This window comes from Labrus bergylta, chromosome 18, assembly GCF_963930695.1.
Source record: "Labrus bergylta chromosome 18, fLabBer1.1, whole genome shotgun sequence".
Taxonomy (NCBI): domain Eukaryota; kingdom Metazoa; phylum Chordata; class Actinopteri; order Labriformes; family Labridae; genus Labrus; species Labrus bergylta.
In genome coordinates, this window is record NC_089212.1 from 5071020 (window position 1) to 5359377 (window position 288358).

The 288358-nt window shown below is 40.5% G+C and overlaps 11 protein-coding genes across 18 annotated transcripts in view; 7 read left to right on the top strand and 4 right to left on the bottom strand.

Moving 5' to 3' along the window:
• Positions 1 to 12503: 12503 nt before the first annotated feature.
• On the top strand, positions 12504 to 80159 carry kif6 (kinesin family member 6). 2 transcript variants are annotated; one of them, XM_020648022.3, is made up of 23 exons: positions 12504 to 12699; positions 14732 to 14841; positions 16363 to 16437; positions 22350 to 22497; positions 22589 to 22698; positions 24340 to 24469; positions 29784 to 29990; positions 31187 to 31330; positions 31726 to 31812; positions 39109 to 39212; positions 43195 to 43300; positions 47341 to 47500; positions 53966 to 54163; positions 63220 to 63322; positions 64028 to 64083; positions 72033 to 72083; positions 73058 to 73145; positions 73302 to 73437; positions 75628 to 75716; positions 76878 to 76967; positions 77073 to 77168; positions 78204 to 78319; positions 79610 to 80159. In XM_020648022.3, the coding sequence occupies exons 1-23, from the start codon at positions 12640 to 12642 to the stop codon at positions 79621 to 79623; spliced, it is 2478 nt and encodes an 825-aa protein (XP_020503678.2). In that variant the 5' UTR covers positions 12504 to 12639; the 3' UTR covers positions 79624 to 80159. The 2 variants fall into 2 exon arrangements, 1 of the variants encoding a protein (XP_020503678.2); XR_010664670.1 differs by lacking the exon at positions 79610 to 80159 and having other exon boundaries at positions 76883 to 76967.
• A 4048-nt stretch (positions 80160 to 84207) lies between these two features.
• LOC109994604 (potassium channel subfamily K member 16-like) lies at positions 84208 to 89201 on the top strand. 2 transcript variants are annotated; one of them, XM_029280084.2, is made up of 5 exons: positions 84208 to 84921; positions 85719 to 85833; positions 87170 to 87336; positions 87523 to 87687; positions 87819 to 89201. In XM_029280084.2, exons 1-5 carry the CDS (start codon positions 84709 to 84711, stop codon positions 87927 to 87929), a joined length of 771 nt encoding a protein of 256 aa, XP_029135917.1. In that variant the 5' UTR covers positions 84208 to 84708; the 3' UTR covers positions 87930 to 89201. The 2 variants fall into 2 exon arrangements, with proteins under 2 accessions (XP_029135917.1, XP_020503677.1); XM_020648021.3 differs by having other exon boundaries at positions 87523 to 87691; positions 87819 to 89199.
• A 640-nt stretch (positions 89202 to 89841) lies between these two features.
• On the top strand, positions 89842 to 98231 carry kcnk17 (potassium channel, subfamily K, member 17). The gene is made up of 5 exons (XM_029280083.2): positions 89842 to 90187; positions 93012 to 93126; positions 94547 to 94713; positions 94807 to 94975; positions 96293 to 98231. Exons 1-5 carry the CDS (start codon positions 89972 to 89974, stop codon positions 96544 to 96546), a joined length of 921 nt encoding a protein of 306 aa, XP_029135916.1. The 5' UTR covers positions 89842 to 89971; the 3' UTR covers positions 96547 to 98231.
• A 22332-nt stretch (positions 98232 to 120563) lies between these two features.
• On the top strand, positions 120564 to 137166 carry kcnk5a (potassium channel, subfamily K, member 5a). Its single transcript, XM_020626420.3, has 5 exons — positions 120564 to 121009; positions 132973 to 133084; positions 133437 to 133603; positions 133698 to 133866; positions 134121 to 137166. The coding sequence occupies exons 1-5, from the start codon at positions 120824 to 120826 to the stop codon at positions 135077 to 135079; spliced, it is 1593 nt and encodes a 530-aa protein (XP_020482076.3). The 5' UTR covers positions 120564 to 120823; the 3' UTR covers positions 135080 to 137166.
• A 10646-nt stretch (positions 137167 to 147812) lies between these two features.
• On the top strand, positions 147813 to 169210 carry rab3gap2 (RAB3 GTPase activating protein subunit 2 (non-catalytic)). 3 transcript variants are annotated; one of them, XM_065966386.1, is made up of 35 exons: positions 147813 to 148205; positions 150012 to 150100; positions 150359 to 150476; positions 150563 to 150644; positions 151206 to 151253; positions 151351 to 151426; positions 151557 to 151658; positions 152945 to 153044; positions 153535 to 153633; positions 154565 to 154713; positions 154835 to 154914; positions 156072 to 156164; positions 156278 to 156417; positions 156522 to 156717; positions 157325 to 157468; positions 158290 to 158372; positions 158472 to 158536; positions 158658 to 158748; positions 159371 to 159492; positions 159698 to 159908; positions 160200 to 160297; positions 161239 to 161347; positions 161441 to 161601; positions 161705 to 161879; positions 162047 to 162220; positions 162929 to 163035; positions 163548 to 163614; positions 164135 to 164205; positions 164312 to 164347; positions 164454 to 164582; positions 165350 to 165565; positions 166825 to 166914; positions 167010 to 167234; positions 167318 to 167482; positions 168580 to 169210. In XM_065966386.1, exons 1-35 carry the CDS (start codon positions 148097 to 148099, stop codon positions 168730 to 168732), a joined length of 4173 nt encoding a protein of 1390 aa, XP_065822458.1. In that variant the 5' UTR covers positions 147813 to 148096; the 3' UTR covers positions 168733 to 169210. The 3 variants fall into 3 exon arrangements, with proteins under 3 accessions (XP_065822458.1, XP_065822457.1, XP_020503670.2); XM_065966385.1 differs by having other exon boundaries at positions 147814 to 148205; positions 159695 to 159908; XM_020648014.3 differs by having other exon boundaries at positions 147814 to 148205; positions 159695 to 159908; positions 164454 to 164528.
• Positions 169211 to 169945: 735 nt separating this feature from the next.
• iars2 (isoleucyl-tRNA synthetase 2, mitochondrial) lies at positions 169946 to 181975 on the bottom strand. 2 transcript variants are annotated; one of them, XM_065966436.1, is made up of 24 exons: positions 181588 to 181975; positions 181124 to 181246; positions 180845 to 180998; positions 180600 to 180748; positions 179559 to 179608; positions 178159 to 178268; positions 177951 to 178041; positions 177709 to 177824; positions 177357 to 177526; positions 177152 to 177242; positions 176836 to 176987; positions 176535 to 176695; positions 176338 to 176440; positions 175594 to 175687; positions 174372 to 174449; positions 173606 to 173714; positions 172914 to 173016; positions 172699 to 172821; positions 172469 to 172600; positions 172256 to 172362; positions 171695 to 171840; positions 171418 to 171608; positions 171160 to 171304; positions 169946 to 170711 (listed from the first exon to the last, which is right to left on the bottom strand). In XM_065966436.1, exons 1-24 carry the CDS (start codon positions 181831 to 181833, stop codon positions 170557 to 170559), a joined length of 3099 nt encoding a protein of 1032 aa, XP_065822508.1. In that variant the 5' UTR covers positions 181834 to 181975; the 3' UTR covers positions 169946 to 170556. The 2 variants fall into 2 exon arrangements, with proteins under 2 accessions (XP_065822508.1, XP_020503673.2); XM_020648017.3 differs by lacking the exon at positions 174372 to 174449.
• Positions 181976 to 192023: 10048 nt separating this feature from the next.
• qrsl1 (glutaminyl-tRNA amidotransferase subunit QRSL1) lies at positions 192024 to 198958 on the bottom strand. Of its 2 annotated transcripts, XM_020660936.3 has the most exons (11): positions 198806 to 198958; positions 196647 to 196806; positions 196467 to 196565; positions 196283 to 196379; positions 195951 to 196112; positions 195680 to 195855; positions 194918 to 195030; positions 194450 to 194642; positions 193394 to 193511; positions 193078 to 193283; positions 192024 to 192751 (listed from the first exon to the last, which is right to left on the bottom strand). In XM_020660936.3, the coding sequence occupies exons 1-11, from the start codon at positions 198827 to 198829 to the stop codon at positions 192534 to 192536; spliced, it is 1566 nt and encodes a 521-aa protein (XP_020516592.2). In that variant the 5' UTR covers positions 198830 to 198958; the 3' UTR covers positions 192024 to 192533. The 2 variants fall into 2 exon arrangements, with proteins under 2 accessions (XP_020516592.2, XP_065822191.1); XM_065966119.1 differs by lacking the exon at positions 198806 to 198958 and having other exon boundaries at positions 196637 to 196774.
• A 50-nt stretch (positions 198959 to 199008) lies between these two features.
• Positions 199009 to 211405, top strand: rtn4ip1 (reticulon 4 interacting protein 1). Its single transcript, XM_020660937.3, has 9 exons — positions 199009 to 199556; positions 200372 to 200523; positions 202578 to 202646; positions 203290 to 203414; positions 203715 to 203763; positions 205284 to 205420; positions 205671 to 205854; positions 210808 to 210900; positions 211181 to 211405. Exons 1-9 carry the CDS (start codon positions 199283 to 199285, stop codon positions 211304 to 211306), a joined length of 1209 nt encoding a protein of 402 aa, XP_020516593.2. The 5' UTR covers positions 199009 to 199282; the 3' UTR covers positions 211307 to 211405.
• Positions 211406 to 213085: 1680 nt separating this feature from the next.
• On the bottom strand, positions 213086 to 262470 carry crybg1a (crystallin beta-gamma domain containing 1a). The gene is made up of 23 exons (XM_065966118.1): positions 262088 to 262470; positions 239321 to 239462; positions 234291 to 235636; positions 231747 to 232843; positions 225955 to 230618; positions 224832 to 224870; positions 224626 to 224744; positions 224151 to 224328; positions 222436 to 222575; positions 221891 to 222017; positions 221762 to 221797; positions 220305 to 220450; positions 219120 to 219246; positions 218812 to 218957; positions 218210 to 218336; positions 218053 to 218082; positions 217825 to 217937; positions 217101 to 217233; positions 216848 to 216987; positions 216030 to 216153; positions 215659 to 215817; positions 214681 to 214843; positions 213086 to 213871 (listed from the first exon to the last, which is right to left on the bottom strand). The coding sequence occupies exons 1-23, from the start codon at positions 262423 to 262425 to the stop codon at positions 213783 to 213785; spliced, it is 9723 nt and encodes a 3240-aa protein (XP_065822190.1). The 5' UTR covers positions 262426 to 262470; the 3' UTR covers positions 213086 to 213782.
• Positions 262471 to 265749: 3279 nt separating this feature from the next.
• On the top strand, positions 265750 to 272729 carry ccr6b (chemokine (C-C motif) receptor 6b). The gene is made up of 2 exons (XM_020648003.3): positions 265750 to 265995; positions 270317 to 272729. The coding sequence occupies exon 2, from the start codon at positions 270326 to 270328 to the stop codon at positions 271409 to 271411; it is 1086 nt and encodes a 361-aa protein (XP_020503659.2). The 5' UTR covers positions 265750 to 265995; positions 270317 to 270325; the 3' UTR covers positions 271412 to 272729.
• Positions 272730 to 285785: 13056 nt separating this feature from the next.
• Positions 285786 to 288358, bottom strand: part of LOC109994603 (peroxidasin) — a 62505-nt gene continuing 59932 nt past the window's right edge. For both annotated transcript variants that reach the window (XM_065966291.1, XM_020648020.3), the window contains one exon: positions 285786 to 288358. This exon is cut by the window's right edge and continues 52 nt beyond it. In XM_065966291.1, the coding sequence (XP_065822363.1) occupies positions 288267 to 288358 (92 nt within the window). In that variant the 3' untranslated portion in view covers positions 285786 to 288266.

Here is a 288358-nt window from a genome sequence, read left to right on the forward strand (position 1 = left end):
GGTTGGTCAGGGGGTTACAGTGACATAACACAGCTCATTGTTTGGAGGAATGGCATGCAAAAACAGAAGCCTGACACACGGTCCTGAATAGCACTTCAAAGGCTGCAGCAGTGCAAGGTATTTCATTGTAATTCTACCACACAGCGAGGAGAGGAATTTGGACGCTCGAATCTTCCAGCAGGAATTCAGCGGTCCTACCGGGACTCTCCTGTTAAATTCCCACTCAGCTCGTTACAGTCGGGACAGAAAGCATTCCCGCCATGCTTACATAACGCTGCAGTGAACCGTCACCTGGACTTGGCTCGCGTCGGGAAGTGGATTTGGAATGAAAGTTGTTGGCTCTGGCGGACAGTCGCTCGGAAATAGGTGGAGAAAGTGAATTTACTGTAGAAGTGCTGCCAATATTTCCAACACATTACAATTCATTAAGCGACTATGTTTGTCATTCCAGCTGCAAATATTCCTCCAGTGCTCTCTCAACCCTGTCTCTCGTTTCACATCCATTTATTTTCTCCCCATTCCTCAACTCCCTATCCTTCTCATGCCGAAGTTCACTAGAAATTCCACTTCTCAGTAACAACACTTTTCATCAAACACACATTCTCCCTGTGCTCCTGACTCTCCTGTGTGCTGAGAAGAAGTGCAGAAGTGAAGATGTGGGCTCTCGCAAACCCAAGGTTGTTCTATTTATACTGAGGAGTTAGAGTGGTTAGCGCTGCGTTCAGAGCTCCGGGCCCTTTAGACCCATGGAGGGAGGGCCTAATCCACTCACTTTCCGCACTGCACTGCCAGGCCAGCAGGACCGACCGACCGCCCAGCTATGTGCCTGTCCACTGACCAAACTGCTGACCACATGCAGCTGATGGGGAGAGGTGGAGCAGATGAAAGGAGTGGACAGGATGGAGGAGTCACTTAAGATGCATGTACTGTAAGAAGTGTAAAAAGCTTCATGGTCCTCGTGCGGCACAATAGCATAAACTGTTCATGTGAATGGTGAATACAGTACAATACAATACAGTTGTGATGTTGTCAGAAGGAAATAACTTTCTAAAGACACATGATAATATTTTTTTCTGTCATGTTTTGTAGTGTTTTTAAAAGGTTAAAGGCAGGGTTTGTATGTCTGGAAAGCAAGACTTAAAAGAGAAAGTAACATCTCCTCAGGGCTCTGTCTCAACTCATCCCGATCACAACTGCTGTGCAACAGAGCAGAGAAAGGACCTCAAACTGTTGCTTTCAATTTGAGTCAACTATGTTACCTCATGTCACATTCAGGCACCTAACATAATGTTAAAAAAAATCAAACAAGGCAACAGTAAGACAGCAACAGTGGTGTCACCTTTCAGACCCTTTGACTCCCCGGTGGTCTCCATCGCTGAAAAGCTTTATCACAATTACTCTGTTGTGTCCACCTGATTATCTAAAGTCTTATTCAACCTTCTCTGCTCCTGTTTTTATTTTCTTGCCATGTTCATCAGGGCGAGCGGTTACAGGGTGCCATGGCCGTGGTCATTTGAGCTGAGCTTTCTCTGCCATCCTCCCACGGACTTGGAATACCTCTGGAGGCGATGGTTGCGGGTAGAGTATGGACTGGGAGCCAGGGAGTCATTTGATTGGTTCTTTCCATCCGGACCTCACAGCAGTGATACATCAGAGTTTATGCATGATTACAGCAGCTGTAGGGTTGTAAAGACTGTTTGCAACCATTTAACCACCGGTTATGGAGGCCTCGGTCCTCCAAGCGGGCGGCCCAGGTTCAAATCCCACCTGTGGCTCCTTTCCCGCATGTCATTCCCCGCTCTCTCTCTCTCTCTCTCTGCTTTCCGACTCTATCCACTGTCCTTTCTAAAGGCACAAAAAGCCCAAAAATAAATCTTAAAAAAAAAAAACAACAACACAATTTTGTTTAATTAATTTTGACAACCAGCTGATTTATGTTTTTTGAATTGGTGGGTGAAAACCTGTCATGGCAAAGATGTCATTTCAACACTTATTCCTCATAGTAATTCATTAATAATTAATGCAGAACTTTATTGTATTTTTAGAGGCAAATTGCTGACTAGTGATCTTTTTGGGGCAGCAGTAGATCAGTCTGTAGGGACTTGGGTTAGGAATCAGAGGGTCACCGGTTCAAGTCCCAGCGCGGACCGGAAGTTGGTCTGGTAGCTGGAGAGGTGCCAGTCCACCTCCTGAGCACTGCCAAAGTGCCCTTGAGCAAGGCACCAAACCCTAAAACTGCTCTGGAGGCAGCCCCCTCACTCTGAGACCTCTCCATTAGTGTATGTCTATAGGATCCTGTGTGTGTATTTCAGCCCGTGTGTGTGCTCATGTTCATTAGTGTAAAATTTAATTTCCCCTCGCGGGATTAATAAAGTATAAATTATTATTATTTGTTGCTGCACTATGGTGCAGTGGTTACATGTCACCTCACAGTAAGATGGTTTGTGGTTGGGACAGGGCCTTTCTTTGTGGAGTATACATGTTCTACCTGAGCATGTGTGGGTTCCCCGGCTACCTCACATAGTCTAAAGGCATGCTCATTAGTTTAATTGGTGACTCTAAATTGCCCGTAGGTGTGAGTGTGTGCCTGACTGTCTGTTTCCACATGTCAGTGATTGACTAGCGATCAGTAACCCGCCTCTCGCTCGATGACAGCTGGGATCAGCACCAGCCCCCCCCACGAGCCCGAACGGGACAAGCGCTACATATAATGGATGGAGTGGTGGACTCCTCCATGTACCTTGACAATGAAGAGACTGAAAAGATATTCAATAGGAGTGTAGATTAAGAAATCAGCTAATAAAGAGTGTCACCGAAATACAATTACGTTTTAATGACAAAAAGTAGAATGGCGACCAGATGGCGGCCATTGCTCAGATAGAGCGTTTATAGCGATGGCTGTATCTTGAAAAATGTTCAACCGCACACGTGCAAACTTTCACGCTTTCACACATTGTCTTCCCAATTTCTCTCAACTAATAGAACAATCAATAAATATGCTGTGTTCACTTTTATCAATACTTTATGTTTATATTTTAAAATATATTGATATATTTCCATATGTACATGTCTAAAGAGAAGAAAAGAAGAACAAAGAATAGGCTTGATAAAATGGTCAGTAGTTATTTAAACAGATGGCTCTAGATGAATTCCATTTGCAGGAGGTAAGAGAGATTTTCTCGGCTGCAATCAATGAAAACTCTTAACATAATGTCCATCATGCAACAATAGCCTCAAAATTCCCCCTCGCTAAAAATGCCAAGCATAAGAACTGCTATAAAAGGAGAAGGTATGCATCAGATTTTCCAGCTCAATAAATCTGTTGAACATGACAGCAGTAGTTTCACTTTGAAGAGGAATTATGAAGCTGTTATCAGGAGAGTTATGTGATAACATAATATTCACTGACAGCAGGAAATATAACTCAAGATAATCTTTGAGAACAAGGAGTGGGCTGAGTCGGTCGTACGAAGAGAGAGAGAGAGAGAGCGAGAGAGAGAGAGAGAAAGAGAGAGAGAGAGAGAGAGAGAAAGAGAGAGAGAGAGAGAGAGAGAAAGAGAGACTGAATGAAATGTTGTGTCTAAATTTACAATCAGCAACTTAACCTGGAATTTAAGAAACACCCTAAAAATAGTCTTTGTGTTTGATCATTTTTAAGTCAAAGCATATGAGTGTTGTCAAATATTGAAGTCTTCAACTCTGACTTTGTCTTTTACTTGACATCGTCCCTGCAGAAGAACTTAAACACAACTCATTTAGTGTGCAGAGCAAAAACTTTGCAAAACATTCATTAACCAATCATTGAAAAGCACACACTTCTCTGTTTCTGATTTCCTCGACTGTCTGGATGCAGACAGAACAAAACACTCTGACACATCCCAAAACAAAACAACAGTTAAATGTCACCCTGTCCATGACTTCTTGCTCATCCCCAAATCCATCCCACAATATCGCCGGTCTTGGTGATTCATATACAGTATTTCAGGAATGCAGACTGAAGTCTGATATGCCTGGGCCTAGCAAGCAAAACAGAGGGCAGAAGCCTCAGAGAATAACACACAACCAAAGCCCTAAAGAATTCCCTTGGACTCAACTTCTGACCAGAAAACTGTGCAGTGGAGAGCTGCTGCAACCCCAGACTTAAATAGTTCAGACTTCACTGCTGGTGGCTGCCTGAGATACACCCTGCGCTTCTGGACAGAACTGAAATTAGATTAAGAGATATATTTACAATGTCCCTATATACTCAAAGGGATACTGAATGTGTTTTCCTGTACAGGGCAATATACACTGTGCACACAGTAATATCTGTTTACTGTGTTTTTTTAATTTTTAAGAAGAATTCCTTAACCTTAGCTAATTCAATTACTCTAGCTATATTCCCATAACTCTACAAGATAATATTTTTTCAGTAAGCAACCTGAATGAGTTACAGATTTGGTCAGTGTTGCAGCTTTTTCAGACCATGATGGTATTTTTTAGTTATATTTTTTTGGCTATTTTGCCTTTATTGGATAGGACCGCTGAAAAGAGACAGGGAGAGAACGAGGCAGAGGCTGGATTTGAACTCAGTAGCTACCGTAATGAGGGACTATAGCCTCGTTGGCTTCTCTTGATCCTTCGGTGCATTGTCCAGTGCCAATTTAAACAGAATTTCTAATGAAATAGTGTTACATGCTGTAGCTTTACTTTGAAAATTGAGCAAAAGTTGAAGCTTGATTCATCCTGGCTCTGACTGGATATAATCCTGCACACAGTTGCAGCTGAGCTGTAACTTACAGTACATGTCTGCTTGGCACAATAAACTCACATACTCACTAAAATCACCTTCTCCATGTTTTGAAGAGTAGAGTTAAAAATGTAATAAAAGCATACATAACAAGCAACATGCTAACAATGCTATTGCATGTACAGGTCCTGCATGGACTGACCTCCTTTTACATTAGTTACCAAAGCACTTATTCAAGACTCTGTTAGGTCATCCCCTCTCTGACTCAACAGCTGCAGTAGAAAATATTACCTTTTTTCCCACCGATAATTCGATATAGCTGTGTTAATGTGGAGTAGAGTGAGGGTGTGTCAATTCTGATCGGAGTGAGGGATTGCGTGAGATCTCTGCTGTCTAGTGGTAGCTCCTTATTTGATCGTCGTCTTATATGAGTGTTACAGTAATGTTACCATGTTCACAATGTTTCAAACATGATTTTCCATCACCACTGTGTTTGTAAGCATGTGTGTGTGTGTGTGTGTGTGTATTTCATGTGTGTGTGATGACACTCACAGTTTAAGTAAGGTACAGTAGAAGCAGAAGCTTGTCTCTAATCTTTCTTTTGGTTAACGGAGCTTCTTGGCATTCAACCACAAAGCCTCTGTGGTCACCCTCAGACAGAACTGGGACAACACATGCACACACGCACACACACACACACACACACACACACACACACACACACACACACACACACACAGAAAGTGACACATCATCCTATGGAATCCATCTAACCTCAACCACTAAGCCACTGAGAGGCAACTACTTAACTGAGGCATCATCTTCTCCTAGTCTGTAATGAAGGCTGAGCCAAATCTAAACCCCTCTGTTTGAAAGGAACGTCAGGATGCGTTCATAAGGGATTGATTAGCCAGGAGCTGTGGAGGGTACAGTGTTTACTGTACCCCGGCCTGGGTGTGTGCACTTCACAGATGCCGAGACAGGGAAGAAATAAAGCAACAAAACACTTTTGTTTGTGTGCATGAGTAAGAGGGAGATTTCAGGGGAAATTAACAACTATTTCTAACTCGCATCAAAGGGTCGCCTTCCCAACATTACCACCACCAACACCCTAACCCTGTAGGGACAGTTACACATAGAAAACACTTTGCATGTCCATCAGTGCATAGCTCTCTTGACAGATGCATCTTGGTGGAAACTAAAAAACATTTATTGAGTGAATTAAAAGACGTAACAAGATGAAGTAGACTTGACCACAGAGTACTGGTGCTTTGTTATAGGAGACATTACAGGAGATGTTACAGGTGACTTCAGTGCAGATTTAGGTTGTTTATTTATATATTTTTCATTCTTTAGTCTCCTTAATATGATGTGAGGTTCACGTCTCACAGAAACAAATAGAGGGAATGTCCTTCAGAGAGCTACTTATTGCCTTTTTCATAGCCTGTACTTGTTTCACTTTAACTTCAGTAAAAGAAGTTGAATCAGTACTTTTACTTTCTTTTTTACAAGAGTATCAGTTCTTGCTCTTGGAGAAGAATGTGTGTGTGTTGCCCCTATTACATTCACTGCACACATACCCAACAATGCATGACAATTATTGCTCACAGATAAACAGAGAAACCAAAAGTCTTGTGTACTGCTTGTGTTTGGTTGTCATGCTGCTGCTGCTGCTGTTGTTGCTGTTAAGCAAACAAGCAGTGGCAAGTTATTCTAATGTCCTGGGACTGGATTTTATGAAAAGGAGTAAAACTGCAGAGACAAATCTGCACAAAGAATCAGTCACTGTTTCTTATAGTGTCTTGATTCTATTTTTGTCATTCATGGATAAGTTTCAGTGCCAGACACTTTTCATCCTGTTGTAATTCTACCCGCATTGAATTCATGATCCAAACATCCAAACAACCACAAACCAGAGCTCTGTCGGAAGAGCGCTGCATACACTCCCAATCGGGGCTGTAATCCTCCGACACTGAGCACACCTTTTTGATTAACTGCCAGGCCAGTGCTAAGAAACAAAGGTGTCGAATGCTGGCAAAGATGACTGAAAAAACTGGTTCTTCTTTGCTGCTGCAAGCTCAAGTTGTTTTTGCCTTTAAGATTCTACATGTTTTGAAATGTATTCGGTTGAAACAAGAAGCCTCAGCCTTTATCTGTATCCAAACAGCAGTCTTTACTGTACCTCAGCTCTTTCAGGGTCAACGAAGCATGCTTTTGTGCATGTGTGAGTGTGTGTTTTAATGTGCGTGTGTGTGCATGCACTGATGCTCGCACGTGTCAACTTGTGTCACCATTATCCACTGTGACAACATCATTGCGACACTTATTGTTCATTGTCAGCTGATCTTTCTCTGAACCCAACACAGGGAATGTGAAAGATAAAAGAGGGCAAAAGAGTCAGATTTATGGGAAATCATTTATAGGGTAAAAGCTTCAAATCATTTCCCTCTGCCTGAGGAAAGAGACTCCGTTTGGTTTGCATGCATGCAAACCTTTTAAAAATAAGGAACAGACTCAGTGTTTGTTCCTTTGTTGAGAGTAAAAATGTCTTGCGTCCAGATTTGAAGCCTGTTTCCGTGCATTGGACTCATGCTGTACAGTTGGTTGTCTTTTTGAGGGTGAAACCACAGCTATGTCAGCTAAAGCTAAAGACAACTTATGGACCAAAACAGGATATGAAAAAAAAAAAAGAGTTCACAGCTCCCTAACAAGCCCAGTCCGGCCCTCGGTTGGTGTTTACTGCGCGCTCTCTTCTGTCAAGAAAACCGATTTAACTGCACTGTGTAATTGTTTTCGACTAAAGTGGACGTGGCTGCTTTCCTTTTGAATCTCGTGGATTCTTCCTGAACAGGCTGCACTTAGTAAGCAATCACTCAAACTTCATGTGATGTGATCTACATGTTTGTCCATGCTTATATGGGCCGCAGATGACCTAGGGGTTAGGTCACGCCCCATGTACAGTACGGAGGATATAGTCCTCCAGGAGGACGGCCCAGGTTTGAGTCCGACCCATGACTCCTTTCCTGCACTCTTCCTCACTCTCTCTTTCGTTTCCTGTATCCACTGTCCTATCAAATAAAGGCAAAATCCCCAAAATAAATCCTAAAATAAATGCGTATATATGTCCCTAATTGGCTAAATATTTCCTTTTCTTTTGCTTTGCTAAGGAAGGACGCTAACATATGTTTTTCCCCAAAACATGTGTTTCCACCATGAAAATCATCTCTATGAAAAAGTGTCACAGTCAGTCTCAGGTGCTACTTGAAAACACAAGTACTCTCTTACTACTAACGCTAAATAATATTCCATAAGGCATACTGTCAGCATCTCCTGTGCTCGTGTCCAATGAGTTGTCACTTTTTTCTGCCTGTTTTGCTGGTTAAGATGTGCAACCATGACTGTATCCTCTGATCAACAAAAGTGACTGGAAAGAGGAAACATGTTCTAATGTGCTTCTCCTGCTCAGACTGTGGCCCAGCCTGTGAAATGATCTTTCGAGTATAAATAAAGGTTGAATGAATACACACAAAAGTATGAAGGAATAAGAAATTAATACATTAATTGATAGCTACAAGGTATGACGGAGGATTAGGGCCACGTTAAAAAAATAATAATAATTTTGAGATTAAAGTAGAATAAAGTCGTACATTTATAAGATTAAACTCGTAAATTTACAAGTTTAATCTTGTAAATTAACGAGTTCGAGACCAGCCTGCGCGAAAATGATGAAAGTAGAACTCTTAAAGTCTTTAAAGAATAAATAATAAAGTGGTTATTTCAGTCTATATCAGAAGAGCAGCAGCATCCTGTTCTCAAATGACAAACATGGAGCATCTTGTCCTAAAGGTTTCATTAATAAGGAAATAGGCTACTTCCTTGTGTAGTCGGTAAAAACAGTTCAAGAGAAGTTTTCACTTCAACTTGTAAGAACTTGTTTATCTGTAAAATGATGAACAGGACACAAACTGTCTCTGCACATGAGACACTTTAACAAGGCAGACCAATAACAGACACAAATAGTTGTGTTGGGGCTTTACTTGTGCAGATATGAAACTACACATGCTTTTGGCACATCATCATCTTCACATTGCCATAAAATATCAGCACCCTGAAAAAAATACTGCAAGAAACTGAAGAAAGAACCACACTGACTGGAGGAAGTTGTCTATAGAGGAAAATACTTTAAGAGTTCTACTTTCATCTTTCATTTTGCGCAGGCTGGTCTTGATCTCGTTAATTTACAAGATTATTCTTGTAAATTTATGAGTTTAATCTCGTAAATTTACGACTTTAATCTCGAAATTATTAATATATTTTTTTTTAACGTGGACCTAATCCTCCGTCGTAACAAGGTGCTCCCAATACTTACTTGAGAAGTCTGAGCAAACAACTTTTACTAATTTCTGGTATTACTTTGTGCTTATTTAGCTGAATTTAACCAGCATTTTATTCTTCTCACTGATATACTGTACGAAGGTGCAACAAGAGCAGTCTCGGAGTAAAGACAAAATATTTAGAGCTCCACCTGCTGACTGGCTGCAGTACAGATCAATGACCCTACCTCCTCCATGTTAAAAGGGACATGGGTCAAACAAGTAAGTTAAAGGTGCACTATGTAGTTTTGGTAGAGAAATGTGAAAGTTGGAGAAGTATACAGATTGTGTGGTATATGTTCATTACTCTATACACAAACTGTCCACAGAGGAAAATTTGGTCCTTGTAACTCTTTTTGAAGATAAAATGCTATGTGAGAAGATATGATGGAGGGCCCGCAACAGAGAAACTGTAACTCTCCTGGTAACTTTTAAGCTCCAAACAGTGTTCCAGGGGTCATTTTTTTTATTTGAATAAAGTTTGTGTATTTAGATCAGAAAATATAGCATATTGTTTCACTTCTCCAACTTTAAAATTTCAATTCCAAAACTCCATACTGCACCTTTAAGATACAAGTATGTTTTTGTCAAACCCAGATTCCATCCGGATAGTTCGTTATTATCATGTTGATTTATTTCCAAGTGTTGCTTCTCTGAACAGATTTGTTTTTATTGGTTATTTGATGCAAAAATAAGAGCAGAAATTGCATGATGATCAACAGTTGTGTTGACATATGCAGCTTCTTGCTGTGTGTTTTTTTCTTTTTACAAGATTAGCAGAGTAGAAAATAAAAATTAGATTCTGCACATCAAAATTTCGTCCGCTCGCGCAGTAAGTCAGCAAACATCACAGGAGTGTTTTGGCTTCACTTTTGTACAACAGGTGGCGATGAGCTGTAAATGTTCTTACACAGTCAACATGCACCAGGAAAGAACTTGCGTGCAAACCAGATCTATTTTCAACATGGCTTGCATCAAAAGTGAGATGAAATCTTCTGAGACATTTCAAATGCTAAGGGTGTTTTACAGCACCTGAAAGTACATTCTTCTTTTCTCTTTGAAGCTATCTTACTGCTTCAGGGTTCTGCAAGAGAAGCTTTTGTTCAACCATGCATGGCGAGAAGTATCTGCCTGACGGCTGCTTCAACCAGCCGACTGGTAGCACACTGAAACACGTGAACATGTTAGCAACAGTTCTCTGGATGGCTGCATGTTCTCTTCATAGAGCCCTTCCCATTGCATAATAGAAAATATCCCAAACACACAGTGCCTCTTTCAAGAAGTGCACACCTGCATGTTAAAGCATGTAAAACAAATCCTACCCAATTTATCTTCCTCACACGATCCTGAAGTGTGAGTGGGCAAACTGTTTATGTTGTCCTAATAAGTTTAGCGAGGAGCATAATTAATGCATGTTATAAAATGTTTCCTTTTGGACATTGACAGGGAGGTTTGAGGAAACACAGTCAAGTCTTTCATTCAACTTCTGGTGTGGCTTTCTGAAATATTTTTTCCAACTTTGCTGGTTTTATATAGTGCTCTTCAGTTTTTTTTCTCGAGTCCATAACTCACAGAAAGCAGTCTGAAAGTGGAGGCGACCACACTTGTATATTGCCACACATTCTTCATAGAAAACTTGGTATATTATTATCTACACATTTAAACCAAACTGCCCACTCAACTCAGCGGTATATATTGTACTATTATGCACAACAAGCAAACACACACTCGCATGCAGCTCTTTTAAAAACAAGGAGCCACACAAGTAGTATTTTCTGTGGCACCAAGGAATGCACTGAAACAAACATGATACATTCAGCTGAATGCCACCATGAAACCACACAGCCTTCCCGGTACGCTGGCTGGTGTGCAGCCTGGGGGGAGGCCTCCTGGTAGGCTATATTTGGGGGGGGGGGGTAAACAGGGTTCAGGTGAAATACCAGAAACGGCATGACGCGCATACACTGACATTGGAGACAGGGTCAAAGCCACAACCCCAAACCTCTAAACACAAGACATATGGTTGTGTGTAAATCAGCTGATAAGTGAATTTGTGTTCTTTATGAGTTTCAGTGACAGTCTGTTTTACTCTGGTGGATCTGTTTGAGCAAAGCCGCACACTGTGCAGGTATAATAAGGTGACAAAGTCAACTTTAACCTTGTGAATAAAAACATACCATAACCCTAAACATTGGGTGCAGAGTTATATGTTTCTATTCATATGTGTGTGTGGGGGGGCCTGAAAGCAAGCTGGCTAGTAACTTAAATGGACTCTAGTGGCTCCACTGGGTATACATTTTTACCCCACATCATGCACAAAGCATACACACACATTCACACAAGGAATTCAGTAAGCCATCTAGTTATAACCTTAACAAATTCTAGTTTCATTTTCAACAGAATTTGAACTTTTGGTGAATTAAAGAAACTTTGTTTTTTTTTTCCTTTTGGTTATGTTGTCTGCTTATTGTTTTATATGCAATAATAAGAAAGCAAATTCAATTTCATTCAGTTGTCCCAGAAATAAATTTAAACCTTTATATATATTTTATTTTTATTTTTGCATTGAAAATTCTTCAATTTTCCTGTCTCACAATGAAAAACTGAGGGATTTAATAACATCTGTAACATCTGCATGTTGACTCAATGGAGGTATAAGTTTCAAGGAAAACAATAATATAATATTTTTTTATTATAATGTTATAATACTCCTAATCAATGTAACCTATATTTTCAGAACACCATCCTAATTGAGGAATCTAGCGGGGCTCTCACCACATCTGGCTTCTTCCTTGAAAATGAATACTATGGACAATAGGTCACATGTTATCATATTTAAATAGTGTGGGTATAAAGCAGACATATTTTTATGTATCCTAGTAGGCCTACATGAAAAAAAAATCTTGTCCATATAGCTTTGAGTTACTGAGATAAAAACAAAAAGTATTGCAAACATGCTCAGTGTCCCACATGTAAAATCTATTAATATGGCTGCACCTATTAGCATAATGTAACAGCCAATGGCTTATTGTGTGGTAGAGTGTGTACGGTGCTGAATCATATGCTGAATACACTTCAGTCAATGTGCTTGTTGTACGAGTCACTGAACCCGCCGTGACCCTATTTTGCAAACAAAACACTTGCTTAGGGGAGATTAATAAACAACGGAAGAAAATAGAACAGCTTTGAATCCCTGCTTTATTTTTTTTTACTTCTAACAATGTGTTCAGTGTTATGCACATTACCCCTCCTACGCACACGTCCCTGATCATCATGCAATTAGCTCTGACTCATTCTATCCGGCATTGGGGGAATTAAGGAATAAGGAAAAGGATTGATGGAAAGATTCAATTCGTACTCTGATGAATCCTCTTCTCGCGTATAGACGATCTTTGTGAGTGGCGGTGGCCAACGTCGCCTAGCAACCAACTACAACAAACCTCATGGACCTGGAGTTAGCTAGCGAGCTAACTAGCTAGTCATGCAACGTGTTTGAAGGAAATCAAACAAACTTGAGTTTATCTCGTCAGAAAAAAAATGGTTAAACAAACAATACAGATATTTGGCCGTATTAAACCCACAAGGAACACTCCGGCGGTAAGTTAACAGCCTAAACACAAAACTGAAACACAACTCATTAAGCTAACAGGAAGCTTATTTAAGCCAGTGAAGGTTAACGTGATGCAAGCTAGTTTAGCAGCATTCCTCTTTTCATTGCGCACACTTGTTATATCACTAAGGAGAAAAGCACCACTGTAACTAATGACGATAATAAAATAGTAAATGGCTCCCTTCCATTAAGTGTCCAATAATTCAAAGTGACACTCACTGATAATACAACATGCAGCACTAACACCTTCATACAAGCACACCTGAATGGAATGCACTCCTTTTTCAGGTATGTCTACTGAGCTATGTATGAGGGACAAAAAATGACTAAAGTATATAAATAAATAAATAAATGAATGTTGGGAGAAAATGCATACAATAATGTATAAATAAATAAATAAATCCATCAATAAATATATAAATAAATGTATAAATGCTGAAAACAATACATCAATGAATAAATAATAAATACACTTTGTTAATGAAAAAGGCTATTTATCTATTTTTTACATATATTTATTCATTTATTAGCATATTTCTACAGTTATATATGTATCAATGCATACATTTCCACATTAATTGAGTTATTAATTTATTTCCGTATTTTTACATTTACACATCTATTTATTTCAGTGTCCAGGTCGTAAGATGAAAAGTAAATTTGCTTCTGTCTGTTTTTCAAAATTGACCAGTCCTACTTCAGTAATGTTAGAACGGCCCACTTAATTTACATATTTACTTTTCCTTGTACAACATGGGCACAGAAATACATAAATACAGATATGAATATATTTATTTATATATTTATTGATGCATTTATATAATTATTTATTTATTTATACATTGTTGTATGCATTTCTCCCAACATTTATTTATTCATTTATTTATTTATACTTTAGTCATTTTTTGTCCCTTTTTTGACACTTTTACTGCCACAATGTTCTGCATGATTACTTTCTTCATAGTCATCTTAATAGAGTCATCAATAAATAAAATGTATTCTGGAAATTTCATATCTCAAGGTGTCAAAAAAGTGTGAAGCTTGAATGATAATATTCACCAAGCCATAATGATATCCCATAAGGATGATCTTTATTGGATTCATATGTAAAGCAAAATGTCAGTTACAATAATACAATGCAAAACAATCCCTCTCCAAAGTGTAAGTTACGGTCTAAACACAGCAACCATTGGCAAAAATATTCAAATTACTTTGTGGGTTTCTTTGGCACCTTAACTTAAGCAGAGAATATCCACTGAAATTAAATGAGCACAGGTACCTCCTCAGAGCTGTTTGAGGTTCTGCGGTTCTGCACATGTGCCACGTGAGGACTACAGAAACAGTGGTGTTCGGGTGCTGCGGGCTGGCAGACGGTGAAAAAACAAACCAATCATTTAGGTCTTATCTTTTATTCCTCATACCCTGGGGACATGTAATTGCATCAGTGTCCATTGGAAACATATGCCAGAACATATGCTGAAGCTAAAATACAAAGAGATGGGGGGCTGTTAAGATTGACCCAGCCAACCCCTCTTTAAATGTCGTCCCCTGCCAAAGCTCAGTCTATATTGGTTTAATGTTGTGCAGTTTTTCTCAACTCCCCTGAGGCTTTTGGTGAGCGGAGGTGATTTTATAGAGCTTGCTCACACTGTCCACTGATCATGGCTGTTCTTTTCTCGTGCAGTCCACAGGATCTATGCTTCATAAACTCCATCTTTCAATTTTGGTGCTTGCAAAACCCAAACCACAAGTGGGCAAACATATATTTTAAACCAAACCTGATGTATTGTCACTGTTTTTATTTTAGGTTGCATATGTAGAACCACATACCATAACAGCATACAAATCATATAACACATACAGTAGTGGACATCTCTTTTAAAACAGTACATGAATGGCCATGTGGATATTTTGAAATACTCTCAAAATATTCTCCTGTTGTGTTAAACGTCAGCCTGAAGGCCGTGTTCTGCTGTAAGACTGCCTCTGACCGACTGCTGTTGTCTCTGGCTCCCTCAGGTATACTCTGTGGACAATGAGGATCAGACAGGTGCTTCTCTGGAGTTTGTCATACCCAGGGATCTGGCTGATGGCTTTGTCAACAACAAAAGGGAGTGCTACAGGTTCAGGTAGGGTGTGATGGAGCTGTTTGGTTTTTTTTTGTCTACAAAACCTCATTCGCTATAAAAACCAAATTAGCCATCCAGTTTTGTCTAAGTGAATTAAAGTTGTGATGTTTCATCGTAATGAATCTGTTTTATATCTGGTAACGAACAAACGTCTCCTTGGAATTTTACACTGAAGAGCGATGATGGAACTTATTGCAGAAAAGGTTAAATACACAGTTGTTCCAATACATAAGCAGATACTTTACCGTGGTGAATAAGAGCTTATCTAAGGTTATTTATCAGACAAAGATAATAAACAGCAATTCAATTAAATTGCAATTCAAAGGCTACATTAGCATGGACATTTTCAAACATAATTTCGCCTAATCATCAAAACACATTTTTTACAAAATAACATATTAGTTATAGTTGGTCATAAGTAGCAGACTTTCAATATTCAGTGTTTCCCTGTCACAGATTCCAAACAGGTACAAACACTATAAAAAGTTTCATGTTAAAAATCTGTGTTTCTAATAAGCTTGGTTGCCCAAGGAGCAAACAAAGGGCAGGAGAGATGTGCCAAAACTCTTCTTCAAAAAGAATTGATTGTTTTATTTAGCGTATGTTATGTTGAGTAATTACTGACTGTCAAAGTACATAAAAAAAGTTTTTTGGGGGGGCATTTAGCTCTGTATTTATTAAGCCTTTAACCTGACAAAACGTACAAACGTTCAAAAGTCACATTCAGACTGAGTTTATAGGGTACAATTCTTTATAGAAACAGAATTTAAGGCAAATAAGAAACATGATAGAATCTTCATGTAGTCTTTCCATAATGTCTGAATAATCAGCTACACAGGGCAAAGTGGGTACAAAACATCAAAATAATAGTGATGTCTTATGTAATACTGAAAAGAAAAAAACAAGAATCTTGCTGATGACCACTTCTCGATGTAAATTAGCTCCATTTTGAAAGATTGGTTGCCAATGAATAAAGAAGGTATGTTACCCAAAACACATTTTAGACCTTCAAGGTTGCATACAAACTTTTTCCCATGAATAATTAATCTACCAGTTGTGTCGTTGCAGAGCCAGAACATCTGTTTAAGGCTGGTGGTGAAGCTGCAGCCTTATATACCCTCTGGGCAGGGCACATGCCACGCTTCCAAGCCCTAAATTCACAGTTAGGGAGTCAGACAGCAGTGGACACTGAAAGCCTCTGAAAACCACAGAGCCCTAAAATAGCCTGCGGAGGTTCCCTCGTGCCCTTATAGAAATAAAATGTCCACATTTAACAATCTTTCTGGGCGGACTCCTCTCACGTCGCTCTCATCTTTCTGTGGGATGAAACATGGTGGCTTGAGACTGTTTTAGACAACAGAATGACTAAACTCCTCCTGATCCGCTCAGCCAATTATATAGACTGCTTTTTGGCTGATTCAGTAATACTGTGGGGATCTGTGGTGAGCCTTTTATGCATGAGATAAACTTTATGTTAATGATAAGAAATTAATTGTCTTTGTGCTTCTTTGTTTTGTTTAGGTTCCAGAAGGTGTTCGATCAAGCAGCCAAACAAGAAGAGATATTTGAAAACATTGTCAAACCAGTTGCAGACAGGTAAAAATCTTCTCACATATGTCAACTCCAACTTCTAATTATCTCATTTACAAATAACTTTTGAAAAAATATATCCCTGTCCACCTGTGCCCAGCAGTCTTTTTCCCTCCATGACGGGTTCAGGCCACACAGGCTTCAGCCAGCCATGTTGACAGGAAGTCAGTAAAGCTTTGTTTTCTTTAGGATGGAAATGGAGGTTGTCTGTGATTTTTGGCGTGCTTTGCATTCTTAAACCACTAAGTGGACTGAGCTGGCAGGCGGGATGGTACACTGTGCCATCTGTGAGTGTTAGAACAATTTTTATGCCACAACACAGAGTTATACCAGGCACTGTGTAACTGCTCACTCAATTTGAGCCGTAAGTCTCCTAAGACTAACCGGCTGAAAAGTATGGTGCTCAGGATTAATGGCTGAATTTATTTTTAATGTGTTTATTAGTCAAGGCATTATCTATATAAAGACGAGATCACAGTCAAATTAAGCCGATATAGCCACAGTTTAAGTACATGTTTAACTAATGGTTGATTACTTTTTTTAGTGATTGAATAAAACGTGTTTTTCTCTTCCTAATAGTTGTGCTATAAGGAGTTTACGATGAACATTTTCAGGTTTCAGCTGCTCTAGTCAGGACTATGTTGCAATTAAGTTTATTTCCAAGTAAGCTTATAAATACAAAGAAATGGTCTTGTTACTTTGGTGCATAACATTCAACCAAAGGACATTAAAACATAAGTTCTGCAACCGTTGTTAAATTTAAATCAGTTGAATACAAAATATTCATACACATGTATCACTTGAAATATGTACAAATTCATTATTTTTAAAGTCTAATGAAAATACTGAACAGATTTTTTCCGCTGAAACGTGAAATATATTGAGTGTGCAGAACTTAACACTATGAAGTACAGGGGATATGCATTATATATAGAGATTAGTTCAGAGGATGTGTGGTAATGTGATGCAAGAAGTGACTGAGGCTGGATGAGAGTCTGGTGGGGTCGGGCAGGGAACCATGAGGGGTCAGGGGCCCGTTGTGTCTCAAAGACTTTGTGTGTGCGTTTATGTGTTGGGGTGGCAAAATCTGACCTGCATGCCTCGGGGTCCTTGAGGTGTACAGGTCATGGAGAGATGGCAGATTGCATCCATAACCCTCTCTTCAGAGCGGATGATTCGCTGCAGCCTGCTTTTGCCTTTGGCAGTGGCGGCAGAGTACCAGATGGTGACAGCATCTTTGACTTTGGGACGTGGGATTTCCTCATCTGCTGTTGGAAGTAAATCTTTGCTTTTTTGGCATCCAATAGGGTGAGGTGCACTATGTGACTGTGTTTGTCCTGAAACCCCCAACCATCTCCACTGTGACATTGAGAAAGAAAAATCTGTGAGCTTTGGTAATATAGTTGACAAGATGTTTGATATTACCCAACTAGATTTAGTAAGAAAAATATCAGCTGCTTTTCATTCTCTTTAAATTCCACACATCCATAAAAAAAAACATGTTTTGCTTTTAAATTTGATTCTTTTGTCTCCCAATTATTTTATCCCATTTCCTGATCCTAATAACCAAATACCTAAGACACGTTGTTCCCCTTGCTTTAGAGACTCAGTCTAAATTTGGACATACTTCCAAAACAGACATCTAAGAGGAGGGGGAATTAACTTGGAATTTCCTGTGATCAAACATTGGTTGTGTTGTTGATCTGTTTACAACTTCCTTCCTCTCCATCTCCTTGTCAGCTCTGTTCTCCTGCATCAGTTTAGCCCCATCATCTCCTTAATCATCCACCTCTAGACTTCTTATTAGTCACAATAGGGTTTATTTTCAGAATCCCACAAGTGCTCATCATTATCTTTTCCATAAGATGACTTATAAACAACAGTGTGAGACGTCTGGATTTACTGACTCAAGGCTTGGATGTGTTTGACCTGACTCACAGAGGTTCACTGACTCGGGTATTTAGTTGCTCTGGCAGGCCTCCTTCAAACCGTTCTCCCTTTGTTGTGGCAGATGGTAAACATCAGGGTTCAACATTTCTGTCACAACCAGGCTATGTCTTGGCATATTAATTTAAGCTTTGCGTTTTTTGCCGTTGATATGACTTTAACGTCTGGTCTGCAGCCTAATGGTCACCAGTCACCCAGTCTAGTCATGACCAGTCTGTCTCCCCGATCGGACATTTCTTCTCCTCTGTTGGTTTCTTTCCCCTCTGCAGGATGTCTGTGTACTCATTGAATATCCTGAATACCACAGAGATTTAACCTTTTAATTCCAGTATCACCAAAGTGGCTAAAAGGCAAAATGAATGGCCTGAAACGTATCCAAGCCCCAAAGCTTAATGGTGCGGGGAAACTATTGTAATGTGAAGTATTCTTATTAACTTTGTTTCTTTTCTCTATGTCAAAATGAGTTTGTAAAGGTCTTGTACAATGGTGTGGCCATAGGCTCCATAGTACCCCCTTTAAGTATGTTTTGTGTATACGTAATGCTAACTTTTGAGGTCCAGACTAACCAAAATGGGAGCATTTCTTAATTATGACCTGGAGTTTTTGTGTGTATTTTTCCTTTTATAATTGGCATATTTGAACATCCATCCAAATGTCATTAATCCTAACCGGCCATACTTTGGCAGCATATTAAAAAAGACCTTAACATTGGATTTGTTAAAAAAAATTGTGCTAGAGTTTCATTTTCGGTCATGTAGGCATGCCAATGTCCCATTTTTGGCCTCAGATATACCAGTATTCTGTCAAAGTCATTGTGCGAAGTAAATGTTGTCAAGTGTAAGTATGTTGTTCAACAAACTGCATCCAAAATATTGAATTCATACTGTGTAGTATTGTCATGCATGGCTACTGTATTGTCTTTAGCGCTATAGTGGAAGGTACTTCTCACTCCTTTGTGCTTTTCAAAACACAAAAAAAGACAGCCATGGCAAAATCTTGTTGCCAATAGAACTTTTGCTCTGCAACACCCCAAGAAATATACAAAGTTGCTTCAAGTGGTGATTGTATTCTGTTGCTTGCCCTCGCTACAAAGAGTATTGTTGACTTTTTGGAAAAAAGAGCTTTGTGAAAATCAAATAAATATGAAGTCTATGTTGATATCGACATCCACCAAGATACTGAAGCATCCTTGGTGAAAGATATTGTTTGTACCAAGAAGTGTTTGGAAACTTTTATTCAGGTTTGGAGTCACTTTTGATTGCAGCAGTTTTGTTGTGAATGCACTAAAACCTATTTTTTCTGATGTACATCACGCCTCTCCCCTGAACCTGTCAGGTGGTCTTTTTGGTTGGTACTCGTTCATACTTGGAACGCTTCATCTTAAGCTAAAAGCCTTAACTCGTTTACTTGCACACTAGTCTCGGTCTTTGCTGTGGTGTAAACGAAACCAATCATTTCAACCACATCACGGGAGTTTAAAAACAAACCAGTATTAACGGCTCCAGGAGAGGAGGAGTCATGGAAATGATGCCGGGTTGGCAGGACAAACCCTCTATCTAGATTGTAATCCCATTTCACAAGCCTTATGAACCCTGCAGACGAAGTTCAGACAAGTTTCTGTTCAGTCTTATAATAAACCCAAATTACCGCAAGCTTTGGACACACTGCTCTTAATAAAATGGACAGAAATAACAAGGATCTTCTAGATGAGAGGTAGCCAATCTCCAGGAAAGCTGAGGTGTAAACAGGAACAAGCATTGGGAAACGCCAAAGCCTCAGAGGCAGGGCCCAAGCCGCATCATTAGTACTGACATTTCACTAAACACAGAGTCTGTCTCGCATGTCCCTGATGTCCATCACCGTGATGACTCACTCTGGATTAAATGGTTGCCAATGGTCATCCAAGTCAGACTAACCAAGCAGCATTTAAATAAGTGGACGCTGTGTTTTATATAAACTGACATACAGTTATTTTCCCTTTGCCTTCACATGCAGGGTGTGGAATTGTACAGCATGCATAGAGGGAAACCCACACACTGCTTAAATACTGGTTTGGCAATTCTATTAAAATAAGTGAGAGGCTTAAGTTCATTTATAATTCATCTAGAAAAATATACCATCAAGATATCATTTTCCTTGCAATTGGCACGTCAGAGAGGAAAGAGTTTTTCCTCACCTTTGATGCAAGCTCGCGTGTCAGAGGCCTCTGTGCGATCTTACAATTTCTTTCTGATTTATTTCCAAGAATAAAGAACAGCAGTTTTTTTCAAACTCTGATTATATCCGACTACCATCATACTGCATATTTGTTCAGCTCAAACAGTTGATTAGATACAGTTGGTTTCCATTGCCCCTGTGCACGTGTGGAAGAGCAGCTTAAAGCCAAACCTAATTTTGACCAGCCCCTGCCTCGTTGCATGGCTTAGGTCCCTTTCCGTCACTCATACTCTGAGACATTTCTCCCTTCCTGGCAGATGCCTGTCACCATAGCAGCCACTCACGGCCATCTTTTTCTGTTGATTTAAAGTGTCACATTCAATTGACTCAGGCTTTTTGGTGGTCGGGGAGATAATTAAAAGTCCCTTGGACTCTTTCAAATGAAAACTCTGACGTCATAAGAGGCTGCAGTGGGATGATCAGTGTGGTTACTTATGACCAACAAAATACAAAATAACTTTACTTTCCAGTGTCGATCAATTATCTGAAGGCTTTACTTGTGTTGTCTGGTTGCATAAATTTAGCCTTCTTTAAAAAGGGCACAGCAGTGATCATAAACTGTTATTATGTATGGTGTCATCTCTTTCTATGATCTCATGGAGTTACATGAACAGCTCATCCATGAGCCATGGTCCAAGAACTTCTACTGCACTTGCTCTGCTAACTAAGATCAACTGTTTAACTTCACTGAATTTGAATTCTTAAATATTTTCTGTTAACACTGCACTCTGTTTTGGACAATTGTACTGGTAGTTATCTGCACTTGAAATCACACGCATACCTACAGATCTCATCCACTGAACCTTCTGTGTTTTTATATTCTGTTATACATTTTTAACATTTTTATCTTCTTCTATTTAATGTCCCGGTCAGCAGGAGCACTTCTGTACTATGACGTTTTCCATCAAAATACAAAGTCAAATGCCTTTATGTGTAAACATATTTGGCAATAAGAAATAATACTGATTTGTGTATTCTATCTGCATATCTGATGATAGTAATAAATCATGATAAAATACTATATAAATAATATACAGTATCGTGTCTATTGTTGGTATCAATAATATTACTGTTGAATTACAACAAACCCTCAATGATTTTGGTGCAAGTGTCACTAGCTTAAATATTTTTTTAGTTGAATGTGATCTTGCTGTTCGAAGAGAAGCTTTGACTTTACGTTATTCTTCTCAGTTCATCACCAACACTATTGGTACTGTTTTAAGTCAGGTTACTATCATTATAAATTGAACAGGATGAAAGGTTTTAGTCCGCTTGTAAGCCAGAGATAGTTGCAGCTCAGCTCGAACCAGAGAGACTTGTTTTCAATCCAAAGCTTCTGAATTCATTATGTTTTTTTCTTCAGCTTCAGCCCTGCTGATGCCCTGTCTACAGCATGACACAGATTTGAACAAGCTTCAATCACGACTGTTTGTTTTAGAAAGGAGGAATCTTTCCGGTAGAGTCCTCAGTCAATGATGAACACTAAAAGGCTGTTTTAAGTTTTGTTTTTTTAGGTTTACAGCTAGCTTGTTGCTCCTGCATTGTGTACAGTGGCTCAGTTTAAAAAATAAAGTCATGTAAGTGGACTTCCTTGCTGATGAACCGTAATGACCTTTCCTTAGCAACCAACACAAACGGATATTAAAGATAACTTAACTTATTTAAGGAGGTACTGAACATGAGTGAATGTTGCCAAGGGTCTCCTTCTGTGCTCTTACATGTTGTATAAATGTGTTGTTTTTGTGTTTGTGCAGTGTACTGGCTGGCTACAATGGCACCATATTTGCCTATGGCCAGACAGGAAGCGGAAAGACATTCACCATCACAGGAGGAGCCGAGCACTACAGAGACCGCGGCATTATTCCCCGGACCCTCTCCTACCTGTTTGAACACTTCAGCCAGGTCAGCTCAGCAGATTATCTGAATGTAAACATCATGCATTCAGTTTATCTGATGTCCATTATATATGCTTTATTGTTCTCCTCATTCACAGGACAGCAGCATGGTTTATACCACACACATCTCCTACTTGGAGATCTACAACGAGATGGGATATGACCTTCTGGACTCCCGACATGAAGCATCTCGACTTGAAGACCTACCGTCAGTTCTTTTTAATGACGCTGCTTTTGCGTGCTACATTTGATCAACAATAAGAAGCATACCTGTAAAGCTGAAATCACCTGAAAGACCTGCACTAATATGTGATAGAAACAGTTCTTTTAAAGATGAATAGAGTAGTTTTTACTCACCCTATTATTCCCTCAGACACTCGGGGGTTAAACTGGGATTTATTCCTTGGACAGCCATTTGTCAGCCTGGCCTGGAGTCAGTATGTGGTGAAATATGGAGACTCTGGTATTTACCAGCTCACTACAAACTGCCAGCTGACATAATGAGACTGTGGAACAGCAATGGATGTGGTCAGCCCGGTGGCGGACCCTGCCACTGGAGTGGAGTGCAAGAGGGTCATGTGAAGAAAAAGCTAGCAGCTTCAGCAGCTGGTCTGAGGGAATTTCTTTATGTGTCTCAATTTGATTCTTTTTCTCTCTCATTCTGGGCCTCCTCCCTCCACGCTTTCGCCTGTCTTTGTCATGTCTTATTTGTTTTTGTCCGTTTCTCTTCTCCGCCATCATGAATTTAATCCGTCGGGAGGTTTTGTGTGTGCATGATCAAACTTACTTCTTTGCATTTTTTTTTTTGTCGTACCAGATACTTATTCATTTCAAAGTAGTGGTTGCACTTCAGGCGCGACATTTAAGTTCTTCTCTCATCGCAGAGGTTCCAGCTCAGGGTTCTGATACCCACAAATCACAGACTTCTGGAAATAGACAGTGCCCGTTGTTAACCATGCTGCGGCCACACTTGCTGATTCAAGGAGAAGCCGTGGCAATGACAGAATTCTTTAACTGTTGGTCTGCTTCTGTCTTTCACTCCATACTGCTTTCTTTGTTTCTGACATGCTTGTTGTGGATCAGCAGCAGAGCTTGTTTTCTTGTTTTAGTTAATGTTGTGGTAATAATTGGAGGTACTTTAAGTCGGGTGATTATGTGGGGGGTACTGGACAGGAGGAAGAAGAACTGTATTCTCACTTCTTCTCTTCTCTATCTGCATTGATCACATGATGCATTTACTTGTGGAAAAGACAAATCAGAATCTATTTTAGATTGGTGGTGAACAAGCCTTTAATCGCATAAAGATAAACACTATTTCATTAAACAAATGACCATAATTATCTACATGTGTTCTCCAGTTATGCCTCCCTCTTTGACATCCATGTCAGTAGCTATGCTGTCAAAGCTCTGGTGGCACGTTGGAAATAATACAGTGGGATCAGAGGAGTCTTTTCAGCCCCATCTGTCAAAGCATGCTGTGTTTCTGAGCACTTGATGTGGGGAAGAACCAATCACCTATTTGTTTTTCAAAGCCAGCCCAGCCTGTTATGACCCCCCCCCCCCCCCCCCCCCCCAATAGATAAAACACATGTCAAACCAGGTCTCAGCCCACACCGACTTACAGATGTGGTTTGTTTGGATTTGGAGCTGAGCGAGGCCAGAGTGATGGGAAGGAAATGGATGACATAACTGACATAAAATGAGTTTTTCATAATTACTTCAGTGTTAGATTAGATGAGTTTTAACTGGATTTGACCTTCTGTGTCACTTTTTTTTTTTAATTCACAGCTTGAGACTGATTCATAATGCTGGCATTTCTGTTTAATAATATCTGTTTTTCCTCTCCCAGTAAAGTGATGATCATGGAGGATCCAGAGCAGAACATCCATCTGAAGAACCTCACACTGCAGCCATCAGCCAATGAGGAGGAGGCTCTGAACCTGCTCTTCCTGGGTGACACAAATCGGATGATTGCAGAGGTAAGAAGGGATTGTCAACTACTGGAACTGTGTTTCTATAATATGATCACACTAATCCATTCTTTATAATCAATATTATAATTAACACAAAGTTTGATTTAATTATCCTGCCAGTGTGAGGAAGATCTTGATAATCAAGTTAAGTCAAAGTTTAGTAACATTGTCAAAAGATTTGAAGGCACACTCTACTCCTTACAACATTCATTGTTAAAGATACAATATATAGAATTTTTAAACAAAAATATCCAAATTAATTAAAAATGGACTAACTCTTTGTTTTATATATTTTGTGTTGGGTACTTACATTACCTAAAATAATTCCAACAGTTATCAAAGCCAGAGAAATCCTTAGTTGTATCGTTGCCATGGAAACACCGGATGTTATGTCAAAGACCGCTACATAAGGAAGCGGAAACTGCTACTGAAAGCTGCAGTACTGTTGCAGTACGTGCTGCTGTGATAAAAACGTAATGTAAATGATCAGCTCCTCAGTAAACATCCGTTCGTTGTATAACGTGAACTCAGACTTTGTTTATATCTGGGGTGGGAGAGAGGTAGCAGAGAGAATCACTTCCATGATTCCCCGCCAGCCTCCACGTCATCTTTTGTTATTGTTTTGATTGAGAGCCTCCTGGAAGCAGAATTTACTTATTGTGTGTTTAAGAAATACCTGTGATTCTAGTCGCTCCTAACATTAGCCAAGCTGGAACTGCAAACTCTGAGTTTCCCACCTGAGGATGAATCAACTCAGAGCTCAGGGTTAGACTGAGAGTTTGTTGAACCCTATTTCTGAAACGGGCCCCTGATGTTTCTCTTTATGCTGAGAGTAAAAATGCCCAAAATGGATCAACATTAACAAAGTAAATTGTATTACATTCCCCTTTTAAGATCCTTTTGTGGCTCAGTCCTACATGTGACTTTTTCCTTTTTATTGACTCATCATAAATGCGGTGTTTCACATAAGGACTGTAGACACTTACACTTCATGCCACTTCCTGAGTAAGTGGCTTAAAGTGTATTTTTTTTGTCGACATATGCAATGTGCGCTGTAAAGGCTACCTTAAGACCCCTCTAAAATATTATTTTAGTCCCCTGTGGTCCCTTTTACTATGGTTTTCCAAACCTTCTCTCTGTAATTTCTCTTTATGTTGTGGTGTGTTTTTTCTACACTCAGACACTCAGACTCTCCACACTGATGAGACATGTTGTGGTTTAACTTTCTCATTGTGACCTGAGGTTTAAACTCAACCAGGGCTCAGCACCTTCTTTACTCTTATTGCTTGTTTGTAAGTCAATCAGAGACTTACTTTAAGTAAACCAATGCCAAAGATCTTAAAGATACAATGTTGATATTTCTGTAGAAGAATTAGTATAAATAAGTCAACAAATGAATGGAGGTATAAATGATGCAAACATTTTGGAAATATGAAGATGAATAAAAACGGATTAAGTACGGAAATTAAAATAGATTGAATTGTAGAGTAAAATGAAAAACTATATAAAGGAATAATTATAAGAAAATGTAATTATTTTACATTTATCTGTTCATTTTCTTTCCCTTTCTCACCTTTTTTTCAAGAAAGAAGTGACCTCAGCTAACGACCCTTCAACATTTAGCAAAAAAAACAAAAAACATTTAGTTTTAAAGACCGGGTGGCAAAAGAAAAAAATAGATAAATATAATTTTATAGAATCCAGACATTATATTGTCAGTATTGTGTTAAAATACAGTGTTTAAAAATATGTAACTTTTAAAACATGTAACTTTTTATTCTTTTGTTTATTACTTTAGTATTTTTACAGTCAGGTTGTCAAAGTGTTGTTACTTTGATTTCGTTACCACGTGTTTTAAAACGATACAATCTCCATTAATCATCCAGAGTACTGATAAGAACCAATGCTTTGAGAAAACTACAGACCTCTAGTCATCTTCATAGTCATTTCATTTCACCTCATTCATTTATTTCCTTATTTTCAAGTAGAACAATGTAGATGCATCCCTCTGTATCACTCTCCTCTACATCTAGTCACTGTCTAAATTACACAGATACATTTGAAACGTCTGCATTTGTGCCAACGTATTTGAAGAAGTCACCAAATATTGGGTGCCTCGGACTTGTATTTTTGTTGCTGTGATATCAAAATTAAAACAGATATCATATCTAAGTTACCTTCAATTTTAAATCAATTAAAAATAAGAAATCACTCGATATAGGGTGCCTGTAAGATTTGTGTTTTTGTTTGTTCAAAAACAGGTATCACTATGGTAAGAATTTTACTGATATTGTATCCAAGGTTAAAAATGTTGTTATCGTGACAACCACATTTACAGTTAAACTAGACTCAACTCTCCTTTCATCCATTCCTTTTTCCATAAGGGTTATACTGGCACTCCTATGACTCTGTAGAGAGCAAAGTGTCCTCTGCAGAAAAACCTGGGGGGTATATATTTCATTGGAAACTCAGTTCTTGGATTTGAAATGAGTCTGTTAATCAGAAAAAGGAGGTGCTGCACAGTTCAGTGTGGGGGAGCCCCCGGTACAGTCCTCCCACACTCGTCCTCTCTGGACCTTCTTCACAACAAGGTTTCTCTTGAGCCTCGAGCAAACAAAGCACTGTCAACAAAATCCAATATGTCCCTGCCAGAAACATCCCAGAAGATCTCAGTCCACAAAGACTTTCTTATAAAGTGAACAGTAATGCTTTCTTTCTTCTCCCGCTCCCAGCCATGTGGATCAAGGATGACACATTTATTCAAGCAACACTCAGCCGACAATGAGCTCATTCGCTTTGAGACTCAGCAATCCCCTCCACACTTTTATTGGGCATGAAATAAATACACCTTCTCAACTCCTCAACCCTTTCCTTTAACCTCGTCAGGAAACATTTCCTCCCATCTGGTCTTTTTCCTGTGTCCCTGTTTCAGTTCTCTTCTCATGTGGGGATGCAGATTCTGGATCTCCCCCCCCCCCCCTCCATATCTAAACTCCCACTTGAACTTTGGGGGTTGAGAAGGGTTCATTGCAAGTGAGCAAAACACAACTTAAGTCTCAATCTTTTGAATCAGCAATCTAAGTGCTCTGGGGTTTGTAGGCCCAGATTGCCCCCTCGTTCTGACCCACTGCAGCTCTGTGTGTGGTCAGCATGTGGTCCGTGTGAGATCAAAACGTGGTCAACACAGGATGTAGGTAGGAAAGCAGGAGAATAAAGGAAGTGACTCCAATGAGATTATTTTGATCTGCAGATTTTAAACCACTAAAATGGACTTGACGCCCCTGTGTATACAAACGGACTGTGAAGTCAACAAAGTAGTCCTTTAAACCTGCATTCCTTTTAAGGGCCAACAGGGGGCGACTTCACAGGCTGCTCCTACAGTTAGCCAACCTTTTTCACTGGAGGAAGTAATAGGATCACCTGTCAGTATAACACAATAAAGTTCAATAGCCCCACAAATGACATACAATCTAAATGAGATCATAAATAGATTCATGAAGCACCTAATAAACTGTCAACTCAGTGCATCATTTATGACTTGTAATGTCCAAGTAGATTCTCTGTCCTTTAGTGCGTACAGTATCTCCTCTTATCGTCAACGATATGAATGAAGTACTGGATTAAATTCTGATTTTGCAGTTAGTTTTTAAAGTGCAGATCAACATTTGTATATGTTTTACTGCTAAAAGAAAATTCACACTTGAGCAGATAAATGTTGGTGCATTATTTGATGTGAGGTTCAACTGAGAATTCAACTTCACTTCTGTCAGTACTGATGTGCTCTGTCTCTTCTATTCATCTTCTGAGTCTGCAGTTTTTTTTTTTTTTTTAAACACTGCCTTTCAGTTGAAGAAAAAACAAACAGCCTGAACATCACAAGTGAAACAGAGAAGTCTGTTGGCATCAATCAATAAAAAAGAAAAGGAAAACAATCGAAAAGCAGCAACTTTTTCTGTCTTCTGGACATTTGTTGTTCAAGATGTTCATTTTCCTACTTACCATCAGGGTGTGGTTATGTTATATCTATGAAAGGGAATATTCATTTTCACATCTTTTTTGTGTGCTTTATTTGCTCTCTGTATTTTGCTGTGAAGCTGCTCTTAAGTTAGTTAAGTTAGGTGTGATTGACTTTCACAGCATGTTTTGCATTGTGAGCTGTGATTTCTGAACACCTGTAATATTTCTTTACAGTATGCATTAAAAGGGAATTCTGTACCTTGAATGTTTTTTTCAAGACAACATACTGGACAGAAATAAAGCTTACACGCGTGTCCCTGCTGTCTGGAACTTGACAAACATGCATACTTATCGAGATTTAGCCTGGGTTTGATTGATGTGGAAAATAGCTGTCAGTGGTAACACTGCAAAAAGTATTATTACTCACAATGGACACCATGTCCTCACTCTTGAACCTTTATTCAATCCTTGGATTTGTCAGCATCATCTTCTTCATACTCCTTCAGGGGGATACCCTGAGTGTCAAACATGGACGTGTGCAGAGTGAAGGGAATTTGGACCGAGGAAGGAGATGATAGCTGCAGGTTAAGATAGTGAAAGATCTGTCATGGACTGTCATGAACTTAACAAGCAGGTGCTGGCACATTTACGCCAAAACAAGTCAGGGTCAGAGCACTTCTTTAAGATGAACGACCTGGAATGTCTTGGGTGATGATTTCAAGCAAAGAGAAAGAGTTAGTCATGTCCCAATCACAGCTCAATGACTTGAAGAATCTCAGCCTGTGTTCCAAGCTGATTTAGATTTAGATGCTGTTTGTCGTGAGGATAATTGATCTCTTGTAGTTTGAAGATGTTATATAAAACCACCATCATGTTTCAGCCGCCTGCAAACTATGGCATTAACAAAACAACAAAAAGTCTATAATCAGCACCATGTCAGTGAATATCCATTTCCTCTGTTTATTCCCTCCTTGAGGACTCCATGAGTAACCCTTCCTCCTCCAGTTAATAAAGCGTGTTTGTTTAGAGTGACTCACACCCTATTTTTGTCTCCTCCTGGTCTCAACCTGACTTCTGCTCATCCAGTGACCATCTGAAAACCAACTCCAGCTTTTTGTAGAGCCGCCTCCATGTGTTTGCTGCTCATTGGTTACACATGGTGCAGCTTTTATCTTCAAACCAGCGGGAGCAAGAAAAAAATAGGAATCAAAGGGAACATGTTTTTGTTGTTGTTTCAATATGGGCTTTTTGTATTTCAAACATTTGTATTAAATCCTGATGAGTCAGTCTAGTACAAAACAGACCCCAAGACCTTTACAATGTGGTCTCTCACCACTCTTTATTTCCCTCTCTCCCCATCCAGACTCCAATGAACCAGGCATCCACGCGTTCCCACTGTGTCTTCACGGTTCACCTGTGCAGGCGTGAGCCGGGCTCAGCAACCCTGCGGCGCTCAAAGCTCCACCTGGTGGACCTGGCCGGCTCTGATAGAGTTAGCAAGACTGGCCTGAATGGGCAACTCCTCACTGAGGCCAAGTACATCAACCTCTCCCTCCACTACTTGGAGCAGGTACGTAGACACTTCTGACACATGCTTATCAAATAATATATTGTAAACAAAAAAAAATAAACGTTCTCCAACAGTTTGCTCCATTTGCTGTGTTAATGATTTCCTGTGATTCATTCCTTAATGATCTGTTGAGGGTAAACCCTGCACTTTTAAAATTGGAGTTTTTACCAAAGAGGGCATGTCCTCAACGACTCCTTAAGATATCAATACAGGTTGACCAATATGTACGATTTTCCACTGAATTACATTGCAAAATGTCCTCACTATATGATCAGACATTAAGGAAACATGGTTTGTTGAAGTGCTGGTTTCTCTGATAACAATGCAACAATGCAGCAGCCAGTCTGTCCTCCTTCTAAGTTTAGATTCTCCTGAATGCTCTGTTTTTGTTTGGACTACTGAAAGTAGCTGGTTTTCCGGTGTTCCCCTCGTTTTGGATGGTAATCAGGTGTTGCAGCAATTGAAGCGGGCGAGTGAACTGGTTCAGATATAACTGATAGTACCCGACCTAAAAAGCCTTATCATTTATCTAACATGCTCCAGGAGCAGAATAGGGTTAAAACTAGGATCAAAATTGGAGATGCTTTTGAAAAATGGAGAGAGGTTTGGATGCAGACCGATGCAGAGCTGGCTAAACACTGAAGCTTCAGTGTCTGCGACATGGCAATCGACTCTAGGGTGGAGGGGGGTGGTGGGATAGCTCACTTCAGTGTTTTGAATTTGGACTACAGTGCCCATTTTAAACACTAGGTGTCAGACTTACATATTGCTCCTTTAATGTCTTGTGATCAAACTAGATAATAGGTGTTAAAACCGTTATCATTTCTCCTTTCTGTCACTGACAGGCTCTGGAACAGCAATGTGGAATGTAGCCTTATGTATTTGAAAGGAGCAATGTACCAGTTGATTCTGGTTTAAAAATAAATCATACTCTTGCTTGCTCATGTTTTGAAAGAGACTCCAAAAAATTTAGAGGCTGTCAGTGGAAAAAAACTAGAGATTTTAGTGGACATGCTGTGCTCTGATTGGGCAGACTGGATTTTAATATTTATATACAGGATTTTGTGTTTTTTGGCAATCTTGCAGGCACAGTATAAATGGTAATAATACACAATGTTAAAAAGGATGATTATGTTATAATGTCATGCATCTTGTCCCTCTGTCTCTCTCTCTTTTTTCACGATTCTGTTCTCAAGGTGATCATAGCTTTGTCAGAGAAGAACCGCTCCCATATACCTTACAGGAACTCCATGTTGACCTCTGTGCTGAGGGACAGCCTTGGGGGAAACTGCATGACCACCATGATTGCTACTATGGCAGTGGACAAGAGGAACCTTGACGTAAGGATCTGTAACTCTACCATGTTCTGTCCAAAGATGACTTCGGACTTATTCAGACAAAGATTCTGTTAGATTGCAGAGAAATGTAATGTCATAGTCTTTCTGCCCTGAAAGCAGTGTCAGTACGTTATCTCATTAAACCTCATCTTTATTCTATGGATATTAAATCCCAACAAATAAAATAGTTCCCCATATTTTCAAGACATAAATGAATGGTTTTTCTGCTTCATAATGCAAAGCAGTGCTTTGTGAAGATAGTATCTATATTTTCCTAACTTTCCATCCCAGCAGGCAGTCACTAAAATCTATAAAATAAATACTAAAATATGACAGAGTAAAAGGGAACAAAAGACTTCTTTGAGTTGAACTTTTTATAAACTTTCTTCTTTCTGCAGGAGTCCATCTCTACGTGCCGCTTTGCTCAGCGCGTGGCTCTCATCAAGAACGAGGCGGTACTGAATGAAGAGCTGGATCCTGCCCTGGTGAGAGAGACACAGCACTTCACAAATCTCTACCAAAACTGAAGAACAGCCATAATAACCATACCACAGAAACATGACTTATTGAGGTTTTTACAGCTAGACCCTCCTGATACCAACAAGACCCTTAAAATCAGAAAATTGTTTTTTTGTGAGAATCAGGCATCTACATCTATGTCTACACCCCCCCCCCCTCCTCTGTGTGCTGGTGTGTCTTCTTCAGGTTTCCAACAGCAAATTAGTTTTCCAGTGTCAGACACTCACTCCGACATAAGCAGTTTTCCTCCTTTGACACATGTTTTTTTTGTCTGTCTTGTAATATTTAGACTGCTCACAGGTCCTGTTTGCATTCCCCTCTCCGTCTCGTTTACATGCCTTCAGTTCTCCTACGGCATATTTTATCAAAATACCTCACGGCCTTTTGAGGGAAAATCCAACTGGCGACTGGTTTGTGTATACGTGTATCGAGACATCGTGCAATCTCTGCCCAGATGTTGTAGGTCTGAAAAGCACAGCGCTACATTGTTAAGCCTCACTCCCTACAGCTGTCCTTCTTCAGTATCATTTTGTGAATGCAATACCTCGGAAACACCTGCAAGGAATATCTTCAGTTTGTCACAGACATTAACAAGACCTGAAGCACATTTTATTTAATCTTTTTTTGTTTTTCAATCCCTCTCAGAAAACAAAATGATCTGTAATTGATTCAGGTACAATCTTCCGTGGCTTACCCCTCACAAACAGAGAGAGCTGTTCTGTTAGGTAACGGCAATACATTTCAGATAGTGAGTTTTTAAAATATTTTGAATATTCAAATAATTCCCCCCATCCTGGCTTTTATTAATGGAAACCACAGCTTGCCCAGCTCGTGGAGGCAGGAAACTGGCAGGCAGAAGTTGTAGATGAAAACAAGATTGGGCATTCTGTTTGATTTGATATATAATATATATTAACTTTCTTAATGGTAGTGATCATTCTTTTTACTGAAGAAAATGAAAGAGTTGTAAGATGTAAAGCAGAACATTATTTGGCAATAGTTAGTCAGAGCACGGGCTGCAATGTGCATAGAGCTGTTGCCTCAAAGCAAAAAAGGTTTCTGGTTCCAATCCCAGGCTGGACGGGGTCTTTCTCTGCGGCGTTCTCCTCATGCATGCATGGGTGCTCTCCAGGCACTCCAGCTTCTTTATGCTCGTTAAGTTTAGTGGTCACCCGTAGGTTTGAGTCTGTGTGACTGGTTGATGTGTCAGCCTTGTGATCAACCGGTTTACCCTGCTTCTTGCCCAATGACAGCTGGCATTGGCTCCAGCCCATACCCCCGACCCCTGACCCTAAATGGTATAATAAATAATTGATGCATGGATGAAGTCCGACATATTTCCATACCTGCCTTTTGTTTCTTTAAAAACATTGTTCAATGATCAATAGGAAATCAGATGAGCAGTTCACCCAGGTAAGGCCTTAACAATGGTTTTCCCTCCTTTACTTTGTCTGAATACTTTTTTCCCCTGTATGGTAATGTATCAGGAAGTAGACCTTGGAGTTGATGTAAAACGGCTCCTTGAGGGATATACTGTACGACGGTAGTCCTCCCCTCCCACTGTGACCTATACCCTAGGATCAACTGCTACTGTATTACCGCTGCTTAGACTTGGCTGGCCACTTGCAAACCCTGCAGAGGTATTTTTAAGAGAGTCTGCGGCCGTGCGCTGTAATTGTGACAGAGTCTGGCTGCTCCCTATCGGGTCCAGCTCTGTTACAGCTTCAGGAAAAACCCGAACTCCGCGGGCAAACGTCTTGTCTCTGTTCATAACTGTGAAGTGTGTTGCTCCCGTCTCTCGTCTGTCTCCTTCCATCTCCCCGCCTGATTCGCTGACACAAAAAAGAAAAGCAGCAGAGCAGTTTACAGATTAGAGTGATGTCATTTATTGTGGTTCAGCGTGACAGTCAAACTCCCATTTTTGGCGTTCCCCCGTCTTTAGGCACACCGTCTATTTGTCAAGTCGGCTGTTATAATTGATTTGAAACCTCGAGTAGGCTTTTTTGAAATCTTGCAGTCACTGTTTAAGACATTGTTCAGACCGCATGCTGCCTTAATGGTACCACCAAAGCTTCAGGCTTCAAATGCATTAAGACTGAACAGCAGGAAACCAGCCAGACCAGACCAAACATTTAACACGTCTCTGGTGGAGGGAAAAGAATGAGGTGTTGAAAGTGAACCGTGATCAAAACGAAGTCAGCCACAGTGACCAAACCGTACAAGGCTGGCTCTTTTGTTTCCTCTAAGAGCAATAAGGTCAGTCCTAATCCTCCAGTTAGAGCAGGATGACTTTGGTCTGCATCTGAGAGAGTTGTCACCAGTTAAAGAAACTTCCAAGAGGTTTCCACCACCTTGCTATATCCTTTATTTTGAGTGCACTCCATGGAAATGTAAGAATTGCTTGCACTGAGTTTGTTGTCAGCCTAATTGCCATCAGACCCTTTTCTGTAATTCTATAAGGGTCAAAAAGTTTGATCTTAACGTGTTGTAATGCAGCTAAGCAGAGGAAAATAAGAGGCTTGGTGACCCCTCTGAACCTGGACCCTCCCTTCACTTAAAGATACACACAACATCTTGCTTGAGTAGACAGCTCTGATTAGCGCATACCTGTGAATCAAACAGAAGCCTGCCTACAGCCCGGCAGGGAGACATGTGAGGGAAGCGTGTGTGAAAAAGATTCCTGTGGGAGGGTTGGCTCTCCCAAGGTCCCTGCTCTTTCTCGTGTAAGCGGTTGATGCTCCCCATGCACTGAAGGTAGTTTGTAACTGCAGTAGTGGTGTGGTAGAACCTCCAACCTAAACGGTGCCATGCGTGGAACAGAGCCCATCTGTTATCATTTTGTTGTGGAGGGGATAAAAGGCCTTGCCTCCTGAGTTAGTATGTGGGAAACTGTGACTCCTCTTCCTTCATTAAAAGACTCCCTGTAATAGCAGCAGGTCTGTGAGTGACGCACTACGTAAGATGCATGCATTTGTGGTGCAAATAAACTGCTGGGCTTGCTGTTTGCTGTGGGTGGTTTTCTTCACAGGAGGGATAGAATTTATTCAAGAGGAAGGTTTATAGGTATTGCCCAGCAACATGAGAACAGTAAATCCATGTGATGAGAGCTGTGTCCCCACCAAAGTCTTGGTTATGTTTTTGTTTCTTCTTAACACTGTTGATCTTTTACAGGGAAAGCAGACCATGCCGTGCCTAATTGATCAATCAGGCTGTGTAATCTATGCTTATATTCAGTTGATTTCATTGTGACGTTCATGGCATTTGGAACATAGCCATATTTTACAAATATCTAACCAATTTGTACTTATTTTTACCTCTTGAAATTGACCTTGTGTTTTACACACAGTGCATAATCTAAGCATGGTAATAGGTGATGTCTAGCACCACAAAGTAGACACAGAGAACTCTTCTTCACTGCTTCATGCACTCTCTGAAACACGTGGAAATTCATGTCATTTGTCAATCTGTCGCTGTGCTGTAGGAACAACTCACCCATTCTGTGTGATGGTGCTAGGGCCCATTCAAGACCGCTTGCAGCATAATTTTAAATAAGGACATTTTGTGTGCACCATTAAGCTCACGAGGTGAGAGTGTGAGCCCCATGTACAGCGGCTCATAGTCTCAACACAGCTGCACCCGGGTCGACTCCAACCTTTGGTCCTTCTCTGCCAGGTTTCCCCTCTCTCTCTCGTACATGTTCACTCTTCCTGTCCTCTATTTTATCAAATATAGGCAAATGTAAAAAGTCATAAAAAACAGCATTAATCCGCACATAGAAAACAACACTTCTGTTAATGTTTTGTTTTTTGCATCATTGACAATTGGCTTTTTTTTTGCGATGTTGCGTTTCCAAACTGGCATCATCAGTCACATGTCCTGACTCATTTCTTTATTCAGAGCGTCTGAAAGCCTGCACCGGTGCTGCGGTACCAGTGTGGGTCTACGCTCCGAAATAGAAGAACGATTCCGCTGACCAACAACCGGCGGTCAGCGCCTCAGGATGCAGCTGGGAGAATTACATCAGACCAAAAGTTCCAAAAAAGAGATACAGGGAGTGGTGCTGGTGAGGGGGCGGTCAGCTCTGATGTTCAAGGTTAAAACATACGATACGGGTCCGGATTAGGGATGAAATTTTCACTGAGCTGAGTGGCACCCGACCCAAACCGCACTGCAGGTCTGTTTCTCCTCAAGAACATCTCGAGTTGAGCATGTCTGACTTGATGACGGGTTTTGACTTTCCTGTCAGAAGTTTGTGTTTGTTAGAAGAGTGGTTTCTACTCTAACTTGGGTCTGACCTTTGACTCCTGTTTAGTTTTCACAGAACTGTGGCTCCCTCACAGCACAGTGCCACTGTGAGTCTGAGGCACACTATCTGTTGTATTGACTTTTTTCCACCGAGACAGTTCACTCAGTCTGCTGTAGTATTTTGCGATGTGGTCAGACTCAGTGATTGTAGTAAAGTGGGATTTACACTGAAGACAGAAGTGGGTCATGTAAGAAAAAGAACAATTGCTACTTGTTATTTCTGGTGGTTTAGTCTGTTATTTTTTTGCGGTGAGATTTATGCAGAATTTAATTTGAACTGAGTTGGCTTTCTTTTGTATAACTAAACTATCCACTGATTCTGCTCTTGGCCTTTTCTCTCCACCATTAATCGGTAATCACAGGTCTCTGCTTCGACATCGTATGTTCAAAAGGGTCTTTTTTTTCTGTTCTTGGACTGATTCCTGTTTCTTCAAGCAGTTTGGCAAATGAGTCAAAGCCTAGCAAACATCTTGTTTAATTTCCTGCAGAAGTAAAAATCAAATCATAAGTTTTATAAGTAGTCTGCCCCTCAGGGTTGTGGCCCCACTCACATGTAATCATAGCACCTAAAGTTCAAGTTCTGGCACACTGCTAGAAGCTGCTCATGTTAAGTTGGCTCACCTCTAACCTCTTGCTCCTGGTTTGGACCGGGGGATTAGGACTTAATCCCATTTAAAAAGTCTGCTGTCACACCAACACAGAAGACTTAAATTTAAAAAGCTCGGTTAGGGTTGTGGAGAACAATTAATGGCTATTGTTTAACTCATCTGCCTTACATTAACAACATCAGCTTTTATATCACCAGGGTTTCTGTTTCAGTTTGCCTGTTGTATTTTTATCAGTCAGTCCCAGTAGTACATGTCCTGATGTTCATGGAGAGTTAAAACACAGATCAAAGCTTTCAAAACAATTTGAAATGACTCTTGTTCTTCAGAAGAGCTGCTATTTCCAACATCAATCGTCCTTTCATGTAAGGCTACTTCATCGATCATCTGAACTGACTGATCTTGTGGGTGCTAGGTAGCTAGATATCGTGTAATCCTTACCCAGACTGACACGAGGCCACTTAGTCTGACCTCTCTGAGCGTGGACCCCTTCAGTAAAGGAGAATAGAGGAACCACATGCTTATCTCCAGAGATAAAAGAAATTGTCCACTGGTAGCTGTTAGTTTGAGCCACTAATCCGCACATGGTTCTAATTTTATTTTGACATTTGAATTCTTCATTTTGGAGCATTAGAAAATCTTTTTTTTCCAAGATTGAGAAAAAACATTAAAAGTACAAATCAATGACACTGTGCTACATTAAAGAGGTAAATTATAAATATGACATGCTCACAAGCTTAGTGAGCTGACAGTTAGCTACAATGCTAGCAATTAAAAAATAACTTAGCTTTCTGGAATATTTTGTCTTAATTTCAACCCCCCCATCCCCCGTCTTCTGTCCCCTGTACCCTTTTACCCGTCCCCTTGTCCCCTTGTCCCCTTGTCCTCTTGTCCCCTTGTCCCCCTGTCTCCCATCCCTCTACCCCTACCCTGTACTCCTACCCTGTCCCTGGTCCCTGCCAACTTTAACCTGGCTGGCTCCAAAGACAGGCTCATTTAATAAATAACTCATTTATTTATTTATCAGTAGCCTACTGTTACCTTTACAAGTTTAGATCGTTTAAATGTGGTTGTGATACCTCTGGATTCTTAGGCTGATTCAGTGATCTTTTCCCTGACTTGTACCTGATTACTAACATGTTAAGTTACTAAAAAAGGTCATATTGAGGTGGGACAAAGCATGGACTTTTGTAGCAAACACAGTTTAAGGCAAGCATCTCATGCATCATCATGCATCATTATGCGTCACAGTTTTCTGAATGCTCCTGTGTTTAAAACGGACTGAAATTAATATTGATGTCTCTTCATGAACAACAGAAGCAAATGAGACAATCTGCATAAAGGCAATTTCTAAATAGTTATTTTTAAGCCCAGGTGTCAGACGAAGTGATTAACAGCACCGTGCATCATTTCACAGCAAAGATTCTTCATGAGTGATACATTTGACTGTTAAATGAAAGCAGGATGAGATTATTATGTTAAAACCATTACTTAAACATGTACAGGAAAAAATCCGCCAACAGAGAAGACATACTGTTATGTCCACAGGGGTCACCGAAATCCACACAAACCAAAAGTTTTTCACTGCAGCTTTAAAGAGTAAGGCTTCACAAAGTTGTACTGTTGTTTTCCTAATCTGTCATGTTTGTTTGTCCCTTCATTTCCTTATGTCATATTCTCTGTCATGAAAGTGACTGCCTGTGCGGGTGCTCGTATAAGAGAACAAACTTCTTTGAGATATCTGTGGGATGACGCTCTAGGCTGTTTATACGACTGTGTCTCTTCTCTGAGAATTTCTGACATTAACAGACATGCTTGCTCTAACTGTTTTTTTGTTTTCACAGAGATTGCTATCTCAGTCTGTCTTTAAGAAACTATGTCTGGAAGTGGTGATATAATTTGCTTTTTTATAAATACCGTAACCAGACACGGACAGTGGTTACTATTGGGAACCTGCCTGTTGGCTCAGTGAGCCGGTCCTAAACCAAACACGTGTGGACAGACAGCAGCAGAGGGCTTTATACGTTCTTTTTTGCCACCGTAGCTGTTTAATTCTATTTTTTATTTTTTTTTATATTTGGCTTCCTGTGTTTTCTCGCTGGAGCGTTCAGTCGTCTGGAATCACTTAAGTTTGTCCTCAGAATGCATCAGGAAGATAAGCCGCAAGATCATTTTCAGAAGGATTGTCTCATCAGTTGGCAACAGCGAAATAGCCGCTGTCTGTGTGTGCTTGTCTGTGTGTGTTTATTTTCTTCTCCAGACTGTTAAAATATGTTGAAGCGTGCTGTTTGACATTGTATGACACTAGTTGACCTCTAACCTTGCTTTTTTGTGTGTGTGTGTGCGTTTCAGGTAATAACACGTTTGAAGAGAGAGATCCAGTCCCTGAAGGAAGAACTCGTCATGGCGACAGGAGAGCAGAGGGGCGATCAGCTGACGGTGGAGGAGATCCAGAAGTATGCCACCTCTTGTTTACTCAGTTTCATGTTCATTACATCCAGTTAGTCTCCTGTCATGTTAAAGATATCTAGGTTTTATGTCATCTTCCTAAAATAAGTCAAATATGCTCCCATCAATCAAAATCAGCTGTTTAGTTCACGCGCCTTCATTGCATCAAGATTAGACGACAGTCTATCATATTTCTGTAGTCCACTTAAGACAGCAATGAAAGGTCAAAGAACAAGAGTCCTGCTTTTTCTACAGTGGCTACCAGTTCACCAGTTTGTTTATAATGCTTTAAAGACTGACACACTTGTATGTTGTGAACGCCTTATCTCTCACTATATTTGTATTGCATCCTTAATGTTGCTTTGATGCAGGTTGCTTAACTTTTTCACAAATTAACTCCAACTCTTCTGGTGGTCCAGCCTTTGACCACCAAGCTCCATTTCTCTGGAATAGTCTGCACTATCCTGTGACGAGCTCTGCTAATACTAGAGCCTAACAAATGTGTTTTCAGACTGAGACTGAAACAGATATCACAATGGAAATATCTGAAGTAACAATATTTCAGACAATTGACTAGAATTTCTTTTTTTTTAGATTTATTTTGGAGAATTTTGCCTCTATTTGACAGGACAGGGGATAAAGTAGGAAATCAGTAGAGAGAGTGGGGAGTGACATGGAAATTCATTTCGGGAAAGCAGCCACAGGTCGGACCAGAACTCTGGCCGTCATGACACTCCATGCAAAGACACTCCAGAGGTATTTTTAAAACAAATAATTGTAGCTATTTTACATTAACTTATTAAAGTTATGCTCAAAGTGTGATTAGAATTGGTGCTCTGCTTCATGTGTTGTAGACAGAGCTGAGAGGATTGTAACGCGTGGAGTTGGAGTTTGTTCTGCTGGACAAACTGTGATGACACCTTTCCTAAATCAACTCAAGCATTGTTTTCTTGATTATATATCCAGCAAAAGAAGTTTAATATTAGCCCATTACAAAAAAAACCATATAATCCAACACCTGTTAATCTGTTATAGCTTCATATTGCCAATGAAAATGTCTGTTTAGTATGACCTCACCTCATTTCACCTCATTTCACCTCACTCACCGACAAGCCGACCTCACAACACTGTAATAGTTTTTTTTTTTTAAATGTGTCCTTAACATCATCATATTTGCATGAATGCCAAAGCAGATATGGAAAATGTTTTTTATTGTCACGCTTTACCTGCATTATAAAGTAAAGAGAGGCCCATTGGGGGATGTGCACCTGATACATTGAAGCTAAAGTTGATATTTTGGCAAATGATTCTATCTACAGATTTACAGGTAACAGATGAGGGGAGTCAACAAACTCCCTCCAAGTCCTGAACTAAATCAAAAAACTCCCAGAGGACCTCCCAGGAGTCCTTACAATGGTTGGCCGATTCATAGCTTTAAATGACATCACACACTTCTTTAACATCCCACCTGGCAGGCAAGAAAGGACTTCCTACTGCTGTATGCTACGCAGAAGTTTTCAATCTCTGCTGCCACCTACAGTACATGTTTCAACTGGTTTTTGATTATTTGAATGAAAGACTTTAGATTATATTTCAATTGTGTTATTGTGATGCACTAACAAACAAGAAGACAAGCCCAGGTTGTGCTTCTAAAGAATTTCATCTGAAACCCAGTAAGGAGGAGATCGTGCATTCATGCTATAAAACACTCTGACTTCTCCTAATCCTGCCGTAACATTGTGCCAATTTGAGCAAAATGTTATTTCCTATTTACTAGGGCTGGGAATCTTTGGGTGTCTCAGGATTCGATTCTTGGGGTCACAAATGTTCTCTATTTTTTGATTCAAAACTATTCTGGATTCATGGAGCCATGGATTCAAAACCCCTACTATTTATGAACAGTACTGCCCAAGAACACGAACTGAAAGTGACAGCTGACAGTGAACCTGATACTTCTGGATTCTTAGCTAATGTTTACTAGCTAAAGTTAGCTAATAAGCACTCACCATGATCTGATGATGAATTTCTTGAGCTTCACTTCCCAAACAGTAGAATCATTGACCCAGCAAAAACAAAAATACAGTAAGCTATCTGTACTCTTGTAGACTTTCATCCTGCTGTAGAGTAAGAAGGAAGGATTCTCCAATTAATATCAGTAAACATGGGAAGGTGGTGGCGCAGTGAACAGTGCGCACGCCCCCTGTATGGAGGCCTTGGTCCTCCAAGCGGGTGGCCCAGGTTCAAGTCCCACCAGTGGCTCCTTTCGCGAATGTCATTACCCACTCTCTCTCTCCCTGATTTCACAACTCTATCCACTGTCCTGTCTCTCCATTAAAGGTACAAAAAGTCCCAAAAATAAATCTTGAAAAAATGTATCTGTAAACATCACCAAAGTGAAGTTCTGGTAAGGACTCTGCTGTTGCTATGGTGATTGAAATAGTGTCTGGTGTGCTATAGAAGAGTCGCACAGTATATCTCAATATCTGATTTTTTCTGTGCTTGTCAGGTGATGTAAACATGCATCGTTTTGAAGAGATGGAAAACTAAAAAGCCTGTGCTGCAGCTCCATGGTGTGTCCAGTAGTGGCCGCCACTCTGCGCAGCTCTTTTTGCCCTCCAAGGTGAGGCAGTCATCTCAGGACAGTCCAGACGTGTAATACTGCGGGCCTTAGACGCCTCAGACACAAACACAGGGAGTTTTTCTGGATTCTAATTGTGTGTCTGCTGGACAAAAACAACCCAAAGATTATTGAGCAAATGTGTTTTATGATCTAAAAATATTTGAGGTTTGCCTGAAGTGCCTACATGACTTATGCTCTTAGATATGGATGGATGCGGGGTTGAAGCCTTTTTCACTGAAGCCTGACCAGAACTAATGGAGTCTCCCAAGACACTCTTTCTACCAGAGCTGCTTTATTTGTTTTCATACTTAATTGGCACAGAGATCCAGTCAGTCAGGGCCAGAGATCAGGCCTGAGGTTTCATCCACCTCAGACATGGCTCATCAGCATCCAGTGCTGATGTATTTACCACCCCATGGCCCCCCGGTCCTGTTTTCTTTTTATTATTTCCTCTCAGCCTAATTATTATCCACGATTTCCCACTAGTCTGTGGTCAAAAATAATACACAGAGCCTTTAATGATGCCTGTTTTGACCAAACTCACTGGACATGCTGTCTTTTTTTGTTGTTGCTGTTTTCCTCCTTGGTTTATGCGTCGAGTCATCCCCAGTGCTGAGTGAGGGCACATTTCCTGGTTAATTTGTTTGTTTCAGTTCCAAACGCACTTCCTGCATATCCAGTCGTTCACAAACAGAGTGCTTTTCTCGAGTGCCCATAATCCATCTCCATACAATCTGCAGTCAATTTCCAGTTGTTTCTTTTCCCAAGTATAAAGTCAGTTTGCTACATTTGCTAGAAAACATATCAACTTGCACCTTGAACAAAAATATTTAGAAACTATCAGGTTCTTGCATTTGAAAGACTTGTTTTCTCATAGAAATTTTGTCACTGAAGGGCATCCTCGAAAGTCAAAATACGAAACACAAAACACCCACTGATGTCTTGCAGGACCCTGAAACAAGACCGCTACGTTTGTTTTAAATCCTTTGTCTTGTAAACTTAGCGTGTTTCTACTCTGAACACTTTTTCAGCGGAAAAAATACAAACCGCACGCTGGCGTGTCTACATTGGATCCGTCTGGACCGTTGCCTTCTGGTCTTTTCCATGGGCCTGATCCAGAGCTTGAAGAACCAATGTTTGGACGAACGTTCAGTTATAGTTTATCAACAGGTCTGCTCAGTGGAGCTGGAGCACTCGTTAGAGTAAATAGTTTGCTTTGACCAGACCCTCATTTTAAACAGGAGACGCGCTCCTGATATAGATCTTTTGAGTGTGTGGAGAGAAGGATGCTAACAGGGAATGTGGCATTGGTTTCAACTTTGGTAGGTTAGTAAGCGCGTGTGTGTCTCTGTCTGTGTCTTTGTGTTTAGGTTGGAAGAGTTAGTCAAAGCCTTTCTGGAGGACCCTGACCCAGACGTGACACTGTCATTGGGAGCAGACATGCGGAAAATCCAGTGCTGTTTCTCCCTGCTAAAGGTGATGTATTAACAGGAGTTTCTCCATGTACAGTATCTGAACTCATGTCATCCCATATAACCTCTCCTTTTTTTGCACCTGTTCATTGTTATGTTTTCCTTTGGTTTGGTGTTGGCTCTTCTTTCAATGACCAGATCGATGTGCCATCACCATACTAGTGGGCTGTGAGAAAACACTTCCTGTTCAGGTTCTGTTAATTTGTTTGTGCTTGAGTTGTGTCTTCAGTGTGATAGTGAACTGCTCCAAGAAACACTGATTCCATTAGTAAAGTGTCAGAAATGATAAATCCATCAGCTCAGTAATGACCAACTAACCTTTACCTCCCCTAAATAGCTCCCTCTACTGACCTCAGATTGTACTAGCTTTACATTTGAAGCAAGTAAAACTTCCTTTTCCACATTTATGTGGTTAATAATTCTTTGAATGGTAACTGTCACATAAAAATTATTGTATCCTCTTCACAGGTAAAGCTGGTAATTAGTAAGATCATATCATCAGGTCTAGCTGTTATTTAGCTAGATAATGCAAACCTTATTGAAGTTGCTTTGGCTGGAAAAAGAAAAGACAACTTCTTCCAGCACTGTTTATTTTCCCACGGCCTGACTTAAGTCTAGACACGTGATGCTATTCTTTGCTATTGTTTGCCATCTAATTAGAAGGCCGGTGCAATGTGACATGCAGTTGTTAATGTGAAGATCTCTCGAATAATTTGCACAAAACAAAAGAATGTTGTTAAAACATCTGACCATCTCATTCTGATGTGAATGTCAGTCTTTCTGATAATTTAGCTGATTATTAAAGTCATTGAATCACTCATTCATTACAAGTTCATTACAAGTATTTCAAGTCTAGTCTGGTTTATTTATAAAGCACATTTAAATCAACTCAACGAATTCACTATTTATCAGCCATTTAAGGTTAATTAAATAGTCTAGGTAAATCCAATTTATCAACCAGTAAAACCAACCTATCAACTAGTAAAATCAACCCATTTACCACAAAAAACATTTGGGTGAACAAGATGAACAAACAGGAAAACAGAAAAACAAACACAGAGCACTACAGCAGGTACTACAGTCTGTAATTATATCACCATGAAAGCCTTATTATAAAATAAAAATATGACCCAGAAGAATAGTCAACACTGTTTGTGTTAGAGAAGGATTTGAGAAGGCGAACTTCTCAAATCCTTCCTTTTGAAGAATTTCTCTACATGGATAATTGGAACTGATAGACCCCCCCCCACCCCCCACCCCTACTACCACCCTAAATCAGGAATGTTTCCTGTGTAGTTTCCAAATAGTTGTTGCTTGATGTTATGTTTATTTTATGCCCAAGACACTTGTTTTTGTGTTGAGATTTATGTGGAAAAAGTTTCCAATTGCATGTATTTTTCTGAATTTCAATAGGAAACACATTTGATTTACTTATTTGTTTTGGAGCAAAGTCCGGTTGGTGATAGATTTAATTTGAAATTTGCCAAGCAGCAGCTGATGGCCCACTGCTGCTCAGTGAGCGTAGGGAAAACACTGCTGTGCGCTCTGGTTTGGTTAAAGTTTGAGCATCACTCAGACGCAGATCCAGACCCCTCTGTAACATCTGTTTATCTCTCCCTCCGTTTGTTATGACCTGCTCACTCTATCAACTGTTTGGTTTACATTCCTCTAAGCATCACCCGTGATGGAGTTTCTGCAGACATTTGGATATGGTCTCAATTAGATTTCTTTCTTGATCATTTTTTTTTAATGCTGGTTTCATCTTTCATGCTCAAAACTTAACATGTCCTTGTTTCAGGATGATGCTCAAACACCAGAGTGAACATGTCCAAATTTATCATTTCAGCCCTCAGATGTAGCATCAACGTGCAGTTTTTCATCATTGATCATGTACACCAGTTTAAATATCAATTATTCCCCCTCTTATTTTCAGACTTTAATAGAATTGTCAAACTCATAGAATACTTAAGATGATGATACATTTAGCTCTGGTAAAATCCCAAAGGTATAGAAGGCAGCTCAAGTTGTTCCTTTACATAAAGGGGGTGACCCTAGTGACGTAAATAATTATCGCCCTATATCAAAATTAAGCTGCTTAGCCAAAATCCTTGAATCTTTAGTTAATTCTCAGTTAAGGACCTTCTTGGTGGCCAACAACATATTGCAAACTCAGCAGTCAGGTTTCAGAACAGGGCATAGCACAATCACAGCAGCAACACTTGTAATAAACAATATTGTTAATCGTCTTGATAACCGTCAACATTGTGCTGCTCTCTTTATTGATTTATCCAAAGCCTTTGAAACTGTCTACCACAGCATTTTAATAAATAAGCTATCTTCTATAGGATTTGATGAGCTCTCTGTTAACTGGTTTTATGATTATCTCTTAGGGAGAATTCAAGCTGTTGTTGCTGAAGGTATCAGATCGAGCTCTCCATTTTAGGTCCACTTTTATTTTCTTTGTATATAAATAACATGGTGCTCTCTTCCCCACATTTTGATGTACGTTTTTATGCAGACGACACAATACTGTATGCCACCAGCGCCTCTTGTGAATTAGCTATTAAAACTTTGCAGTCAGCTTTTGATGCCTTTCAGATAGCTCTCATTAATCACAAGCTTATATTAAATTCTGAAAGAACAAAATGTCTTTTATTTTTATGGTCCATGGGAACAATGTTCCTATTGGTATTCACACACTTCAGGGTTCCCAAATTGAGATGGTAGAATCTTATAAATACCTAGGGATTTGGCTGGACAATAGGCTCTCTTTCCGCAATGAATACATGCATGCCTCTCCCACCACCTTGAAACCCCTTGATGCTGTGTATCATTGCGCATTGAGGTTCGTGACTGGCTGCAAAGCTCTGACACATCACTGTATGCAACATCAGTAGCTATAGTCTACGCTCGTCTGACCTGTTATTGCTATCTGTACCTATGGTCCGCACAGAATTAGGTAAGATGGCCTTTAGGTACTCCGCCCCCTCTTCTTGGAACACACTACAGACTGACTTGCGTCTGAGTGATCTGGTTACTCTAGTGGAATTTAAAGGGATGCTGAAAGAGCATGAATTTAAATCAATTGGGAGTTGTCTAAGTTAATAGCCCTGCATTGGACACCTGACTTGACTTTTAATGTGTTTGTATGATGTTTTTGTGTGTATTGGCCATGCATCTACTTTGTACTTTTGATGTCTGTTACTTCAATGATTTTTATTATTTTATTTGCCACTGATGTACCCAGGTCTCTCTTGAAAAAGAGATTACAAAATCTCAATGAGACTACCTGGTAAAATAAAGTAATAAAAAAATAAAATAAAATAAAATAAAATCACATTTTCCCAGAGCAAACTTCTAAAACCCAAAGCCAAACCAAGACTCTTCAATAATATCAAAGACCAATAAAGGCATCCTGACATTTAAGAAGCTAGAGGCAGCAGTTTTTAATATAGCGCCAAAAGTGATCCAGAAAAATACACATTACGACCTCAGTCGTAGCACTGTCTACAACCAGTCTTTTCCCTCCTTATGTTTCATGTCAGTTCTCTTTTCAATGTGGGGGGAAAAACCTTCAATCCTTTAACCACCTGTCCTGAAACCTGGATTATCATTAACTTTAAAGAGCTTTATTACAGACAAGGGAAACAGGGAATTTCATTTGTGTTCAGGGGATCTCATGGAATTTAAAAGACTTTCCATCGCTTTCTAAGGTGACACTGCGATGTGTTTCCAGGCTAATTTACATCCTCAGCATCACATTGTTGTTAACACTATTTATGTTTTTTATTCTCAACAGCAAAGACAACTGAGAGAAGTCTGTAATTTCCTGTAGAAGTTTAATAAGCGAAATATGATTAATAACAGGTTGTAAAACGCACTGATTTGCTTTGTCAGTCATGAAAAGTCAGAGAGAAATTCTGGAATCATTGAATTAGTCATAAAGTATGAACCATATAATACATCTGTTGGCAAAAGACAACATTTAATAAATACAATTATTTTCCTTTATCCACTTACATTTTCTTCTTGTTTTTTATGCAGTCAATGATAATGTACCAGCGAGGTGGAGGAGATAAGCCCAGTGATGACAAAGAGTCACCAGGAGCCACCGTGAAGAGAGAAGACATTGAAGACGTCAGTCACAGTGCGGCAGAAGTGACCAAATGCAAGGAGATGCTGACACAACGGGATAATGAGATAAGTATCCTTTTACATGGTGCAGCATGCTGCTCAGCTCAGATCAAGCCTCTACCAAATAAAGGTTTTTTTCATATTACGCCACCTTGCCAGTGACCAGAGGTATGTTCTTAGGTTGACAAACTGAAACACAAATATTACCTCAGGAGAGATACCTTCTTATCTCAGTGATTGAACAAAGTCATCTGCACTCGATTAGTCTCCCCTGTGCACACCTGTTAGTTCTTCTGCTATTGTGAGATAGCATACTCCACACACAGAGGGAGAGAGACTTTCTCTTATATAATGTCCCTCCTATACCTCATGATGGTACAACACCTCCTGTTTAATGATTGCCTTTTATTCTAAGGCTACTGTAATCTTTCAATTATTTTGGCCTGACACCATGAGGCAGTCATTCTACTTTTTTAGGAGGAGGGTTTTATGATTTGTTTGAATTAGACAATATTTGATTAGTTCATTTGCTGAATAAGCGTTTCTTTGTTTGTATTCAGAATACGTTTTGTTTATGCAAGTCATTGACATAATTCAAAATAAATACACCAACTTTTTTTTCCTGAGATGTCTGGATTAGTAACTTGTCTTACAAACAGAATATGTCTGTTTAATATCATCAGGCTAAGAATCTGAGTAGACTGCCTTATACTGTTCACTCTTCCTGACCGTAGTGTATGTAGGAATTTGCACTGTGCATTGATAGACATGGGGGGACAAATCTGCAAAAACAAAGAGAGAAGGGTAGGTTTCACCTCCTCTTGAAATGTGTATCAGCATCCAGCTTCACAGCTTAATCATCCCTACTGTTGATAGTAAAATCGTCATTAGGGGAAAGGAATTGCTCCTAAGTAAACTTGCCTGTGTTATTGCATGGTAGGATTACAGTGTTTCTATATACGCATATGAAATATGAAATGTACGCAGCCTTGCATTCATCACAAGTGGCCCCCGAAATCACACACAGAAATGTGGTTTCAATGTGTACGTTCAGAAAGACGTTCATCTAATGACGGCAGTTCATCATCATTTCTATTAATCATAATTATGGTATTTGCTTTCGAGTATGATATTTCTAATGGCTTTATGGGATTATTCCTCCCTCAGCCAGTCCTGCTGCAGCTTGTCATTACATCACAGCACATTAGTTGGAAAATTGAGATGTCTCCTTGATTATTTAGCCACGAAAACCTCAGCGCTCCAAAATAAACAGAATATTATCATGCAGATATTTCACCGTGGTGTTTCTTGGACTGAGCATCTATAATGTGAAATCCTCACTTCTCTGTAGATTTTTCCTCTCAAATGTCATACACTGCTTGTCATTGGATGTAAATGGGATGCCAAAATTTGGTATCGTGCGTGTCTCATAGCACATAGCTCAGGCCAGTAATGCTCACGCTCCACTGACCATATTGCCTTTATGTTCCTCCATTGTGCAGTTTGTATATAAAGTTGAAGTAGCCTAAACTGTCAATCTCTCAGACGGGGTGGTCTGTCTGCAGCATGTAATACTATAGTGTGGGTTGACCAAGCCGGTATGGCTGATGTCATTTCCATCCAAAGCCCTTATAACTATCTATACTCAGACCTTTTCTACAACTTAAGCCTGTATCCGCTAATCACAATGTTTCCATGTCTGTTCAACTCCGCCCCCCTCCTACTCTGCTAAAAGCGTTACCAGGAGTCATCAGTTCCCAGACCGACGAGTCCACACAGAGTTAATTATGTGAGAGCTAACTGTAAAACAAAAGGATACATCCTTACCCACTGCCCCCATGCACGGCTGATTCGTGGTGAGCGGGGCACCTGGTAACATTTAAGTCTACTCTGCCAGGGCGATATCACATCCACCACTAACATGACGACTGAGTAACGAGGAGAATTAAAAAACACTTAACATTGCACATGCATTAGTTTCGCCCGTTAAAATGCCCTCAGAATTACTCGAAATTTGTTACTGTGGCCAAAACGTTTTGTAAAAACGTGCTTGGACTCGACAATAATTCATAAATTGGAGCTGCAATGAGGGAGAACATCCAATTCCCTCTAAATAATACCAAATACTATCCATAATACATTTGAGCATTGGATCTAAATCATATACCTCACTGGAGCTCATTTTAGAACATTTCTTACAACCTCTTTTCAAGCATACCATACTCCTTGAGATTGATAATCATAAAATGTTATTATAATTATTGGCCATCAAAAAGTGATTACAAATTTGTAAAAAAAAAAAAAAAACCTCCACTCCGACAATCCATGAAGATTATTTTTGTTAGACCGAGGGTAACTGACTTGAAGACTCGTCTGTGCAGCACGTTTATCTGAGAACTTTGCAACCATAAAGAAATGTACCGAATTTCAAATGAACAACAAACAAAGATACAACCAGAAGATGTTTGTTTCCAGCTGCCAGCTGTTTCTGGATATCTGCAAATCAGTGCTGATTGAAAGAAATGTCCTAAATCGGTCTCCTGCTGATTGGACATGTTTTGCATTTGATTATTCATCAGTGAATTAAGATTTTAAGATTAAAGGAAAGTAAAAGATACAAATGTCTGCTTTCTGCAGGAGTTGACATTGTCATTGGCCTTTCTCTGGTAACTGTTGGATAACTGCCTCTAATCAAGTGTTTTTCAGTTGCACTGCACATTATAAACTGACCCCCCCCAAAAAAAGATGTTTTGCATAAAACTACTGTTGGTTATTTATATGGAACCAAAGTATGGATGGAATACAAAACCAACAGAATTTAAAAAAAAAAAAGGCTTGTCCAGGCTACATGGAGCACGAATAGTTTAATTTTCATTCAGTTGTAACTGTGTTGATATTTTCTTTAGCTTGATTTTGTTGCTCTGGATGATATTTTCTGTGATTTTATGATGAGTGCTGATACTCATAAGAGGTCAACAGTTACACATGTCAGATCATTATCAGGAACTTTGTGCAAGACTTATTCAAAGTTTAAAGAGTTTTAAGCATCTTCAGAGATGTAAAGAAAATGATTTTTTGGCTTCCTAACATAGACTTTCTTGTTGTTGCTCTTGTTGCTGCTCATGTGTTATAGGTTCTTTGTCACAAAGCTTAACACAACACAACACTTACACCGTGGATCTTTATCAAACTTTCCTTTAACCAGTTAATAACATCAAGACTCATTTCTCTATTACATCCCGAAATACTAATTTACTACACAGATTCAGATATAATGCTTAGCCCTATTAGAAGTTGACTACAGATAGTGCAGAAATATTCTAACATAAATGCTAAGTTATCAAAGTTTAACGATCATATATGACTTGAATGACTATCTGCATGAAATCCTTCCAATAAGTTTCAACACCAAAAACACGATCAAGGCATCAAGGTTCAGTTGTGTGTAGCTGAAGTACTGCAGACAGATACATCACACAACTGTTACTCAAAGGCAGCAGTCTGAATTTAGTATATTTCAGGCTTTCTATAATTCAAACAGGTGTGCTTGATGAAATTCAACCCAAAACATCTGTCATGAATTGAACAATGGCCTATGGAGACCAAACTGTTTTTGCTGCTGGCTGTGAACACTTTTAATGGTGATCTTAAATTGGATATGAGGGTCAATGGGGATTGACTCATTTTAACCAGCATCAGGTGGACATTCAAGGAACTGCAGTTTCTGTCATTTCACTGTTGGTTTTATTGCTAACCCGATGAAGTTGCTTTGCTCTGATTCCACATAAGAAGCTAACAATACAGCTGGTGGATTTTCTATTTCAAACTTACCAACCCCTGTTTTTCCTGATTAAACTTTCTTCTACTTTAATTGAATTCTATCATCTATAGAGACGGACAAAAAACATCTAATTACGTTAATTATCATAAAGAATGCTGCTTTTGGCAGCAGCAATTTGTGGCACCGTCAGGACTGGCATTGCTCGCTTTGCCAGCAGTGGTAATTAAAAGGTATTTTCTCTGTTTCCTGTAATGTCTGCGTTTTAAGACAGCATAATGGAGATTGACAAGAGAGATGAGAAGGAGAGATTGAGTGCACATTGTGCGCTGACTCTGACCACAGTTTTGAGTGCATGGCATGTGAAGCAGCCCACAGATCTGATGTGCAACCCCCAGGAGAAATGTTCATCATCATCGTACTCGAAGTGTTTGGTAGTGTTCAGCATAAATGGAGATATCAGATGCCAAAGATCTTGATAATGGAAAAACCATGAACATCAGTTTAAAGTAATGACTTGTATGAAACAATGACATAGAGGCCAGAGGAGCAGTCATATTTCTCTGTAGAACTTGGCTTCTATAGGTCATTTGGAATCGGGTCGGCTTTAGATTTTGGCAGTCCAGAGAAGACTGCATGGTTGATTTCAGTGGAAACTGTAATTGGAGACTCTGTTACTTCATGTTATTGTTCCCGCTGACATCCCCTTTGTGTTGGCTGACAGGAGAATAAATTAATGTCTCCAGCTCCTTGCGTGCACTCATCATTGAAAATAATGACATTTTGATTTTTTCTTTTTCTCCAATCGTCGCAAATTATCTGCTGACCACCACAGTTTCAGTCTGGCCACAACTGGATGTCTGCTAATCTCATGATAGGAAACATGTTTTAAACACAGACTGATGTGTTACCTCTAAATTATGGGTTATGATTAGGCCATCAAATACACGTCCGTTTATAGTGGAAAAACAGGCACACAGGTCAGGGCTGAATTAATATTTTATGAGACTCTCGTGTTTTATTCATGCAGGTAACATATACGAAGATCAAAACCAAAGGCTGGGCAGGCACTATTTCACAAGCACACGTCTTATAGAATAACTTCAGTGAAACTTTTGCCCCCGTCCCTAACAACCCCAGACAATATTTGATTTAATGCTCTCCAATGACATCTTAAAAGCTATCTTGGCAACTTTCTTTCTAATGTCTTGATTGTGTTTTACTTTATACAGTTTCCCCCAATGTAATTCCAGTTCAAGCTATTCCAATTTTCCCTCCATCAGCAGTTCTGATTGTTAAAAAAAAAATGTCCTCTGGTAGCAATGTCCTCTCATTTCCTGCCAGTGGTGAACGAGCAGAGTGCTCCCGTTAGGAAGCAAGAGTTACTCAACAAGTCATGATGGAGGTGTCAATCTGACAATCAAATTCTAATGTGATGAATGAATCTTCATTTTGAAATAATGTTTAGCAAGTGTAATAAAACACATAACACATGGAACAGGAGTCTATTAATGGAAAATGGCCATAATGCGTACAGGCGTTGCATAAAGAGAAGTGAAACATGTCATGGTAGTAAAAGTGAGAACAAGATGTTAGCATCAGTTCTCGCATTCTCTTAGCCACTCAGTTTTCTCCCTTAAACTTGCATAAGCACAAATAAGTGAACGACACATCTACATTTGGACTGTTAGACACAAACACAGATATACAACCTCACTGGTGGTAGAAGGTTTTTTGGAACCTTGTGAGAGATAGTCTGTTCTTCTTTTGAAGTGGAGTTGGATGAGTTACTTGTCAATCGCAAGCATATTAGCCACAGGAGATGAACACGTGTTGCAGAATAGACGCTTTCTGACGGAGATGCTAAATAAGCTACATTTTGTGGTGTAAATATCCCCATCTGCTATGTATAGGCTAGCTTCTGTGCACTCCGACCGGTGTTTTATTTCAGGGTCCATTCTGACGGGCATCTCAATCAATCAATCAATCATTAATAAGTGTTATCTCGAGATTGGGATCAGGCACAATGGTATGTAGCAGTGCCAGATCAGAGCGCTGAAGGTTGGGGAGCTCCGTCTACTCGAGGGCCTGGCTTCTGCTGCCAGGACAAGGCCTCTTTTATACACTTACTATTGACAAATACCTCATACAACCCCAGTTCAATAAAACTGAATTTAAGTACTTTGACCCTTCTGGCCCCTCATCTATCCACTGATTCAACCTAGACCATGACACTTTGCCCATTCCTGTAAGGTGAGGAGCTTAGCCCATGTCATTACCTGATTATATTAAAGTCCCTCATTGAATATGGCTGCCTTTAGAAAATCACAATGACTGCTATACTGTTACTGTATTTTCATTTGAGTCCAAATTAACTAATATAAATATTTGGCAGCTATACATCCCCAAAGTGTGTGATCATTTTGATATTATTGTTTATTTGTATGATCAAATTCACACACTAATTAAATGTTGAAAAAGGTACTTTAATATGCATGTCTTTACTTCATGTACGCCGGCTGTGGCTCAGTTGGTAGAGTTGTCGCCTCTCAACCTGAAGGTCGAGGATGGATGATACTACATAGCGATCACTACCATCAGTGTGTGAAAGGGTGTAAATGGGTGGGTGTGTCATGCAGTGTGAAAGCGCTTTGAGTAGTCGGAATACTAGAAAAGCGCTATATAAGCTCAAGTCCATTTACCACTTACGTTTCCCCAAAGGAAGCCAGCGTAGAGTCCTTAACTCAGGTCCTACAGGTATCCTCGTGAAGATGTTGAAGAAGGAGAAGAAAAGGGCCCAGGATGCTACTGCTCAGCTCGCTAACATCACCCATGACCAGAGCTCAGCCTCCCAGAGCGCTGTGAGGTCTTCCACAACCCAACTGCTGAGGGATGGAAACACAGACACCCCTTCCATGGACCATAGAGGACGAGCTGTACAGTACATGAAAAGAGGTACGGTAAGGAGCCTTATTCTTTATTTTTGTCGCAGTTTTCACAGGTATGGAACTCCTATAGTACTTGTTGGGACACTGAAATGGGACAGAAAATGGAAACTGGAAGTTATTAGTGATTTTATTAGATATACATGTGACTTTTATGTCATGACACGTTAAAAAATATATGCTGTGAAATGAGTTATATCTTATTTTATGTCACATAATGCAGTTTTCCATCATGTGTACATACATCCCTTTTATTCTTATAAACAGAATATCTTTCAAATGCCAAGTTGCACTACGCTCAAAGTTGTCCAGTTGGATGAATTGATCCGATTTTGGTCATCAAATACGATACCTCAGCAGTGCTTAGGGTGTGTTTTATTCCTTGATGTTTATGTACCGTCTGTAAATTCCACAACAAACATTGCATCTTACGTGGTTTGAGGCAGAACACTCTAAGGCTAATATCTTAAAGACTTGCCAAAGAAAAACCACAAAAATCTTCATGGTTTAATACTGTTTTTTTACTGTGTGTTAATTTGTTTTGTTGTGGTTGTAGTTCTCCCTCTGCAATGCACTGTGGCTGCTCATTGCTATAAAACAACAAGAATAGATCAAGAGCATCCCATGGGGACTCTTCAACTACTTTATAAGTTACATATTTGCAGAAGGCGCGACGACTTTGTGAAGAATTAGGCGCTGAGAGTACAGACAGGTGATGTTTCTCTATAGGAATGCAGCTGCTCTTAGTGGTCATGCTGATTTCGAGTCTGTCTGTACAGGCTTCCTGTGGGGCATGACAAATCCTTTGATTTCTGGATTCAAGTGCATCCCAGAACTCCCTGCTCTGTCTTATTATAAACAATGTCATCAGCGGGATTGCATGTATTCGGGAGTTTCCTTTGAGAGCTCATAGAAGTGGCCCAGTGTAATCATGTGAGCAGAGCTACATTAGACAGTACAGTATTTCAGACCTGTAATTTGTTGCTGATGAAAAGCCGATAATTTTAAACCTCTAATACTTACTGGAACATGAAGCACAGACAGAGGGCCAAGAACTCTGCAGTATAAACAAAAGAGACAGTGTTCAGACATCACGAGGATAACAAACATGGATCCACTTTGTTTAAGAAAACATCAGAACCATTTAATGGCATTGTGTTCATGTCAAACATAAAGGAATTGACAAATTGGTATTGTTTTCTGTTTTCTTTAAGTCAAATGCAAGAATATACAGTATATCATATAAGTAAACATGTCGGTGGATATTTACCATGTGTAAATTGTAAAAATATATAGATAAATAAACAGTATACATGACAGTTTTAGTAAATGGCAGATCACGCTATGACATGGTATTGGAGTGTCTTTCAGTTTTGCAGTTGGCTCGGTTGTCTCCATGTAGTTTTTTCATGGCACGTACCTTCTGAATCTTTGAAGAGTCTTAGATTCAGATTCAGACAACTTTATTTATCCCAGAAAGGCAAAGACATCATAAAGGAAACAAACACACCACAGCAGCATTTAGACAGTTATATTCACATGTCTGTAACAACAATTCAACAGACGAACACGTCGTCAAATAAGAAGCCAGCGCTATCAAGCTAGAATTTCATGGTACAATGACAGGAATGTATCTAATGAATAGATACATAAATGAATGGACCTTACAGGTGACCTCCCTGTTCAGTTACAGTCCATACAGTAAGTCCACTTAAAACCCTAACAACAGGTAGACAGGTAGGCTGCTTAGAGATGGCAGAGTGAGTCGTGTTTGACTGCAGATTGAAATTTCCTCTTGATTGACAGTCAACTGGTACCTGACATGGACTTGGTGAAAACAAGAATGTGGAGGTTGCTGGAAGTCAAGCCTGTGCAGCTTTGCTGTAGCTTCTCTAGCCAGAATAAGCATTTTTTTGGCTTTTCCTTTCACCTTTTGGTTAAGTGCAGCATGAAGTGTGATGTTAAAGGACAACCATAATTGTTGCATTCACACTGTCAGTGATTTGTTTTTTTGTGCCAGCTGTCCCTTCTGCATTTGAAAGCTGTAGCTATGATTCTTTCAGTCTGAAGGAAGTTTTTAACTTCTTCTTATTTGTATTTTATAAGGCTATTTGTTCATATGGTCATATGCTGCAAACTGCAAACACACCTGTTGCCAGGTAAGATATGCTAGGCATGTTGAACCGGCCTGGAAGAACAAGTCCCTCATGTCTCTTACAACCAGAAACTGAAATACCAACATGTCTGCTGTGTTTGAGTGGGTCTGATTCCCTGAGCATGATCTACAGCGTTAAAGAGTCGTACTATATCATAAATACATTGAAATATTCCATGTAAATATTCCAGCTGTTTCATGATAAAATAAGAGAGGAGACATGGCTCATTTCAGTAACACTAACAAATAAAAGTCATCGTGAGGAATCTTCTTGGCTCGATGATTCAAGAGTTCCTGAATTAATGTTGCACGAAGTTACTGTTGGCAAGGACACGCGAAAAACAGCATAACAGCCCTCATAATGTATTTGAACGGCTGTTTTATTCCTTATTGGTGAATGCATTTAAATGTAAACAAAACAGTTGACCTGGTGGAAAGTAGTCTCTTTAGATGATCTTAACATAGGGATGATTACTGCTCAGTATATGCCAAGATACAAAGACTCTATTTATGCACCCTTTATATGAGTGTTCACTAGCTCACTTTGGATTTTTGCTCAGCATGCATTATCACACTTATATTAATAAACTGGTGAAAGCTTGTGCAGCGGGTTTTTAATGAAGTCACTATTCCTCGTCTTCCTTTTAATGCTTGAAAGGATGCCATTCCTCATTTACACATTCTGACTCACTGACTGCAATCTGAGTGAATCACTCAAAGACGCTTATCTTTGACACAGTCTCTTTAATTGTTCAACTGAGTTGTTTAATTATCCACCTACAGATATTTCAGAGTCCTGGTTTGATTTTTTTGCCCCCATGTGATAACGATTCTGACGTGAAGTCGAGCACCTCATTTTTTTTCTCGAGTTTTTCCGATGTGTCCGACACCACATGAAGGCAGAAATAAGTCTGATGATTCAGAGTTTGCTGTGACTTTACAAATGGTCAATGGTTGGGGCGTCTGGTGAACAGTGGATAAGCAGATAATAACCATCTGGGCTACGACTATTTCTTCCATCAGCGGGTCATTTAGTCTAACAAAAGCACAGAACTTCTACAACTGGATTTGTATCTGCAACCAGACACACAGATCCCTATTATAGACTGTGACAAAATAAGCAAGTCATCCTGATTTGATGGGATTGTGATCATAGGTCAAACTGTCTGATCTTGTTAATCATCACCACTGAATCCAACTTTTCATTAGTTTTGTTAGCGCAGATGCTAAAAGTTAATTACATCACTTAGAAACACAGACTTTATAATGACTTAATAACGTTTCTTTTTTTTGCCAGTTTTGTTGTTGCATGTTAAAGTCCAACTTTTTTTTGAAAACTTCCCAGATCCTGCAGTCCCTTGCTAGCAGTTACACGTCCACTCTGGAATGTTCATCCGCTTTTCTCACACTTCATCATGAGAAATGTCTTCCTCTTTCTGCTCTGTTTGCAACCAGCGCTTTGAGCACAACATGCTTCCAACTCCATCAGCTGTTAACCAGCAGGGAGAGCATGATTGTGTCCAGAACAGCTCTTTGTGAAGCAAAAGCTTTTTGAGAAAACATTGAGCAGTCCCAGGATGATCAGAGAAGACATTTCTCACACAGAGTGCATTTACTGTACATTGACTTGAGTATCCTGGTTTTGATTTGATTCTTTTAAAATGCCATGCATGTAAACATCAATTAGTCCTTATTCCCGATTTTGAGACACTTGGAGAACTCTGAAAGAATACAAGACACTGTGGCATGTTTTCACCTTACCCTGGTTTCCAACAGCCGCAGAGTACCTGCACAGGCACGGACTTAGTCAAGTAAAAAATCAGCAAAACAAACATGGTGGCGGCAATTCGAGTATCTTACTCCTGGAGTGATAAAGAAATTGAGATTTGTCTTTGGGTAATGAAAGAATTCGACACAATTGGAAGTAAAGATTGGGATAAGCGTCAAAATGCTGACCTTTTCATGTCTGTGGTGAACAGGCTACAGGACGCTCGTTTCCCAACATGTAGGATGGAGGAAGTCAGGTCAGGTGGGATAGTACTGAAGAAGCAGTACTTCGTGGCCGGACATCAGTAATGGAAGTGTGTTGTAAAAAATAAACATGAAAGGTGCCGACGCAAATAAGATGCAGTAATCAGAAACCGGGATACTAGTATCATGTACACATAGATACAAATAACCAGATTCGACTTAACGCCATATCTCTCCAATATGATCAGTTCCATGGAAATGCACTCACTGACTCAAACCCTGGGACAAACTTTGTGTCGAGGATGTTGAAAAAAAGTATTACTGTGTCTAAAGTTTATGCAAGAGCCTGCTATTTTCAGTGACATATTAAATGTGCTGAATGTGCAAAATATTACAAACACATTGTTGACACAGTTGTTCAATACAGTTCACTCTGTCATACATCTTTCACATCTGGAGTACCTATTTTCCATGACCCACTTGGAGACTCGTAACCGAACTATATGCGCATTAGATCATTGTTCTTTACTCTGTCCTAATTCAAAACAAATGCACCACGCTTATCCTTTCCTCATGTCTGACGGGTCACTGCATGCTCGTGTATGTTTTAATTTCGGGGTTCTGTAGCCCACAGCCTCTATGGTTACGGTCACCGTAATTACTGTCCCCTGAAGATTAACTGTAAATGTAATGATGATGACCTTTCCATGGAAACCATTCATGCTGATTGAGTGGCATATAATCTACTTTAGTCTTTCCATCCATGCACTCTTCTGCACTCAACTCTTGGCTTTGCCAGCACAGAATTAAACATGAACATTTGTCTTTTTGATGAACACTGTATCTGCAGGAGCTACTGCACAAATAACAAGATTCTCATTGAGCAGGAATCTCTTAAGGTGTGCTGTCCTTTACAAACTGGACTAATGTGTCCAGTTTAATTTAGTCTTCTGTCAAAGGTACAGGTGTACAGAGTAGGGTTGCACTATTTTACTCATTAACTCGTAGTTATAGTTCAGGTCATGAGTAAATGCATACTAAAAACTAAAATATTCAATGCTAAAAACAGTATGGATTGTACAGTATCCACCTGCAAGACTAAGCATTTCCTTTTTAAAATTTAAACTCAGTGAAATCATCCCCACCCTGTCTCTGTCTACTGCACCCTTGCTAGCTAGCACCAATTTGAAATAAGCATATCATACTGTTAGCTGTCCAGCTAGCTTTTCCTGAACAGTTCTTGGGAGATCTCCGGTAACCTAAACTTGAGCTCCTCTCATCAACGTTGGTCAATTATTTATGTGCAGCCCTAGTACAGTGTCTCCTTCTTGTCCTCCACAGATTGTTTTTATAGTGAAAAAGAGGCTAATGGATGGACAAGGTGTTCCTGTTGTAATTCAGGCTTGTATTAAGCTCACAGAAACTCAGGAGACACCTGAGAGTTACAGAGTGCGATAGATCTTTCTGTAAATCGTGGTCCTACATAATGAGACGCTGATGATTCCAACAGGCCCACCATACATCGCTCTGACTGAACTACAGGCCTGAGACAACAGAGAAACCTCCAGTGAGTCAAAAGCTGTAAGCCCCGTTTCCACCAAGGCGTCCGGTTCAGTTCGGTCTTCAAAAGTTAGAAAGAGTACCAAAATAAGGGATCTGTACCGTCCTACTTTTTTGGTACCCTTCTGTTGGGGTGCCAAGGTTACCGATCTGACCCTAAAGAGTCCCTTTTGTTTACTGTACTGTCTTACAGTTCTTCGTTGAACTTAATTAATAGCGGTCTACACTGTGTTGGGCTGCTATGATGTCACACTATTAGATAGCTGTTAGATAGCTATCTCCATCTGGCTCACACTCTGTTTAACAATTAAGGGTACGGATGGCTGTGGAAACTATACAAGACCAGGCTTAACCGTACTGAACTGAACCAAACCGGACCGCTTGGTGGAAACAGGGCTATATTGTCCTAAGTGGACGGCAACAGTAGAAACATTCAAGGTCACATAAATATTTCTATTTTTCTACCACCGTCTACTTTTTCCGCAGACAGTTATTAGTTGGTGTCCAACATTATTTTCTTTATTAAGTGATGGAATAAGTGCAGTCATACTTTGCCGGTATTTCATTTCTAAAATGTGTTGAAACAGCAACAATAGTCACGACACATTCCTCTCCCATTAAAACTCTGTGGTTTGTCAGCACTTGAAGCACGGAAAAGAAGTATTAGGAAAGTTGGCCTAATGTCTACATGATCTCATTACCACAAATGATGTTATTACAACATCACATGATGTCATATCACTCGGAGATATTCCTGGAATGCAGCTTTTATTCAAGAGTCAAGCGCAGTGCATTTTGCCTCAAGAAACCCCTGCAACAGATCTGTCGGGGTTCGGCTCTCGCAGCATGCTGTATGTCTGTGAGATGCCTGCTGGTTTCAATCAGGACCTTCCAAAAATAAAGAAACAAAATTCCTAACTGTCCTGTCATTAATCCCACATGAGTTACTGTCCTGTGAATGTCTTTGGTTCGAACAGCTTTGTCACAAAGATCCACACATTTTAACAAGGGTGGAATTTATTAGAGATCATAGTTAAGTTTTGGGTTTTCCACTGAAATCTTGCAAAACAATCAGGTCACACATGATCCACTGCTGTTTTGCATGCAGGAAAAACATGTTGTTTTGATGGAAACCCAAATCCTATTTTACATCAGATTTATTTTTTTAAGGTTTATTTTGGGTCAGAGTCAGAAATCAGGGAGAGAGAGAGTGGGGAATGAGATGAAGGAAAGTCGGACTGGAACCCATGCCATCCGCCCGGAGGACTGCAGCCTCCGCACATGGGGCATGCGCCCCAACCACTCTGCCACCGGTGTCCCTATTAAGAGTAGAGAGAGTCATGAAAGATTTACAAATGTATCTGTAGTGTCCTCTCTTTACTCACGAAACAAGACTTTACATCCTAAATTGTAAAAGTCTAAGGTCTGATCCCAATTCCAATACCTTGCAAACTTGATTTTTTCTTCTTAAGGAGTTTTTTAGGAGTTCATTAGGAGCGTTAGGAGACAAATAGCCCAAAATATTCAAAGGCAGGCGTCAGTTGGGTGAAGGGACGAGTGGTAGAGGATGCAGGGATACAAGGATTTTGCAGATGCATCAAAAGATTAAATGAGAGACATGAGTCAAAGACCTCTGCACGACTTCTGGCTTCTTCTTTCACATATGTGTATAATGAACCTAACCCAGAAAATTAAGGGATCAAGGGATCTTTGAATCATTAAGACTTGAAAGGTTTTTGGACATTCAGCATTTAATATTTGATCAGGCAGGATTTTTAGAGATCATTGTGGGCATCTTTTATGAGTTAAAACTGTATTTTTTTTAAAGCTGTTATGACAAAGAAGGAAAATAACTATAAAGAAAAACATCCATAAAAGAACAACCAGTCATTGGAGGCTCCTGTTTAGTTGTTTAAGCTAACAGACTGAATTAAATAATGAGACTTCTGTATGAGCGAAGAGAGCAAAAGAGATTTTCAGGAATATTGTTATTTGCAGTTATAGAAGGATTATTTTATGGAAACAGGCTCCTGGGGGCTTTTCTGCATTTTTATAGAAACATAAATACATGGTCTTTAAACAATCTTCCAAATGTGCTTAGCTTTTAAAAAAAGATTCAGATGAATAATTGTCTAATGAGAGCTGGATCTGTCTGAGTTTTGTCTTTTTGCCTCTATCTGCTGTGTTGTGCCTGTTTTAAACTCTACCTGCTGTGATGTCTTGGCCAATCCTCCTTTGGAAAATCTCAAGGGTCTTTCTAGTGAAACAAAGGTTAAAAAACAGCATGTTGTCCCTGAAGAGAGGCTTAATTAAAGCCTGCTTCCATTGCAGAGGAGTCCCACGTTGCCTCACTTTATTGGCCCTTTGTCTTCTTTTCTGTTCCCTTTTTTTTTAAAAACAATGTGAATGTTCCTTAACTTACACGGTCATTCTCTACCAAAGATGTCTAGCACTTTAATAAAAATGCTCATTAAATAATATAACAAGCCTATAAAAAAAACAATTTTCAGCAGGATGTTTTGTTTCCTCTCAGTTGCATGCTTCCAAAGTCTGGTGGGGGGCCATCCGCCATGTAATGCTGGCCTGTTAAAAATGAGCTGTTTATATTTGTGTTTATGTTCTTTTTAAAGAGCGATCAGGAGGCTAAAGGTCCTTCAGTTCTGTAATCAGTAAGACGTAGGAGGTCGACTGTATGAATGGAGCTCTATTTGGCATCTGGTTGCCAGACTGAGCTGCGTTCATGTACCTGTGGATGTGGGAACGTGCAAAGCTCAGGTCTCGCAGCAGGTTCTGACACAGCTTCCCATTGTTAATGGATTTATTTTTGTAACACAACAAGCATGCAGTCTTGTTAGGATGATATTTTCTAATTAAGGTTTGAAAAAAAAGTGTGTTCAGAATCAGCACAGACCTGGTGATATGACCACTAACAGCTGATCTGAGTCTTTGAATAGCAGGATTTGTATTCTTAATGTAATGACTGATTGTTGCTCCCTTTGTCCCAACAACACGTGCTCCACAAAATCAATCACGTTGTTTCCTTCACAGTTTTCAGGTATTGAGGAAATCTGGATATTCTTTCTCAGCCTTCAAGATCCTCTCACCTTTCTCCCAGTGGCTTCTGCTTTTGAATCGTGTGGATCAACACTTTTGTAATATCCATTTCATGGTCTTCATTGTCTGAGATCCTCCACTCCACTGCATCAACTCTTTATTTCATGTCTCCAGAATCTTCCTGTAGATCTGTCAACAATGCAGTATTTCCCGACCTATCCTCAGTACCCTCTTCCATGCCGTCTTCCACTTAATTGTTTTCAGCTTTGTTTGTGGGTACTCAGGTGCGCCTGCTTGGTGTTGACATTTAATTATTTTTCTCTCAGGTCCACAGCTGTCCATGGGAAAGCAAGAGGCCTTTGAGACCTTCATCAGGGACCATGAGGACCATCTAACCATTGAGGACAACAAGAATCACCTCAAACAGAGGTTAGTGATCAGCTGGACAAGTAAATACATTTTAGTGTCACTTCTATTTTTCTACCTTAAAAAAAGTAAAACACATTTTCTGTATATTCTGTCAACCCAGATGCCCTTTCATTCTACGAGGCTTTCATTCATATCGACTGTTTAAGTATACAGATAGTATATAGATGTGCTGTAAATAGGTATCATGGCATGATTTCTGTTGTATGGGTTAGGGTTTTAAACCCCAGAGACAGCTGCTGGTGACCCTATGTGTAACCAGCAGTACATTTTGACTCGTGATTTTACTCCAAATAATGATCTTTCTCCCAACTCAAATGTTTGCCGATGGTTATGTTATGTGTAAAAATGACCTGGACAGGATGAGACTTGGTTGGTATTTTGGTGAGAGCTGTCAAAAAAGTGCTGATAGTTTGCCATCACAAAGAACCTAGATTAGGCCTTTTTTTCTTCCTTTTTTGGACTATCAGCGCCTGCAAAGACTGCAGGTTAAAATAATGGTATTTGTTTTGTCTACAATCTGAACTCTTTGCAAATATTACCAACCTCTTAATGCATTCTTTAAGAAATGGAGGCAGTGGAGATATGGTATGATGTATGTTTTACGTCATTTTGAATTCTATTATTTTACTGCTTCCTTTTGACAAATTTATTTAAAAAATAATAATAATATTTTTTGCTTATTAACACCTGCATCCTTCTGAACAGGTCAGCTGAGGCCAGAAAACTCGGGGAGCAACTGAATGAAACCAGAAACAGCATCAGTAAGTTATCTGTGTGGTGGAATTTCTGTAGTTATTTAGATAATAATGTACAGATGTCATTAGGGTTATTCACTGTTCTCTGATGTCAGTCAGACCTGACAGAGTTCAGCTGTTATTAGAACACCAAGTACAGCTTAGAGAGTGTCAACTGTTCTTCCTGATATCGGCAAGGATGTTTGGTAGACTTGTTGTCTGCTCCAGTGTTATAGACATCACAGTTTAGTCTAGGTGGGTCAATGTGACCCTGATAATGATAATGTCTTTTAGGATATATGCGATGCCTTTCGAGAAGTTCGGCAGATGTGATTGAGCAAGACACGAGTACAGAAGTGTGATGTTGAATCATCATCTCCTCATGAGTATTCATCTGATGAATAAACTTTCATCAACGTAAGCCATCTGAGTCAACTGAGTCTTATTATATGGAGTCAAGTCTTAGTAATTTCTTCAACAATTTGGTGTCACAAAACAGGATATCTACAAACAAAAACTGGTAAGTGCAAATAATTTTTATTCTTTGCTACTGCCATGTCTGAGTTTGACGATATCTAAAGAAACTGTAATTCGGATGAAATTATAAGCTGTAAACTGTAAACTGTTGTAAGCTTGACAACATGCTGATGAATAATATTTACATATAATAGAAATTGAATAAATTGTTAATGATTGAGAATCATTGATTGCTTGTATTTGCAAATTAGTGAGAGTTGGGCTGCAATCTGAACCGCTTTAGAAATCACTATACATTTAAGAGCTGTGAAAACTTAAAATTCTGCATTTGGCAAACAAAGGCTGATCATTTCTGTTAATGTTGGGTTGGGAAGAAGACAGCAGCCTACCTGCCTGGAAAATGTTAATGAACACATCACTGTCGGGGTTCAGCTTCCCTGTAGTGCAGAAATGTCGTTCAGCACATTCCTGAACTTTTCCAGGACGCAGACGCGTTCTGATTTCCACCCAGCGAGGCTTCCAACCTGTGCTTTTACTAGCCTGGCTCAGCCTGTTTTATGATGACTCTGTAAGCACACCCATGTGTTCTTCTGGGCAATGTCCTTGACAGGTAGTCTAACTTTGCCAAAATGAGACCTGGACTAAGCCCAGTGTCAGTCAATGCTGAGCAATTACGAAGATTACCTGCAAGAAATCCACTGACGTCTCTGTTGTGAAACAAAGAGACGGGTGTGCGTCTGTGTGTCTTTAGACTTCATCAAAGTCCATCTGCACAGGCAGAAAATGCTTTAGCTAAAGTCATTTTACCTCAGTGAAGGTAGAAGGAATGGTTCTTTTAGTAACAATACAGTGTTGTTGGGAGGAGGGTAAATTAAAAAAGTCATGTGATGATAGTACTCACTGGCTGCGGCTCAGTTGGTAGAGTCGTCGTCTTTCAGGGTTCAATCCCCAGCTCCTGCAGCAACATGTCTGATGTGTCCTTGGGCAAGACACTTTGCTCCCGCTGCTTCGTCGGCGGCATATGAATGCGTATGAATATGAAAGGCGTTAGTTACTTCTGATGGTCACTCTACATAGCAACCACTACCATCAGTGTGTGAATGTTGGGTGTGACGTGGTGGAAAAAGCGCTTTGAGTAGTCAGAAGACTAGAAAGAGCACTTTATAAGCTCAAGTCCATTTACCATTTACCATAGTAGTTTTGTATAATGACTATTACACCAGCTTTGAGATTTGAAGCTTGTCAGTAAAGTCACCATCTCTTTTTTAGTGTGTGGCATTTTGCCTTTATTTGACAGTGAGAACTGTCAACAGAGAACGGGGGTGGCATGCACCAAATTGTCCTGGCTGGGAGTCAAACCAGCATTCAATACATCAAGGACTGTAGCCTCTTCTAGATGGGGCAAGCTGCTCTACCAACTGAGCTAAATCAGCGTCTCAGTCACCATCATTTCCAGAATGAGTTGGGACAATGGTGACTGGTGCCAATTGTCCATTAATTAAAGCCATTGTATTTGCACTAATTCTTGGTTTTATAAACTGGCTGGTAAATTGATACATCCAGAAAAGACTACGAGTGGCATCGATCACCCAGCAGAAGTTTCTCTGAAGAAAACAGAAACTCAAAGCGGTGTTCTGTTTTTTCCTTTTCTGATGAGCTGTTAGGAAATGGTCGCCATGGCTGTCAATGTTCTTCTCTACATAGTGGGGAAATGTCAATGAGTTTGTTGCTGCCTTTTCATTAACTTTATTCTGTGAGCCTTTTGGACTTCAAACTTCTAACCAGTCCAATCCAATTATCCATTGTGATTGGCTGTTTGTTTTTTTCATACTCAAAAAAATTATATTTTTCTCTTAATCTGGTTTTGATTCTGTAACAGATGTGATTCGAAGTGAAGTCAAGTCTTATTAAAATCTAGCTTAACTGCTTTAAATGTTTTAAATATTCAAAAGAATATATCTACAAACAACAGTCTGTAATGATAATAATCATTGGTTTATTGGTTATTTGTCAATGTCAGATCAAATCAAATATATGATAAGATACATGTCTTATCATCGTTTAAAATGAGTCCATGTTTATTGTAGGTCATAATACAAGGAACTGTTTTCATTTGTGTTAAATAATAAGAAAGCTTAAGAAGGCTGCCTGTCAACATTGGGAATAAGTTTAAATGATTTCTCTCGTGTTGAATTTCCAGTAAACTCAAAGCAGTTACAAATGTGTTTTTAGAGCCTGATCTGGTTTGCATTTACCATTGCAGGCTACATTTATGAATTTCCCTCCACTGTGTGTGTTTGTGGCTTATTCCACATGCCAGTGAAATGGATAGGTTTTCCTCACACCAGCGCCTGGCATCACGGCTGCCTCTGATCACGCTTGGTGGTTTGGTAGCATTCAGCTGTTACCCTCGCTCATGCCAGCGTACACTTATCATCTTTGGATATATATATATATATTTTGCAGCAGCAATCAGTTAGTAAGGGTGCTGACTCAGACCACACAGAAATCAAAAACCTTGAAAAGCTGGATTCTTACATTAATGTAGGTTTTGAATTCTTCATCCTACTCCTATTTGGAAGTATATCCAAAAAACCATCTTGCTGTCAGATATTATTTCCTTGTTAGATGCATGGAGCTGCATTCTTCTGAGATGAGGCCGAGTGTTTTTAGTGGAATGTGGTTGCCTCTTCTGGATGGAAAGTAGCACCATAACATTAAACTGTGTGTTTCCTTGCCATCTTGGAAGCTGTGCTTGGAAATTTTACACTACCTGTGTCTCGTGGTTTTATGCAGAACATGGAAACATTTAGCATAATATAAACAAAAGCTCGGTGCTGCTTTTCCTGATGGATGCACCCAGTACTAAGGGTCAGTGAGCGGGGGAGAAAGGGAGAGGTAGTAGCCTGTGGAGACATTAGTTGCTAAACATTCCCTGGGTTCGGGTATTGTTCTTGGCCACCGCATGCTGCTATGGAATCCAAACCCACTGGAGGACCACACGTTCCAAGCCCTTAGGTGCAAAAAGTGCAAAGATATACTGTATATTTATTCAGAGGGATCAGCAATGCACATCTTCTACACAGCATGAAAGGTGTACGGCAGCTGGAGAGGAGCAGCATCTCTTGATTTCTCCGCCAGATGTTTGGGATTTATGCAGCATAGTGCTTGATGGTGTGGTTCTGGTATCCCACTTTCATTTTCTGCTCACCTTTGCTGATGTGACCCAATGACTTGTGTGTTTGTGGCATGGATGTATGATGGAAATCAAGAACTTTATCGAGTAAAATTTTGTAGTCCACACCAACCGAGTAGTGATGCTGCCTACACCTAAATGTTTCCATCCCCGGAAGTAGGACTGTGCCATTAATCACATATCATCGTTTGCGCGATATGAGCATTCATAATCAACACTTTACATAATTTATCCCATGCAATAAGAAAATATTATTCCATGTGACAAAGCGTTACCAGTTGGTTGGTGGCCTGGGTATGTCCATGCTTTAACATCATTTTGATACAGTCAATGAAGTTAAGCTAGCTCTCAGCTACCCTTCAGATTAATTGGTGCAAATTCAGTGGTGAAAAAAAGGATTGGATGGATTGAATTTGGATTTGGGAGAAACATATTGCAAACCGGTATTGTGTACAACATGATGATCCCCAGATTTTTCTCATTGTTCAGCTACTTGAAAGGAGTAGTTATCCCTGCCTTACGTAAAAAAGGATGCACAACCTTATGTCTGTGTAAGTTTGTTGTTTACCTGGTTAAAACTGTGGTAGGATTCAGATGGTTACTGGTCACCCTTAATCACATTTATTCTCCTCATGTCAAGCAAGCAAATATCTGAAAGCAACCAGTTAATCTTTCATGTTGTCTGGGGACACATTCATTATCTATCCCTGACCTTGGTCTCCCAAGAGAATGGCCAAGTGAAGTTCAGCACTTTAAGGACAGCTGTGGGAGTCTAAGCAGTCCACTCGACAGGACATGAACTGATCTATTGCTCTGAGAGAGAGATGGGAAGTGACCTTTTTTCTGTTATGAAGAAACGGTCCTGAAGAACTCCTATATCCTACTTCTTCAAAACCCTTGAACATTTAGGCAAAACCTCAAAGGTAGGACAAACTCTTCGGATGGTAAGGAAAGTTAATTTGAGTCTACATCCATGCCAACAAACTTGTTCCAAAGCAGTAGTAATGAAATATCGCTGAAGGAAATTAAAATATGGGTTTGATGAGTTGCTCCTTGTTGCATTTCTGATGTTATCAGCTGCTCAATAGAAAGGTGTATGATCACAGCTGTCCAGTAAACACAGAATACTTTTCATCTCTCATGTTGATTTTTTTAAAGATTATTTTAGGCCTTTTTGTCTTTGCTCGATGTGATTGTTTCAGAGAGAATGAAAACATGGGGAGCTGAATAGGAACTGACATGTTGTGGTGAGTCATGCCAGTGACCAGTGCATCCAGGACTGTGGCTGCTGTATTTGGGGTGCATGCCTTCTCAACCGATTGAGCTAAACCAGCGGACCATGTTGACTGTTTTTGGGTCAAATTGCACTGGTCAAAGATTTTCAAATTGCCCTGTATGCATCCTTGACAGTAAATTCATCCTTCAAGTACATTTTAATCTGCACCCACCTCGATATTGAGAAGCAGGAAAAGTTTGCAAACTCCTTGGATCTTGAGCTCACTGTGGTATTTGTGCGGCATATCACATTTAACCTCCGACCCACAAAAATCACCAAATATTTATTGAGGCTTGTAGCTTGAAACCGGTCTTTTAAGACGACGGCATGTCTCCCGACGGTGTGGGGGGAAACCCTGCACGGTTTGGAAGAGGCTGTGGTGTCGAGGCCACAGTCTTGTCCTGGAAGGCGTGTGGGAGAAGTCAACGTTAAGCACACCACTGATACCTGACACGTCTGAAAATTAATCTTTCAGGAATTGTACTCGTCATTGAGAGTCAGAAATACTGTTGAAGTTGCTGTCAGTTTTTCTGCTTCAATGATTTGTCCTGACAAAATAATCTTTGGTGTTTGACTTTTCAGTCATCGCAGAGATAAATATATTTTAAGTAGTGTTACCGAAAGCAACCAAGTTTATTCATTGATATTTTTTACATTTCTTTTCTTTGGGTAGCAAAATTAAAATAAAGCAAATTCTACAAATAAACATGAAATAATAAATAGATAAAAAAGTGTTGCGGAAGTTTACCGAATACTTTCCACTTTTCAGAAAATGTGTGCTCAAACAGGCCATTTGGAGATATTATCTTCATGACATCACAAAGGGAAATAACCCCTCCCCCAGGTGGGTGACACTCCCACAGCTAGGCGTTTTTTTGCATTCCCCTGGGGGTCCACCTTTCCACAACGTAAACAATAGGGCATGGTGCAAGAAAGAGAGGGGCGTGGTCAAACATAACTCATTTGCATTTAAAGCTACAGACACAGAAACAGCCTGTTCTGAGCAGGGCTGAAATAGAGGGGTTTATAGGCATGATCAAATGCACAGATGCGTTTTTAGGAACCTCTAAGACTTATTTAAAGTTGTTGGAAAAGGAGGATAATTTGTGACCTTTAAGATTTATGGAGCAGGAGTTAGTGCTTATAAGCCTCTGTATTGTAATCTATTCAGGAGTGCTTCCCCTGATCAGATTTATGCACCTGCATCATGCATCATGTGTATTGGGCCCAGGGTCTTAAAAAAAGCTTCATTACATGCCATGACGAAAGCTACACAGGCTGTTTTGGCCCCTTGTGAGCTTTATGTTGCTGCTTCGTGCTCTCTGCACTCTTACTGTCAACATAGCATAAATTATTCCTCATCCTTTTATATTATTGTGGAAAAGCGGACTACACATAAATTAAGTGTGGGTCGTGTTTGGGATCGGCGTGTCTGTCAGAAGACTCGGGGCTGCCCGCCTGACCACAATGTAAAGCCACAGGGCACATCAGTTCATTTACAATCTCGGCTACACAAACCACTGACGTTTGAAAACACATGTTTTGTGAGGGGTTCCCAAACTCTGGCTCATACTCCACAGACATTTAGGAAACAACTGTGTCATCATAGGCAGAATGTGTCCCTGTTAGTCATTTGTAAGATGCACATCATCCATTTACAGGTCCGTCGTCTCCTCACGCTCTACTTTTAAAGGGAGCTCTGTCTGAATGTTAAATGGGCACTTTGAGAACATTGACCAGTGGACATCTGAGAAAAGTTTCTGAACTTTACCAGAAATCTTTGATAATGGTGTCACACTTTGATAATCAACTTTCCTTCAGGTCCTGTCAGCCGGACAGAGGAATGTCTTCATCATCTACAAAAATAGAGTCCTATTTCAACTGTCTTATTATGAGAGGCTGCATGAATAGGTAGCTTCCCAATTTCTTTTCCCCAGAACTATATACTTCATCTGGATTTCTCATTTTTGGACCTGGGCTTTTTAGATTGGCGACAGGCTCATATTACAGAGAGAGCTGCAGCACAGCACCGTCTACATGTTCATAAGACCTGAGGGAGCGTAATGGAAACTGACCACAGCAGATACTGACTGCCATTCAATGTCTCTCTCAGCTCTTAGTGTACCTTGTTATTATTCTGGTCATTCCTTTGACTCACTTTGTGGGTCTATACTTACATATTATCCCCTCAATAATAAGTTTATCAGTGCTCAGACTCTAAAGGATTTTGGCTCAAATGTTAAATAATTTTGAGTGAAGACAATTCAGAGAGATGCTGCTGTGCTTACTGTACACATCCCATATGGTTTCTGATTAATCCAAAACTACTTGTTTACTATGAGGATTTCAGGTGGTTTGAGGCTTGACCTAGAGAAACGTAATGCAATGTGCCGCTCTGTAGACCACTACCACAGGAGAGGGGAATGAGTTGGCACTACAGTCTGCAAGATGCCCTTTCTTGTTAGCCTCTACTGGCTGCTTTTATTTCAGGTGTCGTTTCTTGGCTAGCCAGGATTGAGACAGACAATACATGCCGGTGCATCACAGCCATTTGCTGGGTGATATTGAGGAGTTTTTAAAGATTTATTTTGGGGCATTGTCATGACTTTATTGTAAATACATTGGATAGTCAGCAAGGAGAGAGAGAGAGGAAGAAGCCAAAGGTCAAATTTGAACTTGTGCCGCCCGCTTCAAGGACTACAGCCTCTGTACATGGGGTGTACAAACTATAAGCGATATAACTGAATAGTCAAAGGGCATGAAAGGATGGTTGTAGATAGGTCGGTCGCTAGGTAAGGAGAATCAAGAGCTATAAAACATGTCAATAATGTCAGAGGTTGTAATTACCCTGCATGTAAGAGGGCAGATCATTTTGACAGGATGAGCTGTGGTGAAGGATTCTTATCTGTACCTGAAGATGCATGTACATGTAAACTAAAAAACATTGACCTACTTTTTTATTGTGCAAAATGGAGAAAGTATTAAAATATCATTTTTCTTCTCTTTCTCTTTTTTTTTGTTTTAAAGATGAGTTGAAGAAGCAGTTAGAGAAGCAGAGGAGGCAGAGGGCGGCCCACGGTAAGATCAAACTGACGATGGATGTTCCCACAGCAGAACTTGAACCATGTGTGATCGACCCACACCAACAGCGAAACAATGCATGGAGCAATCACATGCACGCTCGGTCAAATCTCCACAAATTGCACCTTCTTTCTAGTCTCTCAGGTTTCAAATTCAAATTCAAACAGTGGTCTTCTAAAGCATCAACTGAGAGGTTGAACAAAGCTGTCACAAACAACAACATCTTTTGATATGGGACTCCTTTCAGAACGGGGGCGGTAAACATTGTGAACACATTGTGGGTGCTCTTGTACTGAACATGCTGCTGTGCCCACTTCAAAGCCTCACTCACAGTAGGCCTCACTCAATGAGAGCTTTAGTGACCAAAGCCTGGGCGTACAACCATAAGACTCCCTCATTTACTCATTTCTGCCTGTTTTGATCAGCGACATCAATGCTTTGATGAGAAAATATGGTAGTAAAAAAAAAACACACAAACATCTCTCTCTGTTCTGCATCAGAGCATCTCACAGCGGCCTGCTTTCTGTTGCCTATGGTCCATGTTTAAAATACTGAAAACCTGTACTCACCATGCGTATGAGTGGCATAAAAAAATATATTTGGGGGGGGGGGGGGGGGGGGGGGGGGGGGGGCACCGGTAGCCTGTGGCTCCTTTCCTGCATGTCATTCTCCACTCTCTCTCTCTCCCAATTTCTTACCCCTCTCTCTTTAAAAACCAAAGCATAGCCCCCAAATAAACCATTAAAAGTATACTTTTAAAATAAATGTGCTTGTCTGTGTACCTATGACTTTTTCATTCCCTTCTCTCATTGGCTCTCTCCCATCCTTAAACACCAAAGCTGTCAATCAACTGGCTGATATATTTACACTATTTACATTTTATAAAGTATTTATTTATGCATTCCTTTCACCTTTTTACACATATTGATAACATCTCTGCCATCTCTTTTGCCTGGCCAACTCTACCACAGGTGTTATGGGCACTCACGCAGAGGCAGAGGAGGAGGTCGACCCAGTGGAGGAAAACTTGCTCAGACATATTGAGCAAGAAAAGAAGGCGTGAGTGTAGTAAAAACTGTTTTTTTGTTTAAATGTATAACCATACCAACATTTTTCATAGTTTCTCTGAAGACGCTGCTTTAATTGATTAGACACAGCAGATGCTCTGAAACATGCACGAAAGATTCATTTGGTGCCGCTAATATCTCGTGTCAGTTACAAGAGCATCGTCGGCCGTCTGAAAGCGCTGAGGACAGAGATCGAGCACCTGCAGCTGCTGCTGGAGAGGGCAAAGGTCAAGCTGCAGAAGGACTTCCATAAGTGGTGGAGCCTGGAGGCCTGCAGTGTGCAGGTGACTCTCTTAATCTTCTCCACCTATCTGTATGACAACACCACATAAAGCTTCTGTTAGCATGACATAACGGCAAAGCTAGCGTGTCAAAGATATGTTCATGACATGTGAGTGTCTGTTGGTTTTTGTCTCTATATTTATGGATGTGGTCTTTCGTGTGGTTTCTGAATATTGGCCTCTACGGACACATTAGTGTGTGTGTAAGTTGATATGCATGTGTCTCTGACTCCGGAGGCTTTTACGGCACCAGTGTGACCCTTGCAGCCTCTGCTTTGCCTCATGCTGAACGGGTCCTGGTGGGAAGATACGTAGGAGGCAAATACACGGAAACACATTTTAACAGAAATCCATGTGAACAAAACAAAGAGCCAGGATGCAAGACAGTAACAGCATCTACTAATAATGGCAGCAGTTTGAGTCTTCAGAATTCAATTTTTCTTGATAAATCTGGATTTCATGTTTTGAGGAATAAACGACTTACATGAAAGAAAAGAAAGAAAGAAAAGTTTCTCAGCTAAATCAGATGTAACATAATGCACTCGATCAAAGACTATCCACCTAAAGGGCTGTCAGGCTCAGATTGTTTTTCAAACTATTTGACAAGGTAACAGAACGATCCCTACAGAGAGACCTTTTTCTGACAATTTAAGGTATTTTTTTGGTCTTTTCATGTCTTTATTGAGGGGACAGTATCATTTTCATTTCATTTCAAACCTTTATTTATTCTCAAAAAGACACTGAGGTTTCCCTCATATCCAATGCCGTCGAGATTACAAGCACAGTAAAACAAGCAAGAAAACTTAAAACACGCAGAATCTGTGACAAAAACCACTGAGATCATTTAAAACAGTTCCAATCTGAAACAACGTTTCAGGTTAATTCAGAACCCACACACAATTTGAAAATAAAGTTTCAAATTGGATGGTGGCTAGAGTCAGAAACAAGGATGAGAGAGTGCGGGCTGACATGCAGGAAATGGCAGAGGGTGGGAGTGGAACTTAGGCCACAGCTTTGAGGGCTTCAGCCTCTGTACATGGGACCCAAAATGTAACCACCGAGCTAAACCTATGCAGGTTTTTAAACTGAAGAGTCACATCACTTTCTTCAAAGCCACCAGACTTCATTTATAGAAAGAGTGATTTGACCTGCCTTGGCTGGTGTTTTTACTTTGTGTGGGTTATTGTGTTACACAAATATTGTGTGGGTTCTGAATTAACCTTTAAAAACAATGTCACAGAAATACCACCAAGAAACAAACATATTGAGGCAACGGTAGACCAGCAACTCCCACATCCTACCAGGTCAAACTGGTGTCAAAGGACTCTGGAGGCTTTGGAGCTGGTTCAGGTTTAAGAAAACAAACTTCACCTAAAGAAAGATATATTTCTCTAATTATAATCTCACACTTAGTAACAATCTGAGCTTTTTGGGGAGACAAAACAAGCATTTTGTTTGCAGATATAATTAAACTGGAACATTTAACAGTTAAAGAAAACTAATGGTAAGACTTGAACATGTAAAAAATGTAATAGGGTCAAATATAAAAATATTAGACCGTGGAGTTTCAGGAATGAGTCGTCTAATCTCCGTCCATTATAATAATAATTTTGTGTTTTGGCTTTAACTCTCGTACACTATAGTGAAAGACAATTCTTGCGAAGGCATGCACATAAAGATGAGTTGAGTATTGACAGATTGACTAATGCAGATTTCCAGAGAACTCAGTCTCTGGTGTCACACACTTTGCTCGTGGTGGCTGTTGAGCACATTCGAGAAACCGACCACAAAGAAGATGTTAAGCAGAACATCTGAGCTGCAGACTCGGCTGGCTTCCACTCAGCCGTTTTGATCTCTCCAATGGAGAACAATATCTTGCTCACATCTGAGCATGCTTTGGGATTTTATCACTGAATGACAAATGGAAAGGCGAGGAAGTCAGGCAGACAGGCCTTACATGTGCAGTTTGCTCGTCCAAGCAGGAAACAGGACGTCTCTCATGCCAGCACACTTACATCTAACAGATTTATTCAATTGTTTATTGTCCTGTTTTTTAAGAAACCAGAACATATTGATTAATTAAAGCGAGAGGACACAAATTATGTTGAGTTCTCTGTTCTTTAGCTGTTTGTTACATGTGGACACGTCGTGTTGAACATGGTGTTGTAAGCATCATCTTTACGATATGACCAGGTGACTGACTCAGAGGCCCCAGACAGAAGCCCCTCTGCGTCACTGAGTGGAACCTTGCTGCCGTCTTCGCCTCGCACTCCGGGATTATGGTGAGAACCTTTTTGTGTGTTATGTAAAAGTTGACTGACTGCTCATTGCTCCTCTCCAGCAGATGTGTCTGCACCACTGTTAACAGGCAGGAGGATTACTTTTGAATGTAGTCTGTCATCAAGCATTTATTTCCCTTCTCTGTTAATGGAGCTATATTTAACCTGTTCTTAATGTGTATCAAGTGTGTTTAAAGCTCATTTTAATATATTTTATTTTAAATGTTTGTCCAGAATGTTGTAGACATAGGCCATCTTCTCTACTAAGACTACATCAGAATATCTGCAGGTCCTGAAGAGTCTTTAGAAGCACTGATATCAGTCCCCTCAATCAATTACTTGAAATATATTTAAGCCTACTACGGCCGTTTTTTAAGTCAGGAATATTATCTTTGGATTGTTGAAAGGTGTCTGTTTTGGTCTGTTTTTGGGGCGCCTGATGGCCTAGCGCTGATGCCGCACACCCCATGTACGGAGTCTTTTGTCCTAATCGCGGCGACCCTGTGTTCAAATCTGAACTCGGACCTTTGCTGCAAGTCTCCCCCCTCCCCACTCTCCTCCCAATATTTCCTGTCTATCTTTGGCTGTCTCTTTTTATAAAGACGAAACAAAATAAAATAAAAATGATTCTGGCTAAAGCAGCAATGAGGCTAACTGTCTCTTAGAGGTCAAATGTGAAGTTTGATATCAGTACTTAATGGATGAATCATTTTTTATTTAATTTTTCTTCTATTTATCAGGGTTCATGTTTAGTTTTTGGATGAATAATATCATCAGGAGTTATTGTCAGCACTGCTGAGACATAGTAAATACATATGAAATGATATAAAATTATTTTAGTAAAATCTCCCCCATACTGTTTTTGGATCATACGTTCATTCTAATGCCTGTATGATTATGTTACAAATATTAAAATACATTCAATCTACCTCTTCTATCTAATGTCTTTACTTCACTTGTTGAACTCTACAGGAACACTGTGAATATTCTGTTTGCATTTTAGCACCCTCTTGTGGTTAACCACCAATAACGATCCATGTTAGACCCCCTGTGTGAGTTTCTAGGACCTACTGTATGCTGTAAAGGATATATGAAAGACACAGATGATCTTTGGAATTATTACATGACATTATTAATGAAATGCCCTCCTAACATGTTACACAGTGCAGCTGCTGTGAGCAGAAGAGTGAGGGATGCTCCTGCAGACCCAGACCAAAGTCCAGACTCTTCTACTGCTTCTGTTCAAGATCTCAGGTCAGCATGGCTCCATTTAATACATTTAAAGTACTGTTGGATCATGTCATTTCACACTCATTTTTAACAATAGAATTATAATAATTACATTTCTGAACATTTCAGAGACTTCATCAGTGAACGCGTTCCCCCGCTGACAGCATGGCATGAAAAGTCAGTGGATTGGACGACGGCTGACTTCACTCCTTCATCTGAGTGGAGGTGAACAAACACCTGTTTAAAATCAACAGATGTCTTCAAAATCAAATTCTGGGGGCGGCAGTAGCTCCATCTGTAGGGACTTGGGTTGGGTACCGATAGGTTGAGGGAAGGACTAGAATATGGAACTGGTCTGTTTTTTGAAAGGTGCCGGGTTACTTCCTGATATCTGTCGAGGCGCCTTTGAGCACGGCTTTCCTGTTTTCATCAATCCTTCTAACAGGGAGAGCTGTTGTGGAACCTTTATTTCAATAGGTGTGGTTATCATTTTTGCTAAACTCAGTGAGTAAAAATAAGACATTTCATAGAAGCCTTATGACATTAGATAAGGCCTCTGAAAACGTACCATCTGTGACATCTCATTTATTAACATTTCCTCCTCATTGAAAGCCTAAAGTTAACTCAAACACTTGAATTGAATGTTTTATTCATTGAGTTGACAAATTGTGCATACACTACACTCTAAAGCACAAGTACTTCTTTCTAAACATTGCAGTAGCATCCTTCACATGATAGCAGCAGCTCTGATATGCATACGTCCTGGATGTGTAGGTTTTACAGCTGCACCGTGTTTTCTCTCCACTTATAAAAAAATAACCCATAAATCTTTAATTCTTTGTGAAGTAATGTCTTCAAACTGCATTAACAAATCAAAGGCCTGCAGTCTCGCTTGAACGCTGCTGCTGCTGCTGCTGCTGCTGCTGAAACAATCTTTTTATAACCTCAGTAAAACACTAAATGCATAACATGCATGCTTTGTCTGTCTCCAGTCATCATTTGTGCTACAGAGATTCTATTGTTCATACAAAGGCTTCATGACACATGGAGAAGTGGAGCTGTTAGGGTTTTATTTCCTTTAAGCTTTTGGAACAAGAACAGTTAAAACATTTTACAGTATGGAGAAAGGTAGGAATTACACACACCTATGTGAGAAAGGGATTTCCAATAAGTATGAGTGCTATGAAAGGTCTGTGTTGTGTTAAACTCACTGTGGAGGATTTTTACATTGTTATTAAATATAACATATGTGCACTTCAGAGCCCTCTCCACCACCAAGCTCTCGTCCTCGTCCATTCCCCTGACTGGAGACCAGCAGGCGGATTCTGACATCATGGCCTTCATCAGGGCCAGACAAAACCTCCTCAATAGGACAGGTAACACACACACACACACACACACACACACACACACACACACACACACACACACACACACACACACACACACACACACACACACACACACACACACACACACACACACACACACACACAGCAAGAAATAATGAACACAAAGCCTTTGCAGAGGGTTAATTAGGCATCCAATGCTGCCCTCTGTTGGTGGGATACTTCACAGCACTTTTGCTTTTCACAAAAAATGTCTTGTTTTTAAACTATTTAAACCTCCTGTAAGATGCAGAAACACTTTATAAGTTATCAGTAATAAGATAAGTTGTAAATTCAGATTACATTTTGCGTTTCTTGCGAGAAGGTGATGTCATGCTTTTTTTCTTTTTTCTAAGATTTATTTTTGGGCTTTTTAGGCCTTTAATGGAGAGATGGGACAGTGGGTAGAGCTGGAAATCAGGGAGAGAGAGAGAGAGTAGGGAATAACATGCGGGAAAGGAGCCACAGGCCGGATTCGAACCTGGGCTGCCCCCTTTGAGGATTAAAGCCTCCATACATGGGGTGCACGCACTAACCACTGCACCACTGTGATGTCATTTTTGAGTCTGATTTTTTTTTACTGTTTATGCAGCCTCCCTTTTTTTACTAGCTACACAACTACTCATCTTTAGCTCCTCTGTGGTTCTCCTCTCCTCTTCTCCTCCTCTGACCCTTATGTGGCTGCTTTCTTTGGCACACGGCAAAGTGGACTTGGCTTTCTTGAGGTTTGCCACTGCAGATATCCAGAACGTCTAAGGTCATGTGAACAGACACAATGATGGCCACATGAGCAGAGACACCAGACGTAAAGAAAAAAAAGAAAAAACCAGCCTCCAAAAATCTATCCGTCTTTCTTTACTTTCCTCTCTCTTAAGGAAGACTCATTTCACGCCTCTTTACCATGGCACTACGGAGCTGGATGGGGGCTGTGTTTTACCAGGAAAGCCCCTCGCATTGGTTGTTTGGCAACCCCTGTATTGAGCTATTCCTCATAACTAAACAGTCCTGAAGCCACCAGGGCATGCTGGGAAATGTGATGGAACCTGGCAAAAAAAAGAACACAGAGCATGATGTCAGAGTGGAGGCTGTTATTGTTGTGGTTGTCAAAGTTAAGAGGGTCTTTTACTTCAATTTGAGTCAGGTATTATTACTCTGACTTAATCTGATCAGACTTCTTGATTATAAAAGAAAACACTTTTAGTCGTTATCTTATCAATTTAACTTTCAACTTGTTTTGTCTCTCATGTTTTTCCTCTCATCCTTGTGTTTGTCTTCCAGGCCAACCACAGTAAGAACACAAATTGCTGAGAAAGTTGTCGGCACTTGACGCTTGAACACCCTCCACATCTGTCAGGTGCTGAAACTGAATAATTGATGTCATTGAGTATAGAGGGACCAACAGCGACGATGTGTGAAGGAATTACCTCAACTAGATTTCCCATAAAAGACTCAGCAGCAGCACATCCTGTCTGATTCGTCCATGCACAAACACACATCTGTATCAACGTGCAGCTGCATCGTTTAAGCTAAACAAACATTATCTCAAGGTATCAAAGAAAAAAGGACACCAGATGGATTCTGTGTTAAAGTAGAGAGGTGATGAATCATTCATCCTCCACATGCAGAATGCGTTTAACATTACTGTCTGTTTTAATTTGATTATCAGTGTAACACATACTGTACTTTGTGTAAAATGTTGTAAATATAAAATGTAATATATTTGCATATATTATAACTTTACATTCTGTAAAAAAAATGCAGTTGGAAATGTTGGATAAGGCTTTATATAAAGTTGATTGTAATGAGTTTATATAAACAGTTAACATGTCATAGGGCCTGATCTTGAAAGCTGTCTGTTCCTGCTCTAGCTGCACCCCGGATGAGAAACATGGCTGTGCACAGGGCACCCATCCATCCTCATGTCTTAGGGCCTTTTAAAGATTTATTTTTGGGCATTTGTGCCTTTATTTGAGAGATAGGACAGTGGATAGAATCGGAAATCAGAGAGAGAGAGAGAGAGTGGGGAATGACATGCGGGAAAGGAGCCACAGGTTGGATTTGAACCCGGGCCAGCCTCTATACATGGGGCGCCCACACTAACCTCTGCGTCACTGCGCCACCAGTGCCCCAGAGTTTTGTAATCTTGTCAACAGAGCCTTTATAAAAGTCCTTTGCTTTTCTTGTATTTTTGCAATAGCCTCACAGACACATTTTTAGGTCTTACTAATAATTGCATTTTGTTATAGCTGAACCTGAGGTGTTTCTTGGTTGCTTTGTTTTGCCTCTGTGCTGCAGACGCCTGTGAATTCATGCAAAAAATGCTTTTGGGGTATTTTGGTAACACTGACTGTATATATGGAGTGGGTGAAGCCTCTTGGTTCCTGAACTGAAACTCCTGAAGAAGTGTTCTGAACCTGCATTCTTCCTAATGGACAGCAGGTGGCGACTCCATGTGAGGTAAAAAAGTCACACTGTGTGAAAGCAGATGAGAAAAGGAGACTACCTCTCACATGATGCACAACCTAAGAAACATGCTCCTTATATGTTAAAAAAGAATCTGTGCTCTTGAATACAGAATGATGTTTATTCTTAAGCTGATGGTCCCATTCAGAATATAATAGACAACACAGAATATAATAGACAATAAATCTTTAGGGCCTGGTTGCCCATGATTGAGAAGAAGCTACCATAGCAACCTGTTAACCAGGTGTAGCAATGCAGCTCCACCTCCTTGTCCAAATATGGTCACATCAACAAACCAATGATGGCAAGCTGCAACCATAAGATTTAAACCCAGAATGAACCAAACATTTTTTTTCTTTTACATCCCCATGAATTAGCTACACCTGTAAAAAAAAAAAAATGTTGTTTGAATGATGACTATTCTTTTCCTTACATGTCTTTCTGCACTTGCAGAAGCCTGCTGTAGTCAGCGGCTCATAGTGCTTCATTTTCCTATGGAATCCAACCAGAAAATGACCCAGGAAAATATACTTCCTGGAGTGACTCATAGACCATGAAGGACATGAAGAGGACAATCCAATTTTGTGCATCATTTAACAAGAAATGTTAATCTGTAGTCAAATTTCAAGTCTTCTGACTGCTCAAAGCACTTAAACACTACAGGACACACCTACACAATCACATACTGATGGCAGAGGTTATGTTAAGTGAACCTCAGATGTAATTAATACCATTCATACAGCCATATGCTGCTGACAAAGCAAATCGGGGATATGTGTCTTCCCAAGAACACATTGGATATGTTACTTTAGGAGCTGGGGATTGAACCCTTGACCTTGCAGTTGAGAGATGACGACAATTCCAACTGAGCCACAGCCGCCCTGACTGATTCACCTTCCCTTATAATCTCGCCTGTATTTACAGGTGAGATGTGTCGATAGGAACTCACTAACATGAACCTGTTTGTACAATTTATTGATGATAAAAGTGAATAATATCAAAATCAATAACTTCCCTCTGTAGTCTATAGGTGGAGTCTTTCCCAGCATGCACATCGTGGAAGGTATGCAACCCCCCCCCCCTACAGGCTGTTGATCTGTATTTCTTTATTTCTTGATTTAGATAGATTTTTTTTTTTTGATTTCAGATAGATTTTTTTTGGGACTTTTTGTACCTTTAATGGAGAGATAGGACAGTGAATATAGCTGGAAAACAGGGAGAGAGAGAGTGGGGTATGACATGTGGGAAAGGAGCCATACACTGGATTTGAACCTGGGCCGCCCGATTGGAGGACTATAGCCTCCATACATGGGGCGCTCACTAACCACTGTGCCACCAGCGCCCCGTACTCTGTATTTCTTAAGATACAATATTTGAAATTCAAATAGTGTTACCAGGATTTTTCAAAGCTGTGTTGTTTATTGATTATTTTTCATTCCATGCTTAAAACACATTTGGACACAATCTCTGTTGCTCTGTTGTCACTTCATTAAGTGATTGATCTGCCGGTGCTGCTGACTTTCAGTGTATCGGTTCATGTCAGATAACAAAGTCCATCCATCATCCAGTCACATGTGAGTCATGGCTGCACACATCTCCACTAACAGCAGACAACCTGTGAACAAAGGAACATCCTCTTTGCATGGCTTTGCGTTGATTTGTTTGACAGAAGACACACAGCAGCACAATTTGCATCCCAGCAGAGTCTCCTCGGAGGAGGAGAAGAGTCTTCTTTGGTCAAGTCACGGTATCTTATGTAGCTCTTCTTCATGATGAGGGTGTATGAGTCTTTAAATGATTAAACTGATGCCAAAATGTACACACAATACAGAAACGTAACATATCTACCTCACTCTTAAAAGCAGTGGTGACAAATTAAAGGCACATTGGATACATTAATTTACAATAACTTAGCTAATTTCCCCATTCATATTAGGAGATTTCTCAGACAAGATAAACAAGGTTCAATATTTGTCAATGAAAGTATGATATATGAGATCCTTTTATGTTAAGTAAAATTCCTAGTCCACATGCAAATAATCCTTCTTAACCACAAACTACTAATTATTGAGCCTGACTTTATTTCATTTTTTTCTCAACCAAAAATATTGCAGTGGACAAAAATACAACCGCAGTTACATTTAAAATGAAATGTCAAGTAATAAAACTGTCACTGGTCACTTTTGGTGACTTTTTAAACAAATAATTAAATAAACATAAACAAATCAAATGCAGTACTGAAGGTTCCCATCAACTTAATCCAACTTAATAATCAATATTACACTGTTTCCGATACTGTATACTGTAACTTTATCCACATTTTGACACTTCTTTTCTTTCAGAAAAAGCAGTACAAAGAAAGACAAAATACTGGAACTATCGGTTTATTATGTTGTTTTTTGACATCTATCTCAGCATTATTTACATGCAATCAAAAAAGCAGCAATAGCCGACAAAAGTGCTGAACATGGAACAAAAAATCTCAAAGAATGGTCAACTGATCGGAAGAAACAAAGTGATTCAATAAATACAGACGAAAAGCCACCTAACTGGGATTCAAGACTTGAAATGGTCGACAGAGGAGGAAGATCTGGAGGAAACGCTGTTCCTCCTCCAGGGGCCTTGACTGCCAAGTGCTTATCATTTACGTAAAGTGATAGACAAAGAATATATATATAAGGATCCTGGAGGTAAGAGCTCAGTGAAATTAGTTGCATACAGTAGGAGTTGGGCAAGCCATTCAGTGCTTTAAAAACGAAACCTTAAAATCAATCCTGAAGCAAATACCATGTCAGTGAATAGAGGCCTAAACAGGACTGACACGATACCTCTACCTGGAACCAGTCAGACGTCTGGCTGCAGCATTATGGAAAAGCTGCAGGCGGGACAGGGGTGACTGGCTGATCAGCGTCAACCAGTAGATGCAACAATCAAACCAAAGGCAATACAATCATGGATTATTTTTCTTAGTAACAAAATGATACCATATAAAAGACTTGGATGGCTGTGGATACGTGGTAAAGTCTGTTGTGATTTGTCTCTCAACCTGAAGGTCGGGGATACGATCCCCAGCTCCTGCAGTCTGTTGTGTCCTTGGGCAAGACACTCAACCCTAAATTGCTCCCGCTGCTTCGTCAGCAGCATTTGAATGTGTGTATATGTATGGGGTTAGCTAATGCTGATGGCCACTTCACATAGCATCTGCCATCAGTGAGTGAATGGCTTTGAATAGGTGTTAATGGGTGCCATTTAGTCCATTTATAGTTTAGAGAGTTTGTGCTTTAAGTCTAATGACTTTTGGAAGTGGCTTTCCTCATGTTATGGCACCAACATCATTGTCAGAGAGTCAGTTCAGGGATCCAATAGACAGTTCAGAGTCTCTTTGTAATTCTGTGGTATCAGTGCTTGAAAAACCAACAGCACTCAGGTAAAATATTAACTTTTGTTCTGCTGACAAGATAATGCTGCAGCTTCCTTATTAGTGGAAACTGTTAAAAAAGTGAATGTGTGTGTCCAGATGTCGTGCTAATGGAGGGGAGGAGTTTGATGGTTACCCAGGCAACACTTAAATCAAACATCCAACATGAGGTCCTCTGACCACTCAGAGTAAGAAAGTGAGTCGAAATGTTTGGGGGATTATCCAGTTATAGAGCTATCACCACGAGATACAGATTAACAAAAAAGACCTTTGTTGATGTTCCAAAGCGAGCCCTTTTTAAAACTTTAGACAAATTAAATTTGTCTTTTTGGAGAAGAATGCCACAGTCCGCAGTGATGGATGCTTTTTTGAGGGGACTGCTCATGAGATCTGCATATTTCATCAGACTTTGATCATCAGTATTTTATGCAGCTCTAACCTCTCATCTGGGTTGGAACATCAGTGTTTGTGTGCATCCTGGAGCTGGAGGAGGTTAATGGCGAGGTTCCAGTTGTTGCGGGTCAAAGTGAGCTGGACAGCATTTCTGACTCTGGCCCACTTCACATACCTGCTGGTTGGGGCCACCATCTTCCGAATACTTGAGCGAGAGGCCGAGAGCAACAATCGAAACCACTTCCAGCTGGAGAAGTTGAACTTCTTGGCCAATTACACCTGCCTGGATGGACCAGCTTTGGAGAAGTTTGTTAAGGTTCATTTTTATTTAAAACCATTTTAAAATTATTTTATTTACATATGAGTGCCATGACGAGTCCTTGAAAAACAAAACAGATATTCAGTTATATTCAAACCCAAAGCTGCCAGGAGCAAGAGGGTTAGGGTACCAAGAGAGCATCAGTGGTACACACACATTCACAGGTCAGCAAATTCTGACATTTCTAATGTTTTGGTGACTAATAAAGTTGCAAAAGTTTTGTAAAAGTGTCTTTTACAAGTATCATATCAAAGTTTGAATTTTTACAATCATGAAAAACCCAAGTAGAGTCGAAAGTCTTTCAATTGTTAGGAAGGAAGTTAGATCCCAGCTCCCTTAGTTTACATGTAGAAATTTCCTTGAGCAGGACACTGAACCCCAAACTTTTCCCAGTGGCATTAACAGCAGTGAGTAAATATATATGACTGTGATTCATAAGTTAATACTGATGGCCACCTTAGACAAGCCTAAGTTTATTTACCATTAACCAAGTCCAATTACAAACAATCTAACAATCAAGACCTCTATGAATCAGAGTTATAATGATTGCCAAAACACCAGTTGTATAATATTTAAGATATTATTAAAGTCTGTTTTGGTTAACTGAGTGACTTTTATGTTGAAAACTGATCAAAAAATCTATAAACTGAAGGATCAATTCTATGACGAGTTTATACAGTAACCACAGCTTTAAAAACCCATAAGTGTGTCACGACCAAAAATATGTAACGAGAAAAAACTGCAAGAACCCATATCTTACCAATGTATTTGCCCTATATTTGTGTGTTTGCAAGGTGATATTGGACGCCAGGGAAAAGGGAGTAAACCCAACAGGCAACTCAACAAACCCCAGTAACTGGGATTTCTGCAGCTCCTTCTTCTTTGCAGGCACAGTAGTCACAACTATAGGTGAGTATCTTAACACATTCCACATTAAGTTAAGTTAGTCTGTAATACAATTTGTTGATGCTTCATATTGACACAAGTCTCAAAGTGCTTTAAATACACCATACATAATAAAAGTATCCATATGTGAGATAACGTGGCTGACAATGTGATTAATTGAGTGCAGAATTAACATGTAAAATGTCTGTGGATGATTGACAACATGAAAAACAACCAATACTTAATTAAATGCTTTTAAAAGAGACTTTGTGGAAAAGAGGTCACCTAAAAATCAGACCATTAGGCTGCATGCAGAGCATTCCTTAGATTATGTGCTATGGCCTCAAAAGGTCAATCAACATTGGTCTTAAGGCCTGTGCGTGTCACAGAAGCAAGTTTGACATTTTTGACCAGAGGGAGTGAAATGATGAGCAGGAGGGAGTTAGTTGAGTCATCTATTCAGAAACATGACCTAATTTTGCTCTGTGTTTATAGAGTTAGAAATTTGGACCTGTTCCTATATGCAGCTTTTTCAGATATAAAGAACAGAGGTAACGTGGTAACAGTTGTTTTGACATTCTTGATTCACTGATTAATAGCTGACCTCCTAAGTATGGAGAAAAGTACATTTACCTGGTCAATATGAGATGAGAATAATATGTATGCTTGTATAAGCCTTTATTGCCTCAAGGCCTCAGTAGATTTGAGGACTTGGTGTTGGATGTCATTTGAAAAACTATGTTATATTTAATTCATTAATGATCTGTCCCTGAAGCAGGGAATTAAAGAGAAATAACATAGGACCCAGAACTGAGCCTTGTGGGATACCACAATGAATTTGGCTGGCTACACACTACACGATTTTTAACTGATTTTAAAAAGACAGTTTAGACCAATTTTTAACATACTATTCCTCTGAAATAACACACTAGACTATTCGGCCATATATCGAGACCACACACCTGTGTGTGTGTAAACAATTTTACAGTAGCGATTCCACAGACATGAGCTCTCACAGAAACGTGCTGGCTGTCATGGTGTGCATTCTGTTTTTAAGAAAAAAATAAAAAGAATATGGGTGAAATCTTGAATGAAAAAACAATATAAGTGCAGCTTATACATTTTATTTGTCATTTTATTTTTAATTTGTGCTTATTGTGGTTTGCCTTGCATATAAAATTACTAAGGCACTCAATATTCAACTTGGCACAAGGTTCAGTTCCCTGCAATTTTTTTTAGCTGTGCCCCACCCCAGGCAAAAATGTGGCCTCAAATAGTGTGGAGCCAGCCTTAAAAAGAAATCAGTTAGATAAAAAGATTTAATGTTGATGATGACAAACTTAAATGATCTCGTCCGCAGGTTACGGTAACCTCTCCCCCAGCACTGTATCTGGTCAAGTGTTCTGTGTGTTTTATGCACTTTGTGGGATCCCGCTGAACCTGGCCTTCCTGAAACAGCTCGGGAAGTGTCTCACCATCCACCTGGGCCGACTGGAGAGGGGAATGGTATCTGTTGTTCCTCACAAGGTACTTAAGTTTTAGTGACAGAATTTATAATAACTTCAATTTGCTGCCAAATGTCTGGCATGGGGCTTCTATACCATACAGATTTAAGGTCATTTTTGCTTTTGCTACCAATTACAGAAGAATTATTAATAGAAGAATTTCCTCTGGATTTAAACCAAATCTTCTTGTGCTGTGTTGGTTTCCTAGCAAACAGTGGAGGCTCTGGCTGTGAGCCTGTTCTTCATCACAGGCAGTCTGCTGTTTCTGGTCATCCCTCCCCTGCTGTTCAGTTACGTGGAAGGCTGGACATTTGGAGAGGGATTCTACTTTGCCTTCATTACCCTCAGCACCATTGGTTTTGGAGATTATGTGGTGGGTGAGTAGAGAGAGCAAACCAGCACAAAAGGGATGGAAAGACCACAGCTTTTACACCTCCATTAGATAAAACTGCCTCATCCTTCTGACAAATACTGAACCTAGTATGTTTTAACAACTTTTTGCAGGGGCAGACCCAGGCAAGCAGTACATTTCTCTGTACAGGAGCCTTGCAGGTATTTGGATCATTTTCGCCTTGGCTTGGCTCGCCCTCATCCTCAACATGGGAGCCAGGATAATGGAGTATGCCATCGGTCTGACTCATCCAGGTTTTAAGAAACAGGAGGAGGAAGAGGAGGTGTCATCCAGTAAACTAGAAGAGTTGTCAAGAATCTGACAGTGGACTTTGAAAAGGAAATGTCTGCATGTACAACAGACTGAGAAGAAATAATTAAGTTCAATGTTTTCTATACATATTGTGACTAATGTGACATGAAGAAGTCAGACTTAGCAGCTGTTTGTGTATCTTGAAACACATGCTTTAAAATATTTTCTAGGACACATTTTTTCTTATTTAAACGCTTTACTTTAATTATTTTTTCAGTTAGGGAAATGATTTAACATAACATAATAGGCTGGTTAAGATATTACCTGTTTGTGTTTCTATTCTTTTACAATTAAGCCCATGCATCAGTTTAGAAATAGGGATGTAACCTGTACATGTCCTTCTTTAAGAAACGTCCTTACATTTTAAATTCCCCTAAATTAAAGTGAAGATTAAATGTTCAGTTATTGAAACATATTATAAAATGAACCTCCACAAGATGCTCCCAGTTCCTCGTATTGTCACAGGCTGCAAGCTGCATGTGTAATATTCCACTTCAAAATAACATACAGGCTAACCATAGACCATAACTATGACTTTATTCTCACGAAATGACAGCTGGGGCGGCTGTGACTTAGTTGGTAGAGTCGGTCGTTTCTCAACTGGAAGGTCGGGGGTTCAATCCCCAGCTCCTGCAGCAACATGTCCGATGTGTCCTTGGGCAAGGCACTTAACCCTGAGTTGCTCCTGCTGCTTTGTCGGCGGTGTATGAATGTGTATGAATGTGGTTAGTTGCTTCTGATGGACACTTTACATATCAGCCTCTGCCATCAGTGTGAATGTGTAGCTGTGACCCGCGGTGTAAAAGCGCTTTCAGAAGACTAGAAAAGCGTTACAAGCTCAAGTCCATTTACCTTTTACCATTAAATGTCACATTTATTCTTGCAATATCGTATAACAACTCTATACTCAAAATATTAGGACTTCATTATTCTGACTTTATACTGTATTAAATCATTCTCAAAATCTCTTTTTTTTTTCGTGAGTCTGGCATTCATACTTCTAATACTCCATCATACCTATGAAGTAAAACACATGTTCAAGTCTTGTTGGATAAACTATGAACTTGATTGGTGTTTTACAGAATAGTGTGCTCACTCAATGCATGTAAATGGACCTCAGAACCTTTTATAAACACCTTTCTATATATTGTACTACAGTACACCACCACCACCCATCATTTTAATAAATGTTTCTTTTTTGACCAGGTCAACAAAAACTCTCTCTGAGAATCTTTGTAAAAGTCAAATTCATGTTAGATCTGTTTGATTGGATTTCACTGGATTGCACAGGTGGTAACAATGTAATGGCTGATTGATGTGTATGTATGTTTTTGTGTGTGCTCATGTGCGACCACATCTGCGTTTGTGTGCTGATGGTAAACTATGGTGAGTTAAGCACGGAGCGCTATCTTAAACAAACCCATTAATCAGGATGTTGGTGTGACGTGAGCTGGAAGCACATGGGACCACACAGGTGGGTGGCTTTAACCTGTTACGCTTTCTAACTCTGACTGAAACCAGTCAGAGGTGTAAGTAAAGCAAGAAGTGTCTCTTGTTGTTTGAAACCAGTCCAGATGAGAGCTGGTGAAGACATGATTTAAACTCATAAAAGGTCTTGAATATGGACTCTCTGTTCTTTGTCAACTAGAAACCACATACTAACTTCTGTAACAGCTCTCAAATGGACTATAACCAGAAACTCCGCAATTCTACCTCACCCAGTGACATCTTCAGATCAACCCCTGCCTGACTCGTCTTATTTTGTTCCTTGACATTTGCATGCCAGGCCACAGCAGTGCCTGAAACACTGGTGTCTGTGGAGAGTCATTTGCCTGCAATACATGGAAAGACGAGACGCCGAACAAACAAGCTCTCACTTGTCGCCGTCTCGCTGTCGGCACATCCGATGCTCTGAGTGCTGAGTTTTCTGTGGGACCTAAAAGTTCCAGCAGAGATGGGGATAAAGGAAATGTTCACCTGTGCGAAAGTTCCCTCCATCCTCTTGCTCGGGGTGCTTTACGTGGCCTACGTGCTGGTCGGGGGGTTGATTTTCTGGAAGTTGGAGGGAGATCTCGGAAAGAAGGACATCACCCTTTTACTGTCCAGCAAGAAGAAGCTGCTTGCAAAGTACACCTGTCTGAACCAGGAGGGCCTGGAGGCAGTGGCTCAGGTAAGACAACACACACACACAGATGATGTAAAGAATCGATTATGAAGAATCTTATCTAACAGCAATAGAAACTTTGTACTTTTACCAGTTTGTGAAATAATGCTCTGGTTAGTTAGCTCTCTACAGCTGTTTACGACATGTGTTAACTTTTTGGTTCTGAACAGATGCCACTAAATTTACATCTCGGCCACAGCCCTTCTTCTTTTGCATCTTCCAATTTCCACTTTGAGAAATGCCACTTGTCAAATATCGAGGCCTAATACTGTACTGTCCATCATTCATGCAAAACATGCAGTCATAAATGATTTGTGTTTATTAACGTAATTTACCAAAAAATAAATATATTTTTATTTGCTTACCGACAATCCATAACAAACATTATCTCAAGACACTGAACAAAAGGATCTCTTGTAGACTGTACTCTTGATTATGTTCTTTACAAAGACCCAACATGAATCCACCTTGAGCAAAGCACGACGCACCATTTAGCAAAGATACTTGAGCAGAACCAGACTCATGTTGAAACGCCATCTGATGAGTCTGTGTCTAGCCTGCAGTAACAGTGCCCATTATAATGGTAAAAGTCTCTGTACTTTTAGCAGGAACATCAAAGTCATGAGAATCGACTGATCCGCATATTTACATCAGTTAAAGTCAGCAGGTCTGATATTAGCATTGACAATAAAAAAGACGACAACGCTGAGGGACTGAGACTTATAACAGATGGAGTCGAGCAGCTCTGAGATCAACATTGGCATTATAACAGTGATAATAAGGGGCGTAGATGGCCTAGTGATCAGGTCTCGCCACATGTACGGAGACTATAGTCCCGGGTTCAAGTCTGACCTGTGGCTCGTTTCCTCCACACTCTCTCTCCCCAGTTTCTATAACTGTCCTATCAAATAAAAGTGAAAAAGTGAATGAAAAAAAACAATGATAATCAAAGTAAGACTGATATGAATAATTGTATGTGTCTCCTGCTATACATGAAATGCAGTGTGAAGTGCTGTTGTAGTACTCCAAATCGTTCTTGGTCTCATCTCGGAATCGAAAGCATTTTTACTATTTTTTTTCCACGTCATTACTTAGATTAGAAGAAAAACTTCATAATTAGATTTTTTATTTCCTGGTTATGTCCGCAACCTTCCTGGTGTTACGGTGTATATGAGTGACACACCCACTGAACACAAGATGATGATTTTTCTATGATATATATGGTCTTGGTGTTGTCTCACCTGCCTTGGTCTTGACTCGGTATCGATCCCTAAATGTCTCGGTCTTGGAGCACTCTGGTCTCTGGCATGTCTTGGTCTCTAGTGTGGTCTTGACTAAGGGAGCGGTCACACTGGCCATCCGTACCATGCCTAAGCACGCTTCAACCCTAAAGTTCAGTTCGTTTGACCAGTGTGACCGCTCCGTGCCGTGCTCAGGCACGATACACTTGCTTGGCTTTGGCACACTTCAAAGAGGTGTGCTTCGGCACGGTACACTTCATACACGAGCACAAGCACGCAGGTAAACAACACTGACAGCCTTCATTATGGAGAAATCCATAGTTTCATGTCTGTATCTGACTAACATGACTCAATATAAGCCACAAAGTAGCTGTTCTCTTCTCCGATGTGCGGCCACAAAGTCAATAAAGTAGCTGTCATGCTTTCTGTGTTGTTCTCCCTGAGAACTACAGGAAGAAATATCTACATGAAGTGTTATCAACAGGAAGTGATAACTACAGGAAGTGATAACTACAGGAAGTGTGTTCCAAAGCTTTGGAGTGTTAATCCGTCATTTTCTAAAAGCAAATCCTGCAAAAGTCACAACAACCAGCAGCAGAGGATCACTATGTTTCTGTAGGCAAATAGAAATCTCAACACCTCAAACAGTACATGTCACACTGTTTCAACATGTGGTTCTTACTCCTGACTAATAGACAAAACAACAACTATCACTGAGATGAAACACACACCCAAGACTCTTGTTCAGCGTGCTATGGTTTTGATTTAATTTCAAATAAATCCCGGAAGTAATCAACAGTATACGTTTGATTAAGGTTTACAAGGAGGAGGAGACATATAGATTTGAGTCTTAACAATGTCTGCCTTTTTATACTCATTCAGACCAAAATGATTTTTTTTTTTTTAAATTAGAAACTAATAATTAGAAAAGGAAACGCACAATTGAATATCTTGCCTGGAGTTTATGTAACAGAGGTGACTTCATTTATGCAAATTTCAGCCTGTCAGCACCTCATGTTTGACTTTGTGTCTCGCCCTGACTTGATTGTTGCAGCAGCAAACTTGTCCAATCTTCACTGTTTTGATTGTTTTCAGGCTTCTTGTTGTTGCACGTGATTTTCAGAATAAGAAAAACAACAGATTTGTGATCATTCTGCTGGTCAATGTGAGTTCAAATGTTTAAAAACTGAACTCCATCATGATGTAAAATAGATGTTGTATTCATGTCTTTGTGTCTGTTTTCTAGAGTAGGTCAATAGTACATGTGTTTGATATTATTGCATCAGCACAGAGACACTTAGGTAACAAGGTCACAGACTGTTATGTATTTCTTTGGGAGTAATTTCCCACACCGGTGATGAACTCGAGACTTTTATGTAACAGACTGTGTCCACATATCTGCTCTGCCTGACACAGAGCTGAGAGTGGGATGTTGACCTTACAGGCCTCGAGCTTTTCAGATGAGATTCAGCTCAACACATGATCACGAGTTACATAACTGAGAGGCCTCGAGTCCGACCTGAGTCAATGAAATACAGATGTGTTTCAGCTGTTTGTTTCAGTTTATCTTTATGTTATTTCTTTTTCAGGTTGTTCAGGCTGCTTCCAAGGTGGGCCTCAGTTTGAAAGGAAACTACACCTCAGACGGCTTCTGGAAATTCACCAGCTCAGCGGTGTTCGCTGCCACCGTGGTCACAACTATCGGTTAGACATCAGATCTTTTATTCCATCCTACAGAAATCAATTCAATCGTCAAGCAACCTCCACTCATCTTAACTTTGTTTCATGAACACACTTTTATACAAACATGATGCTGCACAAAGGGGAAAAAAAAGGAAAGTAAGAACAAAATGAATTTTTAAAATGGTCAGAATTGGGGCACTGATGGCTTAGCGGTTCGGTCAGGCCCCATGCATGGAGGTTAAAGTCCTCCAAGTGGAGCGCCAGGGTTCAAGTCTGACCTGTAGCTCCGGTCCTGAATGTCAATCACTTCTCTCTCTCTCTCCCATTTCCTACTCCATCCACTGTCGAAATAAATTGGAAAGCCGCAAAATAAATATGTTTATTTCACAAAAAATTCAAACCATACGACAATCAAATATCAAACATAAATCATCTTAAAACTAAAACGAAGAAATTAAAACAAGTTCAATTTTATTCGGGTTTGAATCCAACCTGAAGCTCCTTTCCTGCATGTCATTCCCCTATCTCTCTCTCTCTCTCTCTCTCTCTCTCTCTCTCTCTCTCTCTCTCTCTCTCTCTCTCTCTCTCCTGATTTCCGACTCTATCCACTGTCCTATCTCTACGACAAATGCACCAAAAAAAACCAGCCCAAAAACAAATCTTAAACGAGAATTTTTTAAAAATGTTTCAGAGGGATTCAAAAGAAGAATCAGAGAGTTTATGTCATATTACACTCCTGAACATTACCTGACATTGTCCATTTTGTGAATGCAAACTTTATGCAGATAAGTCTGCAAGAAGTGGAGTTGAGTTGATGTGTGAACAAAGCAGATAAAAATCTGGAACATTCTTGGTGAGCTAGTGGGCGGGGTCATGATGTCTTATTCTTTACTACTTGCCTCAGTTGCCAGTATTATGATTTATACTATTGTGTTTGTCTTGCAGAAATGTACTTTTAGGTGAGGTTATGATGATAACACAGAAACAGACATCTCTACAGAAGCCTCCTTCTCCTGCATGCCGCCCCCCTCAACAAAACTGATTGCTGGTTGCGAGAGCAGCTGACACACACACACACACACACACACACACACACACACACACACAGTAATCTCGTGATGTGAGGTGCATGTGTCAAAGACAATTCCAGAAAGTATCAGATCCCAAATGCCCTTATTATTTTCAGAAAAGGTCATGAGTTCATGCGTGAAAGGGGCTTAAGGAGGGGCTTAAGCAGACTGAAAGAAGTGATCAGAGTATTTTTTTTACTTGCCACTCAGCCCTTTAAGTTGGGGAAACTCTCCCTTCTCATATTTATTGCAAGACAAAAATAAGGAATTAATTCAAGCACATGATGAACATTTTTATGAAAAAGGGTCTTACAGTCTGTCTCTCTCTCCACCTCAGTCGAATGACGTACTAACAGCTTACAGTTTTACAGGTTACGGGAACATTAGTCCTGACTCCACTGCTGGACAGATCTTCTGCGTGTTCTTCGCAGTAATTGGGATTCCGCTGAACATGGTGGTGCTCAACAGGGTGGGCAAGTACATGCTGGTCATAGGGAGGAACATCTCAGAGTTCCTGGAGGGGAAAACCAGGTGGAGGGTGAGGAGATCTTTGATGACGTAGTCTTACAGTTCACAACACATATGTATGTCTTTTACAGGGTGTTCATGTGTGATTTCTCCCTCCCTGCAGAAGTGCACCCGCTTTTTGGTCCACCTGGTGTCTTACCTGTCAGGAGCCATTCTCTTCTTTGTTGTTCCCATGATTGTGTTCCAGGAGCACGAGGGCTGGACCTTCTCCCAGGCCATCTACTACTGCTTCATCACCCTCAGCACCATCGGCTTTGGAGACTTTGTGGCAGGTAGCGTACATTGCTCACCTTCAGGTTTTCTAGCAAACATTTTAAATGCTTTATCCTTTTTATAAAGTAGATGTGCTGAAACCAGCAAATAAAATACTGAACAAAGTTATTAAACATTTAGGCTCTCTCTGAGGCTATTCTATCAAACAATAGACTGTATGAAACATGGATGTAGTCTCAATGACATCACCCATTGGTTTCTGAAAGGCATTTTGAAGCTGAACAATGGCGGCCGCCATATTGGAAATTTGCCAGGAGGCCCGCCTCAGCTCCAATTCTTTACCTGTTTCTAGATTGATCGAAAGTTAGAACTTTCAACTTGCTATTTTTGAATTACTTAGTGACAGCAGTTTCAATGTGGCTACCGCAATTGTCCTGATTAGAATTCCCCTTTGGGGGACGTCACTGAGACATTGTCCATGTTTTAAACAGGCTCTGGCAACAGTGCACCCACCTCTCAGTCTACTTAGCCTGCCTCTGATTATGCAACTGTATGCATAGCTATTTGCCCTAATACATTTAAGTTATAAAAAGATGCACACCATGTAGCCTATAGTTTGACCAATAAAGAAATGATCTTTTTCTCTGCTGTAAAAACGAGCCGTTTAACATAAGTTATTGGAGCTTCGCAGACACTCGAGGAACTGAACAAGGACGTTTTTTGCTCCTCCACATTGGCTTAATTTTTCAAAACTGCGGCTGGGATCAAACATGGTTTAGGGGGGGCTGCAACCTAAGCTGCTGCTAGGATGAAACTACATGGCTTCTTGGAAGTTGGCTTGTTTTTCATTCCGTTTCATCTTCAAGCCATCATCTCAGCTCAAAAACAAAAATACAGTTGTTAAAAAACATAAAAACAAAGGAGCCTCTCGGAGCTCCTCACACGAACAGCTGACGGTATAAGTTGCTGCGAGCTGTGCAGCTGGTTTCATTGATTTGTATTTATAACATTTATTACAGTAAATATTTTATCTACAGAGGTCTCCTGTTCTAAACAAGAATGAAGTAGTTTCAGCTTATAAGTCAGTGTCTCTCCAGCGAGCTTCACAGGACACAGGAAGGCCAGCGGAAGGTCTGCTAGCTGAGCTGCTACTGACAGTATGTCCTAATCAGTGACGTCATGTTAGCATGTTTGCAGCATGAGCCTGTCCAATCTTTGGAGGATATTGGACACTTTCATATCTTTAGTTTCCAGGTTTTTTCCCCTCTTCAACAGAGATCATCAACCTTTTTACCTTAGACCACAAACAATGCCTTGCAGTACAGGAAGCAGGCATGTAGCCCTTCACTGATACTGATTAACTCTTTATTTCACAGACAGTAATCCAGACAAAGTGTACCCAGAGTGGTACAGCATCCTCATGGCCAGTTGGATTTTCTTCGGCCTGGCCTGGCTGGCTTTGGTTATCAATCACACCATCGACATCCTGGAGCGGATCAACACCCACTTCAAGCTGTGGTGGACCGGACAGACGCCAGAAAAGTCCGGCAGTGCGGAGGACGACAGCCCGGAGATGCAGGAAACACAGGTGGAGGAGGAGGACGAGAAGAAGTCTCCAATAATTGAGTAAACGTCTAAATGAATGTTCAGTAAGCTGACATTAGTGATAGAACAATAATAATAATAATACTTTATTTGTATAGCACTTTTCTTCTGCTTTACAACAGAAAATAAAAGCAGAGAGACAATTAAAGCAACAAGCAGAGCGTCAACAAGCAGACAACAAAATCAGACAAATAAAATAAAAATAAGAACAAATTATCGAAATCACAGAGTAAAAGCATTTTTTATAAAAGAATGTCTTGGGTAGAGACGTAAAACAAGGGACTGAATCTGCAAGTCTGATCTCCTCTGGCAGGCTGTTCCAAAGTCTGGGGGCTCGAACCTCAAAGGCCCTGTCCCCTTTAGTTTTTAGCCTGGACTTTGGAACAGCCAGTAGGGCTCTGCCAGAGGATCTCAGACTGCGTATTGGTTCATAAGGGGTCAAAAGCTCAGAAATATAAGAAGGGGCCAGCCCATGTTGTGCCTTAATTAAAAGAATCTTAAAATCAATTCTAAAATCAGTGAAGGGATGCTAAGATTGGTGTGATATGGGACATTTGTTTGTTGTTGTTAAAAGCCGGGCTGCTGCCTTTTGGATAGTTTGAAGACGGTGGATTGATTTTTTTTACTTAGACAGGTGTATAATGAATTACAGTAATCAAGCCTGGAGGAAAAGAAGGCGTGTATGAGTTTCTCCAGATCTTTGTGCGACGTGAGGGATTTGACCTTTGCTATATTTCTGAGCTGGTAAAAACAGGACTGTACAACTTAATCTGTCTATGGATCAGGATGAGAGCAGCAGAGTCATGGAATGCAGCCAATTTTATAAAGGATGTTGGTGTGTTTGAAGGATGTAAATAATGAGATACTGTGATTATGTAATGTGTGACGGATCATCAGTTTGTACGTTTTAATGCTTTTCTTCATAAGTGCATTAAAATATCGACTCTTTTTTTGTTGAGTCAGCTTTGTTTCACAGCTTCAATACTTTATCCACATTCAGTTAAGTCTGTTAGCATTATATTTACCAAACTGTAAACTTCTATTGTGTTCATTTACCTGGTTTATAAAGACTTCTGAGGTTTAAGACGCTCCATGGCACAACATGAGAACAATATGCAATGTGCAATAACAATGCTAAATATAGAGATAAAAACAGCAAAAATCTGTATCATTATTTTAAAAAGTAATATGACAACATTAGGAAGTGGATTCAGTTACTTTAATGCTCAGATAACAAAGCTATCCATGTAAATATATATAGCAGTTAGTATTCCTCTGTTAGCTTATAATTGTTTGTCATTTGGGAATATAAACTGATTTACAATCCTGGATCTGTGCAGTAAAATGTACACCAACTGTTTTCTTCTTCTGAAATATGACTTTCTTTCACTTTCAATGCAGAGCATTGTGCAAAGCTAATGAGTGTCAGTCATGTTGCCTGAAATGAGCATTTAATCCACTAGAGGGTGTTACTATACCAACACTGAAGAGACTAATTACTGCACCAGAAACACAAAACATATTGTGTATTTGTCTGTATAGAGCTTTTATCACTGAAACATATAATGTTAATCATATTCCTGAGTCAGTGTACTCCTACATTTAAAAGGAAGAATGTCAAGTCTCATTGAAAAGATATTTAAATGGATACAAATTTTGCAAAGCAATTTCCATCACATGTAAATCCTTGTCCATTTGCATTATTAAATAAACAAGTACACTTTTCTTTGCTATGGACTTTTCTTGACACAGTAGAAAAGAACTCAGCAGTGAAAGATAGAAGCACTTCTTGAGGCTCGTGTATAACAGAGTCAGTCAGCAACAACAGAAGAGACAAAAGAGGAGTCAATGATAAAGACAGACGGCAGCAGCAGGAGTAGAGGATGGAGAGAAAGACGATGCTGGGGAAAAGGCACAAAATATTTGTGCAAAACTGCAGACAACAAAGAGAGGAAGATGAGGGCAGAAACAGGCATTTTGCTTCTTTTTCTTTTTTTCTCTGCCGGGGATGGTGTAGAGTATGGATGGGAAAGTGACAGGACTGGGTCTGTTGTTCCACAAAACGCCACATACCTGTTTGGCCACGGTTCAATGAGGGCTCAGTATGTGAGAGAAAACAGGAGCCTCTCACTTTTTTCTGTATGATCCACTTTGTGTTGGTCACTTACTGTCCACTGAGAAATGATCCTGAAAACACAGTGACCATGTGTGCTGTGGGTTTCTGCCTCATCCTCCTTTTCATTTTTCATTTTTCAAAACCTTGCGATGTGGGGCGCTGGTAGCCGTTGGTGAGTGAGCGCCAGAGTTGGAAATTAGCAACCTCCAAATACGAGTGTTTTTCTGCAGTGACGGATGAATTTGCTCAACTTTTACCAGTCACAGTGGCTGGTAAATAAAAGTAACCTAACAGAGTGATTCTAAAACAACAAATAGATGATCTTGCCTCTCAGTCGAGGTTCATTTGCAACTAAATCAGTCAATGCCTTTCAGGACATGTCTGCAATGGAAACTCTTTCCAGCCTCAAAATCATAAACTAAAATAAAAAAAAGTTTTTCTGTTTATGAGCATGTCAGTATTTCCTTTTATAGTTGAAACATTTCCCTTCATAAAATAACCTGTTGCTTGAATACTACCAGCCTTGATTTGATATTATACGTCCTTACATAATGCTGCCGGTTCAAATAAAGTGGCAGGTAAAAAAAAAAGAGTGACTGTTATATTTTTGAATCCACCAGTCACAGTGGCAGGTAGGCGGAAAAGTGAATTTCCGGCCCTGGTGCAAGCGCCCCATGAAATTCCCCTTCTATCTGTCTCTCTCTCTCTCTCTCTCTCTCTCTCTCTCTCTCTCTCTCTCTCTCTCTCTCTCTCTCTGATTAAGAGTTTTACACTCTTAATCAGCTTGTTGTTGTTGTTTTTGCTAACAAATTAGCTTGGTGTATTTGTCAAGATTCCATCCGAGTTCAACATTTGCAAGTAAACAACTGGAATCTGACCGCTGACATGCTTAAAAAAAGGACCAAGATCTTCAAAGTCACAGTTACTGTATGTTCATTTAAATAGTGAGGAAGCGTTTGGTTGGACGTATTCTAATGTCTGGTGTGTGAGCTACGAACTGCAAATTATTAGCTGGTGTGGCGTCCATTATTTTGCTGTGCCATAAAATGTTAGATTACCCATATCAACGGAACGATGTTTATGACATGTGACATGTTTAATGACATTCCTTTTTATCACAATTCAGTATCCAAATTGTTTTATTACCCCGCCCTAATATCTTCTAATCAAGTCAAATTACAGATAACATTTATTATCATGTACATTTGGCTGCTGTGCATGACAAAGCACTACTTGGACCGATTGGTAGATTGGAGCAATAGTCGGTCTTGGTACTTGAACTTGTGACTGTCCGGTGCGTTCAGGTTTTAAATTCATCTCCAAACAGTAGATGATACACTTTTTCATAAAGGCATAAACATTAAACAGGGTACAGTTTGTACATTTCTATTGTGGACTGCACATGTTTAATAGTTGGGTCATAAAGGCCATTTTATTTTCCACATAGCTTTATAATATATATACATCATGTCTCATGATCCAAACATGACAACATAGGAAAGTTGATTTCTAACCATCTGTTCTGATCGTTAAGGATACCATCAAATACATCTTGAACCGTTAAGGTGAATAGTGAATGGTCAATTTATGGGACTAGTTAATCAGTGTCTTATAATTTGAACACTCTCAGACTGTTAAAGACGTACTGCTGTATGGGTTAGGGCCTACATATATCAAGTTCAATCAGGAGAGACTTCATTAAGAAAGAACAATTATTTATTTAACAATTTAGGAAATTAATGTGCAAAGTCTTTGGGGATTTGACTCCATGACGACTTCATGCACTCTGAGGGGTAATGATGCCGACAACAGGATAGGATACCCCCCTATGGAGTAGACCCTGGTGGTGGTGGTGAAGAAGGAGAATGGAGGCTGTTATGAGGAGTGGGTTTCTGAGGCTGAATCTGGACTCTTCTGAGCTGGAATGGAGGTGACTTGGGCGGAGGAGGGTCGAATCGATCACACTGAAATGACAAACTGACTTCATTAAAAACACTGACTGTGAGTTCAAAATAAGAAAATCTTTCATTAGTGACCTTCCTGTAACTGATGTACACGTTCAGTGCAGGAATAACTTCTCGGTGAAGGAATGATTTCCTCAAACAAAACGTCAAAAAGAGTCAAACTACTACAACACTGGTTTTGTTCTCTGCAGTGGATTTGTTGATTCTGTTAAAAACAAAACTATATCTACCACTGCACTGACGTTTGTTTGTAATGAATGAAAGCCAGCTTCATTGTCTTTAAATCAGTTTCCTTCCAACATGTGCTCTTTTGTGAGATACAAAGGAGGAAACTAACATTTTTTTAAAGGATCTTATACATCCTCATCACTAAGATATTTTCTCCAGCTGACAACAAATGAGGCTCCCCCGAATGTAAAATATTTATTATCAGTGACAAGTAAAAACATTGCAAAGCATCTTTTGTGATATTTTATGGAGGTTTTTCAACATGTGGTTTTCAGCTTGCATAACAAATGCATTTGTAACACTCCCTGCAAATCTTCATAGAACTTTTGATACATGCCTGCCTATGTGGTTTAATGTAACAGTGTGCAAACACTACTTTGCAGCTGCACACTGCACAGCTGCTACTTTCCTCTGAAGGCGACAGCCGTGCTTTTCGAGGATCCGCTTTCAAGTGGGTTCTAATATATGTGACATTTTGTGAATAAAAAAGTCAGTGTTCTGCAGGCACACAGGAAATAACACTAATCCCTAGATGCACAAACACAAAGCCTGTTGTGTGTTCTGTATCTCTTCTTCGCACATAGGAGCAGCAGTCAGGTCACATGAAATGCAACTCAACCAAAAAGTGAATTTACTGAAAAGGTTTTATGTTGTCACCTGCTCCGTACTGTCAGACCAAATGTGAAGATTTAGAAAAAGCAGGCAAGAGATTTTTTTTTTTTTAGGTGTTTTTTTTTAAATCCCTTAAGGTGAAAGCAGAGACGCTGTTTGTCAACAGGCATGGCAGGCAACTGCTTGGGGCCCCAGACCAGTAGGGGCCAACTGATGGCTGACAAACTTAAACTGAAGCAGTGGTCCAAAATCTGCAAATTTTGTAATGACAGTAGGAAACCTACCTTAGGTTGCCCCACCTGACAGCACTCACTGTCGTTGCCCTGCTAAGTGTTGCATGCATGCTTGCTGTGCTAACCAAAGTGTGTCAATGAAAGTCAACAAAGAAAAGGCAAGAGGAATAATCAGTCTATGGGAGAGAAAAAGAAACAGGAAAGAAGAGGAGTTTGCATCGGGACACTGGCAGACAAAATGGTGATGATTGCTGGTTGGAGGCCCCCCCCAAATGATATATGCATAGAGCCCCACCAGACTCTAGAATCACCATTGGGTGAGAGAACATTTTTTTATGCATGTTAGACTGTCTGCATATCTTACAGGAAACATAACAGGTGTTGCATGTGCAGCCTTGTGATTGAGATTTTTACACAAATTTTATGCAATGTGTTTTACCATTAGAGACTTCAGCCAAATGAACCTTCAGGATTTCTGCCTTGTCGTCTTTCATCCATTAATACAAGAAGTTACTGTTCATGTTTCCAGTAAAAGTCAATAATGAGTTATTGTCCCAACTCAAACAGTGATTCTTTTCAAAAGTTGTTTTGGGGTTTACACCTCATCATACTATGACTCATACACAACCACAACTTCAACTAGTTTAAAGTAATGAACCCACTTCGCTTGGTTAAGGAAACAATTGACGTCAATGGACATCAATGGACAGATAGATGGATTGGTGGATGGATTGGTGGATGGATGGATCAATGGATCAATGGATCAGTGGATCAATGGATCAATGGATGGATGGATGGATAAATGGACAGATGGATGGATTGGTGGATGGATGGATGGATCAATGGATCAATGGATGTATGGATGGATGGATGGATGGATGGATGGATGGATGGATGGATGGATCAATGAACAGATGGACAGATGGATGGATCAATGGATGATCAATGGACAGATGGATGGATTGGTGGATGGATGGATCAATGGATGGATGGATGGATGGATGGATGGATGGATGGATGGATAGATGGATCAATGGATCGATGGATGGATTGGTGGATGGATGATCAATGGATGGATGGATGGATGGATGGATCAATGGACAGATGGATGGATTGGTGGATGGATCAATGGATCAATGGATGGATGGATAGATGGATGGACAGATGGATGGATGGATCAATGGATCAATGGATGGATTGGTGGATGGATGGATCAATGGATGGATGGATGGATGGACAGATGGATGATGGATGGATGGATGGATGGATGGATGGATGGATGGATGGATTGGTGGATGGATGGATGGATGGATGGATAGATGGATGGATGGATGGATGGATGGGTGATACCAAAAATGGGGCATACAACAATGTGCCTAGGGAAAATAACAGGCTTACAAGACACCATTATCATGACAAAGAGATAATAATACTAAAGCAATAAACCATCCTGACATTTCTTCCAGGCTTTGGAGACAAAAGTGGCCAACTTATGAACATTCAATCCTCTCATCATTAGTTCTCCAAAATATTTCTGGATTTTAAACATTAGTGTATGAAAGGTGTTGTTAAGTCATCAAAAAAGTGACAATACAATGTCAGTAGAAAACAACACCTGAGTGAAGTTGACACTGATTACAGAGCTCTTCTCTAATTGGCCCAAGAGGACAGGTAACAGTGTATAAAAGGTGTGTGAGGTCAGCAGACTGGTTGATTTGTTGTCACTTTAGAGGAGAAGGATGCGAGGAGAGCTGATGTTTGACTAACTTCTGTTCATGTTAATGGCTTGAATTAATTCTTATTTTTTAGTGTGTGTGGCAAGCCTGAACAAACATTTCTTTCTTCAACTTGGCTGTCCGTCCTTCCTCCACTCACTCTGCCTGCCGTCCAGAAGATTACCCTCTAGTGCTTCCTACAGTTGGGAAGAGAAAAACAACATCACAGTCTTCATTTTAAATGTCTTCCACATGACTTTGAGGTCGGGGTCAGTGCCTTTCAGCAGGTCATGTTTCCAAATGTCTTACTTGTGATTTATAAGGCGGAGTCGAATGAAAACAACATTTCTCATTGCCTCAAAGTTAACCACAGCATGACCCATATTAACCCGCTTTCATCACAACATTTCTGTGGTTATTAATCATTGACGAGACGAAAAACATCTTCATAAACTGATACTGTGAGATAACTGTGAGAAGATACAGAGCCAGGCTGGGGCTGGAGGTACAATTATTACTGCTGTAAATAAATAAAGCTTTAGTGATTGGCCTGTTAGAAGTAAAAAATAACCTATCTACAGAGCCAAGGGAGAGATATCCAGATACAGTGCTGTCCACGTATCTGGAGGGTAATAATGATCAATAACCACATATATTATGAAACATACAGAGGGTAGTCCAGCTGATGTGTTTGCCTTATGCGTGTGTCTCTCTCTGCCCCCCTCATTGGACCTCTGCTCTCACATCGGAGCCAATGAGGGATCAACATTCGCTTCCTGCCTCCAGTGTCCCATGTGAATTATTTTTTCTCCCGCCTCCTCCCCTAGCTGTGTCTCCCAGTGACACACTTTGAGTTGAACCTCTTTAACCTCCCTAAAAAAATCAGTGACTCACTTCTCTAACTTCCGTGTTTGTATGCATTTCTGGACTTCTTGTTTACGTCTTAATGAGATATATTAACTGTGCGGGATGAGACGGATAACAAATGTGTTTCCATACTTTACTTATTTGCTTTTTTTTGTTTAAACTTTTCATTTTTTACTCCCTGTATTTTAACACAAATGTCTCAACTGTCCACTCGTTGATTTTCATATGTGCACTGATACTTTAGTTTGAATAGACTTCAGAGAATTATTATTAACATTTTTATTTTTGTCATTGCATGCTTCCCTTACTCACAAATTCCAAAATAAATGGATGTTACAGTAACACAAAATAAAAGATAAAAAAAGAATTCCTTTTGTCAGTATATCATGTAGGATGGATGAAACATGACATATCAACAAACAAGAGGGAATTTAAAAGCAGCATTAATACCCCTTTTCAATTTATACTGTATATGTATAGGCCTATTATTGTATTCAAACTGTGCATGGGGCCTTATGCTGCATTCATGTGCTGCTCGGGTGGTCCAAGTTTCTGAGTTGAAAAGTTGTTCTTCCGACTTCAGTGTGTTTAATGATTTCAGTTCAGAAAGTCGGAATGTTGTAACAACAAAAAAACAGCGTTGATGCTCCAAAGAAGATCAGTGAACTGTAACTGTTAAAAGTTATATTTCAGCAAAAAGTTGATGTGCAATATGTGAATTAATAAAAAGTATGTTAACATTAACATAAAATATTTTGCCCGTCATGTGATGACGATTCTGACGTCAAGTTGTTGTCCCAACTTGAGCAGGCGTTCATGTGACTTTTACAACTTGGAAACTCGTTTATCCGATGTGTCCGACAGCACATGAAGGCAGCATCTGTCTTGTCTCTCCCTTGTCCTTCCCTCCTCCCGCTGCATGCTGCACACCTGAGTGCATTTTACACTCTGGGCAGCTCGAGTAGAGGAGCTCCTTGGTTTCTTCCTCCTTTTCCACAGGCAGATACTTTTCTTTCCCCACAGTTATATTTCTGGGATTTTTGTTTTTATGGAGATCACAGGTAGTTGTTTGTTTTCTCTGAGGTTGGTTTATTTCTAAGGTAATTTTAGGGGGAGGTGCAGAGAGCGATGGCCGATTACATAGTCCCATCACTTTCCCATCTTTTTTCTGTCGGGGTCTCCGATCCCTTCTGTGTGATTTATAAACCTCTGGGTTTAAAATGTTCAATCTGTGTGGTGGCCGTATATTTTCTTGGTCTCCATGTTTTGAGCCTTGGGTTAATTATTTAGGAAAAGGAGGCTGTAACAGAAGTTAGAAGTTAAGTTTGATTTAGTTTCAGAGCCTGTACTTTTTCACTTTTACTTCAGGAGAGTCATAAATCAGTTCTTCTACTTTCCACAGAATTATATTATACACAAGAATCTGTACTTCTACATGAGTAAATAATATGCATATACACAACATTCATTACTGTAATCAGGTGACAGGACAGGCTTCTGCATTAAGCATGTGCACAGTGCAATGCAAAGAGAGAGAGGATATCATGAAACAGCTGTGAAACCACACATGTACTGAGTCTGTGAAAAGACAGACCTGTGTCTATACCTGCATGTTTGATCTGCTGAGGGTCGTTGACATGACATGCGAACGCCCCTCTGCTCATCTGGGTTTTTGTCTTTGCCCTGACGTCAGAGCACCTGAGGCTGTATGCAAAACCTGAGACGCTGCTCACAGGAGAACAGGAGACCAGGATGTTTGCCATCAGAGAAGGGCATCGCCTACCTGACAAACACAGAAGACCACACAGCAAGGACGCTAGCAAAACTAACACTGATAACACTTAAGAGAAAGTGAACTTGAAACATGTTATATTGAAGCATTTAAGCTGTTTTATTTTTGGTCTGATTTTATTTATTTCACTGTCAGCTTTGTATTAGAGAAGTACATCATATGTCTCAAACCAAATGTCCACACAAGCACTTCCCATGCCAGTTACAAGAAATAGACAAAAGTAGACCTCATAAATAACATGAATTAAAACTTATTTTTGAAAGATTTTTGGGGGGATTTTTATGCCTTTAATTAGAGATAGCACAGTGGATAGAATCAGAAATCAGAGAGAGAGAGAGTGAGGTATGACATGTGGGAGGGGAGTCACAGGGTCGGATTCAAGTTGGATAAATAAAACCGTTTTTCCCAGTGAACTTAACACTTTTGTATTATTTCATGAAAATTGCAATAGCACTGGATGCTAAATTGAAGAATCTTTTCTACTGAGAAAATTATACTAATAATGCTATCAGGATAAATGTCCTTGAAAAAAAAGCCTTCATTTAAAATGGTGACATTTGATAAATTCAGGTACAATTTCAAATTCATCAACTGAATAATCCTTAGTCTTCTCGAGACCTGAAGATCTAGCCTACTAATTTTTTGTCTTGATGGATGTGTTTTTAGACATTACTTTTTTTTTCAGACTTCACATTTTGACTTATTTTAGCAATCTTGTTACCAAAAAAGATTTTGTTCTGTTGGCATAAAAATATCTAATTTTAAGTAATACTTTCCCAATTTAATATTTTCTTCCTTTTTTTTTGAGGGCAGAGTACAGTGACCAGATAAAAACAATGAAGAGGTCAAAGATCAGTTTCCCCCTCGAGACTCATGTACGTCATCTTGAAACCAAAACATGTGTTTATGTACACAACGACGAGGTCAAAGCCATGCATGCAGTGTCCTTCAGCTGCTCACTAAACACAAAACATGTTTAATGGTCGGGCCACACATCACTTGTGATTGATACATTTTTTTTTTTTATAAAAGCTCCTTCCTACCTTTAGTCCAGCAGCTTGGTGAATTTAGACTTGAGCTCAATGCAAACATTCTGGTGATTAAGGGATATAATGTCATCTTTATTTAAATGTGTTAATATAACTTGTGCCCATCATATGATGAATTCCCAACCTCTTACATCTTCTTACATTATGAAGACAAACAGATTCAGTATGAACACTTACATAGCCCCTTATTAAAGCTCCAGTGTTGAACTTTCAGGTTGTGTTGATTTGGACAAAGCTGGATTTGTCTCTCTCAGATCCTGTCATACTTATGAATTCTCATCCATCTTCATTCTAAATGTCTAACATGAAACCCACAATGAATCCTTGGAAGTGGACATTTTTTTAAAGGGTGTTTCAGTAGCGAGCTGCCCACACAACGCAGCAGGGGTGACCATGACCAAATATACATATTTCTATTTTCTAAAATAATAGGTAGCAGTTCTTTCCTTTGTAATGTTGCAAGATACCAGTGAGATGTCGAGAGAGACGAAAATTCCATCACAAAAGGGATGACGGGTATGCAGGTGCACCTGCTTTATCTATGCTTCAATGCAGAGGCGATCAGCGCCACACATTCAAAGCTTTAAAGAGTTTTTTTGTAAAGATCCAATGTGGACAAAATGCCAAACTTGAGGTCACCACAACAGTAATGTACAAACCAATGACAGACATCACAAAAGCTAAGTCCACTTTTTAGTCACAGTTTATACTGCAGACCTGTGGAGGCTTCAGAAAGGAGACAACATTAAACAGTACAAGCTTTTTAGAAGATCAGAAGCTATTCAGAAGCGAGCTTTGACAGGGGGCGGGGCCAAGGGGCTGGCCTAGAAATCTGGTTGGCCACCCAAGTGTCCGCCTCAAAATCCTGAAGCATGATTGGCTATCTGGCTTGTCAGAGGCGGGGCTATTGTTAAAATGTTTTTGGGCTGTGCAGGCTGCTTAAAGCTTTCTTTTCTTTTCAGTGCAGCATCTTGCTTTTTGGTAATTCATTCAATTGTGGCTTCGAACATGCCTCCTTTTTTTCATTACCAGAAGAATAAAGCGAAGAAGATTTAAGTATGGCAAAACTTTTTAAGGTAAAAAAAAAAAATGAACAAGGTTATACAACTTCAAGTTAATACTTAATTTAAGTATTGAAAGTCCACTTTCTCCACTTATCCTGTTTATGTGTGTGTGTGTGTGTGTGTGTGAGTGTGTGTGTGTGTGTGTGTGTGTGTGTGTGTGTGTGTGTGTGTGTGTGTGTGTGTGTGTGTCTGTGCGCGCTTGTGTGTGTACTCATACTTAACAATTCTGGCCACCGCCTGCAGAATTCAGTCGCCCAGTTCGGCCAACCCGGCCATAAAAGTCTGGCTCTGCCGCTGAGTTTTGAATATGAATTAAACCAATTTACAATCAATAAAGTACATGTTATTTAGTGCCTGTAGCATGGCTCAAAATTCTCTGAAAACAAGACACACTTCATTAACAAAGATACACAAATCTATACTTTGGGTGTTCTTGCAGCACAAAGTAACCACTTCACACTCCACACTTTAGACATCACTGCAGAACAGACACATGTTTGTGCCCCACAGAGGATAGATATTGACCTTGACTTAACCTGTTGAGAAACAGCCATAAATTTCGACATCTTTCTGGGTTAATTGAGCTCAAACGGTGGCCTGTTTGCTCACTCACTGATAACCCGACAACTTTGGAGATTGAGAGTCACTTAAGGGGCCTTTTAGCGATGAGGAATCAAAATGCCTTCAGTCTAATCCTGTGGGTTTAGTGTGTCTGTCTGGATTCATCCATGTGAACCTGAGAGTGTGTTGACATGTCTGTGTTTGACTCACTATGAGGAGCCAATAGATTACAGGTCAGTGATTATTACATAAAGCCATAAATTAGACATGCAGCTACACAGAAGTGTCTCACAGCTGCATACGTTAACCATTAAATGTAATGTTTGTTTCTACCAACCTGACTGTCATTATCAGTTATCATCCGTCCTGAGTTCTCAGAAGTGGGTGCTTTCTTGTTGATAGTCAATACCGCTGAGTCCACACTACACACATTGTTCTGGCTGCCTGAGATGTGTTCAGTGACTAGTAATGTTTTTATTTTACTATTTGAAAAGAGAGAACTTAAGTTGAGTAAATATGAAGAGTTAGAGGTCTTATGTCAGCAGGGTGGACTCCTGAAGCGGTCTCTAGTCTGGACTTGTTATCAACTTGTAAATTGTCAGTTGAATCAGATTTGATGGGTCACTTTTCTATATATAGCATGTAATTTATGTTTTACTAGTAACACAGGAGTTTACATGAACACTGGCTGTCAAGGAGACATAGAGGGGGAGCAACTCAAACCCAGTGAAGGATTTTATAGTTTTGCAAAAAAAAACTCCTGAAAATGTCCAGACATTTTTCAGGCTGAGCTGCATGTGTGAACGCAAACGACCCAGACTTTTTACTACTACTACCACCACCACGCTAGTAAAACGTCTGTGTGAAGTGGGGTGAGCCAATATGTGAACTCAGCAGGAAATATTCAGGTGGGGGGGTGATGCTGTTTACATCACACGACCTAGTGCAAACGCTCACATAATGAAGCAGCTTCATTATCTTTCCTGCTCACCAGTTTGTTCTACCACTCATTCATCAACACTGTGAATACGTCTAAAATGTGTAGCAACTGGAGTGTCTGGCTCTGTTGCCCAGCCTTCATTCTCACATCTTAAATTACAATTTTATGTCATGCCCCTGCCTCCTCAGACAACCCCCCCCCCCCAAAAAAAATCCTCCTACCCAACCCTACCCTGTCTGACTGTGAAAGTCTGACATTGTGGAGATTATGTGCAACAGAAAAGTCCAGTAGATTTTATGATCAATGATGATCACAGAAGAAAACGGTATCAAGCTGGCGACAGCTCATCTTGCAGCCCCTCCTAAAGTGAAGAAGAGCATCAGAGAGAAACTGACTTTCTATTTGAAACTTCAGTGTTTTATTTTTAATCTCAGGATCCGTCTGTTTTAGAGAGAGGAACCTTTCTGTATGGCCAATCCAACTACCTGTAAAAACCTTGTCAAAGATGAACAAATTAGGGCGCTGGTGGTGCAGTGATTAGTGTGCATGCCCCATGTATGGAGGCTGTAGTCCTCCCAGCGGGCGGCCCAGGTTCAAATCCCTCCTGTGGCTCCCTTCCCGCATGTCATTCCCCACTCTCTCTCTCTCTCTCTCTTCCTGATTTACAACTTTATCCACTGTCCTATCTCTCCATTAAAGTCTCAAAAATAAAATCTAAAGCATGCCAACATTTTAATTTTAGTCTTTTTATTCCACCCTTGCTGATTTTCTCCCTGACTTCTTGCTCTTTTTTTTAAATATCGTTCTACAGTGTCTCTTTGTCTATATAAAAAAAAAAAGCATGACTAGTTTGGGATAGTTATGACTCAGTACAAACTGGTATTTGTTTTTAGCTGTCCAGTTTTTTTTTTACATCTGCACTCCTGAAAATAGCTTTTTCACATCAGCTCATTCAGACTACTGAAAGAATACTAGAGGTCCAGGTCTGAGCCCTATCAGTTGTAGTGGGGAAGTGGGATTCTTCAATGACAAACAAAACATATAGAAGGGCAAAGAAAACTCCACTGTGTGACATTAAGAGCTCCATGTACAGGCGTACGCACCATAAAGTCACTTCACACTGTTTGTAATCAACAAACAGTGTTGTAAAAAGTGGAGATAATTAAGATCCCATCCCTGCCCTGGTTACCAGAAACAATCTGAAACCCAAATGATTGATTAAAAGTTTTTATTAGTGAGACTTTATTGTTATATAAGACGCTTTTTATTGGCTCTGCTGGAAAAAAAGACACGGCTAATAGTTAACAGAAGATACAGCCTTTGAGTCATGATACTTTCAACTTTAAGATTACATTTGTACCAAAGCAACAATTTCTCTCCCCTCAACCGAACACATGTCAGGCAAACTCTTCCATGAAGTAACGCTCTTACAGGACAGTTTATTCTTCATCAGTCGATTCATTAAAAGGGAAAGTCGGCGTGTTTGAAACTGATAAAAAAGACAACGTACATTGCGACGTGTTCCTCAGGTTTGAGAACGTTCATGTGACAGAGTGAAGGTCAAAGATCTGTAAGGATGCCTACAGTATATGATGAACACACCAACTGTTCTTTAAGATTGTAAACTTGTGACTGTTGTCATATGAGGCCGTAACAAAATGTTCCTTCTGTAACTTATGGTGAAGGTCTCTGTTGAATGAACGCTTTGTATCGGCTCATTGTAACCTATACAAAGCCCTTGTGTTTGCTCGGATGTAAATGTTTTTTATCCCACAACAAGGTTTTGATTCAGAAGCTTAACTTGACCCATGCAGAAGAATATAATCCTTCGTTCAATGAGATCTAAATTTAAACGGCTGGAATGGCGCTGTTTATTTTTCTGAGTAATTGGTGATGCAATCTACGGTTGGATGATAAACATGATGTCATCCGCCGATGCGATAACATTTGCTGATAAGGAAAGTCAACTTTGATCTCTGGGCTGACATGAGGGCTGTTTTGATTCGGCGAGCTTGTTTTTTGGGACTTCCCTCCGGTACACTGTAAAACGTTAATCTCTGTTTGGTGAACAGCTATTCTGGTGAAGTCAATGTAGCATTAGGCTGAGCTTGGGTCGGACCCCCCGACCAATCACATGCTTCCGCTCATCCCCTAGAATTTCCTCTTTGGCTTATATGTCCTCTCTGCAGCTCAGACCGGCCCATTGCACGAGTCGAGAACAGCAACATAGAAAAACAACTGTGGCGTTTACACAGCAGCTCTGCTCCACTTTTCTTTTTTTAAACCGTCAACAGTCAACTTTTGAAGGGGAAGTTCAACAGTTGGGCGATGAATCCATGCACCTGTTTTCAGAATAACTAACGAAAAAAAAGACCATATTGATCTTATCTTTATCCATTTATTTTGAAAATTCATAATCTGTCCATTGCATATTGATGCAGGACATAGCACAGGCTGATGCTCTGATCCATCTATTTTCCTGAACACACCAACACACAACCACCCACACACAGGCTAAGTAGTCGTCCCTATGGAAAGATGATGATCTCATTGTGTTAAATCAGATCAGTGGTGTGCTCCTATAAAACGGGTTAAGCAGCATTTATTTTAAGTCGAATCTTAGACTACTGGAGGTCCTGAATATCCGTAGCTCACTCCCCTGACTCCTCTGCTGTCTGCTGATCATACCTTTGTTTTCAGTGTGATACCAGACATCAGGTCTACAAAGAACAAAGCCATGTATGTTAAACCCAATGAGCAGCACTGGGAGAGTCTAATAGAGGATCTCTTTATAATGTTTCTGCACACAAAGGGTAGTAAAAAAAAGGGATTGTCTCCAAATTTGAATGCATCACAATCCTTTTCACAAAGTGCACTCCTGAACATTTCCAGAACATTTCAGGCTGTTCCTGACTTTCCTGTTCACACATGCACCTCAATGCGGGACAATTCAGCCCCTGCCACACCTGCTGCGTTCTCACATCAGCTAACCCCGACTTCTTGCTGAAATGTTACCTTAGTGCTGGCAGGAAAAAGACTGCAGCTCACTCCGACACCTTTTTTGGAAATCTTCAGGAGTTTTGTGCATGTGTGAAAACAGCTACAGTCTGAAACTGAATATTGCTTTGTACCAGATTAGAAGGTGTGGGACCTCCTCGTTGATATGTCGTTGAAACTGAACCCAAATTGTCCTCATTGTCAGGATAAATTCCCACAGTGCATGGCAGAGGGATTATGTTGCATGGACAACAACTTGAGAGTTTGTTATGGAGGACCAAGGATAAATGAGTGAATCAATGCAAAGAAGTGAAAAATGGTTTCACTATTCCTGCAGCATAAAATGATTAATTCTGACAAACTGCATGCTCCAAAGGTAGTGTGCAGAAGACTTGTAAAGACAAAGAGACGTCGAAATGAAAGACACTCTCAAATTCACTTGTGGGATCTTTCACAAGAATCAAAATTTGCATTGTGAACAAACAGGTTCTGCAGTTCAGACCTTCTGCAGTACAGTAAGTCACACTCTCCAATCTGTGCAGCACCTTGCCTTCTGGCTATCATTTGCATTTGTCTCAATGTATGTGTTGAAAGTAATATAATATAAATATTATCTTGCCCTCTAGCATTTACTAAAAAACGCTAGTTCAGCTTTTCACACAAGCTTTGAAATTGTAATTATTAGCTTTTCTGCTGGAGTCCAACAAAACAGAACAAACTTCTACTTATGTAACCTAATGTTAAATAAGATGCTTCAACCCCCTGAGGCGATAAATGTAGGAAACTATAATTTACCCTAATGAAAACGTGTGCTTTAATAAACTCGGGCTGTCAATCCAAGTGTCTTGAAAATGTAATTAATAAGAAAGACAGAGAACTTCTTACTAGTGTCAGCTCAAAGAATCACTTACCGACCAGAAGCAAAATCAGCCGGCTGATTGTGCAGGTTTCCTTCCCATGAGGAGCTCGGAAAGAATTAAACACAACACAGGCATAAAACAATGGGACAAAGCAGAGGCCCTTTTCACAGGCGTCAAAATCGCTGCACACACCTACACACGCTATAAATAATTCTTCTACAAAGGGATAGCATTCATAATTAGTAACAAACAGGAAGCTCAACGTATAAACGTAAGTGATCCTGAGAAAAGTGGCAGTAGCCTTACAATCAGGGGATTCTTGTTTTCCTTAAATTCACTACAGCAAATTTTTCCGTTATCAAAATCATAATGAGTTTGATACGTTTTTAAACTTCAAGATTGGAGTTTAGATTAGTCCAGCTATTGAACAGCAAAAAGCCTCCCCAACGTGAGGGATTGTTTTTCCTGATAGTGCCTGCACAAACTGTCATACAGCGTCTGAAAGCACCATGGCAACAGCAGGCGTTGATGTTGCCAGGAAATAGCTGCGTCCCTCCAGCTACAAGGGATTATTTGTGATGGTTTAAAACTTGTTAGCTTGTGTTTTGTTAGTGATGATGTAGGGCAGTGGTGTCCAAACCTTTTTTCTTGCGGGCCAAAATTGTCGTGTTAGAATCGCTCACGGGCCACAGGTTTGTTTTTTAAAATATAGTTGAAAAAATAGTAAGGCTTTGTAGATCAGAATCAAACGGCTCGCTAAAGAAACCCTTTAATAAAAGGAAATCAAATATTTAGATTTCTTCGTTCTACTTTATTTGTTTTTTTCTCAGAATCAAGCCTGTGACGTGGTTAATTTTTTTGGAAAAGCTTTCTGCATTTAGCTCAGGTCATTAAATGGTTAAACAACAGTCCACTTGTTTGCAAAAACTTTGCATAAGTTTTTTTTCAGAGTTTACAAAAAAATGTGGAAAATACTAAAAGCTGTAGATTTCAAAAAAACAACAACATACATGTTACTGAACATTTTCTATTTTAGGAAGATTGTTCTGCCCTTGTTAACATGAAAAAGAAAAATAAGATAATGTGCCAATCTTAATCAAGGCCTCGGGCCAAAATCTTCTGATTCTTCATTTGAAGTCACGGGCCACAAAAAATCTCCTCAAGGGCCGCAAATGGCCCTCGGGCCGCACTTTGGACACCCCTGATGTAGGGTGTGCATAGTCAGTGTTTGTGACAGTGTTTGTATTTGAGCCGTGCAAATGAGACAACTGAAATACACTTAGATCTGATTTCCATCTGCTGGAGTTTTCAAATGAATCTTTATTGACAATTGTCGATCCTCCGCCCCGGTTTAACACGTAGGGTTCGCTTACAGCACACAGAGTGGTCGTGCCTTTGATTACATTTTCCACAAAAGATTCAGAGTCAGAGATATGATTGACAAAAAGACAGCAGGAAGATTTTTTTTGTCGTTGTTGATAAAGAACGCAGTCTACACATGGACGGGACAAAATCAGAAAAGAGATTAAATGTACCGCTCTGTCAACAGGGGTCGCCAAAATCAACAGAAAAAAACCTTCCTAAAAAATACCTTAAAGGCTTTATATGCGATTTTTCACTCTTAAATATAATATAAATCAAGAATATCCTCTGAAAATAACTCTGTGAGTCATGACTGTCTACAATGGGTGTAACACCCGAGTCCCACTGTCTGTGATGTTTTCAGAGTTTTCAGAGTCCTATCTTCACTTTGTTTACATCGGCGGGACGTCCGGCTGACTCCTCCCCTCGTGTATAAAAGTTGTTTAATTGAGGGACTAGAGAAAAGAAGTATAACATTTCAGGTAAATTTACATGCAGTGTGAAGATACGAGCATAATAAAGATCACTAGCATTAGCATGCTACCACAACAATGCAGCGCGAGCTGTTTTGGTTTCATGCAGGTGCTCAAGGGCGACATCTGCTGGATTAAAAAGTCACATATAAAGCCTTTAAAGATAGCTCAGATTAGGTTTTTTGTTTTATCACATTATACAAAACATTCAAGAAGGCAGAGCATGCTTTAACACCAACAAAAAATGGAAAATGTCTGTTAAAGTAAAATGTCCTACAAAGACGTCTGGTGTAAGGCACAAATGACCTGATTTAGAAAGAGCCTGTTTCGCAAAATTGGCAGTCTTAATATCTTCTGGATTTGGATTTTAAAAGAGTCCAGGAGTCTGATTTCGTTTCTAAAACCTCCTTGAGATTTCCAAGATCCTGTCCCACTTTTAGGTCACTTTAAATGAATCGTGTGTTGATGCATCCATGGTGGGTACTGCGCTGTCTGATGGGGCTCTTCCGGTTGTCTTATCTGGCTGTCCTGAAACTCCCAGAAGTCCCACGATGTATCCTAAGAGGGTTTTCATCAGACCACCAGGGCGACCTTCACTTGCTTCTAAAGTTCAGTTTGTGTAATCTATGAACATCTGCGTATGTTTGGCTTTAGACAGCCCGGAGTGACCAATTGGCCAACATTTAGTAAAGATAAGCTTTTAGATTCATGCACAAACAATGTTCACAGAATCAGGGGGGCTGAGTTGTTACGTTTCAGTATTTAGCAAAATGTGAAACACAAACTGTGTACTCCTTAAGATGGTTGCATGACTGATTCACATTACAAAAACTCCCACACTGAGTCATTGCTTCAGAAACTGCTTGAAAATGAAAATATGATAAATGAATTACAGAAGAGTGGAGGCCATAATGATTTTCTGCTTGCACTTTGTTTAGACTGACATGTTGTGACTTTTCCAATATAACAGAGATATTATGCTTCCATGTACAGAGGAGGATGAGTGTTATGCAATACTTGGATTATGTCAGAACCTTGTTTGACTGTGAACTGTCAAACTGTTCATCTCTGATCTTTATCACCACAACAAGGACATCTGCATGCCTGTGCTTCTGAAACCAGCACACAGCTGAGTCAGCTGTTTGGAGAAGTGCACACTCAAGCCTATCTCTACAGGAGATATATGCATATTGGTAGTATGTTTTTATGAAACACATTTTGAGATGGAAAATGCATTTGCTTTCATTCCTTCTACTATATCTGCTGTTGAGCCGAGTGTCTGGACATTTGAGTCAGACCTTTGTCTAAACTGCTTGTTTGTGAGTCCTATCTGCGAGTATTTAGACACCAGGAATCAATGTGGTCTGTAATGAACGGTTTGTTTGAGAACAAATATAATGGCTTGTTGTAAAACATTTTGGGGGGTCATTTTGTCTTGGATTATTGAAATTGAGAGGAGAGTAAGGAGATGCATTGAGGACTGAATCATCTGTATTTTGGGTGCATGCTTTACCTGCTGAGCTAAATGAGCTATTTAAGACCCGCTATTATATCTTACAGTACTTTCAAAACTCCTGAAAAATGCCTAAAGTTTTCCGGGTTGAGCTACATGTGTGAATGCAAACAGCAGAATTTAGGCTCGGTCAGATATTATCAGGAGAAATCACCTCGAGCAATTGGGAGGAGGGAGTGCATTTATTCCCTGTGATCATTGCACTCGACCAGTTTTTTTTTGTGTTTGTGATTCAGGTGTAACATTACAGCTTGTCAGAATCACCATCACTTCATTTATTCACGAGTCAGATCCACTGTTAAGGGCTTGTTTGTGAGCTGGATCCACCATTAAGATAGGATAAGATACGATAAGATAGTCCTTTATTGATCCCCAGTGGGGAGATTCAAGTGCTGCAGCAGTAAAAGATAACAAGAAGAACTTGCATATGAGTATTAATACATTTAGAATATATAGGAATAAAAATAAAAATAAAGATATGATGTATTTACAACTATTATAAGCAGGATGTCTGTCTGTGATTAAGAAGACAGACTAGGACCCACTGCTGTTGTAAAGTCTGATAGCAGTACCTGCTTGAACTTACGCTGAGCTCCATGTCTTGGTTCTAGCCTTTAGGCCAAGCTCAGCATGCAGGGAGTAAGACTGGCATCAATTTTCTCATCTTGCTGTAATCAGAAATATTTGTCTTATTGCGCTTTGCTATAAATCATCAGCAGAAGACTGTTTGAAGAAAGATGACTGATGCATTGTTTGATGATGTAATCAGACTTTTTCTGCACATATTGTTATCTCATATAGACATGTTTGCACAAGTCACATGAATGCAGTTTAAAAGCTTGTGCTGTATAGGCGCAACAACAAAAATGTAAAATAAAAAGTGCATGTCAAATTCATGCTCAAAGATAATAAAAAATAAAAATAACTGTTAATGGCTTCACAATAAAACACTGGGTTTAAAAAAGTCCATTATCAGTTTCATTCCAAGTGTATGTGATTTAAACTTTTGAACATGGTTCTTTCTTAAAGTCTGCAGACATGCAAGGAGGATCCTGAACACATAATGAAAGTACTCAGCGTCTTACATAAATATTACAGTAAATTAAACTGTTGACATGTTAATGCAGGCTATGACTGTGAATACAAATACAATGTGTGTGTGTGTGTGTGTGTGTGTGTGTGTGTGTGTGTGTGTGTGTGTGTGTGTGTGTGTGTGTGATATCCAACACTATCACCTACTTTTTAGAGTATTCTACATTTTACAGTCCATTCCTTCTTTTTGTTGTTGTTATAAAAACATGTTAACACTTGTGCTTCCAAAACCTGCACCGTGCTGTAACTCTACACTAAAGATCATTTTTCACATTGCAAGAAAAAAAACTTGCAAAGACTTTCAATTTTTGAACATTACTAAAGCAGGGACTTGCCTTGGGCTGGATGTTTTGGCATAAAGAAAAAAGGGATCATTATTTTTGCCGTTTTTGTTACGACAGGGAGCTATTCTTGACATATTTTTAAAAGCAGGAGGCCATGGCTACAGAAATGTGTCTAAATGAGCTGTTTGAGTTTATTCTTAACTTGCACAAGCTGCAGAGTAAAACACAATAGACACACAGAGAAAAACCAGCCCGGGGAGTGGAGGAGTACGCACCAGTGATCATGATGCAATGCCTTGTTGTCTTGCATGCCATGAATTCTCACACAGTCAGCCGCTTACACTGCTGGACCACAAACACGCTGAGGTCTTGTGACAGCAGTCATTTTGGAAGCTTTCCTTTTTTCACACCCTCTCAAACAATTAACCCAAATTACATGCACTGTCCAACCCCCAAAGTTTTAATTGTAAGGACAGATAATAAAACATGATATCTCTGCCTGAGGATCTGCATGTCTTCTTAAACAGTCAATCAATATATTTGTTCCTTTATTTGATCTTTGCTCCTCACAGACAAAGATAAAACAGAGGACCTCACCTGAGCAAACATTTGAGCATTTAAGTTCTGGACGTTGACACGTGCTTCCTTTGAGTGCATGCATGCTCTACAGCACATCACCATCTTGTAACTGCACATCTGTATTTGCAAGATTCCATATTGATGAACACTATCTGATCAAACAACCAAAGTGATATCTGGGCCCCACCTGGCTCTAAACGGGTCAAACTTGTTTTGAGGTTTAAGCTGAATCCTTTGACAGACCATGGTATTTACAGCACAGGGTAAATAACGGTCTCCCACTGAAAGATTTAACGTTATGTGATAAAATCTGCAACCATTACCACATCAAATTTACCAATCAATCTCCCCACTACTGAAGGCAGATAAATTCATATGAAAATATATCAAATGCATGTGTTCTGCAGGGAGGATATGACGCACTGTCATTGCTTAAATTTTCTTCATTTGCAAAAGTCTTTCCAGTTGATAACAATGAACTACAAAAAGTCAATCTTGCTGGAATTTTCCGGCAGAAAATCAATGCAATCAATAACAGTCTCCAAAAAAAAAACCCTGATAACTGCACTGTGTACTGAAAACCAGATCATTATTGGCTGCCATTTTCTTAAGTTACAATGTCGGTTCTAAAATACAGAGGTAATTATAAAAAACATATTTTAAAATGTACATCTATATGCTTTGAATAGTATAGAAAATAAAAGCCTACATGTTTTTGATAGGGACACTAAACTACCCAATAAGAAAGAAACTCAAGATGGATTGTAGTAATTTAGTATTCCACTAGGTCTATGCACAACAACTAAATAAATCAGATTAAATCATTGGAGGGAGATTTGGCATTACAATCTTTGATTATCTCAAAATGCCAAAAAGAAAAATATTCTTTCTTATTATTCTTTTTTTTCCACTCACACTGGCGGTTTCACTTTCTGGTCAACTTCCCCTCTGAAAAATCTTCTCATTTAGATTTACACGTTATTTTATTAAGTCATTAAAAAAAGGGGAAGCACAGCTCTCTAAACTGTAGGCTATTGTTGTGGTGAAGTTATGATTCTAGGATAAAACAAACTTTATATCACCCACTTAGTTTCACAGTGCAAAATGAGCAAATTCCCAAATCATGGAAAAAATGAACAAAAAATGAACTTTTTCAAATAAATGAATGTGGGAATTTTGAACACAGTTGTTGTTTGTTGAGATAGGACACTTTTAAAGTTCTGTTTTGAACCTCCTTTTGCACTATCTGCTTTTTAAACATTGCTGTACATATATAAACAACACAACTTCAGAAGGTCAACAACTTTTTATATTCAGGTCTAATTAGAGATATTTTTCCTCAACTGTTTATAGGTTCTTGTTTAAATTTCACATATATTTTTATCCCTGCACGGGTTATGTCTATTTTTAATTGCACAGTTTAAGTTTGAGTCATCTAGGGGTATTCTTTAAATCTTTTTTCAGGTTAATATATATGTATGGGGGGGGGGGGGGGCGTCAGTTTTGTGGTTTAATTTGTAACAAATGTTTCATGTCATGTACGTCTTTGTAACCTGATACTGGATGCTTTGAATTAATTATCAATAAAGTATCTATCTATCTATCCTGTTATTCATTGGCTGAATATCGGCGCTCCTACACCTGTGGTGCAGCCAAATCAAACGACAGAGGAGGAGACCCCCCCTCCCTGCCTCGACTTCTGGGCGGATCTTCACTCGTCTCCTCTCTGTTCACTACTTTCACCAGGCACTACTTCTCCGGCTGCGCACGTGGAAACACTAGATTAATGATTCCTTTCTGTACGGTTATGTCGCGAGCTGCAGCGGCACGTTCCACTTCTTTTTCAGAGTTCTCGCGCGGGAGGAGGAACATTTTGTAGAGCAGCAGACGTGCTGAGAATGAGTCCCGCATAACTTGGGGTATTGTTGTTATCTACCCCCCCTCCTCTCCTTCCTCTCTTTTTCCCCCTTGTCTCTCCAGTTTGAGTCATTGCACAGAAGTATGGTAGATAAAGGCCCCTTGTTGACCTCTGCCATCATCTTTTACCTGTCCATTGGGGCAGCTATTTTTCAAGTTCTGGAGGAGCCCAATTGGAAGCGGGCTGCCGATCGGTATAATGAACAGAAGGATGAACTTCTTAAGGACTATCCGTGTCTGACGAAAGCTGATTTGGACAGAATATTAGAGGTATGAACACGTTTTTTTAAACTCAACATTTCTTAACCCCACTCTGAACTTCTCCAAACGTATCTCAGTGCACTGGAAGATGATTGGAAAGTGAATCTGCAGCGTTCATGTGTTGCACTGTTCTGCAGCTCTTCTCTCACTTATTTGTAAGAGGTTGTGACACATGAGGGCTTAATGAGCCTCAGCAGGTTTGGAAGCTTTCACCAAACACCAACAAAACCTCTGGTTAAACATCCATGGTTCATCTTCATGGGTCAACACACCAACACTTAATCGATCAGCCTATAGGCTTAAACTTTTAAAATATCAAAAAGGGCAACCTGTCACACAGGCATTTATCTTTGAATTCCCTGAATTATCTTAAATTCCCTGGAAAGGTTCGTGGATTTTATCTGCTGTTATCTGTGGTGGGGTCATTGTGTTGATAGTAGTGATGTTAATTATTTTATTACCATTTACAGGTAATGTTATGTAACTCTAACAGACTGTCTGGTTCAATGATAATGATACTGGGTGTGTAAGGAGCCCAATCTGCAACCTCAGCCCTAACAGCTGCAGTACAAGGTGTTCCATTGACAATTTGTCATACAGAACAATTCTTTAACCGGTAGTGAAGTTGGGGCTGTTGACCTGTGGTTTTACCAGCAGCACTGAATGATCACATAGTAAGTCAACACTCCTGTGATGTCGCAGGTGTTTGCCCCATGACACGCTGTTTGTTCACATGCCCTGAAATGTGTAGGCCTTTTATCCCTGATTCTTAGCGTTTGTTTGAGTGTGACGATGTCGGGCCCCGTTACATCTCAAATGTGTGTCAGGGGAGCAGAAAGAAGAGGCCCCTCACAGCCGTCGGCAATGATAAATCAAAAGTGGTTCATTTCTGTCAAGAGTTTTTGCTGGTTGCACTTGCAAAATATGAGCAGAAACATGTCTCAACCCATCCCCCCTTTTTTTGGGCCCACATCAGTATTAGGGAGATTTATTATCCCCCTGACCCCCCCTCTAGGCCTCCTTCTGCTTTTTGTGTGTTGGGGGGCCTGAAAGGGATATGCCCCCTGAACCTCCCCCCCCCATTCATGGCATCTCTTTAACGGCCAAATCCCTGCAGTGGCCTAATTTCCATCTCCCATGTTGTTGTGAATACTACTGTTGAAAGTGTTTTGCAGCTGCTGTTCAGTTTTGATTTTTGGATGAACTTTTGAGTTGAATCCTCCTGAATGAAACTGAAACATCTCCTGCGTGTGTGTGTGTACTCTCTGAAGGACAAAGATTTACATAAAGCCAGCTGAGGACACTCAAGACTCTTTCAACATGATTTAGAATCACATGTTTAACCTTTTCCACAGATACCACATAGGTTTAACTTTCCCGTTATCCTAGATATCTTCCATCATCATATCAATCAAGTGTATTTGTCACATGCAATCATAAGCATTATTCACATTATGCACAGAACTCCTGAAATGTTCAGGGTGAGCTGCATGTGTGAACGCAAACACTCTGACCTCATCTGGAGTATTATAGTAGAAGTTGTTTACTTTGATCCAGATTTACAATTTATCCCGACCTAAAAAATATCTTGGAAGTTTAATTTTCATTCAAAATAAAATACATCGAGGGAAATAGTAAAGCCTTGGCTTGAAGTCCGGGTTTGAGAACGCTGCAGGAAATACTGAGGAAAATTCACAGAGAGCAGGTGTGAGGAGGTGATGACGGGTATATCCTGCAACAAACTGGAGACTGGTGTGTGAACTCTGTTCTGCTTCATGATGTTTCCCTTTTTGCCAGAATGTTCTCTGCTGTTTCCTTGATTCGAATTTGTCAAACTACCTGTGATGATATTAAGCAGTGGTTCTAAACTGGTCTACAGGACCCACCACCAACTCCTTCATGAAAAATCACAACCCAAATTTCTGTTACTTTTTTAAACCAATCAGATTTATTTAATGAAACATTGTGCAGTTTGGACCTCTGACGACAGAAAACGGGACAGAGCAAATAAATCAAACAATTCACACACTTTTTGACACCATTTATTGGCGACCCATTTTTGGGGTCCTGACCCACCAGTTGAGAACATAACATAAAGGGAAAAACTGTAATCATGGCGTCAGACTCTGTTTCTTTGTTCGCTATTTCTGTGTTAGTTTTTTTTATGTAATTTGCTGCCTTCTGAGACGACTGACCCACACCCCCCCTCCCCCTGTCTGACCTTTTTTTCCAACATTTCAGTGCATGTGTGAAAACAACCTTGGAGGGTACAACCTGTAAATCCCCCCCCCCCCCCCCCCCCATGTCTGTGTTCGCTGAGACACCTGCTGCAAAGACTTATGCAGTCCATATATTAAAACACATAAACAGTTAATATCGCCTTTTACTGCTTCATTTCCAAAGGAGGAGATTTCTATCAGTTTTCCATTGTGGAAACTTTTCTCTGCTTGTTAACAGTTCATATATATCAGTAGGCTTAACAAGAGAAGGCAACACTCTTGTAAACGTTAGTGCTCTCTGTTTCATTAACAAGGAGTTTACTATTAACTATAGGAGCCTTGAAGTGGTCACAGTTTACAGATTGGATTTTATGGTCCATCAACATTGGCTCTTGAGGCGCTTGTTATTAACAGGCACTGTGAGGAGAAGTGGCTGTGTGCACATTGTGTCTACACTGCAAATAAGAATGCATCGCTCCATGAGTAAGCAGTGTGCTTTGTGCCCTGTGGACATGGGCTGAAAGACAATGCTACATAAACTTTGCGGTTTAGCGCATTACTTTATGAACTCATTATTTATGTTCCTATGGCAAAAAAGGTTTGACCAAATAAACTAATCTATTGTTTCTGTTAAGTGACCACAGGACTTTTAAAACCTGATTCCTATTTCTGACATAGTTTGGAGTTGAAGTAAGTAAAAATAGCTTTATAATTATTGTGTTTGGCTTCAGCCAGCAGCTGCAAAACAAACTTCTTCTATGCATTCAGGCTCAGATGTTTTCATGACCGTTTTCTTTCACACCCGCATCTGAGAGGGAGATCATCCTGTACGTGTTAGACATGCTCTCAGAACTTAAAATCCTCGGTTTGGTTTAGGTGTGAAGGGTAGCTCCTGCAGCTCGTTTGGTGTAGATGAAGGGTAGCTCCTGCAGCTCGTTTGGTGTAGGTGAAGGGTAGCTCCTGCAGCTCGTTTGGTGTAGGTGAAGGGTAGCTCCTGCAGCTCGTTTGGTGTAGGTGAAGGGTAGCTCCTGCAGCTCGTTTGGTGTAGGTGAAGGGTAGCTCCTGCAGCTCGTTTGGTGTAGGTGAAGGGTAGCTCCTGCAACTCGTTTGGTGTAGGTGAAGGGTAGCTCCTGCAGCTCGTTTGGTGTAGGTGAAGGGTAGCTCCTGCAACTCGTTTGGTGTAGGTGAAGGGTAGCTCCTGCAGCTCGTTTGGTGTAGGTGTAGGTGAAGGGTAGCTCCTGCAGCTCGCTTGGTGTAGGTGAAGGGTAGCTTGTGCAGAAGGAGGAGGAGGTGGAGTCTTCAGGGGTGGTGACTGTTTCTGTGTTAATATCACTATTTTAAAGGAGGTTTTCACACATCCATCTATCTCATGAAGTAGGTGTGTAGGACATCAAACTTGCATGTCTTTTCATGTGTGAATATCACTACAATATGTATAATGACATTTCTGCAATACAGAAGAAAACAATACAGACAACTGATACCCGCTGCATCACGTGTCCGCACATCTCACCTTTACACAGAATTTCTACCAGAGTTCTGGCAAAGAAAAGTCCAGGGACAGGTGGGGTGAGGAGAGTTGGTGGTTTCCTTCCTTCCTTGTTGATTATTATTATTATTATTATTATTATTATTATTACAAATGATAGTTTGTCTAACCAAAACCAGTTGTTAATGTCACTTTGTGAAAAAGACACCAGACTACAGTCATTTCAGTTATTTTGCCACAGAGAACACAGGAGCTGCTGGTCTGCCTCCTTGATCAGGAACTTTGTTTACTCTTTTATTTTCTTGAGCTCCAAGCTGACCCTTCCAAAAGCATCAATCACATGAGGGCACACACATTACTAAAAAAAAAAAGCTTTCACCGAGGCAGCTGTAGACCAGCAACTCCTGTGATCTGAAAAGGATTTCACCTTGACTACAAAGGGTGCATCTTTTGTAGGGATCCTTTCGTTTATGTTGTTAACACAAAAATTTTCAATTCTTTTAAGGCAACTAATAACATTTGTGGTCACTTTGTTTGCCAGTTACCCTCTCTGTTGATCAATTAATTGTTTAAAAGTATGCGTAAAAATGTTATTCACATTTCCTTAAAAACCCTTTGTCTTTCTAGATTTGTGTTAAATTTGTCTGACTAAGCATCAAACCTCCTTCCTGTTCTAAATAATAAAATGGATCAGATAATACTCACATCTGATAAGCCACCCCAGTTTCATGGAAACCAGTTATTAATTATGGAAACGGTTGCTGATTAATTTCCTCTCAATCTACTTCCTCTTGCAAGATATAATAAAAAGCATAAATAATAGTTAACATTAAGTGAGCGCAGCTTCTTTGATCCATTCATCTGTATGCATACTAAAGTGTTAAACTCTTTACAAAATGCATATTATTATGTGTCCTGTGTCACTGGACAAACTGGTGTTAGTAAACATTATGATTGAACTCCAACAAGCCAACATATGGGATAGTTTCCACCTGAGGGAACATTTCAGAGGTGGTTAAGATATTTGACCAATGAGGCGCTGGCTTCTTTTCTCTCAGTTCAGACATTTAGGGTTAAAAATGACCTGCAGTTTGTAAATCAGTGACTGAATATGCAAACTTTAGATGCGCCTTTCTTCGGTCAAAACGAGATTCTGACGTGTTGCCTCTTGACTTGGGAGTGGAGCATTGGGTTACTCGACTTCACTCTCAGCCTGATAGTCCTGCTACACATGACTTCAGCATCACGTTTGTGTGGTCTGATAAGACTTTTCAGAAATCGGCTCAACAGACTGCTGTCACATGCGTGAAGTGAAATATGGCCTCTGTTGGGATAAAAAAGCCCGGCTGAATAAAGTGGAACTCTGTTTTCAGATAGTTAACTGTGTCATGTGCCCTGGGTGCTGTCTGGGGCACACTGGCTCCAAGGAGCCAAGTTTGTGCCAATGTCAGAATCAATGGAAGTCAGTGATGTAGTTTGACGTCATTAGTTTTGGTAATTGATTTGCAAAGCCTAATTTATTTTAGTTTAGACCCAGAAGGCTGATGCAGCCCACCAGACACTGTTGGTACCATTTGAATTTGAGCACACCAGTTTCAACCAATCTACTCTGTGCAACATTTACCAAAATTAAGCTTCAATAAACAGGATAATTCTGGTGTTTTCAAGCCTGTGCCCTATTTTTTTTTTACTCAATGTGTAAATGACCCAAAGCTACAAAAAGTTCTAGAATTGCATGTTAGGTTTTGAAAATCTTTGATACAATATTTTTCGATACCAGGTTTTTCCAAATGATCCTATCCCCTTTACTTTAATGACTGATAGTATCCAAAAGTACCAAAGCTTAAAACATCGTCAGATCTTCTGTCACATTTTTAACCCAAAGCTGCACCAAGTGGAGGGCAGTGTCCACCTTACTTGTGCAGAGGAAGAATATGCGACTTTTTAATCCAGCAGATGTCGACCTTGAGCACCTGCATGAAACCAAAACAACTCGAGCTGCATTGTGTCAGCATGCTAATGCTATCGATGTTTATTCTGCTCGTATCTTCACACTGCATGTAAATTTACCTGAAATGAGCGTGATCTAGAAACACAGTTAAGCAGTGAGTACAGTATGTTATTCTTCTTTTCTCTAGTCCCTCAATTAAACAACTTTTATACGCGAGGGGATGAGCCGGCCGTCCCGTCCATGTAAACGAACTGAAGATACGACTCTGAAAGCATCACAGACAGTGGGACTCAGGTGTCACACTCATTGTAGACAGTCATGACTCACAGTTATTTTCAGAGGATATTCTTGATTTCTCCTACATTTAAAGTGTGAAAATTGCATATTCTTTTAAACAGTTTGCTTGAGTTTGTTTAAAACAAGAAAATACCCAATATTTGGTGTGAAGTACTTTTACATTTGTTGTCATAGTATCAAAATAAATATATCGTTAGATTTTTACTAGTATCACATCAGAGTTTATAAATCTGTGATGTTGACAATCATATTTGCTTCAGCAGATTCTCTCGGCAAGCTGCGGTGAAACTAACTGTCATGGCTGCAACTTTATTCTTGTCGGCTAATCCACCTGATCAGAAATGCATCTTTTTGCAACTGACCAGCTGGTTTTAAGTGTCTGAAATCATTACAGAAAGAATCTCTATACTGTAAGGGAAAGATCTTTTTGCTTTTGTCCGACTCGGCCTCTACATTTTTCCATTTCATAGTCACCAGACTCCAGTTAGTTTGTGTTAGCATATGACTTTGGGGTCTTAGTCTGAATCAAACTAATGTTTGAGTGAAACACATGACAACAAGATTGAGGCAAGCAATGTTACATCTCACTGTGTGATTTTTGTCAACAGGGTTTGGTAAATTTGATGCTTGAAAAAGCGTCTGTCCCCTCTCTGCAGGGAGCCTTGCCATGAAATATCAGTCACTTTTAACGACAGTAAGACACTGTCAGAGGCATGAACACACACTTCAAGTGATGGGGAGCATTTGCCCTGACAGTTGATGTTTCAGACGTTACAGCCTGTTTTGCAACTGCCAACTGAAGCAATCTGCAGGAGCAATTCCAAGAAGTTCCTTCAACCAACAATCTTTTAGATATGTAAAAGAAAGAGGCCTCAGGGTAAAAAAAAACAGCAAAGCTCTTTAGATGTCTAATAACTTGAAAAGCTTAAAAGAGAACGATTACCAAATGTGGTGTTAATGAACTAAGTCTTTTAATCTCTCGCAGTGCTTACATCCCTAATTGAAAGCAGCCACTCACTAATCTGTTAACGGTGTCGAATGCTCTGCATTACAGAACTGCAAGATGTTTGAATTCTGTCATTGTCTGGGAATTTAACAGCATTTGACTTTTTTATGCCTCTATCAAATCCAGAAAAGGTTGTAAAATGGAATTAAGTTGTTAGCATCAGATTCATTTCTTTCTTTCTTTTTTGCTAATTTGAGAGTGAGTGATTGTTTCCCCCAACACTGCAGCGTAATACACAGTGAAATCTCCTGTTTGAAGAGCTATCTACCTCCATATTAGAAATCAATACACCATGACATGGAAGGGCTCGAGTGACATCATTTTGTTTGTGGGTCAATCAAGCAGCTGCAGCCTTGTTGAGCTCGTATGCTGGAAATGGAAAAGTACCTCCAAACTGGACTCGTTTGCTAGGGCACCAGCTGTCCTGATAACAGTTGGAATTTGTCATCATGGTTGTTACTGTTCTTCGGTTATCAGTGCGTGGCAGTGGCAGATTGCTGTGCCTGCAGTGTGGACACACTTTCAGTTCTACATTAGTTTACAAGTTGGTAACTTTGACATGGTTAGGATAGCCTTAGTTTGGCCATGGGGCTGGCCTAAAGTGTATTTATGTTTGGATGTATTTTATGGCACTGCACTGTGATTTTTCAATCAGAGAATTGAAATCGTATCAAAGTATTTTTTCACAACTCTGTGCACTTCTTTATTGTCGATGTCTTAACTTTCAGTGGCAAGATTGTTTAAAGCTCCACAGCTGGTTTCTTGTTTCAGCATAACAGCTCCCAAAATGTGTTTGCTCAGTGTGTAAATAATTGTCAGACATATTTAAGTCCTGTAGAGAGTCTCAAAAGTTCATCAGGGGCTCGCAGAAATCCTGTTGTTTTAACATCAACTTGCAGCCGACTGCATGAAATTTGAAGCTTTTGCCTTTGGCTGCTCTCAAGTGCTTGTTTTGTGACTAAATTTGTAATTTCATTTTTATAATACCACTAAGGATAACTCTAAGTGTACTGTTGATTATGTAGGACGGAAAATGTTCAACATTGAGAAGAACATCTCATGAATATAATTATAAAAGGTTCATTTTTAAGCCTGTAAAATGTCAAACAGCTGTTAAGAACTCTCCATTAAAACTCCCAGATGTCAGAGAGACACATTCAAATGTCATACTTGACATAAACACTCAAGACATGCATTTCACTTTAATAGATTTGGTAATGCTACAAAAAAAAATTGTGCAACTTTTTCCCCATTTCGTTTGAATCTTATTATTTTTTTTCATTTCAGCTCTTTGGAAATGTTGCTCTAAGAAATTAGCCGTGGTTTCCATTGAAGTCTGAAGAGTATTTTCCGACAGTTAGTCTATCACAAACCAAGATGTTTGCTTTTGTAAAAGCAGGGACGTCTTGCTTTATGTAATGCAGTGTGTGGAGAAAATGAAAGCAAGTCAGTTTAAAGAGCAGAGGCAGTCTTCACACGTCTTTGGTTTGATTCATTTAACACATTTCAAGATTTCCTCTTCTCATGTATCTCTCATGCATTTTTAATAACACCCATGTTGCAAAATGTCCCTTTTTTGCATATCATCACTAGTTACATTAATCAAATGGAAAGGTTATCTTGAGTTTCTTTCATTTTTAATTTCCAGAACTAACGTTGACATTTACAGTAAAACTTCTTAAACATGTTTCCTACTGTCCTACAGGTAGTGTTCTGTTCATTTCTTTAAACACTATATTTCATCCAGTCAATACATTTCCCAGTTGAAGTATTTCCATGTTGGTGGGCTTGGTCTGCCATCCAGTTGTCTAGTGGTCAGACTTTAAGAGAATCCAGTTTAACAACTTCCTCCTGAGCTGGTTTGGGCACAAAGCGTCTTCTATCACTCTCCCCCAGTACTTTTTCCTCTCTTGTTCTCAGGATCATTTGTGACCATGAGCTGACCAGTGGCTGACCCTCTAACCTTTTAAAGACCCTGTGAACTACAAAGCCTGTTCAGTCACACATGTGCATCTTGGGGTGAGGGGGTGGGGTGATTAAAAACCCTTCCTGGCCTGTGAAAAGGACTAATTAGACAGTTAGATTTACATCAACACTTTACATGCTGGGCTGTTAAGCTTGGCTTAGTTTGACTGTTTCAGTTCTTGTCTTCTGTGTGAGAGACATGTAATGAAAGCATGCTGCTCATTCCCATGATGAATCTTGAACTCTGCCCTCATTGTATTTCTGCGAATCAGCGTTTTGCATGTCTCCAACTTCAGCACTTTTTATCTGGCAGACGGCGCGAACATGTGCAAATCACCCTCATCAGGTGCAGAGCTGAGCACACACTCAGACCACAGACAAGACGCACAAGCAAAAACATTTCACTTTTTTCACTTTTTCCATAGCGCAAACGAGCCTCACACAACCCCCACGAAAATGTTACAGCATTAGCTAGTGGGGAAAAATGTTGTATTGGCATTGGATGACAGAGGAGTGAAATGAATCAAAGGGGGAGCAGTCTGTCATTTACATTTTTAAAATCTACTTCATAAAACTATTGCAGCTGTGTTGCCGTAAACAGCTGACCACTTTCCATTAGTACACACACCATGCTGCAAACTTTACTGTATATGTGACGACCTTTACCCTTCTTCCGTGGGAAGGTCTGATGATTGAACACACGTGTTCTTTATCAAATCACAAATCAAGTAACCTGCTTTCAGTTTGATAGTCTGCTGTACAGTCTGAGTTTCACTTCCGTGGAAAGATTCAAAGACTATCACCATCTAAAGATTTTCAGAGTTTACAAGAGTTCATTGATTAAGGCAATAAATTCACTTGTCACATGTTTTGTCATGAAGTTAATCGCTTTAATAATTAGATTTTAGGGATGAGAAAATGATTGACACTGTGCTATATTACATAGAATTTAAAACTGTAAAGTTCCCCTCTCCTTTAAAACTTGAGTACATCAAATGATCATCCAGTTAGCCACAGTGCTAACAGAAGGAGCAGTAATGATTCTGAGTATCGTTACCATAGACATAAAACACTGACATAGTCTCAATGATGTCACCTGTTTTGAAGCTCCAAGATGGCGGTCACCAAATGTATGTATAACTCTTAGGCTTAATCAAAGTAAATTAGATGTACCAATTCAGAATTGAGCTAAAGATGCCAATTCAGGTCCTACATGTTTGCACTTCCACATTGGCTTAATTTCTCAAAATTGAAGTTTGAGAAATAACTAGCAGAGAGAGCAATGTTTTTTGCTAATGTGTTTTAACACAGAACATTATCTACTCAAACCTTGCTCTCACCAAAGATAGGCTAGCTTACCTTTCCACTTTAAGTCCTCTTAATTTGCTGTTTTCAATGCTAACTGTCGTACTCATTAAGGAGTAAATAATGGTGATAATACTTGTAAGTAAGGTTGCACATAACAGGTGCAGTGTATCAGAAACAATACACAGTCCTCTGAAACCCAGGTTTTCTGGACTCTTTCTGCAAGACTACAGTGACTGAACAACAGATGGAAAGCATGAGCTTCGATGTGTTTGACGTACATACTCACCCTTTATTATACTGACACCAGAAAGTTTCACTTCTCATAAGAATCGGTCACACACATATGATACCAATAAGGTCACCTTACTTTAAGGGTCCATAACACTACAGATAAGTCTAACAGAAAAAAGAGATATCAAGGTGCAGCTTCAAATTTGAGTTTGGTGGGGGGTATTTTTCTACAACTAACAACGCATGAAAACTTAGTCTTCTTAGGACTCTTTAAATCAAGTAATGGTTTGAATGTTTAAGGTGGTTGGGGGCAGCACTTAGAAATACATTAAACAGAAAAGTAGGATGGTAAATAAGGGCCACAAATTCTGCATTTGAGTTATGTTTACTCAAATGTAGTGTCACCAGGGATATGCTTTTGAGGTATCAAAGGTTCCTGTAATCAGTTCAAGCCGAATGAGATTTTAGCCTAAACATGGTCAACAACAAGGTTAGCCCATGCATGTAAATACAACCAGTAATTACAGAAACTGCTGACTGTCAAATGTGAAAGTGCGTAAGCAGGACAGTGAGGTTTTGCTTCTTTAATTTCTAGTCATGGTTTCAACACAAACTTGGTCATCAGGCCTGTCATCCCAAAGCCCAACAGAGGAGCTGTGTTGTTTCAGCACACAAAAGAATGCCCCCCCTTGTGCTGGTAATTATAGAGCAGGACTGTCACAGACCTGCTATTATTAAGGAACCATGCATCTTCCAGTACTTCATGGCTTATGTGAATTTTGCCAACCCCTGCACATTTCCCCCTTCGAGCACATTTGGAGATGGACTTGTGTTTTTGAATACCCAACAGGGGCATTTCAGTTTCTGTTGTGGCTGTTCAAGCACACATATGGTTTAGGATGATTGATTAAGCTTTTTGTTGCTTTGTCGGATGTCAACTCTTAAACTCCCTTGCAAGAATCCGAGAATGTTTCCCTTGCTCTTGATGGTTTCAGGGAAACTATAACCAGTTGGTTGTGCACACCATAATATCTTTTGATATTTTAAATCTTTTAGTGCAAGTTTGACTCTTTTTTAAAGGGGGAAAACATTAGGACAGAGCAGCCACTGAAAAACACCTGGAGCTTCTTAATCCTTGCGTAATCATGGCATTATGAAATAGATGTTTAGGGATGCAGCACTTGCTTTCCTGTTTCCCTATCAGTGTAAGCACTGGTTAGAACAATATAGCCCTCAGGTTAAAAGTGATTCCCAAGGGCGCCTGAGTGTCGTTTCAGCTCATCAGTACCATTGGAGATAGCATCAACATATCGCAGGAAGGATGTGGTGGAAGAAATGGAGTTTACACATGACACATTTCCTGTCTTCTTTTGGTTTAGCCAGATTAGACTCTTATATAACTTCTAGTCGATGGCAGCCATCGTTCGATGTTCATCATCCAGTCATTTGTCTTGACGTGAAAATCAAGTTCATACTCAGTCGTGTCCTTGTTTCCTTTCTCCTCAGGCGGTGTCTGATGCAGCAGGCCAAGGGGTCACGATAACTGGCAGCAAGACCTTCAACAACTGGAACTGGCCTAATGCTGTTATCTTTGCCGCCACTGTTATCACTACTATCGGTAAGTACTTTTGGATTTTTACCAATGGTAGATCTTTTGGGAGCCAAAAAATATTGAATTTCTGTCACCTTTGCTTAATGTTTGGGGGAATGCAAGATCGACATGTTGAAGTGGTTGGAAAAATTTGCTATGAGCTTTTAGGTGGAGTTCAAAAACTTTTGGGACTCATTTGGTTTCATTAGGTAGATCAAAAATATTACCAAAAGGTTTATAAATGGTGGACTTGCACTGAGATAATCCAGCTATGTGGCATATTTTTTGTAATTTGATTCTCCTATTGGAAAGCCATGCTAAAGAGATGCATATTTGAAATAATGGTTTTCAATTTGTTTTCCCCTTTTCATTCCTACAGGATATGGAAACATTTCACCTAAAACATCAGAAGGCCGTGTATTCTGTATCTTCTACGGACTCTTTGGTGTGCCTTTGTGTCTTACCTGGATCAGTGAGCTGGGAAAGTTCTTTGGTGGTCGTGCCAAGCACCTGGGACAGTTTCTAACCAAAAAAGGATTCTCACTGGTAAGTTTAAATGAGCCTATTTTCTCTACCTGGAAAAGTACCTGCATAGTGCTGTGGTTTCACCTGAAGTTGTTATTCTTCTTTTCTTTTTCAGAGAAAGGCTCAGTTTACCTGCACAGCTATTTTCCTGCTCTGGGGAGTGCTGGTCCATTTAGTTCTTCCACCTTTTGTGTTTATGTCCCAGGAGGGTTGGTCATATGTTGACGGCTTGTACTTCTCATTTGTTACCTTGACCACCATTGGCTTCGGGGACTTGGTCGCAGGTAAGATGAGAAATAAAATGTTTGATTCAACGTACTTAAACAAGAAATCCTCTATACCAATCCTCACAATCATTGATGTAAGACTTGATTGCCTTGGATGTCATTCAACAACTGAATTGTGACCAAGTTGTACACAGATAACAGGGCCATTGTGGTGCATATGTTGGATGTCTCCTTTAATTAAATCAATCACTTCAAAACAAGCAAGAACTTTGGATTGAAATGACCTTTGACTGTTTTGTTTGTCCTTACAGGTGTCGAACCAAATAAAGAGTACCCAACTTTGTACCGTTACTTTGTGGAAGTTTGGATCTATCTTGGGTTGGCCTGGCTTTCCTTGTTCTTCAACTGGAAAGTGCGAATGGTGATTGAGGCCCATAAGGCGCTGAAGAAACGGCGCAAGCTTCGTAAGCTATCTCTGGAAGAGCTCAGGCACTACAAAGAGTCTCAGAAGGCTGCGCTTCGTTTGCCACCCACTCCTAATGACGTCAACATCTTTAGCTTTCTGTCCAAGAAGCAGGAAGGCTACAATGACTTGATTAAACAGATCGGCACCAAAAAAGACAGCAGAACCACCAATGGCAGTTCCAACATAATCAAGAAATCCAAAGACACTAATCGTTCCAAGAGTTGCAATGATGCTCCCATGTTTAATGGTCACACCATCCTAAGTCTTGACCGTTCTCCACGCCAAAAGAGACGCTATAGTTTCAGTGACCGTGTCACTGTGGCTTTTTCAAAGTCCAAGAACTACCTCCTGGGCTCGGACAATGGTTTGCTGCTAACAGAGGACCAAGTAGAGGGTGATCTAGAACTAGACCAGGACCAAATGTATGAAAACCAGCTTGACAAGGACGTTGACCTTGAGAATGGAGGAGCGGGAGATTGTGGAGCCAGTGGTCGAAGGCCGTGGGACTCCAAAGAGTACCATCCCCTAACAATACAAAATGCTAACATTACTTTTATAGATGAGGAGAACTTTCTCGGCAACAACTTGGAGGAAGAAGAGGACGACAACGACGAGGATGATGATGGTGATTCCAAAGCCAAGCTATCCATCACTACATGTGATGAAAACATTGAAATGAACTCTAAGGAAGAGCAGAGTTCCGAATCTGAAGAGTCTGTGTTCACTAGTGACGGTTCAGAGCACAGCCACTCCTATGAGAAACTTGTTGAGGAATATGCAAAGGAAGAAAACACAGAATCCTGATCTTCACTTGTTGACTGGGTTTGTTTTTAAGTATAAGTATGCCAATGTGAACTTCTTGAAAGAGTATCAGAAGTCCCATTGCACTTTTAGGAGTCTGATAACAAAAGACTGAAAAGCCATGATCAAATTTCAAATGAATGTTGTTTTTCTTAACAGAGAAGTGAAAATCCACATCACTTTTGAGTGTTTTAAATATCAAATTCCCATGAACTGTTGAACAAAATTTAGTTGTTGTTGTTGAAAATGGACTAATGAGCATGAAATGTAACCCTATGAGTATTTAACATCTGCTCTATTTATGTCTTTTTATACGGTTTTTAGAAACTATGTGCCTAACATTTATTTTATTTCCAAACCAATTACTATTTTCAATGAGTACTTTTTTTCTACTCTGAGGCTAACAAGAAGTTATACGGGGGAAAGTGTGATTCCCCATAGTTTCTTTTTTGCTTATTCACCATATTGGTGTTTTTATAGTATTTATTAAAATGAAGGACATTGTAGCCTTTTTATTCAGTCGCTACATCGGTTTTATATGCCTCCATTGCACAATTCCACCAAGTACGGACCGTTTAAAGTCCAATTTCAGTGCTGATTGTCTTTTTAAACCTGAGCCATTTGTCCTTGAAGAAAACTGAAGGGGAATTAAGAGCCATCTTTTCATTTCATATGTTTCTTTTGTGAACTCCTTGATAACTTGTGTCTGTGATTGCTGATTATTTTGGCTGTCTGCAATATAATTGTGACTGCACTAGAGGTCATGGGTGATGCATTGGCAACAACTTAGGAGTCCATAGCCAACCTAGAAAGCTTGTGAGACTCTTTAAACCAATATTTTTTGCCTTTTAACTTCTGTTCCAAGACTTCTTTCCTTTTGTCAAAAAAAAAAAAAGAAGAAAATCTGATTTTGAAACAATCATCCCATTGTGACAGTGTAGAGGCGTCTCAGAACACAAACTAGTTATGTGGACTCATGCTCAATTGTTGTTATTTTACTGGCAACATTTAAAGTGTCACTCTGTGGCTTCTGAGCCCCCTAACCATAGCAGTGCATAATGGGAAAGGAAACTTTCACAGCGTCAATATCCTCACTATTCGTCTCTTTCTTTTTCACCCTTTCACTTCATTGTGTTTGTCATGTAAATATTGACTCAAAGCCCATCAGTAGCCACAAACACGGCTCTACTCAGGACGTGGCCTTGCTTTTAATGTTTGCCTTTTGGGGCTTGCACTTTCAAGAATGACTGGAGTACCCGCCTATCACAGGCAGCCAAGGTGAAACTGCAGAAGATCAATACTCACTCGACTTTAGTAATGAGTAATAACATCGGCAGTATTGGTGATCCCATTAACTGTACAGTATTCCCCTTATTTCATGTGAACAGAAAACTGTAAAACTTAACGACCAGAACATAATGTCTGAAGCTTTCCAGATCGACACGTCCTTATCCTGCTCACTCGCGGCCTTTTGGACACATTAACTTGCTCACAGAAACTTAAGACAGTGTTGCTCTGAATAGTAAGACGGCAGGGCTTCTCTGGAAATAGATCATGTCTCTCTGTTCAAGCCATTGGAGTAAACACTGTTGGTCCCATATTTGTTTTTTAGCAGACCTCAATGATGTGAAAATGCCTTAAATCCACTGCACAACAAAGTGTATTCTGCACAATGTTAACGTCTATTGAATTAACTTGTAATGACTCACTGACAAAGTGACGTCTCTAACACAGGGTGTTATATATTTTCCTTTTCCTCGTCTTACATTTCATCACAGGGCCACCACCTTTGCAATATGTGAACATTTCCGCCTTTCTCTCCTTTTCATTGTTCTTCCTTGATGTGCAAGTGCAACATTGTTATACAGCCATGGTACTTGTCTGGACTGCATTTCAAGCATATTTCTAGATTGTTAAGTAACAGCAGGTATGGGTTGGTTCAACCCATTGTTCCAAGTTTTCTTAAAATTATACTCCATTGTGTTAAAAACTCCAGTACCGCGTTGTAAGTTGTCTTTTTTTATGGATAAATTATTCATGTTTGTATATGGATCCCAACAAAACTGTAAATAAACATTAATAAAACTTTAGTGTGGATGTTGTCATTACCTCTTCTCTTCTTATGCACATCCATTAAAGCCTGGCTCATGCAGGTGCTGACAGCTGCAGATGCACACTATATATACTGTAATCTCAGATCTGCATGCACAGACACGTTTGACTCGCACACACCAGAAAACCCGATGGTAACTTCCTGACAGCATGAGGAACTGCTTCTTTGACTTTTTTTCCCTGTTCTGCAGCCAAGTACAACAGAAACAGTGTGATAGGATTACAAGAAACAGATGAGGATGTTGTTCCTGGTGTAGTTCAGCCGATTAAGGCAAGAAACAAATTAGACCAAGGGAGGGGAATACTTATAATTTAACAAACTTAAATTTAGGTAACATTTGCCTGCCCCATTGGCAGATTTGTTTTACTCATAACGAGCATCTCAGGTCTTATTATTTTGCTTGAAAGATGAATACATTTGATAAGATGTGAGGTTTTTGATGTATTTGAAAATACTGCCGTGGAGTTGTTTTCACACATGCGCAATACCTTTACCAGAATTTTTTTTTTTTTACCAGCATGAGTGCTAATTTACATATGTTAGCATTAAAAAAAGATAGTGGTAAAAGAACATGTTAAAACTTGAACAAATGGGGTGCTGATGGTCTAGCATTTGATCGCAACCGTTGCACAGGGGCTATAAAGTCCTCCAAGCAGGCCCTACTGGGTTCAGGTCTGACCTGGGACTCCTGCATGTCATTCTCTCTCTCCTCATTCCCTGCGCTTTCCACTGTACTATTAAAAATAGGCAAATTGCCCAAAAATGAATCTGTGTAAAACATCACTAACGTGCCAAGGTAAGGACAGTTTTTCAGAGAAATTTAAGGGAGCTGCATACACAGAGCGAGCACCTGAGCAGTTAAGGTCTTTGTGGTTTGCTCGAGGACAGCTCGGCAGCACCCAGTAGGCTATGTGGACTAGTGGCACCTCTCCAGTAACCACTCACACAACTTCCATACTTTCCATACAACCCATCAGTTCCTCGCCCAAGTCCCTACAGACTGAGCTACTCCCGCCTTTTGTTTCAAGAAATAAAATCTGCATAACAGGATTGTCATTGTGACTGGTCAGCATGCTAGCATTAGCTTTGGCACCCAACGAAATGGGCATTAAGAACACTTAAAAGGAAAAGTGAAAGATGCCTTTGTAACGTGTAATGGAACATTTTAGATCAACTTGGAAAGGGTTTGACTCATACTTGGAACTAAAGTCAAGGGTATCAAGTCCATTTTGAATCCACAAATTTCATGAAGGAAAAGAGGAGCCTTTTAAAGAGTTTATGAAAGCTGATGAATTTGGATTAGTATTGGAACAGGTCATGCTGTATTGTACCTCTTTGAGTTACAAATCCAAATGTATTGCTCAAATGTTTCACGAGTTTTAAATTTAACTAAGACAAGCATCTTAAGACAAATTTGAAATGAGAATGACAGTGTTAAGATTAAGATTTGCTTTTATTGATCCCCGCAAGGGGAAATGTCAGGGCTTTTTTTTAGGTTTAGTTCAGTAATAAGAAGTCTGTTTCTCTGTTGAAAGCCCTACATTCAGAGTCAGCAGGATCTTTTGCTTGGTGCGTTCACTTTTTTTGTTTATCACGCTGACACCTGGCACTGCTCATTATGCACACAAACCTCAAGGTCACACTGTTTGACAAGTGAACCATTCTGCCACATGAGCAGAATATCAAACCAGCCATAATAACAACGCTATAAAAGAATAAAAAACAAGCACCATTCTGCACAATCATGAACACAATCAGTGCTTGTTTTAAAGTTTAATTAAACAGTTTATGTTACAGTATCAGAATATGACTTGAATGGAGGTGAAATGTAATCGCAGCTTGTGCCAGGCTGCTGACGTATCATGATTTGGACAGACACGATATCAACAGAAAGTTGTTTTGAATACAGTTTTCTAAATGGATTCAGCAGAAGGAGCCTCTTGTTAACATTGGATTTTATATGCCTATAAAAACAGTTGGAATACGACAATGATGTGTTTTGAAATGTTTTTATGACAGTATTTATTCTCAGTCAGATGTCATGCAACTCACTGTTACAATTCTGAATTGGAAACATACTGTATTTGCTTTTTTGTTTGCGTTAAATAAGTTTTGACCCAAATGTAAGCTGAGCTGATGCTGGTTAGTGAACCAAGCTGAAGAGGACGTCTCCTTGTGAAAATGTGCTGAGTGTGGTGGAAAGCAGAATGTCTACTGTTACTGCGGGATTCCAGGCATAAATCAAGCTTCTTTTATGACTCCACATTCATCTCTCCAAAGTGGGAAGACTACGTTTAGCATATATGAATGACTACAAATGGAGGGTTTCATCATTGAATTGCATTTTTCTTTTTTTTGGCTGAAGTAGAATTTTTAACAATCCAGTGCCTTTTTAAAAACAGTGGATTAAAAGAATTTGACTGAAAACAAGAAACAGACCCAAAAAAAAGTTTTTCAGCCAAACTTAAACATTTATATTCTCATTATTTGTCTTCACCTATAGGCTACAATTCAAACAGCCCACAGGAGCATCTATATTAAAGTCATTTAGTAAACTAAAAAGGGGGAGCAAATTATCCAAACGTCTGAAAGAAGTCTCATGTAAATCTTATTCAATGTCTCATTTCACAAGTTTAAGTTGATAACAGAGAGAGGATCACTTCGTCCCCCCCATCATGCCTCTGTAACATTCATATTGAAGGCAAAACATCACAGGGGCGTCAAGTATAACGCCTTGTTACAGCAGTCTGAATAGGGCTCATCGGGGGTAGTACAGGGGTTACTGTACTGTTACAGGGGCCTGACAGAATCTGTGGAGATCACGTTCTCATGTTGATGTTAATGCCAACGGGAGCAATTTGGGATTTAGTGTTATGCCCCAAGGATGCTGCGACATGTGGATTGCAGGAGCTGCAATCAGACTGGCAGTCTTCCAATTGACAGACGACAGACTTTACCACTGACCCACAGCCAGGACACATTTTGTATGACTTTCACAAGACCATGGGCAACATGAGAATCCTCATAAAAAAATTAATTTCTTCTTGGTAAACAGTGCAGCTGCAAGGTGTTGGTCAAATAAAACAATCACTGCCCTGTGAACTTGGAAACCATCATAAATTCCATCAATATGAGTAAAATGTGTTTTATACTTAGTCAGTAAAGATATGTTAAGTGACTTACAGAAATTAGAAATGGGTTACTGTGTGCCGGACTTTACATTGAAGGGGCATGTGAGGCAAGTCTTATCATGAAAAAACACAACAAATGCTTCAAGTATGGAAAACGCCTCAAGAGAGTGAAAATTGGCATTTAGTCCGAGGCTAGTCTCGCTCCTTCTCTGTGATGGACTCAAAGGGTTGATTCAGATCCGAAGCTCTCTGTGGAATAGCTAACAAAGAGAGCTACAGTCTGTATGCTTGTTTTCGTGGTTGTGGGCGCTTTTCTGCTGATTTACAATAACCACAGGTAAAATAAGGATCAGAGGGTCTCATGTCTTCAGTTTCACAGAGCTCACACTTAGCACGTTTTACTACAACGTCAGCACTGATGATTTTTTATGGTCAGGGATTTCTAGGCCTGAGCTGAATGAGGATAAGAGATCAGGAGACGTTTCTCTTAGATCATAAGCCTCCTTTGAGTTTGATGGTTTTTTTAACTCCACTAATAGGATCTGGAAATGTGTCACAAAAGCATGCAGAGCTGAAAACATTGAGGCATAATTTAGCAGAGAGACAAACATCATGCATGTTGCTTTTGAATACCATAGCAACCTGGAGTGAAGGGGGGTCAGAGAACAGATTTTATTTGTCATAAAAGTTACCACATGAGCGGTTGACCTTTGGGTCTATATTAAAGTCTTTATGGCCTTAAAGGTATTCATTGTGAACTTGATTCCTTGGATAATACATTTTTAGGAAAACAGAGATTTTTTTTATCAGGAGAAAAAAACCCACATTGGATAGAGTACAAATAAGAACTATTTTCACACAAGCTTTTCAGTTTGCAAAGGCCATTTACTGTAAACAGAGATGGACGATGCATCTCTATCAATGTCCATTGTACAGAATTGAATCCAAAACACAGGTCATTTCTAGCCAAAACATGCCCAAGAGGGATCTGGTTTGTGGAGCTACGAAATGAACATCATGCCAGAGTACATATTTAAAACTTCAAATCCCTCAGGTCGGTACAGTCCACAGTGTCCACATTCTGTTGGACACTCATGTTAATAGAAAGTTACAAAACGACCGTTTAAGTTTTCATCGTGCAGTTCCACCTCTGCTCTGCTCATCCACTCCAAAGAATGCTGCAGGAGGATTGATAATGGGGATGGGGATTTGTCAACAGAGCTGTCAATCATGACGATACATCTGCTCTTTTATGCATCAAATAACCTTTGAAAAATAAAGTTCTCAGAAAAATTAATAATTGTACATAAATCCACTTGATAATAACTAACAATAACAACAGAATTCCAGTTTGAGAAAAAAATAACTTGATGTGTATTTCGATTTTAAAGTTTGATCCATGTACTATCTGTTAACATGGAGGAGGTGGTGTTACAGTAAGATAAAAAAAGAAAAGTATAAATATTCAAAATGTAGAAAATGTAAACAGTGTAATGAGTAACGTGTCAGCGCGTAAAGTGTCCAGGGTGTCAAAATGCAGACGAGTACCAGGACATGGGAGAGGAAGGGGACAACGGCAAGGGAGAGGAATGGATGAGGACAAGGTAGAGGGAGAGGAGTTAGAATGCGTGGTGGTGCTCAAAGAAGAACCAGAGCTAGGGTAACTGATGAAATAAGAGCTACTATCATAGACCATGTCATGAACTACGGGTTATCATACAGAATGGTTGGTGAACGAGTACAGCCAAATCTCAGCCAGGACACCTTTAACCTTCCTAAAAGGACACATGTCACTCTGCTGTTTATCTTCCTCCACTGGCTCCCAGTTACTGCTCGCATCAAATTTAAAACTCTGCTGCTCGCTTAGAAAAACAGCCACAAAAACGTCTCCTCATTACCTAAACTCTATAATCCAGGTCTACACTCCCTCCCGCCCACTACGCTCTGCCAATGAAAGGTGTCTGATCCAACCTTCACAACAGGGTCCTAAGACGCTGACTAGACTCTTCTCCTCTGTCGCCCCCCGGTGGTGGAATGAACTTCCAAACTCCATTCGATCTGCAGAGTCCCTCTGCACCTTTAAGAAAAAGCTAAAGACCCAGCTCTTTCATGAATACCTACTAACTTAATGATGATGGTCTCCATATTATTGATGATGATGATGGTAATGACGATGGTTTTTGTTTGATAACGATGACTTATAAGATGGTTTCTATACTGATTAGAGCTCTCAAGAACTGCCCTCAATGTTGTGCTTTGCCTCTGGTCACTTCCTGTCAGCACCTGTGTGTCCAATCGGACTCAAAGCTGATCGTTTGCTCTTACTGACATTGTTTCCTTTTTTCTAGATCCTTGCTTTTGTTGTTCTTACTCTGATGTACGTCGCTTTGGATAAAAGCGTCTGCTAAGTGAATTGTAGACACAGTGTCATCCATTGTCCGGATTTTTCAAGAAACCAACAGGTAGGATATTGTATAATGGCTTATCCTACTGCAAAGTGTAAATCAGATTTACCTTGTATAACAGTTACTGTAAGCCTTAGGTTCCTAAAGCTCCTACTGTAAATGAAGAACAGGAACTTGCCATTATCAACATGGTGATTGCTGAGAATAAAATAAAACCTTTACTGCAGCAATTCTGTCTCTGACTTCTTTTCATAAACCATACATTCAATAAAGCTCCTCTGATATGGGTCAATCCTTTATGGTTTTTACAGTAATTCCTGCAGCAAAAGAAACAAAATGCATGCATTTACTTACTATAACCCAACAAAACAGAAATGTAGAGAGGCTTCAAAAGAAAATGCAGTGCTAAACACAATCTATGCTCAATACAATATATTGTCTATTGTATAAGGGCAGACCTGACACATTTGATGTTAGTGTTTTGACATTGTGCTATGATCGACTAAATATTCCTGTTGGAAGACAACATGTGTTAGTGTTTTGGAAGATGTTTTGATTTTGAGACATGTTTACAGTCTTTTGGTGGACATAGTGTATTGTGTTTGTGTATTATTCTATTTTGAAAATGAGTGCTAGAGTTTAGTTTACAATGGGTGGTTTTGAGCATGAAATTAACTGTTTTGCCAATTGTGTGTTTTGGTGTGTTAGTGTGTTAAGAGTTTAGAAAAAATGTTAAAAGTATTAATAAAATTGTCATAGCAATCGAAAAAAAAAACTGGAATGACTTATACTGCAGCCAGTCTGTAGGGGGAGCTCTAAATCTTTTGGCTTTACTTCTCAGGGGTGTTGTTATATCCATTTCTGTATGGTTATAGCAGAAGCTGTACCAAATTGAGTTTGGATCCCTTTGGGCGTAATATAAGCAATATATGCAGCTCAGCTCAATTTTTCTTTTTTTATTTAAATTGTACTGTGTTCACTTTCTGTTTGCAATCTTTGCTCTTTGCTGCTGTAACACTGTAAATTTCCCCGTTGTGTGATAAATAAAGGATTATCTTATCTTATCTTAGTGCACCAGCTGAGATAGTTCCAACAGGCAGAAGTTACAACTTAAAGGGGACATATTATGAAAAATCCACTTTGACAGTGTTGTTGAACATATATATTGGTAACCTGATTGTCTACCGACAAACAAAATGTGAAATAAATCCATCCAGTGTTTTTGGTCTGCATAAGTCTTACAACACAGAGAAAAGTGCTCCGTTTCAAATTCGCTCTCCTTGTGATGTCACAGTGGGATTCTGGTAAAACAATCCCCTCACATCCCCTGGTATCTCCACCCATGGACTCCACCCCCAGACTAGAACAAAACTTTTGCACAGGTCAGCCATTTGTATTCTCGCTAGTTAAGAAGTGATGTCTACCAGTAAAACTCACGGGGGGCTCATTACATTTAAAGAGACACACATACCAAAACGGAGTGTTCTGAGAGAGCTGGTTTATACAGCGTCACAAACCTCCTCTGGTGCTTGATTCATGTTATATTTTGACCAAAGCACAGCACAGATGTTTCATTTAGACCGCAGGAGACTGTTTGAAAAGGTAGAAAATGGGGATAATATGTAAGACCATAAACTTGTTTAAAAAAATTCCTACTGAGATAAAAACAAAACAAGTGAGAGTGTAGAAGCTTTATATTTGTCCTCAACTTCTACACAATCAGAATGCTTAATGTCCCCCTGCTGGTCATTCAAAATAATAGAGGTTTAAGATTGGCTTTACTTCTTGGACGTCTTGTCTGCATACACTTCTTATATAATATAGAGTCGATGGTAAGACTGCAGAGCCTTTGATTTCCCCTGGATGTTAACAGTAGAATGGAAAATGAACCCTTTGTGTGATGAGCTGCTGAACTTTTACACACACATGTTGAATGGCGGTCAGAACACAGGCGGCCACTATGTGCCAAAGAAGATAACAAACATATTCTTACCATAGCATGCGAAATGAGTCAGAACTACTTTCTGTTTCTAATTATCATTCAAAACAAGAAGCCCTGAATCCCCCTCACAGTGACCTTTTCAAAATGTGCAATGCAAAGAAGTCAAATCTAAGTAAGTGTATGTGTCACATTTTTAGTAACTGTGTAGTTGTACTCTCTAAATGTACGATACAGTTACAGGCATCTCATTCGAAGACACTTGAGGAGGATGTGCTTGTTGCATTGGCAGATATTTAGCTTATTATTATCAAATAAGGGTTATTTATTGCTTTTTAATCACTTTAAATTGGATGTTTATCTGGACTTGACAGGTGAATGTGACTTATAATAGATGCAATGAGACATATTTGACTTGATATTATTAGACAAACACACCTGCTATGATTGGAGTTTTGTGTGTGTGTGTGTGTGTGTGTGTGTGTGTGTGTGTGTGTGTGTGTGTGTGTGTGGGTGTGGGTGTGCGTGTGGGTGTGTGTGTGTGTGTGTGTGTGTGTGGGTGTGTGTGGGTGTGTGTGTGTGTGTGCTATTCATTTCAGATTATGCAAGGAGTCCTGAAAACAGACGGCATACTAACCTCCGTCTTCTCACACTGTGCTACTTCCTTCAAAGTTTGTGCTTGCCAGATGTTGAGTGTACTTGTGAAGAGATTACAGCGAGCCAGCATTCAAGAGCAACTTAACTTAGAACATGCTGCAAACCCTTGCTTAAACTAGGTCGTCATTGTGTTTGAAATGCCTCTTAAAAAATTATTCTTGGCGTGCCGGTGGTCTGGTGGTTAGTTCTCACGCACTGTGTACAGAGGCTTCAGTCCTCAAAGCAGGCATGGCCAGGGTTTGAATCTGCCCTGTGGCTACTTTGCCCCATATCATTCCCCACTCTCTGCCTGATTTTCAACTCCATCCACTACCATGTCCCTCATAACAATAACAACAATAAAAAAATTGCAGAAACAGAACTTTCCTCAGGTTTTTTTTTAACAGTGACTAAGCTCTGTGTGCCTGAATAAATCACTGCCATCTCTCTTTGTGTACCAACAACAGATCCATCCTGGGACGGAGTGATGCCAGCTCACTTCCTTATCAACAAAGGAAGAGGGGGAACCAGATGGTGAGTTGTTTCTGGTGACTGTAAAACAGCCGACGTAACAACATCTCTGCAAGTGAATAAGGCACAGGACGGGGAAATGTGACGGAGAAGGGCCCAAGGACCTTTCTGACACTCAATTGTTTCCTGAGTTTCTGTGTCCGGCCCGGTCCGGAAACTTTTGGGCACCCCCGAGAGGTGAGCCTGTATTTGTTTATGTGTGCATGCACTGTATCGTACATATGTGTGTGTGTGTTTAGGACGTGAGCTGGGATTGTTAGTGAAGATGCAGGAAGTACACTGGAAAAGTGCCCATTGCTTTTTAAAGAACATCGGAGAGGATGGGAAAGAAAGACACTGAGCGGGGGGTTAAACAATGCCCCTAACAGCTGGTCATGTTGAGCACAGGAGTTACAATATGTTCACACAGAGAAAGTAATAACCTTGACCTTAGGCTCTCCAAGATTCCACGAACATGAACCTGTAAGTGAGGTCAAGAGAGAACAAGTACTACTTCGGAGGAACAGAATGTTTTGGAACCTCTGCAGTAGAGATTGTCCAGCGTAATAAATCCCATAGGGCAACACAACAGTGTTAAATGGACTATGACCCCTTTAATTTAAGCAGTTAGCCAGTAAATATAAGCTGGGATCACACTGTAAAACTGTGTACATAGCAGAAACCTCAAATCTATGCAAGTGTATTTGTCTAATTTCTAGTCAAAAATATCACATTATACTTAATATCAGCCACATATCCCTGAAAAATGCAGATAAACATCTTATTTCAAGATTTAAAAAGTAAAAATGAAGGGCTGCATTGGACGTATTAAATTAGCAGACTCTAGGACTATCTCATTTCAAGACACTTAATAAAAATTTGCTTGCCCCATTTTGATTTTACTTAATTTCCCTGCTGTTAGAATTTCATTTTTTGTTGTATAGCAGTGTTTTTTTAATCACTTTGGATAAACGAACACATTTGCTATCCCTCCGCACTGTTTTTTATTATTGTTTTTAGTAATTTTCCAGTAAAGTGAAACTCCAGACTAATTATAAATCATCAATTTATCATCAATAACATCTTTGTTGGTTTCCTGTCATATGTCTAGATATATGGTTTCTTTTGTGTGTGTTTCTTTTTGTTAATTGTTGGTCTTAAGTCACAATAGTTCACTAGTTTGTCAAGGTATTCCCCTTTTTAAAAAATAAGAAAGAATTCAGCTACATTTCTAAAAAAAAAAAAATGCTGGTGTTACACTTATTTTGAAGTCATATTAAGCAAAGGGTAAATTCCATAATTTGTTTTTGAATATACATAATTTAATACAATGATGAAGAACTTATTTAAAGTTGCTTAAAATACAAAGCATCAGCAGGACTCAAAGCAAATAAATAGATCCAACAAATTAAAATAGCCTACACAAATGTATAGAACTTCTAATGAACAAGATTGGTATGTTTTGTAACCTGCTTGAGGGAGAGGAGCTTTGCTGGCCCTATATTTGTGTCATATCATAAGAATATGAAATCCATTGACTATATTATTAATTGAATACTACTTTCTGAATCCTACATTAAAACCCAGAACTCATGCAGGGTAGACTTACCCTAAATTCAGTTCATAGAAGGTTGTAAACACAGCTGGGAAGACAACTGTGTGTTTTTAATAACACCGCCCAACACGGAAAAATCAAAAATACACATAACTTTAAGACTATTAATTTAATAAACAAAAGTAACACCAGTAAGAACAGGGAGGAGATTCATTCAGCATGCGTCAGTCTACCGCCCCCTGCCGGACAATCTACACGAATGCACTCTTACCTGACGCATATCGTTGAATATATTTATATATTATAAAACGCCTAAAAAGTTATTATATAACGCGATACATGACGTCATGTCTTTTTTATTAACAAGTATGAATTATTTATTTTTTCCCCCTTTTCCCCTGCTATATTTATATTTTTGACCTAGCGCTAACCCGGAAGTGGACCTATGTTATTGTGCTAACAGTGTGTCATCAACTCATCAGGAACCAGGCTGGGAGCGACCAGCAAATGTGAAAAAAGAAGAGTACCAGATCCATATTGACATTTGTTCAGGTGACAGTGGAAGAGAAGTTATAAAGACTGTTTTCATGAAGAAGCTGTCACAAAGTTAACACGACAGCGGGACCTGCAAACGGACTCCAGCTGCTAAGCTACGTTGATCTCCTTTAGCTGGACTGTTAGCACTGCAGGCTAACTGGCTCAGTCCCTGCACACCTGTGTCGAGGAGAGAGATGTCCTGCAGCTTGTTGGAGTTTTGTCGGCTCCAAGAGCTAAAGACGGTCAGGGACTATTTGTTCAAGAGTCAGCAAAGTGAGCCAGCGGAGGAGAAAAGTCAAACAGGTAAAGTACTGTTAGAAATAGTCCTAACACGAAGATCAACAAACCAATCGATAACTAATTAATCGACAATACATGCTGCTTTATAATATTATTACAGGTGATTTAAAGTTCTCAAGCAAGATCTGGGACATTTCTACCTCCCTTGTCACAGTAGACAGTCTCTGAACATTTTATTTCTTCAGAAGTAGTAACTGTAAACACAGAATCAGTCAATGTGACGGTGGGTAAATGTATTTTATCACCAGGAGGAGCCTTTTTTATTAGAACAATTAACATTGTGGTCTGATTTGTCTTACCTGACAGCTAATATTAATCCATTTAATGCCCTATTTCTAAACTGCAAGCAAAGGAGTTGTATTGAAGTCATGCATGATGCACATTTGTGGGTGTTGAGCTTAAATAAATATTGTTTTTGGTGTTATTAGTTTGCCAAGAATCCATATTTATAAAAAAAAAGACTTATTGCACTGTCTGCAGAACATGCTTCAGATTATCACAGCTGAGCAGACTGTGGTCCAAATATGATTAATAATGTAACATGTTATACAAAGAGTCCCCAGACTGCTTTATGTGCAGTGTCATGAGATAATGTTGTGCTGTGGCACTATGTACATATGGTTTATTGAATGATTCATATCCTTCCACAGAGTTATTTATCATATTAGTTGTTATTGGCATTATTTGTTATTTTCCATATTGGTACTAAATTGGTGAAGAAGAACAAAAGGTACATGTCCATTCTTTTCTGTTCACTTTATCTGCTGCAACATTATGAATTGGTATGTTTCAGTCTATATAAAAAGCATTTATTTAAAGGTATTGTTACAAATGTCCAGACGGTTGAAAGGAAGGCTTTGCTAAGTGGATAAAGAGTCGAGCTTCGTCTGTGCTCTGCAGCACCAGCAGGGCAGCTGAACGAGGGGAGGAGGGAAATCTGTCTGCCCTTTATGCTATGAGTCATCCCACCTGAGAAACCTGAACACATCACTGCAGGATGCTCGACCAAAGAGAACACACACACACACACACACACACACACACACAGACACATACACACACACACAGACACAGACACACAGACACAGACACAGACACATACACACACACACACACACACACACACACACACACACACAGAAAGGGGCTAAAGTGCCTCACATTCTTGATTTAGCTGTACAGAATGTGTCATCACCTGCACTATGTAGCACACATTGACCCCTACACACACACACACACACACACACACACACACACACACACACACACACACACACACATTAAACAAAGACATAATGTGTTGTTAAATGTCCATAGCAACAGGATCTCATCTTGAAATTTAGCTTCTTGCTCTGACGTTTTTCTTTCACCCTCACCCTATCAGTGGCTCTCCTTTTGTCCTCTCCAGTTTTCCATTTTTTGTGGTCTTACAGATACAGAACTGATTTAGCATTGTGTTTCACACCCCTTTAAAGAATACATAGTTTATTTTTGTCTTTAATTCTCGAGCGTGTTCACTGTTACGTTTTAAGAAACATGACGAACCTGTCAGGTGTCAAGTTTATTTATTTATCACATTTCAGCTAAAGGCAATTAAAAGTGCTTCACACATGACATCAATAACATCATAACAAAGGTAATATGTTTTATAAGATTTATGTTAGAATATGATTGTTTTGAGAGGACTTTTTTGAAAACAAGACAGAGGGCAGATTGTTGACTTACCCTGACCACTGACCAAGCTGCTCTGTAGGCATGATGTCTTGAATTATAACACAGTAAATTGCATTTCTTCCTTTTCTCTGACAGAAAATGAGCTGTCTTGGGACACCTCTGATTGGGAGTCGTCATGGGAGAGTGGTGAAAACAAAGAGGAGGAAGCTTCATCTTCCAAAACGGTCTGTCCTGTCTCTTCTTCCAAGTTTACATTTATCCCCACAATATTCAGCAATATGTTTCTCAGGCAATAGAAATTGAATTGAGTTCAAACAAAGACGAGTAATTGAAAAGTATTTCATTGTTGTGTGCTTATATTAGACCACTAGTTGTCCTCTAGTTACCCTACTCGTTGTAATCAAAGTGTTTCCAACATCTCCTCGTCTCCGTCAGGACAGATAAAGAAAGACCAATCACTGAGTTTTTGTTTTAATCCACAGGTGGAGGAGGAGACCACAGGGCAGAGTGGACCCTGGCTGCAGGACTGTGTGGTGTCTCTGTCACCCTGCTCAGACCTGCTCGTAGTGGCCCGGGAACAAAAGGCGGTCTTCCTCTCAGGTCAGATACTCAAACACAAGCACACATTCATCTCTACATACAAGAATGAGTTATGAGTCATTGAAAACATTTTCTGGTTCTCACAGCTAAGTGGCGTTCAGACGGCAGCGGCAGAGAGGAGATGACTCTGGCTGTGTCCTGGACTGGAACCCTCAGCACTGACGAAGGGTGAGAGTCACAGTAGATCAAATTAAGTGGAGAGGACACTGCTTAAAGAAGAGTTGATGTTGATGTAGCTTGAAGGCAATATTATCTTTTTATCTACCTATTGTTATTTTATATATTGTAATAGAATGTATACAACATGGACGTAGTATCAGTGATGTCATCCTCTGGTTTCATAAGAGGCTATTTGAAGCCCCCATACAATTTTAGCAGTGGTTAGTGCACACGCCCTATGTACGGAGGTTATAGTCCTCAAAGCGGGCGGCCCAGGTTCGAATCCAACCTGTGGCTCCTTTCCTGCATGTCATTCACAACTCTCTCTCGCTCCCTAATTTCCAACTCTATCCACTGTCCTGTCTCTGCAATATAGTCACAAAAAGCCCAAAAATAAAATATTTTAAAAACAACAACAAAAAAGCTACAAAGAATGAAAAGAAGAACGGTCACTTTGTAAAGGGATAGTTGTTTGACTGCTGTGTACATAAGGACAGACAGTGATCTGTGAAGTGAACGTGTCCATCTTCAGTACATCTAACTTTTCCTGTGTGTGTTTTCCCACGACAGAGAGTGTGTGAGCAGCTCTATCTGTATACCATTGGCAAGCCAGAAGAGGTAAGAATGACCTACTGTATGTTGAAAAACCTGTGGAAGGGAAATGTTTGTGGTGTTTAGTAATAGAAGATTCTAAAGACACATTTGTTGTTTTTAGGAGCTCCACAGGGCGGCCTGACTGGACGTGTGTGGTTGTGGGTTTTACTTCTGGATACGTCCGTTTCTACACAGAGGTACCTCATGAGTTTTGAGTAACAAGCGACTTTGTCAGATAATCAGCAGGAAAAGAAACCATCCAATATAAAGTCATGAACACAGTCAGGACTGTCAGTATTAAATGTACTATCGATTGTTTCCCATCAGAGCGGTGTTCTGCTCCTGGCCCAGCTGCTGCATGAGGATCCTGTACTGAGGCTCAAATGTCGCACGTATGAGGTCCCTCGTCATCCAGGAGTAACTGAACAGGTAATGTAACACTGAAAACTGATGATAACAGAATGAACAGAATAGTTTGACTTCCACCACTCTCATACCTGCACTGTTAATGTGGAGGCGAAGGCCAGCAGATGTTTACCTCTGTAGAGTTGTTTATTAAGACAGAGTGCAGATGGCCTAGCGGTCATGTCATGCCCCATGTGGGCGGCCCAGGTCTAAGTCCGGCCTGTGGCTCCTTTGCCGCATTTCATTCCCCAAGTCTCTCTCTCTCTCTCTTCCTGGTTTCCTACTCTAGCCACTATCCAATCCAATAAAGGCAAAACACCCAAAAATATATCTTAATATAATGTGGTTGTGTGCTGTCAGCAGATGTGTTTTTGGGGGGTTAGGGTTTTCGTCATTCCTCCTATTCTTTGGATACTAGATCTCACTCCCCTGGAAGTTTGGCTCAGACATAAAATTTAACTCAAGAAAAGACTGATTAGATTTTGGTTGTGAAAGTCAAAAGTTTATTTTGACCTCACCAACATCTGGAGGGATTTTTTTTAATTACAACTGCTTTGGTATTTGTTAGAAGTTTCCCCTCTTGGGATTGATAAGGTTTATCTTCTTAGTCTAAGAGAAGGACACCATCCATAGTTGATTAATGTAAACGCTCCCTTGCTCTCCCACATGTCTACACGTTTTTCTGCTGTCAAAAGAAAGTTGTACTGACCAGTAAATGCTCTGTGGAAAAACAGAGTCAGAAACATTCTCTGGCATTACGTCCCTTCTGGTACATTTTTGTGGTGCAACTCTCCTTTTTGAATGTTTGCCTCCTTGTGTTGTTGGTTTTTGTATTTGTGTTTTGTTTGCAGGGTTGTACATTCTCTTAAATATACAGAGAGTTCTTTCTGGGCCACAGTTACTCTGTGCAAAACACACAGGGGGGGTTCTTTAATTGCAAACTCAACTTGCTGGCAGAGTCATGCGACTGCAAGGCTTGAATTCTACTTTAGTGAGCTTAGAGGTGCTGATAGGTCCGTTTTGTAATCTTTATGAAAAGACAGGCCTGCTGGTTCTGTTCACTGAGATGACTGTGTGCTGGTTGTTTGCTGATTCTTCATTTTTAGTAGCAGACACAAGAGTGACATCAATATGTTTCCATAACACTCGACCGTGTGTTTCCCAAAATGTTGAAACTGTTGGATAAGTTGTCATTTTTAAATCTTGGGATCATATTGCTTTGATCAAATGTAAAGTCAGATTTCACTGTGATTGGATTTTGCTCTGTTTTATCCTCCACCTATCTAATCCCTGATTTTATTGCATCACAGCATGAAGAGTTGAGCATCCTCTACCCTGCCGCCCTGGTCACCATCGATGGCTTCAGCCTCTTTCAGTCTCTGCGGGCCTGCAGGAACCAGGTTGCAAGAGGTACTGGTGTTTGACTGTAGAAGTGTGTGTGCATCCAGATTGGACTGTGCTATGGATGTGTTACTTACCTAGGATGAGATCAATGGAGCTTTAGTGTTGATTTAAATGTTGGAGTATTTTTTCAGGTTATTCTTTCAGGTTTTAACTAGAGTTGTGTCCTTTACTTGCCGGCTGGGTGGATAGAGATTGCCACAAGGCATAAAGGTACTTAGACGAGACAACTACACAGCTGTTCCACGGCTGAACACACGTACACACATGTACACACCTGACTCCGTCTCTAGAGCGTTAGCCGCAAAGCTTCAGCTGTTTTGAAATGCAGTGTGTGTATGAGTGTATGTGATTGTGCTCTGTAGCCATAGGCGTTTTCTTTTTACTCCCCAGCGTTAGTAGTTGCTGAATCTAAGATGTGCGCACCAGTTAAAGGCAATAGACGAGGATATCTCTTGTGAAAGGTTTTTTCAAATCGCTGCTTGTGCTCTTCATCCAGCTGCAGCAGCAGGAAGTGATGTGATCCAGCCTCCTCCTCTGGCCTATAAGAAGTGGGGTCTGCAGGAAATGGACACCATTGTGGACCACAGTAGTGTGGGTAAGACACTCTTCTTTAAAGACCCACTGATTTTTGTTCACTCAGTCCAATTTCTCCCTGGTTTAACATTTTCCTTCCACATATGACCCAAGTCCTTATCACACAGGACTATTAGTATTGATATTCATGTTGGTAATATTAGAAGACTATTACTATTAGATTTGTGAATCACATTTAAACAGGACGTTTGTAGTTGACCTGGATTTAATGAGATTATCTCACAGACTTGATTTCCAGGCTCAGCGTTATATTTAGTGCCTAATGTTATCATTAATAATGCCTAATGTAACCTCGCCTGTTAATTAAACAACAGAGAAAAACACTCACCACATGCTGCCATCATCTACAGGATATCTAACCATTTCAGATTTAGTTTGTGATGGATTTGAGCCTGCTCTATTATCTTTGATGTTTCTCTATGCTGTGAAAAAGATGAGCCATCTGAATTAGCCCCAAAACTGTTTGTCAAAATGTTTTTAAATTGGATTTTATTTTGCTCGTGCAGCCTCATAAATTATCTTGTGTCACAGAGAAAACAAAAAACCCTTTTGATATTAAAGCTCCAACGCGTGACCTCTTTGTTTTGCACGATATAAAAAGTCATTTCCATTGGTCTTTAAATTTTGCTTTTTAAAAAAAAAAAAAAAAAACCACACACAAAATGTGAGGCTCACGTGGAAGCTAGATCACAGACAACCTCAACAAGTATTAAAAACTACTAAAGGTCCTCTGGTGATACTGGTCCTCGGACAAATGTCCTCTACTGACAAATCTCTCAAAGTACTTTATCAAATATACATTTATGGGAAGTGAAAAACAAAATACAATTTGCAATGAGAGGATATTATTTCATTAAAAATAGAATCAGATGAATGATTAACCTCCTTGGTAAAGAACTGAGCTCACTGTTTTCTTTCTCTCCTGCTGTTAGGCGTCATGACGCTGTGTGTGTTTGACCAGATGAAAAATGCGTCCATTCTTGGGGGGTTCACTGCTTCAGTCAAGGGAAACCCTCCGGCCATGAGCCAGTATGTCACAGTGGGAGGTGGGCCATACACAGGATTTTTTTATGCTGTGGAGGTGAGTGTGTGAGGGAGAGGCTGTTTATTTCCCAATGAGAAGTGTTCTTTAAAATCTACATAACTTAACTGCTTCCTTAAATTCATCTGTTTGTGCGTCTGTTGTGTTTGTTTGTCTTTAGGGAAGCTCACAGCCTCTGCTCTCTCACGTGGCTCTGGCTGTGGCCAGTAAACTCACCTCAGCACTCTTCAGCGCTGCCAGGTGAGTGTGGCTGTGTGTGTGTCTGTTTGTCTTTGTGTGTGTATATGCCAGTTTGTCTAAGTTACGTTTTATTCTGAAATCTAAATGAAACAGGTTTTAAATGTCTTTGGCTGATTGCTTTAGCTTGCTAGCACTGACACTCTCTGTGATGGCTGTAAGGTTATTTTTCTGGGCAGATGCACAGGCTCTAATTTTGTCTGCTTAACTCCACGGCAGACGTCTGCTTCATTTGTAGTTTAAAACAAAATCCCAACAAGATCCCTACAAAGTAGACATTACAGAAATGAATTGGATGTTACAGGTTTGCTGCTGTTGTGATCCATTAGTTTTGTACAGATTTGTGTGTTCAAAGGGTAATGTTTGATTACACACAGCAGTAGACCAGTAACTGCTGTCCTGTGAAGTGCAAAATGACAATCTTACTGTTGTGTTGTCAAACATTTCTTCTACAAATCTTAGCCTGTAAGCAGAAAACAACCACTCTAGAGGAAGTACTTTGGTTTGCCCTAAAGGTTTACCTTGCAGCCATTACAGCCCATTTTATTAATGTCAGCTAAGGCAATCAGTTGGAGCAATTTCAAAGTCACTGAGACACCAAAACTTAGACCACAGGTTTAAAAATGCAGGATTTCCCCTTTAAGACAATGAACATAAAAAAGGTGAAGTGTCTGAGAAAAGAACACGAAGTGAGAAAAATGAAACAAAGAGGCACATCTTAATTTGTGAAGTGAACAGTTTTAACAACATGTAGGCATTGTCCTGTGATCCCTTGTGTGTATGCCATTTAATTCCTTTCTCACACACACACACACACACACACACACACACACACACACACACACACACACACAAACACACTCAATAATTCATTGTTGCAGCTTTTACAACTTTCTCTGGCTGTAACAGAACAAAGCAGTCCAATCAATTCTCTGAATAATGGCCCATTCTCTGTTCAGTGCCAGCTGAATCCATACAGAGCTGTAGGTTGTTTTCCTGAAGTCTCCTCTCTGTGCCTTGAGTGTTCAGTCAGCTGCTTCCTCTCTTTATTAAACTGTCTTACTCTCGAGTTTACCTTAAATCTATTTTTACATCGATTCATCATCTTATTTGTGTCTCGCTCTCTCTGCCTACTTCTCACCAATAAATCCCTCTCTCAGCGGATGGTTAGGTTGGCACAAGAATAAGAACGAAGAAGAGACGGTTCAGAAACAGAAGCCAAAGGTGGAGCCATCTACACCATTAGCCATCAGGTACAAATCATGATATCACAACGCCAATTCAATGATCCTCCTTTTTTAAATCTTTCTAAAGTCTCTTACATATGATCTCTCTCTCTCTCTCTCTCCCTCTCTCCCTGTCCAAGATTTGGTCTCCCAGACTCCCGTCGTCATGGTGAGTCCATCTGTTTGTCCCCCTGCAACACCCTGGCTGGAGTGACAGATGATTTTGGCCGAGTCACACTGCTCGACTTGGCAAGAGGAATTTCCATTCGCATGTGGAAAGGTGAGAAAAAACCGGGAGACTCTGTTCCTTCATGAAAAACAGTTGTGATGCAAGACAGTTGTCTGGTGTCTCCCTGTAACCTAATTCATGGATTTTATTTTTAGGTTACCGAGATGCTCAGCTGGCTTGGCTGCAGGTTCCAGAGGAAAGAGGTGAACGGGAGTTCTCCCCCTCTGCCTCCCTCCCCAGACGTCACGCTCTCTTCCTGGTCATCTACGCTCCCCGCAGGGGGATCCTGGAGGTGTGGGCGATGCAGCAGGGGCCTCGAGTCGGGGCTTTCACTGTGGGCAAACACTGCAGGTATAACAAAGCATTCAGACAATGAAGATTTTAACTTTTCTTAAATGTTTTTTCCTAGCATAGAAAACATCACAAACAAAGCATCACCTGTGTTTATGCATATTTACTATATACACAGTATATAGTATACCACAGACGCATAAACCGCTCACTGAGGAACTAAAGGAAACTGGACAGCCGCACACAATATTGTCAAAACAAGAAGCCCTGAATTTTAACCTTTTCAATGACCTTTTCAAAATGTGCAATGCAAAGAAGTCAAATCTAAGTAAGTGTATGTGTCACATTTTTAGTAACTGTGTAGTTGTACTCTCTAAATGTACGATACAGTTACAGGCATCTCATTCGAAGACACTTGAGGAGGATGTGCTTGTTGCATTGGCAGATATTTAGCTGATTATTATCAAATAAGGGTTATTTATTGCTTTTTAATCACTTTAAATTGGATGTTTATCTGGACTTGACAGGTGAATGTGACTTATAATAGATGTAATGAGACATGTTTGACTTGATATTATTAGACAAACACACCTGCTATGATTGGAGTTTTTTTATGTGTGTGTGCGTGTGTGCATGTGTGCGTGTGCGTGTGTGTGTGTTCATCCAGGCTGCTGTACGCTGGTTACCGTCTGATGGGGGTGAACAGCGTGACCAGTCAGGGCTGGCAGCTTCACACGCAGCAGGTGTGTCTGCTGGATCCCATCACAGGAGCAATGAGGACAGTAAACATCCCCTTCCACCTGGCCCTCAGGTACACACATACAGAACACACATACACATACCTTAAAGAGTATGCTAATCAGCATTTGTCATATAGTTCATCACCACCAAAGCTCAATAATCCCCTTTGTTAAATCTCCTTTATTTATACAAAACAGAACAGAAAGTGTGTGTGAAGAGCACACAATAAAGGTTTTAGGGCGAGTTATGTTCCAGACTATTTCCCTTATAGACACAGTTACTCACTCATTGATGATAATGCACAAACACTCCCTAAGTGTTGACCTATTTCATTATAAGGTAAGTTACTTTTCTTACATGACTGCTTCTTTATTATGGAGAGAGGGTAATTTGTGATGTAAGACTGAGATTTCTTCATGACACATTCGGAGTCATTGTTCCTTATATGATGAGATATTAGACATTCTTTACCTCATAAGTTTGTACCGTTTAGGGATTAAACCGACTGAAATTCAAGGTGTTGCCTTTTTCTGAAATACAAAAGCAGGTGAGGCCATCAGGGAAAAGAATGACTATTTCTGTGTAGTGATTTTAAACCTGTTAGCGACTCCCCCGGGGTCAATGTCAGATGAGACGATTAACATCACGACACAGAAAAAGGTTTTGATAGGATGTCAGAAAACACTACCTACTCATGCACAGGACAAGATTAACAAAGAGAGAAAAAGACAAACTGCAAACTGAACTGATAGATCCTCACAGGAGAAATACCAAACAGAGAATAAAATAACTTAACAAAATAACAACTCTCCATTAAAACCTCTTCATGCATTGTTACAGCTTTATGTTTCCCTCTGCTGTGTGTCGTAACATGCACCTTCTTCATTCCAGTGACAAGAAGAGTGAGCGAGCCAAAGATATGCACCTGTCGAAGAGACTCACAGCTTTACTGAGGAGCAGAGAGGTGGAGCCTGGTGAGAGACGCAGGAGAGAGAGAGGGCTGAATGGACAGAGTGAAAAGACGTGTGTATGAAATGAGAGGTTTAAGTTCATTCATTTTCTTTTTTTTTTAGATATTTTGGAGACTGAAGCCAAAAACATGCTGCTGGATATCAAACACCCTGCAATCAAAAAGCAGGTATGACCAAAGACACATCACAGAAGACTCAACGTCTTATTAAGAGGTTTATTATGTTATGCTGTCGTAAACTTCATCTTTTCTACTTTTCTAACTGCACTTTCTGCTCTTTTGCTTTTAGGCTTTGGAGTCTCTGCTGTCAAACAAGAACGCTCCGGTGTCATGTCTAATTAATGTCACATCTGCCTTATATGACACCCTGAAGCAGCAAGGTAAAGCGTCAGGTTATTGTTTATATCTTTATACCTGTTTTTACAAGTCTTGGTTTCTCAATGTGCAGTCGGTTCCAATTGTTTAAGAACTGCTCTAGTTAGTAATGTCAGCCTTTAAAGTCACAGCTATAACTACCAATTTCCACATAGTGCTCCATCAGACGCCCCCTGCCCCAGTGGGTCTGTTTTTAAAGCGTGAGCAGCAGACATGAGCAGCTGTACACACGTCACAGGAGAACTACAAGATCAGGCCAAAACGTGATCGCTCTGAGCTGTTTAGTCTTTCCTCTCAGTGGAAAACAATTATGTTGCGGCCATTACAGCACGTGTCGTAGGTGCCAGCTGAAGCTTTCTGTTGATTCAAATATGTTGCACCTGATAGTTATTTACAGATGAAGACATGTTAAAGTTGGGCCCCGGTTTGAAAAAATACCAGACTGTCTTTCTTTACGAAGCAAAATACATAAGGACTATTAGTAGGGCTTGGTGTTGTCAAGAACATGACAGCTCAATTTTGATTGTTTTGGGTCTTGTTACTCAGCCCTAACTTTTAGTGTAAAATGTTTTGTGCCTGTGAATTGTTTTATAACTTTATCTCTCTTTCTGTTTTGATGCTTCACAGACCAGGAGGAGGTGGATACAGCATTACTCCAGCTCTGCTCTTCACAGCTCAAACTGCTTCAGCTCTACACAAACATCCAGCAGCTGCACTCTGCTGCAGACACAGAGGCCTGCTCTAAAGATGTGAGCCCACACACACACACACACACACTCACTCATACACACACGTACACAAAGCTTGTATACTAACATTTCCAACTGTAAAAGGACATAATATATCAATGATGTTTGTGGTAAAGCTTCTAATCAGGTCACTGTTGTTGCTTAAACGTTATTCATCTTCCTCATACCCCGACAATAAACACTCGTATGTTCTCCTATCCAGCAGGACTCCCTCGATGGCATAGAGGAAGAATTGAGCCGTGTTGGCCCGACCTTACAACGCTATGCACAGCTCACCTCCAGACCCAGTGTTTCCTTCGCTCAGGACTCGCCTGACTCACTCCTGCCCGCCCAAGCCTTTCTCTCCCAGATCGAGTGCACCGAGGACGGGGAGCTGAGGGTGATCAGAGGGTCTGACACTGAGTGGAATCAGCTAGGTATGGCCACTTGTGTTTCGTATTATATGCCTGGAGCTTCATACTGGTAACATCATCATGACGCAATAAATAAAATAACTATTTACACAGCGTGAAGCATTTTTTAAATCTCTGTATGCTACTGTATACAGAGATTTCAAAATGCATCATTTGACTGTGAAATGCTCGCAGGATGTTATTAAAAGAAATGTTGATGTTTAAATGACAAAAAAGGTTCAGTGACATCAGATAGAGGGAGCACTCAGCACAAATCCAGACTGAGGACTTTTTGCTCTTGTGTGTCCTTTGCAGGAAACTTCCTGTTCTGGGGTTGTCTATGTGGAAAGAGCCCGCTCCACAAAGTGTGTGACACACTGCAGCAGGCTGGCATCAGTCCACAGCAGCTACTGGTAGGAAAGAGGAAACATCTGATTGATGGGATGGGTCAACATTTAAGATCAGTTTAGTTTTATGATTTGAAGTGTTTAAATGTGAGAAAAATGACACAGCTGAAAAAAAGTGCAGTGATGATGATCACTTTGATTGGGGCAATGCAGTTTAAAAGTCACATATTATGCAAAATACACTTGACCCTGGTCTGTCTACAAACCCCCCAATGATGAGAAAAGTTTATCCTGTCGGTTTTTTGCCTGCTCCACTTTTCAGAAAATGTGTGCTCAAACAGGCTGTTTGGAGATTTTCCCTTTATGACATCACAAAGGGCAGTGACCCCTCCCCCAGGTGGGTGACACTCTCACAGCTAGGTGTTTGTTCTGCCCTCTGAGTCTGGCTCCTCACCATTAACATCTGGGCATGGCGCAAAAAAGCCAGACCCTAATGCCCTTCCAGAGAAGGGGTGTGGTCAGACACAGCTCATTTACATATTTAAAGGTACAGACACAGAAACAGCCTGTTCTGAGCAGGGCTGAAATAGAGGGATTTATAGACATGATCAAATACAGGATCAGAGTGGATTTAGAACAAGAAATTACACACACATGTTTTGGGGAGCTCTGAGACTTATTTACACATGTTTAAAAAAGGAGGATAATATGTGACCTTTAACATAGAAAAAAAAAAAAAATTATAAGAGAAAAATATATGTATGCGCTGTAAGAAAGTGTTTAAATAGTACACGTTTAAAAAAAGAGATTGTGATGGTATTTTAATAACTATAACACTTCTTCAACAGGTTTCTCTTGTTTATAGCTATATTTTAATCAGAATCAGAAATACTTTTCTAATCATTTTATCAGGACTTTTGAGGCCTCATCACCAGTTCTGTGGCGTTGTATGACTTTCTGTAAGGCCCTACTGTTTATTTCCCACCTTCTGTTTCTCCTTCCTTCAGTCTCTGTTGCTGAGTGTGTGGTTGCAGAGAGAGAAAGAGGTGCTACAGAAACCTGGAGAAACTGTCAGGAACCTGCACACACTACTCATCGCCCTCAGCAGCATGAAAGGTGTGTGTTCCTGTTCAGTGTGTGCACAAGTACCTGTCGGACAACTATTTTAAGTCGATGAAAAAAATAAGTTGCCTCTTCTTCTGCCTCCAGGTGCAGTTGAGGAGTCGTGGGACCCTCAGTCTATCTCCCCCTGGTGGCAGCAAGTTCGCTGTACATGTATCCAGTCTCACAATGCTGCTGCCGCTCTGCTAGCTGCCTTTGTCGCTCACCGTGCGGCTAAGGCTAGCATCACAAGCCTGGCCGACAGCAAGGTAGAGGAGGCTCATGCATGCACAGACAGACACTTCAAAGTTTTTCAGCACTGTCGCTACATAAATCTGCTGTATCTATGTTTTTCTGTTTTGTGTGTGACAGTTGCAGTCAGAGTGGGAGGCCGTGTCATTAGAGCTGGAGCAGTGGGTGGTGTGTGTCCACCAGCTGGAGGACGTGTTGGTGCTGCAGACTCTGCTGCTGGTGCCTCCTCCTCAGGGAGCAGCAGGGGGCGCTGCTGCACAGTGCTCCATCAAACTTTTGCTGGAGGGAGGCACAGGTAGGCTTTAAAGAAGATGGTCATCAAGACATTCTTAAAGCAGATAGAGAATGTTCTCCTCTTGTTACCCGGTCTTTCTGGTTTTTTTTGTGTTTCTATATGGACCCGTATTATTGGTGTGGCCACATAAGACAAAAATTGTTTTCTTTTCATATATTTCATCACAGGTGGCATTGCAGACAGTGTGTCAAAGTGGGTGTTCAGGCACAGCTTGGCACCTGAGCGACTAAAGGAAATTCTTCCTAAGAGAGAAGACAAAGAGGCGGATGACAAACCGGAGCAGAAGGAAGAAGAGGAAGTGAAGGAGGAGAAGAGCCAAGAGGAAACAGATAGGACAGCAGGTCAGATCACACTGTTGGACTTGACTGTAGTAAGTGATTGGAGTAGACTTAAACAGCCTAACCCAGCAGGGATGAGCTCTAGCCTAGCTTCTCACTCTGCCTTCTCTCTCTTCTGTCTCACATCCTTCTACAGACACTTCTCTCTGTTTTTGTCTTCTCTATTCTGTCCTTTTGGCTCCTGGAAAAATTGTATTGTAGTTTTCTATTTTTTTGTTCTACATACGGATGCAATAGCACCCATAAGTTCTGTAGGTGGGTGTTAATAGTGGGAGCTAACTGTTTAGCCTTCTCGAGGTGTTGTGGGCCTAACTTGGCAGAACACCGGTGAAGTGAGGTGCCCATGTCATGGTTGAGTTGTGGGAGTCATTAGAGTCGATAATATCAGCATTGTCAATACACAGAGCTCCCATGTACAGAGCATGGGCCTTGTAAAGTTGGTTGGGGGAGGGGGGGGGGGGGGGCGCTGAAGGCCTTTTGGTAAGTTAAGTGAGATATCAGTCGAGACGAGGTCACAATGTGTGTGAGGATAGGATGGGGATCCTCACTGAGCGCTCACCCTTTTTATTAGAGCTTCATCTGTGTATTACCTGTACATCTTGTTATTGCATTTTGTGATTTGCTTTAGCATTACTTCACTACTAATGTCTGTGACAGTATATGTATTTCATGCAGCCTCTTTTCCTCCCCATTGTCCACTGTGTTTTGCAGAGCTGTTGGTGGCAGTCTGTCAGCGGTTCCCACACTCTCTCTCACCGGACCTGCTCTTTGCCCACTGCTGCTGGGAATACGTGGTGCAGTGGAACAAAGATCCTGAGGTGCACACTCACTCATCCACACATAAACTATTAAAACAGAAATGTTTTTTTTTTTTTCAATATGATGAATATTCTAAGAAGTAGTGTGCAAACCGTATTTGAGGTTACTGCTGGACTTCTTATGCAGGAACATGTTAACTACTCTCTGCTGTTTTCATGCTCTATTTAATTAGCTGTTCATATTTACATTAATTTAATTTTATGTAGAGACAGGACAGTGGATAGAGTCAGAAAACCGGGGCGAGAGAGAGAGTGGGGATTGACATGTAAGAATGGAGCCACAGGTTGGATTTGCGAACTGCAATACAATGAAACTCAAATATTTGATTGGTGAATAAATGTAGCTATATCTGGGCATAAAATTAGCCGATACTCATAGTCACCAGATAAGCTAATATCGGCTGGCTGATTGATAGGTCGGGTTCTAGCGCTCACTAACCTCCTGGGCTACCGGCGCCCCAAGCCAATCACTTTTTTTCCGACACCACACTCCCCCTTGTTTCTCTTCCCAGGAGGGTGGATATTTACGCTGGGCTGTGGAACATTTGAAGCTGGTCTCCAGTCCACACATCCAACTGGGTGAGAGACTCTGAGGATTTTCTTCTTTTTTTCTACATGCTTGAAAGTCTTTGTATAGAACAACGTATCCAATTCCTGTGTTTATAAAGCTCCACCTAAAAGGGGAATTGTGATATTTTTAATGTGGGGCCCTGTTTTTTTTTTTAAGTGGTTTAGATTACATAAAGGGTACAAAGAGTTTTGAGTTTGCTCCAGAGGATTTCTTCAGTATAACAGGCTGTAATCACTGAAACATTATCTCTCAGTGCAGATTGCTCTATCAAAGCAGGTTCACTAAAAGGGCTCGTATTCCACTCACAGCAGGCTCAGATTGTTTTTCAGAGTCAGACGACATTACAGAAAGTATCCCTGCAGTAACAGACCTTTATTTTTTTAAATGCCTCAATTTCCCTTTAAATATAAATCTCCTCAGAGTGAAAACGATCAAATCACCAGTATTCACATCGTAACTTTTTTTTAGCGCCTTCAGAAATAGACAGTTAAAAGTGAGTCATTGAACTTCTTTCAATCTTCCTCACAGGAATCTCTGCGATGATGTGGAGTACGTTCATAGTGAAGCGTTTCTCATCAGCAGCCTACCTCATTGAGAAGGTAAATCCTCAACACATATTTTACAGTGTAGCTATCTAAATATGTTAGAAAAGGTATCGATAAGTCTGTGAGCTACATTACAAATATGAACTCTCGTATTTATCAGGTGGGGAAAGCACCTAAAGATCGCTTGTGTCGACGGGTAAGTTTCATTCCTAACTCTTGGACATCAGATTGTTAGATTTCACCATATGATGGATTCTCAATGTAGAGCTGCATCGTTTAAGGACGTGTGTTTCCATGTGCAGGATGTCGGGATGGGAGACAAAGCCGTGACGTCTTTCCTGGGCTGTTGTGTGCAGCTGCTGCAGATCCTCATGGAGGTGACTGGAGTGTTGGTTAAAAATCAGTACCCTTTGTCTTTTATCAATTATTATGTAAGTAAAGAGATCTGAGATAAAGCATGGAGAAACCTACCACTACTAACCACACCTGCACTTGAAACAAAACGAGGCTAAGTAGCTTTCTTAAAGATCCCCTCCAGACGTGTAAGAACAGTCTGCTTGCAAAAAAGTGTTTTCTGATAAAGGCTCTGAAGAATTGATTCCCTTTCAAAATAATTGCAAACTGTTGAACGTTTAAAAAAATACAGGTATTTTACCCTTACAGAGCACAGGAGTTGCTTGTCTAACACTGCCTCTTTGAGTATATATTTGGTTTAAACCAAACCATTGAAACACTGAAGGAGCATGAAAACAAAACAAAGAGATCCAACTTCAAAGTAGTGCAAGATAGAATGATTGCTTTTTGTCAGCGGGGTGAGTTTTAAGAACAACAATAATAATCTGGGCCTGTCAGTGCCAAACAACAAGCATTTTGAATGGACAGACTTTGATCAAGGCATGTGCAAGTCCGACAAGCTACTGAAGTGATTTCCAAACTTCTTGCACCTTTAAGTCACTTAGACCCAAAAAAAGATGTTAAAGAAATAAAATAGGCCCCAAAAAAAACCTAGAATGACCGTGCATGAGGAGCATCCAGTGAAATGACACAAAGAGAAACCGTGTTTACTGGAGGGAAACTTTAAAAGGTGCATGTGCATCAGCTCCTGATTGTGACCTCAAATATCAAGAAGTGATCATCAGTTCTTTATAACTCACAGTCCCTCCTCCTCCTCATCTCTTCCGTCCTTCATTTGTTTCAGGCCGACTCGGCAGTGGAGGAGGTTTCTGCTCCGGAGCTGTCTGTGGAGGAGGCGTGGTGCGGGGCCGAGGGTCCTGCCTCTATAGCTGAACTGGCCCTGGAGCAGAGAGGGGTCCACTACCCCCTGGTGCAACACCACTGCCTGTTAGCCTCGCTGCTACATGCTGCTATGACCTTTGGTGTAAAGGTCAAACCCCTCAGCCTGTTTGACAGTAAGGTGAGGAGACACACTGACTGATGCTCATGTTCACTGTGAGGTGAATCCTTTCCTCATCATCCGCTATTTCAACATAATATTCAGGAGCTTATGTCGCCAGCAGCTTTTCCAAGCTTATAAACAAAAATGTCTTCATTGTTTCCTAGATGGTAACATTTGAATTACCGACATATTTACTCTGTAATCTCAATTTGTTGTGTGCACTGTATATTTGCGTCTGCATAGTTTTCACATATCACTAGCCTCATAGCATAATTGCCTAAGTCATAGTTTAAGGTTTTCAGAAAAGAAGAAAAAACACATATTCCAAGTCATGTGTCTCAAGTCCACACCTCTGCAGTTCATAATTCCTATGATCGACTGAAAGTACATTTACTGGATAGAAAGTTGAAGAGATATGAACTAGCTTACCAGTTGGATCAAAGAGAAGGATCTTCACTTGAGTCCTGTTTTTCATAGGGATCGCTATCTTTGTATGTATTGTCGAAACAGCCAAAGTCAAATAGATGATTTCGGCAGATTGTGATTTTGGCATGTAACAAGCATTCTGTAACATCAGTGTTAGGAGAGTAGAGTTAGGCAGATATCACAATTTGGCCAAAATATGACTTAGGAAATTATGCTATGAGGCTAATGATATGCACTTGTACATTTTAGGATAATTTCAGGAGGACTGCCCCTGAAATCCTCCTGATCTGGCTGTTCACACATGCACCTCACAGCAGGAGACAATCCCTGTCAGACGGGACAGGGAATGAGGGGGGAGTCAGGGGTCTCCTGAGGCAAGCTATGATGTAAAAAGATCGATGTAGAAGTGGCAGACGAAGCAACAGAGTCCACTATATGATGCTATAATGAGAATATCTGCCTTTATATCAATGCTATGTGTAGTTTGACAAATTAACTATATCGGAGAAGAACATGCTGGTGAAAAGAAAACATGATGAAGCAGTTTAATTACATGCACGGAGATCTTGCTGGTCGCGTGTGTACTGTTCATGGTCGTGCACTGATCACAGAGAATAAAGGTCACAACCCTCTCCGACTCATTCTTCTGTGAATTCCCCTGATTAAACCCTGCTGCATTCTCACATCATTTGGACTTCACGCAAAACACATTCTTGGGGGTCTGGCATGAGAAACCCCGGATGAAGTCAGAGTGAAAAATGTGGCTGTTTGCGTTCACACATGCAGCTTACCCTCAAAACTTCAGGAGTTTTGTGCAAATGTAAAAAAACAGCGTTTGTGTGTTGTTTCAGGGAAAGAATGCTTTCTTCAGAGATCTGACAACCATCCAGCTGATGCCCAGTGGGGACATGGACCCGGGCCTGGTCTCTCTACGGCAGGAGGTACTAAATATAATTTAATTTAAAAAGTTAAGATGAAGGTTCTTAAAAAAATTGCCTAAACACTCTGCACACACGATCTATCTACTGTGTCTCAGTTCCTCCTGCGGGTGCTGACCGGCTGGGTGCAGGCCATAGACGATCCTTCTAGCTCAGCCTCTGCCTCAGGGTCCCCCCCTCTGCCCTCTAATGGCCCTAAGGCTGACTGGTGGCCCTCGCTGTGTCAGGAGCTGGGCTCCCTCCTACAGGTCAACCCCGACATCCTGAAACGACACCTGGTCTGCGAGCTCTACAACCAGGGTCTGGACCCCCGCGCTGAAGAGGTACGGGAGTGTATGAGAAGCTTTACATGGGACGATTCCTACTTAAAGATTTATGCTGACCTCAGTGCTTGGTTATCTCCTAGGTGATGATGGAAGTGGAAGATAAAGATGTGCTGGGCTCCCAGCTGCTGGTTCTTACTGGTCAGAGGCTGAGCTACTCACTCCTCCACAGCCAGAGCCAGACGCAGCCGGCCATGGAGCTGCTGGCCCGCCTGCCTCCAACACTCTGCACATGGCTCAAGGCAATGGTGAGTCCACAAATTAACATCATCTCTCTCTCATCGCTGGTTCGAAGAGGCCAGAGTCTTTCTTCCAAAATAGCATTTCCCAACTTTAACACGTCCCGTTTGATATTAAATAAAAAAAGTACCAAAAGTTGTACTCAGTGTTTCAGTGTATAGAGGTAACATCTAAAGCAGTGGTTCTCAACTCGTCTAGTTTTTCTACCTATCAGATTTATTTACTGAAATGTGTGCAGTTTGGACCTCAGTCTGTACAAAACGTGACTGATTCTAAAAATATGTTTATAAACTCTACACAGACGGGTTTTTTTTTTTTTCAAGGCACACATTCACACACTCAAAATGGTTCCGCGACCCACCAGTTGAGAACCACTAATCTAAAGGACCAAAAATGGACCCGAGCTGCAGTCAAAGAGTAGAAAAATGACTTCCCTTGTGTTTTTTCACCACTTTTCCTTGAGCCTGTTGAGGAAAAGTTATCAGGTTTAGAGAAAGGTGTTTAGAAGAAATCCTAAGGACTCTTACACTATGTAGATATTACTCACATGGGTCTGCTGAGCTGATTATAGAATTGATTGATTCTATCGCACAATGTTTTTGAACTATGTCATTTCATTCTGGCATATAATCTTGCACTACCTGCTGAAATATTTTACTTAATTTCCGCGGTTGCAGCAGTGTTTGAAGCAGTTTGGCTCCTCAAGTCCTCCAGTGGGAGTTTTTCAAAAGTACAGAACTGGGGCGCCGATAGCTTAGCGGTTACGAAGCTCGCCCCATGTATGGAGGCTGTAGTCTTCGTTACAGCGGCTGTGGGTTCAAAACCAAGCTCAGTCCTTTGCTGCATGTCCTACCCTGCTCTCTCCTCCTAACACTTCCTGTCTATCTTCAGCTGTCCTATCCAATAAAGAAAACTTTAGAACAAAATCCTTCAGTGAAGCTTCTTTAGTTATTCAAACAGTCTGCCACTGGATCATATCATTAATTATTTAAATACTCGTTACACACATTGAGAAAGAACCCTCATTTTTCATTTCTTGCCTTAATTGGATAGGACAGCTGAAGAGAGTGAACTAAACATTTTCTTTTGTATTTATGTGCTGCAGGACCCCAGCGAGCTGCGGTGCCCTCTGGTCCCCCTGCCTCAGACCAGCCGGCTGGTCGGTCGTCTGATTGAGATCCTGCCAGAGAACCACGCTCAGTACAGCCTGGCTCTGCACCTCCTAGAGGCCGTGGAGGCCCTCACCTCCGATGACTGACCCTCTGTTGCCATGGAGATTTAGTTATTCAGCTTCTTTAAATCAGATAATTTCATCCTCACAACATAATCATAGACAGCATCAGATGCATGGACTGGATACGATAGGCTTTTAACTCTTTTTAATCCATCAGATGTTCATGCATGTATTGTGAATATAGTTTAATACTGTTGAGTATCGTGGGAGGATATGTGTGTGTGAGTAGGAGATGGTTATTAAGAAATGGTTTCTCTTCGTCTTCATCTTCAGTCTGATCCACTACGTCAGTGTTCAGTTTCCCTAACTTTGTGCCATATCAGACTTCTGTTTCTCCTCCTGCTCTCCCTCTAATGTAACATAAAGACAAATGAACCTTATTTTGTATTTATAGACCGTTGTTTATAAGCTGTGCCTGTACACCTCCTGTTCTGTGGTCCTGCGTCCAGCTGCTCCCACTGGGCCCGTCCAGTGCAGAATAAAGAGGTTTCTCAAAAGCAAACATGTTGCTTATGGTGTTTTTTATAATCAGTTGTTATGTTCGAGCCATAAGCTTTTATAGTAAAAAAAAATAAATGTTGTCATAAGTCCAAAAAAGCTTTCAATCAGCTTTTTGTCAAACAGCTCATAACCCAAAGACTGAAGAATTACAAAAGCTACAAATCATCACAGTGAAGGAGCTGAAGCAAACATTTGATATTATTTGCTTAAAAAAAAAAAAACAATCCTATGATATTTGGTGATTTTTTTTATTTCAATCGATGAATTATTGCAGCTCGTGATGAGATTCTGAAGTTTATTTCTGCCAACACTCATAAGTTCAGAGATGAAACTTTCTTATATTTCGTAGTATTCATAGAGAGGGTGGATCCAGTGGAGAAGAGTTCTCTCAAAAGCTTTATTTGTTAAGGTGAGGTGAGACTTTCATCACCAATGATTTATGTTTACCGTCACTAAAGCCTTTAACTGTTTTTGTCTTTAAGACTTCTTCACAATCACCAAAGTCTATTAATACAAAAAAATACTATTTCAAATTATTTCTTATGTCAAACTACGAGTAAAAGAACCCAAAGACTTGTAATTTAGAAAATGAGAAAAAGCAGCAACTCCTCACATCTAAGGAGCTGAAATCAGAATACCTGGAGCTGTTTGATTTGTTTTCATCATATAATTGTTGCAGGTCTGCTTGAGAGAAGTGTGAGGTAAGTGTGCAGAGTAATTCAGTCGACACTCAAAGTATATTCAGAGATAAAACTTCATTTATTTATACTTTGGATACATCGTTTTCATACACCACCTGTTTTTAAGTTAACGAGACCAGGATTTATAAAACAAATAAACAACTTATCCACAACCCAAATAAATCCTCTGCAGCTGTCACACAGTGACACTCCATGTGGTAAATTGCTTTTCCATCCACACTTAAAAAAACATTAACTGATAAACCTCCTGTGGCGTCTCTTCTAGTCAATATCTTCCCGATCCTATTTACAGTAAACGATCTCGCTCATGCTGCGTTTGGATTTCAATGTATAACCTGCACGTCTCAGGCAAGTGACAGCGGCCCGCCCTGGACCTTTTTGGACTTACAGTTCGGCTGTTCTAGGAAAGTGTGTAAGTGCATGAGAACAGTGAAGCACAATTCAGAGCCGTATGTTAAATGCATTTAAAGGCCGTTCTCTCCCAATCAAAGCTCTGCGCTGTTAAAGCAGGAAGTGCCAAATAACGAGAAAACTGTCCGTTCTACATCACTCAGCTCATGGAGACGAGGATTGTAAAAAAAAAAAAAAAAAGCTGGTCAATATGCAGGCCCAGGTAGTGTTTGCTGGTTGTCATGGTGACAGGTCATCAGTGATTTGTCTGAGGCGGTGAGATGATGCCCTGGCAGCGCGGACACGGGCAGTCTGCTGAGTCGGCGGTGTAGCGGCGGCATCGTGGGCACCGGGAGGCCGAGGTGGGTACTACTGCTATACTGTAAGCACTGTCCTCACGGATCACACCACCTGAAGGGACACACACACATAAACACACACACAGTTACATGCTTTTCCTCTGTGTTCCCACCTGTCAGTCAAACTGACAGGTGGGAACTTTAAGCTAGTTTAATATAATCAAAAATGATTAGTTAACTGTCTTTTTGTACCAGCCTCAAGTGGACACTGAAGGAACTGTAGTTTTTTTTTTTTTGCACTTTTCACACTTGCTTCATTTTCCCATAGGTTGAGGTTAGGTCGAGCCCATAGACAGCTGGCTTCATGTTAAAACTTGCTTCGTGATACGTTCCCTTCTTTCCATTTAAAAAATGCCAAAAAATACCACAACGCACAGTGTCACTGTCGCAGAGCCCTGACACTGGTAATGTTTTTACCAACATCAGGTGGAAATGTCTGCTGTGAGAAAGGTCTAATACAAAATCAAACACTTCCATTTAACATCAGCAACGTGTCTCACCCTCCAGGTTGATGAGGAAGGTGCCGTGGCTCAGAACAGCATCGTGAGGAAGGTCTCTGGGCAGCTCGCTGGTCAGGTTGACCCGCGCCACCATCATCAGCTCGACCAGCTGTGAGGAGGTGGAGGTTGGTTCCTCCTGGAGAGACTGAGAGGAAAATTCAAGGAGAACATTTTTAAAGGCTCCGTAAATTGCTTCAACATTTGTACAGATCGAGTTATTTCCGTTGTCTTTTGTTGAACATTTATTCAAACATTTACCTCCATGAGTTCAAACAGCAGACCGGGCTCAATTGCGACGGTGAGGTCGTACTGAGCCGCATTTTTCCCCGGTATGGACGACAGGAAGGAGTCCCTGATGGCACACGCCCCCTCCACCGCCTCCTCCAATCCTGGTCTCCTCCACACCGAGCTGCTTTTGACCCAGCCGCTCTTGAATAACGTCTCCCCTTCTGCAGAAACAATCAGAGTTTTATTTATACTTTTGTAAAAAGGGCTGACCTCGGCATTCTGACTTGACTAAACAACAGGCACATACCATCATGTCCTGGTGCGTGTAGAAAGACCTCTTCAGCTAGATGTGGAAGAATGGGCGCTATAGACCTGGTGACTCCATCCAGAATTTCCTCTAAAACAGTCTGACATGATCTCCTGCCCAAAGAGTCCTCTGGATCACAGTACAACCTGATCGAGAAAAAAGTCAGAATTTAAGAAATAGATAAGACGAGAGACAGATGAGGACTTTGATACGCAGTATATCTTTATGAAGATTATGGCTGCTTCTTTGTAGGGATCCTTTCTGAGATGATCTTTGACACTTTGCAAACAAATCTGAGCCTGTAGGAAGTTAAAAAAAACACTTTTGGTGGTCAAACTTTGATGGGGGGCGCTGGCCCTACATGATTAGCTTGCAGCCATTACAGCTAAAAAAAAAAGAAGCTCCTGGAACAATTCAAAACCCTTTGAGTCTACTGATCATTTAAACACCAAAACATGTAGAAACAGGGCCAGGGTTAAAAAACGTAAAGACATTCACAAACACAATTACAGCCAAACAAAGTGTGGCAGGTGTAGATTTGATCTTTTTGAAACTCTTCACCGGTCTTTGATGATGCTGAAGTAAAAGCTGGAGAGGTCTCTGGACATGAAGGCTTGGAGGATACGGATAACCCTTCCAGCGTCAAACTCACTGTAGGCGTCCGTCACCTGCAAATACAAACAAGCACCGACTCTTTAGGCTTTAGCTTATACAGGTGGTCTTATTTCAGTGACAGCTGGGGCTTGGATGTAGGAGGAATACACCTAAACACACCTTGATGCTGTAATCACGAAGCAGGTGCAACATGTACTGATCGATGTAGTGCATCTCTTTGGGGTCCACAGCCTGAACTCGGGGGTCGAAACCCTGCAGGTTACCGAGCAGGAACTTCAGAGTGTTCCTCAACTGGAGAGACAAACAGAGGGCCGAGTGAGGAAGCTGAGATTTATCATTCGCAGACAAAACAACAAGTCACCTGCTCCGGGTGTTGACCGCACTCGTACCTTGCCGATGCTCTCTCTGGCTGAGTTGAGAGCGGAGGGTCCGATCTGAACCTCTGAGAAGACGTTTGACTCGGCCACCCACCAACGCAGTACGTCTGCCCCATACGCTGGCCTACTGGGGTCCTGAGAAACACCAGAGACAAGAGACGCATAACTAGAAAAAAGTCACAGGACAGTAACTCAGAGGGGAAACAGTTTCTGTGATCTGATCGTACCTTTCCTCCATTAATGACTTCATCAGGATCCACAACGTTACCCACAGACTTGGACATCTTCTCTCCTTTCTCACCTACAGCAAAGCCATGAACCACCAGAGACCTACACACAAACGCACACTGTCAACTTCATATATCAGACAACAATTACATTTTTTCACTTCAGTTCACGTAAGCGGAGATGTAGATTTAAAGGTCACATATTATGCAAAATACACTTCACCATGTTTTTCTAACTCTAACATGTGTCCCAATGATGAGAAAAGTCCATCCTGTCCGTCTTTTCCCTGCTCCACTTTTCTGAAAATGTGTGCTCAAACAGGCTGTTTGGAGATTTTCCCTTCATGACATCACAAAGGGCAGTAGCCCCTCCCCCAGGTGGGTGACACTCCCACAACTAGGTGTTTGTTCTGCCCTCTGAGTCTGCCTTCTCACTGTAAACAATAGGACATGGAGCGAGAAAGACCGAGACACCCGAGCTCTTCCAGAGAGGGGGCGTGGTCAGACACAGCTCATTTACATATTTAAAGGTACAGACACAGAAACAGCCTGTTCTGAGCAGGGCTGAAATAGAGGGGTTTATAGACATGATCAAGGTATTTGATGTCCCAAACTGAACATATCTGATCCACAGAGTTATTTTCAGTCATTAAGACTTTTTGTCAAACACTGGGTCGTGATGAGACACGCACTTGTAAGGAGCTTTGTTCCTGACTGCTACACTTGTGAGCAGCGAAGACTGGAACCATCCTCCAATCTGGTCCTTCCCTTCAACGTATGCATCTGCCCTGGAGTCAGTCTCTGGGTGAAGGAGAGGAAAGAGGGGAATATAATAAGTCACATGTAGACTCAAGTCAAAGTATGAAAGGTGAAATAGAAAAAGAGAGAGAGAGAGCAGCCAGTGTTAGACGTTACATTGAAACAACATTTTCTGCAATGACAACCCTCGAAGGTGACCGTTAAAATCCCTTTTTAGTCTACTTCCACGCAGGCAGACAATTAGTTTTTCATGTAAGCTTTCAACCCGAAGACATCGCAGAGAGAAGAGAGGAGTGTGGGGAGTTTTTCCTGAAAAAGAAGTAAGCGGCCACAGTGTTCTCTAAAGCTAGGCGCTGTGTGTACATCCTGCATGCAAAAGAGAGAGACAAAGAGAGAAGGGGGACGGACAGGAGTCCAGATTCATGCTGACTTGAAGAGTCCCCTTCGATCTCCTTCTTCCAGGTTTTTTATTCTTAAATATTCCTCAGAGTTTACTGAACTGACTTCACAAGTTTTTTGTTTTCTGCAGAGTTCACATGCCAAATAACCAAGAGCATTTGAAGGCAAACAGAGGAGGTATGAGCAGGAGAAGACAGAACAGTACGAGTCAAAGCTTCTGAAACACAAACACAGAGGACCAAAGAGTGTCCTCTGTGTCGACCACAGTAGAAGGTTTTGGTTTTTTTTAAATCTTATAACCTGCAACCAGAGGTTTGCGGAGCGGAGCGGGGAGCCAGCTGAGCGGTGACTCAGGCTCTTCAGAGTCTTCCTCCTCCTCTGGAAGTGACGACAACAAAAACCAATTGAACAAATCATTCAGTCAAGAGGTAGAGTGTTCAGCCATGACAGCTGCTCTGTGAAGCTGGAGGCAAAGCAGGAACTTCACTCGATGCTAATGTCATGTACAAAAGTGCTCCGAAAATCGACGCAAATATTTAAATGCTTAAGCGATGTAAGGCTGATAATATTCCCCTTCTAAGTATAGTGTTGTTTAGCATGCTGTAGCCTGATTTAGAGTAATGTTCTGCCCCAGATGGTTTGACAATATTTTCAGCCTTAGAACTTATTTTCTCTTATTTGACTTACATTGGTTGAATTTATATTGTTGAAATTCAGTTTCTATTTTTAAGTTTTGCTATGTGGAGCAGTTTGGATCGAATATTTGTATGTATGTCAGTAGGAAAACAGAAATATATGTAGGATTTTTGTTTTTTTCTAAAGGGAGAAAGAGAGGCTGATGAATTACATGTGTGAAAGGAGCCAAAGGTCAGACCTGAACCTGGACCACAGTCCTGAGGGTTTCAGCCTCCGTACATGGGGTAGCAAACTAACCACCGGCCCACCAGCGCCTCATCTGTGGGAAACTAAATGAGGCAGAGAAGCACTAAAAGCTGCCCTATCCTTTGAGTCAAAATACCCCCTTAGCTACAAACCAGCACTTGCTTCATAAGAATTCAACCAAACAGCTAAACGTGTATTTATAACATCTTGCTTCAGTGCAGCACGATGTGAGCGGTACTGTATGCTGAGACAGCTTAATCCAGGTGTGTAGTCAGCAAACCCCAGCTTGTGCTAACATCACACTCAACAAACAGATTTGATTGGTGGTCTTTCTAAAGCAGGTGTAAGAAGCTTTCTCTGCAATAAAACTAATGAACGCGGTGACCTGATTAAAGGCCGTTTGAAAGCTGGTAAAGTCGACTTTCACTGAAGTGAGCTGAAGAATTAAGAGCAGCTCACCTGCTGAGTGTCAGTGGAGAGATAGAAGTGTGAACATCATCACATACACTTACACAAAGCCACCTCTTTCTCATAGATTAGAGAGAAACTGATCAGAATGTACAAAGTTTCATACAGGGCTGTTTCAAATCGTTTAGAGCTCCTGTGGTTTACATGATGAGACAGATTAAAGAGACGGTACCTTCTAGGACAGCCGCCCAAGACGCTCCGCTGTCGAACCAGATGTCCAGAACATCTTCTCCACAAACGTAGTCGGTCACTGGGCCAGCTTTACTCTGAATAAGACACACGAAGCAGCAACAGTTTGGACCAAGTGCTGATTTGTTTTGTTTTTTGTTTAACAGAAATAACCGATCGAGGTCAGCAAACCACTCGTTCTGCACGGTAAAAATACAGATTTTGTCAGTGGAGTCTGGTGGCTCTGAGGAGCAGTTTAAAGGCTGTTTAAAAAAAAAAAAACATTGCACTATTTAAAAAGTAGACCTCCATAGTGATCCTCTCCGTCTAGTTTCCAGACTCTTGATTAACAATATGAAGCACTATTCACTAATGCACAAAACTCTCTAACATTTTTGGGGTTAGCTGCATGTGTGAACGCTAAAACCCAGAAAATGTCCTGTCAGCCACCTCGTAAAATTTCTCTTAAGAATTTCAGGTGTGAATGTGTGAAAACAGCTTAATCCTGTCAGTGGTAAAATCAACCACTTTAACTGTACGCACACAGATCAGGAACATTTGTCTTCTAATTTTTATGCAACAGTCATCACAGCAGCTCGTTTGTCTGTCGGCTGAATAAATCTTTTTCACGTATTATTAATTATTTAAATCCCAGTAAATGTTAAATTAAGCCCAGGTATTTTAAAAAAAACTTGGGATTCCCCTTTTAATCTCACAAACACACTGATACACAATGTTCTCTACTCACCTTCTTTAGCACCTCTGCTGGCAGCAACGTCTCAACAGGAAGCTCCCACCAGCAGTCGCTTCCCTTTTCTTTGAAGAGCTGCGCAACATGGGACACTGTGTGTCTGCAGAGGACAGAGACACATGTGAGGGAATAGTTTTTATGTGAATCCAAGCATGTGCACAAGCCCGTCAGTGTGCATGTGTGTATCCGCTTACTTGTTGATGAGAGCCTCTCCAGTCTCTTTGTGGTAGAAGACTGGGATCGGGACACCCCAGCTTCTCTGTCTGGAGATGCACCAGTAGGTCCGTCTGTCCAACATGGCCAGCAGGCTGCTCCGAGCCGACTCGGGCAAAATGCGCACCTTCTGCAGAGCCTCCTGGAAAAAACACACAAACAACGATAATGCTGAGTTAGCAGAGCGCCATCTTTGCATCATAAACATGAAAAGAAAGGAAAATGCATGTTCTGTTTGTGAGGATAGGACTTTATTCTATTTAAGTCCTATTTAAGCTTTACCTTGGCCTTGTCTTTAAGCGAGGCTGTGTTGATGAACCACTGTTTGCTGGGCCTGATGACCACAGGCTGTTTAGTCCTCCAGTCGTACGGGTAACTGTGCACGCACTGCTCCTCCTTCACCAGAGCCCCACACTCCTTCAGCATGGAAATCACTGACACAGGCCGGGAAGGGGATTTCACGAGCACAAAAAGAAAGAAGACAAAATTATAGATCCAAACTTTTAAAAAAAACAAAAAAAAAAACAGTATAACCAACCAAAATCCCTTCACACACCTTTAAGAGAAAAGAAAATGTGCAGGTAACTCTATGCTCTACCTTTGTCTGTGCCTTCTGTCATTACTGACAGATTCTGCAGCTCAGAGCCAGCCAGGTCAGTGAACTTTCCGTCTTCATCAACCATACACTCCTTTGGTAGGAGAAACACACACAGTTTAATAGGCACACAAAGTATGTTGATCTGTCATCTGGATCATGTTTTTTCTTTAATGTTGGGATGTAAGGATTATGTTTCAGATCCTACCACAGACAGTTTAAACTGAGAGGCCACACTGTAATCGTCCATGCCATGAGCCGGCGCCGTGTGGACCAATCCCGTTCCTTTTCCCATTGTCACATGATTGGCCGGCAACAGCGGCACTTCCTTGTCAGGAATTGTGGGATGTTTGCAGATCCCTCCCTCCAGCTGCGAACCTTGAAGAGAAGGAGAGGGTAAATAGTTACAAGCATGCTACACTGCAGTGTGTGTGTGTGTGTGTGTGTGTGTGTGTGTGTGTGTGTGTGTGTGTGTGTGTGTGTGTGTGTGTGTGTGTGTGTGTGTGTGTGTGTGTGTGTGTGTGTGTGTGTGTGTGTGTGTGTGTGTGTGTGTTTATTACCTGTGAATGTGTGTACACTCTCCAGCTCTGTACCAAGCAGTGCTGACATGCTGGCTGTGCGCTCTGTGGCCACTAAAAGCACCTGAGAGTTGTCTGCTCGCTTCACAAGAGAATACCTGAAAACACCAAACAACACTCGTCAAATATTGAATCAGCATCCTCCTCAGAAGTCTTGTGTATTGAGTCGTAAGGGAAGTAGAGCTCGGTGTCTTTAATGTATTCTGTACGATGTGAGTACTCACTGTGCGTTGGGCATGAAGCAGACCGCCTGGTTTGCAGGAATGGTCCATGGCTGGGTGGTCCACACCAACACAGAGACACTCTCTAGACCAGCTGAGGTATGCACACCACACACACACACACACACACACACACACATATATATATCATTAAGAGGTTGCTTACACAAAGAGGTTTAGTTCTGATTGGGTTTGTGTGTCTTTGTATCACCTGCTTCTGAGGCTATGTTAGGCGGCAGAGTGCTCAGGGGGAACGTGGTGTAGACGGCTCTGCTCACGTGCTCAGGGTTGTACTCCAACTCCGCCTCTGCTAGAGCCGTTCTAAAACAGACAAGAGAGCCGGGAGTAATGTTATTATACAACCCCGTTTACAAAAAAAGTGAGGACACTGTGTAAACTAGAAGGGAGAAAAACATGAGGTAATGAGGTGCAAAACATTGGAACCCCATATTTGACTGAAAATGGTACAAAGACATATATCAGGGGCGCCGATAGCCTAGCGGTTGTGTTGCGCGCCCCATGTACAGAGGCTATGGTCCTCGTCAAAGCGACTCTGGGTTCAGATCTACACATCATCCCTGACTCTCTCCTCCCAACATTTCCTGTCTCTCTCAGATGTCAGGGGAATAAAGGAAAAAAGGCCTGACAAATAACTTTTTAAATTTTTTTTAAATAAAGGCAACATATATCAAATGTTTAAATTGAAATGTGTTCATTGTTTTGGGAGAATGATAAACCCATCATGAATTAGAATCAAGCAACACGTTTCACAAAGTTGGGACAGGATCATGTTAACCAATCTGTAGCATCACTTCTTTTAACGACACGACTGTGAGACTCTTTTGGGAACCGGGGAGACCAGTTTCTGTCATTCTGAAAGAGGAATGTTTTCACATTCTTCCTTAATGTAGGATCTCAGGACTGCAGGAGGTCCCAGTTAATCACCTGGACATGTTTGAACTCCAGAGCCATGCTCCATGCCTGCAGAGTGTGATAAGGCTGTCTGTGCACTCAGGTGTGTCTGCATGAAACATTCGAGCTCTGAGGAAAAAAAGTGCTGCACGTCGGTCCCGTCTCTATGACAACAGTTTGCTTACAACAGCTGCAGTTGATTGACACGGCTCCATTACTTTTTACTACATGTTTTATATTTGAGAACCTGTTTTTCTTTTTTAAATACAGGGGATATCATTCATTTTGGAAAGAGCGCCCGTGACGTCAACAGCGCCTTTCTGAAAAGTTGAAAGATATTCAATTTAAGCGCTCAGAGCAGCCACAGTAAAACGGCAGAGCGCTTGTAAAAAAAGATGCTGGGCGCTGCGCTTTACATCCAGACAGCCGCTTTCTCTCTACTCAAACAACTGAAAAAAAGACGCTGGCGCTGAGAAAAAAAGGTGTACACGGGGCCTTAGTTTTAAAATGTGTCATCTTATCTCATCTGTACTGTTTTTATTCAAATATGGGTCCATCACATTCTGGTTTTATTTACAGTGTGCTCAGCATCCCAACATCTTTAGAAAATGGGGTTGTAGAAATAAAGAAAATAATTTGCTTAAAATCATTGAAGCCTCCTTCGCAGTGATCTCTGCATAAAGCATGCTAACTCAGTACCTCGAGGAAGGAGACCAGAAGACCGGCTTGTAGTCCTGGTAGATGAACCCCTGAGGAACAAAACAATAAATACATATGTTAGACGGTCAATTTAAAGAAACTACAGTCAGATTGTTTTAGTCACTGAAATTAAAATTCAGCCACGATACCACCATCAAGCATGTTACAAAAAATGTTTAAAGTCTGGCTTAACTGTCTTTCTTCATATTGATCTAAACTGGTGTTTATCTCAGTTTATGATTTAGTTATGTTTCCAGTTGTAGTGGTAATTTAATAAGGACTGATGACTGAAAACATATTCTACGACACATTTTAAGGCTGTATTTTTTAAATATTATAGTAAGGCTGGTGAAAACAATAAAACAAATAAGTTTCACATTTCAATCAAATGTCCGTCTATTGCTTTTCAAAGGACACGAGACATGAGCAGATGTGAGCCGAGCTGCAGCTCACAGCAGCTCAGATTGTCTCCAGAAAACTTCAGTTTTCATCGTTTACGAGGCTTTTTATGGAGAGCCAAACTATCCCAGAGGCATCCTTCTCTCCAAAACAAACAGAACACTACCAAGAATAAATAACACAGGTTAAACGTGGGCTCTCTCTCTGGAGTTATTCAGTAAACACAAGATGTAAAGTGAGTGGTCTCTTGTCGAGCTGCTGAAAAGGTTCATATACGTGATATCAAATCAGGAGTTTCTGCCAACCATTTCTTCATCTTTTGAGTTCACTTCACAGTCACTTTTGTATCCCTAGTTCCACTTATTTAAGTTCTCTCTTGTAGAGACTTCCACTTCCTTAGCAGGCCGTTAAAACAATGTCTTTTAGTGGTGAGCAAAAATATGCAGACCAACAGGCTGTTGTTGTCATTCCTGACGTGTGATTGGCTGTTGGCTGCATCCAAAGAGTTAAAAAGTCCAAAGTTTCTCACCATATCCAACATCATCTTTAGCATTACTGTATCAGTTTCATCACAGAGATGTAGTTCATGGTTAATGGGTCTATTCAGTCGGGACAGAAATTGAAAAGCACATCTCAGCTCACCTTGCTGTGCATCTCCTGAAAGACTTTCAGCTGAGCGGCTTCATACACTCCGTCAAAGGTGTAGTAGCACTGGTCCCAGTCTGCCACCACACCCCAGCGCTGGAAAGCAGCTTTCTGACGAGCTATGGCCCCTTCTGCAAACGCCCGCGCTGCATGAGATGAAAACAAACACATAAGAGCAGGTGTAAATCTTAAAAGGCCCTGGGTAGCTTCATTCAGCTTCCTCTCCTGCTCTAGTATTTTACCTTTGTGTCTTATCTGAAGTGGTCCAAGGCTGCTGGTCCCCAACTCCCCCAGAGCCTTAAGCTCAATGGGAAGGCCGTGGCAGTCCCAGCCTGGGATGTAGTGAACCTGCCGCCCCCGCAGAATCTCAAAACGGTTACGGATATCTTTCAGGATCTGGATAAAAGAAGATAGAGTTCATTGAATAATCTTTTTTTTGCAGGGTTTTAAAAGCTACTAATATTTGTTAGAGCTGGGCCACAACTGAAGGAAATAACTAAAACAATGCAAGTACTGATTACCTTGTTTAGTGCATGTCCAACGTGAGGGTCTCCATTGGCATACGGGGGTCCATCATGGAGACAGAACTCTTTCTTTGCCTTCCTCTCCCTCTGCCAGGAGTACAAATCTGCAAATCCACACTCCTGCAACAGTAAAGAGCATTCACATTTGTATGTCAAAAAGGAAGAAAACAGCATTATACTGTTACCTATCTGCAACAGTGCTTAAATATTCACATGCAAGAACATCTGGAGGGAAGTTATTCACTTATCTATATGTCAACTCTTCAAATTAAGACATTTCAGTAATGTGTCAGTCATGAGGGGAATTAGTAAACCACCCTTGAATCATGTAATGCATGCCGAAATGGTGACTGAATTCCAAATAAAAACAATAATATTAAGTTCATGATCTTTAATAAATTTCAAGCTGTCTACGAACACATAAAGTTTAAATTGGCATTTAACTGAGTGGAGTATCGTACCTTCTGTATCTGGACTTCTCGGTCCAGTAACTTCTGTCCGGTCAGCTTCATGGGGAAATCACACCGGGGGAGGAGCACTGTGTCCCGGTACAGTCCCTGAGCAGAGCCGTTCTCTTCTCCGGAGCTCACACAGCGGCTGGAGCTGAAGGAGACAGCACGGTGGAGGAGGAGGCCGCCTCCCCGCTGTGACCTCCGTCCCCATCTCGCTAGCGTCAGGCCGACAGCCGACACCCGGCACAGCAGCATGGAGAGGAGAGGTAGCTGTGTGGCCGAGCGAAACTAGAAGTCCTGTAAAAATGTTCTGTTGTTTAGTGGTGACACTTTGCAGCTACTTCGCTGTCATAGTCCGCCTCCTTGCAATGTTGTGTTTCACCGGAAGAAATTGTAGGGAGGACAACTACGGATATGTACATGGGACAATATTCAGTCACTCGCTTTGACAATTATGTGTAATACGACACATGCGGCCACTAGAGGACGATATTTATCCACCATAATATGAACTCATACACTGTTATTTTCTCATTCTTTTACTTTTATGAATATACAAGTGCAAGGTATCAAAACAAAGCCTAAACATGATAGAACAGTTATATATTAATTTTAAAGTTTTAACCAAAAGTGTAAGCTTCTCGTTATTCACAGTTTATCATTTTAATTATTATTCTCAATTGTTTGTACGGCAGTTCAAACTTGAAATTACAAGGTTAAATTATTATATTTTATAAAAGCCTATAGGTGTAGTTCTCAACTTGTAAACTACCAACATTAGTGTCCTAATATTGTGCAACAGAACTTTTCAATTTAAAAAAACGTTTTACATGTACAAACATGTAAGTGCACCACGATTAATTATTTCACTGTGATGGTTTCGGAGGATAATGAGTGCTGATTTTATCTCTCAAACGTTAACTTCAATAAGGGAGGTGAGATTGTTTCTAGGATAGCCTATAAGAGTTTCTTATTCTAGCCAGTGCTATATTTCCAACAGCACCTGAATGGTTGCAGCAGGTGGTATTGAGTGGCTGTTGACGTCATCGAGTGTATAAAAGGTGCAGCAGCAGCAGCAGCAGCACCTCCTGTCTCATCCACCTCCTCACTGAACATCCACCTGAGCAGAAAGCAGCGAGCCTACTGTTTGTCCACACTCAACGCCAAAATGAACAAGATGTGCCTAGCTCACCTGGGATTTTTCCTGCTGGCTCTCCTCTTTATTACAACACAGGTGAGATTTATCCTCTATTGTGTTTATTTTCAACGCGTTGTCAAAAGTTCTCTCTAACAATCGCTTGGGTAGCTTAACTGGTGTTCTTAATTTTCTATTTAATTCAGCTGTCAATTAGTGGCTTTCAGGTTTTTCTTTCGAGTTTATATGAATAACATTTTAAAAACTGACCTAAGCTTAAATTTAATCTGAAAGCAACCATGAAGAGCTTGAACTTTGTTTTTGTTGTCCCGTATGTAGTACACGAAGTTTATGCTAGGATGTTTTAATTGATTTCACAAGCTGTTTGTGTGCTGGGAGCTCTTCATCACTGACATGTTGCTTACATTATAATCTGCTCTGAAGTTTGAAGCCTACTTGTTCCACACTAATTCTGGTCTTTCTGCTGCAGGTGGTCCAGGCGCAGTTCACCACAGCCTCCATGAACACTAACATGAGCACTAGCACGAACACCACAGTGACGGCGGCGCCGAAAGACGGCTGCGGGCGGACCGGGTCCTTCACGCTGCTGCTCCCGGTGGCTGTGGCTGCTTCTCTCCTCTACAGCTGGTCCTAATGACCGGACTGATGGCGGCGCCTTGCACTGGGCACACGCATCGCCGGCGGCCCCCGGGACTGTAAACGCAACGCATTTTAAGAGCAGTTCCTTAAAAATCTCCGATCTCACAACGCATTTTGGATTTCACTTAAGTAGTATTTGCATGTCCCTTTTTTTTGTGTGGATTTATTTGAAAGGAGCGTTCTCCTTTTTACGCACGAACCGGGGACACTGCGCCAAAGTCTGGCAGCCGGTGCAGGTGCCCTTTTGGACTATGGAAATTCCCCCTTTTTTTTTTTAAACAAACACACTGGTGTAATTGATGCTGGCGTCCTGTCTGAGGTGGGGCCAAGGTCGCTGGTTACTCGAATGCCCGCTTTGCACTCTAAAAGATGTAAAACAAATGAATACTTGACAACTAACGTGACTGTAAACCAGTTTGAAAAGTTTTGTTTAACGATTTGTGTGCTTTTAGAATTTAAATTTTGTAAGTCCAATAAAGCTTTAACTTGTAAGTAAAACATTGACATCTTTATTTGCTTGCTGAGGAAAGTGTAATGGGGTTTTTTTTTGTTTTTTGTTGAAAAAACGAGTAATGCCATCATTCACCACTCTGGGGTTTAATACATTTTCTCAATCCTACCTGCTTTAGGAAGTGTAGGCTATAGAATCTTATGTGAAATATGTTATTTAGACTAACATGTGGCTGCCTTTCAATTTACATGGCCTATGTTTCAATGTGTTGGAGTATTGTTACAGAAACCAAAGCTTGCATATGCCCTGCACTTGTTTTTGAAAGCCTCCTCTGTATAGCAGTGATCCTCAACCTGTGGTTCATTTGGGACAAGTTGATGCTCTCTTAGGTTCTACTTCGGGTAAAAAAAAAAAAAGAGCCAAAGTAATTATTTAAAAAAGGGAAACATTGTCAGCAGAATGCTTTGCAAGTCATGTCACTGTTTCCCACATAATTTAGTTAGGTTTTTTTTGCTCAATCTGAAGTCTAACACGGCTGACTGCCACTGCTGTAAATCATAACGACCTTTGGCCTTCGCTCAATTCATTGAATCTTTAAAGGTCATTCAATATAACAAATCTTGAGCTCAAATCATCTGCAGAGAAATGTTATGAAATACTGTTTCCCTAAACATTTTGATACTTTCCTAGCCCTGTAATTTCAAATCTTTGAGCTTGACATATTGCCACCAGCATTTTCACAATCTTTGCAGTTGCCTTATGAGGAAGCAGTGATGTAGCATGTCTAAACCTTTGCCGTTTGGAAAAAGGAAGCCAATGGAGAAGTGCCAGAAAGTACAGTTCCAGTGTTCACTTCGCTGGTTGCAAAGGTATCCAAAGTTTGACATTATAAATGTTTACAGCCTTTGTCAGAGGAATGTCTTTATAAAGCATCTGTTTTGATCTTATTAAACTTAAGTTATTCATGAATATACTTCCTTTTGAAGCCTACCTGTTTCCTTTTTTTTACAGTGAAGATGGCTGCTGTGTAAATATGGTTAATTGGCATACTTGCATCAGATTATTTCTGTTAAAGGTGGAAGCAATTTAAGACTAACATGCTGCTATAGAATGAGGCTAATCATTTCTCAGAGCTTCTGGCCTTAAATAGAAGAGCTGCAATTGTAAATATTGTTTTCTTACCCCACAAAGGAAGGAGGTAATCACCAGACAAATACAAATACTTTAATAATTGACTATGAGGGGATGAATAATTAAAGGCTGGTGTGTCAGTCCTCCTTCCTTCACCTGGTGGAGGGCGGCTGTGCCATCAAAGAGTCTTTCTATCTGTGGAATCCACCTGTTGTTGCCCCCACCCACCGTCTCCCTGCACCCACTGTTGATCAGTGTGGGAATATCAGCCCACCCTGATCACATGACAAAGGCTGTATTGTCTGGCTCATCTTATCCGTTCTATAGCTTGGCGCGGATCAGGACCCCTGCTCCTGCCTCTCACCCTCTCCACCCCCCTTCTCCTGCAGGTACCTCACCTTATCTGTCATAGTTGTGGAGTTTTTGGTACATGTTTATGACGTTGCTCTTCTTTTTCCTTCCTGATAAGAGCGCTCTCCACATTCCTGTGGCACAGCCGTGAAACTAATGCCACTGGAGTGTAGCGTAGTGTAGTGTAGTGTCCTCCTTCAGCTGACCGCCTGAGTGTGACCACTTAAACCCGTCCCCCTCCCTTCCAGCAACTCTACTCACCCCCTCCCGTCCACCTGAAACGTAAGGAGAAACCCGAGTTCAGGTATAGGTGTTTGCCTGCTGGTGGTGAAGGGTGGGGAAATAAAAGAGGAGGCAGAGGAATGACAAGAGGGGGGATCAGGGAGAGGTGAAGGACACTCCAAAGCTTTTATTCCTGGAGAAAACAAGCACTCACAGAGCTTTTTTCTCTTTTCTAAGCAAGAGTCTGGATTTCAAAAGGGTCGTGATGTAGAAACCTGTAATAACCAGTTTGACACCAGTCACTTCATGCTTTTTTCACCTTCACAAAGATCTTACCTGAAGCTTTCAGAGTACGTTTTTTCCCTCATCAGTGATTCAGCATTTACTCAGATCGTCTCTGTGGAGGCTAAAACAACAGCCCTGAGTTTGCTGCTAATTAATTAATCAAAGACTATCATGTGCTGGAACAGATATCCCTTCAGCCTCGCTGTGTGGCTTCCAGTAAGATATTTAGAGCACCTGACTGATTTAAGGAAGACTGTTATCTCTACTTCTAAATTTGACTATGGGAACTGAAACAGTGAAGTAAATAATGTAATGACACTACATAGCCTACTATGAAAGGGAAGTTACTCCTTCCCTAAGATGCCAATGAGATGCTTTTATTTGGACCTGAGTGAAAATGTTTGATATAGCCTATTGTGTTTTGACCTTGCATTCATCTGGTGTCCAAAGAAACAGCGTGTTTTTGGACTGAAGCACCCCTCAGCTCAGAGCAACAATTAAGAAAATAAAACAAATAGTACATAACCTGTTTAGCTGACAGACATGGTATCATCAGAAACACGACCGACACAAAAGATAGTCAAAACCTGTTAATTAATTTACGATTCGCATAAACTTTATAGGTTATAACTGTAAGATACGACCACGTTAAGTGAATTAGATGGTATGTTAGCATACCAACACACCAGACAAAAAAAACATCCCAAAGTTATGACATTCTTGCTAGCTTTAGCATTTATTTTGTCAAGCTAACCTAAAACAAGTGCTAATCCCATCAGCTTTAGCTGTAGCCTAATTTGTGTATAATGTTAATCTGCAAATGTTACCATGCTTAACTCTAAACTGAAAAACCTGTTAGCGAGCATTAGCATTTAGCTCATTCCACAACTGTGCAATAGAAGCAACAAAGCTGTTAGCTTGGCTCTAGATTTATCCTATTGTAATTCAGTGAATGGCAGCTAAGATATCCTCACCAAACTATATGATATGAGTATTCATTTTCTCCTTTTATTGTTTAAAATGTGTAATTCTGTCTGTTAGGTCTACATGAAAGCTTAAATTGCCTACATGTTAACTTAAGTCAGGTTAATTGAGGACACATCATAACAAAGTTGTGTAAACTTCAAAGGGAGACACAGAGAAAATTAGCTTTCACTGCGGCTGCCTCATTACTTGAAGTAACTGATGTAGCCTGTACCACACAGTCACATCTTTAAAAGAAAAACCTGTTGGTAAGAGATCAGTAGTAAGATAATACACTCTACTGCCTGTGTTTGTGTGTGCAAGTGTGAGTCTGTCTGTATCTGTGTGTGGGTGATCTCATTTCAAAACCTTCTGTGAGCTTAGTGCTTCTAAAGGGACACAAAGCAACCGTCTGTGCACATTTAATGTGGTTTAAAGAAACTACTTTGTTCTTCAAAAATGCATTAATTTTATGATTTTACAGGGAGATATCATGTAGGCCCACAGAAAAAAACTCAGTTACCTAATTTCCAAGCCGTATTTATCCTCAGACAATGTTAATATTCCTTTAGGTCTCATAAAATCGGGAGTGTGCCTATGTTCCCACATTTCTAAGATTTTTTTCCAAAATTAGGCCTTTTGCTCCCACATTTCCTTTTTCATAAATTTCTATCAGCTACCCTAACCCTAACCCTACCCTGTGGGAACATAGGGCTGTGGGACCATTGGGCTGTGGGAACATAGGGCTGACCCCAAGTAGGGAAACCAGGGAGAAAGGAATGGGTATGACCTGCAGGAAAGGAGCCACAGGTCGGACTTGATGCCCCACCTGGAGGACCACAGCCTCTGCACATGGGGCGCTACGCCATGCATCCCACATATACTTTCTATCTTTGTATCGATGGCCATCTTTCCATTGCTGCTGTCATGGCATCACTGATTTGTGGAAGTTCAGATGTGCTCTTTCATGACACCTTGTCCAATAAGGGAATTTGAGACAGTATTTAAACGGGATGTTAATTTAACAGGCACACATGATTTGTGACTGATTTCGTAAAGGGAAGAATGTTAAAAGAGCTTAGCTGAAAGCATTCAAAATGTATTTTTGTGCTCTTTTCCAGAGTGATTCAAAGTAAACAAGCAAGTAACAAATCATTGGCTTAACCCAAGGATCCATTTCAGGATGCTTTAGAGTTTTACAAGTGATTTTTCAGCAGATTGCATGATGATGTTTTTAGAGGCACACAGTGAGCAAAAGGGGGCACACGAGAAACAGAGCAGAAACATCCCAAAAGAATCAAGGTAAGGACCAGAGACAAAAGAGACCAAACAACTTGAAATATGTTTCTTTCTTTGATCAATAAGCAACCTGCCGTTAATCTGTGAGCGGTGCAGCAAGCTGGAGAAACAAACCTCCGGGTTGGGGAAATCCCTTCACCTGCCAGACATGTCGCTAATCCTCTAGTTTGAAGAGGAACAGACACACAGACAGACAGACACACACACACACACACACACACACACACACACACACACACACACACACTTACACTTTTTCTTTGTAATACCTTCATCAGCTTGTTCTTTACAAATTTGACTCATCATCCCAATACAAACATATGCAGTGTTAAGATTCCCTCTTGATTGATCACATAGGCCTACATGTTGACACTTGTTACCCTGTAGGAGTCTCTGAGTTTTCTCCGTGGAGGGGACATTGCCTATGTGAGCAGGAGTTTGTGCTTTGATTTGATTTGATTAGCACTGTCCTTCTTTGTCAGCTGTGAGAACGGGGCACATTTGTGTAGTGAACGTGGAGATCAGGATCAAATGAGACGCACTGGAAAGAGCTGAGCAGGTGGGAGGGATGGAGGGAGAGAGAGACAGAGAAAGGATGAAAGAGGATCGAAGGGGATACCCTGCAAATCCACACATCAAATCCACACATCCGGAGAGGAGAATGTCAAAGGAAACAAGAGAGCAGCACAGGCTCTGCTGAGTGTTCTTGACATATTTGAAAGAAAATAGTTTGTCACCATATTTGATTTAAAACGCTATACATGTCCCCTGTAACTCTGGTTACCACTTTCACCTTTTCTTTAGACATGTGACTCTCCTTCAGGTCATGAGGAATGACTTTGTCGTTCACAACATGCAATCATACAGACAGTTTGGATGTTTATCGTAGGGTGTCACTGTTAATCAGCCGTAGATCTTGTTTCATTCTTTTCAAATTCAAGGTAATAAAGGTAGTAACAATTTTAGCCTATATACTCTTAAAAATAGAGTTTCTGCCTTACCAAACTAGAAAAATATCTCAGAAAAGATCCTAGGAAATTGAAGGCTTCACCTCCCGTACTACTTTTCAAGATGATAGGAAACTTAAGTAAGCCTGCATTCTTCGAACACAGTTTTCTGCTGGAAACTAAAAGGGAAATCTTCGTTTCCATTTCTCTAAATGTGAAAGAATTCCTTTAAAGATAAAGCAGTTCATCGCTAATGTGCTTAAAGAAACAAGGGCACGGGCTCTTATTAGGTGTTTAATCCTTTTCTTAATTATCTTAAGGTGACCTGCAGTTGTAGAAACTGGCTGAAGAACTATTCTAGTACGCCCTAAATAGTCCAGATAGGTTTGTGTTGTTCTTATAGCCTGAGGCTTCCTACTTTTAACTCAGGTAGAACAAGGTAAAGCTGAATTTAGCAGCTGAATGTTATTTGTAGCAACAGTGAGCTGGGATTTGGGGTTCCCAGGGCAATATAACACGATGAAGGGATAGCTTAAGTATTGAATACACCACATGGCAAATCTCTCTCTTGTTTCATGTATTTTATATCTTATTTTTATGCTTTGAAAAATCTTTGCACACCTGAATGTGTGGCAGGTGCATCAGAGGAGGGTTAAACTTAAAAGACAATGAGGCTCCCACAGGTTGTCTCACTTTAAGCTGACATGTTTATTTCTTATTATTTGATCAAGCAACAGGTACAGCTTTTTTTATGAAAATGTATTTTCTTATAACAAGGGAAAAAACATGCTGGGTAGTGACGATATGTTCCCATGTATATGAAGCAAACGATTTGTTTCCTGGTGCTGTATACTTGTGTCACTGAGTTTCAACATCATTGTTTTTACTTTGATGGGGTTGATCTGTCTTTTCTCCAAGAGAGAAGTGGTGAGAACTTTTATATATGTTCGAGGTCGTTGTCGGTGAAAATACCCTTTTATATTTTGGACTTGCTTCAATGCTTGGATGGGCTTTATCAGATCTGCTTCACTGACTTGCAGACCCTAATCTGTCCTTATCTTTGAAAACACTGCTTCTGACTGCTTCTTCTTAAAACCAAAACACGTTTACTTTGTGGATATTTTATAATGCCAAAGCTCTATTTTTATAACATCAGTTTATTTTTTATCTTAACTATCTGATGTACCAATAATCTCCCCTACCACATTATTACGGCTTTTTATTGCTTAACAGGAAGTTACCTTCATTCACTTTATTCATTTGTTGATGTTTTTCCTTTGTTAACAAATGTAATTAGATTGCTTAATTAGAGTCGCCCTTCAGATATCTGTCTAGTAACAAACATTAAACAAATTAATGTATTGTTTTATGTTTTTTTTTCTAGTGCACAGTAATAGCTGAGAAGTATGCGGTTCATTATGACGAAGTGATGTGAAGAAATGATTGTGAAAATGGATATGAAATACAGCAGGAAGTATTTGCAATGTTTGTTTTGTTGTTATTGACAACCCAATATGTGGAAGAAACAAAACAATGCGAATAGTCAAGACATTAAGCATTAGTTCACAGCAGTGAATGGAGAACTGAGATAATCAAAGGTAATTGTCAGTTGTTCTCTGGGCGTTTCCTGATCTCAGTAATGTGACGTTCTCACACCTGAAGCGTCGGTCTTCTAACCCAAAGTTTTAAACATACTAAATTTCAGGTTTCAAGAAGCATAAGGTTCAATATTCTTTAGGATATATCTTACATAAATACCCCAGATTCTCAGATTCTTGTGAAATGACAAGGTACTATGTAGCACTGAATAACGACCAACACACATCGTTTCAAGCAGTCACTATGACTGACACCCAGTGGTGATACTAGAGTCTGTTGGGGCCCAAGGCATATATCAGTTGAGGGGCCCTCCAACCATCATATCTGCCAGTGTCCCACCACTTACTCTTCTTCTTCTTCTTCTTCTTTTACTCTTTCCTTTTCCTCTCTTACAGGCGGATAATTCCTCTTCATTTTTCTCTGTTGACTTTCATTTACAAACTTTTGGTTTTCACAGCAATAATTCATGCAACGCTTAACAGGGCAAGGAGAGTGAGTGCTGTCAGATGGGGCCTCCTTAGGGAGGTTTCCTACTGTCATTGCAAAATTTGCACATGCTTTGGTTTAAGTTTGTCGGCCTTCAGGGGCCCCAAGCAGTTGGCTGCCTTGCCTGTTGAAAAGCAGGTAAGGCTTCTCTGGTGATACTGATGAATCAGAAAGTTGTTGTACCACTAGCTAACTAGCTTTACATGCACTGACGTTGTCATTGCACAAGGATCCAATAATCTTGGGTTTTAATGTCTCTTTAAGAATATTTAACCTTGTGCTTTTGGAGACCTTGGTTGAATTACACCGTCATACATAATCACGAGTGTGCACAGGACTTAGTTAAGATTTTCTCCTGCAGAGATTGTGTTGGTTTATCTGGAACTGTAGACCACTGAGAGCAGGTTATTACAGACTGTGCAAGCATCCATAGCCTAACTTTAAATTAGGGCCAGTTTCCAGCTCTGTAATTGGCTGAGTGGATTGATTCCGCTTGTGTTTATCCAACACTTGAATGTGGAGAGTCTTAGCTAAGGGAACGTGTTTGCTTGAGCCAAAATGGATTAAGAGTCCGCTGGTGGCAGTTGGTACAAAATTCAAGCAGGAGTCTTTTCCTTCAATCACTCATTCTCTTGATTTTATGATTTTCTGTCATAATGGATTCCAGATCCAAATGGCTGCACAACTCCCAATATGTGGAGACCGGAGAGAGAAATCTCAGGATGGAAAGACCTTTAATACAGATAAAGTGTGATATTATGGAGTCTGTCCCAGAGGAGTTTACTGTCTCATTAACCATAGACGGTCTTATGATAAGTTGGAAGGTCACTGCTTGGGACCTGTCCCCCTTTTCATTTCATGTTTAATAAAAATAAAATATCTTTGTCCATTTAAAAAAAACATGTTAACAAGGACCTTTCCAATTAAACATCCATATTTACCAATATTTATTATTACCCAGATTTAACATTAACTGAACAATTACACCGTAACATTTCTCTTATGAACAAAATGCCCGCATGATTCATTCCACTTTCAATGTCAAACGTTTTCAGAGAGGATTTGAGAAGAGGAAGCTGGATGCTGAATTTAAGGATGTTTACAGAAGCTGATAAAAATTCTCAGAGTACACCACATAAGACTTAATTTTAATGTCATCACAAGAACTAGAGCCAAGCTGCTAGCATTATAACATCCCCAAGGGGTGTGGGAACCCCTGAGCACGGGTCCAAATAAATAACCCCAACTTTAGTGTTTATTCTAGCTTCACCTTCAGACAGCAAGCAAAAACACCATCTCTCTGTACATTTTATTTCATGAGGAAAACAGCAACACAAACGTCCTGGAAAGGCATCTCATAGGCAGAAAATGTCCATTTCATTTGCATGGGCCATTATGTCGGCCATTGTACTTGTGTTTACAGTCCTCATGCAGCTGAAGTCTGCTCCCTCTTGGTCACTGCAGTGTCATTCCTGCACTCCTTGGTGTCTACGTAGTCACTGATTGAGGGAAACCCAACCCTCTGCTCCATCCATCGGGCGACACTAAGCAGCTTCTTTTCCTGGAGCACAGGGCCGATAAGCTGCAAGCCAATGGGAAGGCCCCGTCTTGATAAAGCCGTTGGCACAGACACGGCTGGGAGACCTGAGGAGAAAAAAAGGGAGAGCTTAGGGTAGAGGTAATGATGAGGATGTTGAGGTTTTTTACAGGTTAATTTGGAGGCTGATTAAAGGCAGGAGAAAGTTTGACTGAATGTAAACACACTTCTGAGTTACACTTCAATCTCCCATCAGTAGACAGAGAGAACTGGCTACTTCCTCTTTAACTATGTCCTTTATTCTTTGTCTTTCATATAGGATAGGAACAAACGTGATGAACTGTTCTGTGTGAAAGGTGTGAGTCTAACTTCCTGTATCCTCCCAAGCTTGTTCATGTGCATTAACAGTTCTTAGTTTTCTCTCTCTCCGTACCTGCCATGTTGACGGGCTGGGTGAAGACGTCCTCCTGCGCGCTGCGTGTTCGGTTGTCTTCCTGCTTGAAGTCAGAGTAGGCTGCTGCATCGGTTAGAGTGGTGGGCGTGAGCAGGATGTCTACACCTGAGCTGAAGACATGCTTGAAGTCATCTGAGATCAGCCGGCGGACTTTCTGAGCCTTCACGAAGTAGTGCTCGTAGTTCCTGGCAGGAAAAAAAAAAGGGCCAGGATGAAATTGAATGAAGTCAACTTGGGAATGACCAAATGTGCTTCTGACTGAAGGATTAATGATGAGAGTTTCTGAGAATCTTACTGTTTGAGTAGGAAGAAGTTCCCAGAGAGTATTCTCCCCCTCACAACGTCGTTAAAGCCCTCATGTCGGGTCACAGAATACATGGCCTCCGTCGAGCTGTCGACTGCACTACGATGACCTGAGAGATCAGAGATGTAAATGTACTTATTTTCTTTTGTATGTGGCAAATATTTCAAATATTTCAGACCCTACTGGCATGCACTGGGCTGCCTGCAACATCATACGTGGGAGAAAAAATAACACACAAACTATAATGGTCAATGATGCAAGTGAAAGCAACTACCTTGTTGTAGTAAAAGGAGGCTGGTGCCTTCAAGAGGAGGAATAATTGAATGTTTCTAGTTTTAAAACAGCATATTCTTCTTAAATAACAAGGTCTCTGTAGGGCTCTTTTCTTTTATGTCAAATACTAATCTGGTTGGCAATGCCAAAATTAAGCAGTTAAGAAATATTAAATCCAGGGTCTGCATCTTTTAGAGGGCCAACGAAGGGTGCATCTGGTGCATCCTTTTTTGGCCAAACAGATCCTGAGATACATTGTGTGCAGAGTGAGCAGCCGAGTAATACACTTTCTAATGTAAGTCATTTGTTTACACTCAGTTGAAGAGCTAATCTACTCATTTCAAAGAACAAAAAGGCCTCGAAACATCAAATCATCATTATAATAATAGGATATGTTGCTTGATGTCGGCAGCATTAGATAGTTCCTGTGCAGCTGTTGAGGTTGCTAGGCGACAGGGGAAGCACTTGGAAACTAAAAAGGTGAGGGCGGGGACAGCTGGTGACACAAACGGGGAACCGTCCTTAGATAAGACCGTCTCATTTCAGATCAGTCTGAGGGGTCTACACAGCCTACAAAGGATGCTACCCCTGAACTGAGACACCTCAATAGTCTCTGTGATAATGTGTTTAGAGTCAAAGCACAGGCTGAAGAAATGTATCGAGCCTTTGAGTCAACAAGACAAATATATTGAAATATGTCCTAAGTATGAAACAAAGTAGAATACTTGAATACTGGACTTTCCCTTTAAGGGGGAAGAGAAAACTGGTTCATACCGAATTCTAGGCCATCAAAGCGGGCCATGTTGGATGCCACCTCAGCGTGGCATAGGACGTGGTAGCACACGATGGAGTACTGGGTGTGGGGGAGGGACACCTGCTCCACTCGAGCCCCCGCCCGCTCAAACATGTCAGCGACACGACTCCACTGTGTCAGAGTCTCCTCAGACAGCCCTGGGGCGTGGTACTCCTGACAGACATTTTTATAAAAGGACACACAAATCAATGTTTTCCAATTCACTGTGAGGTTTTCAAGAGTTAGGATTCAGAGCCATCTTCATGTGCATGTAATGAAGTCCACAAGGAAGATTATTTAGTAACACTGCCTCTAATTAGACATGTACTTTTTAAAGTGGTTTGAAAATGCCCTTGAAATACTTAGATCTTTGATGATTTAAGTGACTTTTGAAGTACTTGTGCCAGTGAGGTGGAGATACTGGAGAGGAGTTAGAGGTCTTAACTCACCTTAGGGATGCCCACACAGATGTTCTTGACATCAAAGTCTTCAGGTAGTTCTGTTATTGTTGACGCTGCAGGAATTGTTGTTGAGTCTCTGATATCAAGGCCTTGGAGGATACCTGTGTGACATGCCAACAAAAAGCGCGGGTTAGCTCCATTATTGGAGGTAAAACCACGGGTCTGGATAAATAAAGACTTGTGTGCCAGTTAAGAGAAATGGTGTCAAGTATTAGTTACAGAAGTAGTTTAATGAATAAGTTCCTGCACGTTTTTACTGAAGATAAAGGAGTGATGTGCATCAAAACAATTTCATTATTATTATTATTATTATTATTAATAATAATAATAATAATAATAATAATAATAATAATAATCAATAATATGTCCATAATAACAAAGTGCAATATTGAAACAAACAGTGCAATAATCTTGAAAATGTGTGTACATATTCCATCTGACTGTTATTTGTGTAAATATTTCTTGTACCTATTATTGAAATCTTACTTACATTCCTATTCTATTTGATTAATGTTTTTATTACTATATTTCTACAGCTATATTATATATTTTGGAGCAACTGTAATGACCAAATTTCCCTCTGGGATTAATAAAGTATTTCTGATTCTGATTCTGATATTACTTCACCATGTGTGATTGAATTTACAGCTCTTTATTTGAAGGAGGAAGCTGGAAAATGATGGCCATATTCCTTACTGAAGGACAACATGCCTACAACAGTGTTACATCAGTTCATGATTGGTCTCCTACCTAAGACAGTGGCTGCATCGCTGACACTGCGGGTCATGATGCCTGGGACGTCCATGGAGTTGACCAGGGGGATGAGACCGTGTCTGGACAGCAGGCCGTAGGTGGGCTTCAGAGCTACAACGCCACACAGCGCTCCAGGGTTACGAGTAGAACCGCCCGTGTCTGAACCCACAGCCCTGCCAAGTGATCACCGAGGAGCCGGTCAATATGAATTTTGAGATCAAACTTGTTCTTTTGTTTTTTTTCTTTGAAGATGAAGTAGGACCCTTACAGGTAGCTGGTGAGTGAGGCTACAGCTGCAGCACTTCCTCCAGAACTTCCTCCAGTGACGACCCAATCGGAGTCTGGCTGTGCCCCGGTCTGCTCTCTGAAGGGAGCGGCGTAGCTCCAGGGGTTTCTCACTGGACCAAAAGCGCCGTCAGTACTGCCCGCACTGAGAAGAATAGAAAAAGAATTAAGAAATCAGAAAATTACAATCAGTCATATTAAAAGTGGATTCCACATTTCTCTCTGTAACTGTACACACGTGTAAAAGCTTCATCAAGATATTAATCAATCTAATTCAGACTAAACTCTATTCTGACATTGTTAGAATGGATCTACCCCATAGCAAACTCATCCATGTTGGTCTTCCCAACGAGAACAGCCCCTTGATCAAAGAGCTTCTGGACCATGGTGGCATTGTAGGGCGGAGTGTAGTCTGTAGAGAAAGCAACAGCAGGTTTTCAATGTCTTGGCACAGAGAGAAAACTACGATGGAAGAACTTTCACTGAGGTTCACACAAACCTTTCAGCATCCTGGACGCACACGTCGTCCTGATGTTTTCTGTGCAGAAGTTGTCCTTTGCTGCAAATGGGATTCCATCCAGAGGACCTTTGGGCTTACCTGCAGGAAGACGAGATTAAACGGTAACACATGTGCCTCTACAAAGATGACCTTTAAAAAAAAACACTCACTTGAACACACCTTGGAGGAGTCTCGTTTCCGCTTCTTGAGCCTGCTTCAGTGCCAACTCCTCAGTCACAGTGATGTAAGCATTAAGATGTTGTGTTTTCTTGATGCGGTTCAGACACTTCCTACAGAGCTCTGTTGGGGAGACTCTTCCCTCCCTGAGCGCCAAAGACACCTTTAATAAACAATGAGGAAACAGCTGTGGGTTAATATAAACAACGGCAGTGTTTGTGCGAGTATGACAGTGAGTCAGGATCCAAACAAACTGAAATAGTAAAGGGGAATCTGTTCATATCAAGCTCATTACTTACACATGCCTTATGGGGCTGCACAATAAATCACAGTTTTATAATTATCCCAATATGAGCTTTCACCATACACACATTACAAAAATCTGAGTCTATCGCAATAAATAAGAAAATAATTTGATGTAAACACACACTGCTTTCTCATTCAGCATGTTTACATTTTATGCCCTCACAATCCTCATGCTGTCAGATGAAACTCAAGCCAACTATCAGCTATACCTCAGAGTAAATGCTTAAAATGTAATGGTAAAAAAAGAAGCTTAATTTACTCTGGATTGACAAGAAGCATGGTGCAAACAGCTTTATTTATTTATCAGACATTTATCATCATTATGAAGCATGAAATAGATTAAAGTTCAAAATAAGTAAATTACGGTTGTAAGATTCAAATGTCAAATGGCCGTATTCAAGCATACACAAACTCACAGCTTTTGTTTGGAATAACTTCCTGTATTTTTCACATCGAAATAAACAACCGAGAAATAAAAGATATCACAATGTCACTTCAATTAAAGAAAGACTTTCTTTACTATACGGCCAACAGGGTACCTGGTGCCCAGCCTCTACGTTCTCAGATGAACATGCCATGAAAAATGAATCAAAACTCCTCTGCACACTGAAAATAACTTTACTGTATTTTATCGCTCACAATAAAATACAGTAAAGTTATTTTCAGTATCAAACTCAGACTCAGCTTTCTTTACTATATTTAAGGTCAATTTTAGGTTTTACAGCTTCCTTTTTCTATTCCATTATATGGATATGCATCATATCATAAAATAATATGTTTCTAATGTACAAAGAGAAATGGTCTGTAGATATTTGGTGCAAACCAAAACTAAGAACATACTGTCTCATAAAGGATTGCTACAGCGTAGAAGCCTATGCTAAATTTAATTTAACCAAAAGACAAAGATCCCTCTGCGCTCAGCTACGTTCAGGAACATTGCCTTTAGGCAGGTTTAATTCCCTTCCAGAGGAAGATCGAGTTTGTTTGTTGTGAGTTAGGAGAAACTGAAAAGGAGATTCACTTTTTGTTTTACTGCCCGATGTACGCTGACACCAGGGATGTTCTTTTGAAAAGAATGTCTTCAATGATACACACCACTTTATTATGGACCAGTATTCAGTTTATGTTGGTTTCTTTTGGCTAGAGGATTATGAAAAACTTGAGTTGTGTTTTAAAAAAGGAACCTTTGTTACAGCAGATTTTGTTTGTAAAGCCTGGGGAAAAAAGACACAACACGCTGTTTAAGACTGAACTGTGACAGGAGCCGGCAACTTTGTAATGTTATGATTTTTAAATGTGAACCACTGCAACTGAATTCTTTGGTGTCTTATAAGCCCATGAGGGTCGGACACTTTGTGTGCATGACACCAAAATAAATGAATCATCATCAATAATCATCATCATATTAAAGTACGTCTGAATTTAGTTTGATCTTTTGCTTGTTTTTCACTATTATAGTCATTTTAACATCGTTTTACAATTATAGTGTCAATACTGCAAAATGAAAAGACAAACCCATCAGTTAAAGGAACATAGTGTTGTTCATTATAGAGACTGTTAACTGAACACAAATGTATTTCTCTGGAGACTTTAAAGCCAAAATGTTGAGCAGGTTTTTTTCCTCTCTAGTTTTTTTGTTTTTTATGCACATTTATGCAGTTTAACTTCCATGACTGTGTCCAGAATATATAATACAGTCTTCAAAACGTTCTTGACAATATCTCAGACAAGCAGAAGTAGCACAGACACTAATATATTTCACTTCTGTTGTGAACTTTCAGCAGAAAATGTGAACTAAATGCAGCACAAACACAGTCAAACAAAGGCTCGTAGAACAGGTGAACATCCGCACTAACCTCTCTTATTGTCAGGCCGAGCATGTTTGTAGAAATTCTGTCAAAACCTTTTAAAAATGAAAACAACCTTCGTAAAGTGTGCAGCACAAGCAGGCTGCCATGTTTGTTTCGGTCATCGGGAGTCTAACAGCAGCTTCTGTGATTGGACAGTGGTCGTAGAAGGTGCCCGCTGATTGGTGGAGAGGCGGAACGTTCCCCAAGAAGGCGCCGGTCCAGGAAGTGGCATGCGAAGGAAGAGGACAGGGATTCAAAAATGTCCTCAATTCGGGAAATATTGCGGTTAATTATATAAATGCTTAGACGTGGTTGTATAAGAAGGACATGTCTCCAATTAGAGGTTGTTCTGGCTTTTAAATAATTAAAATAAGTGAATAATTTCGCTCTTATGTTTCTGGTTCGCGTGTAACAGGGACTGTTTATCTCTGCTGAAATACAGCTGATCCTTTTGACTTTATTGAAGCACTAAGGAGTTGTAAGATGAGTTGTGTTGGTCACTTCATGTACAGTAGGTGTTTGTTTCACCTCAGTAAAGTGAAAACATCGGTGCCCTGGAGAGGCAGCCAAAAAAGACTGTTTAGCTCTACAGAAACCTGCAGGACTGTCATGCCTGCCTGGGTTATAGATAAATATGGAGGCAATGATGTGCTAAGATTCACTAAAAATGCCAGCTTCCCCATAATCAACTACCCCAATGAGGTCATAGTCAAAGTGTCTGCAGCAGGACTGAACCCACTGGACGTCAGCATGAGAGGTGAGTCTTCTTTAAACTTACATCTCTACATTATACATGAAGGTCAGCTGTACAAATGTGTCACGATTGTAAAACACATTTGCCAACATCACTTAAGTAAATGCAAAAATATTTCGTTATACACGAAACACTATTTTCTGAAAAATCCAAAAACATTTCACTTACTGCAAAATAACATTCTGCTGCAGAAGTTTAAATATTTTTCACAGGTGAAATAGCTTTTGGAGAGTATGAAATATCTTTAACAGACTTTTTGCATGTTAAATATTTTACACAGAAGGTGAATGTTTTGCATGTTTGCATTTCGAATTATTTGCGTTATGTTTCACTGACTATTTCTCTTCTATACGCTGCAGTGTAACACAGTGCACACACACACACATCATGCACAGTGAAGCTCTAATATTCCAGTGAAGCAACAGTGAAGAAAATGCAGTTTTATTTTGAGAGGAGCAGGTCATGGATCATGTCAAAGTGTTTGGTATTCAAAATAAATACAATCAAACCCCCCCCCCCCCCCCCCCCCCACACACACACACACACACACACACACACACACACACACACACACACACACATACTACAGAGATATAACATTCATTAAACCTTTCCCCCTTAGTTTAGCGTCTCAGCCTGCTTACATTTTCTCAGCACTAACAAAGTAAAGCTGAGGCCGATGGTAAAGTCATACATTTTCCTGGTAAATACATTAAAGGCATTCAGTGTTCTCTAATGACCTTTATTATTCTGTCATGTTGAACTGTTCTGACGCTCTAAACGTGGATATAATCAGAGAGTTTATCTCCCCCTGTCAGGTGGTTATGGCGCTGCGACACTGACTATGAAGAGAGACCCTCTGAACATCAAACAGTCCGGCAGTGAGTTTCCTCTCATCCTGGGTCGGGACGTTTCTGGGGTCATCATGGAGTGTGGCCTGGATGTGAAGTACTTCAGAGAAAGGGATGAGGTAAGAATATAAAAAAAAAAAAAAAAAAAGGTATTTCTTATACTGGTCCATAATAAAGTGGTGTGTATCAGTTAGGCCTTGGATTTAGTAAGAATCCAGAGGTGTGACACACATATGATACAGGAGCTATCATTCAGTATATAGAGATATTGGAAGCAATGACAAACTAATTTCTGATTTCTGCTTAGTGTTTTCAAAAATAAAATGCAATGTCAGCACTTCTCTTTATGAAGTCTGAGCAAAGCACTTAAAATCTGCACTAGTTAAAGTATTCATTAAATAAAAATCAGCAGTTTTTCTGAGAATTGATAGAATTATGAAAAACACATTTGTGTGTGGTACCCCAGTGGATGAATATGTTTCTGGAATATCACATGTAACAGGCAAATACAACCTGCAGAGAACCTCCCCTTGTTTATAGAAACAACTTGTTCCTGCACACACACTGAGTCATGCATGAATAAAGTATGAGGGTGAAGTTTATCGTCAGGTGTGAAGTAAACAAAAACCTGAAGCTGCGGAAACCACACAACATGTTAAAGAGAGAGGAGAACCATTCAGAAACATCACGTAAATTGTGGTGATGAACAGGAAGGCTCAGAGCAGAGTCAGTGTTCTGCAGTATCACTCTGAGCATGTCGCTGGTTGAATCACCTGTATTTTCAGGTGTAGTAATACAGGACTGTTCTTGGCTGACATCAGGCTCTGCATTGCCAGTCGAGCGTTATCACCACAGCGTGTCTGAGCTCATGGGATCAGCTCGTACACTTCTGGCCTCTTTGTCCAATCTGTCACACGGATCCGTTCCTCCAGGATTATGCACCATCGTCCTGGCCTGATTTAGAAACATGGCATGACTCGGGGCCTTTTAACGTCTTAGCCCAAAATGACCTCAAAGTTACATCGGCACATCCCATGAGGCATCAAACCAATCAGTCGATCTTTAATTGTATGGCGCCCATTCATAGGACATTTACATTTAAAGCTACAGACACAGAAACGGCCTGTTCTGAGCAGAGCTGAAATTTATAGGCTTTGTTTAGTTGAGAGTACAAATCGCCTTGAAATTAGTCTGTTTTTCTTTTTTGAGTGGGGATTTTAAGAAGTTAAAATCCATCAGCGCCTCCATTTTCTCAGGAAACTAAGAGTGTTTGGTGTATGTAAAAACATTATGTTCATTTTTTACAGAGCAACAATAGAGTCCATTTTACGGTATGGCATCACCAGCTGGTTTGGTGTTTTAACAGTAAAATCTAAAGCTCAGATCCTCAGCCTGGTTAAGACAGCAGGCAAGATCATGTGAATGTGTGCCCCTCTTACCCCCCAGGATCTTTTTGAGCAGGCCACAATCACACAGGCCAAGGGCATTTTATCAGACACTTCCCATGTATTGCACTCCAAATATGTTTTGCTGAACTCAGGGAGAAAGTACAGGGTTCCTCTGTGCAAACACAACTGCTTCAAAAACTCACTAGTCCCTTTTTCAGCTAAGCTCATTAATGAGCAAAAAATAGAGGAGGAACAGAAAACCAGGAGGCCCCCAATGTACCGATAACTGTAGATATGTATGTATGTATGTATGAAACCGTCGGGAGTGGCATGTGCACAGAGTGCGTGCGTGTGTGCGTGTGTGCGTGTGTGCGTGCGTGCGTGCGTGTGTGTGCGTGTGTGCGTGTGTGTGTGTGGATACGTGGGCAGACGCTTGGGTGAACTGTAGCACGGATGGGCTCAGTGTTTTTTGCACATTTGTAATTACTGTTTTTATGTTGTTTTTGACGCTTGCAGTTGTCCATGCAGCAATTTCCCAGCATCCTAGACAAATTTCTCACTAGGGAGATGAATAAAGAAACCTTGAACCTTGAACCTTAAATTCAGCACCAAAAAATAGTTGACTTACATAAGCAACTCTGAAAACAAACCGTTGAAAATCAAACGTGATACTTTCAGAGGGGATTTGACACTTTACTGTGTATATGAGGGTACAACTCTTGACCACGAGACCAGGATGTTCTTTCTGTTTGTCTGTAAGTGTCTCTCTGTGTGTCTCCCTTTAGGTGTGGGCTGCTATTCCACCGTGGAAGCAGGGCAGCCTGTCGGAGTTTGTGGTGCTGAGTGCTAATGAGGTATTGTTCCTCTGATGGTCTGAATGATTGTTTCACGCTGATGCTTATATGATTCATCACATTTATTCATTGAGTTTTAGGGCCTTGCAGGTCTTTTGCAAGGATGCATTTGGGCTCATTATGTCCTTATTGGAGAAACAAGACAGTGAATAGAGTCGTAAATCGGGGAGAAAGAGAGCGGGGAATGACATGCGGGGAGAGGTCGGATTAGAACCTGAGCCGCCTGCTTCGAGGTCAAAAGCCTCCGTACATGGGGCGCACAAACTAACCTCTTGGCCACCGGCTCCCCGCACTTTATAAATTTAAACCTCAGCATATCAGAAAATGTAAAACCTATGAGGGATTCATTTTGGTGTTTTGCATTTTTTTGAAAGCCTAGTAGTGGCTTAAAAAAAACAAGAAACATGTACTCAATCATCTTTCTGATGGAGTTTTTTTTTTAATGTGACATATTCATGACTTTGTCTGCAAATGAAAAGTCTTACTGCTTATCCTGAAATAATGCAAATAAAAACAAGTGCAGGATTTGATAATCTACTAAATCAGGCACCACAATGCTCGTACTCAGAGCATGTTTACTATCTCTCAACTCAAGGAAGTGCTGTATTCAACTGTATTCATTCTAAATGTGTGTTGTGTTCAGGTGTCCCTCAAACCACAGTCTCTGAGCCATACCGAGGCAGCCTCCATCCCCTACGTGGCCACCACCGCCTGGTCCGCACTCGTTAACACCGGCGGGCTCAGCAAGGACAACTGTGCCAAGAAACGGTGAGGGACACACGGACAGACATTGTAACACACTCCATGTCCGCCTCCTGTAAGAAGCTGCCGCTCTTTGAAGTGGCCAATTATTTCCCTCCATCCAAGCTTAGCCCCCCGTTAGCCTCACAGCTCCATAATGAGCCTCAGGGTGCTCTGCTCCTCTGGCAGCCTCCCTGTGAAGTTGGAGCCTTAAAGCCCCGAAGTTCAGCTGACATGAATCCTAATGAGGGAGAATCTGTGCAACAATAGTGAGGAGAACATTGTCGACACATTTTTTTACATCTGTCTTTTTCTCCTCGCCTGCAGGATTCTGATCCTTGGAGGATCCGGGGGAGTGGGAACATTTGCTATACAGGTACGGATGTCATCATGTAACAACCTGTTCTAAATATAAAATATATTAATATTTTCACAAGGCCTCAACAATAAACTGCAGTTTTATCAGTATCAGAATATCAGTATTTGCAATAAGCACATTGCAAAGTCTGAATGTATCACAGCAGATAGAAACTGTTATTTTAAGTAAATGAGCAATGCTTTCTTCAGCAGCATGCTTACACCTCACCTGATAATGGCCGTGCTCGCACCATTTAGATACAATCAGATGAAGCTAAAGTAAGCTATCTGCTACCCTCAGGTAAACAGAAATAGAATTTGGATTTGGGAGGGGAAAAGGCAGCAATAAAATGGTGTAATACATAAAGACTTAAAGGGGACATATTATGAAAAATCCACTTTTAGTGTTTTTGAACATATATTTGGGTAACCTGAGTGTCTACTGACAAACAAAATGTGAAATAAACCCATCCAGTCCTTTGTTTGTGGTCTGCATAAGTCTTACAACACAGAGAAAAATGCTCCGTTTCAAATGTGCTCTCCTTGTGATGTCACAGTGGGATTCTGGTAAAAAAAAAAATCCCCTCCCCTGATATCTCCACCCATAGACTCCACCCCCAGCCTAGAGAGAAACTTTTGCACAGGTCCGCCATTTTTATTCTCGCTACAGAGGAGTGATGTCTACCAGGAAAACTAAGGGGGGGAGGAGCTCATGACATTTAAAGACACACACACACCAAAACAGAGCGTTCTGAGAGAGCTGGTTTATACAGGGTCACAAACCTCCTCTGGTGCTTGATTCATGTTATGTTTTGACCAAAGCACAGCACAGATGTTTCATTTAGACCACAGGGGACTGTTTGAAAAGGTGGAGAAGGGGGATGATATGTCCTCTTTAAATAGAATTTGGATTCAGGAGGGGATTCAGCAGCAATGACAGGTATTGTGTTATACATGAAGAACAGCACACAGACATAAAAACTGTTACTTATAGCTAATATGAGCTCATTAATAGCTGTTTAATTATCACACTGTGTGTATATATATATATATATATATATATATATATATGCTTTTGATATCGTGTGTGAAGCCCTTTGAATTGCCTTTGGTGCTGAAATGTGTTATATCAATAACCTTGTTTTGCCTATATGGTTATGGCAATATCGATCAACGTTATCACACATTTCTTACTTTTTTTTTTTTTCCACATCTTGCGGGCCTACTATTCCCCCACACGCTGTGCCAGCAGTGTAATAATAAACACGAGCGCTGATCATGAAATAAACAGTGGTGTTGTGAACGTCTGTTTGGCCTGTCGGGTTTCAGACTCGTCCACAGGCCTCTCCTCCTGACCTGAATACTGTAGCTCACATTACACACACGTAACACTCATCAATCATTCACCGTCTGTGCGTCTCAAACATTTGGCTTACATTCTTCTCCCTTAAATAATCCAAACCTGATCTTGCATATGACTGACATGATATCAATGAATACATCAATAAAGCAATTATTGGAACGATGCTTTGTGTACAGATGCTGAAGGCCTGGGGAGCCCATTTAACTGTTACCTGCTCCCAGAATGCCGAGCGGTTCGTTCGGGGCCTAGGGGCGGACCATGTGGTGGATTACACTGCTGGACCTGTGGAGGAGCCGCTCAGAGCTCTAGAGAAGTGAGATACCCCACCTTACACACACACGCACACACAACCACTTGTTACCAAGGCAACATAGTCTCCCCTGTTGCAGCTTATTAGTGCATCTCCCCTCTTCTTGTCATCTTCCAGTTTGTCCCTTCTCCTCCCTACCAGTAATTGTAACTTCCATTTTCTTACTCTTGCTCAATGACCCCCCAAAACATTCTGTCAGCTTCTTTTGCCTGTGTATCTATTTTTTACCCATAATACCCCTCTTCCCTCGTAGATTCGACCTGATCCTGGATAACGTCGGCGGGGACACGGAGCGTTGGGCGCTGAATCTGCTGAAGCCGTGGAGCGGAGCCAAATATGTCACCCTTGTTACACCGTTCCTGCAGAACACAGACATGCTGGGCATCGCTGACGGCATGCTGCAGACTGCTGCAACTATGGCCACCAAAGCTGTCAAGGTAAAACCTTTAAAGAACAACACCATGCCCTTTGATTTATTGAATATTTTTAATAAACAGCAGCTCTATTTCAGTATTTATCCAAATGAGGATGTTGACCAGAGGGTGCTTTATGAAAAGATCCATTAATGAACTACACCAGTGGTTTCCAACCTTTTTTCCTTGGAGCCCCCTCTACTTGTATCTTAAAAGCTGAGCCCCCCCCTCACACACACACACACACACACACACACACACACACACACACACACACACAAAGTGCTACATTGCTGTCAAAAATGAAGATAAACAGAAGAGGCCTAAAAAAAAGGAGAAACATCACCAGATCTAATTTTGACAACTTCAGAACAGCCAAAGCCTCCTCCCCTCGGGGGTCCCAGACCCCAGGTTGGGAACCAATGATCTACATCACTCTATGTTGCTGCAGGTAATTCTGCCAATAGGAGCGTATTTATCTCTATTCTAACACACAATGTATACAAATCTAGGATCAACTTGAAATATTTGATTCTAAAGATTTGTATCTTTAGAATCAAATATCGTATATATACCATACAAACAGTGCAAAGTTTTATCTGCACAGTTTCATTTGAAAAAGGATCACAGTGTTGACACAGCGAGCTGAAGATCATGACTCAACTTCATGACACAACACAACGCCATCCATCCTGAGAGGGCGAGATTAGCACATACTGTATACACGCTAGAGCACATTCAGGGTTGACCTCTGTGTTGAGTAAAGAATATGTATACATGCCTCTTGTTCTTCTTGTGAATGTTGCTGCTTACAGCTTTTTGTGTTAGTAAAAACTATAAAAAAGGAAATGCTCACACACTTTTCTATGCCAAAAGAAACAATGAACATTAGAATGATTCAATCCAACATGAACTGAATGTTTCATAGAGATCAAACCTTTACTGAAACATTTAACACAGATTGTGTCTATGATCTTTTCTATGAATAGTTAACTTCTACAATCAGAATGAAGAAATCACAACTGTATTTATTCTGCACACTTGACGGCCAAAAGTCTGTGAACATCCCAAGGAAGTGTGTGGACACCTTCCTTCAGATGACACACATAGGGATTGCAGAAGACTTCATTACTAAACCCCAAAAAAACCCAGCTCCTTGACATACTGTCACACTGATTTACTGAAAAAGATTTTCTCACAAGACTTTGAGACCTGGTTAGTTAACACATCAGTTATTTCCTTCAATCAACAATCCTGTCGGTGGCCACTGCGGTGAAAATTATGCAGAGCAGAACTTGCTCGCTGTGCATTTGTGGCATTTGTGGCGTGTGTGTGTGTGTGTGTGTGTGTGTGTGTGTGTGTGTGTGTGTGTGTGTGTGTGTGTGTGTGTGTGTGTGTGTGTGTGTGTGTGTGTGTGTGTGTGTGTGTGTGTGTGTGTGTGTGTGTGTGTGTGTGTGTGTGTGTGTGTGTGTGTGTGTGTGTGTGTGTGTGTGTGTGTGTGTGTGTGTGTGTGTGTGTGTGTGTGTGTGTGTGCCCGTTTCACATCCGTGCACTCACCACATTTTTCCACTGAAGATAAAATACATGCCTCAATGTCGGTGCAGCAACAAGCGAACCAAAAAGTGAAAAAAACATCTTCACTTCCTTCCTGATTCTTTGATCGGTTACACCTAAAACCAAAAGAAGTGCATCAAGGAGAGGAAGTATAGGAGCACATGTGTGAGGTAGGAGAGTTATATGTTCACTGCAAGAAGCTACCTCAAAAAAAACGGAGAAAATATTACCTTAAAGTATCCTCCAACAGAAAAATATAAACACTATGAAAGTTCAGAGTTTATCTATGATGAATTAAATGAAATATATAAAATGCTTCTAAAAAGGCAAAGAGCGGGATTCATGTTTTTATTCTGTCTCTTAACTGGACAGCTGTCGCTCAGTCGGTCGTCTCTCAACTGGAAGGTCGAGGGTTCGAGCCCCAGCTCCTGCAGCAACATGTCCGATGTGTCCTTGGGCAAGACACTTAACCCTGTATTGCTCCCTCTGCTTCGTCAGCGGTGAATCAACATGTATGAATGGATTAGTTAATTGATCCTGCTGTCCTCTTCCTTTTCATCCAGTATCCCTCTGTCATCCTCTCCTTTGGTTAATTTACTTCGGTTTATGTTTCACTCATTCTTGTCATGAATGCCACGGTGAGGAGTAATGAAGTGGTGATGCAATAAGTCAAACTGGCAGGTGAATCTATAAAGAGCGATATTTAATATTGATACTTGGTGCCAGTATGTGGATTATTGTCTTGCATGTATGATTTTTGCTGTTAATATTTTTATATTTTGTCCCACCCCTGGCATCAAAGAATCTACAGATATCTTCAAACTAGTGCAAAAAATGTATTTGTCTGACAGAAGGATAGGATTGCTTATATTTAGCATCTCATGCTGTCACCGTCATCTTGAAAGATCTGAAGGGATCGAGATCGAGACAAGACCCTAAATATCAATTGAAGATCATCATCTTGTGTTTAGGAGGCGTGTCACTTATTTAGACCAAACTACAAATGAATTGAAGTTATTTGTTCTTTTAGAAAGGGCCGTTTTCCCTTCTAATCACAGTACTGATGTGGAATAATAGCCTGTCAGTGGTGCCCTTGACCGGTCTTGGTTTAAAATCTGGAATCCGCCGAGGCCGAGTAAAAAATGCTTTCGATTCTGTTGATTCCCCTAATGTGCAGCTCTCTAAGGTGGATATCCTCAGTGTGGTACGTCTGACAATAAAACAGTGAGCTCAGTTTAGAATGACAGTTGCGGTTTCGTTTCTGACTTCCTCACTGCCTTCAAAGTAAAGCAGGACTTAAAAACTTGTCGTGAATTCGAAACTGAAGAAAGTAAGGCAGGATGGAGGGGAAAGTAAGAAGTTGGGACAGCCCCAGCGAAACTTTGCCCTTTTCTTTTCAGAGTGTGTGAATGTCAAACTCTGGGGTTTGCCCCAAGTGCTGAAAGTGTGAGGAGCAGAGCTGTACTCCATCACTGCTAATTCTTTCCTATATGTCCTCTATCCTGTCCGTGTTAGAGAAGTGTGCTGCGTCTTTTCCCTCTCTTGCAAATCCTCTTCCTCCTCACAGTGAGGAAAGTGTTTCCTGCACTGAAGTGTCTTTGTAGTGCTGGAGAAGTGCTCCGTTTTTAGTTTCCATAGTAGAGAAATCAACAGCTGTGTCCCATTCACATTTTTGAACTTCCTCATAAGATTCTTTATGGGCACACCTTGGGCCTCATTCAGTCAGTGTATAAGAGTTATATCTACTCTACAACAGCATTGTGTCTCACATTTTGTCTCCAGTCAGACCTCAAATGTGACACAGATTATCCAGACTGACGCAGCATGATTCTGTTTGTTTCAGGTTTAAAAACATCAAATATGGAAAGAAGTGTTGTCAAAGTACCAGAGCTTTAAGTGTCAATACAATACAAGTAGAAATCAAATAATATGAATACCTGTTTTGTTAACGCAGCCAAAAAAATAGATCTGAAAAACTATTCCAACTAGCTACATTTGTATTATTATAAAACAGGAGGTTTTGAAAAGTATCCATTTATAAAAAACTTTTGAAAACTTCAATGGAAAGACACTCACAGCAGGATGATGTCACATTGAGGTATAAAGGAAAGGAACAGGAAGCTCAAACTACTGCACATCTTCAGGTCTCACCTCCTGTTTCACTCGCGCACACACACACACACACACACACACACTTTACTTTGTCTGGTTAAAGAAAAGCAGGCAGAGCGCCAACAGCTGGCGTGTTGTCACTGTGTCCTCGTTTTTATAAAGGCCTCAAGGAAACATGTGAAGTAACTCTTTTCTTCCCTTCAACACACACACAGACACACACACACACACACACACACACACACACACACACACACACACACACACACACACAAATACAAACTAATGTAGGTCAACCATAATAAAATGGAATCCAGCTCAGCAGTTAGGGGAAATAGGATTAATCACCACCCAGTTGGTGACACACATGATCCTCTTGGTTTGAGTCATGAAAGTGTAAATGTGCATATGTTTATTATATACACGCATACACATTAATGTATGTGTGTATGCTGTTGTACAAAGACAGGGAAATAAGTGATGAGAAGGATCAGAATCCGATTTATTGGCCAAGTATGTGGGCACATACAAGGACTTGGGCTGGTTTTACATTCTCTCAATGTACAGGCAAATGTAGCACGCATTATAGAAATAAGACATCAGGTGATAAGATAAGAGAAACTTTTGTTTATCCCACATGGAGGAATGCACAGTGTCACAGCAGCAAAGATCAACACATACCGTACATGTATCCATAAATGACACAAACTTACATACTCACACTCAACCGGCACATATTTTTAGATTAAAAAAAAAGTTAAATCAAGTAATACAATATGTAAAATAAAATATTCTCTTCACTTTTATCATTCCTGTTCAGGTGAAGCCTCCTGTCTTCCTTAATGTTCACATATTGTTCCCAGAGCTGGACTAAGTCTCTTACACTGTAAAAGTTCCCTTATCCACATTCTCAATGTGGGAGCATCCATACGTTTCCAACGTAGTGCAGTAGCTCTCCTGGCTTGCAGAAGTCCAAAGTCCAGTAGTTTGGTGTGTTTGTGCGTTTGTGTAAAGTCCTCTGGAAAATATTCCATGCACACAGAGTTTGACATACAAAGGAATTTTTGTTTTAAAAACCTGTGACAAAGATTTTAAAATACCTTTCCAATAGTCCTGAATCTTTGTACATGTTCATAGACAGAAAAAAAGTAACGCAGTGCACAATTAAAAAACGGAGGAGCTCAAAACCGAGCTGCAGTTGTTACAAATGTATTCTGAACATTCACAGTTGTATTAAAAAACACATTAATGCACACAGTGAACTTAAGAGCCTTTCTTCATGCTTTTCCTCTCACTCTTGTTTTCTCACAGCACCTCGTCAGAGGAGTTCACTACCGCTGGGGATTCTTTGCACCCAGCGGTCCTGCACTGGATGAAATAAGGGCGATGGTGGATGCAGGACAGGTAGGGTACATAATGTCTTCTGTCAATATTCAGGGCACACAATGTACAGAAACTATGTTCCCTATTTACAGTCTAGTGTTCCTTCTAGATTATTTGCCATTGTGATACCCCTCAAATCTTGATTGGAGTAAAGAAAACCGAGCAGCATCCAGAAAACGATTGTTTGAAGAAGCTCCATCTCTTAACTGATACGTCTCTGTTGTTTGTAGCGTGATTCAAATGTACCCTCACATCTTGTATTAGCTCTCTGCTCACCCTGCATCATTCTGCTCTCTGTCAGATCCGGGCTGTGCTGGATGAGACCTTCAGCTTCTCGCAGGTCCCTCAGGCCTTGGAGAAAGTGGAGAAGGGTCACGCTCGAGGAAAGACTGTGGTCCAGATCAGCAAAGGAGGAGGCGACTTATAGCACTGACTCTATGAGAGACATTTTTGAAATGAACTCAATGAAACAAAGACTAGAATTTAAAGGTATGCGGTTTGGAAACAAAGTACAAATTTACTATAATCACTGTGTGTGTTTCTTTGTCTATGGGTTTTGTTGCTTTACTGAGCGTGTCATAAGAAGATAATACTTAAGAACTACAATAATTAAGAACTACAGATGTGCGTGGTTGCTTATAATTACTCAGTCTTTTTATAGTTGTTAAGATAAAGTAAAGTAAAAAACAGTAAACATATGAGGTCTGTCAAGGTAATATAACTGAAAAAAAATGGGTTTGGACAAGAACCAACCTCAGGTGTGAGAAAGGAAGTCAATGCTGTGGTGCAGAAAACTGCAGTTCCTTGAGTGTCCACATGAGGCTGAGTCTAAAGCCCCAGCTGTCCTATTAGGCCCATATTCAAATGTCCACTTCACAGCAGGAATTAACATGTTTACAGATAGGTTGTAAAAAACTAATTTGCTACACAAAAGCTAATTTCTTTATCGGTTCACACTGCAGGAGGGAAGATTTGTTTAAAGCTTATCTGTTTTGATTTGATAATCCTAAGAGTCAGGCAGATTATGGGCTTTACTGAGTTGAGGAACCAGTGGACACATTGTAGCTCTTTACCCATGCCTTGCCAAGAGGCGTACCTCAACCTCTTGGCTTGTTTCTAGATTGAAGAAAAGGTAGGTTGAGGTAGCATTTGAAACAAGGCGTGCACAATGGTTTCGGGCAATGTTCATTCTGTCTTTTCCCACAAAAACGTCAAGGCAGTTATAGGTACACAGAGTTTAAAATAAAGCAGCCTAATACACAAAATCCTCTCTTCATGCATAGTAACAGGTTTTCCATTAAGCCAAAAGACATCATTAATATTACACATATCACTTTATTCCAACAGGTTTCAGTCTTCAAAGTTAAGTTGGATCAATGTCTCTCCAAAAACAGTTTTTTAACGTAGAAAACATGACTAAGCGGTTGTCAAAGACATGATGAGGTGTTCTTATACAGCAAAACAGAATTTGAAATAGTTTTTTTGTACATACTTTATTAATCCCAGAGGAGAATTTCTGTTTTTTTACACTCGGTTATTGAGAGTCATGCTTCTCACACACATTGGCCCGGATCACACACAAACAGGAACTGTGTGCATGCATTCATGGAGAGTTGTCAGAGTGGGCTGCTACACAGGGAGCTTGTCAGAGCGGTTGGGGGTTTGATGCCTTGCTCAAGGGCATCTCGGCAGTACTCTGGAAGTGACCTGGCACCTCTCCAGCCACCAGACCATCTTCCATACTTTGGTCTGCATCGGGACTTGAACTTGACCCCCTGGTTCCCAACCCTACAGACTGAGCTACTGCTGCCCCCCCAAATGACCGACATTTAAAGTGTGATGTTGTCATTTAATTAAAAAGTAAGTGATCTAAGTCAGAGTTATTTCCATACTGATAAGAATATGTGAAATACCTCCAATATTCTCTGAATTAGTCAGTGTATGTTTGTTTACGCAGCAGTCTCATGACTCCATTTATTAGCCCGAAACTCTGTCACTTCTCATTTTTTCTTATTGCATGTCTAAATTGTAACTTCAGCTTCTCTATTTATTTCAGAGCAAGTGTTGTTTGTTTTAAATGCAGAGTGCTCTGCAGATCTAAATCAATTCCACTCTTAATCTATGAAAGATGAAAAAAGTAATTTGACCTTCAGAGTAATAAAAGAAAACCTAAACCTAATAAAAGAAATGACATCCACAACATGACTTCTTCAATGTCCTGAGAAAAACAATATTTTATTTAAAAAAAGACAAGAAATCAAATCAGATCCTTATCCTCATGTATAACAGTTCTTTCTTTTACATTCACATATTTACAATCAGCAGGGAGCAGAATCTTTTATTGAAGTTCTGCTAAGAAGGTCAAACTATACACTTAATGATTCTGTACAAACTAAAGTAGTGAAGAATGGTATGTATGAAAAGATAAAAAGCTAAAAAAAACTCTAAAAGATATCAAACAATTTACAGGAAAATAACTGGACAGAGATCTTTGGAGTGAAGGCACAGCAGACTTTAGATTGCAGCTGACATTTTAAAGTATACATTCATATTTGTCAACATTTCTAAAGAGCAGACATTGGACCTCTGCAGAAAAAAGAAGTACCATGAAGTAACAAGCAGCATTAAGACAGGGCAGAGTTCTCACTAAATGCAGTGAAAACAGAGAGTGGGGAGTCAAAGTCTTTGGTGTATAATGTTTCTAAACTCTGAAAAAGACATCAAACGACTGGATGTAGTGTTGAGACAGTTAATCGTTGCACTCCTCATCAAGAGTCAAAAAAAGACGAAAGAGTGCAGTTTTAAATGACCCGCTGGGTTCATCTCTTCGGTGTGGGCGCTACGGTGGAGCTGCATCACAGGGCTCAGTGCCTCTGGCGGAGCTGCAGCAGGGGGACCACAGATCACAGGATCACCAAAGTCCACCTTTGGCTTAACTTGCTCTCATCGAAGGTGTTGATGATCACCTGGTTTTTGTCATACTGTTGACCACCTAGAGTGAAAAACAAGTAAACAGAAGTCATTAAGAATAGTTGTGTCTGCATGAAGTTGCATCAATTACCACCACTATCTGCTCTGTCTAAAAGTCCCCTGATTACAATAATGATTGTACTGTTCAAAGTAATGTACAGAGTGTCGTAAAACACATGATGAAACTTCAAGTGTGACATCACTTGTGAGTAATGTTGCACAGTATCCACCGTCTCTGAGCAGACGGTAACATTTTCACTCTAACTGCATGCAGCTGATTTGCGCAGAAAGAGGTCGATTTAGCCTTCAATAAGTTCACAATTGCTGCAGCACTAAAGCACAGGGATGTTTTTTTGCGGTTAGGGCAGTGCAGTTAGGGGAGCATGTTTTGTCATTTGCGCAGGATAAGTTGGTCCAATAGCTGCCCAATTTTCTGTGAATTAGGTCCATTTTAATTTTTTTGAATTTTATTTCATTCAAACAAACAATAAAGTTAGGAAAAAACAAACAAACATAAATGAAATGAAAAGGAGCAGAAAGAAGACTAATCTTATTATATCTGCCCCTCTTTCAAAAAGCATTAATTAAAACATCAGTGTATAACAAATTAAACAAATTAGACTATTGACAACAGGTGGTAAATTGTGATATATCCTGTCACTGCACCACCTCAACACACCAGCAGAGGGAGCTGTTGGATTAGGATTTGGTCTCACCCATATACTGGAGTTGTACTACACAGGGAAGTCTAACCTTTCTTCTTTACATTTTTTTTATATTCTTTAATTCTATGCACTTTAACTTGACAAAGATTTCTTTCTGATATCTGACCTTTGACCTCCATGACCAGGTCCGGTTTGAGGTGGCAGCGCACCAGGCCGTCTGCAGTGATGTTCCACAGCTGGTTTGCTTTTCCTCTCTCGGGGGAAACGCAGAGCCGGCAGCCCGCCATCAACACACTGCCTGAGGTCTCCAGACAGCAGTCCTCCACCAGCTGGAGGACCAGGATGAAGAGGCATTAGTGAGTGAGCAATAAATGTCTCCAGCAGCATGCACTTTAGTCATTAGAGACTGGTCAAACTGATATGGTAAATGTGCTTGATGATCGTTTACCACATGTGACAGACTATAAAAGCCTTTTTAAGACACTTTGAAAAGAAAGTCTTCAGGTTACATTTCTAGCTACGCTCTTGAGACTTGACTTGTTGCTTCATTTCCCACCAAACTGCACAGAAAGCAGTCTACACGTCTTTAGATCTGCAGCCGACTGGAAGACAACAGACAGGAACACAAACAAACCTCTCTTTGATGGAGGCCACCTTTATAATAAATACTGAGTCTGTTGGGAAATCAAGCTATCTTCCTGCCTTTCATACTGTCCTGAACACGCCCTTGTTTTCATGTACACAGCCACTTACAATAACAACACCGAACACAATAAGTATTGCATATGTTAAAGTGGTGCAGCAGTTCCTACAGAAAAGTGACGGCTGTTTAGAAATGAATAAACGTTGTGTGCAAAATGTAGAACATTTAGGGCTCAGACGTCGTTACTGTCGGCTGTGCAACCAAAAGTCTCAGGGTAAAAGCTGAAATTTAGATTTCATGTCTCTGTTAATGAAACACTTTTGATTCATCAGTGGCATCTGTTTGAAGAATTACATGACAAGCGCTGCATCTTTTGAGTCGAGCTGAATGACTCAAATGATCCTTTGAAGTGCACACAGCTCTGTTTGTCGTCCCCCGTGTGCTTTGGTAAGAGTTTCCTCTCATGTGGGTTTAGAGCATTAGCAGTTTTGTGTGTTGTACCTTGCAGGTAAGCTGCCCGTCCTGATAGACCCAGACCTGCTCCACCCCTCCAGTCTCCTCCACAGCCTGAACCCTCATCAGCTTGATGTCTTCCAGAGTTCCTGTCAGTGACATCACACATCCTGTTTCCCTGTTCTGCAGACGGAAGAACATCTGCTTCTGTGGAGGGAAACATTCAACACCACATGGGGAGAGTTGATTCAACAATACATGAGAGTAAGTGTTTTAGTTTGTGTTTTATCTATCACATCTTCCTCATATTTGAATTATTTTACATGGGAGAATCAAAATAGATGGATCAGGGACAATAACTTAGTCAGTGTATGAGACTTTGAGTTTTTAAAGACCTGTACCACATGATAGTCTCGTACCTGGATCAGCGGACGCAGGGATCCTATTCGCTGCCAGCCGCTCATCTTGTACAAATCAAGCACTTCACCTGGCTGCAGAAGCAGCTGTCGACCACTGTAGTTACTGCCTTCATACAACACCCACCTGAGGAGAGGACAGTCAGCCGTGTGTTAGCTCAGCTTGAAATAAAAAACCCCCAGCTCAGCTCCATGTATTACTTTTTAATCATTACTTAAAAATGTGATTTTTGTGTTTACACAAATATATTGAGGGTGGTTCCCTTTCACAACTGAAGAGTGAAATTCCCTAAATTCAACACTCTGTCTCTGTTGAGTTTATGTGATTTGAATGCTAATGACGCAGCTTTTCTTTTAAGACACAGATTACCTGCTAGGACTCCACAAAGGGATTTTTACTCATATCTGATATGATCATAATCTCTGACTGATTTCTTGACGATTGCAGATACTGTAGATACCCTTTCCCCCCAAAAAACCCCATTAAGTCTCTCCTGTAGTGAAATGTATATATTATTCCACTGCTTGTTACAAACAAGCAGACGCAGAAACATGATGCTTCTTAAAATGTTTACCAGAACGAATAAGTCAACTATGTCAGCTGAGGTTTCATCCAGCCACCTTCTATTCAACACGATTCTACACAGAGTGTCATCTTAGCCGGACAGTAGATTTTTTTTTTTTTTTAATTTCAGGCCAGTTCTAATATTTACTGATGTCATTATGTTCTGATTTATTCATGTATTCCCAGTACTTGTTATGCCTACAGTTCAAAGATACTAAACAAGATGGTAGTAGAAATTTAAAATGCAGTGTCGTACATTCCTCCCTCCACCACCAGGGAGCGTATGCGAGCATCCAGGCCGTCCCGCAGCAGGTTCACAGCTCCTCTACTCAACACCAGCCTGCGACCTCTGCAGCCCTCCTTACTGAACAACGTGATGGAGGGCAGAGAAAGCTCCTGACAAAAAGACAAAAACAGAGAATTCATAACATGTCTCATCTATTGATCACGCTTCTATTATCAGTTAGGCAGGGTGGCTTTTTTTTAAAAATCACACAGAAAGTACTCACAGGTCTGTTGGTCTGTATGGAACAGAAAGTGGATTCTGAAGACATGATGCCCATGGCCTCTGTGTTGGGGTATTCTCCCTCCTCCAACACGTACATGTGGTCTGTGAACTGTGCTCCTCCATAAGCCACCCAGCTGACACACAGAGACACACACACACATCATTACACTCATAACATCACTGTCAAATTGTTCTTCACGTTACCAATAACTACCCTCCCTCTTTGTGCCAGGGGCAGGAACACTTCTCCAACTTCAGGATGCAACTGACACTTAGACATTTGTTACATGCAGTCTTTGGGGGAAATGCCCCTGATCAATGTAAAAGCCTTTTCACACATGCACAAGAGTCCTGAAAATGTTGGTACATTTTCAGACTCATAGCAAACATCGTAGGATCAGACGCTGCTGCTTGATCCGCCATCTTGAATATATAATAAACAGACAGGGAAAATCGCCTGCTGGTAGGGACATGTGTGAGAGGACAACTCTGAGAAATGTCACAGCAGGCTGTCCTAACATTTCCTAGAATTTGTCAGGAGTGAATGTGTGAAAGAAGATGCAATTCCTAAACAGTTTGCATCCATTAGTCATTTAGACCCCTTTTGGGTTAAACTGCAATACCCCCTTTAAACCACAAGAGAGCTTTGTTTGATCATGTCTGATAAACGATGCCCAGAGAGTCACTGGACGTTCCAGGCAGTGTTTGGATGAATTGGTGCCTACCTGCCAGCCATCACCTTACAGGACCTGGGTATGAAGTCCTCATCCAGAGCTGCTGCGCTCTCCTCCAGAGCCACCAGCCTCCCCTGGAAGTCCGGCTCAGAATACAGTTTCACCTGTAACACATGTAGCAACAGAACTAAGTGACCCCGCTGGAATAGAGACCCTTCATGGTGAGGGGAAAATGTGTCAATATGTTTTATATCAAGGCTTAAATGGATGAAATGATACCTTGAATTTTGGAGTTCCCATCGGAGAGTCCTGTGGAGCAGACAGGAGGAAGGTTAAACATCAGATTTAAAAAAAAAAAGTTGGCTGGCTGTTTTTAGATTCTCATCACAATGGCAGACACTCTTCTTTTCACTGATCCTACACATGTTTTACTTACATGGAAGACAGGCTGTACGGATGAGATCTTGGGGTTCCGGGCTCCCCAGTCCTCTGAGCTCGTATAGAGTCCCTTCTCCAGGACGTAGAGATCCCCGTTGAATCCAGGGTTCTCAAAGCCCACCCACCTGCCAGGGAAACAAAAAACAAAACAAATTAAGATACAAGACGACAATGAAAATAATCTTTGGGTGTTCGCGGGCTAAAAAGTTTGGGAAGTCCTACTGTAGGTAAAATAAGCTTCTGTACTAGAATAACAAGAACTCTAAAATAAACTCGTAATGTATAAGTTTCATAGTAACATAAGTCGCCCGTCAGTGTAAACCAATACCCTCAAAAGAATACAGATTCTTTTCATCCTTGATCAGACCTGACGCATCAATTACACAAAACATCTATCATGCTGTTACATTTCCTCTTAGGCTGTATGTGAGCCTGTGTGTGTGTGTGTGTGTGTGTGTGTGTGTGTGTGTATGTGTGTGTGCAGTAACAGGAGGATCTGTCCTGTCTTGGTGAGAAACTCAGACACACCCTAACACTAAAAGGGTGTGAACAATACACAGATAAAATCGTTAATCTGTTTGTTTTTTTTTTCCCACTTACACTCCTCCCATGATGTTTACGGACTGAGTTTTGACTCCGTAGCCGGTGTCCTCCATGTTGATGACGGGACCCAGCAGGTCCATGCTGAGCCCGAGCTGGTTGAAGTGTGGCTCACTGCACAGTTTAGCATGAGGAGACAGGAAGTCCTTAAGGGGAGAATGGCACGTAAAAAAAAATGATTCGAAAGTTAAGAGCCAGTTTTCTACCTTTCAACGCTGCAGCAATGAATGTTTAAAGCCTGAAGACTGAGACAAGATCAAACAGGATTCATATCATCCTGTTGATGTGTCATTCCAGGTGATACTTACTGAGCGTACAGGCCGCAGAGACTGCAGCCCGTCCTCAGCTCCTCCCCAGTCGCTGCAGTGAGGATACTCCCCTTCCTCCAGGATGTACTGCTGGCCCTCAAAGTCCGACTCCTGATAGCCCACCCAGCTGTGACCACAAACAAAAGGTATTAGCTACAAGTTCACATTTCAGTAATAACCACCAAGAAGAAGGAAATCCTCCCAACACACGTTTGTTCAACACACCTCTTGGTAGATTTAACCTTTAATCTCAATCCAAACCCCCTAATCTTCTTAAGTCTTTTTTTTTAGCAGCGGTTGAGAAAATCAGGGACAATACAGAGTCCATTGTTAAAAAAAACTATACAGCCCAATTTGTTCCTTAAGTAATTTTTTTTCACTTTTTTGTTGTTGTTAACGTCCCCTTTCTATAAAAACACGAGAACATCAGGCCTTCATTACATCATCTTTGAGTGATGACAAAATTCATCCCACAGATCAGGCAGTAGCTCAGTCTGTAGGGACTTAGGTTGGGAACCTAATATTCCATAATATGGAAGTTGGTGTGGTAGCTGAAGAGGTGATGGGTCACTTCACGAGTACCACTAAGGTGCCCTTGAGCAAGGCACCAAACCCCAACAGCTGTGGCACCCTCCCTGTGTTGCAGTTAATGCATGTCCACAGGTCTGGTCTGTGTGTGTGTGTGTGTGTGTGAGAAGCATGTCCCTCAATAACAGAGTGTAAACCAGAATTTCCCCTCGGGAATCATACGAAATGTAAAATAAAAAATGTAATGAACATGACGACCTTAAATTCCACTTTAAAGATAACTGTTCAAAAGACTCTTTTGCTGTTTTGCAATCACAAAGTCATCTCAGTAAGAAGCTGTTCTCAATATTAACAAAGCCAAATAAAATCCTTTAAAAAAACTAAATGTAACGTGTTTAAAATGCAGCACAGACAATAAACTGAAGTATAAACCAGGAATGATTACAACATAAGTAGAACCATCGTTCAGCTCTTGTGTTTTCTTTGAATAATAAAAATACAAACTCCTGTTTTTGTTTCCAAAATTGATGCAACGACAAAGAAATGTATCAACTTCTTTAACCTGTGAATACCAAATTATTTGCATGGTCTGCATAACATTCTGATGATTCGCTGATTAATCTTTGGCTCATTTTTTCAACCTAAACATGTACTTACAGACCACCGAGTACTTTCATAGACCCCACTGCAGACAGCGTCTTCTTGCTCTTGCTTTCCTCGTCCGGCTCGTCTTGAAGGTCGTACACGTCACAGTCCACCTCTAAGCACTCCCCTTCAAAGTTTGGTTTCTCAAACACTAAAGCCTGAGAGGTCAAAGGAGAGGAAGGAGTTCAAAATGAGTTTTAGTTAAAGCAAAGGCCTTTAAGTGTGTTACTGTGTGAGCGTGTGTGTTTATGTGTCCTTAGGAAGAATACCACTCATTCCACAAACTACAGTGATAATACATCTTTACATGTGTCTGTCAAAGAGGAGCAAAGGTTGTAAGTACAGACTGCAGGCTGAGAGGTGGCAGAATACTGGAGGCATGCAATAAAAGTGTGAACTGCTCCACAAATTTTCCATTTGGACAAACTTTAGCCCAGTTTCTACAGGAGGAACAAGGGGGTCAGCTCTAAATCCTGTAGTTCACTTCCGGGTGTGCGATGTATGCTGGTTGGTACTTTATGACCCATGTGCCTGGACAGTTTTCAGGGCTGCACTTCACTGATCAGTCAGTCATACATACTGCAGTAAGTTCAGTTTGTGTACAGCTTCATTAACAAACACTGGAGTTATGGGTGCAGCTTGTACTTATACAAGGTGTTGTTTCACATGTTGTTTATTAACACTTAAATTAAAGGTAGGTTCTCTGCAGTTTCCACTCTCTCTCATCTGATTTTTTATTTATTCATTACATTAAATTCAAGCCACACAGCAGTAAATAAAACAGGATGGCTCTCCCTCAGGTGTGACTAGTGAAGTTCACACTGCTTTGGATGTTGTAGGGGGAATATTTGAAACAGACTAAGTTCCTCGTTTAGTTCCTGTAGTTAAAGGGTTACTGGAAATGTTTTGCATTTTAATTATCTATATTATTTAAAGCCAGAGTGGAAAACCGGCTTGGCCACTATTGGTACATAATAAATCTATGAGGGATGCATGAGAAGCACAGAACATCGTTGTCACCATTCACCACATCAAACTACATTTCCCCCGACATTCTGGTATAACAAGATCACAGCGTTAGCTTGTGGTGTACTCTTCTCTGACGCACATGCAGAGTGAATGCAGGTAGACGGGTGAGAAGAAGAAGAAGGGCGTCTAACTAAAATCATTAGAGAGTCTTAAACTGTCTTTAAAAACCCTTTTAAACCCTAACCCCAAACATTGAAACATAATGCTCCAATAATCCTTATCAAGCAGTTTACATCATTAATCAGCTCCACTTCTGGGATCGCACTGGATTCACTTCCCTCTCTCACCGTTGTTTTGCCTCTAAATAAGACTCTCTAAGCGTGAGTTAGCACATGTAACTAATACTCAGGACTTTGTGTTGTTCATTTGCTCTCTGTGTGTCTTTCTATGAACATCTGATATTGATAGAGGAAACACGTGTGATGAAGTGCAGTACACACCTTGACTTCAACGGGATGCTCCACTTTTATTGCTCCCTGTGAAGAAGAGAAACATGATTTTCAGACATAGAAACATGAGAATGGATGAATGTAGTCCAAACATATATATCTGTCTTTGTTGTAGTGTACCATTCGGAGGGGTCTGAGGGACCCGATGAAAGGCTGAGGGAAACCCCAGGTCTCTGGGCAGGGGAACTCCCCCACCTCCAGCACTCCTACAAATCCTCCAAAGCCAGGATCAGTGTACACCAGCCAGCTGAGGACACACACACACACACACACACACACACACACACACACACACACACACACACACACACACAGGAGAGAGGGTAAGAACCTGAGTGTGACACTTAAGAGTTATTTCCTCACTGTACTCTGTCTTTTCCTCTTGTATAATGAAGTATAGTTCTAAAAAATGTTAGTGCTAACCATCAATAACTAGCAGCAGTTAAAACTCTGACAACCACAAGCTGCGGCCTGCAGCGTGCATTCCTTCTTAGAGAACAGATGCTGCACATGGACTCTGTCCTGTACAGACTTTGCAAAGTTTTTAACTGTGTTAGCTTGGACGTTACTAGATAGTATGACGCTGCCACCAACAATGGATTTTTCATTTTCTGATCATTTAAATCTAGTGCCACTAAAGAGGCCACTATGTCGTGTGAACTTACACTCCAGAGTGGACCTTAATGGATCCGGTGGTCTGTGGGATTGCATAAGAGCCGATCTCTACGGTGTCATCACAGTAAGACGACATCCTGCCCAACCCATTGACCTCTGTATACAGGTCAACACGGGGTATGCTGTAGTCCTGTGAAACACAAATAACAATCAGTGAGACATCGGGAGTCTGGAGTGCTCGGATGTTAAAACAAAGTGTTGTGAAGGTGCTGTTTGGTGGGGAACACAAGAATTCAAACAGAGTGAAGAAACAAGGCACTCTTCTCCTTTTTCAGAAGCATGCTTTGGTTTTTTCACTTTTCTGAACAATCAGTACGAATTTAAATTTTGTAATTTAAAAAAAGTCTCACTCTACTCCAGTTTTCCGATTATATTTTTTATATCTGAGCTTTCACGTTATTGCTCTTTATGAGGAGAATTGGAAAAAAAAATACTCCAAAACATTATTTTAATTTGTTCTTTCAATTTATATTTGTATCTGGTTTTAACACTGATCGAATATATGGAAAAAACATTGAAAAGAGTAAAGTTAAAGGTTTAATACAATATAAGAAAAGGGATTCGGAGAGGAGGAAAAAAGAGAAAGATAATAAGCGGGGGGGTTACAGTAACATATTGACTGGACGTGTGGGGTGGATGAGGACTACATTTTAGCTTTACAGCATTTACTCCTCATTTCCTGTATAGTTTGAATTGCTTGCCATTTCCCCCCTCCTTTTGCAAAATCTTCTTCCTTCCTTCCAGTCAGAAGCCAGTTCTTAGTGATGGATTGCTTTGTTGGTATGAGAATCCTGATAAAGTATTGGTCTCTTGAATGTCAGTCCCCACTCTCTCGCTCTCTCTCTCTCTCTCTCTCTCTCTCTCTCTCTCTCTCTCTTTCTGATATCCATTCTATCCACTATCCTGTCTCTACAATAAAGGCATGAAAAAGCCCCAATATATGTATATATATATATATAACGTTAACACACAAGCAGCCATGCAAGAACTTTAACTGAAAGGGTGTGTTTTGATTAGAGTTTTTTTGCAGCCTTCAAGTGCAGTGTGCATCTCATAACACTCATATGAGACTGCTTTGAAGCCCTTTTGAATGTTGAATGCAGAGTTGTTTAACTGAGATATTTGTAGCATCTGGCTTAATGTAGTTGCCATTGTATCCGTGCGGTACACTATCTAAAGAGAATGTGCCCCCAACATGGCTCTTGATGAAGGTATGCTAAAGCTGACAAGAAGACAGGAAGGATACACATCTATATTTGGTATATTTGAGTGCACTGTACATGCAGGATATGACGGTTAAGGTATTTGTCCTGGTAAAAAGTGACTGTGACAACCCAAGGTCAAACATTTCACCTCTCTACAACCAAGTCCCCTGTTACACTGCTGCCGTTAGTAGAATAGTGTAAAAATGTAACACTCCCATGGCACAGACCAAAACAATTTTGGCCTCAGGAGAAAGAAGGTTTGGTGAACAAAGGGCGTAACATTGTTAAGACTATGAGTTATAACAGGAATTGTCTTATGTAATAATAACCTCAGTTTGTGTATACCACAGCAGTATTTAGGTTTATACATGACCCTATATTAAAATCCAGAGATATCACATGCACCTTTACTGTGTAACTCCAGGTGGAAAATAACATTTAAGGAAATACAAAAACTCTCAACATATAGATCCAGTATGATAGACAGCTCTATAACTTACCCTTACTGCCAGGCGCATGGAGCCAATGACCATTGGTGCTGTTGGTACAGGCTGACCCATCTGGTCTAATGTTGTTGGCGTCCCCTCCTCTGCCCACATGTTCACTATGTGGTCTGTAGGACCCTCCTCCAGGGCAATAGTTCGACCCTGGAAACCCGGTTTTTCATAAAGGAGCCAGCTGAGGGGGGAAAAAAATGACCAGGGTTAGAAACCTTTTCACATCATTTTGATTTAACTGATAGCTGAAGGGGATAATTAGACATCTCCATGGATGTCTCTGTTGGATACAAGCCTACAAGGACAAGCAGAAACACAGAAAACAAGGAGGATCATGGGAGATGGCACTAGAATGAGGAAAGTACAGCGAAGTCATTCATTTTTTTATGTAGTGTCATTTTATAATGTACCAGCAAAACCCTTAAATGTACTTGAATTTAAACCTGAAGGGACTTCAGACTATCACAGAGACACGTACCATCCTCTGATGACTCTGACTGAGATCACCGGGGACAGCTTCATCGTGGTGGCGTCCTCTACATCGCCGTGGAGCTCAAATGCTTCCCCTCCAAATTGATCAAGTTCATGCACAACAATCTGAAAGTGGAAACAGACATTTCAATTCATATAAAGCAGCAAACAAATTATCAGTGGGACAGCACAAGTTAACACATTTAATCTTACCTTTCCAGGCCTTTTGTGGAACCCTCTGACTGCAGGTATCTGAAAGCAAATTCAACAGTTTGATTAAAAACTCGAACCTTTGTTCTAATAAGAGACCACTTCTCCAGACACTACGGCTAGCCTTATGAAAGAAACATAGAAACATGTCTTTTAACACCTTTTTGTTTGAAATGTGGTCATTTGAACTTCTTAACCTGGCTACCAAACAACACTTAAAATAATAGTTAATAATGTTAATAATTATAATGTAACAAAATTGTTATGAGGTCAATTTTCTCCAGTTAGCATTCGCACTAGCATGTATGCTAGCAGCTACTACCTTAAACCTCTGTTTTCTTCTTGTATTTTAGCATCAATTAGCGCTCAGGTTTTACACTTAATGCTGTCTGCAGCACAACTACTGAGCAGACAGTTCTGAAAAATGAAATTGGTTTGCAATGTATGATAATCTAAAAAAAACTATTTCTAGATGGAGTACTTGTGACTACCTTTCATTGTCATATCGAACATAAATACTTCTACTCCAACAACAGTAATGGGTGAAATTCTCTACTTTAAAATCAGTATCACGATAATTTTTCAATACCACATACTCCCCCGCTTTACTCTACATTTGTTATCTGTATCATGTTGAAGCTGCCAGAGTACTCATGCTTAACATATGTTGGTGTTCATTGGGATAATGTAGGAAGATAAACCACAATAACTGTTAATGCAAAGGGTCTAAATGAAGGGGAATAAGAACATGTTGTGCAGCATTCACACTGTTCGTCTATATACAAACATGATTTTTTGCAAAGCTCTACTCCATTTGCATGTTGATGCAAATGTCTTACTGAGCTGAGCTTCAGATGATTTTGGCAAAGGCTACCTGTGCCTAATTCCAATCTGAGGGCATTCATCTTTGTCCTGTCCTCACTTGCAAAATGAATCATGTCTTTTTGTTGCAAAATAAAAGAACAGGATCTTCAAATAAGACGCCTCACCATGGAAATACACTTAAGCAGATCAAAGCTTTGTGTAAAAGCTTAGCAGGTCTTAACTCATCCAGGCTGTTACAAAAGTGAAAATCTGAGCTCAATCAACCATAAAAGCTCCTCATTTAATCTATAACAATTGTTACCTTAGGCTTCGAAGTAGAGAGTCCATTTCTAGAAGTTTTCTGGGTGGAGATGTTGGGTGGAGTCAGTCCTGCAGGCCCCTTCATGCCTACATCCACATGCCGTACTGCAGCTGTTGAGGTCTGGTCCATCTCAGCGCTCCCCTTAGGATTCAGTTTAGGTTCATCCGTCTCATTAGATTGCCGCGAGGTCTCTGAGTCTCCTGTGTTCATCTTGAGGTATTTCTCCAAATGATCAGGCAGCTTTATCTCAGCAAACGAGGGCACAGGAGGAGGTGGAGAGGAGTGGCTGAGTGCTGACTCACTAGCTTTACCTGCACCACCACCCACAAGTGAGCCTTGATCTGTACCTTTCACACCCTCCTTATCTGCTCCAGCGCCAAGCGCAAGTGAAGCAACATCTCCCTGTGGTCCCGGCGCAGGCAGGTCCTGTTGTTGGTTGGATGAGAGCGTACCGTATGTGGCGAATGTAGATTCCATTTTGGTCCTCCTGGAGGACCGAGGGGAACTCAGTAAGCCGGAGAGGATAGACATCCTTTCAAGCCGTGACTTCGGTTTCAAAGGCTCTTCTCCATTGTTTTGTTTCTCCCCTTCTTCCCCATCAACATTTGCATCCTCTTTCCCTTCATCATTCCCTTCCGTCTCACCAAGCGCTTCCATTTTGCCTGTAGATGAGTGCATGCCATTATCCCGCTCGTGTTTCTCCAGGGTACGTCCTTTCCTTTGCGCTGCTTTCTGTTTCATCATCATAGCTGGAGAAGGATCCTTCAAACTTTTGATCGATGATCTCAAGCCGAACTGGAACTCCTCTGGATCAAACGTTTTCTCAAAATGGTCCTCTCTGATGGCCGGCATTGTGAAAGGTGGAGACGGGGATTTTCTCCGAATGCGCCTCTTGGGAGGCGCTGAGAAAGGAATGCTGCCCTCTTTAATACTCCTGATAAAGTCGTCGATTTCGTCAGGTTCAAGAGAGTCGTCCTCACTGGCTGAAGTTTCAAGTTTTCTTCTTTGCACTTTCTTCTGTTTTTGATTATGCTCCACATCCAACCAGCTTGATGGAGAGTCCTTCTTCATCTGAGATGCTTGTTCTGTAGCAGAAAGAGTCAAACTGCCATTGACCTTTGACCTTGCAGGCTTTTGAGGGTCACTGACGGCTTTCTCTTGTACTTTGGTCTGAAGTTCCTGCTTTAAACCACTCTTGGTTTGGGGTTTGTCTTTGGAAACTCTCTCCTGCATCTGGGCATCAGAACTTTTAAGAGCTTCGTCTGAAACTGTGGAGGGCTCGTCTTTTTGTTCACCCAAACCTTTGCTAGATCCGTCATCTACAAAAATAGGTTCTGACTTTTTCTTGGCATCTATTTTTGATGCAGTCTTCTGCTGATCCTCCTGTTTTGCCACTTTATTTTCAACAGCAGCAATCTCTTTAGGGAGGTTTTGTTTCAGTTTCTCACCAGTCTTACCAGCTGCTGTTACATTTGTCAAGGCACTCGATGTCTCAGGGGATTTGATCTCTTCTTTAATCTCCTCTTTATCTCTCACAGTTTTAGTCTTCTGATCTTGCTCTATGTGAACTTCATTAATAGCGTTTGATTTTGCATTCTTATTCACTAAACTCTCAATTTTTGGATCCTTTGTTGGAGTGTCTTTTTTGGTAACTTCAGACCTCTGGGTTTCATTGCTTACTGCTTTTGATTGTTGAGTTGAATCCATTGGTGAGACTCGGCCCTCAGTTTTCCTCTCCAGAGCTTTTTCTGTCTCTGATTTCTGTTCTTCAATACCTTTTGGATGTTTAGATTTCGTTGACTTTGGTTGACTGTCTGTTGCTGGTTTTGTCATGTCTCCAACAGTTAGTGACTTCTGGTCTTGCTGGATGCTAACTTCACTTTTACCAACAGTAACTTGTGTCTCATTTACTAAACTCTGCACTGATGAACTTTGTGTCTCAGTCTCTTCTGCTGGTTTTTGTCTTTCTAAAACTGGACTTTCTGATGTCTTCTCTGGAGCTTTTTTCTTCTCAAGTTGCTGCTTTCGTTCAGAGGCATTTTGACTTTTGGATTTTATAGATTTGTTTATCTCTGGACTTTTAATTTTGTCATCTTTCACAGCTAATGACTTCTTCAGTTTGTTTGTTTTGGCCTCTTCTCTTGTAATTTTAGCACTCTGGGTTTCACCGCTAAATGCTATTTGTTTTTCAGCTCTGTCCGTCTGTAAAGATTGGCTCTCTTTGCTCCTCTGCTGAGCCTTTTCTGTCTCAGGTTGCTGTTCTTTGTTGGCATTTGGACTTTTAGATTTTGTTGCAATGTCTTCAGAAAGTTTTGTAAAGTCCTCAACTTGGTCTGTGTTAATCTTGGACTCTTTGTCTTTTATGCTTACTTCAATGTTAGCATTAGCAGCTGCAGTCTCTTTTACCAAACTCTTGACAGACGAATCCTTTGTTTCAGCTTCTTCTCTGGTACCTTCAGCACTCTTGGTTTCACCGTTTACTGTCTCTACTTTTTGAGTGGTATCCACTTGTGGAAGTAGGCTTTCTAATGACTTCTCCGTAGCATTTTCTTTCTTGAGAGCTTTGGATCTGGATTTTGCTGGTTTGTTTTTCTCTGGCTCTGGTTGGTCTTTTCCAACTTTAGACTTCTTGTCTTGCTGGACGCTAACTTCACTGTTAGCACCTGAATTGTTGTTCTCCAAACTCTTCAATGATGACCCTTTTGTTTCTCTCTCCTTTTTGTTGACTTCAGTTTTTGTGCTCACATCTTTAAGTTCAGGAGTTTGACTCTCCTTTGTGACGTCAGTGTGTTTGTCCTCCTGATTTGTTTCATTAATTCTAACCTCCTCACCTTTGGATTGAAGTGTTTTGGGCTCTGGTTCTTTTTTCTCTGCTAATGCCTTAATCTGCTGATCTGTTTCCTTGTTTCCAATCTCTGCATTTTGTTCTAAGAGGATTGCACATTCCTTATTTGTTTCTGCAAAACTCCCCTCATTATCTTGCATTGTACTTCCTTCCTGTGCTGCCTCTGTCATATTCTCCCGCAAGGAATCTGTAATGATTGACTGTGGTTCCTTCTCTGATTCAGGCTGTACACATTTCTCCTCGGATGACAGACGTGTTGGTTTCACTGGTTCTGTAATATCTTTCTCTGCTTTATCCTCGCTAGCTATGGCCTGGAGCTCCTTTTTGGAACTGTTCTGTGACTCATTGCTTTCCACTGCTGCCTCATTCAGGCTTTCATTTGGTTTGGAGTCCTTCTCCTTTCTTTCAATTTTTCCAACTACTAAAAGAGGCTCTTTGTCAGGCTGATTTTCAACATTCTTGGGAGATTCACAAGCAGCCCCAGTTTCTGTTTTATTGTCCAAAGCCTCTACTGGTTTCCTGCCTACCTCCTCTTTACTTTTCTCCTCCACCTTAACATCTTTGACATTTTCTCTGCTGTCTGTGGGCATTCTTTCATTATCAAGAACAAGATCTGTGGCTTCATTCAGTAACTCCTTTTGCTGCTCTTTACTCTCCAGATTAGGATCAACAGAAACAGCGATGGTCGAGGTTGAACTTACGTCTTTTTGCTCGGCATCTTGGTCTTTTGAGTCCAACTTAGCAGTGTGACTATCTCCGGTTTCACATTTGTTAGAAGTGGCCATATTTGTTTCTTTGCTACCAGGCTCAACACACACCTGATCAGTCATTATGTCACAGTGAATGCTGTCATCAACAACAGGTGTGGCCGACGTATCAGTTACGTCCTCCTGAGCTTGTGTTGTGTTCTGAGCCAACTCTGCAGAATTTGGCTCTGCAAGTCCTTTCACCTGGACTGCATCTGGTTTTATGTTACCAATCAGCTGGGCTGTCTCTGTAATGTCTTTTTCTTTTACTTCCTCTTTGCAGGTATTAGTTGGAAAATCGGTCTCTTGTTTCTTTGTGGTGTTATTGCTTTTGATCTGAGATACAACATTTGTTTGTTGTTTGTTTGCATCCTGTTCTTTCTGGCTACCTGTCTTTGCATTATTTAAATCAGGTGACATTGTTGTGCTTCCTTTGACAGCCTCACTATCAGAGGATACGTTGTGTCCTGGTGTAATTTCTACCTCAGATCTTCCTGTGATAACCACATCATCGTTATCTATGGGATGGATTTTTAAAACCTCTTCAAGTGAAGGACTACTTATGTCCTCCTCTGACTCCTCTAACATTTTTCCTTTCTGTTTGATTTTACTGACACTGGATTGATTGTCTGTGAGTTTCTTTGTGTCCTCTTCTTCCTCTGTAGACACAATTGAATTGTTTGCTTGATCGGCTAGGACACTCTCTGACGTCTCTGCGGGAGAGTTCAGACCTGAGTTCTGTTTGGATGTGGGTGTGGTCGCAGGACTCTCAGTTGATTGCTTTGTGGACTTGACTTTGTTGGAGTTTCTCTGCCCTCTTGTAGGAAGCTTGCTCACAGGTGACAAGGGATCCAGTGAATCCTTGCCTGGACTCTTGGGGGGTTTGGGGCTGTCGCTTTGTTTGGGGAGCCTTGATGAGGCAGTTTTCTCTTGCTTGGTGGGAGTCGGAGAGGAACGCAATGAGGGAGAGGCACGAGATGTAGGAGACGCACGAGGTGTGGGTGAATGTCTCTCTTCAGTGCTGTTTCTTCTTTTGTAGAGGTTTTTGGATGGTCTTGGTGACAGCATGCTTCCTGTTGGAACAAACATACAATTTTAAAACAAAAATAACCCCAAAACCAGACAGTTCCTTGTCACGTTTTATGCTTTGACCATTTCCACTCTGTACAGTAAACGATGATAATGAGGTTTGAGCCAAAAGCCAGTTGGCTTAGCTTAGCAGAGCAAAGATACTTAGGCTATGTGTACTCTACACTTAAACCTCTTTTGTTTGAACCCTTTCTTAGTTATGCCACATGTCATGAATACCTCAAGACTTTCTGAAAACACTTAGCTTACTTGGTTTAAGTTATCAAACTCTGTGCTCTGTGCTTGAATTGTTTTAGAGCAAAACAGACACAGAACAACACAGAAACCTACATTCACTTGCTCACTTGGGTCTTTACAGTCAAACAGTGTTCTTTTCTGACTCTTTAAACCACTGTCAAATGACCCTTTTCCAAGAGAGAATACATGACATTAGCATGAGAAGCTACTAAAAGTCCTCTCTGCATGAAGAATCACCTTCTTTTTTTAAGTATATTTTTAAGCTTTTTGCCTTTTATTTGATGAGCAGCTTGAGAAAAAGGGTAAATGTCAGGTGACAGATCAGGTCATTAAATGATGACAAGCTGCAAGACGAAAATGCAACCTGTGCGACCAGGTCCTCTGTACATGGCGCACCTTCTATTTTAATCAAACAGTTATACTTTTTTTTGTACAGAGTTGGTGGAGATGTGGTTAGTGTGACCACCCCATGTACAGAGGCTATATTCCTCAAAGCAGGAGTGCCGGGTTCAAATCCGACCAACGTCATTCCCCACTCTCTCTCTCGCTCCCTGATTTCCCACTCTATCCACTGTCCTATCTCGACAATAAAGGACAAAAAGCCCAAAAATAAATCTTGAAAAAAACATATATCCTTTTTTGGGTCTTCACATCTACACCCCCTCCTCCTTTCATCACACACTGGGTCCAGCCCTCTTACAACAGCTCTGACACACATAGAGTTAGAGGAGGAAGAAATGTGGAGAGAGAACATGTGGAGCAAGATGTTTCTTCATAATGTTTACACGTGTACAGGGCTAAATGATTTATTGTTTCTTACAGTTTCTCTTTCTTTTCTGTGTAGAAAACACCATGTTGTGATTCAAGTCTCTTACCTCTCTTTGGACTTTCAGGGAGCGGAGGTGGAGATACACTCCCAGGTCTCTCCACTTCTTGCTGCTCTGGACTCTGCTTCTTCTGCTTCTCTGAGTCTGTCTGAGCAGATGTAGTCTTTTTATAGTTAGTGTCGATTGTCATGTTAGCATTCCTCCTTCTTGCTGGAGACGAAACCGGTAACCGAGTCTTAGGTGAGGCATTGTTCTCCAGATGGTTTTGCCCTCGTTTTTTGACGTCCGGGCTTTCTCTGTCAGTCGTGGATAGTGTTTTAACTCTCCTCTCCTCGTGGTCTCTCACCACACCATTTACCAGGTTTACAGAGTCGCTGTCCTCATCTGCCTTCTCTTTAAGAAGCTTTGTTCCTGTCCTGAGTTTTGCGGGAGAAATGTCTCCTGGAGAAGCTTTCCCCCCCTTTGCTTCTTCAAAACTTGGTTTCCTGCCAGTTTTGGTTGGAGAGACAGGGGATTTCAAAGCGTCTTTGCTTCTGGGTTGTTTCTGCAGTTTGGATGTTACTGCTGACCCCGAGGCCTCTGCCACTGATGCTTTATCTGGTGTCACTGGTGATTTCACATCAGCCTCTGATGTTGACCTCTTTGGGATTTTAGACTTTGAACCTGTTGCACTTGAAGTACTACTGCTGCTTTGTTCTTTTAATGTTGGTAACATAGAAGCAGTTTTTTCATTGCTTTGTTCCCTCTGTGGTAGCATATCAGTGGAAGTTCCCACTTTTGTGCTCTCCGTGGAGGCCTTAGCCTTTGTTGTCACATTCTTGGCCCTGCTGCCAGCTGCTGAGGACGGGGTCTTTGCTCCACTTACTGTGGTATGCCGACTCTCTGCTGCTCCTTTAACTCCTCGTTTAGAGGGTGAAGCCTGGTCAGTGCCTTGGCCTCCGACCACAGGCCCCACCACCTGTAGCTTTGCTCTGTACATGTCTGAGGATGAAGAGGCCTCATCCAAGTCAGAGGCCTCAGAGTCCTTTCTTTCTTCGACTAAGGGTTCAGGAGTATTTCTGTCAGAGTGAGTCGTCTCATCTGTTGTTGGAAATGGTCCCAGCTCTGCTTCCTGAAGATCATTGTTGTTTTGGAGGCTTGGCAGTCTGTAGAAGGAGACAGTGAGGGAAACATTAACAGAAATAGTTTACAGTTACTCAATTAAAGCAACACACATGAACACCAAGCAGCAACCTCTGAGGCTGACAAATAAAACCACCAGAGACAGACAAAAAACTGCAGTTTTCTGATGTAACACTGGCTCAGTTCATGTTGTTCACTTGAGACTTGTTCTAGCGTCTGACATGTTTGCAAGCAAGCAAGGAGAAGCTACGTTCTACAAATTCGCTTAGCTATTTAGACTAATAAACATTCTGTAGCAATAACTACAGCTTATTATACCAGGATGAATCTGTCATGGGCATTGATTGTTTAACTTTAATAACTTAGCAAAAACAATGGGTGATGTCAAAGTGTCAGAAGCAGATGACAAACATTGAAACCACAGACTGTATGTAAGAAGTGAATGCAAACACAGTAACGTCACCTTCTTGGTTTTATGAAGCCAGCTTTAAAAAAAGAAGATGCACATTGCTTCGCCTCTATCTGGGTTGACAGGCTGCTGTAGCTGTCAGTGTCAGGTTGCCATGCCTAAACGCATAACCGGCTTTATTTTCTATTTTACTCTAAATCGGACCATGTGTGACATATAAAAAAAACCAAATGTATTCTGTAACCAAGAAGAGCTGAACTAAGTCACTGAGAGCATAACGTCATGACTGAGGTAATAAAACAAGAGAGATGTAGGCTTTATGTCGTCCATGTTAGCCATTAGAATGAATGCATGTTCACTCCTCATGTACAGTCTTTGGGTGAAACACTTTGTGGCCGGACTCAGGGTATGGAAAGAATCCGCCTGAAGTAGTTTTGAAACTATAAATCAAACCAAGCCTTGCCTCTAGCATGTCCATCCACAGCAGTTACACAGAAACGTATGCGATACGACTTCAGGAGGGTCACCGTTCACTCACATTTCTTCCAGTAGCAGTTTCTGCATGTATTGTATGCCATGCCTTTTTTTTCTATAGGCACCAGTCTAATGTGTATACATGTCATACTGAAATCAAACAAAGTGCACACACACTGTAGACGCCAGTTGCTCGTCAGGTTTTGTAATGAATAACTCATTCAGGTAGAGAACGTACACCTTGAGAAAACACAGCAGAGGAGCCCTTCATTCAAATCCAAACGTCACAAAAATAAAATTATCTTAACCTCATTATGAACACATGTTTCTTCCGATAGGACTTTTATCTACTGTAGGAATAACATGTTGTTTTTACATGATTAGATGTGCTGTATATGAATATTTCAGTGCGTCAGTGCGGGTTAAGCCTGTATTGTTCTCCTCTGGTACAAAGACGCATGAGAACTCAGAGCTCAGGTTGCACACAGGATTAGCCGTCTTTAGCTCTCCTGCTTTCTGTTGCCCACAGGATCAGAGAGACTACAGAGTGGTAACCACAGAAAAATCAAATGGAGAGAGATACTCACAGTTTCTCCTCTGTTGTGTTTGCAGTCTTTGAAGATAAATCTCTGCTGCTGCTGTCCTCTTCTGCCGGTTCGTTCCCGTCCAAACTTGGCTCGGGGCTAATGTACACCATGTGGGCATAAACTTTGTTTTTGGAAGGCAGATTCACAGTCTTGCGTGTCACACGTATTTCTGTCGATTTGCGTCTCTCCTGAGGTGAACTTTGCTTTGGGTGCGTGCCAGCGTCAAGCTCCTCTGTCTGCTCTGAGTTTGTTTGTGACTCCTCTGTAGTCACTGCCAAGGCGATGTCTGAGTCTGGCAGGCTACCAGCGAACCGTCGAGTCTCCGAGGGGGTAGAAGGGCTGTCGGCAGTTTCCTGAAAAACAAAATCCTCCTCAGGAATGACCGTGACAGGTATAGCCAGCACGGGAGGCGAGTCTGCTCTGAAGCCCTCCTCCTCTTCTTTCATTATATCCCTCTCTTCCTCCCCCTCCCTCTCCTCTTCCTCCTCCGGTCCCAGGTGTGTTTCCACCCATATCGCTTTGTGGAGTTGGGCAGGAGAATCCCCTCGGGGCGTTTGCTCACTCTCAGGTGAAGGGCTCAATATCTTTGTTGCAGTTTCCAAAGAGATGATCCGACCCCTCCTCTTGTCTGTGGATGACGGAGAGCCTAAAGTTATCCCTCTCAAAGCAGTGCTGTGCCCCTTCTCTCCAACTGTTGCTGAAGACCTCTTCGATGCTAAACTAATAGAGGTTAAGTTAGGTGACTTTGAAGCTTCGACTGGCTTTAAAAGGGGGTTTTGAAGTGTCGACATTGTGGTTTCGTCAGCTGCATTATCCTCCGTATGCTTCAGGAGATCTCCCTCCAAACTGACCCGCAGCCTCTTGCTCACTTCCTCCACCACCGAGTCTGTGAAGCTGATTTCTGAGCCGGAGTCCCCTAATTGAGTCGCAGCAAAATCTAGATTGGTGGGAGTTGCATTCCCAGAATTCCTTTCGTCGCTGCCTGTGCTAACCATGCGCACATACACTTCTCTCACACTGCTGCGGCCAATGCTGTTCCTGTCTGCCAGCAGAGAAGCAATGCTCGAGCCGCTGGGACTGGAGCTCAGGCTCAGGGTGTCCCCAAGATCTGCCGCTTTGGTGATGTCTGCATAATCAGGTCCTGTCAGCTCGCTGTCTTTTCGTGAATTAGTTGGAGTCCTTGGCCCGACCTCCTGATCAGACAGAGGTGAACTTGGAGATAACGGGGACGTCGGGGATGTCGGGGTGCTCAGATCGCCTGAATGCTGCCTGCTGCCGCTCTTCTTCCTTTTGGAGCTGAAGAAGTGGCTGATGCGACCAATCACGCCCTTCTTCTCCTCCGAGTTCTGAAAGAGAAAAGACGAGGCAGAGACCAGATGATTTAGGAAGCTAAGTCGGAAAAGAATACATAACTAAGTGTGATTGTCTCTTTTTATCAGATATGTTTAACTCATGTAAACAACTTTGATTTGGACAGGGTAAAGTCATTTATACGTTTCTTCTATATATTTGAAAATATCCCAGATACCCTTTTGTGAAATAATAAATCAAAAGGAAACTAAAACGTAAGACTCGGCATAATCCTTAGATTTACTTATTATTAAAAGATTGGAAGCCGATCTTTGAAGCAACTTATCAGCCCTAAAAAGTATGAAGAAGAAGAAAATACTGTTTCAGTTTCTGACAGAAGTTTTGTGTAAAGAGGATGACATTATCCCTGCTAAGAAAGTTTTAACTTATTCAGTATTAAAGTAATCATTCTCCTTCTTTGCCGCCTGATAAACAGTATTTTACACACAACTTTGGAATACTCGATTCTCATTGGTCAAATTGGATACTCGACAGTTATTTTTTTTTAATTGCATTTCTTCCTGTTTTGACCCAGGGTCCCTTGAGTATTAGGAAGAAAAACTCTCTCGGGTGCAGTGGTACGTGAGGAAATCTTGTTCACCTAAAACATATTTATTAAAAATGTGTCAAAAATAGGTAGCCGCAGAGGGACCACTTCAATTCCTGAGCACTGCCGCTGTGCCCTTGAGCAAGGCACAGACCCTGACCAGCTCAGGAGTGCTCACTGTGTGCAGCCCCCCCCCCCCCCCCCCTCTCTCTCTCTGACATCTCTCCATTAGTGCATGCCCATACGATCCTGTTTGTGTGTGTGTGTGTATATTTCAGCCTGTGTGTGTGAAGCACGCCTCATAATGAAGTGTAAAAAGTATTTTCCCCGTTGTTTGGTTAAGAAAGGATAGCTCCCTCTTCTTCTTCTTAAATAGAAATGTTCAGTTTCAATTCATTTGTTGATTTATGAATAATTCAATATGAACATGTTGTCTCAAATAACTGATTACTTATTGAAGTAGTGATGAAAAGAAAGGGCGAATGCACAGAAAACAAGTAATTATGTGAGATATAAACCGTGTAGTGTCTTATCTTTAACTTAATGTCTTTCAGGAATGACTTCCTTTGGATTGGAGTCAGAGTTGTCTGTTACTATAAACCTACATACTGCCCACTTCATTAAGTACACTCGATCAGTCAGTCAGGGTTACCAATGACTAACTAGATGAACATATGACTTCTATGACACTCAGCTCAAGGGTCATTTCAATTATCACAGATACTAATTGTACATTAGATTAGCAGATTAAAGCCGAAAAGACACGTTTGAATCCAAGCAGAGCCAAACATCAACTTCCAAACAGCAGTGAAGTTAGTTATTATAAAACATATTTCCGTCGTTGCACTTCTTTAACAGGATTAAACGGAGCGGGAAAAACACACCATGCCAACAAAAAACACACCTTGCAAAACCTAACAGTAAGACGAGCACATGTTAGGACAGGAAGCATGAACCACAGCGAGATTAAACAGGTACATACCATTTTCACTTCCTGGAGTCTAAATGGTTAAATTATTTCTCGTTCTTGTGATCAAAAGAGTAGCCGATGACGGGCGTTAAAAAACGGCCCCTTAGAAGTCTGAAAGCAGTCACAAAGGTGCTCATAAAGTTTAATACAAAATCCAGAGTCCTTGTTCTTCAGTGGACTATGAAAGGAGATGCAGGTAAGCAGTCCTGGCTCTGTGTGTGTGTGTGTGTGTGTGTCCACAGTTAAAAGTCCCACCTCTGAACAAAGTGTCTGACTCGAGGGCATGGCCATTTGCATCACAGGCAAAGAGTGTAAAAAAAAGGGGGATTGTGAAAGATGGTTCACATGGCAAAAACAAGCATAAAAGAATCCAGTGATACTGAAAGGGTGTGGAGCGACATGTTGGAGAGAAACCCCACCCTGCCTCGTTCTGAAGTGCGGTAAACCAATAGGACATCATTATCTGCTGGGCCTTGATTTATGGAGAACTCACGTTGTATTAGTTAATCTCATTTAGGACATTATTTAGATAAAAGGTCTACAGTGAAAAGGGCCGAAGGTGCCATTATCCAGTAGGTGAATACATGTGCAATCAACTTCTCTGTTAACTTAAATCTGTATATTTCCAAAAACCTTTCCTGACCCGGCCCTTTTCGGACATAAAAACCAGTTTCGACTCCGGTATTGTCAAACATTTAGATAATTAAACTGAGCAAACAGCTGGTTAAGACAGTCTGAGGGCGGGTTTTCCAGTTCATGTCTAAACAGTATGAAACCGGCAAGCTGAACCGCCTCCCTCCACCACATCAGTTTTGCTTTAAAATACAGTAAAAGCCATACAGTACCTTAAGAGTCGCTCCGACTCATTCACAAATCCAAAGCGCTGAAGCAGAGATCATCAGATATAACACCATGGATTAAGTATCTTGAGTCAGGTGTATGTTTGAAGTCTTGAGCGGCTCCCTGTCCTCCTTCTATTAACACTATGCCAAGCATTCCCCTTGTGTTTACTCATAGCATTGATTAATGAAGGTAGGTGGAGATTATTCCAGCCATACCTTATCAGCCAGACCCACTTCCTTATCTGTCAGCCAAAGCTCTGCTTCTCTCTCTGATTGCGACAGGTAATAGTAATAAAACGGCTCACACAGGGGAAGATGTTGTTGAGTTCATTTACATTTCAGGGACAGGTGTGATCAGAACAGGCCGATGTTTTTGTTGCCAGCTACAAACTCAAAGACATCAAACATGTTTTCTTGTAGTTCTACACTTCTCCACCCTCACTTCTCTTAACGTCTCCCACTGACACAGATCTCAGAGAGCAGGTTTGACAGGTTTGAGTCTGCTGAAAAAATAACCCCCGGGACGATGACATCCCATTGGATTACCTGCACATTTCCTTAAAGGGGAAGCACAGTTTTGACATGTTGTCCCTGGTGACAGTCTGTGCCATCACTGAGCATTTAACACTGTAGCAGCACCCACATATAGGTGGGGCGCTGAAGTGTGTGTGTGGGGGGGGGTTAGCGTTACTTAAATGCAAGGAGCCAAAATGGTTGGGAACCCGTTCTCTACATCAGTGGAGCTCAAACATCTCCTATGATGTATTTCTTTTAAACTTGGTATCCCCTGACCAACAACTAGTGTTTCTGATAAAGAAAAAAAAACAGCATAAAGAGTTTTAGATGAAACTAAAGTGAACAAACAGACCTGAATCATATAACGACGTTGCATATATTTAAGGAAGAACCAGCAGAAATGCAGAAATGCTTTTTCTATTTTGATTTCTTTGGCATTTCTTGCTGACATTGCACTTTCAATCTAAGCCTGGTTTGTGTTTATATCTTTTTCCTAATTTAAGGGTCGGGATCTTAGACCAACTATGTGGCTGTCAATGTGAATTATATTGTGTGATACAAAACTACAGTACAACATTTGGTTTAACAACTAAAATAGAATAACTGCAACATGAAGCTCATGGAGCCTAAAGCCATTTTTAAAATGTAAAAGTGATTCTTTACACTTGCTGTAAAAACAAGTATTACACTGCACATGCTGTCCTTCTGCACAGTATCATTCAAATAAACACACACACACACTAACCTCTATGTTTTTGTCCTGAAGTTGAGAAAAATAGGAAAAGGATGTAATAAAAAAACCAACCTTTAAGAACTTGGAGGGAGAAAGCGGGCCCTGCAGCTGACTCATGTCGAAGCTCATCACGGAGGTGGACTCAGAGTGAGGGTCCCAGTCCGATTCAGTCCGGAAACTGCACTCTGTGGAGATACTGATCTGGTCGTAGCTCCTGGTCGAGAGAGGCAGGAAACAGGGAGAGAGAGAGAGAGGGGGAGAGAGAGAGGATGTTATGTCACTGGCCTTTGTTTCTCCTCTCAATATGCAGTGTTTATGTTTTTACTGTGTTGGAATATGAATCCATAAAAGTCTCTGTTGTGAAACTTTACTGTAAATGAGGAGATTTCTAACACAACGCTTTTTCATTTCTTTACATATTAAAGATTGAAAATTATTTCTACAGCGTAGTATATGGTCTGGTAGTTGTGAGCGATATTGAAATAAAACCTGCTACACTCTAGTGTGTGACGTTCACATGTCTGCGGTGAGAGCATGTTTGTGTTCTCAGGTGAACATTAAATTGTTCTGAACCGCAGGGACGATTTCTATTCTGCCTTTTGCATGGAGTTGGAAAAACACACACAGAGAGGAGAGACAGACAATGTGACACTTGAAAAGACAACATCCACTCCCCAGCTTCAAAACCCGCTCACGCTGAGCAATTAGAGCGCTGGCGTGGATTGTGGAACACATGTGAGGCATGAGCAGGTGAGGCTATTTCTAGAGGAGCAGCTCCTCTGTAGATGAAGTGTGTAAAACAAATCACACACCCTGTCTGGAACCAGAGCGGTGAGCAGTCAAACACATTGACTGAGTAACAGATCATATCAGCGAGTTTGTACTGTGACTTTAAAAACACACTAACAGGTTCATGTACAAAGCTCACAACCATAGCAATATAAAGGTGCCGAGGGTCCCAAACACAGTATTCAGTTTAACTTTATCAAATGTTTTGGGATGTTTTCTAATTTACATGGAGCTCAGCGTAAGTTCAAGCAGGAAGACTGGTTATATTCTCTCACACATTTATTACATTCCTTCATCTTACTTAGCCACTCCCTCTCTACTACATCCACCATCTCCCTGCTCTGGGGATCAGCTGATTTGGTGCGTTTACTCTTCCACAGTCAGTTTGTCATTTCTGTGCGATCGCTGCGACCCTGGTCACTTCCATTCCAGCTCAGCAGAGTTCAGAAACAGTCTCAGAAAACCCACTCCACATCACAGCCTCCATTCCTCTTCACCACTGTCACCTCCAACAGGGTCTAGAATCCAACTTTTAGCGAAGGTTAAACAGATTTGAGAAATTTGAAGAAGAGATTCCAATATATGACACCAAAATAACAAATATCAATGTAGGCACAGTGGACCATTTCCATTGCAGAGTTCACTTTTGGTTTAATAAGACAGCACATTGATCCAAGCCTTCAACTCATCATGGGGATTTTTTTCCTCCAGCAATAACAGAAATATGTCAACAAGTTGGTTGATGGTGAGTATGTTGCCCCTAGCTCCCCAATTTTAACCCTCAAGTGTCTGAGCTGGGCTACCTGCTTTCTTCACAAACAAAGAAAACATTAATGCCTGCAGCCTGGAGGTGTTTCCCATGCGTGTTAAAGTTGTTTCCCAGAGTTAAATGACTTGGACATGACTCTGTGTAATGTAGTGTTTCTTCCACAAGGGGGTAGCGCTGCATTAGTTTTCCAGGGGAACTGGCAGAGAGACAATGAAAACATGAATTGCTGTTTTGCAGCATTAACAAATGTGGGGTCAGGCTCTGCAGTTGATCCCTGATGGGGGAGAAAACTCTGACTAACATTGAGAAGCAAAACATGATTCAATCAACCTCAGTGTGTCTACAAGTTAACACCACACACCTCTGCACTAGTCACTGGAAAAGTAGTTTATCTTATCACAGCTCTGTGTTTACATTTGGAGAATCACATTCATTCAACTTTTAGATACATTCTTATTTTGCTGATTTTGCTAAAATCAACAGGAGACAGACTCAGGTCTTAACTCTGTGAAGCCATGTTGAATAACCTAAAGTACAGTGTGTGGACATTGGATTACTCCTCACAGTGGATCCTGAGGACTCGTGTGTGGATATTTACATTCTTTGTGCAGGCCGAGCTCTGCAATGAATTCACAGAGCCTCACCTTTTTCAGCTCAACGGAACAGGTTAGTTATGTGATGGCACACAACACGTGTTGTCGCAGCTCTTAAAACCACATAATGATTTTAGCATGACCTAAATATGATGTGAAGATTATATCACAGTTCTAAGCATATCCTTTTACATCGTTTTGTTATGTTTAAAATATTCTAAAGTAAATTTGATTGTTGAAGCAAACTAGCAGCAACAGGTGATTTAACAGAACGTCAAAACACTCTGAGAGAAAGCTGCAAAACGTTGGTATCTAGATTTCAGATTTGTTTCCTGAAATGCTTCTCAACATCCTCAAAGGAACATGCAGGAACTTGTTTTTTTTTAAGTCAATCAAGTGGAAATACTGGAATGAAAACAACACGAGACCACAAGACTCGTGCTGAAACATGTAGATGAAGAGAGTAACAGGCAGCAGCATCCTCTGTTCTTGACCTGGATTATCTCTGATGCATCAAGTGTTCTTGTAGATTACTCAAGCATGCGGACAGATTTATAGTCTGACGTTGGATTTTTTTAAGCCTCGACTGTCACTGTTTGGCTCCGCTGTGACATTTGAAGGATGATGTGCCCTACAGTGACAGGCTGTGTGTTACGTTCTCACTTTGCAGGATCCCACAATATGTTAGTGTCACGACGAGAAAGACGAGTACACAGAAGATCTTAAACTACTTCGTGTCTTTATGATCAAAGATCTCAAAAGCATCATACATTTTAGACTGGTACTAATGTTGAAAGTTTTGGCCACTGAGGAATTTCGTCATTAAAGCAGACCGTTGATAATGTTGACAGTGCACATATTTTTCACTGATAAGGCTCTGCAGACGCCTCAGACAGTTTTAAACAACTAACTTAATTAGAGGATATTATAACAGTATGAAACATTGTCTGGTAGGGACGTCAATGAAATTGCAATTTCATTCCTTTTGGGATTTGGACATTTGCAATAAACACATCACTAAGGTCTGAATTATTTGAGGTAAAGAATCAAGGCTTTCTCATGAGGCATGTGCACATTTGAAAGCCTGAGTATAATGTCCATGCTTTTACACCAGTTTGATGTGTGTATCAGCTGCACTGTGATAATTTAGTGGTGAGAAACAAAAGCTTTTTGATTTATTGGAACCAGGAGCATGATGCAGACAAAGCAGGGTATTGTGTAAAACATGTAGAACAGCAGATAGACCTAAAAGCATGCTGAGTTTAAAGCTGATATGCACTCTTTAATATTTGTTAATTCATCACACAGTGCATATTTTCTCACATTGTGCAGCGGCCTTTCGTCTGCCAGTTTTAGTGCAGACGATCATCATTAACTTTATTGTTCTGCTAACAGTCTGAGACAATTGTTGTCTACAGAATCTGAGCACAAATGTTTAAGAGATGGTGCCTTAAAGAGTTTTCATACTGGAAAACATTAAACACAGTTATATCCTGTGGCCTCTTTCATGTATGAATTCAGCTTAAAATACTCTCTTGTTGTAACATGGTATTGCGGATAAAAAATATAATTTAAAAAAAAGTTTTCGTTTTTTTGTTGCATGAGTTATAAACTTTCACAAAGTTTGGAAAGACCTCAGTGTAATATAAAACCTGCTGATGCTTTTTTTTTTACGAAGGGTTTGCCCACAACCCAGAGGTGAAAGTGGGAAATGAATGTGGGAAAGAAAACACTTCAGGCAAATGCTTCAAACAGTGCAGGCATGTTTGAAAGGGTTGGACAGAAACTTGGAGGTCATTAAAGACTGTTGTGAAGGAAAAAGTGACCGATGCACTCTGTAGCCTTTGACTCCGACACGACCTTTACTCTCCTCTTAGAATGTCTGCACACTCAATGTGGCTCAGAGCCCAGTGTCATCATCCAAACAGTGACAGCCCTATAATTCATACCTCTGTATCTGGACCTACAGGAAGTCATTTTAAATTAAAGTTACAGTTTGCATGAATTTTGTCCCTCCAGCTCTCTGGGAAAAAAGCAGCCCAAACCAGCTCCAACATGCCTGAAACTTTGTTGCACCAAAGACAAAAGCTCCACTGTTTAAAGCACATGATCAACCCTGAGAGATGAGAGGTTTTTACAAGAAACGTTTGCTGTTGTGACTTTGACAAACCCATAGCAACTGACGTCAGCCATGAAGTATTTCCGGGGTTAAAGGTTGAACATATGATCTATGTAAGTGCACATAAAGAATGACAGAGAAGTGAGTGATACGAAAACTCAGTTGGCTGTGTGCACCCAAGCTCTCCTTCACTGTCATGTTATCTAATCATTTTAAAGACAGCTAGTAAAGAGTCACTGCAAGACCTAGAATGGAGGCCTCTGGATCCATGCTGTAATGGTAAAATGTTGTAATTCTACATTCTCAAAACCAGTGCAGCCATACTGAAAATCTGACTTCATGCTTAATGCACAGCTGTAAAAGAAGAAAACACAAAAGAGCAGTTCAAGTGCGCCGGTTTGCATGATGGGAAGATCTAAAAAAAAAAATGTTCTTGTCTTTTAAGAAGACTGGAGAGAACACATTTAGATATTGCAACACACTTTATCTTCCAGTGATGATTACTAATTATCTGATTAACGTTGATAACTGGGGAGAAATGAAAAAGTAAGAAACATTTATTATAACATCTAGTAGCTTTCAGGATTCTGCAAAACTTCTTTGAAGCTCAGACATTACCATCATCGCCTACAGGAGTGAGTGTCAATTTGTTGCTTTGTCAGAGTGAAAAAAAATCTTAAATTGTGCGATGTAACCCGGGATTAGAGGACATTTAGGCATATGCATGCACAAACTTTCACAAAACTAGAGCCTCACCAATTGTGCATTTTTGATGCCAATACTGATACCAGTTTTAGAGGGAAAAGTCCACTTCAGTGAGGAACACTGTCATCATAGATTTAACTTTTGTTAAAATTGTTAGAATTGTGGTACATGTACAGTTAAGCTTGGCGCTGTTGCCCCACTTGGACGCTCTCTGAGTCAGCCGAGCAGCATGCTGCCAATTTCCAGTTACTGCAATAAAAAAAAAAACCCAAAGACTACAGAGTGGAACAAATGATTCTCATTTTAAAGCTGGTGGCTGTGGTGGTGAACACAAAACTTTGCCAGCATCAGTAGCATGAGTGTGTGGCACACTGGTGTAGCAGGGGAAGTCGTATTTAAAGCTACTGTGAGGAGTTTTTATCTGGTTATGAGACTGACTGACATCAACACTGATGACTATTTGTGACTTATAAAAGCAAACCTGTGCAATACCTGTGACTAAGTGCAATACCTGTGACTAAGTGCTAACAGCATGCTGCAGAAACAGACTTTGTTTACATTTTCCATGGCAAATGTTCTCGAAGAGTTATTCATGTGACGGAAAAGCAGGGTGCCATTTTTAGTAAAAAAAACACTTCCGACACATCTACAGGACAAACCTAGCAAAGAGACTAGACATACAACTTTGTCCACAGGGGGCACTAAAATCAACGCTAACCAATAGTGCCATACAGGAGCTTTGAATGGACCACCTTGTTTTGCACATGTATTATGATTGGTGAGTTACTGATTAAAATGAGCCTGGGTGAATGACTTCTGCGTTCTGCAGGAACTCATGAAAAGTGTCATATATTATTGCTACGGTGTCCAAAATTATGAATTCTTAAGTTAAGGACTGTGCACAGATTTAGCATAAAAGTGATTTTTCAAAATCACCAGGACTGTTTTCTTCAACAAATAGCTTTGTATGAAAGTGTGTAAAATCATTAGAGATTTTAAACCAATTGTGGACAACCATCTGCTCAGCTGGGATGCTCGGCTGCATGTGCTGCAGACAGTTCTGAGAGGACGCTAAAGTATGATGTCAGATTGTGCTCTTTCGGATGCATTATATGTTCTGTTAAAAAAAGCTTTCAAATCGGTGAAAATCAGTAACCTCTTCTGTCTTTTTGCATTTATTGGCCGAATGCATTTGTCATATTCAACACCAAACCTTCATGAAGTTAATCCAGAGCATGCTCTCCCCTAATCTCAGACACATGTTACCGAGAAGACAGCAACTCATCTTTATTTCTCAGAAACAAACAGACCATAACCTGCAGACCTGTGTCAAACTACTGGATAAAGTCAAACAAGGGATGGAAAGCGTTCAGCTGACTCACCCTTCGCTGTGTGTACGAGCGCTGTGATGAGTCACTAGAGGCTGTTAATGGAAGTTATCCAGTTCTAATATAAGACAACTTGAAAACCATAACCACGCTGGAGGAGGGAACTGTATTTTACTCCTGCGCACATTAACAACAGACTTGAGTGGACAATGCTGGACTCCTGCCTCATGTAGAGATTAATTTACAAATGTCAGGTTGCCCAGTAGGAAAGTTGGAGCTGAGCTGAGTAATAAAGCAGCAAACAGCAGAAACTCTGCTCGGTTAGTCTTGTTATGTTCAATCATGTTCAAACAAGACTGACTTTGTTTAGGGCAAAGAATAATAAAATGTTGTGCAAAGGCAAATCCATACATAACCTGAAGATATAAATGTGGTTTCATACTGAATATATAAAACTGGTTGTTTGTCAGAGAGAGAGAGAGAGAGAGAGAGAGAGAGAGAGAGAGTGTGCTTTAAGGAGTGCCTGGATCAACTGCAGCGAGGCCATGTGTTTGCCAGATGCTGGGCGCGTCCGTTACAACCAGTACACTGAAGCCTCTGCTCTACACTTCCACTTTGGTGTCACGGTGTGCAGAGTCTGAAGAGTGCAGACATGATGCATATCCTAAAGAAACTACAATGAAACCACATACATGTAAAGTGGAGTATCGGACGTTTTGCAGGAAGAAAGCTGCAGTGTTGTAATGTAATGATCACTTATAGAGAGTGTTATGATGTTACCATAGGAACAAAGCTGATGAGTATGTTAAAATGGAAGCTCGTCATGCTGATTTTGGGGACGTCGGAAGGGGAGCTGGCATAAATTCAGTCCTATTCTCTTTACTTATTCTTACTGGTAAATCTTGATTATGTGATTCTACATTTAATTTACAGATACAGAATATCTTTTTATGCATTTTACAAAATCAGAATATTGCCTCATGCTGGATTCAACCAAACAACGCTTCAAGCTAACTTTCTGATGCCGATAATTTCCAAAAGTTGTGATGAAACCCTTAAAGTTTTGGAGGAGTTGAGGCACGCTCCCATCATGTCATGTGTTCTGAGCTGTTTTCAGTCAACCTTAACTTGTCTTGATGTTCTGATAGAATCTGACATATTTGACGTTATTAGGAGCTTTCGGTTTTGCCTCATGAAAACAGTGAAGTTCAGTGGTAAGAACACTGAATTGGGCGTGGCTTTGTGAGGAATAGGAGGGATAAGGTGAGGAAGGAAATTCTAAGCTAATGACTGGCTAGCTCGTTATGCTAACCTAACTAACGTTTCTTCCTCAATCGCTGCAGATATTCAAAGCACCTCACACATACAGGAAGCTCTGGCCAAAAGGTGCTTCTGCTTCTGCTCCATTGGAGGTTTGTCACAATACCAGATTGTTTCCCTTGGATTCGCTTAAAGTAAAAAAAATCAGCCGATGATGATATCTGTGTCCATACCATGGTAACAAAAATACAAGTCCTATAGGCCTCCAATATTGGGCAATTTATTGTTTTTAATTAATAAACAATGCAGGCAGACTTCTGCACATTTAAACTACACAAATACATTTATCGTCTCTTCTTTTGTGTAGCTAAGTTAAAAAGATCTGTAGTGTTTTAAAGCTCTGGTACTTAAAGGGATTAGCTCAGTCCCCTCCAAAAGAGACTTTGAGTAAACTTTCAAGAATTAGTTAAAAAATATGAAATAAAAAGAATGATATCTGACGAATAAATCATTTGAACTAACCAATATTAATTCTAGTATGAGACACTAAGTATTTATGTTTATGTATGTGTATGTAGATACTGAAGAGGTGCTACTCTGATCTTGCTGGACTGACTCAAGCTGAAGCTCCCTCATGGCGCCTGGATTCTGGTTTAGCTTCTGGAGGGCGGTGCTCCCTCTGCCTTTGTTGTTATTTCAAAACTACAATTTAAGTTTGGCCACTGATATCACGTAATGAGTATTGTGATGATGATGACGAGGATGATCATAGTTATTACAACAGGTACTCCCCCCTCCCACACACCCTTTTTTCTTTCTTTTGATCTACCTTTCCCAACAATCCATCTCATTGTCTTCACCATCAGACATCCAGCATCGTACCAACACTTCACACCTTCACTCACACTGATTTGTTTTTAAACTATTCTATGAACTGACCTGTATTTATAAGTGTCTTACATGTGTTATTTTGTAAGTTGTTGTCTTACAAGCGCAGGTGTCTTGAAAGTATTTTTAATTTTTTTTGTCTTGCAGAAATCTTTTTATTACATTTTAAATGCGCCGTTACTTCTCCATACTATTGATCATTAAAATAATGGAGATTGTAGCGTTTTAAAACAGCTGGTTTTGAAAAGTATCAGAGTATTAAACATGTATAAGAACATTACTAAACTGAACATTTCCACAAGGAGCCTGATGGGAAATCCTCTCAACAGGAATCTACATGTCTTGTAAACACTGCAGGTTACCCGGCCTTTAAAAAATGTAAGTCTGTGAAGGTCTGCAGATTTCTGAGTTTGCCAGACTTGAGTACTTTTGGTGTTTTTCAAAGTATTTTATTGTATGGTAGACACTAGTCAGATAACAACTTGACTTGCTTATTCTTAAATTCACCTTTAAAGATTTTAATTTTAATTTATTTCTGACTTCATTTCTTTAAGGTTTGAATCTCAAACACATCTTTTCCTGGTCATCATGGACCTCTAAGTAGAATGACATCACTTGTTAAAAACATTTTCTCTGCATGTTCGGGATATTTTCTCAAAAGTTAAGAAATCAAAGTAAGACCGCGTGTCTTCTCAAAGGAGTCAATGTCTTGCAATCAAGGTGACGAACTGCAATATATTTCAAATTCCTTGAACAAAATGAACCATCATTCCCGAGATAAGACATGAGTCAGCTCACGCTATTGTATAAATCTACTGAAACCACTCACAGTCCTGGGGGTGTGTTTGTGTGAGAACTGGGAGAAAATGTGCTTACCTGTCCAAAGTGTTATGTATTACATGCTTTTGTGTTTTAAACCCAACAAATGAAAAAAGAGGTTCAATAGCAGGTATGGCTTTCATGTCCAAATCCAGGTCATGTTTGCTTTAGTCAAACCTTTATACCTGTCTGCTCCTCCCTCACCTTGGTTTTTAATGGCTGTGTTAAACGACCTTCTGTGGCATGAAAGAGCAACAATAATGTGTTTACACTGGAGTCAACACCCATCCATCCTCACAGTTAATCAACATGCAGCACACGACCATCACCTGTCCAAAAGTATTCAGCTTGTATATAAGCACTGACAGGAAGATGAAAAGACAGCTACGTACCACACAAAACGTACAGGATGATATAACATGTTCATAAACCTTTCCTTGACAGCAGTTACAATAACTGCTATAAACAGCTGGTGATCATTTGCATGACTAGAATGACTTAATTAAACAAACAAATTAAACAAACTCAGTGACACACAATAACACAACTCAGGGGCGGGCTGGTGGCGCAATGGTTAGGGCGCGTGTCCCATGTGTTGAGACTCTCATCTCAAGCAGTAGGCCCGGGTTCGCTTCCACCAGTGGCCCCTTTCCGCATGTCATTCCCCGCTCTCTCTCTCCCTGGTTTCCAACTCTATCCACTGTCCTCTCTCTGCATTAAAGGCACAAAAAAGCCCCAAAAAAATAAAATAAATAACACAACTCAGGATCTTAATGTCAACTAGCACTGCACCACACTGGAGATTCACAGGGTGTCAGTCACAGTTTCTTTTTCAAGATGCAAAGACAAACTTAAAAAGCAGCCCCAAATAAGAATAATTATCTGTACGACGCACGTTTATCAAATTTCTCTGCTGACACATTTTCTGCCAGGTTTTAGGTAACACCATCCTCTTTTTAACTAATTTCAACAGATCGTCAGAGAAATCAAGGCTGCACGGTGGGGCAGTGGTTATTGCTGTCCTCTCACAGTGAGGAGGTTCCTGGTTTGAATCCCCATCTGACAGGAGCCTCTCTGTGTGGAGTTTGCATGTTCTTCCCATGCATGTGTGGTTTCTCTCTGGGTACTCCGGCTTCCACCCACAGTCCAACAACATGTTTGTTAGGTTAACTGGTGACTCTGAAATTGCCCTTAGGTGTGAATGTTAGTGTGGCTGGTTGTCTGTCTCTATTTGTCAGCCCTGTGATTGGCTGGTGAACAGTCCAGGGTGAACAGTCCAGGGTGAACCCCGTGTCTCGCCTAATGACAGCTGGGATCGGCTCGCGTTCAACGTCAGGTGATGTATGGTAGAAATGCATTTAAGCCTCCTTTCTTTGTTGCCTGTTGACAGATCTGTCGCACTGAGCTATGATCACGTAGAAAGAAGTAGAGTTAGCTGCTCCTGTCAGTCAACACATTGTGTAGCACAAAGGATGTGAGAAATTCCTGTGAATCACTTAGTTCATTAAGCCAGGACAAAAGTTACAACCTCTATTATATTGGCCAGTCAATAACTAGTTTTACAGGTGGTTATATGTCGCAACAGATCACGTATTAAAGAATATCACTATATGGATGTCAAAGATGCATGAGACATGCAAGACAAATATACAATTAGCATTTAGGGCTGCTCCCTAAAAGTCAATAAATCCAATAATCCATCAAGCAGACATCAAGTCAGCTTGCAATTTGCCACTTTAACTTTTTTACAGTTTTGTTTTTTAGCTGCTACAAACATTGTGATGCAGAACAGAGCTATTGCACGCTGTAAACTTGTGACTGACAATTAAGTGTGCAGTGATGTAAATGTTTTAACCTGCAGACGCACAACAGGTCTTCTCCTCTCCAAAACAAGTAGACCCAGCCCCAAAAAATGAACACTGAATTAAGCATGCAGCTTCATGTTAGAGGTCAGTAAAATTCATTACTTTTCACACACTTAGACTACGGATGTGTGTGTGTGTGATGGACTGAACGGTTAGATGTCATCACCCTCACTAATCGGTACCAGAGTTACTTGTCGGTTAATAGAATTATTAATATTTTGGCTTTCAATGCTGGTCATACTGTATGTTATGCTCAAACGGCAACACAGCTGCCAACCACTAGCTGGCAATGTAGCCATAAACTCGCTGTAACTCCAGTTAATGGGCCTCCTCTCCCGGCTCTACTACCAGGATATAAACAAGCACAGTGAGAGAAAGCAGCTCATAGGAGCAGCCCAGTTTGATCTAGAAAACAGTGCTATGTTGGCTGTCAGGTTAAACTGGCACATAGTTAAGAGCAATCTGTTACCAGACCATTTAGCACAGGTATGCAGATGTTAGCCAGACTTTGCAATCCAAATTTTATCATTTACCTTCTGAAAAATTTGACATAAATTTTTCTCAGTTTTGCAGGTTTTCTTAGTATTTTTTTTATCTTTAGACTAGACGGGTAAACACAATTACATTGTTCGACCTTGTCGTTGAACCAACAAGGAAATTGGTCGGCTGGGAATATTCCTAACTTCAACAAACATGCATCATGGGGTTAGCGCTGAGATGGCAATGATATAAACTAATCTTGTCTCAATTTGTTCAGCTTGTTTCAACAGTGTGTATCGTTCAGACGTATTTTATCAGAAGCCAAATAATTCTCAGAGAGCTCCCACATCCTAAAACAAACAGTCCAGATAATGACCAGATAATAGGAGTATAAACACTCAATACAGCTCTAGGGACAACTAGCTGAGTTGGCAAATTAACTTAGCCTCACTTATTTCTCAGATTGCTAAACTTCATCCAGAAAAATGATGAATTCATAAATGTCTTGCTGTGCCTTACTGTTCTTATAAATCAGTCTGCTGAGAAAGTTTTATTTAGTTGACAACGACATTCATGGAAAACTCTGAACGTGTGTCTTGTAACCACAACACAAGAATAGTTAAATATTTGCATTAAACAGTGATATCAAATTTTATAACGTTTGGTACAGCGCTGCTCATTTTCTTCTTTGAATCAACCGATAAGTAAAGTGTCCTGCTCCTTCTCTGCCTTCACAGATTCCATTTAAAAACTATCCCTCTCAACAGTTAAAGTATTTCATCACATTTCCCGACCTTCTCCCTGGAGGGAAAACCTTCACCTAGTGTTGTGTTGTTTTCCTGACTATACCACTCTCAGCCCTCTCCTCCACCTTCACAGCCTTCTTCTCCAGCCTGTTACCTCTGCGAAATCTTTTCAAAGTCAGAACTAATTTAGAGAAATAGGAACCAGGCAACACAATCCTTAATAAATAAAAACCTCAGTAACTGTGGCTCATCAGTTCAGTAAAAATTCCTCAGTATAAATACCTGTGTAGACCCCTCAAGGTTTGACACATATCCAAGTGTTTTCTCTGTACTGCTCCAGCAGCAGTGGATCATTACTTATCATCTGATCTGTTAGATTTCTACAAGTTAAAAGCTTTGCTGCCTAAGTGCATTCCTGCAGACAGAAAGACTTTATGAAAACAACAAGAGAAGAGCTAGTGGGATGAACTGGATCACAACCAAAGGTAATGCAGATCTGTTCTGACATGAACTACTCATACTGGCTACTTGTCTACGCACTACACACTAGGCATGTTTTGTCAAACGCACAGTGCACTCATTTAACCTATTACAGATTATTATCCTAATTTCAACTTTCTTATAAAATACCACAGTTCCACAGAATAGTTTGCGACGTCTCTTTCACACGTTTGTCATTAACATCCTTTGATGTGCTGCGGTCTGTTTATGATAGAAGATGACCTCTGCAAGAAGATGTGGAGAAAGTTAACATTGATCTAAATGTAGCCAGTGTGTATTGCTGCTGATTACAGTGTGTGTCTTTAGAAAAGTGATCTCTTGAAGTAACATATAGATCCGTCGATGGAAAATGCATTGTGATGTTTCAGTTCAAATCTTTTGTTGGAGCTGCTAACTCGTGCATGCTTCTTTTCCTGCCGTTATTCACTTTTCCTCAATTTAATAGAGCACCTAAAACGTATGGCTGAATGAGAAATTGCAATGTCATCATTATTCTGACATGAGCATTTGCAATAAACACATCGCTACTTTATCACAATAAACAACAATGCAGTCAGATTGAGCTAAGAACAGAACCAACAAGTTAATTAAGAAGGCCAGCTCCATCTTTGTGACTGAAATGGAAAACCTTCAGCAGGTCACAGAGGCAAGAATGTTTTCAAAACTGAAGACCATTCTGAGAAGTCCTGCACACAGTCAACACACCCTGGATGTGATTCAACAGAGCATGTTCAGTCACAGGCGGAGTGATCACCCTGAGGTGCAGAACTGAACGTTACGGGAAGTCCTTTCTCTGAACTGCCAACAGACTGTCTAATGAAGAATAATGAACAATGAATACACCTGTTTGCAGGACAGTTGTATGTACTCTATCATAAATACACTTATACGGGCTTTGCATGCTGGATACTTTTGCACACTAAAGGTTAATTACATTTCTGAAATAATTCCTCAAATTTAGTCTAGGTTTTATAAAACTGATCTTAGTATTTTTGACGTCTTGTTTTTATGTGCCTAAATGGTATTTGTTCAGTATTTATGTAATTACTTGTGCTGTGGCGGTTTAATTTCCTGCAAAGGATTAATGAAGTATCTATCTATCTATCAGGAGGTTCATGTTGCACTAGGGCTTGATTTGAGTGCAAGAGTGCAACTTTTGTGTTCAACTCACAGGATCCAAATACAGCTCAATCGTGCCGACAGCATTTCTTCATTTGAACAATCAGAATATTTGCTTTGAGGCTTTTAAACCTGTGAGCCTTTTTTCTACTGTGTAAAAGGCAAACATGGTGTAATAACGTTGGGATGATGGCATTATTCTTGCAGGCATGCCTCATCTGTGTTTGCATGTGAATGAGCAGGTGTGAACAGGTGTGTATATTATAAATATCACTAAGCCTCAGCTCAGGTCAGACAGCAAACAGCTCGTCAGTCAGTGCTATTGTGCACACAATCGCTTTCACTTTCAAAGACGGTCTGAGCCACAAACACCTGACAACACCTGTCTGATGGTTTCTCAGCAAACCTGCTCAACAGCCCAGCTTGTCAGATTTGACTTCAATGTAACTGTGATGAGAAGTTTTTTTCTTGACATTAAAACTTTCATCATCACACAGCTAAGACATAGTTGGCTAAGATTGCAGCAGAAATCATCGGGGACAAATGCTTTCATTTTCAAGTGCTCCAGGCGATGCTTGCTTCCATTTTTTAATGACATACCGTACTTTGCCTTATTGTTTAGAACAAACAAAACCGGGTTTGCAACCTCAAACAAACACAACCGGGTTTGCAGCCTCAGTGCTGTTTTTGTTTTGTGCATCATAGGAACAATTTAATGTAAGGTAACGTGTGACCAGGCAGGCTGTGCCATTAATAACTTTAACCTGATCCTGTTGACACTGTGTGAGCAACACTTTATTGAAACGCAAAAAAAAAATAATGTGTGCATTGGTGGGGACCCAAGGGTTAACATCCTTTGTGCATTCTTATAGCCCAACAAATTTCTATAAATCCATCCACAAATACTGTACAGGAGATGGTCAGTGGCTTATACTTCAGATTATGACAATGTAGGTACCTTTTTGGACAGGTTTCCAACATGCAGCGCTCAGTGGTCAACACCTGGTTAAAATTGTAATAATGCTTCAGAAAAGTCCAGTTGGAGAATCAAAACAAAGCTTGTGGAAGGGCATTTCATATTTCATGAGTTTTTGATGGTAACCATGAAATACTTTAGGATTTTATTTAAGGAGCTTTATTTGAATTGTCTGTATTTGAATGATTCTTTTTCAAATTTACAAACAGGTAGTTTCTTTTCATGTCATTTTCCATGTACATGTCAACATTGTGCAGCAGGCTGTTCATTAAAGTACCTGAGTGACACTTGCCCCATGTGGATTTGACTTTCAAGAGTTTTTGTTATTTCTTCACAGAAAAAAAATATTGAGATATAAATCGTGTATTGCCATGCAGCAAAGAAATATCCAGATATAATGTTTGGTCCATATCTTACCATCTGACTTTTAATGCAAAGCAAAACAATAACCTAGAGGACAACCCCCAGAAACTATTTTAGAGGGGTTAATAAAAAGTCATAGGGGCAGCATTTGGACACTGACCAAGCTTTGTGCACAGGTTGAACAAGCAGCCATCAAAGAGTTCATGTGAAGAATGATGTAACTGCTCAAAAAAAGGCTCTGGGCCAAAATAATAAATGTGCTTGACCCTTTGTCATACAAGCCTATGTGGTTTAAGTAAGCTCTGACCCTCTAAGGCTGCACCAGGAGTGGTAGATCCTGACTCCATGAACATGTTGCTTGTTTCTTACTTACTAGTCTTGTTCTGCAGACAGACATGGCAATGCATAAATTCAAACTATGAACAAATATGCTAACCCTGTGACAGGGCTCACATTTGCTTGCTTATGGTCTGTTTGGACCATTATTTTCATTTGAACCAAATATCTGGAACAGTCCATGACCATTAGAACTACATAAACATAAAAAATGGCACAACACTACTGTAGCATGGTTGGAAAAACCTTTCTAATCCTTCTAATTTAAGTTTTTAATATTATGACCTGTCGGGGTCTTCAGAGACAAACATGTCACTAATAACACCACATCAGAAAATAATTAACAGATATGATTGAAGATTGGTGAAAGGAAATCTAATCTATATAAAATAAAAAAACGTGGTACAAACTTCACTAAGTTTGTAAAACCAGGTTATAATTTGGATAAAGGAGAATATCAATGATTGCATTAAGGCCTGTTTGTTGATTCCTGCATTGCCACGGGACCAAAGGTATTGTCCACAAAAATGTTGACTTGTTCATTTTGGTTTTTCTCTCCACACCCTCACCTTAGGGACTGTCTAGAAGTGAGGGCAGGAATCCACAGTCTGTGCGGATGGGTGTGACGGGTTTATCTAGTCAAAGTGGAAAAAAGATTGTACGAGCTATAATATTGACAGTTTTGCATAATGGAGACACTCTTGACACATGCTAACACCCTATGTCTTGAAGCCACTGGATGTCTTATATCACAGCACTCTTTGCTTTATCACAGGTGACAGCATTCAAACTCTCCATTGTGACCTGTATCACTGTGCAGGCTGGCCCTCATTGGGTCAAACAACAAAGCAGCACAGTATTCTGTTAGTTTACAGGGCACTCATTGGTCAACGTCCTCTGTTACTATTCTCATGTCTACCAACAGTTCAAGCCAAACAACCAGAGCTCAAAACTGAATCACCTTAGATATGCAAAGGTTTAGAAAGGAACAGGGAAAGCTGATTTTAGTCTTATCATTTTCAAGCTCAGCTGCCCTTTATTGTATCATATAGCATTATTAAAATGTCTGAAATAGTTAAGGAATGTTACTGCAACTGTTCTAAAAAGAGAATTAATTAAAAGGGACAATCGTTTGCAAGTATGAAAGTGTGTTTATGTTCATATATTCAACTCTGTCCATATATTTAAATTCATTTTTGTTAATTTGTTACCTTGTATTGCTGCAGAGCACCCTGGGAAAGAGGCCAAAGTCCCAGTGGGTCCATCTGGCTCAAATAAAGGAGGATTCAAATTATTTTGATTCCTCCTTTATTTGAGCCTCCTACATACTTTTGACCTCAATACTTTGGTTAGAGCTATCCAGTGGAATGGATACCTTAACATCACACAGCTGATACATAGTTGACTAAGATTTGCTCCAGTTGCAATCTTCTTCTTAAGCCTCAAATATATCAGTGAGTAGACTGAAATTTGACTGTGACCTCAGTGCAAGGTTAATGTCAAGTGCTATACATGTTGAGGTAAAGAAGCTCCAGCAACACTTGTAGTATGAAGATATTAATTTGATTAACTTTATCAGCCCACTCTCCATGCATCTTGGTAGTTGGTGAAGTTGTGACAGAACACCCTCCTCTGCTTCTCGAATGGTTTACACTTCACATTCCAGCACGTCAGCAGCCCGGACCCTCAAAAGCCCTCTGACATAATATGTTTCTGTTATTTTGAAAAAGACGGAGCAAACCAGCCTCAAACGTTAGTGTTTCCATTTTTCTTTTAGAGCCGTATGATATCTGCGTCTGTGCCTTTAGGGAGAACACCTGAAAGCTGCAGGGGTGTGTGTTTGCTCAGTCCTGAACTACTGGACTCAGCAAGTCCTGAAACTGACAGAGAACGGAGATAGATGTTCAGGACTAATGCTGAAAGTATGTTTGCATCTTTCGACCTTGTTTTTCATGTTTTTATTTTTAAAAGAGCTGCTGTGATGACAGTCCCATTTCAGACTTCTCTCTAACAACAACATCTGATATATCTATCTACCTATCTTAGCATGCAAGACGTTGGAATCATTAAAAGCCTTTTGTGCTTTTCAGTTACTAAAATGCGATTTACAAAAGATTTTCTTTCTGTTGACTAGTAGTTGCAGTTCTATTTATTATTAGTTTTTTAATAAGATTCATGTCACAATCATCCTCCCTAATGTAGAACCAAGAACAGACAACAAAAACCAGCTCAGCTCCCAGGCCCTCCTGAGGGTAGAAACAGAGTGAATTTTTATCGTGGCTGCTGTTGTCAGTCTTGCAGAGACTAAAGAGACTGAATGTGTTAACTTCACAGGCTGTGCTGCTTTTGATGTGCAATGACGCAGCTTAAAAAAAAAACAAGATGCAGAGATTTGATGGATGAAATGGGCCTTGACCTGGGAGGTTCTCAAACGATCATTTGAATCGTCTTTTCAGGGGGCCAGCCTCAACTTCAATCTGAGCTGAGCCAAGTGTGTATCAGCGGGTTCATCACAATTCATACTTCTAATTCAAGATGCACCAAATGCAGTTTTCAAGGCAAATTCTGATATTTTCAAGGTCTAATCTGCCAGTTCCACTCTCCCCCAACAGGGTGGATGTGAAAGGACTCATATCCACCCTGCTCACATGTTAGTTTTTGGGTAGGTGTGGCTGTCATTTGAGTGTTTTTTTGTTGCTGTGCACATTGCATGAAACTTTGAGATTGGCACAACTGGCCTGTCCTCGATCATGGACAAATAGGCTGAAAATCGGCCGATCTTGGTCACCAGCTGGTCGAATAGTGCACCTGTGATAAGTGTTACTCATATAACTGTATGTAAATGATATAAATCATTAAACTTTTTTTAAAACTTTTTTTCTCCCAGCAGCCTAATTCAGCACAGCCTGTGATCAAATATCAAAGCTGTATTCCTTCAAAGAGACATTGTGTTACACTTGAAAACTCCCCCGGTAAAGGAACTGTGCTCGCCTTCAGATGTTCTGAAACCAAAGTCCAGTTAATTCCATCAACCTTCTGTGACTGAGGGTTTAATGCAGCCCTACTTTTGATAAGTCAAACAGATCAGTTGAAGTGCTACTAATCTCTGATCTGTTGCACAATGTATGTGCAAGGCTTGTTCACGCTGTTAGATTAATATTTACTCTGATCCAGACCACAACAACAACAACAACATGACTGAGGCTCATATAACTGGATTCAACATGACTATGTGTCATACTTGCACGGCAGGTTTTAGGCTTCCCTTCAAATCTCAACAGCATCTCTCATCGTTTGCTAACCTGAAATCATGTGACATTACTGAGTCAGAGGCAATGGACCACAACTAGTCAACAAATGGATTCAAACACAGAACATGATGGATTTAAATATGTGCTGGAAGGAAAATTTAAAAAAAACAAACAACTGGGAATGTCTCTGCCACGATTGGGAGCAATTGAGGTTCTTTGTGAATCTTTAATTTATCCAGGGAGGAGTGACTCAGCATGGATATTTCTGCTCTACAGTCAAACAGTTCACCACACTGCTGTAAAGAAGCTGAAACACTTTTGATCACGGATCAAAAGAGCTGAGTTTAAGTGCCTGGCCCCCCCAAAAAAAGGAAACAGCATGGCTTCAGTCCAGGGCTGGGTATTTCCCACAACTCCCGATACGATACATATCACAATACAGAGGCCATTGTATGATACATATTGTGATATACATTGATTTTGGATAATGACCATGTCCTACACAGAATTCACTACAACAGCTGTTCTTCATTGTTGAGAATAACAGCAGAGGCATGATGATCCTAAAACTTAAACCACTGAATCCCAGAGCTGTGGCTATGGCGTTATTGTGAACTGCACCAAAGGTCAGTTGTCTTTTCAAAACTTTCATCACAGCTTTGCAGCCGTACTGATTCTGTAACATCTGCAACAATACATATGTTTGCAAGGAGCACATGCCTGATATGCATGATATGTTGCCGTATCGTTTTTTTTAACACAGCCCTAGTCTATGTTTCAAATATAGTCATTCCAATATTCATCCGCACAGTTTTGATATCCATCAAAATCTGGGCAGGCCAATATATCAATACAGCAATCTATTGATGTCCTGACTGGTGTGTGATACAATTATATAATCACTGGTGGTCCAAATATTCATATTTCAATAAATAAGAAATGCAACACTCAAAATGCAGTGTTTCCACTACCATGATATTAGGGGGCGGCCTGCCCACCCAACAGCCCCCCCTAAAGGTCATGTAAAAAAACAAAATTATTATTATTATTATTTTTTTAAAGATTTATTTTTGGGCTTTTTGTTCCTTTATTGTAGGGATAGGATAGTGGATAGAGTCGGAAATCAGGGAAAGAAGTCCTTCAAGGATACCTTTTCGATAAAAAAGGACATCTGTCATTAAAAGTAACACATGAACACCAAGATTACTTCAAGTGTTTGTGTCACCGTGTCCCCCCCCCCCCCCCCCCCTGCCAATTTGACTCATCAAGCCACTACTTCATGACTCCTCACAGTGGAGCTTCTGACATGACTGAGGGTAGTAAGAACAGGAAAGAATTGACAGCAGGATATTAGAGGAAGAAGAAGATAGCGGGATAATATCAGACAGAGGTGATAAATAGGTTCAAGCGTGATAAGAGGTGAAAGTGACACCAAGACACAGTGAATAAATAAATCAACTCTGCACTTTATACCTTTAAGGGACATTTAAAATTCCTTAGTTAATCTGATATCGTAATGTATCATTATATGTTTGTCTTACAATAAATGTATTACCGTGGAATCACTGTTTTTTTGTGATATTATCGTTATGGTGGTCCATTTATTGCACTTTGTATCGTTTCCTGCATCACCCTGTGAATGCATGGATCCAACCCCAAGAGTCCAAAACAGCCAAAAGTGGGCAATCATGTATCAGTCTGTCAGTCAGTCTGTGCACCAATCCTCTACGTAAACCAAGTTGCGGTGTGCTTCATTGACAATTTACCACCTGCATTATCCATTGTAAAGTGGCAAAGAAGAAATAACTTCAGGTAATTCATCTTGTAACAATAGACTGAAATAAACAGTGCACAGTGTTACTGTAGTTGGAAATGTGACTTTAGCCTGGTTTAAAAATAGCCATTACACCTTCATGATCTTTTCTCTTCAGTTCTCAGTCAGCACATCATGTCCAGCAGGCTGTGAGCTGAGCTGCTGCTAAGGTTATAGCCTTAACGAGGGTTTGAAGAGGATTAAGCCCCCTTTTCCAAAACAAACAGACCCTCATTAAAACTGCTAAAAACACTGAATGAATCAGTGTCACATTTTTAATCCCTGAGTCTCTGGGGATCACACAAAGGAGAAAAGAATGGTGTAAAAAAAAAAAAAGGTTTTATCTACACTAAGTGTTTACCTTTTTTAGATTTACTTTCATCTTCTTGCTGATTTAAAATGTAGACGATAGAAAAAGTGACATGGCTTTCATTCTCTATGTGTATTTGTTGATGTTGTCCAAAGGATTCAAACACCACACAGCAACAACAGAAACCATGAGACATCATCAGGGTTTGTTTTCAACAGCTGTTTTCATTGGTATTTGGACAGGTATTGGTTCTTATAACGAGCCAGTTAATATATTCAGGTTTTGCCATCTGTGTCCAGAAGAGGAAAAAAGTGTATTGCAACTCCCGTACTTTCACATTTCCATGCAACAACTACTCACACAGTGTCGTCTTAATGTGGCAAATCAAGTGCACAAGAAGAAGCCACACACCAGAATCTCTTGTTCTGCCTGACGGTTGATTCGATGCATTTTTCAAACTGTTACCACCAAAAGTTAAGCATGACTGTACTAGTCATCATGTCATGCCACAGTGGTTAAAAGTGCCAGGGGGCTAAACAGTCCTCCTGTAAGATGTTTTCTACTCACACACGTTTCTCACTATACTGTATTAAGCACTGGTTTCCAGGAAGGAAATACAAGGAGCCACTATGGGACTTTCCAGATGTCCAATTAAGTTGATTTAATTGCTGCATGTTGTTAAGATGGCAAACTAATCAACACAATCGTTTAGATAGATTTTGTTAGTACGTCGTCAGGTTAATATAATACCTTTCTTCTTACAGTCCTCGTTTGGATATACATTCAGTGACAGAGGGGTGGACAGGGGTGGCATGGGCCCCTCTTGATATCTGATTGGCCACCCCAGGTGCCACCCCAAACTTAAAATCTATGATTGGCTATTTGCCGAATCAGAGGCGGGACTTACGTTCAAATCAACTATTCTGGCGGTTTTCAACAAGCTATTGGTACTTTCACTTGTAAATCAATACTTTTCTCTTTCCATAAAAAATTCCAAGAAAGTACTCGTGCACACTGTCTAACTTGCAATCAACTTAATTGCCAATAATGTTTTTTTGCAAGTTAGACAACGTACAACAGTTTGCATGCAATTTTCTAAGTACCTAAAAGTGTGACTTTGCACATACTGTAGATCTTTGTTTTCTGAGTCCCTAAAGAATCAAGCAAAGAAGATGTACATGTTCATAACTTGTGTTACTTGCAAGTATACATATCATCTGTGGGTATAGAAAGTGTAAAAAATTTGAATTAATTGTGTGCCCACAAACCTCATGCCCCCCCCCCAACCCCCAACCCCCAACCCCCAGGTGGGCCACCCTAGTTCCAAAAAAGTCTGGACTGGCTCCTGTATATATTCATCTATTATTTTCAGCAGCAGAGAGAGATCCTTGCCCTTTGTAATTTGAATGGTCATATTAATTCCCTTGAATTTTCTCGGTAAATAATTATATTCTACAGAGAAATGCTGGTTTCAGTTTGTCTGCTTTCCACCTAAACAGACATAACAAACCTTAAAACATTTATAATATTTATATTATTATTATTATTATTATTAGGATGTTTGCAGTTGTGTCCTCTATAAGTATTTAGAAAACATTAAATGTTATTGTCTTTATGAAGAATACATTGAAGTGGTATTGTGCTTTAAGATTAGTTTTGTTTATTTAACAATATTAATATTTGGAAGTTCATGAAGTCAAGATTTATCAAACAGTCTTTTAATGTCAATTTATCTCAAACTGAGTTTCTTTAATAAAGAAAAACACAATAAAAACGACTGAATAAAGTAATAAACTTGTGTTATCATACCTGAGGCTGTGGAAACTGTCCAGTTCATCCGTCTCGGGGAAAAACACCTCTTCCCCTCCTCCTTCTTTCCGTTTGGATTTTTTCCGTTTCAGCTTGAACGACAGCAGCCGCCTTCGCTTCTTTTCTTTCGGGGAACCGGGTAAAACATCACCGGGCAGAGTGAAGTTGTCTCCCGGGCTGAGGGGAACGGGGCTCGCAGGTGAAGTCTCCGACTTGCGCACGTCGCTCGTCGCTTCTCCATCCTTCTTCAGCGAGGTTGACCGCTTGAGCTCTTTGCTTTCTTTGTTTTCTTTTGTTTTAAATAAGTTCTTCACTTTCAGAGTGCTGGACTTACTCATGGTATCTGAGAGGAAAGTCCTGCCAAATAATGTGCGTGCAGAGGGATGAAGGCGCGAGCTGAGTTGTCCTACTTTCTAACTTACATGAGGAGTGACTCACGAGCAAACCTGCAGAGCGGGTTGCCGCGTGCGTTTGGACATGCCCACATTGGTCGCGCGCGCCTCCAGGTAAACGAAGCGTGCACAACAGCAAGAGTGTCTTACTTAGATTTGCAGAAGAAGAAATTGCACTCCCTGCTGTATCCTTCTAAGGGCCAGATTTACTAAAGGTTTGCGTGTCTTGCGCAAACTTGATACCACCAGCAAAAAAAGTGCTATCTGATCTACTAACGGCGTGCAGTGAGGATTGCGTCTTTCAAATGAGCAAAACAACACGCATTGACATTGATTTCTTCCTATTTCCCTCTTTTCGCCAACATTATATTTTAAACTGGGGATTTCCTTTTTCTCGGGTCTCTCGTCTCTCCCCCAGCCTGCCCCCTCTGGTGCGCTCCTCTCCATAATGCGTTCGTCTCCTCCCTCTACAGCCCGCTGCTGCTACTCTGTAGGACGCTTTGTTTGGGGGACCTCACCACTGTTTGTACCCCCGTCTTCGATACCTCTTTCCAGTTTGCCTCTCTCACTAATACCTATTTTGCGCTTGCAGTCATCCTGCTTTCTGTCCAAACTCTCCGTGACGTAAACCAGTAGAACACGCAAAAGCCTAACTTAAATAGCTCCGCCTCCACAAAGTTTGCACCTGTTGTCATTCACGCAAATTTTCTTAGTAGATCACCCGCAAAACGCCCACCAACCAAACGTGCAAACTTTTGGAGTGAACACGCAATTTAGTACTCTTTAATTGGGAGCTTAGTAAATCTGGCCCTTAGTATTTCTCTTTTTTTAAAACGCTGTAAAGTGTAGAACTGGTTGATTAAATAATTACATATTCTATTTTGTCTTTTTGTTCTCCTTATTAAGAGCAAATCAAACATGAATTATCTTTATAGGAATAAATAGGTCTCTATAAGTTGATTGTATTACTCTTACCCTAACCATGGGAGATAATAATGTAATAAAAAGTGGGGTATATTGTATTACTTAACACTGCACAAGAACTTTATTTTGTTGAACACCTCTTCAGTCTTGGCAATTAATGACCTGCTGCTTTCCTTAAATGTAGCTTTATTGTGTCTGTTTTTACTGTGGACATGTTTTATCTTAAATATATATTTTTTTTGCCTTTTTACCTTTATCAGATAGGACAGTTGAAGAGAGACAGGAAATGTTGGGAGGAGATAGTAGGGGACGACATGCAGCAAAGGGCCGAGGTCAGATTCAAACCCACGTCTGCTCCGGACTATAGTCTCTGTACATGAGGTACATGTACATGTGGCTGTGGCTCAGTTGGTAGAGTTGTCAGTTGACAATCAACTATGTTCTGTTATATTCTTTTCTATTCTAAAATATAACTAATATTGAAAGAAAACATCAGTATCTGCACATGACATAATTAAGCTTGAAAATAATAAAAAATCTCAGTGTCAATCATTTACTTTTATCATACTTCATAAATAATGGTCTTGGTTATACAATTGGGATTTCCTTGAATCAAAGACACGTGTACCCATGTGATTTGGGGCCGTGCTAATATTCTCCTCAGTGGGTCGGCCTTCATGAATTACCCATGCCCATGATAAGATCAATGATAATCTAGAATTTAGCCCACCAAGAAACCAGCCAATACATATTCATCTATATATTTTCACATGATATTATTATGTAGCCTATATTCTATATATTAACGTATACAAATGACCTACTTTAAGCTTAAATCATAACCACATGAGTTTTGTTGTTCTCTCACACATACTTTCTCTTTCTTGCTCGATGCAGCTCTCAGCCTTTAAAATCTCAACCTTTCCAATGTAGTGACACCTTGATGCAAACATGCCCTTTAATTTCCTCTTAACACTGTGTAATGATAATGCTTTAGTGTCTGGATGCTGCTTGATGTGTAGGTTTGAATATACAGTGTTTCCTCTACATTAAAGGCGCGGTCGCCCTCATTGCTAGGTATGACACGTTTTTTGTCAGAAGCTGTGATTAATTCGTCCAAAAAGCTGCTCTCTTTAGTGATAATGGCATAGACAGACAGTGAAATCGTTTAGGAACAATCAAAGAATCCAAAGTCAGACATTGTTTAACGTTTGAAATCATCATGCTGATCGTTACATCAGCATGTACAGAGTCTTAATTAGTGATTGGATGCACCTGTGGAGGTAACCACATGTAGAGGGAATGGGTTTATTAAACATTTTGAAGGTTAGAATGGTTTTAAAGTACAGTTTACAATTGATCACACAGATGTTCATTTCATAGTGTTCATAATTATTAAATGTCTGACTAATTTCTAAGATTGGGCCTAAACCATTTCACTGTCTGTCTATGCCCATTATCACTAAGAGAGCACTTTTTCTCAAGTTTCTGGATCAACCACTCAGAGCTTCTGAGTGTCTTCTCTGATTTTTTTGTTTATAATGTTTCAATCTCATCGTCTATAAATTTCCCTAAAACAACAGCTCCATCTGTTGGTCAACTTAAAATAAAACTCTAGTTTTATTGAACATTGCAGCCTGGTAAAAAGATTTTTATTTTCATATCCCTAACTAGGCAAAATAAAGCAAAACATTGCCATAAATATATATTTTAAATGTTTTCTTTTCTTGATTGAAATAGGGAGAAAAAGTAAAGGACTCATGAGGTTTGATCAGCAATTAATAATAAATCAAATATTTAAAAAAACATTTTTGGGGAGATTCCACAAGAACATGTCTGTCAGTACAACCCAACTGAAGTTTGAAGTAATTAGTATAGGAGGTTTGTGTGGACACGTGTGTGTGTGTGTGTGTGTGTGTGTGTGTGTGTGTGTGTGTGTGTGTGTGTGTGTGTGTGTGTGTGTGTGTGTGTGTGTGTGTGTGTGAGGGAGCGTGTTGAACACCAACAATTACACTCGGTACTTTGTAAAAATCACTCAAGAAAAAGTTTACCTGGAATTGAATTAATATTGATGAAAAAGTAAAAAATTTGCAAAATACTGATTTGTCTTCGACTATGAAACTTCAGAAAACATGCCGATTTAACATTTACTACAGAAACATCTTAAGGGAATCTTCTGCCTTCATACACATCTGTGTTCTGCATCTTTTAATCTGTCTTTCAATCAAAAATATTGCACATCAAAGTCAAAATGTGCCGGTACACAAAGAGTTCTTCTGTTGATTGGGGCATCATGTAATCTCTGGGTCTCTGACTGTGCACAGGGGTGAGCAGAACAGAGACGAGTTTGAGGTCAGAAGCAGGAAGATAACCTGTGCAGTCACACATTTCTCAGGGCTCGTGAGAGTTTGTTTTTAGGCTTTGGTTTCTTTCACGATTGTATCAGTGATTGTACCTTAAGGTTTCCAAGCTGAACTCTTTCGTCAGAAGGTTTGATACAACCTGGGAGGAAAGATTTATCCCTTCATTTGAACGGCGAGAATCAAACCCTGAGGATAAAAGAATCACCTGAGGGAGAACCTTCTCTGCAAGGTAAGTCCTTACAACTGGTGTAAATATTTTAGTATGGTGACCACATTATACATTTTGAACCATCTTTATGTGTTTATTATTTATCTTTTTTATATGTGTTTTTCTGTTAATTACATTATGCTTATGTCTTATGATAAAACATGTTACGCTTAAACTGCACTGTTTGGAATCGACCTGAGTATGAGCACAACTTTTAAAGATTTAAACTGCAAACATATTTGAATAACACAGAGGGAACCGCTTTAGAGAAATGTAAGTTCTTTAAAATATATGAACACTGCGAGCATTCAAAGTGCTGACACATGTCTATACAAAAGGAACAAAACTTAATAACTTCCTCATTGATGATTTCTGCGCCCTTTAAATAAACATTTAATCTCATAGCGACATGCGAGAAGTGAAAGTGCTGAAACAAAATATAGCATCTTGTTTTCATATCTATTCAGGTTTTTGAAGAAGTTTGCGTGTAACGTGATTCTTGTAAACAGTGATTCGCATAAAAAGTGAAATCATCACCTTTGTATTATCTTTCAATTTACAGTCAGTGAAGGATGGTGGTTGTGACCTTCATACACACAAACTGAGTTTCAGTGAAACGTCTAACGATCTGATAAGGATCTCCTCTGCTTCAAAGAGAAGAAGAAGAAGAGCAGTGTGCAAACACCTCCTGCAGCCTAACTTTGTCTGCAATCACTTATTTTCTAACAGGACTGAATTTGGGTCAGTCACCTAGGAGAGGAAGAGCTGAACTTGAACAAAAGCTTTTTTATCCCGATGTGATGTGATGAGATGCAGGGTTTGAACCAAACACCAAACTATCACATTTATTTTTTCAACATTCAAAAGAAGCAGTGACACAAAGAAAACTACCCAGAAATGTAAAGGAATAGTTGAAATGTTTTGTCATCAGACTTCACAAAATGTGACGTTCATGCTTTAGGAGATACATTTAAAACATGTGCTCTATTTTAAAGTGATGTTCTGCCTTGTGGTATGTCATGATTCCACTTTATTATACTCTATAACATGAACCCCATAATGAAAATACAAATATATATAAAAACATTTTTTACATATTCCTCTCAAATTGTGTTAGGTATAAAGGTATTTATTCATTTATCAGGGACAATACATAAAGATAAAAATAAACTTCATTTATCCCCGTGGAGGAAATTTGTGCATTACAGCAGCTCCAGAAAACAGGGGACGGGAATATAATTATTAAAAATAAAAATAGAAGTTAAAATAAAATCAAACATATTTACATTCAGTTAAATAAAAAAAATACAATATTGTAAAATTACACAGTAACTACACAGGAATGGGTTTTGTTCTTAAAAAAACACACACACAGTGTGTAGCATGAGGCGGTGATGCCGTTAAAGAGTCTGATTAAACAGTCTGACTTCAGATGGGATGAACGACCTGCGGTAGCGCTCTGTCTTGCAGGGTGGGTGTCTCAGTCTGCTGCTGAAGGAGCTGCTCAGGACCCCCACAGTGTCATGCAGGGGGTGAGAGGGGTTGTCCATGATGGATGTCAGCTACATGTAGGCATTGTTACATCTATTGAAGTGCAACAGATAGGACTTCTAGCCATGGCTAATTTGTAGTCCTTGTCCCGTCAGGCTTTTAGGAATGAACACAACAATAACGCAGTAAAACATTCATATTTGATTTATTTGCTCATTTCAGTGTATGGTTTTAACGCAACATAAAATATAAAAATATGTTCCCATAATACTGAAACACTGTCCATAAAAAAACAGCAGCAGGAAGAGGAAAACGTTTAATGCAGACATCAAAACTCAATTGCAGCAGACATAAGATAAGCAGCGACAAATATACATAAAAACAAACAGTAAATATAGATAGGCATCATTAAATTTCGCTGCCCTTTAAAAAGTCTGCAACGTGTCTTTATTTGTTACATACCGCTTTGTAAGAATCAGAATCAGGTTTATTGCGAAGTACGTTTACGTGGCCGAAATGTAACAAAAGCAAAACTATTAATTTGTTTTTTAAGGGTTGTGGCTTGCCTTAGTCCCTCTATGAACCACTCCTGTTCCTCTCTGTCTCCAATAAAGCGAGACACTAAAAGGATCTGTCCACGACCCTGTCCCCCTGATTTGCACTTAGTGGACTCTGGGTTGCTGTGGTATAAATTCTGTTATGTTAGTGTGAATATGACTTTAAGAATATGTCATTTTGAAACTCTCGCCTCTCGTGGCCTGTCCTGCGGAGAGACACACATCCACCAGTAACTCTATGGTACTCCACCAGTACTCTATGGTACTCCACCAGTACTCTATGGTACTCCACCAGTACTCTATGGTGCTCCACCTGTACTCTATGGTGCTCCACCTGTACTCTATGGTGCTCCGCCACTACGCCAAAAGTTGCCACACTCTGCCAGGTTCCTCAGCCGCCCTCCCAGTATCCGCAGTATAAACAGAAAGTTAACCCCACACATACTCCGTGCGCGCCGCGGTCCGTCAGCGCCGCGCACCACGCCGTGTAGATGTGTTTCCACAGCGTGCGCCGCGGTCCGTCAGCGCCGCGCACCACGCCGTGTAGATGTGTTTCCACAGCGTGCGCCGCGGTCCGTCAGCGCCGCGCACCACGCCGTGTAGATGTGTTTCCACAGCGTGTGCCGCGGTCCGTCAGCGCCGCGCACCACGCCGTGTAGATGTGTTTCCACAGCGTGCGCCGCGGTCCGTCTCTGCTTTTTCAATGGAGTACGCTGCAAGCACGCGTCAAGCTGGACAGGAAGTCAAACAAGGATAGGCAAGGAGCATCCGGACAATTAGGCTACAAAATAAAACTCCATATATCCTACGGACTCGCGATCATATTTTTCATCACTTTGTCAACATTACGTCAAAACAGTAGAATAATGAAGGCAGCAGTACTCTTACTGTCTCGGAACTTAAATATAAAAGAATACATGTATTAAAGCAATATAAGATACAATATTATAACAAAAAAATGTCCAAAAGGTGCATTGGAGGTGCTGTATTTGTGCAATAAACTGGACGGAGCAACAGTTTCCTAGGAATGAAGCCAACATATTTAGAGCCCCCTCTGCTGACTGGTTGCAGTATAGTCATAGACCCCGCCTCCTTCAGGTGGGACGTGGGTCAAACTATAACATTACTAAACGTCAAATAAATGTTTATCAAATTGGATTCTGTCAAAAGAGTTTTCATGCTGATTCTTGTCCGAGTTTTCATCTTTTCTGAGCAGTTTTGTTCTAATAAGTAATTTGATGTTAAAAAAAAAGCAGATATAACTTCATGATCGTCAGCTCTGTGAACAAATCTGTCCTTACAGCTCCTCCCTCTCTAAAGGTGAGAAAAGGTGTAACATAAAGTAACAACACAGTCATTTAACTTTTTGAACTGTGATGTCTGCTCCTAATCAACACTAGAGTCTGAGGCCCAGGTTCGAATCCAGCCTGTGGCTCCTTTCCCGCATGTATTTCCCCTCTCTCTCTCTCTCTCGCTCCCTGATTTCCGACTCTATCCACTGTCCTATCTCTCAATTAAAGGTACAAAAAGCCCAAAAATAAATCTTTAAAAAAAAAAAAGAAAAAAAGTGACTGCGATCAGCAAAAGGTGCCTGGTGTCAATTCTGCGGCTTCACCAGCCGGCTCCCTTATCTGCATCTTGTCTCCAAATTATCTCACAGATGCAGTCTGTCTGAGCCTGTGGGTATCTTTGCTATCTTTGCCTAAAGTGACAAACTGGTGATATATACATAACAAATGAGGCACAAAAAAACAAACAGACAAGGTCAGGACAATGACTCCAAAATACAGTAAAAAAAATAACATAAAACAAATAAACAGCAAAAAACTAAGACATCAATAGACACACATCAGACTACGAACAGAAAAACTACAAAACTATATGAAATACCTAAGAAGGGATACAGGAAGTGAGAGAAGCAATACAGAGAAAGAGAGAAGGGGAGGGAGAGAAGGTGCTTTGTGAGGGGGACTTGAGAGGTAGAAGAGAGTTGAAGAGTTGAGCAGTGTGTGTGGTATGTGTTGAACATGTTGACGTTAAACAATGTTGTGGTGTGAGAGGTGAGAGTTTGTGTAATGATTATGTTTTAGCGGAAGTTGACTGCAGTCAGGGTTTTGGGTTGCAAGTATCTTAAATGATGAAGTTACACAAATCGTGCAGTGTGAAAAGTAAATACTGAAGTCCAGTGGCAGCCTTAACATGAATGTATTGTTGTGACTCTGGTGCTGCATAAAGAGGCAGTGACAATTCTGTTATGAACTCTTTTGATGTTAATTGATGTCTTCTCCCTTTAGCTGAAAACCATGGAGCAGGTGACTACGACAGACTATGACTACAGTACAGATGATTACCCTGTAGATGGTCTCTGCAACGTGGATCTCAATCCTGTGGAGATCGCCCAAACCTACATCCACTCCATCATCTGTGCCTTCGGCCTGATCGGAAATGTTCTCGTCGTCGTCACCTACCTCTTCTACAAACGCACCAAGACCATGACCGACGTCTACCTCTTCCACGTGGCCATGGCTGACCTGATCTTTGTAGTGGCTCTGCCTTTTATCATCTACAACGAGCAGCACAGTTGGCTGATGGGACATGTGGCCTGTAAGATACTGAGGTCAGCCTACAGTATTAACCTGTACAGCGGCATGCTCCTGCTGGCCGGCATCGGTGGAGATCGTTACATAGCCATCGTTCATGCTAGGAGGTCGTTTGGAGCGCGCTCAACCGCTCTGATGTACAGCCGCCTCGTCTGCTTGTCTGTTTGGCTGTTTGCTTTTGCTTTAACTGTGCCCACATTCATCTACACAGAATGCTATTCAGATCCCGACGGGGGGATGGGCAAGTCAACTATGGTGTGTGAGATGCATTTCAACAAAACAGAAACAGCAAAGCTGGTGAAAGTGCTCGTTCCCAGCCTTCAAATGGCCATCGGTTTCCTGGTGCCGCTGCTGGTGATGGTGTTCTGTTACTCCAGCATCATGTGCACCCTGCTGAGGGCACGGAGCAGCCAGAGGCACAAGGCCGTGCTGGTGGTGCTGGCAGTGGTCGTGGTCTTCATTGTGTGCCACCTTCCTTACAACATAACTCTGCTGACCCACACTGTGGCTCTGTTCAAACAGAGGAGCTGCGAGGTGGAGAATGTTAAACTCAAAGTGTTGGCTGTTTCCAGAAGTGTAGCTTACCTCCACTGCTGCCTCAACCCCGTTCTCTACGCCTTCGTCGGGGTGAAGTTCCAGAGCCACTTCAGGCAGATTCTGTCGGACCTGTGGTGCTTCAGCAAGAAGTACATCTACTCCGCTCGCACGTCGCGTGCCACGTCTGATGTCTGCATCTCAGGCCGGGTCTCGTCAGAAGGTTTCAACAACATTTCGTCATTTAGTGCTTAAATACGCTGCGGTGCAAACCTCCTTCAAACCAGTGAATGAGCAGCTTAGCTTCTATACGCTGCTGCTTTGTTGTTTCTGTGCATATGGGGTAAAATAACTTGAACTGTCATTTTCACAGTTCATCCCCATCTGACTGATTATGAGTGTATGACAAATAGAAGTAAAGTTACACTGATGGTTTAAAGAAACACAGTTTTCAAAGATTTATGAGATAATATCAGAAGACAAAGTTATACCCAGTCAAAACCATAGACTGTATAAAAAGTCTCACTGATGTCACCTATCGTTTTCCAAAGAGGCATTTTTAAGTCCAATGATGGCAGTCACCAAATAGGAAATCTCCACCCAATTAGATCAATCTAATAACAAAGAGATGGAGCTGAGGTGGGAAACAGCTACAACAGGCCCACCTGTCAGTCAAATCAGCAACACCCAGCATCAGATTACCATTTAAAATAAGATCTGCTGCCACAACTGAACAGTTTAAGTCATTTTTAAAAACCCATTTATTTTCCTTGGCTTTTATCTCTAGTTGAGTGTTTTATCCCAGCAGCAGTGTCTTCTAGAACTTTTACTATTGTTTTGTGTTTTAATTTTTGCTTTTACGTGTCTTTATGATATTTTGGATGTAATGTATTTTGCCTATTTTACTGTACAGCACTTTGGTCCGCCTCGGCTGTTATAAATGTGCTATATAAATAAAGTTGACTTGACTTGACCCCAAATTATGCAAATATATGCATAATGTTTGGGCCCCTTAAAATAAAAACTTATGAATAAAAAAAATGCACCCCTCTTCCAGTGTGTATAATAACACAAGAAAGAAATTAGCCTTTGAGATTGAATTTTTTTTTGTTCAAGGCTGTAAACATGTTTATTTCTGCTGTAAAAACTGACATTTTAATATAGGACCTGATGGGGATTCCTTTGTTTTGTTTCACTTGAGAAACTGCATTTTTTTTTTGCTCTGCATTTGCTTCTGTTTTTTTAAAGCCATAAATTGCAATTTGCTGTTAACGAGTTGAGCCACTGTTTGGTCATCTATTGTCTGTCGACGAAGCCTCGCTTCTGCTGCCTCACAATTTTGGACATAATAAGTAACACACTTTGTTTGTTTGTATGCCTCTGAATGTGATGTTGATTTGCTTTTAAAAACATTTGAAGAAGCTCATTCTCCCATATTGCTAATCCTAACCAAGCGAAATGTTTGACAACCACACACATACCTTATTCTACAAGATATTAAACACTGTGCTTATTTTGTATGGTTGTGTTCTTCTGTCACATTGTCTCAATAAACATTGTGTTTATAAAACTGTATTTTCTTAAAAAGAGTTGATGCACAGTACAAATGAATGTAAACAGTTTCAAGTGATTGTAGAACAGGAAACTGGATTTTTCTTTAATCTCTTTTGTATTATCATCATTACATTAATCAGTGTATTTTAGCTTTCAAACCATGAAATAGGATGTCAATGATTTTCTTAAACCAAAATGTATGATACTGTGATTTGTAAACAACAACAACTACATCTGCACCTAAACATCAAGTCATTAATTTCCGTACAAACAATATCTGATATCTGACTCATAAACATGAAAACATGATATGACACTCTGTGTGCAACCAACCATGAACGAGGGTTTATATATTCTTCTGATGATCTTGATAAGACAACAGAGGAAGCAGAAGTGTTGGAGCACAATGTGACATATGAGACAGTCTGATGTTCTAACACTGTGTGTTTGAACGGGGAGAGACTTCAGAAGAGAGCTGCTTCGTTAAGATGAGACGGACAGCGTTAAAGACGAGGAGGGCAACTTCTGAGAAAGCAGCAAGAGAGAGCTAGAAACTGAAGAAAATATCAAAGTCACAATCAACTCTTCTTCCTGTCTGCTGGTACATACATGTTAAAGTGTTGGGGAGAGGAATGCTGTGATTGCTGATGTTACTGATCAATCTAACTACCTTCCTCTGCCTTTGTTGTCTACCTTGGCAGCTTCAGCTTGTAGAAGGAATAATGAGCACTGAGTTACAGGCAGAGTTCAAACAGATATAGGCCGGTGGGCAGGGTCTGCAAGATACTTGTTTGTTTTTTATTTCGAGCATTTAAACTGCATAGCCTATTTTTCAAATACATGTATAATCAAAATAAGAGCTTCAGATATTGCATATTTTCTTCATCCATTGTCTAGTATTTTGCAGAGCAATAAATTAAGTTGTTTACTTTTGGTAATATCTATGGTATTTTACATAAAAAAGATGATTACCCAACCTGCACTTTGAAGTGTTAACTGATTTAAAAAATAAAATAAAAAGCTTTCTTAGCTCATAACCTCATAACCATTTCCTGTATATAACTGTGTGAAAAAAGATGGAGGATGCATCTCCAGCTACAGCCGTTGAACACAAATGAAGCCACAATACCCTCTGTAAGTGTTATCCAGTTACAAACCAATACTAGAAAGAAAGCCACAGCGGACGAGGTTACCTTTGTGTAGTAGTGGAGAATCTGTCCCACAAAAGTGTGCCTGTCATCGCATCAGAGACCGCTTCACCACTACACAGAGGTAAGCTAGTCCCCTCGTGCTGTTTTTCTGCAATTTGTCCCCATTACACCTTGAATTACAGGATACAACCTGACACACCCAGTGAACAGCTACCAACACAAACCAATACTACATTGTTTAGTTGTGACAAACATAATGATGAGGCAGCAACAAAATAATAATCTGTTAGCCTTTGAAATGTCAAATATCGTAACAGAATGTGCATCAGGCGCACAGGAGTCTGTGAATCAGGATGGAGCATCGCTTGTGTCTGGGTACAAAGCTGTGAGCCTCAGAGGTGCTACAGTACCATGGCTGTATATTTTGTGTCATTTTTAGAAGACACAAGAGGAGCAGACCTTTCAATTTTGTTTGAAATTGAATAAAAAGACTATTTCAAACGCTGAAGAATCCAAGAGTAATAAAATCAACTAATACGCAGACTAAAGATACCTCAGTCCTTTCTTTAAAACACAGCTTTGATCCCTTTCAGACAGCGTGTTCTTACCTGGTTACCTGGTACAAACAACTTTAGTAAAAAAAAACAAAACATGAAAACTAGCACACCCGTCATCAGGCTCTATTACTTTGATTGGGTTTTCTGCAGAGAATGGGTTCTTTCTTTGTGGAGCATGACACAGAAACATTTTTGGTCATTTCCTGTAATAGTTTCAGAGAATGTCAAATGTGATGAATGCAACAACAAGTAACAAGAGAGGGTAAAGCTGGAGGGGATTTATCAGCAAAAACAGTCAGAGTGAAACTGGGGACAGCGGCACGGAAAGATAGAAAATAAATGTTTTAAGTCCATACATTAATGCCATTGACGCTTTACCGTATTGTCCATTAATATACACCAGCAATGCTCACAATCATCCAGAAACCTGAAATAAGAAGACAAAAGTATAATCGACAAATTGTAAATATGAGTAGCCGTGTGTTTGGATGTGGAAATATGATGGAACTTTTTGAATAAAGCCAACCATTCCTCTTTTAGTGATGTACTTTAAACAAAACTAAATAAGCCACTGGGTGAACAACTAGTGAACGAGTATTTTTATTTCACACAAAACATGTCATTCATTGAATAAATATAAAGCCAAGATGAACTCAGTCACGTTGCAATCTAACGCCGATGTTCAAACGACGTCTTACAGGATTAAAGCTATTTGACAGACTAAATCTCAACATCAAGTTATTTAAAAGAAAAAAAGGGTTGCAGAATAAGATAGGATCAGTTAATCCAGTTTGTTCTGTTTGAACTTTTGAAAAGGATTAGAATAAATGTGATCCTCCTGATGGTGGTAGAGGCCTGCATTCAGACTTGATAACAGCAAAAAATGCAATATTTATTATTTAATTGCTTAAACAATGCAACATTTTTGTGAAGTAGTTCTGATTTTAGACATTTTTTAAAATTAGAATTCACACTAGAATGCTGTTTGTCTTCAGTGATGAGGTGCAAATGAGGTTCATACATGCAAATGTTTGTGTCTATTGTACTGTGTCTCCCTTTGTGTATCTGTCTGTGTTTTTGCTACTGACTCGTGGCCACGTCTCCATTCATCTATTATCTATAGCTCTCATCCTGTTAAAGGTCGCAGAGGAGCAGAGCACAACCTCAGCTGTCACTGAGCGAGGGGTGCAGCACATCCTGGACTAGTTGTCAAACACAGGACTAACATACAGAGATAACCATTCATGCTCACACCTACTGGAACATATAGAGTCATCACAACATGTCTTTACACTGTGGGAGGAAGAGCACCCACACAGGAGGCCACACAGACAACAGACGGATGGATGGATGGATGGATGGATGGACAGACGGACAGACGGGTGGTTGGAATTTAATTGTCGTTGTTTAATTTAAATGTCTGAAATGTTGACATGCATCACAACAGCTCCATTTACAACATAGAATAAAAGAAGACATACACGGCTACATGCATTTGAAACAACATTTCAAATATGGACGAGTGCAATGAATCAACACGAGCTGGGATGTGCAGATGCAGCTGATTATATCTCACACTAGAAGATTGCTTCCTGTAAGTGCCCACCACTCCACCACCTGTTAACCACTACACCAGCAGCAGCACAATATCTGTTCATACATTCTCTTTCAGTGATTGACAACAGGTTGTGGGACTGCATTAGAAAGACTTTCCCCCTTTAAACATAATTTCATTATCTTGCACATAATAATGCATAATGTTTTCTCCCATTTTCACCAGAATAATACAATGAGCAATGAACTGTATGATGGAGGCTGCATGGCAATTTCTGAATTTGTCTTGGAAACTTTTTATTTTCTCCACACCACACAACTGTTGAACCAAAGTAATGATGAAGCAATATGTTAACATATTTTGATAACATTTATACTTCTATGGATGGATGGACAGAGGATGGACGGACAGACGGATAGATGGATGGAATTTAATTGTCGTTGTTTAATTTAAATGTCTGAAATGTTGACATGCATCACAACAGCTCCATTTACAACATAGAATAAAAGAAGACATACACGGCTACATGCATTTGAAACAACATTTCAAATATGGACGAGTGCAATGAATCAACACGAGCTGGGATGTGCAGATACAGCTGATTATGACTCATTCTGGTTGTGTCTCTGACTAAACAGCACAATGTTGAACCCAAGATACTGTAGACATGACATCATAAGGAAATGATTTATACTCATATTCACAGAATAAAAAGAAGATTGACTTTCTGACCTGCAGTATTCAGACTTTTCCATCCACTGGATGTCCTCAGTGAGCTGTGTTTGGTTTTTGTTTTTTTCAGGATGGAAGGGACTGGATCTGTCAGCTCCTCTGTTTCATCCAGTTTGTTAAGAAGCCTGAGCAGTTTGTTAGTTGACACTGTTTTAATCCCTTCTCTAATTTGTCTAATCCGCTCAGGTTGCTTTGCTTTGTTCTGCTGGTGAACATGAAGACGCATCCGTACTAAAGCTTCTATTTTACACGCCCTTCCTTTGGCTCCATCTCTTTATTTCCACACTAAACGTTCACTTATTCCCTCATATGACACACTCACAGCGATGGGCATTAATGCTTTGGACATACCTTCATGCATTCTGAATCTGTGGCCTCTCGTCACATTAGTACACTGTCTGCAATTTGAGAACTTACATTACGCAATTCACATCATTCGATCAATTGATATTTCACTCGAGACCCATTTTAAACACATTTAAAAGCCAGATGTGAACTGCAGTTAAACTCAGTTGAAATCTAGGCAGCACAGATACATCTGGACACAAGATTTCACGTCTGAGCAGGGCCTGAGTGGGGATATAGGATAAGACGGAATCAACCACATGTTGCTATTACAAATGACAGATTTAATGGTCTTAATATGTCACAATTATTTGTCAGATTTTTGTAACCTTCTCCGAGGAACAGAAGCAGACTAAATACAATCAAGTCATGCCAACACCTCCTGTTTCCTTGCTCCTTTCTCTTCCCACCAGGAGGGCCTGGCCTCTCCTGTGAGGCTTTACTTGCATTTGCAGGTTTTCCCATTTGCATGATGGCGGTAATGATGCATAACAAGAAATGAACTGAAGGGTTATATAATAATAGTTTGCTGTTTTATCACTTTAAGCACCATCTTGTTTATGACAAATGGTTTGTATGACTCTGTGGTGGCATCAGCCCCCCTATACGGAGAGGTCAGCTGAAGCAGCAGCATCACGGCTGCAGACAGGAACTGAATGAACACACTGGTGAAGAAGGCCAGCTTTATTCTGGGCTGCCCCCTCCATCCTGTGGAGGTGGTGGGAGATAGGAGGATGATGTCAAGGCTTAAAACTGTTTCAAGTTTGTTGCATTGCAGAGTCACTTGAGGGTAACATTTGGAGCAATGTGAGAGCATGAGTTGCTCATCTTTCTCACATCTTCAGAGGTCAGAAGTTACGGCATCATCAGGAGATATATGACCATCCTCTTATCTTCAGAGAGATGACACCCATTTCAATGTGATGGTTTACAGACCCTTCAGCCCTCAGGCTCATTCCAGATATGTCTCTTTCTGTTTCACATATTATGGACATGCTACAACAAGGTGGCACCATCTTTGGCGCCGCAGTGACTCGGAGGGCTCTCCTTTGAGGGTAAATTTTACTCAAAGCAGATCCTCGGCGCCGTCCACGAGGGGTCTTTTTAACCACATGGGAGTATATTCATCTACACATCTGGTATTTGATAATGAAGTCACTCTTTTGACTCCTATACCACAATTAGTGTGTGGTTCATTCTCCTACGAGTCATCACTGTTGAAGGGTTTTATTGTAACACTGATATATTGTTCTGCTAGACACTTTATACATCCAGCCTGGGCAGGGATGACTGCTATAAGTATGTGTTTGTTCACCTCTGTGTGTGTGTGTGTGTGTGTGTGTGTGTGTGTGTGTGTGTGTGTGTGTGTGTGTTGTTTAGAGACATTCATCAGATGTTGTTTGAAGATTTTCTGCATGTATAGTCTTTTGTCTGACTCGTCCGGACTCTACACTTTAGTTCTGAGGAGTAAACACATCAATGAAAAGAAAATATTGTAAGACAAAAGATTAACATTTAGCCTACACCTTCTTTGGGTTTTCAGAGCTGACATGAACATTTTTCTTGACCATATTTTTACTGTGATATGTCCCATGTTCAACTGGAGTGTATAGACATTTTACTGCTGTGTTTTATTTTTTGCATTATTGTCTACTGCATTCGTTTTCTTTATTCTAGGACGCCTCATGATGCAGGCAAAGGGTTGGCCGATGAAACTTTTTAGCCGTTCAGCTACTCAATGTGTTCATATCGGTTAACGTAAATTGTCGTTTTTAAAAAAACAAAAAGACATACAGGAAAAGAGGATTGACCTGGAGAAAGTAGAACACATCAACAAACGCTTGTGCTAGCTTGTGTTGCATCCATAAATCACTGTACCTTTTGTGATGCGAGAATAACTTCTACAAAAATAGACTCATATTTATCAGAAGAAAATGATGAGCAGAGACCTGAGTGTCTAAAAGTAAAGGCAAATACTGAATAACACAATTCTTTAGGTTGTTGTCTGAATCACTCTGATCAAAGTTAGCCTTAAAGCCCCTATTTTTTAAATGGTATCATAGTTTAGCTCACCTTACACAGAAACCTCTTCCATCAGTGTGTGAATGTGTCGGTGTGACCTGCGGTGTAAAAGTGCTTTGAGTAGTCAGAAGACTAAAGCATCATGCCATTTACACTGTGGGAAAACAATGCTTTTTTTTTTTCATGCTAATGTGATTATGCTTAACTATTAGCTATCACTCATTTGTCATCAACCATAGTGCTAAGTTTGGTTAAACCTGGTTGAAAAAGGCAGCAGGGTCTCCTAACACCTTCAGAGGTGAGTGTTAGATAAATGTAAGAGTTTATCTAAAGAATAAAGTGAGAGTGAGTACTGGAGGTCCTCTCACCCTGTGGACTGTGAATATGAAGTCCGTGGACCTGGAGCTACATTAGTGTGGACTGATGGTTCATTGGAAACCTAATAACCACTAAACAGTTGAATTGGAAATGAGGCAAAAACAGCAATAACCTGTGAAGCCTGGAAGAGAGTATGACTTGACTTATTGGTGCGGCTTTTTACAGGCAGTTAGACAGTTCATCATCTTACAGCGCTTGGCACCAGCTGTCTGTTTGAGTTGGCACAGTGTGGCCCAACAGGCTTCAAAATAGTAAAAGAAGGGTATAAACTCTGTTAATTCATGTATTAAGTCTTTTTTCATTGATTTGACATTCAGTGATTAGGTCAAAGTAAACTGAGATGGCTGCAATATGACACATCTGATGAAACTTTGGCATCTGTCAACTTAATGCACAATGAGCTAATCAGACTCAGGTGAGACTAATGACACAGGTGAAGACAATCAGGGCGGGGCACACAATCACAAAGGTGGGAAAAACGCACGTGAAGACAGGAAGAAAAACAAGACACACCGGGGGCCAAGAACTACAAAATAAAACAGGAAACACTGAAGACTAGACTAGTTAATCGAAACAATGCCCACACAGGGAATTCAGAAACATGAGGAAGGAAAAAAACAGGAAATACAAAGAACTACCCAAGAATATAATCTGTCTGTCTGTCTGTCTGTCTCTCTCCATTCGTTCTCTCGTCCATCTGTACTCTGTCTGTCCGTCTATACAGTATGCTTCTTGTACTGAGCTAATAGAGGTAAGAGCTACCACAGGCACACAAAAACAACATGTTTTTTTTGGAGTCAGAAATGAACATAAATAGAAGAAAGTGGAAATGCTCTTTTTCAAAACAACTGTTTTACCCTGAACTGCACCATGATTTACAAGATGAACATGATGCTATGTTAAAGAAGACTCAGATCTGCCATATGAGAGCATGAACTCTTTTAGAAAATGTTACCTGAGGCTAACTTCCTCCCAGACCACATCTTTATTGTCTGATATTAATCCTACAGTGTTGACAGTGTTTGGCTCACAGCTGCAGTTTTGGCTGCTCCGTCCTCAGAGACATTTCATATTGAGGTGAATTCCCCGGATCAAAACCTCTGTTTACATGTTTTCATTTAGTGTTGTATCCAAAGCATCGAATCATCTGTGTTGGTTTTTGTGAGGCGCTTTTCAGACACCTCAAAGTCAGATTTTCCAACCTCTCAGCCAAGATAATTAACCCAGCCCGAGATACCTTTCATTTAGGATGCTATGAATGTTTTGCAGGCAGATAGCTCATTTTGGCACAGTGGTGGCTGTTTTTTTTTTTATTTTTTGCTTGTGTGCGAGTGAGCATACATTCCTTCAGTGTGTTAGGTTGGCTTCCCCCAAAACTGACCCATTTCAGTGTGAGAGCAGGAGGAGAGCTGATTAGGGGTCCTGGCAGGGGGATTATCATGCTGGGTCAGACTGTACCCTGCTGGTGTCCTCTGAGGAATGCAGGCCAATCAAAAAGTGAGCCCATCAGTCAGCCAGTCAGCCGCTCGCACACAGACACAACCCATCTGCCCGTCAGGCGTCTCTCAGGGAGGCAGTCATAAGATTAGCTTGACTTTCTATCACCTACACTGTCTCTCTCTGTCTCTCTGTCTCTCTGTCTCTCTGTCTCTCTGTCTCTCTCCCTCTTTCACACGCACATTCAGCATGATCATATCTGTGCTGGATGACATTTAAAGATGTTCAACCTCCTCTTATCTGTTGACTTGTTTTGTCTATTTAACAGTGACTGTATTCATGAAAAAACGACCAAACCAGGTCATTACACAGCTGGATCAACTGAGAAAAGAGTTTTAGTATTTGAGTACGAGGGAGAAAAGTTCCCTGAAGGAGATGATGGGTCAGATGTAGCACTGGATCTGACGCTGAGTGACAGCCGTGTATAGAATCAGGAAAACATAAAAGTTAGGAGTTGGAAACAGCTGAGTCTGACATCAGGGAGTGGAGAGGGGACAGGAATTAAGGCGTTGAATAAAGTATACACATATATACACACACCTGCTGCGAGCTTCTGATGAGCCCTCACAGGCTTCAATTGAAATCACAAATGAATCAGAAATACATGTTGAGGTATTGGACAGCCTGAGCAGAGACAGCTCTAAGTCCAATCATGTCCAAGTCAAATTTAGGCACAGTATTGTCTCTCCTCATCTGAGGGATAAAATCCATTCTACATCTGCACACAGATCATAAATGGTGGTTTTGAGAGGCTGTTGTTACAGCCTCCACCCTGAGCAAACTAAGGCTAAAAACATGGAGATGAAAACAGAGATTTAAGGTTTAAACCCAGAGCTTTATTTACATAAATTCCCTGCAAAAGACTCAAAAGATGAAGAACAAACGGACACAAAGACACACACTCAAAAAAAGGATTCAAATGTAGACTCACACAAAAAGGCTGTACAAAAAGGCAGGTTTATTCAAAGTTAATTCAAAAAGCTCAAGCAAATAAATCCAGAGGAGTAGGCAAAAGGCTGGGTCAAAAAGGCAGGTAAAGTCATACACACACTGAGGAAACACACTGAGAAAAGATAGGAGGAGGTAACATTGAAGATTTAACAACGGACTGGCAACAGGAGGATTACACAGAAAATCAGGAGGATGAGAAGACGCAGGTGAGTGTAACCAGGGCGAGGCTGAAACATGAGGAGCATGAAACAAGTTTCAGGTTACATAATTTACATATTAAGCAATACTACAGGTCTGTTGGGCAGTGGAAGACAAGAGACAAGGGTAAGCTAAAATTAAAAAATAAAATAGGAAATGGCAAACTGTGAAACATAACAAGAAAAGGAATAGAAAAAGTAAGTTAATATCTGTATGGACTGTCACAAAACAAAGACAACAAAAAGGGACCCGAGATGCCGGGCAAAAAAAACACAAAAGATGTGAAAGCCCTGAGAGCCTTCCGATAAAACTACCTTAGAAATAAACTAACCTGAGAGAAAATAAAAGACTGTAAACGGCCTTTCAGGGGATCTGCTGGTTACAAAAACAATTCAAATCACACTAATAACTAAATAATCTCACACCAAAACTGTTCAGACTGTTTCTGTCTTTCACTGAGAGGCTGTGAAACCAGCAGATCAAAAACAAAAGAGACTCTCAATGAAATACAGAGACAGACTACAGAGGATTACAGGTTAAAAGGTGAAGTCTTTGTTGCCCCCTCTTTACAAACACCTCAGTGTTGACATCAAATATTCATTAAGTGTTGTGTTCATGATCTTCCTTCAAAAGATTGTCCAGTATCAACTTTCCTTTCAGCTCCGTTCATGTCCAAAGGGAAATAGAAGAATGTTGAATTTGAGGACATTTTACTTCTTCTCTCATTTTCCATATGGTTTTCACGACTGGAAAATAGTTTTCCAAGATTTTAAAGACGCGTGGGAACATTTTATTAGCTATTGTTGTATCTAAAAAACACAAGAGAGCGTATCCATCCAGGATGACAATTTTGAATTTTCTTTTGAAAACTACTGTATTCAGTTACCTTCTTGTGCAACTGTCAGGAACAATTTATTATTTTGGGGCTTTATTTAGAGACAGGACAGTGGATAAGAGTCAGAGAGAGAGAGAGAGAGGAGAGACATGCGGGAGAGGAACCACAGGTCAGAGTCAAAGCACCTCTTGGAGGATTAAAGCTTCCATGCATGGGGCGTGTAAGCTCAATGTTGTTTTAATAACATTGAGAAAAACATTATTTTACTGCTGGTTGATTGCATCTCTTATGATTCTACGCAGGACAAACAATCACCTTCCTCAAGTGGCTTCACACGAACAGTTAGTGCCTGTACAAACACCTGCACTGTAAACGCAGTGGGCTCGTCTGTCAGAGCCAAAAACACTAGCGGGGAGCCATCTCATGACATTTCCCCACCTGCTGGGGGTGACAAGCCGTCGCTGCAGTCCTTTGAGTCCTGGGATGCGAAACCTATTTTTCCCCCAGCAGGACGCCCGCTTCCCTCTCTTTCATCCGCCTCGCTCTGGAAATGAGAATGACGTTCCATTAGCGGGGGGAAGGAATTCTCCACCTTGGACGAGCGAGAGGTGCAACGCAGAGAGCCAATTGCCTAAATGAAATTCCAGCATGTGATGAGTGGGAAGTGAGAGGCTTGATGGGGAGCCAGGACTGTGCAGCTGCAGGCTTGTCTCCTGAAAAAAACTACAACCCCCTCCCCCCCATGTTCTGTTTCATTCTGCAGCCTGCTTCAGGATCTGAAAGTTGTGGATGGAGTGGAGCAGGTTTGGTGTTATCTGCTCACATGTGGACACCTACATCACATCCTTACTCACATAATCAAATCGCCTATCGCTCTCCTAAATAAACAGAGGATGTTGTATTCAAAGCACAGGCTGTTATCAGTAAGGGAAATCTGTGGCAGATATGGGAACAACCCAGAAGTACTTTGTGTGTGCGTGTGTGTGTTCATGGTCGTATCTCACAGGAATAGACATATTACTCTAAAGTAAGGTAGGCCCCTTGTCGTCAGGGTGATAATGTATTTTCCTGCCCAGCCACGAGATGAAGGCTCCTTTATCTGTGCAGCCACTGGAAACCTCATTTCCTGGTCCAGATTTCTTTCCAGAGGAGTCGGACCACTCACCGCCCAGCTGCCAGCGCTGAGTCTGCAGGGAGACGTGAAGAGGATTGAGGGAGGGACAAGAAGGCAGGGGGGGGGGAAAGGAACTGGGATGGAGATAAGTGGAAGCAGGGATGAAGGGGAAAGCTTATGTTTTGTCAAGTTTACACTTCTGCTTAAATGTTCATTGGAAAGAAGTTCCAAAGTGACTTCATTTGCATAATTTCAGGTATATAAAAATCAGAATCTGGGTTGTGTGAGTAGCTCATGACCATTATTCTGAAGCATGCATAACTCCTCATCATTAAGGCTCCCAGGCCTCTTATATTACTCATATGACAAACATCTTTCCCCCGCAGACTTCACAGCTGCTTTCTGTTTAGATACACGCTTTAGATTGTGTTGTTTCTCATGTGAAAACTTAACCAGCAGCAGATTACCACACAAAGGACTACAAGACTTGAACTGTGTCTCAATTTATGTTCTGCCCTGCTTACACGTGCATTTTTTTTGCATGAATGAGTATTTTCTCACTAAAAATTGTGGCAAAATACATCACACTGAACGTTTTCCTTTTTTACTGCAAGCCGATTAGTGGCGCACCAAGCCAAAAGAGCTCAGAACTATCAGGATCATCCACATACTCCCTAAAAAAGGGATAAGGCTTTCCTTCCACCCTGAGAAAGAAAGAAAAAGAATGATTTACATTGAAGTGTGCACATGAACATTAATCTACCTTTAAAAAAAAACTTGTCTGCTGATTTATAGACATCTCTTTAACAAGGTAAGCTAATGGGAAAGTATGCATGACCTGTTGGCCCAGTTGTGTAATGACCTGGGTCGGCCATTTATCAAGTAAGAATCCAAACCCGTGTCTCAATTTAGGGACTGCATCCACCAGATTGCGCATCTGAAGACCTATTTCGTCACAGCGGTGCATCGAAGGTTGTCCCATATACTGCCAACAAATACGTTTTTCCTCCTTTCTGCTTTCCCTGGCCAACGAATGAGCCATCCGGTGCGCCCCTTGTGATCCGGGATTCATTGCACCGCAATTCAAACATGCAGGAGGACTCTTATGTGGCCGAGTTATACACTTTTAAATATAAGGAATTGATTTTAACTTAATGAAATCACTACCACAGCTAATATTGATAAACAAAAGGGGCTTTGATACTTCAATATATCTTTAAAATAATAGTTCCAGTTCTGTTATGGAAGTCATGGTGGCTAGTTCTGGTACAGCTGCCCGCCTTAGGGGTTGCTAAGTGACCAGTGTGGCGCCTTACACCCCAGAAATAGTGGGGGTGAAGACAAGGACAGCTGGTGATAATGTAGACCAGAAAGACCTTTTTCAGTTTGACCTGAGTGGTCTATGTAGATTACAAATGGTTCTTCAAAGGATGCTACTCCAGAATTGAGACAAGTCTGGTGCACTTCCTGAGGGATTGCAAACTCAGGACAATTCTAATTGCCAATGGTGGCCATCTTATCTTGGGCCCACTTATCGTCTATGCAGATTACAATGTACTTTCCAGTACTTTAATTCAGCATAGCTATACCTCTCCAAGATGGCAGCCATGTTGACGTATTGCTCATAGGGACAGCAGCGGCCCAAGCAGGATGTACATGTATGTGATCTCTGCAGACTCGGGTGTAAAAAGAACAGTGTTGTTCTGACGAGACGCTGAGAAGAAGAAGCTCCCACTGTAGTTCAACGGTGGCTTATTGATTTATTTTGACTGTCGAGATGCATACATTACAGTGCAAACCATTCTTTGGCAAACATACAATACAAATGTCATGATAGGTACTTTAACATCCACGTTGACCACTGGTGAAGGGAACAGTGTAGGTAAAGTATGTTCAGTCTTGCAGAGCAGTGCATTCCATTGACACTTTTAGGTGGGAATAAAACAAAAAAAAGGGAACTATTACAAAAATAAAAAAAAGAACAAGGAACTAATAAAACCAATATATGAATATGCTCACAGTGCTTTGACAGCCAAATGTGGGGACATTTGCCAAAGTACACTTAAGCCTTTACACACGCTCATTCATACTCAAAAGTTTATGGAAATATATCAAAATCAGTAAAGCAGACACACATAGTAGGAAGTGTACATACATGTGTTGTTGAAGAACTTACAATCAGGAAGTAAACACTGGTTGATGTAGAACCTGTACCGAACATTTAAACACATGATATGAAACCAATTTACCAGTGCGACTGCCAGCTCCGTGATCCATCTGGAATCTGAACAGAACTTTCCGGAGAGTCTTATTTCTGTTTAGTGACAGATGCTCGCTCAGGACGTTACCACATAAAGAAAACAATGGAAAGGAGCTCTGCAGCTGCTTCGACTGTAATTAGAAGCAAAGCAAAACAGGAAACATAAATGTGACTCATGTAACACTGAAGCGAGCCAGTGCACGGGGTGTAATGAGTGGCATTTGTCTGTGTGCAGAAACACATGAATCAGGGGAGTAAATCTGCCTCACGACAGCAAGATGGTGGAGCTCTTGCGTTGATTGACACTGTATCCTGATCATCAGAAACCCCTCCCCCTCCCTGCCTTACCCTCGCTCCCCCTCTCATATGGCTTCCATTACAGTGGAATGAGGGTCAGAGTTCTGCACACATGCTCGGCTTCAAGACGTCATTCCCGCTCTCAAAAAAATCTTTAACATGAGCAGGGAGTGCATTCCTAAACTGTTTGGAAATGTCCAAACTCTGTACACACATGGGCAAAGACTTAAAGAAGGGGAGAAGTGAAAACTAAAAGTGGATCCTCGACAAAGGAATGCATGCAAGCACGTCCTCGTCTACAGTGAAACGAGAGAGCTGCAGGAGAAGAGAGTTACGGTAACAGTCCTTCAGTTGTGTGCATTCTGTATAATAAAGACTAAACATGAATAAAAACCAGAATCTGTGAGCGGGCCAGAAGGAGAATACTGCTGTGGTAGAGCTAGCAGTACCAAAGGCTAAAATCCTGACCTCAATACAACATTCATACATTTCATAGATAGACACGTGCTATTATGTCGTTTTTTTTAAAGTAACTAAATCATACTTTTGGCTTTACGAGACTGAGGAAAATACTGGGACAACATTACAGTGGTAAAAAAAAAAAAAAAAAGGTTAATCTTTCACTGCTTTCTGAAAGCAAAATGAAACTTGAAAAAGGAGCACAAACAGTGCAAGAGCCGGGTTTGAGTCCTGCAATGGGGGAGCGCTGCAAGGGCTCCACCTCACTCAAGTTCAGGACACGGCCGGCCGAGACGAGGCACAAGTTGACTTAACAAGTCGTCCGCGGAGAGAGGAGCAGGAATCAGTAGACATCTCTTTTTGCAACACATCACAAACATTTTTTTGTAGGGCTTCACATTATCTTCATATGTAAGCATTTGTATACAAAAAGGGAGGAAAGAAACAAAGAAATACATATTCATAACATGACATCAAGCACCTTGGATTAAAAGATGAAGTACATCTATTAATAAAAAGTCTTTTTTTTTTTTTTTTTTTAAAGGAAACCCTCCTCTCAGTTGTGATTTATCATAAAAAGGCATATACTGAGTGTATATAGGTTGCTTGGCATACAAAAGACAATACTTTGAAGGTTTGTATTTAGTGATTAATTCATAATAAAAAGGGGAAAAAATAGCACCAGTTTTCGGCATCTCTAACCTGAGAAATTTTGTGAGACAACAAATGGCTGCTGCCTTTTCAGTATTCTTCCCTTTCCTGCTTGTTGACGGCGGCGCGCGGCCTCGCGTTCTGTCACCAAGAGTTATTCGCAGGAGAGCAAACCAGGTGGCTGTTTTACTTCGGGAGCCTCGGTTGACTCCAAGCAAGGAGAGGTTTTGTTCCTCTTGTTTTAAAGTCCGCCTATTCACTCGTCAGTCCATCCCCATGGTTCAGATATAAATCCATTTAGTGATTGGTGGCTGGTTGACAATCCAACCATGCCTCAGGCTGTTTGCCCAGGTGGGCAACGATCCAATGAGAATAATAAGATCTCCTACCCTCCCCTGATCAAAGCAGGAAAAAATACAAAAACAAAACAAAACAAAAAAGTGAGGCTGTTGGGTCTGTGGAGGCTGCTGGTGGCTGTGGATGAGCACACCTTCATGAGTCTCATCCTTCTCTGGATGTCCACAAAAGTGTGTTTGTTCTGGGAGTCCTGAGGGTTATTCGTGGTGGGTTTCTGTTTTTTGCTGTGTTGCAACATCTTGATGTGGGAGGCACATTGGGCAGCAGGAACCTTTGAGCATGACGGGCT

Excerpts from the sequence above, each read along its gene's own strand:
- kcnk17 (XM_029280083.2), top strand. The coding sequence starts at position 89,972 with ATGGGGATAAAGGAAATGTTCACCTGTGCGAAAGTTCCCTCCATCCTC. Across the intron at positions 90,188-93,011 it reads GCCTGGAGGCAGTGGCTCAG|GTTGTTCAGGCTGCTTCCAA; the intron begins GTAAGACAACAC and ends TTTCTTTTTCAG. Across the intron at positions 93,127-94,546 it reads CACCGTGGTCACAACTATCG|GTTACGGGAACATTAGTCCT; the intron begins GTTAGACATCAG and ends ACAGTTTTACAG.
- rtn4ip1 (XM_020660937.3), top strand. The coding sequence starts at position 199,283 with ATGAGTTGTGTTGGTCACTTCATGTACAGTAGGTGTTTGTTTCACCTC. Across the intron at positions 205,855-210,807 it reads TGGCCACCAAAGCTGTCAAG|CACCTCGTCAGAGGAGTTCA; the intron begins GTAAAACCTTTA and ends GTTTTCTCACAG. Across the intron at positions 210,901-211,180 it reads CGATGGTGGATGCAGGACAG|ATCCGGGCTGTGCTGGATGA; the intron begins GTAGGGTACATA and ends GCTCTCTGTCAG.
- qrsl1 (XM_020660936.3), bottom strand. The coding sequence starts at position 198,829 with ATGCTCGGCCTGACAATAAGAGAG. Across the intron at positions 196,113-196,282 it reads ATGGATGAGTTTGCTATGGG|TGCGGGCAGTACTGACGGCG; the intron begins GTAGATCCATTC and ends TATTCTTCTCAG. Across the intron at positions 195,856-195,950 it reads GCCTCACTCACCAGCTACCT|GGCTGTGGGTTCAGACACGG; the intron begins GTAAGGGTCCTA and ends ATCACTTGGCAG.
- crybg1a (XM_065966118.1), bottom strand. The coding sequence starts at position 262,425 with ATGAGTAAGTCCAGCACTCTGAAAGTGAAGAACTTATTTAAAACAAAA. Across the intron at positions 224,329-224,625 it reads GTCAGAGTCATCAGAGGATG|CTGGCTCCTTTATGAAAAAC; the intron begins GTACGTGTCTCT and ends TTCCCCCCTCAG. Across the intron at positions 221,798-221,890 it reads CCCTCAGACCCCTCCGAATG|GGAGCAATAAAAGTGGAGCA; the intron begins GTACACTACAAC and ends TCTTCTTCACAG.
- ccr6b (XM_020648003.3), top strand. The coding sequence starts at position 270,326 with ATGGAGCAGGTGACTACGACAGACTATGACTACAGTACAGATGATTAC.
- LOC109994604 (XM_020648021.3), top strand. The coding sequence starts at position 84,709 with ATGGCGAGGTTCCAGTTGTTGCGGGTCAAAGTGAGCTGGACAGCATTT. Across the intron at positions 84,922-85,718 it reads CTTTGGAGAAGTTTGTTAAG|GTGATATTGGACGCCAGGGA; the intron begins GTTCATTTTTAT and ends TGTGTTTGCAAG. Across the intron at positions 87,337-87,522 it reads TATCTGTTGTTCCTCACAAG|CAAACAGTGGAGGCTCTGGC; the intron begins GTACTTAAGTTT and ends TTGGTTTCCTAG.
- kif6 (XM_020648022.3), top strand. The coding sequence starts at position 12,640 with ATGGTTAAACAAACAATACAGATATTTGGCCGTATTAAACCCACAAGG. Across the intron at positions 16,438-22,349 it reads GTCAAACCAGTTGCAGACAG|TGTACTGGCTGGCTACAATG; the intron begins GTAAAAATCTTC and ends GTGTTTGTGCAG. Across the intron at positions 76,968-77,072 it reads GCTTCTGTTCAAGATCTCAG|AGACTTCATCAGTGAACGCG; the intron begins GTCAGCATGGCT and ends TGAACATTTCAG.
- rab3gap2 (XM_065966385.1), top strand. The coding sequence starts at position 148,097 with ATGTCCTGCAGCTTGTTGGAGTTTTGTCGGCTCCAAGAGCTAAAGACG. Across the intron at positions 148,206-150,011 it reads GGAGGAGAAAAGTCAAACAG|AAAATGAGCTGTCTTGGGAC; the intron begins GTAAAGTACTGT and ends TTTCTCTGACAG. Across the intron at positions 166,915-167,009 it reads TGGTCTCTCTACGGCAGGAG|TTCCTCCTGCGGGTGCTGAC; the intron begins GTACTAAATATA and ends ACTGTGTCTCAG.
- kcnk5a (XM_020626420.3), top strand. The coding sequence starts at position 120,824 with ATGGTAGATAAAGGCCCCTTGTTGACCTCTGCCATCATCTTTTACCTG. Across the intron at positions 121,010-132,972 it reads ATTTGGACAGAATATTAGAG|GCGGTGTCTGATGCAGCAGG; the intron begins GTATGAACACGT and ends CTTTCTCCTCAG. Across the intron at positions 133,867-134,120 it reads CTTCGGGGACTTGGTCGCAG|GTGTCGAACCAAATAAAGAG; the intron begins GTAAGATGAGAA and ends TTGTCCTTACAG.
- iars2 (XM_065966436.1), bottom strand. The coding sequence starts at position 181,833 with ATGCTGCTGTGCCGGGTGTCGGCTGTCGGCCTGACGCTAGCGAGATGG. Across the intron at positions 176,988-177,151 it reads GACAGAAGGCACAGACAAAG|TGATTTCCATGCTGAAGGAG; the intron begins GTAGAGCATAGA and ends GGCCTGTGTCAG. Across the intron at positions 171,841-172,255 it reads TTCAGCATCATCAAAGACCG|GTTGTACTGTGATCCAGAGG; the intron begins GTGAAGAGTTTC and ends TTTCTCGATCAG.